The sequence below is a fragment of the Hippoglossus stenolepis genome, chromosome 14 (genome assembly GCF_022539355.2).
Source record: "Hippoglossus stenolepis isolate QCI-W04-F060 chromosome 14, HSTE1.2, whole genome shotgun sequence".
Taxonomy (NCBI): Eukaryota; Metazoa; Chordata; class Actinopteri; order Pleuronectiformes; family Pleuronectidae; genus Hippoglossus; species Hippoglossus stenolepis.
Genome location: NC_061496.1, coordinates 6,249,601 through 6,537,958, shown reverse-complemented (window position 1 = coordinate 6,537,958; position 288,358 = coordinate 6,249,601). Strand labels below are relative to the sequence as shown.

At 43.2% G+C, this 288,358-nt stretch overlaps 5 protein-coding genes across 29 annotated transcripts in view; 2 read left to right on the top strand and 3 right to left on the bottom strand.

Moving 5' to 3' along the window:
• Positions 1 to 11,162, top strand: part of dock7 (dedicator of cytokinesis 7) — a 44,684-nt gene extending 33,522 nt beyond the window's left edge. For 5 of the 19 annotated variants that reach the window (XM_047342896.1, XM_035176435.2, XM_035176449.2 and 2 more), the window contains 19 exons: positions 255 to 414; positions 528 to 624; positions 1,123 to 1,140; positions 2,345 to 2,441; positions 2,537 to 2,671; positions 2,776 to 2,928; positions 3,457 to 3,615; positions 3,727 to 3,827; positions 3,951 to 4,143; positions 4,260 to 4,403; positions 4,519 to 4,650; positions 5,257 to 5,271; positions 7,553 to 7,678; positions 7,897 to 7,986; positions 8,124 to 8,360; positions 8,510 to 8,653; positions 8,765 to 8,871; positions 9,108 to 9,275; positions 10,286 to 11,162. In XM_047342896.1, the coding sequence (XP_047198852.1) occupies positions 255 to 414; positions 528 to 624; positions 1,123 to 1,140; positions 2,345 to 2,441; positions 2,537 to 2,671; positions 2,776 to 2,928; positions 3,457 to 3,615; positions 3,727 to 3,827; positions 3,951 to 4,143; positions 4,260 to 4,403; positions 4,519 to 4,650; positions 5,257 to 5,271; positions 7,553 to 7,678; positions 7,897 to 7,986; positions 8,124 to 8,360; positions 8,510 to 8,653; positions 8,765 to 8,871; positions 9,108 to 9,275; positions 10,286 to 10,328 (2,319 nt within the window). In that variant the 3' untranslated portion in view covers positions 10,329 to 11,162. Of the gene's footprint in view, positions 1 to 254; positions 415 to 527; positions 625 to 1,122; positions 1,141 to 2,344; positions 2,442 to 2,536; positions 2,672 to 2,775; positions 2,929 to 3,456; positions 3,616 to 3,726; positions 3,828 to 3,950; positions 4,144 to 4,259; positions 4,404 to 4,518; positions 4,651 to 5,256; positions 5,272 to 7,543; positions 7,679 to 7,896; positions 7,987 to 8,123; positions 8,361 to 8,509; positions 8,654 to 8,764; positions 8,872 to 9,107; positions 9,276 to 9,404; positions 9,425 to 10,285 lie in introns of all 19 variants that reach the window. The other 14 variants (XM_035176447.2, XM_035176443.2, XM_035176450.2 and 11 more) reach the window with 7 other exon arrangements.
• A 520-nt stretch (positions 11,163 to 11,682) lies between these two features.
• On the bottom strand, positions 11,683 to 33,255 carry LOC118121253 (dynein axonemal heavy chain 12). Its single transcript, XM_035177006.2, has 74 exons — positions 33,176 to 33,255; positions 32,903 to 33,037; positions 32,630 to 32,764; positions 32,357 to 32,491; positions 31,872 to 31,974; positions 31,737 to 31,763; positions 31,385 to 31,574; positions 31,217 to 31,283; positions 30,962 to 31,120; positions 30,653 to 30,845; positions 30,127 to 30,315; positions 29,853 to 30,006; positions 29,665 to 29,756; positions 29,381 to 29,559; positions 29,146 to 29,281; positions 28,918 to 29,043; positions 28,676 to 28,810; positions 27,981 to 28,174; positions 27,662 to 27,890; positions 27,362 to 27,547; positions 27,069 to 27,269; positions 26,738 to 26,932; positions 26,517 to 26,638; positions 26,144 to 26,426; positions 25,920 to 26,033; positions 25,519 to 25,675; positions 25,241 to 25,413; positions 24,997 to 25,149; positions 24,661 to 24,900; positions 24,278 to 24,523; positions 24,039 to 24,158; positions 23,809 to 23,918; positions 23,525 to 23,705; positions 23,263 to 23,403; positions 23,063 to 23,146; positions 22,760 to 22,948; positions 22,505 to 22,624; positions 22,171 to 22,359; positions 21,888 to 22,039; positions 21,586 to 21,724; positions 21,279 to 21,445; positions 20,939 to 21,194; positions 20,364 to 20,660; positions 20,038 to 20,216; positions 19,756 to 19,948; positions 19,478 to 19,639; positions 19,191 to 19,385; positions 18,918 to 19,051; positions 18,669 to 18,831; positions 18,500 to 18,580; positions 18,220 to 18,396; positions 17,991 to 18,122; positions 17,815 to 17,904; positions 17,570 to 17,710; positions 17,219 to 17,460; positions 16,931 to 17,078; positions 16,672 to 16,817; positions 16,344 to 16,558; positions 16,040 to 16,232; positions 15,767 to 15,959; positions 15,488 to 15,660; positions 15,077 to 15,217; positions 14,806 to 14,964; positions 14,404 to 14,699; positions 14,065 to 14,318; positions 13,841 to 13,978; positions 13,601 to 13,738; positions 13,229 to 13,462; positions 12,935 to 13,123; positions 12,732 to 12,835; positions 12,297 to 12,639; positions 12,098 to 12,189; positions 11,947 to 12,014; positions 11,683 to 11,873 (listed from the first exon to the last, which is right to left on the bottom strand). The coding sequence occupies exons 1-74, from the start codon at positions 33,253 to 33,255 to the stop codon at positions 11,683 to 11,685; spliced, it is 12,177 nt and encodes a 4,058-aa protein (XP_035032897.2).
• A 1,312-nt stretch (positions 33,256 to 34,567) lies between these two features.
• Positions 34,568 to 43,197, bottom strand: usp1 (ubiquitin specific peptidase 1). Of its 2 annotated transcripts, none has more exons than XM_035176892.2 (9): positions 43,047 to 43,197; positions 40,796 to 41,025; positions 40,484 to 40,625; positions 40,122 to 40,223; positions 39,684 to 39,853; positions 38,607 to 39,367; positions 38,246 to 38,404; positions 37,698 to 37,899; positions 34,568 to 37,194 (listed from the first exon to the last, which is right to left on the bottom strand). In XM_035176892.2, exons 2-9 carry the CDS (start codon positions 40,963 to 40,965, stop codon positions 36,438 to 36,440), a joined length of 2,463 nt encoding a protein of 820 aa, XP_035032783.2. In that variant the 5' UTR covers positions 40,966 to 41,025; positions 43,047 to 43,197; the 3' UTR covers positions 34,568 to 36,437. The 2 variants fall into 2 exon arrangements, with proteins under 2 accessions (XP_035032783.2, XP_035032785.2); XM_035176894.2 differs by having other exon boundaries at positions 39,684 to 39,850.
• Positions 43,198 to 44,053: 856 nt separating this feature from the next.
• kank4 (KN motif and ankyrin repeat domains 4) lies at positions 44,054 to 117,219 on the top strand. 3 transcript variants are annotated; one of them, XM_035176305.2, is made up of 10 exons: positions 44,054 to 44,113; positions 97,588 to 97,661; positions 98,214 to 101,846; positions 104,946 to 105,039; positions 107,903 to 108,241; positions 109,860 to 109,944; positions 110,175 to 110,394; positions 110,499 to 110,641; positions 111,442 to 111,642; positions 114,103 to 117,219. In XM_035176305.2, the coding sequence occupies exons 2-10, from the start codon at positions 97,646 to 97,648 to the stop codon at positions 114,220 to 114,222; spliced, it is 4,851 nt and encodes a 1,616-aa protein (XP_035032196.2). In that variant the 5' UTR covers positions 44,054 to 44,113; positions 97,588 to 97,645; the 3' UTR covers positions 114,223 to 117,219. The 3 variants fall into 3 exon arrangements, with proteins under 3 accessions (XP_035032196.2, XP_035032194.2, XP_035032195.2); XM_035176303.2 differs by lacking the exon at positions 44,054 to 44,113 and adding an exon at positions 47,183 to 47,508; XM_035176304.2 differs by lacking the exon at positions 44,054 to 44,113 and adding an exon at positions 86,778 to 87,025.
• A 14,688-nt stretch (positions 117,220 to 131,907) lies between these two features.
• On the bottom strand, positions 131,908 to 288,111 carry lrp8 (low density lipoprotein receptor-related protein 8, apolipoprotein e receptor). Of its 4 annotated transcripts, none has more exons than XM_035177493.2 (19): positions 287,823 to 288,111; positions 286,866 to 286,991; positions 210,811 to 210,933; positions 193,016 to 193,144; positions 176,018 to 176,392; positions 172,286 to 172,408; positions 170,618 to 170,740; positions 168,312 to 168,431; positions 167,492 to 167,617; positions 158,952 to 159,123; positions 155,633 to 155,857; positions 154,679 to 154,797; positions 153,230 to 153,369; positions 146,642 to 146,783; positions 143,936 to 144,088; positions 142,415 to 142,822; positions 138,431 to 138,499; positions 135,730 to 135,920; positions 131,908 to 133,783 (listed from the first exon to the last, which is right to left on the bottom strand). In XM_035177493.2, the coding sequence occupies exons 1-19, from the start codon at positions 287,887 to 287,889 to the stop codon at positions 133,745 to 133,747; spliced, it is 2,970 nt and encodes a 989-aa protein (XP_035033384.2). In that variant the 5' UTR covers positions 287,890 to 288,111; the 3' UTR covers positions 131,908 to 133,744. The 4 variants fall into 4 exon arrangements, with proteins under 4 accessions (XP_035033384.2, XP_035033385.2, XP_035033381.2 ...); XM_035177494.2 differs by having other exon boundaries at positions 135,730 to 135,902; XM_035177490.2 differs by lacking the exon at positions 131,908 to 133,783 and having other exon boundaries at positions 134,574 to 135,920.
• Positions 288,112 to 288,358: the final 247 nt, after the last annotated feature.

Below are 288,358 nucleotides of genomic sequence, written 5' to 3'. Positions count from 1 at the left end.
ACTAGAGATGTTTAAATACCAATTCATACAAGCTCACTACTTTCTCTGCCATAATCAGTGTTAATCCTTTACTTAATTGTTATCCTTAGCTCTTTCTGCTTTGCTAGTCCTTTGGTGATTGCTTTGTAATTCTCGCACAGTTGCTCTCGTGCTTCTAACTTGCTTTGCTTGCTGAGTGCCGTGCTGCCAATAACTTCCTCGCTTTTCCCTGCATTTTCTGTCCGTTCATTCACCCTCCACCTTATGGATACAAGGCCCATGTTGTGTTCACCATGCAGGGGAAGAAGGCGTTCGAGCGAATGAACAGCCTGACCTTTAAAAAGTCCAAAGACATGAAGGCCAAGCTGGAAGAGGCCATACTGGGCAGCATCGGGGCCAGACAGGAGATGGTGCGGCGCAGCCGGGGACAGCTTGGTGAGAGGGCGCACGCCCCAGACATGCACATACAGATACAGAGTGAACCATGTATAAATAAAATTTAAATAAATAATAATAAAAAAACGAATAACCATTTCTCCATTATTTAGAGCGGAGTCCATCTGGCAGTGCGTTTGGAAGCCAGGAGAACCTTCGATGGAGGAAGGACATGACCCACTGGAGACAAAACAGCGAGAGGATGGACAAGTACGTTCTTTTTGACACTCTCCTCCCTGATTCTTATTTTATGTAACAGCTCAAGATACCACAAAGAAACCTGAGCTAAATAATTACTGAAGATGTGTTGTGTTTTTTTTTCCAATGAAAAAACACACATCCGATTTTGGGTGTGTAAACGTTTGTAAACGGCTCCACATTAATCCATTTTTAATTAATTAGAAGATGTGAAAATGATCCTTCATTAATCCTTTCAACTGAGTATCTCTGTCACATCCGTCTTGTAATATACATCATGTCATCACAGCCAATTCATTTTTATTTTCTATGTTTTGCTGGATTTACATAGGAACAGAGAATTTCCACATTTGACCATTAATTACAGATGTTTAAATCACAATTTTTAAGCTTTTTCTTTGTCAAATAATGACAAATTATTATCTTTTCTTTTCTTTTGTAAATTCAGCTCCAGCCTTTGTTTTCTGTTAATTTCCATTTGTTCTCTCGTGTCGCTGTGTGTTTATGTAGGAGTCACAGATCAGTCAGGTATTGTATGGTCCACATTTGCAGTGTGCTCCTTTTGAATCCCCCCCCCCCTGCTTAAGATCATGGTTTATAATGTATTTTCATGCATGTGGAAAGAAAGTTGAAATGGACAAAAAGTTGAAGTTTTTGAATTAGATTTCCTCCTGATGAACTTGGCTTTGAACAAGTTATAGAAACTATTTCCTTATTGTTGTTATTTTGACACTGATGCAGCCATGTTATAAATTAACTTCTTCTCCATTTTAACTCTCTTAAGTCTACACATGCATATAAATGCACCAACAGAAACCCCCCCGATCCTGGTTCTGACCCTTGAACCCCCCCCTCTCCCCTCTCGTCCCATCAGCCCCTCTGTCCTGGTAACCGTGTCTGTCTCAGGGTTGCTAGTGGTTGCAGTGGGTCTGTTTTTGCTTTTTTAACCAATGTGCTTCTTGTTTTTGGGGATTCTGACTCGTGTGTCTCTGTGGTTGCTGCTGGAGAAAAAAAACAAGACAATTCTAGCTGTAGCCATTGTTTGTCATTGATTATTTGTATAACATGAAAGGGAGATAGATTCCAACGATATCTCAAAACACAACATTTAACCCGAGTTGATGTACAATCAGCAGCTTAGCTAATCGCTGGCTTAAAATCCTAGACGGTATATAAAGATGGACGACATGACTGCTCCGCAAAAGTGAAGCCAAAGCATCTTGATCGCCACCTGGTGTCTGGCTGCAGCGTAGGTCATAAATCCTGCCTTCTCCATGTTAATGGATGGGAGACGGACCACACTAAGTACACGTCAAACAAATTTCTCTCCTGCTCCCACTCCACGATCGCTACTGTGCAGCAACACATGCACAAGATATTGGCGTTTGTATCCAGGGTATTGAGCTTCATTTCTGGACAGCAGGAGGACATGGAGAAGCATGGTTCATCTTTATATACATAATATAATACAAATAAATTATATTAATTATAAATCATCTCTGTGCTTGTGTTGTATGTAAACTGTATTAAAAAGGGGAGGACTGGCTGAGGTCCCTCTCAGCTCATATTGTTTTTCTTCTATTCAAATTCTTTTACACTGTTCATGATTATGAGCACTGGTTTGAATTTGGTGGGAGGAAACTGGTGCAACGTTCAAGGATAAATCATCAGCATCGCTACTTTGAGTTGGTAATGATTTAGTTTAACTTCGTCATCTGCTTCCTAATTGTAGGACCAGGGCAGAGTTGGAGCATGAAGCACTTATTGATGGAAACCTTGCAACAGAGGCCAACATAATTATTCTTGACACATTGGAGATCGTTGTGCAGGTATACAAAATACAAACATGCAAAAATGCTGATATCAGTGTTATAGTCTTGAGCATAAATTAACTCAGGCTGCATATGTGTCCCTCTTCCTCCAGACGGTATCAGTGACCGAGTCCAAGGAGAGCATCTTGGGTGGGGTGCTGAAGGTGCTGCTGCACAGCATGGCCTGCAACCAGAGCGCCCTCTACCTCCAGCACTGTTTTGCCACACAGAGGGCGCTGGTGTCTAAGGTCAGACCACTGGACTTTTATGTTGTGCTTTTATTTAATTTCATTGTGACAGTTTCTCACAGGACTCTTGCAAATGTGTGCATATTTCTCTCTGCTTTGCGTAGTTTCCTGAGCTGCTGTTCGAGGAGGAGACGGAGCAGTGCGCTGACCTGTGCCTGAGACTCCTGAGGAGCTGCAGCAGCAGCATCAGCACCATCAGGGCCCACGCCAGCGCCTCTCTCTACCTCCTCATGAGGCAAAACTTTGAAATAGGCAACGTGAGTACAAAAGTAAACATTTACAACCAATGTGGTTTAACTTTCATAGCACTACTAATGTGTATCTGTGGAGGTCGTCAAGCACCAGAGACTCTATGTAACATTCTTCCAGAAATAACCTCCTCTGCACAAGTACATTCAGAGGAACAGAGCGTTCAGATTGATCTGATCACTTAAAACACTGCTATTAAAATCAAATCAGCTCATATCAATAACAAACTTATTGTAAGTTGGCCACTTCTCAGCTATTGAGAAGTGTCTTGTATCAAGTTATTTCTATTTTCATTCACTTTCCATCAACAAATTTAGTACAAACCCAAAACGCTGCAATCATTCACTCAATTTAGGCCCAATTACGTGTGCATGCATCATTTCCTTTGTTCTAGTACAGCCAGACTTTACACACACACCTAAAGAAAGGAGGTTATAAGGGAGAAGGGCCGTCTGCTCTGCACAGAGCTTCGTTAGTCGGTCTTGACAAAATATCATTTGTTCAATCCTTGCTTGTCTCTCTGGTCCCTTTTTCAGAATTTTGCGAGAGTAAAGATGCAGGTGACCATGTCTCTTTCCTCGCTCGTGGGAACCTCTCAGAATTTCAATGAGGAGTTCCTGCGTCGCTCTCTAAAGACCATCCTCACATACGCAGAGGAGGACCTGGAGCTGAGGGAGACCACGTTCCCAGACCAGGTACTGCTGCTTCCCTCGAGCTGTTTGTTCAACATCTATCAGATTGTGAGATAAACTCTGGGCTGTTTCATGACTCAATGTCTCTCATTCTTATTTGTATTATTTCTTCAGGTCCAGGACCTTGTGTTTAACCTGCACATGATCCTCTCTGACACAGTGAAGATGAAGGAGCACCAGGAAGATCCTGAGATGCTGATAGATCTCATGTACAGGTACAGAATACATTTGCACTCAAACAACTGCCCTTTTTGATACTTACAACATGTGTCTGCACTATGATCATGGTTATTTTGTTATTTGTGCACCTTTAAGTCTGTCTGTGTCTTTGAATCCAGGATTGCGAAGGGTTACCAGACCTCTCCAGACTTGAGACTGACATGGCTCCAGAACATGGCTGGAAAACACTCCGAGAGGAATAACCACGCCGAGGCTGCCCAGTGTCTTGTGCACAGCGCTGCTCTGGTTGCAGAATACCTGAGCATGCTGGAGGACCGCAAGTATCTGCCTGTGGGCTGCGTCACCTTCCAGGTGAGGCCAGTTCTAGTTATAAAGTTTGTATATAAGCCTATCCCCTGAAAGAATCTACATAACTACTTGGTCCAAGAAATGTTTTGCTCAGGTGTTTGTTTGTATTGGCATCACAGAACATTTCCTCCAACGTGCTGGAGGAATCCGCAGTCTCTGATGACGTGGTGTCACCGGATGAAGAGGGCATTTGCTCAGGAAAGTACTTCACTGAGATCGGTCTGGTAGGACTCCTGGAGCAGGCAGCCGCCTCCTTCTCCATGGTAAGAAGTGGAGGTGGAGTAGAATGCTTCTTTAGACGGATGGATGCTGAGATGGAGTTTCTTCTCTTTTTTATTTTGATAAAATTACTAACATGTCTCTTGCTCTTGTTTCCAGGCTGGCATGTACGAGGCAGTAAACGAAGTATACAAGGTACTGATCCCCGTCCACGAAGCCAACAGGGATGCAAAAAAGCTGTCGACCATTCATGGTAAACTACAGGAAGCCTTTGGGAAAATAGTTCACCAGGTAAACACACACACACACAGTGTATATCTCCGCTTTCACAGTAGGTTCCCGTAGCTTTATTTGTAAAGTTGCTGCTGGATTTTTACAAGAGCCAAATGAGAAAAGTATTTTTTATGTCAGTGTGACCCAGATCTGATGCTTTATTTATTCCTATGAAAAGATCGCCCTTTCTGCATGGGCTCATTATGGTCATTTTGATTCTATTGTATTTATATATGTATTCATATACTTTGCATGCTGTATTTATAGCTGTGAAGTATGAAACTAAGGATGCATGAGGTGGGGAAGAGACTCCTGTTGGGTTCTTTTGGGCAAGTTGTGTGACTCGTATTGACAAATGTCAAGTGAGCTGGGTTACAGTCGTCTGGTGATCAGACCAACGGCTCTCAAACAACACCTGTAAAAGAAAAAAAATGTATAAAAGTACCTTTTGATATCTTGAGGTCAGTTGCTCTGTTCTCCAGCTCGACAGCCTGGATTTACCTCATTGAAGATCCCATTGTCCTTGCCGTAACATTGTGTGTCGTGCCACACGGGAAGTGTGTGTGCGAGTGGGGGTGTTTGTGTGTCTTTGTTCACATGTCCTGTATTCTCTTTGTCACACAGAGTACTGGCTGGGAGGTAGGTGGCTTATCGGTTCCTGCTTGGCCCTGCTCACGTTTTGTTTTGTTTTTGTACTTGCATTTTTTTATTCACACTCATCTTTTTATTTGCCAGCAGTGGGCATTCTGTTACTCTCTTCGCTTTGTTACATACATCCACTCCATTAACACCTGCAGACAATGTCATGTGTCTGCCCCGCCACTGGGGGCACTTGCTGTGCCAGCAGCAAGACCTGTTTTCCTCTCACCTTCCTCCTCTGAGCAAGAGGAGCTTGTTTTTTCTACGTGACAGTGTTGTCAGGCTGTGCATGGGAGCCACAGTGTGTGACACTAATGACAAAAGTCTCAGTGAATGCATCACTCGCACAATCCGCACCTTTTTCCCCATCTGCATCTCCTGTCTGTCTGTTGGTGTGTCATTGACTGGCACTGCCGACTGTCACACCTCATCTCATCTCCTCCTCAACCACAGGGCTCGATTTCAGTGCACTGTTTCTATCTGTCAGCCTCCCTGCTCCTGGCAGGGATCATTCTTTTCCACATACACAATTGAATAAGCCTTTCAAAACACAAGGTGTAAACTTGCATTGGGTCGAAGCTACAATCTAAATTCCAGAGGCAATGATATTTTTTCCCCAAGAGGGTTCATCTCAAGATTTCTTGATTTATCCCTTTTGATTTTGATTAGTTTGTATTCTTGCACCTTTCTTTTTAATAGCTCAAACTAAATCGACCCCTGGTTTATTTTTCATCCATTCTGTTCTTTTGTTAACAGTATTAACACCAGAGTTTCGTGTTTTGTTGCATGAATTGGAAAGAACGCCTCCTTGTTTCTTTTTGCGAATGCACTGCAGGTGCATGGTGTGTTTCTGACGGTTGTGGATCTTTATTGTCTCACTTGTCTTTTCTCTTGTAACTGCCTGCCTTTGCATGGTCCAGATCCCGCACAATCAGTTCATGTTCTTTTTCTAAAATCAATAGATATACATTTGCTGTTGTGTGTTAGTTTGTGTTGTTTTTTAAATTCTCCGGAGGAACCAAATCCTGATTAAAATTTGTTCTGTTTTCTCCTTTTTGATTTCCCCGGTTGCCGACCCTTCCTTCCCACTTAACTTAATTGTGTCTTGTGGTAAGTTCCTTAGTTTTCAGGGCTTCTTAAATTACTGCTTAAATTTCTTTTGAAATCAGCACGTGAGGTGGTTTTTCTTTATTTGGGAAGGTTTGCCCTAAACCTTGTCGGAGGGTTTCATTATCTTTCACAAGAAATTGTCCTCAGCTTGCCCATGTCTCCTGCTACACAGCCACACACACACACACACACACACATTTTTTACAGTTGTTAACGGCTCTGTCAGTAATTTATAAAAAAAATAAATGTATTTAATCTGTGTCGAGTGCATATGTGAATGACAAACTCTGAAGGAATTCTGAACCCAATTGTGCAGAGTTCACATCTGAGAACAGCCTATTTGACGGGTAGTTTCCCATCAGTGAATGTCAGATTTTCCTAATCACAGAGTAGTTTAGGCTTCAGCTTGGAGGTGAATTAATTTTTGTTCGGCAGAGACTCTTCTATCAAGCTGCTTTCAGACATGCACTAAACTCCAGAGATTCTCCGCACTTCTTCCGGTGTCTCCATGTGTGAAGGCCAATGTCGGAGTTAGAGCCTCCGGATTATTAAGGATTTGCCGCTGTTGTGAACGCGTCTGTGCAGAGAACCTTCCGCTACAGATTGAATAACGTGCCCATATACACGTATTTGCTTTACTTATTTGAGCCAATCAGATATTCTGCTCTCAAAGGAGTGATTTTAAATAGGCTGTTATTTCCTGTTGATCGTTGGATCTCTCTGTCGGATGTCTTGAGGTGACACACTGCACCTGTCTGTCTTTCATCTGCTCTACAGTTACAGAAGAGAAATATCAGCCTTGTAAAAAAGTGCCACTTTTGCAGTGGATGTAAATATGTGGAGTCGGTTACTTCCTGTGGGACATTGACTCGTGTGTATGGATGGAAATCTGAAGTTTGTTGAGCTCCTTGTGGCTGTTTGCAGATTACGACACTTGCTGCTGCTCCTGATATTTGTCTGAATGAACTGCAGCTGTTTCTCTCTTCCTTTACGTCTGTGTATGATACAGACGCTGAACTAAAGTTTATGGTTTTATGGTTTTTCACTGTGTCTGATTTGAACGATGACTTTTTATTTTGACTTCTTTGTCGTCTTGATTTTTAAAAAACTGATGTAATGGACATTAATTCCAGCACTAATATTAATTTCCCTCTGCTCGCAGACTGGGAAGAGGATGTTTGGTACGTACTTCAGAGTCGGAATTTACGGTTCAAAATTCGGCGACTTGGACGAGCAGGAGTTTGTGTACAAAGAGCCGGCCATCACGAAGCTGGCCGAGATCTCTCACAGGCTCGAGGTAAATACCTGGAAATGACATCATAACATCATAAATGCGGCGGTAAAAGCTGTTATTTGTAAGTTATATGATGTCCCAATAATATTTACTAAGACCCCAAATCCATGTTTTGATGCCACAATTTTAATTCAAACACTTTTCTATAATCTTTACCTGTTGGATATGTGTGTTGTTAGTCTTATATTAAAACGAGGCCCTTGTGCTTCATTTCCTCTCAGGGTTTCTATGGGGAGCGATTTGGAGAGGAGCAGGTAGAAGTCATTAAAGACTCCAACCCGGTGGACAAGTGCAAGCTGGATCCAAACAAGGTCGGTGTCGACCGGTGTGGCTGCTCATAGTGATTTCAAATGAGCACAAACGAAACAAGTTGTTAGACCTACTACAAAGAATAGAAAGTTTATTTTAAATGGACTTTTAACTTCTCAAACCATCTTTCCTCCTGCAGGCCTTTATCCAGATCACATATGTGGAGCCGTACTTCGACACGTACGAGATGAAGGACCGCATCACCTACTTTGACAAGAACTACAACCTGCGGCGTTTTGTGTACTGCACGCCTTTCACCCTGGACGGGCGGGCGCACGGCGATCTGCACGAACAGTACAAACGCAAGACCATCCTCACCACCTCCCACGCCTTCCCTTACATCAAGACACGGATCAACATCATCCACAAAGAGGAGGCAAGTGAAGGTTTATCAGCTAGATCTCAGAAACACTGTCTTTATTTTGTTTCTTTACAGTTAGCATAAAAACATGACTCATGTGAAAGTGGGGGGGTGAAGTGAGGCAGTAGCTCGTCCAAATCTTGTTGTGAACTGTCACTTTTCAGGTTATCTCCACACCCATCGAGGTGGCGATAGAGGACATGCAGAAGAAGACTCAGGAGCTGGCCTTCGCCACCCACCAGGACCCTTCTGATGCCAAGATGCTGCAGATGGTCCTGCAGGGATCCGTTGGTACAACGGTCAACCAGGTAAAGTCTCAAGATGCCAGTTTTGTCTGACAAGACAAATAGTCCTGAATTCCAAAAGTGACAAATGCTGTTCTGTAGGTGACTGATCAGATGTTTTTGTTTTAACCTCAGGGTCCTTTGGAGGTGGCTCAGGTTTTCCTGTCAGAAATCCCCAGTGACCCCAAACTGTACAGACACCACAATAAGCTTCGGCTCTGCTTCAAAGACTTCACCAAGAGGTACTGTGGATGTGTCATGATATAACTGTTCACTGCGTCTTGTAGAGAAACACAGTTTTTATCTCAACTGTTGTTTATCCTACTGTCTCGTTTGAGAAGTGATTCAACAGTTGGCTGAAAAATTAATAAATGTATTTAAACTTAACTACCTTTAGATGAAACCTTTAATGTGAGCAAACAAAGTGTACATGAGAATCTACGATGCCGAGGTATTTGATGGTTCTTCTTTTCCAAAGGTGTGAAGACGCCCTGCGTAAAAACAAGAGCCTGATTGGTCCGGACCAGAAGGAGTACCAGAGGGAGCTGGAGAGGAACTACCACCGGCTGAAGGAGGCGCTGCAGCCGCTCATCAACAGAAAGATCCCTCAGCTTTATAAACCTGTACTGCAGGTCAACTCGCACAGGTACGACTGAACGTGACCGAACTTTGTCTGTGTGTGTGTGTGTGTGTGTGTCTGTGTGAGTGTGTAGATAATATGCTTTGTATGTTGCATTAAACCCACCTTTGCTTTTGCTTTTGTAAAATCATGCAGCAAACGGACAGCTTGACCAGGTAGTTTGACACATTTCGAGATGTTAATGTTTCATTTCTATCATTCATACGCTTTTATTGTTTTTATTGAATTTCTCGGATACCAGGAAACTGTTCGAGACGCATTTAAAAAAAGAAAATTAAATCAGCGGATGTATACTTCGGTTGTCGTCTGAAGAGGAATTAGCCTCTGGGAGCAACAGCCAATATGTGGGGGGGTTCCGGTGTAGAACCCTTCACTTTATAGACGGGGCAGTGGAGATGGTCAGCAAGGAAAAGACAAGCCCACATCCTCCTGTCACTGTAGTTACCACCAACCGCCACACGGGGGCGCACATATAACACAGATGAAGGGAGCCTTGCAAAGACAAAAGAAGGATGTTGAACTCTTTCCTATAGAAATACAAAAATATATATATATACTTAGGAATCTATATTAACTCTCGTCTACAGATTCTGTATTTTCACTTGCAGAAGTTGATTATACAGATCACTGCACAACCTCTAACCTCTTATGTTACTAGATTCTAATTCACTAGATCTGGACTTTTTATTTGAATCTGCACCAAATTTCACACACTCATAGAAATCAGTTCCCAAAATATGGAAATCAAGATCCATGAGTTATTCTCTGAGAATCATAAAAATGTTTCAAAACAAAACAAAAAACACAACGATTTCTGCGTAATCCTGCTGAAAAACAAACAAACTAATTGACGGGGGGTGAAAACATAAGAATTCAGTAAAAAGTGAATTCTTCAGATGTTTTTTTGTTATTTGGTGAAAACACCAGACTTGAGACTCGAGACTTCAGAGTTGAAAATCCGATCTTTCTTGCTGTGTAACTAAAAAACCTTGTGTCTGTATTTTTTCTGTCCGCAGAGATTCCTTCAGCAGAATGAGTCTTCGTAGGCTTGACATCTGAAGATGAAGAGAACACACACAGACACACACACACTAACACACACTAACACACACACACACACACAAACAGAAATTGCAATATTAATTTATTCTCGAGTGTAAATAGGAGTGTCTCTTCAAAGTTGGTTGGTGTTTCTGAGACGGAGCTGAGCGGCTGAAGGTGCTGCAGCTCGGTACGTCATTCCAGTGTCTTAATTTGTTTACAGAGAAACTGTTACACAATCAGAGGGACGGGACGAGTGGTTCTTAACGATTAAAGGGATACCTTGGCATTTAGACTTTTCTGTGCAGACCATTTGTGACAGTGGGGAACAAACGTTTATATTTTCCCGTACGCTACCTTAAGAAAAAAGCTAATAATGTGAGCCTTCACTCTTGAAACAGAATCTGCTGACGTTAATCGAACAAAACCACAGAATAGAAAAAGAATGAGATCCCATTATTGGTCAAAGTGCCAAAAAAAACATCCTTTTATTTCCCGCCAAATTTTAACAAGTGACTGTAGATATGGTACGATTTTAAAAGTCAAGGTGTCTTTTTAATGATGTGTCAAAAAAATAATCTGTATTCAATTTCATGTGTGCACTTTTTTATTACGGTGTAGCGATGCATTTTACAACTTGAAAGTTTATGTAATTCAAAACGAGGGGGGGAGGAAAAATAAATGAAAACATGCAAAAAATTCTACTATTATTTATCATGATGCTTTATTATCATTTTTAGTTGAAAGCGACAATGTATTAAAGTTAGGTACTTTAAACATCCCTGTATAATTTGATGTAGTTTTGTTTTTGTTTATTTTAAATATTTTACTAAATAAATATTTTAATGTTCAGTTTGTCGTGCTGCGTCCTTTAATTTGTGTTCCTGTTTATGTAGGATTGAAGTTTAATGTTGGGGACAAATCAATGTCCCCAACATTTTCCCTTAACTTAAATCTGAGGATGAAGAAATTCCCTAAAGGCCGACTGGAGACGTCACGTCCAAGAGGCCACGAACACACGAACATCAGTGTTGAGGTCATTTAACTAAAATCACCAAAATCTAAATCAGTTCATCCTTGAGTCCGAGAGAAGGTTTGTACCAAAAGTTTCATACATCTGCAGTTAAAGTTTTCAATTCTTTTATTGAATTTCTTTATTGAATCACAATCACATGGGGGCGAGAGAGGGAGAGTGGCGACAGAGGTGGTGATGATGATGATGATGATGAAGATGATGGTGGTGATTACATTACATTACATTTCATTCAGCTGACTTACAATTAGTGCAGCAACCATGAGGGTTTCGAACCCAGAACAACAAGAATCAATTAAGTACAATTAGTTTTGTTATTATATTTTTGACGATGGGGGCTCAGTCGTCCAGCTGGCAGAGCATGGCCACGCCGCGCTTGATCCAGTGCTGGGGGGGTTTGCTGGTGGGCAGCGTCATGCAGATGACGAAGTTGGTGGAGTGGCCTGTGGTGGAGAGGCTGCCCCTCCTCTCACTCGTCTTGTAGATCGGGCAAATGTAGAGTTTCTCCGGGTCGTCGGTTGTCTTTTGACCTGAGAGACAAGAAAATGATGAGCAACCAATTTACAAAATGAGATTTGAAAGAAGGAACGTCTGAATACATACTGGGCTTGATCCAGATGATGGGCATCGTGTCGAACAGGACTTTGGGAAGCTGCTCATCCAGAACTCCGCTGAGGATAGAGACACACAACAGTTAAGATTTGTCTTCATACAGTAACTATTATTCTAAATATTAAAAAACGTATGTATGAACCTTTCTTTGTCCCATCGGGCTCCATCCAGAAACAACCCATTGACGTAAACGCCGTCCTCAGGGTACGTGTCGGACTCAGTGATGGGAAGAACCTGAGAGATCATGGAAACATGTCAGTGCCTTGTGAGGAATGAGATGAGATGCATGAGTGGATCTTTGAGTCGGAGAAGAAACCATCAGTAAGCGTGTGTCGTCTAACCTCAAAATCGAAAGTGAGCAGGTCGATGGGGACTTTGTATTTCCTGGCGTAGTTCTGCATAGCCCCGGTAAGGAAGGCCTGCGTGAAGAAGAACCCGGACAGCCAGAACACGTCGGGCTTGTTGCTGTCGTACCAATCCTGCAGAAACTTCAGCCTTGAGAGAAAGTCAAGGATGTAGCTGCCCAAGGGTTTGAGGCTCGGGTACGAGCGCTTGGCCCACTGCTCTGGGACCTTGCCCACAGCCAGACTGCTGGCGATGCCCTCCAGCTCCGCGTCCATCACCACCAGACCCTTGAGGGCCTTCAGCACGTTCTGTAGACTCCGGCGGATCACGACGCACAGCCTAACGGAGCGGGGGAACAAATAGCAATTAAGTCACGTTTGATAAATGTGTTGTTCTTCGCGAAGTTCCGACACGGAGCTGTTTGAACGTACGTGTTGTAGCGCTCCATCTCCTGGACGAGGACGGTGTTCATGCTCTCCTCGTAGAGCACCGGGAACTTGGCCAGAGCCTCCTCCGTGTCAAAGTTACTCGGCAGCTGTGGGGCACAAACATTAAACAGGTGTCCGTGAGCATGGCCACTAACATGGCGAACAAGGAGGACATCATCTTATTAGCTTCGTCATATCATCCAAACCTTGGTAAGGATATCATCTGCGATGTCGTAGAGTGCGTTGTCGCTCCCGGAGCTAGCTCCTCCTTTGGCGCCACCACCCTGGGCGAGCAGCAGGGAATCGAACAGCAACTTTGTCTGCTGGAGATCTTTGGAAATGTCCACGTTGTCATGCATCCCGAACACCTCTGGCTGCTGGCCGGATGGAAGGGCCTAGCACACGGGAATGTGAGGGAAGGTGTTGTTACTAAGTCGGCTGGACACTGCTGTATTTGTAGAAATTAAATAAACACGTTTAAATGAATCAAGTGGTTTTACCTGCATGAACTTGATGTAGCCATTATAGTCCGATGTTGGCGGGGCAAGGTAATGTCCACTAGGTGAGAAGGAGTAGTTAGATTTCACGATGACGTCCTTGTTGTAGAAGTCCGCCAAGATGGTCACCAGGAGGCGCCGGTCCCAGTCGTCTGTCACACGGCCGCCGTAGTTGCACTGCCCGGTCAGATACTGGATGGCCTCGAAGGGCACCTCGTCGTAATCGTTCACAAACAGCTGAAACAGAAAATCATATTTGTTGTAAAGGTAGAGACGCAGCCACTGAATCTCTAAGGGCAGAGGACGGCACATTTACAGATTGTTGAGCCCGATGAGGCAAATTTGATATGATTTGAGTTGATTTGACTTGAATACCTGAAGCTGCCTGATGCTGATGTGCAGGTCGGACTCGTTGAAGCCGTAGGGAATGTTCCAGCCCAGTGGGCCGAACTTCTTCCGCTCCTGAACAAGTGCATGGAAGAAGCACAGTCCGTACAGGAGCTTCCCCCAAGTCTGAAAGAGAAATCCAAGAGTCAGAGAACAGCCTGTTCCTGACACATTGAATGAGGAAATGCAGAAACCTGTTGTGTCTAAAAAAAATGACCCTCAGCTCACCTGGTGCTTCTCGGTATCATTGAAGAACTCGGGGTCAGAAAGAGGATCCGTCAAGTAGGACTGAAGCAGGTTGAGCTTCAGTCCTGTAGGAGGCTCGTTCGTCATCTTCACTCCATTCTGCAGGATGGTCACTGGAAACTGAAACCAGACACAAGGTATTTCTTCAGGAATCCACTCAGATGAGATCTCTGTATTGCTTCTTAATGCAATGCACAGTGCTTTACCTTGGGTGAAGGGTAGCTTGTGAGCCACAGGCGGAAGTCCGGATTGCAAGTTGACTCACAGAAGGCCTCGCAGATTTTCTCCAGGGTGGACATCCAGGAAACCGCCAGATGGCAATTCTGTAAACACACCCACGCCCCCTCCTTCATGGCTGTGGAGATCATCTTAGCCGCGATGGGGCCCTGGCCCTGACCCAGAGAGATGCACTGGAACCTGGCCCCATCCATTCCCTTCTGAGTGGCAAACTTCAGTAAGCCTGTGGAGCGATTTTCGGGTTTAGCATTAAAATGAAAGCATTCATGATATATTTATGACGTTAACTTTGGTAAAGTCCGACTTACTGGCCATGGGATCAGCTCCGGGAGACAACACAAACACCAGCGGGATGGTGGCGTTGGAGTCCAGGTAGCTCTTACTCAGGTCGAAGGGAGGCGGTTGCACGTATTTCTTCCCCAGCTCGCCGGCCACATACTTGGTCACGGTCGGCACCATCTTGTCCGGACGGAGACACCGAACAATGATCATTTTCTGCAAGCCGTTGAGTTGTTCACACCACGGTGCAGGCGGGGGAGTGTTGTGAGGCTCTTTGCTGTCGTAAATAGTCTTGAAGTCCCCTGGACTCTTGATGAAGGCCTCACTGTGGAGTAAAGAAAGCCAAGTTTAACTCCAGTGGTCAGACGTCATTCATAATAAACTAAAGGACGAAGATAACGAATGAAAAAGAAAGGCTCTGCGCTCTTTACCTTAGTCCCTGTAGTCCTGGCAGCTCACTGGCTCGAAGTAGCTCATCCCAGCTTTTGTCCTGGAGCCAGCTGGGGTCGGGGTTGGGGACGGTGGCCTGCAGCCCGACTCCTCCAGTCAGCAGGAACATGAAGTCCGAGTACTCAATGTTCTTCTTTTCCCTGAATGCAAATATCAATATGAGACGTCACGTATTTCATTTTCAATACGAGAATCTGGTTTAATTCTGAAATCAAATCTCAACCAGTGTCCCGCGGGATCGTGAACACTTACAGTTGTATGTTGGCGCAGAGGAGGAAGGAGAAGAGGAGCTTGTCCTTCTCAAACAGGGAGCGACACACGTTGCAGTACAGGTTGTAGGTGAAGTGATTGACCAGGATCTTCAGCCTCTTCGGCAGGTCGTTGGACTTTGCACTGATGGAGAAAACACACAACACAAAGAGTTGGAGAGGAGCTAATAGTTAACATTAGATTTCAGAGTTTGTTCTCTGTTGAAATTTTAAATGTAGCTTGATCTCTGGTGAATGAGGAAAGGGCTCAGTCAGATATTATTACAGTACAATAAAACATATCGTATTACTTATTACGTGTGTACATGGCACATCCGTGTGATTTTAAGCTTGTGTTTACAGTACGCACAGCAGAGTTGATCTCAATGCACGAAGCTGCACGTGAACCACCCACCTGTCTTTGATGGAGTTGCCGTAGAGGTTGACGAACCAGTTCAGCGAGTACTGGTACATGGGGTCGATGTTGGTCAGATCGGCCATGCTGAAGAACAGCACAGAGGAATGCTTGGCAATGGGTCGGTAGCCCTCCCTGGACGCTGCGATCTCTATTTCCGTCTTCTCTGCGATCTGGGTGGAAACAGTAGAATGTTAGATTACCAGATACATACATGTCATATGTACGTGAATGTAGAATAACACATTCCAGAGCTCGTGTTTTGCGTGTGGTCCGCACCTTCTGTTTATTGGAGATTTCTTCGGACATGACCTTAGCCGAGTCCAGAATCTGAATGGCACTCTCATCCTCCAGGATGTTTCCCTCAGAAGACTGCAGCGTCTCCAGGATCTGATCCTCGATCTCCTTCAGCTGCCTCTTATTGTCGGCCGACTGCAGGATCAGTGCGTTCCTCGCCTTCTCCAGCTCTGGCCTGTAGGTTCAGAAAAACAACAGTCAGGTGCAAAGCTCTGCCGATGTGACAAGTAGTGTTTCAGGCAAATAAAGCCGTACCTCTCCTTGGCCACCACGATGCCCAGCAGCTGGTCCTCCAAGCCCTCTGGGGTGATCATGAAATTCAGCAGGGAAACCTTGGTGGACAGCTCTGGTAGGTAGTGAGGGTTCCTCAGCTTCGTGGTGATGTAGAAAAAGAAGTTGGGGGAGTACTCAATCACACTGTCCCCCAGCTTGATGCAATCCACACCACCTATGAGAAAGAAAAACGATTTAATTTTCATTGACTTCAATTAAATGTGATTTCAAATAATTTCCACTTTGTCAGATGAGTCTTTGAGAAGCCATATCCCATTCCCAGCACCTTGCTTGAAGGTCTGTTTGAGCAGCAGTGGCTCCAGTGACGGGTCCAGCTCCTCTGCAACGTTTTCCAGCAGCACGGGAGTTCCAAACTGAATGCAGTTCTCCAGAGTCCTCATGTAGTCCTCATCCGTCAGCTTGATCACACTCAGGTCGTTGTCTTTCTCGGAGTTCTTCACCCACCGGTTGGCCTGGCCCTGAGGGTCAATCATCAAAGGCCTGCAATAACACATGGAAGAAAAAACACATCTTAGTTTGAACTGTTTTAACCAAAAACTGAAGATGTGACAAATATTTTTGGGGATTTAATACTTCAACAAAAACAGACTCACCATCGGCGTGAAGTACTGACGATGACACCGTTGTCGATAGAGAAGGCGTCACTGGGGAGACCCGCAATGTTCCAGGCCCTGATCTTGATGGGATCTCCCAGGGTTTTACTGAGAGAGAAGTCATCTGATGACGGAATGTTCTTGGACTAGAGAGAGGGAAATAGATTAGGAACAATTCAATGTGCAATCATCTCACTCAAATGGCGCGTTCGTTCAAATGGAGTTAAACTAAAAGAACGACATGACAAACTGCGGTTACCTGGCAGAGCTCGGTCCACGTCTTGGTGCAGTCCTGCCTGAAGCCAGCGGTAAAAGCCCCGAGGTAGGCGATGACACCAGCAGAGATGAGAACATCTCCAGTCAGGTTGTCGTACGTGTTCTGCAGGTTATCTGCTGCCTCGGACCACCTGGACAGATCAAGAGCGTCAGCACAGATTCCAGTCACTCGAATCGTATTCCAATCATATCAAACTAACTAGAATGGCCCTGCACGAGAACATAACCTGCTTGACGGAGTTAACCAAACGTATTGTCGTGCATTCCTCACCTGGTCTTCTCTCCACCCAGACCACCGATGAGTTTCTCAGCCCTCTCCAGCTTCTTGGCACACAGATCCACTTGGATCTCCAGCTGAGCCTTCTCCTCCGTTTTATCCTCAAAGGTTTTCGTGAGATCAGCCAAACGGTCCTCGACCTCCTTCAGCTGGCCTCTCTTCTCGTCCAGCAGGGCCATGGTGGCGGACAGCGACCCCTCCGCCTCTGCCAGGTTGGCCTTCTTTGGAGCCACGACCTAAATTCACAGAGAACGATTGAGGTGTTGATGCAAACATACACAACCATGCGTTTGTTATCAGGACATATTAGAGAAAAAGGTCTGTGCAAATACAGAAACACTGCACCTTCGCCACCCTGTCGTACACCTCCATTGCTTTTATCCACTTGCACAACCCTTCTGCTGCAGAAGAGGCCTTTGCCACTTTAGCTGCATCAAAGCCGGACTGAATCATGTACTCATTACGGATCTGTAGCATCACAGCGGCCTGCGATGAAGAGATAAGCGGAGTTGGTCAGAACAGAACACGAGAACATAATTACATTGATTATAGATCACATTTAACAGGGATGTAGTTTTTCTGACACTCACAGGAATGTTGTCTTTGTCATACTCCCTCAGATCTCGTAGGAAGTTCATGTCCCCCAGAAGCTTCTTGCTTGGACCCCAGTAATCAAAAATCTAGAAAACGAAACGAGACATGTTAAAATGCTTTTGTTATGAGTAGATTCGAAAAAAACAAGGGATATTTCAGACATAAATCTGACCATTTTTCCACTCCCAGATGGATCCGGTATCCTGTCCGGCTTCATTTCCATCATCACACAGACGGCTGCCATCACCAGCTTCACCCCTGGGGGGGGATTTTTCATCGACTTCACGATCGTAACATCGGAGGGCTGAAAAGAAAAGAAGCATCAACTTTAGAATAAACACTCCATGCATCAGCAGCTTTCTGAACTGCATCAGCTAAACGTGTGGTCCGAGGGTTCTTACCTTCAAAGTGTTCAGAGCCGAGACGGCAGCTTTCAGGGCGGGGATGGCCTCAGCCAAGTCGCTCTCACACTCGTCCTTCAGAGCCTGAGCTGCGTTGGCTTTTATAGTTGCCGCCTCCTCATCAACACGGACAACTTTACTTTTGGCCTCTACCTCCACAGACTCCTTCTCAATCACCTGTAAGTCGTCATATTCAGCATTATAACATGATATCATCAGATATTTACATTTCGTATATAATCTTGTGTGTTGTGGCTGAATAAAGATGCGATTTCTTCACCTTCATCATTTTGGCATTCTCTATCTTTGCCTCCTCCAGCTTCGGCTGTAGGTCCACGAGCTCCTTCTTCATCTCACCCACCTACAAGGAGACATTGTTTACATCAGTTTTGACAAAGGCGTGCGCAACATCTTGAAATGAAAATGGGTAAAAGTGGTACTGCATTTACCTGAGACTCAGCGAAGGCCAGTTTATCCAGACCGTTGATATATCTCTGTTTGGCACTCATGACAGTCTGTCGCTTCTGAGTGAGGAGCTGACGGAAAGCCGCGAGCAGCTCCAGGTAGGAAGTGGGTGTCACATAGTTATGACGGCCAAGCTCAGAGAGGAACCTGCACAGGAAACAACGGTGTGAAATTCAGTATATGTGATTTACTTTTAACTCTCATTTAAATCTACAACAAACCACACGTCATACCTGGTTGAGAGCTGTATGGCCGAGGTGTGGAATGACTTGCAGATGGGGATGACGTCCTGCCTCTCGTCCTCACTCATCCCCAGTGACTCCAGGAAGGAGTTGGCCACGCGCTCCAGAGCCTCCTCGGGCCACGGCTGTCAGGGCAGAGAGGAGAAGATTCAGAGTGGGAGCAAACACAGAAGATGCAAAGACAGACTTACGGACACTGATAGGAACAGTGTCTATGATGAACCTCCAGTCACATCTCATATTTCACTCCTGGCTATGCAGTACCTGGAACCAGTCGATGGTGCAGCAGTTGATGAGAGATGGAAACTGGCGCAGGCGAGTTCGAAAGGCGTCTCCAATGGGACTGAAGGCCACGACAATGTGCAGGTTCTCTTTGCAGCGTGACACGAAGAATGCAAATAGAGCCAGAGGGCTCAACTCCAGCTTCTTATTTCCACCCTCGGCAAGGGGACGCAGCGTCTGGAGAAGGGGAGATGAAGAACGTGAGCAAGTGAGTTCTATCAAATATAAATGGATAGGACCTCTACTCTTTAAGGGCTATTACAACCTACCTCGATAATCTCTTGCTTCTCATCCATGGCAAACAGATTGGGCACCTCTCCGGTGTTCAGGACACTGTCCAAGTCCTCCAGAAAAGCCTCTTCTTTGATCTGAGTGTCAGTTAGCAGGAACACCGTCTTCTGTCCCTTGAGCCCAGCATTTTTCAGCAGCATCTGTATTACAAGGACAGTTCGTGTTGAAACTCTTCACAGTTGTATCACACACAGGTCGGAACAGTGTGAAAACACATGAGAACAACGGGACACTTTTCAAAACAATTAACGCTCACCTTCAGATCATCCCTCCAATCCGCTATGCTGTAGTTCTTTGTGATCTCAGGCTGGAACAGGGTCATGTGGGCCATGGACCCAGCCAGGCGTGTGATGGACTGACGCCCGCTGCCTCCCACTCCCACGAGCAAGGCATTGCCTCCTGGCTGCTTCAGTACGCGGCTGATGCGGGACAGATGCTCCAGGAGGTAGCTACATGAAACAGACATTTTTTTTAAAGTTACAATTTACATGCAAAGACAGCCCAAGACCAATGTCTTATTTTCTGTGCTGCTGTTTACCGGAAGATGACGAGGTTCATGTGGTTCTTGTGCGTCTGGTTGTACTCGCTGAGACACGACTCCACCACCTGAGAGAAGTCCTCCATCGAGGGCACCTCAGAGTACATGCGCTCATCATCCTCCAGGTCAGGCTGCATGTAGTCGCCAAACATAAGGTTGCTCATGTCCTCCTCAACCAGCTGAAAACATTTGATGCCACGGATTAGAGTCAGTTTTGTATTAGTAAAACACAAATAAAGTTATAAATGTGACGGCATCCTTCATTCACAAACATGGTAAAACACAGTAACCGTAAAGCACATGACACAACACAAAGTGTAACTTACTTCACTTCCTTGCTTCAGGTTATCAAACACCTGAACAAAATTCTCGCTGAAGTGATCGTTGAGGATGTTGTTCATCAGCTGGAAGAGCCAAGCTCGATCTTTGTCGTCCACCAGACGGTCGTAGTAGACACGGAAGACCTCGTGGACAAACAAGCTTATCATGGTGTTTTTGTTCTGCAGAGACTCCTTCCTCAGCAGCAGGCAGCCCTGGATGACGCGTGAGAAGTCCCGCAGGTTGAACGTGTAGTGAGACTTGGCTGGAGTTGGAAGCAGGTTCTCCATGGCTTTCTTATACACCTTTGGGAAATTACAAGTAATGCATACGGTCAGAAAAACTAAAGATAACCCTCCCCTTCCAAACATGAAAGAGAACCTGTGGTAGCCTTCAGTTGTCATAAAAACTTAAAAGGTGTTTAGTTGTCCAGTTTGGGCTACTGTGAAAAACATGGCTGCCTCCGTATAGAGGACCCGCTCCTGATGTAAATATAAAGTATTTAAATATAAAGGACCCATTCTAAGGTAAAGAAAACATCACCCTTTCACCTAAATCTGAATGAACCTTTAAGCTCACTCACCTCCATGGTAGCCGTCACTATTTTGGTGCCAACACTGAAACAATCAGACGGGAATTCGTTGTTTTTCAGATAGAAGGACACCACATTGGAGAAGATGCGAACCATGGTGTCATCGCTGAAGGCGTTGATGCCAAAAATGTTGAAGTGTCGCAGGAAGCGAGCCGTCACCGCGTTCCTCCCGCCACCAGGGGGGCCCATAGCGCAGATGAGCTGGAGGTCGACGAGCGAGATGTTGGTGGTATCCTTCAGATCATACCTAACGGAGCATAACAGATGTAAAATGAACAATGCTCTGGAGCAACAAAACTGAAACTGGTCTCTAATGGTGGATGGTTCATACCAGTTTCTGTGATCCATGTACTGTCGAAGAAGCTCCACAGGAGGCTGCGCTCCGAACTGCTCCAGAGCAGGCATGCTCATGTCATCCACAAAGATCACACACTTCTTTCCCACCGGGGGCCCGTACACTCCCTTCTTCCTCTTGTCCAACCTGGACATGATGATATGCTGGACACACACAAACAATGAAGGTTAGAAAGTTTGAAAAAACAACCCTGTGATTAATAAAGCACCCAACCAACTTATATCATTTTCTCGTCGTCATCGAAACAATCCCTCAAGGAACCTTGTTGCATCAAAATGCTCACCTGGGTTTGGTTCGCGCTTGTACGGGCTGAAAAATTGACGAAGAAGGGCACAAAGCGATCTCTGTCCAGGTGGTTCATCAGTTTCTCCTTCACATACACTGACTTCCCGGTACCGGTAGGACCAACAAACAGGGAAGGTCTGAGCAGAGACATGTTAAAACAAATGTTAGATTAAATCAATTCAGGTTCAAATGCAAATGAGAACCAATAAAAAAAAAAGATATATATAAGAGTACATGGGGCACAGATACATTCACAATAATTAATATTAATGAAGCACCATTGATAGTGACAGTACTTACACTCCATTGGTGATGCAGTGGTCCATAAGGTAGGTGTAGCGAGCCGTGTCGATGGTGGGAACGATGATGTCTTGCACTTTGGTGCTTTTGTCCCCCAGCTCGATGTTCCTGATGGTGTCATTCCAATGAACCCAGCGGCCTTTTCTTTTGAACTGAATTAGAGATAAGTGGTTGTTATTTGTTGTGCGAGTGAACAAAGGCAACTACACTTGTACAACTCCTGTTTGAAGTGTTGTTTAAAACACTTCATCCACTGATTTGAACATAACACATCTGAAAATACCTCATAGAAGTAGTCAAAGACCATGCCCTCCGCCTCCATTGGACACTCCCATTTCCCCACAGAGTCAGGGACTGGGAATTCCTCCGATTTTCCTGAGATGATCGTCATTAAGAACTCGCTGAAAACCCCTTGGCTGTCTGAATCACAGCTGCCGCCCACTGACCACGTCATGGAGAAGGTAAAAGCAGCCTGGGATCACGAAGAATGAGAAGATAAAAATACAAATTCAACAAAAACAATAAAACCTTTGCATGGGTGTTTCCAAGGTGCAATTCCTTCCAATGCAAGGGTTATAATTATGGTTATGAGATGGTGAATGATTGAGATCTTTTACCATGATCCAGGTGCGAATGTGTTCATCCGCAGAATCACTCTCGATAGGCTCAGAGAGCAGCATCTCAAACAGTCGACACAAGGACACCACAGTGTTGCTGTCGCTGGTGGGAACAACCTCCTGGAAACATTATCAGGCATGAGAAAACGTTTCTTATACATATGTAAATAAAAGTAAATGTGTCAACTATGAGTGTGAGCTCAATTTTCTACAGATATTTGTGTCGGGATGGTTTTGGGGCCTGGGGTCACTCACCCTGCAGAGTTTGCGCAGCGTCCTGTGGGCAGGCGGCACGAGCCAATTGAAGAGCTCCATCGTCAGCGAGCGGTTGTCCTCGCTCTGCAGAATGTCGGGAAGTGTATTTATCCAGGAGATGACTAAAGGCTCCCAGCCCAACTGAGATGGCTCCATGTAGATCATACCACACCGACTGACCGTGGCAGGCTGCAGTGACACAAGAAAGATCCAATTAGATCGGATGAGAGAACAGAGCCAAACTGGGCTTCATGTTTGTGATTCTGTAGCGATGAACCAGCAGCGGTTGAGCTTCTAACTTACTGAGGCCTGTGATAGATCCATTGCCTCAAATATTAGATTCATCTGATTGGACATCTGGATGATCTCGCCACTCATCAGGCACAACTGTGGAGGAAGAGCAGAGCAGTAAAAATGTTAGTCGTAGCGTGAAAACGAATGAGAATCGCACACATCTAAGAAATGCTTAATGGTCTGAATGGTTTCACTACGTCTTTCTTTACCTTCTTGTTGTCATCCAGCACGGTGTTCATGCTCTCAATCCACAGTGTATCTATGGGACCGTCAAACACCACCCACTTGCGGTCCGGTGTCTCGGATGCTGAGAACTCACGGAACGTGTTGGCCACAATCCCGTCCGTCCACTTGAAGTGAGAGAGAAGACGAAAAGGGAAAAGGTTACGGGGAGGAAAGGGACGCCTGCAGGATCACACCAATACTGTGAAAACCCGAGATTCAAGAGGATCCAAGGCACAGGCCAAATACCTCATGGGAAACTGGGTCAAACTGTCCAAAGAGCTGCCCCATGGTGATGGCCTTTGGGTTCACTGTCCTGAAGATGACTTTCTCCTCACTGCACCCTCTCTGACTCATGAGAGTCAGAGTGTCAGCGAGCACGTGCAGCACTTTGGTCTTTCCGGCAAAGGGCTCTCCCACCAGCATGAATCTGAAATGTAAAAAAGGAACGTTTTGATGCAAAATTGTGTTTCGGAAACATGCTCGGTACAATGTCAAAATTTGGTACTGTGAGAAATTGAAATGTAACATACCCGTGCCTGACGATCATCATCTCATAGGTCTGAATCATCTTCGTTAAGAAGAAGTCTGTTTGCTGGAGGTTGTGTTTGTTACAACAATCTCCAGCAGCCTCCAGGAACAGCTGCAAAAGGTACAGAAAAACATTTTAATATACAACACAACATAAAAACACATACACACACATACAGTAAGTGTGTTTAAACTTAGTACAAAAGAATGCGTAATGACGGATGCATCTGACCTTATAGTCCGCCTCAGGGAGGGTGATGCCGGGGAACAAGTCACTGAGGATGCCGTTGAAGAGCGGAATATCGTGGGCGAGAAACTTGGGCTCATTAACATCCTTGATGGACCTGAGGAGCTGAGCGTCAAGACATGAAAGTGAAAGGGTCAGAAAAAGACAAGAAACCAACAAACCCCCCAAAAAGTGTCCAAACAGGAAACTATGTCAAATGTTGAGAAAATGCATGGATTCAATACCAGTATGTCCTCGTTCTCATCCGGGAAGTTCAGCTTGAGGTTTCCTGCAGCCACGAGTACGGCTTTGACAGCTCTCATACCATAATCATAATGGAACTGGGACGAGAGCTGCTCCGAACAGAGCCTGTAGGTCATCACTATCTTCACCGACAGTGGTTTGGCATTGAGGAAGCCATATGAGTACAGGGAGATCTCTGCAATCAGGGCGTAGTTGGGGACCATCATGGCGACCGTTCGGAACAACACCTGCACGCAGAAGAGACAGAAATGTTGGTCAGTTGCATATTTCCTGAATATAAAGTTACATTATAATGAAGATGTTCAAAAGCTTTATCATCATAATTTTATGTCTGGTAGATTATTGATTATCCGTGGTAACCGACCTTGAGATTGTCCGGGAGCTCTGAACGTCCTGCATAGCCAGGGTTCATCGTGATGGACACAAAGCAGTTGGGGTTGAGCTTGAGTATGGTACCCTCAAAGTCAAACTCCTCCAAGTTCTGCCCAACAGCCCTCTGGATGGAGAGAACCTGCTGGGCCACCACAGACAGCACCTCCAGCTCGATACGGTTGAACTCATCAAAGCAGGCCCACGCACCAGATGAAGCGAGACCCTTGAAAAACTGGGAGATATCACAGAAATGGAATCATGTTAAAAACCTTTCCCATTCGTAACAATGGCATCATGATTATGAATGTAAATATGCTGCTGATATTACTTTTCCCATAGCGATGTAATCCAGTCCGTCCGAACAGTTGAAGACCACGCACTGCACGGCGAGAGCTTTGGCGAGATCTTTGGTGGTTTCGGTCTTTCCTGTTCCTGCCGGACCCTCGGGTGCACCACCCAAATTCAGGAAGAAAGCTCCGATCTGAGACAAAGGTAAGGCATGGAATTTAACACTCAATGCTGAAAGTGGGCATGTGCTCACATACAAGGAGATTATTTGTTTGGCGCTTTACCAGCGTTCGGTAGCATCTGTCCGTCAGAGGGGTGATGACCAGACGGGGTGAGTTCCCCAAGTACTCGTAGGCATATTTCACATCACAGTTGATGATGCGAACACGAACGTTATCGTTATTCCAGTAGTAACGCAGCTGGGCGAGCCACTGGAAGTCCGTTTCATTCGATACGCCTGTTAAAAAATGGTCAATGTAAATTAATTTGTGGAACAGTTATCTGGTTGCTGAAGCAAAGCTCTGTGAAACTTATCAGCTCTGAATGTTGTGCTGTGATGTACCTTTCTCGATCAGCTCCATGACCACATCCCGGGCGTGGACATCGATCGTGACCAGTGCTCCCAACGTGGTCCTAGTTTGTTTGGGCAGTTTCCCTCGCACCAGCTGCACGACATCCGTCAGCTGCTCCTGGAGTTGCTCGTAGTACTCCTTCAAAGCCTGCATGGATCACAATCACCGTTACTGTCTCATCTCCACTGTGACACTATTAAGGTGCCACAATAATCCAGAGAACATTTCAGATCTGTGCACCAAATCCATATTACAATACAATATACCCTACTAGTCTATCAAATGCCATTGCTGTTACACTACAAAGGATTTTTCAGAAAATGAAATTTTGCTGTAATTGTTGGTATTTGAAAAACTTAACAATGTAAATTTTTCAGGTGTAAAAACTTACATTTTTGAAGATGGCCTCATGCACCTCCGAGGTCCAGAAAATCTGTGAGGTGCAGAGTACCACCTGCCCAGGCCACTCCTTCACCCACTGGCCCCGCTCAGTGTCAGCATAGGCCTGTTAATACGACCACATGTTTAGCATGTTTAGCACTCAGCTGTCGCTGACTCACCATTACAGTTGACAAATCAAGATATTGTGTAAGGTACGGAGAAGAGGGATCTCACCAGTCTGGACTGGGCCACTTGGTCCCTGACACTTTGAATCATCATATCTTCCACCTGCAACAACCACTTCTCCACAGCTCCTTTGGCATCTGACGTGGAAATATTCCGGATTAGCTGCACACGCTCCCCCTCACTGCTGTACATTGCCTGGATATCCAGATTGGGAAGGAAGTCCAGCTTGGAAATGCCCTCAAAGCACTTCTTGAGATGGGGCTGCACTCGCAGAGGGTCCTTGGTCTCAGACAGGATCTCCAGCATTTCATCGTTGGACAGAAAGAAGAACCTGGATGCGACATTGATAACAATCAAATCTAATCTGTGACATGAACAAAGATTTGGATAAGAGGAAACAATGCAGAAACATTTTGTTTACCGTGGGAAGAAGAGACGTTTCTTCTCCAGATAGGCATTCAGTCCTTTCATGATGACTTCCAGGAGGTTGTTGGACTCAATCAGTTTTTCTAACAAACCAGGCAGTGAAGTTGCTGGCACAACCTATTATTTTAGAAGTCAGAGGTTAGCTCAAGCAATGTATCTTTCAGGTTTTCTCTCTTTTTTCTTTTGGTGATCACTAACAACGGTTTTGACAAGTACCTTAGAATTCTTCACACAGTGCTTCATGATTTCTTTCCAGTTTTTGTCGACAATTTGGAAAAGTTTTCCCTCCTTTGGAATCTGCTGCATGATGTCCTGAGAGGAGAAGATGGGCTCCAGGTAAAGCCACGAGCTCTGTACCTTCAGCCACTCGTCCAGGGTCTCCTGGATGTGAAGCAGGCCCGTCTCCCATTGCTGAGGTAAAAAATCAAAGAGTTAAAGGACTGAATACACAGCAGGTGAATTCAAAATACACCCGCCAGGTAGAACCCTGATGCAAGTTGAGCCTTTGTTTAGTATCTATGTACATTCCCCAAAACGTGAAGCAAACCTTGATCTCCTCCTCAATGGGCTTGATGAAAGGCGAGCCCTTCATCGTCTGAGTCTTCACAATCTGGTCGTCTAGAGTTGTCTGAATCTCATCCCAGGCAACCAGGATAGATATTCCCGTCTCCCTGTACGGTTGGTGGTTGAAGGAAATGTCGTCCCAAACAAATGACATGGCTGACACCGCCTTCTCCAAGGAAAATTCCTGTTGAGACACAAATAGTGTGAGCACAGTCAACATGTAGATACAGTATTGAGGTTTTAACAAAATGACTGGAAAGCTTCAAGAGTCCTTACTTTGGTAGCAGCAGCACTGATAACCTCAAACTGCGCCAGGCAAGGGCCCAGGTTCTGTTTGAGGACGTTGCGTAGTTTCGTACGAGAGTCAGGGGTGAGGTCGCTCCCAAAGATTTCTGACATCTGCGTCCAGTGGCGGCCTCTGATGCCTTGATTGCACAAGATGGACACCAAGGGGATGTGCTCCTGTTGACACAAGCACAGTCCACTGATTGTTATGGCATCAGGACTTCAAGACACAAGATTCCATTCACTGCAAGACTTGATGACATCAATGAGCCGCTAAGTTTAATACAATACCTTGAACAGTTTGATCTGGTCCAATACAGTGGAGCAGAAAAGTTCCGTGGGAGACTCCTGCTGCTTCGGTTGTGGATGAACCTTTTTTTCCTTCTTCTCAGCCTCTTGCTTGAGCTCTCTCTGTTTCTTTTGGAACTTCTTCAGCATCTTGTAGATCTCCCTGTAGAACTCATCCATCTCTATCTCCATGCTCTGCCCATCGAGCTCTGTGAAGATTCCATCCATCCAGCTATACACAAAGAGGATAACAGGTTATCAGGGTATATCGTTAAATATATACATATATATATATACAACATGTATCAAACTGAAAATAAACCTTTTCTCTTTGTCCTGCCACTTCAGTGCAAGTTCAAACAGCCTGTGGTAAGTTGTAATGTTCTCTCTCATGACATCAAGCTCCGGGAAAGTTATGAGTTCCAATTCATAGACGGCCTCCTCCTTGTTGAGGGTGTCGATATTCCTCTCAGTCTCGTGGAGAAGTTCCCGAACCTTTAGCACATCGATGATATACTACCAAACAAAAAGGACAACAAAGTTAATTATTTATACAAACAAAAGAAAGAGAATACAAACTAAATTAAATAAATGAATTGATGAAAAGGTTCTGACCCCCAAAAAACTAAATAAAATAAAACAAAGTGGCAAAACGGAAAATTTCAAATTATTTCTCAAATTCCAACATTTTGTCGTAATTTTGTCACTGTCGGAATTAAATGACACAAAATGTTCCGTGATGCTTTTGGACAGTTCTGATATCTGCTTTCATTGCAAGCATTTATATACATTATTTAATTTGAGTATTCAACCCTTCCAGTAATTTCAGGCCTTGTTATTTAATTTTTAAAATGTGCTTTTTTTTTTGGATAGAGTAAGATGAGAAGATCCAGCCGCATTTTTACCGTACAGATATGAGAGTGATATATCTTCTCATCTAACGCAAGACAGCAAATACGTGTATATCCCAAAATGTTTATCTATTGAGGTGATCTGAAAGCACCAATGACACTGTACCTCATTCGTCCTTTCCAGCTCAAAGTAATATTGGATGTCGTCGACTCTGATTTCCAACTTCCGCAGCTGTGTGGATATTGCCTGTCTTTTGGCAAACATCTCTTCCACTCCTTTCTGCTTGGACGTAAAGAGGATCTGGAAAATAACAGAGATGCCCAGAATTAGGTCATCCTCAAAAGAAAGCATAAAAAAAGCAAGAGCATCGACGATATAAAGTTAAAGGCCGACACACGAGCACTTACTTCCTCATTGAGTTCTAAGACATGCTGGATTTTCTCTGGCCACTTTATGAGAATGCTATTATGGACCAGATCCTCATTCTCAAAGATGGCGTAATCAAAGAGCATCATCATATTGAAGCGGGCGTCCTGTCAAAATACAAAGTGGTAGGGATTGACTGGTGTTAGACCCAGTATACAATAACTGAAATCCATATATTAACAAGTACAACCAATCATTAGGTTACTTACCTCAACTTTTTGTTCCAGTTGTTCAACACCCTTTGTTTTAAGGAAATCGATGAACTCAACCATCTGAGCTATGTCCTCTGTCGTCTTTGGAACAATCAGAGCTTTCCCTCTGATCTTTTCAAATTCAGAACAGATCCTTCGAACGGAAACAAAAAGTATTAAATATACGTCAAAATGTCAACGTTTAAAAACACAGAGTGAGGGTTTATTGTGAAAGTTACAAGAAGTGACTCACTGTAGATTCTGCTTGCGGTAGCTGGTGAGCATTTTCTGTCGAAGTGTCTCAGCGTAGCTTTTGGCTTTGCTGGCGAGCCCGTTCCTCAGCTCTTCGCAGTTCAGATGGACCAATGAGATGCTAACTTCTTTTGGCAAGCTCAAAATCTCATACTGCAGAGCATGAAAGTCCTCTATCCGCTGTTAAAAGGCAGTGAAATCGAACATTGACAGTCATCCGGAAAACTGACAGCACGGCAGGTTTAGGTACATATGCAGCATGAATTAGACATTATTATTTGTTACCTTGTTGTACTCATCAAAAGAGTGCTCCTCCTCCATGAACTTCTCCACATCCGCCTTTGCAGTTCCATTGACAAGCCAGTCGTACTTTTCAACTGCAAAATAAAGCAGCAGTTAGCACTGAAGTGACTTAAGATCAGTGGATGACCTCAATGATGGGGAGATTACTGGGGGAGACTATGAAACATTACCATAGTTATTGAGATGTTTCTCAGGATCCTCCACATTCCTGCACACACACGCCTTTAATATATCTTGAGCCCAGGACTGGATGGGCGCAGGCACTTCAGCATCAACAAATGAAGGCCTGTCGTCTCCCAGCCATGACTGGATCGTCGGGACTCTCTGTGGATCGTTATCACACATTTCAGCATTAGCTTAGCATGCATGTATATCATTGGTAGCTCTAAACACAATAACATGACATCAAATTGTGTTTTGAGTGGCTATGACACGTGACCTCACCTGCATTGTATTTGTGATGGAATTAAGAATCCCCAAAACATATTCTTCCAGATCTTGTGAGGGGGGGTACATTTCGATCTTTTCATCATCAAAGGTCAAGGCCAGACTGAAGATGGGCAAGAGGTGTTCATTTCTCGGCTCAAACAGCTCGGCAAGCTCTTCTACGTTTCTCTGAAGCATGGCTTTCATCTAGGAATTAACATGGGAAAGATCGCCATTAAGTCCAGATGCGTGATCAAAGAAACATACATTCAAAGAGCACAGCAGTCAATCCTAATAATGGCTAGTTGGTCATCTGCAGTTTGTACAAATCTATCTCAATACAGCAGGCTATATATTTGCATAATCGACACTATGTGATGAGGTTCATTTAACATTAGGCAGCTCTAAAGAAAAAGTTTCAATTCAAGGGAGTTGGTTTACGATGTGCGTACTGTTTGTAATAATAAATGAAATAATAATCCTGCTTTAAATCCTTTAAATCGGACTCTTCTCGAATCAAAATCCAGCCTTGAATCAGCGTTACCTGGTTGGAGATGAGGGTGGAGGCACAGTTATAGAAGGATTCCAATGCATCTGTGATGCCGTTCATATATTCCTTCTTGGTAAGTAGGTGGATGACATTGTGATACCAGACTTTCATGACATGCTCCTCTGTTTTTCTACACCCCTCTGCCATTTTTTCCTGTAGCCTGCCATAGTTCACGGGTCCGGAATGCCTGAACCAGCAGAAGCCAAAATGAAATCAGAAAATGAGAAAAACTTCCCATGAAACATCCCAGTTATGTGCTTATTCTAGCAGATCCATTCTAGCATTCGTGTCGTCTTTTCTTACCGGCATCCTGGAAGATCGATCAGGACCAGCGTGAAAAATGTCATGTTCCCCAAATCCGAAATTGCCCGGAGGACCGGATGAGAAACGTGCAAATTACTTTCCATCAACTGGCAGTTTCTGATAAAGGTTTTGTGCCAATTGTGGGAGACACCAAAAACGCTGGAAAAAAATTGGAAATGTATTTTACAAAAAGGTGTGAAAATGCTACAACTACCGTGTGGTTATTCTGTTCATTTCTGGACATTAGATACTCACTTTGCGCGGGAAGCTTCCTGCTCATCTGAGCAAAGCATCTTAACTGGATTCTTTATTGTCGAGTCAACTAAAGGGAGGGAATATGGCATAATGAGACATGATTCACTTGTACCCTGCATGTACACTACACACAGGCTGCAGCCTGCATTAACAAACAACAGGAAATACCGTTGTGTGTGACCAGAGCAATGCTGAAGTTGTTGCAGAGTTCCATGTAGAGCTCCTTCAGCAGTTTCTTTGACTGAGCATTCTCTTTAAGTTGCTGCGGGATTCTGTCACCAACTGAGTCCAGCCACTCTTGTGGGATTGGAGCGACTGGGCACTTCTCCACTCGCTGCTTCAGGAGCTCATAGATCCTCTGCAAATGGGACCGAATTATAATAAGAAAGGCGGGATGTACATAAAAGTAAATAAGGACATAGATGTAAATAAATAGAGACATACATACAAATAGATTTCATTGAGATAAGAGATTATTGTCTCTTGAAAGGTCAAATTTTTAACTAAAAAGAAAACTCACCCTTTCCTTCCCCCTCTCAGTACGCCACTGTAAAGCAAGTAGAGAATAAAACATTGTTATTAACCAATATTTAACCAATATTTGTATATTAATTCATATTTGGATTATGCATATGTAGTTGGATCACTGTCATACAGGAGGTAAAAACGTTGGCTCTGATTGCGCCCTCCCTTGCTGCATGCGCACTGACGCCTTGTTCTTTCTGCTCCGTGTTTCAGCATCCATTTCTTGAGACAACCTGAAATAATTCAATCAACAAAGTGTGAACACAGTGTAAACACAGAAGCCAACACAGTTATTTAACTGTCAAGATATCAGTGGGGCACTGACAAAGAAAAAAATCATACAATGATTGCTGGTGTTCCTGTAGATCTCGCTGTTTCAGTCGATTTTTTTGAGTAAGTAACCAATTTTTTATCTCCTGCGTTGCTGCATCCATCTGCTCGAACTCACAAAGGTGAGAAATATATGGCAAAGGGATACTGAAAAAAAAAAAAAGAGGAGGAGAAAGAGTTTCAGGTTGGGTTATAGCTGTTGTACATTAAAGCTAGGTTGATTTCCACTTGGTGAGACAGCTGAACTGTCACTTTACTGTCGGGTACTGACAAAGACGAACTTACAATGGGTTGAGGGGTACCGTCTTTTTTCTGAGTGGAAAGATCTCAACCCTGGGACAGACTGGGTCCTTTGGTGTCCCCTTCGGTTTAACTGTTTTAGAATCCTCAGCAGAGATAGTCCTCTTTGGCAAAGCCTCCCTGAAAAGAACCAGAAGAGGAGGGGAAAGAGTTTTAGGTCTGGTTATGGCTGTTGTACATTAAGGCTAGGTTGATTTCCACTTGGTGAGACAATTGAACGGTCACTTTACTGTGGGGTACTGACAAAGACAAACTTACGAGGTGTCGAGGTTTTGCTTCTGTTCGCCGAGCTGCAAGACCTTAACCGGGGGCAGGACATGGTCCTTTGTCATCCCCTTCGGTTTAACTGTTTTAGTAACCTCAGCACAGATAGTCCTCTTTGGCAAAGGGACTCTGAAAGAAAACAGAAGAGGAGGGGAAAGAGTTTTATTTTGGGTTATGGCTATTGTACATTAATGATAGGTTGATTTCCACTTTGTGAGATAATTGAACTGTCACTTTACTGTGGGGCACTGACAAAGACAAACTTACGATGCGTTGAGGGGTTCCGTCTTTCTTCTGAGCTGAAAGACCTGAACCGGGGGAAGGACTGGGTCCTTTGGTGCCCCCTTCGATTTAACTGTTTTAGAAACCCCAGGAGAGATAGTCCTCTTTGACAAAGCCCCCCTGAAAAGAAGCAGAAGAGGAGGGGAAAGAGATTTAGGTCGGGTTATGGCTGTTGTACGTTAATGCTAGGTTGATTTCCACTTGGTGAGACAATTGAACTGTCACTTTACTGTGGGGCACCGACAAAGACAAACGTACGATGTGTCGAGGCTTTCCTTCAGTTCTATGAGCTGCAAGACCCCAACCGGGGGCAGGACTGGATCCTTCTGCCGTGACATCTCTTCGTCTTTGAGGCGCTAACTCTGTCAAAAAATGTACTGGAACATCTGAAATGTTTGAACTGTCGCAAATGATATGTCACTTTAATAATGAATGTGAATCAAGTAGTTTCTTCTGAATTGTAGCAGCAAGTCAAAGGTTAACTTTAAAGGTAAAGCTGTGTTGCTTAGCTTTTGGCTCTCAACAGCCTTTGATTATAAGAAGTCTCCTTTGAACTTTAATTCAAGAGGTTCTTTGATAAAGCTTATAGTTCATTCCTGAACCATCCCTTAGTTGTGCTGCTATAGGTCTAGACTGCTGGGGGAACTCCCATCATGCACTGAGCGCTTCTCTCTCTCTCTGCCCCACATTTATGTCGCTAACTTTTCACCTGGATACTCCTCTCCCCTCTTTTCCACCCGCCTTTAGTTGTTTTGCTGATATATTTCAAATATCTAGCTCCCTTTCTTCACATTTAGCTAATTTTCCTCACATTTAAGACAGAAATTCATGTCATATATAAGTTGAGTGTTGAATGTTGTATCTATATGTAAACGTTCAATGTTAAAACTAAATATTAAATATAAACGTTAAATATAAATGTAAATGAAACATCTAAAGGTAAATTAGTTTAACATTTTTGGTTCTGCTCTAAGTTTCTTCAAGTTAATGAGGGAGTTTTTTCTCTATCATTTTAAAGGTCTAAACCTTAGCATGTAAAGTGCCTTGAGATAACGTAGGGTAGGATTTTAAACTGAATTGAAATTCGATTTTAACATAGTAAATAAATTGGGTTGTTCAATTCATCGTTGCATTGTGTTTTCATCAGCAATCAACATACATGTTTTAACTGCACTGCAATGAGAATATAAAACCAAAGCTATGATTTATTTTTCCTGCTATAAATTGACAATGTTATGAGGCACGTAGTCTCGTATCCTTTGATTCCATGGCGTCATAATTCGGTTATAAGGGATACACACTGTTCGCACCTTTCCTCCATCATTACAGCCGAAGTACACACTGCTACACTGGGCTCATTTTAAATCTGAGGCAAGCTTCTTGTTCCTCTACCCGGCTTTGATCTTACAGTGCACAGATGACGGCACCATGTGCTGTAAGATTCATATGAAGCACTAAACTTTACTATTGGGCTTTCTCAACTCTCACATTTCTACTGTAATTTAGACTCACTAGATATTCAGCACTAGACATTCATCTTTAGATAGGACCCTGTTTATCTGTATTGACAACTGGGTGTTTGATTGTAAATGTGGTGTAATGTGCAATAAAGTTATCTATGAAAATCGACTCATGGTTTCATGGAGCACATTTGGTAAAGGTAAAAACTTTATTGGTCACGGTACCACACTGCCAACATGAATAGTTACATTTGGGATGAGGTACAGTTTAAAGGACAAACTTACTTTGACTGGTTTCATCTATTAAAACACGTCAACAAGCATTTTGTTGAACACAAAAACCTGCATTGGAAACTTTGCTCATGATGAATTTCTCCTGAAAAACAGCTGAATTAGAACTGAGTCAATCCTCTGGACACATTCCATAAAAGGAGACATTGTTCAGCTCAGGTTTAGCTTATGACCTGGTTCCATATTATTAAAACACAAATCAGATACTGTCAATAAACCTATGATTTAGAACAAAACAAAATATAGTTGTGATCAATTGTAATTTCAGAGACATTTCAGAGTCTGAGTGCAGAAAAACATTAATACCTTTAAACTGCTAACGGTGGAAATGAGCAGGTATGCAGATGGAAAGCAAACACAGGACTTTCAAACTTGTTTTTCTCATGAAATAATTTCTTGAACAAATGGAGTAAAATCTAAAAACAGAAAAACAACTGGAGGCAAGTTGTACGGCGCAGGAGTCAGAGTCTCACTGGGCGATGGCTCTGTACGTTTCAAAACAAGCTGCTAGGATCTTTATCCACAAAAAATTATCAGCATCTATTTTGATAATTGATTCGTTGTTTTTGAGTCATTTAAATTTTCTGGTTTCTTTAGTTCTCTGTAATAGTAGAATGAATATATTTGGGTCTGTTAGTGAAACAGATCTGCAAACGGAATTCTACACAATGTTCTGACATATGAGAAATGTGTTGTTTCTCATGTGTCAAAGAAACTACACTTAAATTCTCCAGTCTCTGACCCGTCCTTCTCCTCACAGCATAACACAGAAGTACAGCTGAAGTAATAACCTGAATATAAGTAACTAACCTGCAAAACATTTCACATCCAAATATGAGAAGTGTTAGTTACACACACTAAAGAAATGAAAGATGAACAAGGCTGTCATGACCTCACTGAACTAATCTTATAACAACATAACAGCTTACTGAAGAAATGTTATGAACATTTTACTCAAACTGAATCAGCGTCTTGAAAATGCTGAGCATGAAACTGCAGCCTCCAGAAACACAAGTTTCAGCAGCGCCAAGAAAATATGGGCAAGCTCATTGTGTATTAGATATTTTTGTGTGTTTTATGTAAATATCTGCTGCTGCTGTTGTGTAGCATGAACTCCAGGTTTCACAAGCATTGATCACATCAATATCAGGCTTCATACAAAGATGTGTCTGTGATAGGTGAATAAAGGCTTATTGCAAGGATTGCAGCATCGCTTCAGTGTGTGAATGGAGAAGATTTGTTTTATTTGTTTTTTGTGGTTGCATGATGTGTCAGAATTACACAGTTTACTCTGCATCCAATTTAATACAATATAGAGACACTTTTGGATCGGAAAAAGCATTTGAGCATTTCAGATTTTCGCTTGATGAAATTTTTGTTTAAAAGTGCTTTTCCATTTTGTAAAAGGGAACCATAGAAACTGAATGAGTGATAACATGAAAAAAAGGAGGACATGGTAAAGACAATGACCTTGTCAAAGAAACACTATGGACAGCAAAAACTTCTTGTACAAAAAAAAAAAGTCTCAAAAAGCCAGTCATCCCTGACACGTAGAAAGACAAGTCAAGTCATTTCTGAAAATATATGATTTCTAACCCAAACTAGACTCCATGAGATGGTTTCTTGCCTGAAAGGTAACTTCTGCTCAGGTTCTAAATATGGCAGCCATAGTAATTTTGGCAGAGTTTGTAGTATTGCAAAAAACTACAACTGTCTTTTCTTTCTGAGCACTCCCCCCCACCCCCCCACCTTGAGTCCTTGTGTTCATGTTAGCATCCAGGCTCAGGGATCCTTCTGTAGAAGAGCAGGTAAGGTGTCGATGAGGAGCTCGCCTCTGGAGAGCAGGCGCGCAGGAAGTCCTCCTCCTCAAACAAACGCACCTCAGAGTCATCAAACAGCATCCATTTGCCTTCGTACTCCTGGAGGGAGTTCAGCGCCCCCACCCCACCACAAGGGGGCAGCAAAGCCTCCTCTCCTTCCTCAGGCTCCTTTTTATGACCCAGACTGTTGATCGTCTTCCTGCGTTTCGATCCCTCTGTTGTTGCACTGCTGGCTGCTTTATCTGTGTGTTTGCTGCTGCTGCTCCCAAGCTCGTAACTGGTCAAACTCCTCTGGCCGCCCAACAGTCCGACCACACCCTCTGACTTTTTGCCCCCCGCCTTGCTGCTCGCCAAACTCGCAACTCTCTGTCCCCTCGTTCTCAGGCTGAAGGACACTTCACCATCATTGTAGTCCAGCGCTTCCTCCTTCACCTGCACTTCCTCTTTGCTGTCCTTTTCCTCCTCTTCCCCCTTCTCCGTTTCTTCTCTGCCCTGCGGCCAGAGCTCCACGTCTTTCAGGTCAGACATGCGGACGTAGGCGGTGTAGTGGCCACTGCTGATGGTGACACCGCTGTGCATGACAACAGCAAACAGCTGGTATTGTTGACCTTTAGTGGAGGGACGTGTGCACCACTCCTCCAGAGACAAGGTAAAAGGAGTCTGCAAGGGAGTATTCACCTTAGAGAGGCCAGCATATGGGTCCATGCTAAGAGGGAAAGAAACAAGGAGAGGAGTTACTATCATAAATACCACATATAATAATAATAAAGTATTTGGGCAATTTTGAAGACCAAATTATGAGATTTCGAGAATAAAATCATATTTTGAGAACAGAAAAGACAGTTTCTCACACAATCTTTTCAAAGTCATGATACTTAATATCAGATAATGTGAAGCTGATGAGACAAAATATTAAGTGTTTCGTTATTTGTGAAACCTATAACTAAGTATGACTTAACAAGATGCTTCACATTCCTCATTTTAACACATACTGATCTTCTGATATTTCTCTTCTGACAAGACACGTATCCTAGAATTATGACTTTATTCTCATAATATTATGACTTTACTCACAAAATCTCAATTTCATTTCTCTTCAACATAGCCCTGATAGTTTAGGGGCAAAATACTGAAAAAGAATTTATAAAAAACAGACTAAAATGAAATTTGAACAGTAAAAGCGAAAAGCTGCGTTGGCAGTTAACTCACTCTAAGCTGTTGGCAGAGAAGCGTTTCAGATGAATGGTGACGACTTCGGGAGTTTTGTCAAACAGAAGACTTCTCTCGGCCTCTGTGTAGTGAAGACAGGTCTCACAGAAGTACTTGTCCTCTCCAACGATGCGCTCCACTGAAGCAAACTGGCCAATGGCCCATTTCAGAGTCCTCAGCTCTGGTTTGGGGTCCGGAGAGACTGGAGGGAGTAAAAATCAGTTATTAGATGTATTATGGGATGGATTCTTTTTCACCTGCTTTGTGACCTAATAGAAAAGGTGTGCACATATGAATTATATGATTTAAATTGGCTGAGTTTTTCACCCACAAAAAATGTCTCTACCTGCTTCGGTGGCTGAGAAATTAAAGTTTTATAAACATTGGCAATTCTGTCAGCTCTTCAGAAACCCCTGAGGTTTGAGGTGGTTGTTTCTATTCAGCCCCTTAGGTCTTCATGGGTTAATGCTGCTCAATGAATGATGGCACCTTTTTTAAAACCCAATGCAAAGAGTTAATGTGGATACGGAAGCTGCACCAATCCTCACCCTCTGAGAGATCGTCCGGGCTGCCGGGTTGCTCATCGAGTACAGGGACACTGATGTCTTGGAAGTCCTCTCTCCTCTCCGTGAAGCTCTCACACTCCAGACAACGAGTCCTCAGAACCAGCTGACCCTGGAACAGGCGCTCCAACAGGTCCAGGCCGTCTAAATAAAACAGACACACACAAGTATTTTATGTCTGCAGTCACATAGTGATGATGTGTGTCTGACCAGACTCTATTCATTTCCTCTATTGAAGTAGCATTTATGTAATTTTTTACATACCCAATTAAGACTGAATTAACTCATACCAAGAATTTAAAGGAACAGTAAGTGTTTTGTTTTATCAGAGCTCTGTGTTTCATACCTTGATGTTTCACTGTCTCATCTTCAGCCAGGTTTTGTGGTGATTTCTCATCACAGCTCTTCTCTTTCGGACTTTGCTCGTCGCTCTGTCCGTTCTCCTGCTCCACCTTAATTTGGTTCTTCGTGTTAATGGAGCTGATCTTCCCCACGCTGAGGAATTTGGAGAAAATACTTGGCTGTTTCCCAGAAGGCCTCAACCAGCTCAGCTTAGAGCGTTTCTTCCTCTTCCCCTCTGCCTCTTTAGACGTCTTTTCACCTTTCCCCTCACCGTCGCTCCCTCCATCCTCCTTCCCATCTAGCTTTTTCACCGCCTCCTCCTCTGCCTCCTTTTCTCCGCCTTTTTCTTGGGTGCTGTCCACCACGATGTCACTGGAGGACTTCCTTTTGGAGCGGGTGAAGGGTTGATTTCTACCACTGTTGTCTTCCTCCACATCAGACTTCTTAGACTTGACAGATTTTGGCTTCTTCTTGGCATTTCCCACCTCAGTGTCACTCTTTCTCTTGCCGCTGACTTGGCCGTCCTCGTCTGCGGGAGTTTGGCCTTCTGAGGGATCCGTTACAGCAACGTCTGAGTTGCTGGAACCCAAACGAACACCATTCTCCATTTTGACTCCTGTCGCGTCGTCGTCCTCCTCCTCCTCCTTTTCCAGCGCCTGCTCCTTCCTGATGGTGTCACAGGTCTCTTGGATGTATCCCAGAATGCACTGCAGCACCTCCTGGGCATCATGCTGAAGATAGCCTTCATACATGGGGTTCAGTTGCCTGCAACGTATGTTGACAAAATAGATTATCTGTAATATGTTTTTAAAAACAATTTAATACCTTTGTTTGAAGAATCATTTTAAAATCATATAATTAATCAATCGGATGAAAACTTCTGAATATCTATTTCATAGGTTAGACTGAGAGAGCAGGCCAAATTATATCTATAAAATCTATAAAAGTAAAAAATGATTTATCAAAAGTTGAAAGTTTTAATGTAACTCAAAACTCATCAATGTAGTTAGAAACAAAGTACTTCTCTATTTCATTGCATGTGACAACTGTCACTTGTGTACGATTGATGTGATTTTCTTACCTGAGTGTGTTCAGGATTTTCCGAGGCGGTGTGGAGAGCTCTCCGTCACTGAAGCTGTCAGGGTTGAGCAGGAAGCTGGACTGCAGCTGCTCCACTGACGTGATCAGACTGTTGAAGCTTTGCAACAGCTCAACGTGAGCTGGCAAGGACTCAGCTACATCTTCTGGCTGCTGAGAACACGGAGATAAAACAGTTGAATTAAATAAAAGATCTTTGAACTATAGGATCAAATACATTATACCAGGATAGCGTGTTTTTGATTACACTTCACTATACAAAAGCCCTAAAATTACACGAGCAAAGTTAACAACTCTTAATTGATAGTGTTGATAAATTTGTGATCTATCTAGATTAAGATTAAGATTAAAGATCATCTTGGAGCGATTCCTTGCTAATGTAAATTTTGCTAAATAAAACCATCATTTGTGTTGCACCAACCTCTTCACTTGTATCTGTTTCTTCCTTTGGTTTGTCTTTTCTTTTAGACAGTTCGTACAGTTTCTTTATGCCTCCTCTGAGTCCTGGACAGTAGTACAGAACCTGCAAGTGCAACCAGACGCAAGATTAGTTATTAGTTTGTTTGCAACAAATCCATCTCTATAGATAACTCAAAAAAGCTTGATATCTTATTGATAACACAAGTGTCCGAAATGAACTTAAAGCAGGAATAATAGTCAAATACATTTTCCTTACAAAAATCATAATTCTCTAAACATAAATGTAATATATTGTAATGTGCACATGTATGTAGATTCAGCTATTAACGACAATGGTTTATTCTGTCTCTGGAAATGACCAACCTGTAAGATACTGTTCAAATAGCAGGTGTTGCCCAGGTTGTTGAAGCCCACAAATGGCACCAAGTTCTCCCTCTTTTCACATGACGGAAGGAGACAAGGTGACTCTGGACACACAGGAGGATCAGGAACCACCTGATCACCGCTGTTGAACAGTGAAGAAGAAACACAACTTGGTAAAACAGCTGCTAACTATTACCAAGTCTGAAGAGGCTCTATGATTGAAGCTGTGTTAGCATGCTCCGTAATGATGTCAGTTATCCCCACACATCATTTGTCAACAATGCAGAACTTTGTATAACCCTATGGACCCACCTGTCCTCGGGCTCCGTTGGTTCAGACGATTTGGGTTCATATGCTGGAGGCTCCGAGAAATCCAGCACCCGTTTGGCTTCCTTCTTCTGGAAGAACCTCAGAGACAGTTTGCTCTTCTTGATGGGGCTCCCGAGTGCCGCCACCACATCCTCACCCTGCAGACCTGGCATCTTTCTTTTGGGCAGCTTGGAGGGGTGATTAATTCTCTGCTGAGATAAGACAGTGCTCCTCTGTAGTGAGAAGAAGGAAACACATACAGTGGAATTTAAGAGGGAGCCATCAGAGTTGTTTTCCTGCCGGTTTGAGGCACAAAATGTGAAGCAACTGATACACACGGTGCAATAAATATTCACACAGACACTCCATACAGTTACATATGAATGTCACACTGCACCTTTGAATGTAAATAGTTTTAGTTTAGTAAAAAATGAAAAGAGCATAGATGGTTGATTATTAGAGCCTGAGCACCGACAGTGCCAAGGCCCTTTTGCTTTTTGTTTGAATATTCAGGAAAAATTTTCACATTTTTGACAGCTTGAACAAACTTTGATTAGTTTTACATTAAATTTTCACAATGTGGTCTGCAATTGATGGCCTGGACCATAATAGTTTGTGTTAGTTTGATTTGCTCTGCAGTTTATGAGACACATGTAATGTAACGTGACACAAAAAGGTCAGGACTTCAGTGTTAAAGTGAGTGGAATGATCCGGAGTCATGATCCGACATCATCAATAAATAACTAAATACATGTGATTATCGAATTATTTGAAGATCGGTTAAACCAGACTGAATTGCTGCGAAGTTTGGTAAGTTTTCGTGTATGTTTAAGCCGTCAGCTTTGCTTTGACCTCATTGTATCTCTCCTGAAGTTTTCTCCGGTCCATCTGGAAACTCTGCAGTCTTCCTTGTTTCGCAGAGCTGGATATTGAGGTCAGCACTGAAACTCTTCTCCAGTATCAGCAATTCAAAGTGCTCCAGAATTTGATTTAGCGTATTCTCTTTATCCTGTCCGAGTTCTGTTTCCACTCACATGCCTCTAGAATTATCGTGTCATCTGCCACTGATTTACTGCACAACAGTGAGTTTAGTTGTTCAGGAGATTACTCTGAAGATGTTAAGCTGAAAGAATAACACTTGTTTGTGACTTACTATTCAACTCCACCCAGGTTTTAAATAAAATAACACATCAAAGGATTCATTAAGCAAATACTTCTTTGATGTCCGTTTGCTTCAATGTCACTGGCCATAGATTCCTTTGATGTCTTTGACTGGGGCACAGATGAAAGATTTATACGATCTGAAGACAAACAAGTGTGTTTGACCTGAACAGATCTATTAGGTCTGTATGTAGTGATAGTGATAGCACCACCTACTGCCTAAACGAAGCAAGTCTTGTACAACTTTAATTCGATTTACATTAAAGTTTCACCGTGTGGTCGACACTTGAAGGCGTGGAACCGTAATGCGTGGTTAGTGGGCGTGGTCCAGCGCCTTGTACCGGACATCAGTTCCCGGGATCGCAAGTGTTGCTCGCAGCCCTAGTTTTTATATTTGTATTGATATAAAACAGCGCTCCTCTGCGGCAAGAAGAAGGAAACACAGTCATTTCTTAGGGCGCCATCAAGAGTTGTTTTCCTGCCTGTTTGTACTTTATTTTGAAAGAATGTGAAAGAACTGACACACACACGGTGCAATAACTATTCACACACACACTCCATTCAGTTCCATACGAGTGTCACACTGCACCTTTGAATGTATATAGCCTTAGTTTTGTATTTGACTTATATATAGTAAACTCTTTCTACCTTGCTTTTTATTTTAATGTAACTATTGCACTGCTGAGCTGACCTGTACCTGCCACTGTAACGTTGAGCCTGTGCGAACTTGCAAAATAAAATCGTGAAAATGAAAGTAAAATGCTTCGCAGTTGTGTTGCTACAAACCGAGCTAGCTTCGGTGTAAACACAGTGCTACACGGTTAGCCACTTAAATAACGTGATAGCTAACACTTAGCCTCTCTTAATGACCACTGTTAGCATAAACATTACAAACATCACAGTTCGCACGAGCAGCCCGTGTGCGTTTAGCGCTAAGACGCGGTTGACAATAGCGGAAGATAGCGTTGGTTTCGTTGCGCAGTTAGCAGCGGTAAAGTGGGTCAAAGCGGCGAGGAGGCGGCCAACAGTTCTCTGAAGGAAAACAACCAGGCTACAACGCAGCTGGGGGGTTCACATCTGTCTTCGGTCTTACCTGAGCGAGTCATGCCACGTTAAAGTTCAGTAAATGTCCCGGGATGAGCGGTTCAGGAGCCGTTAAACTCAGACTTCCACCATCGGGTCGCTGCTGCAGAAGTTGGCGCTTTTTCCTGCCGCAGGACCCGCTGCCCGCTCCGCCGCCGGTAAAACAGCGGCACCGCAGGAAAACACCCGGGGACCACGTCCGGTTAACGGTCACCCCCTGAGACCACCACGTGTTTCAAACCCACACGTGTAAACTGGTAAAAGTGGCCAGATGACCGAGAAATAATATATAACCAGAGATACTGGCATTCCAGATCTCAGGCTTATATTAAGACACCTATTTCATTCAGGCCCCTCTCTGCTTACTCCCGGAAGCCATTTTTGTAGTCTTATTTGTCAAGTTAGCTTTGATAGATAGATTGGTGGATTTTCAAAGTAAAAGCGGAGCTGTAGTTGGATCAGAGGGAATCCTCCACGTTGTCTATTTAAGAATAAATAATAATACATAAAACAAAAACAAAACATCAATATAAAAACCTACAACAACAATAACAATAACAATAATAATCATAAACAACCACCTGATCGTTGTGGATCCTGATAGACTATGATTACAACAAGACTGCTTGACACACAATACACCAACTCACATATTCTACAATTACTGACAATACCTCTTCAATTCATTTGTCAATGCTGCTTTGTCTTTTGTAGTGTTTAGTTTTTAAACGGAAGTATAAAACCTATATCTTTTGTAACTTGATAATCCTCCTTTTTACTGAACTGTATCTAAAAAAATCTGTACTTTAAACAAATATGTTTTAATTTGTATTCTTAATACCAATATATGCGATGCAACGCTTACATTTTGTTGTGTTTTGGGGAAAATCTGCTGACACACAAAAACACCAAAATAAAAAAATAAAAATAAAGCACCTTTAGAGGTTGTTAAGGGCAGTGCACCGCTTCCACCGACCGGGGGCGACACTGACTCGAGGAAGAGATGCTGAGGTATCCAGCATCATCTCCACTGGAGCATCTGATCACATCACTGGCGTCCCTCCCTGGACTTTAACGGTAAGATACTGTTTCCTTACCAGAGTAAACAAACCAGTATCTGTTTAACAGCGCAGTAGATCATATTTATTTTAAACCAGTTGCTCTGTGTTGGTTTTGGATGAGGCTGCAGAGTGTTGCTGCGTTTTTTATTCTTACGACACGGATTAGGATTTGCAGTCCCCTCGAACGCAGCGCGAAAAATGAGCAATGCCAGATGTGTCGTTTCCTCCCGTGCACGCAGCCAGTGGATGCATTTGTGAATACGATGGTTGAATGTGTGCAGGACGATCCACTGCTGGAGCCCTGGCTCTGTCAGCGGCAAACACGCACCAACACCCATGGGGTTTGAGGTACAGACCCTCAGCCTCCACAGTCCACTCGTGTTATCCGGCTTGATGATGCTGCAGGAAGGATGCAGCTGTGGAGGGGAGCAGCGTGGAGCTCTGGTGCCTGTAGGTGAGGATGGAGGCGCCGCATATGCCACCATCCTCAGCCTCAAGCTTCCAGCTGCTATCACCTCAATCTCCAGCTCTGTGGTGGCGTCAGCAGGGGGTTGATTCACTACAAATTAGTGCAGCAGGACGTCATAGGCCTCGCACCTCATTTAAATGTATTTTTAATGAAAATAGATGTGACAACCAGAGATTTGTCCAGAAGGTGTTATGGTTCGTCACATCCCAGCTAAAATCCAACCAGGAGGTGTGTTACAGAGGGTGATAGCATCGTTTTCTCAAGGAAAGCTAAGTGGTCTGAAGGCAGAGTGTTGAATGCATATCTGTGTTTGAGGATGTACAGTGATACACAACTGGAATCAAAACAAAGCCTTGTTTTTTGTCACCGGACTGATCTGATCTAAAGATTCAGAAATGCACTTCCCTGGAAGACGCGCAAGAGACATTTTCCATTTTTTAGGGGGTTAAGAACATTTGACAAGATGGTGAATATCCCTTATATGTTTGAAGGTCTTCCGAGCTAGTTTGACGATAAATTGCCAACCGCCAGTAGATGTTAGCGACCTCCAGTGGTCATCATCAGTTGTGTACATTAGCGTCATCGAGTGTTTCGGCCTTTTATTCACGAGACACCCTCTGCTTAGGTAGGTCCACCACAGGCTGATCAGATGTGGGTGTGTGTCCCTCACGTGTTGGGGCCCAGTTGGCATCTGTCCTGATCCAGGGTCATTGGCTGCAGCGTTCCGTGATTTTTCTTTTATGGTCGGACACAGGACTTGTGCGTGGATTCCTCGCTCTTTGAGCAAAGCCCCTGCAGCCGACCTCCAATGGGCAGACTAGTGCTGTCCAGCCTCGTTGTCATGGGGCCACAAAACCACCAATTTAATGAAAAACAAGAAGAAAAATGTCCAACTTCGTTGAGCTTGGATAAACGGCCCCCAACAGTGAATGCAAACATGTTGGACATGTTGCCACCTACTCGCAGATCCAGCAGGAATTTAACCTCTAACCTGTCGTGGTAATGAGGATCATTCTCCATGCACTGAGTAGCAGAACTTGCCTTTATCAAGGCGGGCTTTGTCCCAAGAGGCACGAAGCTCTCACGGCCACCGCAGCAGCAGAGGTGGGTGGTGTGACGGCTCAAAGCCCTGGGCCATGACATGAACCCCCCCCACACCACCACCACTCCCTGCCAGTCAGCTGGCCCCCCACCCACCTTTTTTATCAGGAGGGGAAAATGAAAGCATGTTGAGGGACAGGCTATAGTGCGCTCCAAGAATGAGAGGCATGTCCTGCAGTCGACCTCTCAACAACAAAAGCCTCTGTACACACATGTATGCACGGGGTTTTTTTGTCTGATTTTGCAGGCCTGTAACCGTTAACCATTTAATCACACTTATATGTTATTATAAGTGAGGGCAATGTGCGCGTGACCCCTGCATGAGCATATATCAGATCTTTCCCAGATTTTTACCTCCGCGAAGTGAGGTTAGGTTTTCGTCTGTTTTCTTTGCTTGTGTGTTATTTAGCAGGATTGCGCAGAAACTGCTGGACAGATTACAGTCAAACTTGGTAGAAGGATGTAATATGGGTCCGGAAAGAACTCATAACATTTTTGTGCAGATCTGTATCAGGGGGCTTTGCTTTCACTTTCTTTAACATTGCGAGATAGAGCATCTTTTGACATATTTCGTTGTTCTCGTGCAAATCTCAGAAAAGGTTGTGTAAACTCTTAAAAGAATGTGTAAAAGAATTTGTCAGTTTGTCAACTTTGCAATGTGTGTTGCAAAGTTGATTTTTTCTAACCTCATATCGTATAAGATGTTCCTGGTCCATTGTATTTGAGATGGAGGAATCATGTCTTTCCATTTCAGAGAGAAATGTTAATTTAATTTAAATAAAATCAGGCAACGTTTATGTGTTACTGTCCTCACAGGCTGTGGGCGTGTTGTTTAATATGAAGGCTTTGTAGAGGAAAATGGTCATTATTATATATTCACTTTTCCAGTCTTATTGAACACTTGACCCATTCATGCACACATTCCTACAGCACTTCTATATTCAGAACCTTTTCATTCAGCATTTTCTTGCACATAAACTGTCAGCACAGCCGTCAGGAGTAATTTAGAGAGCTCTATGGCTGAAAGAGCCGGGGATCGAACCACCGACCCTCTGGTTAGTGTATGAACCCCTCTCCCTCCTGAGCTCAGGCTAAAATGTTTCACAAAGGAAAAAGGCAACAGTGGAACAGTCAAGTCTCAATCAGTTGCAATGAGAGCTGTTTTTGCCTCACTCTTATTTATTTTCACTGGAAGTCCTTGTGTCTCACAGGAACTGCTCACTTAAGAGTAGTAGTGCGTGTGTGTGTGTGTGTGTGTGTGTGTGTGTGTGTGTGTGTGTGTGTGTGTGTGTGTGTGTGTGTGTCAGTAAAAGAGCGTTAATGAGAATCTTTATGAGTGTTTGCATGTGTGTGTATATCAGATCGGATCAGATCTTGGGCTGCACACATCTCTCTCTCTCTCTCTCTCTCTCTCTCTCTCTCTCTCTCTCTCTCTCTTTCTGCATACTTTAGAGCATCTGCGCGACTCCCATTTGATGCACGCTGAAGGAGGAGGGTGTATCCAGCCCCAGCCGCTCTGATGTTAGGCAACAGTAACTCCTCCGTCCCACTCAGTCTGCTCTCTCCGCTCTGCCTCTGCTCTCCTGTTTCAGCCAGTCTGTCCGCCCTCCAGCGTAGTACTCTCCTTTCACTCACCGCTTTTCATCACCAGCTAGGATACATTTACGCGAAACCCACGCAGGTAGACGAGAGCTCCGGCGTAGTGTGCTGAAGAGTTTCCCTCAGCTGATACACAGAGATATAAATGCACGTTACCTTGGAACGGACATAGAAAGTGTTGCTGGAGTTTCTTCCCCATACTACGTTTTTAATCCCAAAGGATACTGCACACAGCTGCACAGGTAAGGACAACACTGATTCTCCCTGCACCTTTTTCTACATCTTCCTTTTTATTCTACTCTTTCTTTCTCAGCTTTTTATTCTATCCATCTCCCCTATGCCTCCTTTGTAATCCTCTCCTCCTCTTCTGTCAGATCTCATTCATCCTGTTTGCCTTCTCCTCTCTCTTTTTTTTATCCTTTACACATCTTCCTTTGCTTCTATCTGCTGCCCCATGTGTAATTCATGTCTCTCCCATCTTGGCACACATAGTCAAGAAAAGAAGGGTTTTCGGCATTTTCACACACCGAATCTACATCTTCGAGTTGTTATACATTCCAGACACACGGAGACGAGAGATGCTGCGTTTATCATCTTCATCGCTCTGTGTGTCCATGTTTATCTGTGCTGAGCTCTGGGATCCTCAGCATCTGTGTGTTGATCAGATACTGCAAACCAGGCATGCGTGCACATATCTGTGCATGTATGTACAATCATGCTGACAGAGAAACACGCCCCCCCCTCTCCTCTCTCTCTCTGTAATGTCTCTCCATACCGGTTGATCCCTTCTCTGGAGCGGTTCATTAGCAGCGCCAGGTTTCAGTTAAATTCCCTGCCGGCCTGACTAATGTTTTTCAGCTGGAGCCTGATGTGCACATATGCACGCAGTTACGATTCACACATACTGTAGGAAGCATGCTAACCATCAGGCAGAGGAGCAGAAGCCAGGGATGTTTGTTGCTGTTTTGAGAGATTCTCTCTGCATCCATTTACTGAGCATCCCTGCTCTGCTTCTCCACCTCTCTCTCTCCCTCTCTTATGCAAAAACCTGCCTGTCTCTCTCTCTCTCTGCTCGCTCAGCGTCTGCATGTATTCTCAGTCAGTCTTGGTCACTGCTCTGCCTGCCACAGAGCATCGGCCATGGTTGGCTGGCTGACCGCAGCTACACAGCATTAACAAGGCAAAGCGTTCCTGTTACATTGGGCATGTTTACAGGGTGCCACATTGTGTGTGCGTGTGTGTGTTTGTGTGAATGTGTTTTTATTTGTGTTGCCTCTTTAGGACCTTTTCCAGCATAAACACTGAGCTTTTCAAGACCAATAGACCTCATGGGGACCAAAGCCTGGTCCTGATGAGGCTGAACTTCATTTCTGAGGTCCTTGTTAAGTTTAGGGGTGAGATGTGAATTGTGGGTAATTTAAAGGTTCAGTGTGTAAGATTTAGGTGAATTGGCAGAAATTGAATATAGATTAATCCTAGTGATGTTTTCACTAGTGTGTTTTATCTTAATTGCATGAATTGTGGTTTTTTTAACCCTAGAATGGGCCTTTATTTTTAAATACTTTATATTTACATCAGGAGCGGGTCCTTTCTACGGAGGCAGCCATGTTTATTTACAGTAGCCCAGACTGGACAAACTAAACCTTTTGAGTTTTTATGACAACTGAAGCCACGACAGTTTCTCTTTCATGTTTGGAAGGGGAGGGTGAGGTGAGGGGTTATTCAACTGCAACATGAAACTTCACCACTAGATGTCACTAAATTCTACACACTGAACCTTTAAGTTTAGGGTTAGGTGTGAATTGGTCATGGTTAATGTTACGGATAAGGCTTTGGTTAGGCTGTCCACAATGAATGGAAGTCAAAGCAATGTCTGAATAAGGATGACTGTGCAAACCTGTGAGTGTTTGTGTGTGTGTGTGTGTGCTGGATTCACTGGCATTAAGATTTATCCATCTATGCTCAGGTTAAAGGGCACACTGTTATTTAAAGCATACACACACACACACACACACACACTCACATGCACACAGTCCTCCGAGACATGGCTGAACCACATTAGAGTGTGCCGTCCCACGCTGTGTGCATATGTTGATATTTTTATGTCAGTGTGTGTCAGTGTGATTTCCTCTGAGGTGCAGAGAGGTGAGTCACACCAGCTCACGCGCTGGTGGCTGTTAGAGGCGTTCACTGTGACGATATCCGTGTAGTGTGATTTTCAAATTGACGCTGTCTGATTGAATCATGTCCCTGGGAAATGTCAACTTTTCAGGAAACAAATTAAAGCAAAACTGTTTGTTTTTTTAGCTTGATACCCATGAATTTTTAAGTTTATCTAATGCGATCTTAGAAGGTTTTGTAATCCCAAGTCTAATAGAAATTGCTGAGTACTCAGAGGAGCTCGTAATCATTTAAATCAAGTTCAAATATTCATATCAGCAAAAGCAAGAGTTGCAGGCTTTGCGATGCTTTGGCAGCTTTAAAATGATTTGTTTGGAACTGAGTCACGGATACTGGTGTGTTTCCAACAGAAGTGGTTGTTGTGTATGTGGGGTTTATGTTTCTGTGACCTGCAGCTGTGATGTTGCTGAACCAAAGCAGCAGACGTCAAGATGTATGATGCAATTGTTTTTAGCAGCACTTTTGTGATCCCCTGACGTTTTCTCCAGCGCCACCATGAGGTTAACATTTGCTATCTCAACAGCAGTTTAGTCAATTGGTACGACAATTTGTTTGTAATTATTAATTTGTCCACTTATTTGGTGCACGGCCAAATACCTGAAAATGGAGTTATATTCCCAGTGTTAAGTGTATAGTCTGTATATTAAAATTCATATGGATTCCGGGTCCAAAAAGTTAAGACGATGCATGAAACCTTTATTCTCTGAAATGACCAGCAGAGGGCTGGTTTTAAAAGAAGTCTTTGAGAAAATGATTGTATTTCTCACTTGAGGACGGTATGAGTTGGGGCGTGGATACTGTGTGATTGACAGCTAGTTCTTTCCAATGGGTGCAGGTGCAGGTGGGCGTCAGTCAGGCTGCTCCTTTAAATGGGGTTTCTTCTTGGTTTCAGTGCAATATACTGTTCACAAACAGCAGTTGGAAAACCAGTGGGTGACGTCAGGTTGTGTTGCCATTTGGTTTGCTTGGTTTAGTGGTAATCAGCAAACATGAGCGTGCTAACACGCTAACCTCAGCTCGCGAACATGCGAAACTGAATACTTTCTAAACATCAGCGTGCTCGGATCGATAGAGAGCAGCTCAAAGGAAACTGTTTAAATTACCCACAGGAGGAAAAGCAACCAGGGACCCAGCTATAGGTGGAACTGCACAGGAACAGTTTAGCTGCTTAATGTGATGGAAAAGTGTATTCAAGCACAGGAACACACACACACATTCTTGTACTTCTATCTTGGTGCGGACACTCATTGACATATAATGTGTTCCCTAGCCCTATACCCTAACCTTAACCATGAAAACTAAATGCCTAACCGTAAACCTAATTCTAACTCTAAGCCCAAAACCAAGTCTTAACCCTCAAACAGTCCATTGAAAAAGTGAGGACCGGCCAAAATGTCCTCACTCTGTAGGGTCTATGCTTAAAATGGACCTCACATAGGTATAAAGTACTTACACACACAGCTCTGGTCGTGTCGTCCGTGTGTCACATAACAATTACTCATGTTCATTATTCTAACGATGGCTGTCAGTAAAGAAATTACTCAGCACAAACCTCATGGCACATGACACAATTCCTTCGCACACTAGTAGATGCGTGTGTGAGTGTGTGTGTGGCGTGTCTAGAGCAGTGTGCTGCAGGTTGCTTTCTCACTGAGTGGGAGCTGGGTTGTAATGTGCATGGTGTGTGTGTGTGTGTGTGTGTGTGTGTGTGTGTGTGTGTGTGTGTGTGTGTGTGTGTGTGTGTGTGTGTGTGTGTGTGTGTGTGTGTGTGTGTGTGTGTGTGTGTGTGTGTGTGTGTGTGTGTGTGTTAAGTTGACCGGTGCCAGTCTGCGCTCTGTCTCGACTGGCCGAGTGCCCGGTACTCCCATGTGGTTCATATTCTCCAGACTTTGACATCCACTGACTCCTCCTGAGGCTTCACTGAACCTGCAAATGCCTTTGATTGCCCACACAGCATCTGTGTGTGTGTGTGTGTGTGTGTGTGTGTGTGTGTGTGTATGTGTGCACTCAGTTGATCACTCATACGGATAAATGTGTTAATTTTCTTACCCAAATCAACTTATCCACCATAAAGCTAAGGTGTGAGGTGTGTGTATGTGCTTTGTTTCCTTGTGCCTGAAAATGAGTGAAACAGGTTGTATTTTGTATTGCTTTAACCCCACTCATGCACATCTCTCTATTTCTAGTATAACATCAAACAAGTGTCAGAGTTAAGGTTAAGGAGCTTTCAGGCTTCTTAGTGCTGTGGGAGGGAGAGAGACTCCCCAAACTCTGTTGTCTGTGTCAGTCAAAGAAGCCAAAAACCCTCACTGAGAACACACACAGATACATGAGCGCCAACAGCCTGCACTCACACACAGTCACTCACGCAGACACACACACACCAGCTGAGCGAACGCCTAGGGATAGCACTACTAATCTCATTCTCTGTTGACACACAATTTCTCAGCTGTGCCATGCATTCGCAGCTCTCTCCCTCTCTTTCACCATGTTGGTGTATGTCTTCCTGTCAGTGTGAGCAGAAGGGTGAGTTCACACCGGGCCAGAGGTGTGTGTGCGTGTGTGTGTGCGTGTGTGTGTGTACTCTGTGCCTGTAGCACATCTGTTCTGCAAACCACAGCTTCCCACAGACGGAGCCCCTTCAAGCAAACAGCGGGACTTTGCAGAAGTTCAGGTAAAGTGGGTTTGTGGTCCTCAGAACTTTTTTTGTTGAGTTGTTGAGTCGTATCAGGGGCGTCGCAACAGGGTGGGAAACACAGGCTACTGCTTGGGGGCCCCCAAGCTGAGAGGGGGCCCCCTGAGATGAGCCTGATTATGGGGTTCTCGCAACAATTACGTTGTGAGAACCCCTTCAAATTCTGTAATCAGCTATGTACAGGACACTGCATGGTCAGAAACCTCTTAACAAGGCCGCATGCCACTTTGTGCCATCTTGTGTTAGGCTGACCTTGTATGCGTTTTCCAGGTGGTGTCCATCTTTGAAATGCAGCAGCTGTGGTCCATTCTGAGAACAGGCCCAAGCCACTGTACCCGCCAATGTCTGATCTCTTGCACCACACTGAGGCTCTTAGTCTGCTTGTAAAGTTCGTCATGAGAGATCTTTTTAGGCCAGAAGATGTGGCATATTTTTCTAAGGCATCCATTGTGCTAGGCGTCAATCTTGTTCATCTTTTACTATATGCCCTGATACAAATGCCACTTGCCTTCTGCCAAAAGCTTCACAATTTTAGAGGTTTGGTTTAGGACTAGAACATCTAAATGCGTGGTTTGAAGTGTCTATGATAGTGGTGGGGTTTTACTGCTTTACCTTTATTTATGTGTATGCATGGAATGCACTTCGGGTATAATTTTGGTAGAAAAATGTTTGTTTGAAGACTGAAATTATGTGGTTTGGTATCATGGGGGGGGGGTCCCGTTCATTTGATGTACGGCCCTCCCTTTTGCCCGAGGCCCCTTGAGTCCCATGAAACGCTCCTGGGTAGTATGTTAAGAGAAATTCTAAAAGTTGTTATTTTACTGTGGTCCTTAGAAAAAAAGAAAAAAAAATGAAAGATATAGAGACAAAGCTGTGCAGGTCCATTATAAAGTTTGAACTTTATTTGCTTTTGACGAAACAAGAATTTTACGAACACCAGTGTTCTGGCCCTGGACGATTCACAAGTTTGTAGTGGCTGACGTTGATCCAGCCCATTATTTTGGCCAATATCCAGGGCAGCATTGAAGTCACTGCCAAGGTAGGCAGATTTCTTTCTTTGCCCTGAAAGCACATTTTGTGTTTAAAGGAATGTCAGCTGGCTCAGACCTGTGCACAGCAACGTCCAACAGACTCTGAATCTGTTTGACCTTCACTTTGATTCTGTTGGCAAAACTCAATTTGAATCATTCAGTTTAGTGTCGTTCAAATGACGGGACGCACCACAAATCACAGACTCCCACCTTATCTGGTCCACTGTTATTACCTCTGTCAAGGTTAGGATGGATTTTCTTGTCATTCTAGACGGTTTAACTGGGAAACTCTGAGAAATCAAAAGAAACTGTTGAAAGTAATGGTCTATCTTGCATTGTTAAAGAGAGAAAGTCCTGTATCCGACCCCTCATCGAGATGCACACCGAAATTGTACAGGTTCTTCCTTCGGTCACGTCCACAAAGTAGTTTTTGTATAATCCTGCTGACAAACACATAAATAAAGATGTTAACATTCCCTCCTTGTCAGAGGTAACAAAGAATAAGCATTTAAAAACTATTCCTGCCTAATTTATGAAAAATATAAGGTGATCAACAAATTTGCTGTGATCATGTTACATTGCACTGAATCAAACATTTGTGACAGAAGTCCATGAGCTGAACATATAACACAGGTACGATGTCCGAGGTAGTGATGCAGCAAGCAGTCATCATTTATACAGCCAGGGTTTGTCAAGTAGAAATGTGAAGCTGCAGTTCAGCCAGGAATGAGGTAACACAACCGGACATTTCTGAAGGAGCAACACTCAGGAAGAATGGCATAGGTCCATCCTTACATTATTTCCCTGCATTGTGTCGCCACCACTGCTCCTTAATGGGTTCCTGGCATTGACAGGCAGGAAAAAACAGAGTCTGTCGTGAAAGGAGCTGAGAGTGCAGAGGGGTAACTTGGGACTTCCTTAATGGAACCTTCATCGTTAAATACTGCGTTGTAATTGGTTGGCTCCGGGAGGCAGGAACTTCCAGCTGGAGTGTTGTTGAAAGTGACCACTCCCTGCACACAGGCAAAGACCTATTGTGTGTGTGTGTGTGTGTGTGTGTGTGTGTGTGTGTGTGTGTGTGTGTGTGTGTGTAAGAATCTTCTTCGTTCTCAACTTGAATTAACGTTTAGTTTTCGGAGTTTAAGTTTGAATGTTTGAGAAAAAAGACGAGGCTTCACAACGGAGCAGTGGCAGTGAGCTAGTTCAGGTTAAATGACTCACACTGCAACACTCACGTACTTTATTCACTGAAGCATAAGCAAATGCACCTTTAGTGCATCGCACAATTTCCGATACAGCGGCCTATTAAAGCTGCGTTCTGCATATGCTGCATCAGTGCTCACTTTACGACCATTGACGCTCCGGCTTCTGCTGATGCCTCGTTTCTCAGACGTCAGTGTGTCTCGTAAAAGTGCAGGTGGGATCTACTGTAACTTCATGGATCCAACAATCCACATGTGAGGAGGGAGACAGATAATGTGTGGTATTAATCTGCATTTGAACAGTTCTTCATATCTCATTCAACTCTATGGCAGCAGCATGTTTGGCCCTGTGTTTGAATGTATTGAGTGAATTGAGTGCACAGGGAAACGAGGCCTTTACACATAGCTTATAATAATAATATAGCCTAATAATAATAAACTAATATTTCTAAAGCATTTATCTAAACAAGGGTAAAAAGTGTTTTTAAAAATAAAATACATATAACACACACAGAACCAAACCGTCTTTGATTTAGGAACTACACTACTACTACCTCCTTCCTAAGTGTTGGCTGGTAGATCTTTAGATTACGGCTCAAAGCACAGGGAGTTAGTAGCTCCATTATATAACTGGGGGCCAGACCGTGCTCAGCTTCAAAAGTTATAAAAAGAATCTTAAAATCAATTCTGAATGATCTGGCAGCCAATGAAAGGAGGCCAGAATTGGAGCGCTACGGGCCCTGTGCTTGGTGTTGGTTAAAAATACAGCATTGTGCTCCCAGCTGAGGCCGTGAGGATCGACTGGTGCGTGTGAATAGAGCTTTGGAGCTGGTGAAAGTAACAAGATTTAATAAGGCTGTCGAATCAAATGTGATACCGAGGTTTCTGGCTGTTGATTTAACATTTCTTGACAGTGGACCAGCAAACTTGACTTGACAACACTTTGTACAAAGTACTTGATTTCAAGCATTCACAGCTCGTCATCAGCTCCACTTCTATAATCAACCTGCGGCCTCTGATTATATGTTTCTCCTCATTTGGAAGTTTATGACTGTCACTTCATAGTCTGCACTGTTCTGCACTTACTTACTTACTTACTTATTTTCTGCTATTCTGAAACCAATTGGGCTGGGAATCTTTAAGTTTATTTATACAATAATTGCTGCACTAGATGATCATGAACGTAATCTTTATACATATATGTACATATATTATATAGGTATGCAATATGTATGTATATGTACATATGTATGACCTGTTTCTGTTGTATTCCGACATGTGAAAGGTCATTCAGCCCGCCTGTGAGTGTACTCGGGCAAGATACTGATCCTCAAATTGGCTTTTGTGGTAGATAAGACTAGAAAAGCGTGATATAAATACGATGGATGAGTGGAGCAGGTAACGTCCTTTCGGAGATTTATAGAGCAAATCAAAGCTGTCTAGACAAACGTCAGAGGTGTGTGACAACTAAAAAAGCAAAACAACATCTACTCACATGCACACAGACACACAATCATCTCTACAACTTCCTCAAACCATCCTATTGGCAAAAAGAAAAACTGCGGCTGTGTGGAATACCTGATGCAGACGTGACTATATATATATATGTGTGTGTGTGTGTTTTTGTTAATACCTGACGTTTTGTGTTCTATACCCTTTGAACCAAATTGCGATTGAGTCAGTTTAATAAGCCCGTTCGCTTCTAAAATTCACCGTTTATCCTCTCGTAATAAATCTAGTGTCTGATGCCGTTTATTCAAAGGTCGTGTATGATTGTGTGAGCTGCCGCCGCCGTAGCTTTTCCGTGCCTCCATTCCCCTCGTGTATGCAGGTGCGTGGGCTGTGTTTTGTTTTTGTTTTTCGCTGTTTTCTTGACTTTTCCCCCCCCCTTTGGTTTGTTGCTGAAGGCGTCAGCGATGAATTGCAGGAGTCAATATGTATTAAAAATTGTGTTTTGAGTATTGTTTTACCCTGGTGTCTGCAGCTCCGTGCACCTGTGACAACTGAGTGATGGCTTTTATCACCATCTTGTTCTCAAACCCCCCCGCCTCGTCCTGCAGGGCCTGAACACATACCTCCCCCCTGCATGTCTGATGAGTCATTTTGATCTAATAAAAGTTTTGTCTCCCATCTGCCAGTCAAAGAGAAAATTCACTCTCTATCCTCCACACACACACACACACACACACACACACACACACACACACACACACAACACACACACACACACGACACACACCTGTGTTTGTTTCTAAGGTAGTCATTGCGTTACAGCTCACACATCTGAGAGGGAAGATGTAAAATAGAGAAGAAGAAAGGCAGCGCTGAAACAAAGATGAAAAGAGAGAAAAAAGTAATGAGATGACTGAGAGCTCGAAGATGGGAGACATTTTTTCTTCAATAGAGGGCATCCGTGTGTGTGTGTGTGTGTGTGTGTGTGTGTGTGTGTGTGTGTGTGTGTGTGTGTGTTAGTGCATGTGTGTGTAAAGGTTGTTTGATGTTCCTCCCATCTTTCAAACTGACTGTGGTGAGATAGCTTGCTCTAATGGTTTGCATGAAGCACAGGAATGTAGATCAACAGATGAATGCTACGCTGCCGCATACAACTGTCTGCTTGAGACTACTCTGCACATGAATGTAGCGTCGTCTGACACACACACACACACACACACACACACACACACACACACACACACACACACACACACACACACACACACACACACACACACACACAGTTGCTCATGAGCTTCAAGTTCCGTCTCAGTCTGAATCTTTCTCGTGTTTGGCCTCAGTGGAGCTGCTGTCTCTCTGGGATTTCATGAATCTGTCTGTTCCTCCACCTGAGAGTAGTGTGTGTGTGTGTGTGTGTGTGTGTGTGTGTGTGTGTGTGTGTGTGTGTGTGTGTGTGTGTGTGCTCATCAGGTTCTCACAACTTCTCGCTAAAACACTCATTTCACACCAGAACAGCAGTTCTTTTGTCCTCGGCATGAACTTCCATTCCCTGCACTAGCTCTGTTGTGAGTTGTCGTCGCAGTCGATGTTGTCTTTGTGTGTATTGTTGGATGTGAACACTGGCTGCAACTCAATTTTCTCCAAGTTTGACAATGAAGAGAACTTTGAACCTCGTGTATTTCGCTTAGTAGTTTGTGTTCCTACGAGCAGGGATGGTGCCCCCTAGCTGAGAGGTGTGGCCCCTGAGAAAAACTGTTTACGTTAGGCCACAAAAAGTGAGAACCCACTTATATACTATGATTAGCTGCAACAACACTGTGGTTGGAAACGTCCTCACGAGGCCTCGTGCCGAAAGCTTTCTGCCAAAAGCTTAATTAGTTTTAGAGGTTTGATGGTTATGGTGATGGGGGTTTGCACTTAAACTCTTCTACTTAACTATTATCTATGTGAATGTACAGTGTGAACGTTTTGGGGTCATGTTGGTTAGATTAAGCCCCCCCTCAAGTCCCTTTCGCCTGGGGCCCCCAAAGTCCCTCAAACGCTGCTGCCCATGTGTGCATCCACAGTTGTGGTCAATACTGTTTCAATGATGTCATTAGCCTGATGAGTGAATGTGAGCTAAACCAATTTTGGATTCATTCTGCTTGACAGATAAACTCTGTAATGATAGAAATACACTAAAAACTGATAAAAATGATAAAATACAGGGCGATATTATATTTCCATATACCAGGTGCATTGATAAAAAGGTCCACTTTGCATAATTTGAAGGACAGTGACACTAACGTGGGACTAGAGGTTCCAGAAAGAGAGTGAGAGGCATGAGAGGAGGGAGGAAGAGACGGCACAGGTGTCAATGTGACACAGCCATGTTCGATTGCAGCACTTGAACCGGCGCACCCACCATGAATGGCTGCAATCAGCAGGATTGTGTCATTAGTGAGGCATCTTCTTCTGTCAATCAGGCCAAGTGTTTGAAGCATTTCCCCTTTTGAAAAGCAGCTCCTCTGTGTATCTATGTAAGAAAAGAAATCCATTAAAAATTAGTCGTTTTTATGTTCATTTATAGGGATACATTAAACTATGGGGAGAATTTGTTTTGTAGGGTTTTCTAAAATGTTAGTTTTTAATATATTGTTCAGCCACATGTGTTGCAAATGATTTTACTAAAGCATGAGAAAAAATAGTGATTTATTTCTCAGATAATTAACAATAATTCTCTCAGTTGCCATATATTCTTGAAGAGAAAATGATATGTACACTATTCATGTGCACTATTTACTTGCCATGCCTCACATTGATGTTTGCACAATGTAAATATTCTGTTCACATGATGATTATCACAATGTACTTATGAATAATATTAATAAAAAAAAAAGGTGACCAAATATTCAGAAACCATGACAAAGACTTTTTCCTACTTGCACGTGGCCGTTCTGTCTTCTCCTGTCATCTTCTGGCCCCTGCAGCTCCAGAAGTCGCTGACACGGTGCCATTATCTCGCTGTTCTCCCCGGTAACTAAAATCCACAGACAGCTCTCCATGTCAGCCAATCAGATAACAGATTTGGAGTCAGCATTGCATGCTTTTAATCCTGCTGGAAAGCATTTTGCTCGACAGATAGGATCCTGCGGAGTGTTGACTTTAGGCGGCATCTGAGGAATGGACACAATGAGGGAGAAGACACGGGTGGGGGAGATCTTGTGCTTGTTTTTTAAAGATGGAGAAATAGATGAATGAAAGGGAAGGAAAGAGCAGGGTAGGGGGGGGCGGTATATAAAAACAGGGACAAATAGAAATTAGGGAGTGAATAGGACTGAAGGAGGGAGGGATGATGGGAGGAGGGAGACAGAAACCCTCTATATACGGAGGCCTGGGAGAGAGACATTAAAGCAATGACCGAGCACGAGCAGGTACGGCATTCCAGAGGCCATGTTTTCCTCGCTATCTATCTTTCAGCCTGCACGTCTCTCAGATATTTCTATCCGTCAGCAGCAGGTCCCTGAAACAGAGAAGCATCTCTCTTTGCATCGAGCAAATCAGATGCAGAGAGATGGAGGAAGGGGGAAGAAGCGAGAGACTGAGAAGGAGAAAAAGGGTAAAGAGGGGAAAGGAGATGTGTTTAGAGGCAGCAGTGGTGGGTGAGAGGGGGGGCTAAGGAGGGCGCAGAATTCGCATCTCTTTATATCTATATTTGGCATCTGAAAATGCGGGTTGGGGTAGCAGCAGTGCACGGACCCTGTGGAATATGTTCCACTGCACCACAGCCGTATTTTCTTAACCCCATTAGAGTCTTACTGAAACTCTCATCCCAACCCAACCCTCAGAGTAAATTAGTTTAGTCTCTGCTTGTGTGCACAGAGAAGACCTTCCTGTTCTAATAAGTCTGTGTGGTCAGCTGCCACTGGGAATTATCTCAACCATCATGTGTAATGCATGTTTCAGACCCTGGCGGTAAAAAGGGTGCAGCCACACTGAACAACTTGCAGTTTCACAGTGCGTGCAGGCGCCTACAATAGAGGCACGGCGGAGAGGAGCAGTCGTACCACAGGCACTCCACAAACACAGGATCGATATCTGGCTCCGAATGCACTGTGCTGTAGCTGCAGCCTCAGAGGGGTCTGCAGTAAGTAATCAGCAACTCAGGTGGAGTGGAACATATTTACACTGGAGAAAAAAACTGCCAGCACTTGTGAGTGTATACGTTTCCTTGTTGTTGTTGTTGGCAATTAAAGAGATTGCAGAGTTGTTACTTTAAAGTTTTGTGCCTTGGCTGCGTTTACTGGTGTCAGGCACCGAGATGAGGCACTGAAAAGGTTGTGATTGGTTCTGTGAGGTAGGAACCGGTCCCTGATTGGTACTTGATTGCAGTACCCAACACTATTCATTGTGAGCATGCTAACATTAGCATGTTGATAAATTCCGGCTGTAGTTTTATTCTTTCACAGTAAAAGTACTTAAACAATGAAACATTTTTTTATTGTGTCGGCTCGGCAGCAAACTTCATCTTTCAATGGTAATTAAGTGTGTTTAGATTCATAGTTGTGTGAATGGAGGTGCACTGTCCGATAATTAGCGGACTCTGGATAAAAAAATGTCCACAAGGGGCCACTCCTGAAAACCATTCGAACTAGAAATTAGCAATTGTTCCATTTTTCAATTCAGTGACTGTGGAGCCAAAACAATACACAATGCCTCTATTCAAACTCTACGGACCGTACTGCACCGCACGTACAGTACTTGCAGGTAATTAACAGAAAACACTGAAAAGAAGAATCGTTAAGAATTTAAACACGGCGGTTTGTGCCATCAGGCCTGAATGCCTCGCAGTTTGTCTCTGCTGTGTGGTCTTGCCGTTTCCCAGTAGATAGCAAAAGCCAGCACATGCCAGCGAACACAAACCAATAGTGACGCTCTCACGCTTTGTTTTTCTGTGTCATGATGCCACTGCTGTGCATTGTCTGCAGCTGACTAAGCCGCTTCAAATCTCTCTGTGCAATGCAGCAATTTGGCCGCAACCCAGAGCCCCAGATTTGTCCTAAACCATTTCAGTTAGGAGGGTTATGCCAACTGTGGTTTGATGGCAGGCTGAGTAACAAACCCAATTTGTCACCAGGATCAAGCAGATGGGCGACGTTTAGTGCGTCTGTTCCGTCCGTTCGTGGCGTGTCTTTATCGGAGTGTCTTGCGGGCGCAGCACACTTATCTGGCGCATCACCGTGGGTGGCCATCTGTTTGCTTACTGTGAAAATACGGAGGCTAACTTGACAACCTGTACATCTCTGTCTGTCTTTAATCTCCCAGTTTATTTAGGGTTAGTTTGTGTCTGTGTAGTGTCAGTGTATGTGCGGCATGTGTGTGCATTCAAAACTCTCTCCCTCATCCTCCTGCAGAGCTTAAACATACATAAACACACACATGCACGAATGGGTGGATGGAGAGGTCGGCAAATTCCACCTCCTCCTGGCTCTTGGGTTATTTTTATCCCAAATGCTCGTATGCTATGTGTTTGTACGCACCTCTGTCCCTCAGTGGCTTCTCTCATCCTTTCACATCTCCCTCTCACCCTCCCTCCCTCTCTCCATCCATCTATTCATCACAGCTGTGTGTGTGAGTGAAGCAGGGGAAAGAAGAGATGAAAGACGGCAGAGTGGGCTTTTCATCAGGGACACACGTGTACGCACGGTTCCCCTAATGTAGTTTGTACGTTTTTGAAATGAATAGATTATTTTTTCTATTTCTAGGACTGAAGCCGTTTGTAAAGCGATTGACACGTTCCACTTCCTGATTCAGAAATTTAGGATTAATGCAGTTTGGAGATGTATAAATAGGCAGAATTTGTATAATGTAAAAGATGAGCCTGTGTCTGTGTGTCTGTCTTGAGATTTTACAAAGTGTGTGTGTGTGTGTGTGTGCATGTGTGTGCGTGTGTGTGTGGGTGTATTCGGTTGCATGCATATTACCGAATGTTTTTGTTGGCAGATGCACACACAATAATAACACACACACACACACACACACACACACACACACACACACACACACACACACACACACACACACATCCACACACACCGATTACACTCGCTAACAACTGACAGATATGTTCAGTAAGGATATGGCCAACTCTATTGTGATTGGTCAGCCACTTCCAGCGTGTGTAGGAAATTTCTGTTTCTGTTCCCCTTTGTTGGGGGGGTGTGCCAGACTAGCTGCTCAGTTTGCATTATGCACACATGGGGCATCGCAGGGATGCGGGGGGGTATCGGCCGGACGACAGACGAGGCGTTTCAGGAGCTTCAGTGTTTCCTGTCAGGGAGAGGAGCTCCCAAAGCTGTTTTGAATGCTAGAAATAGTTTTTAAACTGTAATTGTGTTAATTCGATGTATCTAAGCAGCCACCAGCAGCCTAATGGACAATAGTAAACGCCATTTTCTCCTCTTTGCACTGTTGACATTAAAATGCACAGCCACAATCAATTTGCCTCGTCAACGGGACAATCCTCTCTGCGGCATCTTGAAAATTGAATGTGCTGTTGTGGTTCGGATGCGGCGCTGCTGAGCGGAGGCCCGACGTCTCCACGCGCTGAGGGCCTGGTGGACTCTTGACATGCAGCTTTGTGAGGTGTTTAACATGGTGGTGAATGGGAAGAGGATAAGCTGACAGGCAGAAAGAGCCCTTCTTTGATGGGATTAGCACAGTGGCAGACAGGGACTAGTGCTTTAGATTGATTAAAGTGTAATCCTGGAGGATAATCATGCCTCCCGATGTGACATGTGTGGCCAGCACCCTCTCGCAGCGTCCCCCCCCTCATCACTGTCATACTCCACCAACACCAACAAACAGCATCTCCAGTCACATTCATGCTCCTCTGGCTTATTCTCTCTCTTCGTGCCATGTCTCTATTGAGTGCTGGTTCTCAGAAGAGGTCACAAGGAATGGGCAAGAGATGGCACAGATGAAAAATGAACATATCACCTGCCACTCATCAAATATGTCCTTGGAGGATTTTAAGGGACGGTGTTGATCTTGGACCTCAGGTGATGGAAAAATACAGTAGGTCTCCTTCACTCCTTCACATGTTAGTATCGAAGTTAACATTACTCCAAGTAGGAGATGAGATCTTTAAAAAAAAGCAACCTAGAGAGCTTCAAATTCTTATATCCAGAGGGGAAGCGTACAACCGGATATCGGCCTCACTGGAACACATTAGGGGGATTTCAAAAGAAAGCAGTAACTGGAACATAACTTGAAATGAAATGTCTGATGTTGGGAGAAGAAATCTGTGATTCTGAAAGACACAGGTATCGAGTGCAGCGTCTTTAGCAGCAGGTTCACAAAACAATCAATTAAGGTAAGAAGTTGGCAAATCAAGAGTTGCAGCCCCGAGATGACAGTGACCAATATATCCTGTGCCTCAGACGAGCCGTCTTATTATATTGTATTGACTGAGTCCAACATTAGCAGTACCCCAGCACAGTGGTATTTGTCAGCGTCCACAGATACTCAGAATTGTGTCCACGCAGGTCTCCCAGCCCGGTTCCCAGATGTGTGATTCATGGGAACAATGGTGCGTCGGGGGGCAGCTATCAGTGCTTACGCGAGCATTATCACGATGGGAAAGAAACGCTGCGAGCTCTGTGGAGTCTCTGTGCGATAGCCTGGAGTCTGGGAACTCGCCCGCAGCCCCGCAGAGGCGGAGGGCTATTTATTTTAAGGGTTTCTAAAACACATCCACGGCCCTGGGTGCATTCAGAATGCAGTAATGTATTTGTCATGTTCCGAGGGAGATTAAAAAGTGATTATGGTGGGTTTTTGTGGTGACCCTGTGCGTCAGCTATGGGAGGACGGCTAGCAGCTGATATAACATAGGAACTGGGTCTTTTACTCATTTATACTGTGGCTTGTATGAGAGAGAGGCAGCAGAAGTGGATAGTGAGAGAATAACACAGAACAAATACAGGCGGGCAATTAGGAGAGCAAGAAAACTACTGGCAGCAACAATGAAACCCCCAAGGCTATTCATGTCAGCATCTTACGATAATTACACAAACACACACTGTGATTATTATTTGGAGTTATTCATCAAAATATCTCCCATCGTTTACTTTGCACTTTTCTAAATCTCCTTGTGCTAAACGATTCCATGATATCGTAGCCCCTCAGGTAGCAGCATCCTCTCCTGCAGACAAAGCTGCGGACGGGAGAGGAAATCGATCTATAATAGGGAATAATAGGGAGGTGGTGTAAAAGGCAGTGAACGCTGGTATACGCGATGAGACGAGGGACGTGATTGACCTTGATTCTGATCATCAAAGAGGAAGAAACAACACTTTGAGGTTGCAGCTGTCCATTTGTCTTCTCGTTGGTTGTTTTTCCTCCTTTTTTGCACACTTTCCTTGTTTAGCTCTTTATCGACGCTTTTTTAGGTTTTTGTCTCTTTCTCATTTGCCGAATCTTTCTGTCCACACTCCGCATCTTAAGCCTTCTGCACCGCATGTCTCCGGCCATCTGCTTCCTCAACCTCTTAGCAGTGGTCTAACTGTCTCTTTAGATGGAGATTAAACTTTTGGACTTTGTTGTTTGTCGCCTCACATCACTCGCAGCGCGCTTACAGCACCGGACTCTGAAGTAACAGATGGCTTTCCCCCGTTGTGGAGAGAGAGAGAGAACGGGGACAGTTTGATGTGAAGGACATTATTTTTCCATCAAGGTGATTGTCAGATAGACGCACAGCGCAGGTTCTTTAATGGTATGCTAATCCGTTATATCCCGTGCTACATCCAGCACACTGGAAACTGCTGACTGGATTTTGATTGATTTTGGGAGAATACTGTCAGCTCGGTGATAGACTGGCGACCCGTCAATTTGGTTGAGCCCCTCGTGACCTTAAACAGCACGAGTGGTTATAAATGATGGATAGATGGCTTGATGGATGTGCCACATTTCCGTGCACTGGCGCTGTCACATGTTTTGGGGCATTGCAATGTTTCGTTATAGATCCACATTAACAGCTTCCTGTATCAATCAGACTTTCTATCCCCTTAGCGATTCTCTGTGACTTTGTTGCTGTGTTCTGCATATGTGAAATGCAAACTCCAGATAATATCCAGACCCACTTTTCAGGACATTTTAAGGAGTTCATGTCTGAAAAGAGCTTATGATAGATTGGTGACCTTTCCAGGGTGCACCCAGCCTCGCACCCAATTTCAGCCGCAGCCCCGCAAGCAAACCTCAAAGGATAAGCTGTTTAGATGGATGGATGGTCGCTTGTCATACTTGTCAACTAAGTTCAGCACTTATACACAGCCGAGCTAATTGCTGTCTGGCTCTAGTTCTGTGCTTAACACACAAAATGTGAAAGTGGCATCAATCTTCTCATAAAACACTCAGGATACTTTATCATGTCATGTAATTTTGCTGCTCTCAACAACAACACAACGCAATTGGGAACATTTGGACAGAAAGCAAATCAGCACCTTTACTCACTACTTGTTTAAATGTGTCAGTTGATCATCAATCAAGTTCTTCATTAAGTAAAAATGCTCAACACAACCTCCTAAACCTTTTAAGAGATTCTTCTTTCTCTTCATTTAATGTAAATTAAATACCTTTGGTTTTTTTTTTTTTCCTGCGTTGCACAAATGGGCTGTGGGCACTAGGCTAAATGATTTATCTGTTGATTTCTTGCTGTGCAGCTTGATTCAATTTTGGTTGATTAATTGAGCTGGTATTTTGGGATATAATCGAAAGATATTTTTCATCCTCTAATATTTGTTTAAATGTTTTTATTGGTGTCCCTCTTGATTTGACGTTCAACCTCCTTTGACCTCCCTGTACCCTTCGCTTCTTCTCTTCATCCTGATGTACGAGGGTCCAGAAAAAGCCCCCAGTGCTGTGTCCAGCCCCCCGGCAGCTGCAGGATGTGTCCTCATTTCTACTCGCATGCAAAGCTATAATTTCAAAGCGGGCCTATCCAACACTGGCAGGTTGAAAACCGACCCAATGCATTTCCCCGATAAGCAGCCCAGACCAACGGGGGGAATGAGAGAGAAGCAACACAAAGTTGTCATGGGTCTGTGTCCACAGCGGTGAGAAAGAGGATGAGCAGCAGGAGAGAAAAGAGCTCAGGCATAAAGCAGAGACAGGTTAGAGGAATCGGGGCCAAGCGTGCTCTCGGCAGGGAGGCTAAAATAAGAGAGGCAGGAAGCAAACTTGGCTTTATTCCATCTATTGAAGCGAGAGATAAAGGGAGTGTGTGTGTGTGTGTGTGTGTGTGTGTGCGCGTACATGCAGTTGTGGTGCTTTGAAGAGCAGGGAATCCCTCTGAAGTGCCCATCTCCCAGAATGCCCTGTTTTCCCTATTTCTCGTTTGTGGTTTGTCTTGCATAAACCACATTGTCATGAAATGCCAATGTGAAAGCATAATCTCCTCTTTCCCACCCTAGGCTGTTTATAAAGATGAAGAATGCGACTGCTCCCCAAACGCAAAGCCAAAGTGTCTTGATTGCGCTGCACATCATAGATCCCTCCTCCTCCATGTTAGTGGTTTGGACATGGACCAAACTAAAAAGTCAAAATACATATTAATGATGGTTTCTGTCATTGTAGGTAGTTCTTATAACACTGATGTTGTTCAAGTGTTATTTTCTCCAGTAAGTTTGGTTTTTATTACTTATTTGATGCTAGAGAAAGAGGGTGAAGCATCATGATTGACTCACGATTGGTCGAGCGCATGTATCGGTGAGTCCTTCACATACCGGCTTCATCCCTCGATCTCGACTCTCGCTACAAATGTGCAAGATGGTAGATTTGGAATCCGGGATATTTTGGCCTTATTTCTGGATAGTGAGAGGAAGTGGAGTCACGTCGTGCATCTTTATATACAGTCCACCTTCACATAGGAACTTAAATCCCAACAATACCAGAAGGGTTGTCCCTTAAATAAACAGTAAATTGCTGTAAATTGGTTGTACTGGACAGAAAGTGTGTGAATATTTCACTGTCACAATGTGGAATAAAAGCTCACGTTAAGTTACCCTCTTCACCCAGTCGCACCTTTTCTCCTGCACCCTTGGATACCTTAAAGTCAAATTAAATCCCTTTCCAGAGTGGCTGAGTCCGTTACAGAAGATTTCATTTATTTGTATTAGTACAGAATACTGCAGAGCAAATGTAATATAAATATAATCGAGAAACACATGCATGAGCAAAACTGCGCTCCGAGCCAGCACAGAGGGTTGCCTCGCCGCAGCCAAGTTTTTCCCAGACCACGGCCTATTCTTTTCCAATTCGAGTGCCTTCTGCTGCTGCCTGCCATTTTGGAAAGCAGTGCGACTTCATCACTCTTCTCCTTGGCTGCCAGGACTCTATAATTTCAAAGTGTAAAAACGTCCCTTTCCACACGTTAAAGCATGTTTCAGTTTGGGTTATCACAGCTAAGGCAGGCCACTGTCTGCTAGCCTCTCTATGTTGGCACTGCCAAGTGTATCAGGGATCAGATAAATATCTTATGCATCAAAAAACATATATTTAATATTAGCTCTCCCAGGGCATCAAAGTTTGTCTCATATCCCATTTACCTTGTCTTTCATTTACATCTTTTATAAGCATCTGAATTGCCTGAAAGCGCTTCTGCCTCGAGTCAGCCAGAGTTCACGTAATGGCCAGTAGATGCACTGGAGGCTCTGGCTGCACTGGGAACCTGGATACCCGACTCAAGCTTGGACAAAAACATTTAGTAATGATATTCTGCTTCATGTTGGGTGCGGTCACGATGGTTGGACTATCTACTTGATTTTTTCCTGGCTCCGGTCGGGTTCGGACTGGAAATTGCTGCCCGAGCCGCCCTCGAGGCTGCACTATATAAGTGAAGGATAACTTTCCATCTTCTCTCCTGAAAGATTAAATCGCTGAGTGTTTTCTCCAAGGGCTGCAGGAGACACGTTTGGTCTGTTCGGATGTCTCAGTCTATTATACCCCAGCCTGTTTGGCCAAATTAAATTGATGAGAGTCAGTGAAAAACCCAACCCCAGCCTTTAAGACATGGATTATAGACATCAATGTTACCTGATCAAATCAAGGATCTTTAGAGGAGGTGGTTCCAAACAAATTGTGGAGTGGTTAGTTTATGGTTCTACCGAGATCCCAACCTCAGTCTGACCCAACAACAACTAAAGCCAACAGTTTTAGCAGTAAGTTCTAGGTCTGACCTGGACTGGCAACAAAATCTGTTGTCTTCTTGATATTATTATTATTATTATTTAGAACCTTCTTCATTGTGCATTTTTTACTAAGTGAAAAGAAACAGAACTAAGGGGAAATCCAACAAGTTTCCCAACTCATCCATTGATTTGGACCCAGGGCTAATTAACAGAATGGAAAGTGCCCATATTCTCCACTTAAGAGTTTTATGTGGAGTCTGAAGTCGGCTCTGCTTCCTCTTTCAAAAGATTTCCTCAGCAATAAAAATTATTTCTCCAGACTTGTTTATTGTTTTATTCACAGCTATTATTTTTAGCTGCACTTAGAGCAGTAAAAGCAGTAATTTAGTTTCAGACAGTAGTTCCCAATAATCTCATAAAAGCAGCTCATAGCCCATAGCGTCTCTATGTGCGTCCATGTGCGCCTCCGTCTTGCCAAGTCAAACAATATGCGTGTGTCTGTGTCACTTGAAATTGTCACTGAATCTTCCCCGTCTCTCCAGCAGTGAACCTAAATACACCCATTCCATCTCAGCAGAGAGCAGTTCAGGCCTATTTAGAGAAGCTGGTAATTTGCGAAGGTTCGTAAACAAAAAAGAGACTTTCTCTCTGGACGCGGTCCAGACCGGCTGATATGGATATCTGTGCAGCTGGAGCGGGGGAGGAGGGACTGGAGGCTGTTGTCTCCCTCAGACGGAGACAGAATTAGGGGATGAGGAGCACTGTGAGATTTATTAAAGGCGTCGAGCTCCAACAAGTCAGCAACAACTGCACTAGGATTTTCTTGATTTATCCGTGTGGGTGAGCATGGGCCTACTCTGACAGTCTGGGTCTGTCTTTGTAATCACCGCTCCGCCCGACCTTTAACCTTTTGCCCTCGTGCTCTGTGCTTGAACTTCCTGTTGTTGTCTGCTGTGGTGTGTGTCCTCCAGGTGATTCATGTGTGTGGTGTGTGCATGTGCTTATGTTTCCAACAGTGCTAAGTTATATTCATCCTGACCAGTAAGATAGATAAAGAGATTTCAGACCTTTCTCCCTTTCAACTTTTGTTTGCTCTATCTATCCCTTTATCTTATGTCTATCTATCCATGTGTGTTTTGTGAAGTTTTGACTCATGTTATTCACGACAGTTCAACACCATATACATACTTTCAATATTGATATCAACTACAATGGCACTCAGAATTCAAACAAGCCTTACACATGATCTCAGCGACACATTGATGGTCGTTACAGGTTTCTAGTCCAATTCGTTTCAGCACAATGAAACCACATTTAAATCCGCTAGATCAGGATGTTTATTTGGATCCGCACCAGAAAGCACACGCTCATAGATGTCAGTTTCCATAATATGCCCCTTTTTGTATTGGACAGATTGATGAGTTATTCTGTTAAAAAAAACATTGCATCTCACAACGTTAAATAAAGTGATAAAAGATTCCTTGATCCTCGCACAAATGTAATGGGTTCTTTCTTGGCCCATGTCCCATCTTTCCACTGAGTTCCGTGGGAATCTGTTTGGTAGTTTTTTTGTTGTTGTTATTCTGCAGACAAACAAACAGACCATGATTTTAACCAGGTCTCCCAGAGTAAATCTTGGCAGCATTATTCTGCCTGTACTTTCTTCAACTGTGAGTTTTTCCGAGGCGTCACTTTTCATTTGACAGACATGACTGATGCTGGAAATGCTTTATGTTGCTCTGTATAAAGAACAGAGAATCCTTATGGGGATCTTAAGAGTGCTTCTGTGTGTGTGTGTGTGTGTGTGTGTGTGTGTGTGTGTGTGTGTGTGTGTGTGTGTGTGTGTGTGTGTGTGTGTGTGTGTGTGTGTGTGTGTGTGTGTGTGTGTGTGTGTGTGTGTGTGTGTGTGTGTGTGTGTGTGTGTGTGTAGCAGTCAAGTGAACTCTGCAGTGAATAATTAAGCAGGGCTTCCGTCATCAGTGCAAATTATGCATATTCTGCTTCCCCTGAGAATTTACATTTAAGTGTCTGTACTTGTTTGTGTGTGTGTGTGTGTGTGTGTGTGTGAGAGAGAATAAGAGAAGGAAGGTGACCTTGGCAACCCTTCCTTCTCCTCTGTCTTCCTTCTTCTTGAAGGAGAGAGTAGGAGGCGGTAAGGAAAGGAGTGGGAGATGGATTTCATTTGATATCTCTCCCCTGCTCAGGGAATACTCCCTCCTTCCTCCGTCCTCACTCAGTCTGGCTATCTCTCTCTCTCTCTCTCTCTCTCTCTCTCTCTCTCTCTCTCTCTCTCTCTCTCTCTTCTCTCTCTCTCTCTCTCTCTCTCTCAGTGTTTCTTTTTGGTTTACAGCAGAATAAAAGCTGCCCTTGGAATTAATGGTTTGGATCCTTGTCTCCATTTGCATGGGATTCGCACATGATCTGCTCTGGGGTCACGGATGGATTTTATAGAGCTGTCACTCGACCTTTATGAAACCTTCAATTAGAAGCTGAGATTAGTGCAGTTAATTACCTCTGCCAACAAGGAGGTTGTGTGTACCTCTGTGTTTGTTTCTTAGTGAGCAGGATTGTGCAGAAACAAGACGGATCACCACGAAACCTGGTGGAAGGATGTGATTTGTGTCAGTGAAGAAACCATTAAAGTTTGGCACAGATCAGGGGGCGGATCCACGAATTATTTCCCCCCTTTCTTAAAAATTGCAAGACTTTCAACCTTTCTCAGAGAACCATGTATGAATCTGACATATCTGGGGGTCAGTAGCAATGAGTGTGTACATTTTGTGGTTTTAAAATATTTTGATTGGGGGGGGGTAGTCGTGTTTTTTTTCCAGCTTTTGTTTACGGTAACAAATAAAACAAGAAACCTGTGACTACCACCAATGAGCAGCTGAGATACTGTCAATACAGAAAGGTATCAATCTTTTATCGTTTTAGAAGTATATCTAAATGAATATGAAGGATCCAGATCTGTCAGTTTCGTGACATGGAATAAATCAGGCCTACTCAGAGCACTGATATCTATGAGTGAGTAATTTGGTGCAGCTTGATTCAATTTAAAGGGATGTTGGGCCTTGGCGGAAGTATGCGCTCTACTGAATGCTCTTCTACTTATGATCTGTAAACTCATGTCTGTTCCGGCCTGTTGAAAACTCCTACTTGTTTTCAAGGAGATTTAACATCCTCCCAACTTCTCGATGCTGCTGCCACAGTTACTTTCGACCGACCCTCTACACCAGCTGTCTCATACACTGGTGTTAAGTGATGGCGCTGATCAATATTTTCCCTTCTGCTCTTGTTGCTGTGACCAGGAGATAAATTGGCTGGAAGCTAAAGCCAGCCCGCCACCATTAAATTGGGCCGTGGCACATCAGCACCATGTGCTTGTGATTCTGTGCGATCCAACGAGTCCGAAAAAAAAAGAAGCAAAACAATAATTAAAAGATTAAGTGAGTGGTTTGAGTGCTTTCCTGTGGAAGTGGAGGAAAGACGGCTGCTTCATGTCGGGCAGAGGACAAAGAAGATGAGTCCGTATTTTGTCCGTTGACAGAAAGGCAGAGTTAGAAAAACAGATCTGAACAAGGCGAAGGCATCTCTGTTGTTTCCCTGTCTTCACTCGAGCATTTCTTCTCCGAACCAGCTGTTACAAGTTCCACCTGTGTCACAGAGTGTGACCTATTTAAAAACCCTGCAGACCCACTCAGCTGCTTTCATTTATTCTGGATAATTACACCTCTGCTCAGGTGGAGACCGGGGGAAGAGCACGACTGACATGACAGGTCGACGAACTCAGACGCTTAATAAAACTAGAATGAGCTCCGCCAGGGCCCAGCAGCCCCTGTAAATCAATGAAGCTGCATCAAATTACACACACACACACACACACACAGATATGTCACCTAACCTGCATCCACTCCTTTGTGTGGATCCGCCTCCATATTTAATGAGTTGGCCCATGTCCCCTCCTTCCTCCAGTTTCTAGGAAATATGTTCAGTAGTTTTCGTAGTAATCCTGCTTAGAAACAAATAAACAAACTTCAGTAGAGCTGATACCTCTGACAAGGCCCAACAGTCTCCTTAGATCCAATCAAGTCTAATGTAATGGGCATCATGGGAATAAGTTTAGCTTTTGCATTGTGCTGCTGCCAAATACACAGATAAAAAAACAGGGGAAAGGATTAATTTCTTAAGTTTATTATGAAATCACAAATCTTTCTATTTTGAAAGATGTTGAACCAAAGAAAAGCTGCGAAAATGGAGGTAACCTTTGTTTTTAATCTGTATTAAATAACCACATGCAGACTTAGATAAACACACAACTTCAAGCTGGTATTAAGCCACATTGAAATATGAAAAACTAGGATGGTACTCAGTAGAGAGCAAGCCAAGGTGCAACAGTCCCCTTTGGAAAAACTCAAAGTTAAAGAAAGTGAAATAAAAATCCCTGACGGACATGGGGTGAGACCAGAACATAAATTATTGTTTTATGGTTTCAGTCTTTCCACATTTGGATAACCTCATTAATCATCCAGATTTGAGTCCTGTTCCTGTTCTTGTCATATGTAAATCTGCCCATTAATACTGGCCCAGCGTTTAATGGTTGTTTTTCCAGTCTCTCACTAACACCTGCCCCTCAGGCTGTTTTCAGAAGTTACACATCCGCTCCATCCATCATCGCCTTTTGTCTGAAAGCCATGTTTCCATATGACAGATGGTACTGCTACAACAAACGACTGAACACACTTGTGTTTTTACTATAAAGTACAATGTTTCTCGTCTCCTCAACGCCCCGAAAAACTGCTTATTAGAAAATAAACCACATCAGAAAATACCAGGTGCAGCTACAAGCCTCCGACCAACACTTTCTTCATCTCGGCTCAGATGCAGAAAGTGATGGATTGAGCCGCAGTCGCAACCGAGTGGAAAATCAATTTCCCCCCTGTGAAAATCTGTCTCTTACATACATTATCATATTTCATGCTACGTGACACAGAGTGGGATGTTTTATTTTCAGACTTTTCGATTTCGCTCATGGCGAAGCAGCAACGGACTTGTGATTAGAGAAGGTGGGAGCTCGTTAACGAGGTGAGGATAATTTAGGAGGTGGGTGGGAGAGAGTTTGGACCCGAGCAGACTTTTCAGCTCATTAGGGTGAAGAGGAGCACAACCTGGCTCTGTTTACACTGACTGCACCGGATACAGTGAGGATTTCTATCTGTTAACGAAGTCACAAAAGGAGTGCTGCTCTGAAATCCATTTTCAAAAGTGATATTCTTACAAAGAAATCTGTGGCCACACACAAGCTCCTAAATTCACTTAACTCACAAGACAATTCCCCCATTTTATCAGTTGGCCGACTGTATATGTGGGGATTTAGAAAATAAATCCCTTAGCAAAACAAAAGAGTATTAGATCAGCGCTGCTCACAAACTAAACATCACAAACAGATTTTGGTAAAAATAATCAGCAAATAAATTGGCCCAAAAAAAGAGAGATAACAAATCAGCTGAATGTTTCTGTGGAGTCAGAGTGGACACGAGCCAGAATCCACAGATAACCTTGTTTTTCTAAAGCTGCTCGGTGATGACGAACGTGAGGATAAGAATATGAGCTGCATGAAAACACCAACAATGTTTCACATTCAATGTCCACGTGTTGTTTTTGTCCTGGACAGACGTTTTCTTTTAAACGACAGCTGGTCCCAGTGAATAATGTCGGTCAGTGGGGTCAGTGTTGTTGCTGATTTTCATGTCGAACTGCAAACACACAGACACACAACTTTACACAGCCTGCTGTTTTACTGTAAAAGTTCTGTATTGACAATATCGATCACCTCTTCCATTGCTTGGAATAGGAATGAAATTGAAATCATTAGTACAACACATGAACAACTACACAAAATATCAAAATACTAAGACACATAAAAACGTCAAGGAGAGAAATCAACAGTCAGAGACAAACTACTACAAAGAATAAAGCCTCACGTGCTGCTAACATCAAGCAAACGCTTAAGAAAACTGTTTTAAAACATGTTTCATTCCCAACTGCTACAATGCCGCTTTTTGAATTGCATGTATTTAAATAAAACTAACACATGATATTATAATGATATTTTACCTCTTTAGGACCTTTCCCAGCAGTAACACTGACCTTGTCAGGACCAGTAGTCCTCATGGGGACTAAAGCCTGGTCCCATTGAGGCAAAATGTCATTTCTGAGGTCGTGGTTAAAGTTAGTGGTAAGATGGGAATTGTTGGTAGTTAAGTTCAAGGTTAGGCCTGAATTGGTCATTGGATAATGTGTGTGTGTGTGTGTAACTCAAAAGTGTACACATATATAAACATAGAGCAAACGTTCTATGACCCATGTTGTGGTCAGCGTGCATGAAGTGCACGTTTGATATCTCACCGGATATCAAACGTGCTTGGCAACGGTAACGTAGCATCTTCATGGAAATAGAAGCCATTGTCTCATGCCCTTGTCTCCTCTGAGAACTGTTTGCTTTGGCATGAGGAAGCTGGGAGTGCTGGAAGGTTTCCATATAAACATGTATTAATATCATCTCTCCCCGTCTGCTTCCTTCTCCACGTGCTTAAGGGAGAGATAAAGACTTTTTGGTCTTTTCTCTGGCAGGAATTTGGAGTTTCTTACTTTTCTCCAGCGCACAGTGGTTAGTGCAGAGATGGATGGCTCCTATTAGAGGGTGAGAGACAGAATGAGGTGAGTTGAGTTGGGGGTTTAGCTACACCGGAGCAGTTAGCCCCCTATAGGACTTATTGTTTTTGATAGATTTGTCGGTGGATGAGATTTTAGGATTCAGCCGCAGTGAGAAGTGGGGGATGGGTTGAGATGATGTCCCCATTGCACAGCTAAGCATGTCCCAGATCCTCAGCGTGTGTGTGTGTGTGCATGTGTGTGTGTATTCCTAATTTGTGAACATACTGCATGCTCTTTAAGCTGCAGTAAATGTGGGCCACATGCGCTTGTTTTCGTGTACGTTGGTGTGTATATTTTTTGAAAATCTCCAGCGACAAACAAACTACACTGCTGTCAATCGGAGAATAAAGTACAACAACATTTTGCAGCAGGGTTGAACGAGTGTTGGTCGTTAAAAAAATGCTTTCGGCGCAAGATCAAAAGCACTTTAAAAATGTTTTTAAGTGATTGCACTGACGTGATCAGAAAGATGGAAAAGCAGGGAGGCAGCACGCTACTCACAGAAATGAGTGGAAATTCAAAGGCCTCCTTCAAATCCTCGAGAAAAAATGTAAAAATACAGGCTTCCACACTGACGGCTAATGAGATCTCAGCTGGCAGCGATGACGGGAAGGAAATTAAAAGCCCTGTTGTGGAAATGAGACCAATGTGTGCACCACAGGCACGTCAAATAATCAACATCCCCTCATCGCCACTGTGCCTCACTGTCATTTCTCCTTCCTGTCCTTTAGTGTATGATTACATCTCCTCTCTTCACTTTCATCACTCTCACTTGCTTTTCTCAACCTCCGCTAATTGCTTATGTCCCATCGTGATTGATTTAAAAAAAAAAAAAAAGTCTGGATAATGTCCGAGTGAATACAGCAGATTATCCAGAGGATTCACCACAAGAGAGTGAGCTCATGGAGGAAGTTTCTAACATGTGATGGATGAAAAACTGAAAGAAAAAAAAAACGAGAGAAAGAAAATCGAAATATCTCAGGATGAAAAAGAGACGACATCGACGAAGATGTCAACTTGGAAAGACGACGAGATCTGAGAGCTTTTGGGGATTACAACCGATGCTGGTGTTGATTTGTGCCGCAAACTAAATCATGTGATTTCCACAGCGTCAATTTGTGCATTTTACTGTTGTTGTGACCGCATCTGACCCGGACCATCTCCTGCGGTGTTCTTCATATGCGAAAGGCAAACTCCAGAAAATGTCCAGCCCCAATTTTCAGGACTTTTTCTGGAGTCTAACCTTAAACCCTAACGCATCTGACTGGAGAATCTCCTGATGCACCAAAGTCTGGTCAACGTCTGGACTCCAGAGTTCATGTCTGCAAATTGCTTTACAAGCAGGAAACGCTGGTCAGTCACAGAAACTCTCCGAGCTTCTCTCTATAAATCCTCCGTCCACTGTGAGATATGAGGCCACAGTGAGTTCCCTCTATCCTTGGCATCATGTTAACCTCCCGGCCTGGTTAAGTTCTTCCTGGCCAGCTCATCCGTCACTGTTGGGCACCAGGTCATATCTGGTCTTTAGTTTTACTGCCTTCCCGACACTTGGCTCTGAAGATTTTACATCATTTCATTTAAAAAGTTAATGATGTAGACTCCTGTCTCGTATCCGTCTTAGAATAATTTCTTTTGAGGAGCAGTTGAAGGTGGATTTATCTTATTTTAATTGATTTATTTTATATTACAGTCCCACTGTGGATATCTACAGACGAGATTTGATTCATAGCTAAAGTGCAGATAGGCTATAGAGTCGGGTTTCACTCCCTGATTCCCTGCCACATTAGAGAGATGTATCATGAAGCTGGTGTGTTTATGTATTTATAGTCTGACGCCCACTCACACAGCTTCGTGAAGAACATGTCATTCACCGACTCAAGAACAATTCAACGCACTCTGGAGGAGCCGGGGATCAAACGTACATTTTAATTACTAGATCTGCCTCCTGAGCGATACTGTGTTGTACAACGTGTTTATTCATATTAAAGTAAGACCCTGATCTTTCCTAAACTTAAGGAGGATTAAATAACGGTGGTTGGTACAATACCGTTAAAAAGCATAAACAGCTTCCTCCATTTTGAAAATCTGGTTCCTCAAACATCTCATTCTCTCTCTTTACCAGTTCTTTGACTTCTTATTTCCTACAATGACTCCATCACTTTCATTATCTGTCAGTCTCCTTCTCTCAGCCTCAACCTCAACTTCGATCATTACCCCATACTTTATCGCTCAACATCTCCATGGCCCCAGCAATCTTGGTGAACCCAGCGGGCCTCATTCCTCAAGTCTTTCCTCTGTCTTGCCGTCGTGCCGTCCTCCTGCCTGCAGCGCTCGGCTGTATTTAGTGGGCCTCCTACTGTGGCAACGCAGATAATGGAAGAGGAGGAGAGAGGCGAAGAAAAGAAGTACGGGTGGCGAGACAAGGAGGTTGGAGGAATGAAAGGACGCAGCCCTGACTCGTGTCTCTGTGGCTGTAGGCAGCTGTTGCTCCACAATTCCAATAAACAAACCCCTTCCCCTTTGGTTGCACTTCATCTTCAGTTTGACGCTGGCTTTTAAAGATAAGGAGCCACGGAGAGTGTCAGGAAAGATAAGAGCGCGAGTGTGACGTGCAAAAAGGGGCTGCGAGCCAAACTTGAACCCTTGACTTCACATACATGACAGGAAGCACGGCCCGGCGGAGTCACCACCGATGCCTCCTTCTGTTTTCCCTTCTTCTCGTAGTTTCTCTCCATCTTTTATAACATATTCCTCAACTCTTCTCGCCGATCTGATAAAAAAAACATTGAGTAGGAGTAAAATTCATGAGTCTGCATTCTTTTTGTTCGCATGTTGCTGAGACCAGACCCATTCCCACAAAGGACCGGTTTATTTACCCAAAGAAATCATTGTTATCAGCAATTATGCAAATCCCCAAGAGCCATTCCCAACATGTGGCCCGAGTTTTTTAAGCGATTTCAAAGCGTTTTGTTTGAATTATAAAGATTTATGTTCATGCTATCTTGTGGTTTTCCCCTTTTAACTCATAGGAAAAACATTATAGTCGAACAAAGGACTCCCCCGGGGCAGATAAAGATGGGTCTGCTTTGTGTGTGTGGGTCTCAATGGTCCAGAGTAGGAGTATCGTGGGCTATGTGACGGGTATATGTTATAAACAGTAAGAAGACCTTTGTCTCTGTAACCTTTAAGCCTCTTTGCTGCATAATTAAGACCCACATCGAATTTCTGAGGCTTTTTCCTGGTAATCATAGCATTTTGTTGTCCTATCCGTCACCGACAGCACGTTACTCTTACAGCGTGAACACCGACAGAATCTGTTTAACCCCTTTACCATCAACACACCTCTGATCCACATCACCCCCCAACCTCACATTTTCACTTATGTAAGTAGAGATTCCTGGGAATCGCTCAGACAAGGTCGCGACCCCGTGTAGCTTCCTTTCAGACTCAACAAATTGCCTCGCTGCGAGAGCTGAGGCAGCCTCCTGGCTAACGACGCTGTTTACCACTCGTGCAGCGCGGCACACAATGTGCTCAGAGGAACCTACAAGCAGCTGAACAACTTGAGAACAGAACATCTGTTGTTCTGAATGTGAGTTCAGTTTGTGGAAATTCTTTCATCCAGCAGCTTTCTGTGTTTGTTGCCCTTTTTCATAATGAATTGATTTTGGGAATTTTCCCTTTTTAATATGAGCCATGGTAACATTTGGCCCATTATTTTCATTTAGAAGTGGGCTAAGAAAAAAGTAAATGTTGTATTACTGAACAAGTAAGTCATATTAAGTTAGTTACCCCATTTTTCCAAAGGGTTAGAATAATAGCTTAGTATTTATGTTTTCCTACAGGGAATTTTGTACGAAATAGGTTAGTAGAAAATATATCAACAGACAGAGGAAAATAGGCTGCAAAAACCAGTCATAAATACAGAATAGTCTATTTCGTGAATAAGGATACAGGCCACAATAAAAAAAAGAATATATATACTGGTATTCCAACATTTCAGCCACGGTCAGGACGGATCTCGCTGACCTGAATTTGATCAACAGGAAGAATAAAATAGAAATGAGGCAAACGGCGAAGTGTTAGCATCAAATTGTGCTTCCCACTGCTTCACTGTCAGGTGAAGGAGAGTCCAGAGTTCAGCTTCATCTCTCTAATGATCCCAGAGATCTCTGTCCGTCCGTCTGCATTTGGAATGACAAACGTTCATCTCATTGGATCACACTTGGCATGTGTCACTTCAATGTTAATAGGCTTTGGATAAACAGGCGGCCGGCGCTCTAGCAGCGGCGGCGGCTGGGACTCATCAACGTAAGTGATCTTGTCGATTGTGACAACAGCACATTACACTAACTCGAGCGTCACTGAACTCTGAATCAAACAGGTGAACGGCTCTGTGTGCAGCAGCGGTGGCTTCAGGGTTCTCCGTGGACCGAGTCCGGCAGCAGGTCTTTACTCGTTGCAGCTCAATCTCTGCAGGTCACTTTAACGGTTTCAGAAAGAAACACCACAGGCCAAGAGAACGGCCCAGTCCAAACAGGCAGGTTTAGATCGGGCACCGTTGCAGTTGAGTTGTGTGAACCCTAACCCTAACATTCAGCGGTTGAGAGTTATCCTACATTCATGTGCTTACGTATTCCACACCAGGGCTGTTTTGATCTCCAAGGCCACCACCTCCCATTGTTGCCTGTATATCATTGCAGTTGTTTACATGCACAACTCAGTCCCTATAGGCTGCAGGGGGTGAAATACCTTGGCTGTCTGCTCTGGTCATTGTTTAGGCCTCGGGGGCCTCAGGCCTGATTCATGGTCAGGAAGACACCCAGAGAAGATACGCCAACAAAGACAGAAATACAAGATGTGTTTGTATAAAGCTCATAAAACATGGATAAAATAACAGACACATAAACACTGTCTCGCTCCCTCTACTTTGTTCCATCTTCCCCCCCGGCGATTTGTAGCTGTGGTTTGTTGGCTGCTAGTGATTATAAGTGATATTAGAGCCCGGCCTGCAGTCTGTGTAGTTCTGCCCTACAGGAAGAGGCTGTCTGTGGGAGAGAGCAAACCAAAGCCACAATCAAGTTATTGCTCAGCCAAGCTTCACCCACACTTAATGATAAAACTCTCTCTCTCTCTCTCTCTCTCTTTTCCTCTATATCTCTCTTTCCTTGAATCTTTCATTCTGTGGCCTCTGTTTTTTTCTCCATTTCTTACTTCTGCCGAGGAGGATATGCTTTCATTTTGTTTTGTCTGTTAGTTAACAGGATTAAGCAAAACTCTCGGACAGATTACCATGGATCTTGATGGAAGGATGTGCTAGGTTTAGGAAAGAAACTGGATCTGAATAAATGGGTGGATCCAGAAAGTTTGTGTCACGTTTTCTGCAAGCATTTCCCAAAGAATGAATTAAATCTGTGGGGGTAGTGGGGGGTGAATGTGCATATGTCACTCTCCTGTGCAACAGATCAAGGACAAGATCTAGGACAACTGCACCTGAAACTATGAGGTCTGACCTTCTGTGTGGACGATAACAACTTAACGGATGAGAGCATACGGGTTACATTGAAACTTAGCATTTTATTGACCTTTTCACGGATTTTCATGGATCTTTATGGAGAAAATGTGTCATATCTAGAGAACTGATATCTATGACTGTTTCATTCGCTGCAGCTTGATTGAATGTAAGGGCCTTGGTGGAGGTTTGCACTCTACTAATGGCCATTCTAGTTTTAATTCTACACTTTGTCCTCGTGCATCTAAACCGTGTCACCACCATAGACAGACACAGAAAGAGAGAGAATAAAAAAAACCGGATCTCATTTAGGAGACGGACAATGAGAAACTGATGCCCCCCTTCCACTCCTGCCATCAGCCACTGGAAATCGCTTCTCCTAAAATCAATGAAAGTTGATCATATCGTGATCGAGCCTCGGATGCCTTGCTTCGCACCTGATAGAAATGCGTACGCGTGGAAATTGCCCAGATTAAATTGCTGACAGCTGATGCACATCTTCATCTCCATATAGTGCAGTGAACCAACAAGGGAGGAGATTGATTTTGTTGTTTTATGGCTTATTGACTCCAGTAAAAAAGTCGTAAAATCGATGGGAATCCACATAAGCCACCGTGCTCACTTAATGACGGCTGCCGCGCTGACAAAGTGACGTGAAACGATTGCAAAGCCCATTTAGTTTTGAGTGTTTGGCTGTGGCTTGTTACTGTATCGCAGTATTTTTCTATCTCGGCTTCTGTTTACATTTTGAAGAGTGAACATGAAAAAAACAAAAACACTGCAGCTGTTGTTGTGCACACTGTTGACTGTGGTACAGATGCTCCCCCGCTCTACTTCTCATACAAAACAAGTTTCCCTGTGGAAGCTGGAATGACACGTCGGTACATTCAGAAGTATTTTGTGGGTCATAGTGACTCTGCCGGGGCTGAAATGAAACCAGGGAAATGTGCTGTTATGAAATACAAAGGATTTCAAGCAGCTGGGAAAGTCAGAAAATGCAAGAAGAAGTGAGGGAGGCAGACAAAGGAAGATTGTGGCTGGAACTAAAGTTGTGTGTCTGTTCTCTTCTGTTTCCCTGTGTTCCGTCTGAGCTGCTTTTCCCTCACGCCGACATAGAGGCCTTCTCTCTCAGCATTTGCTTCGCCTCTTTGCCTGCCTGCGCGTTTACATAGTGATTACACCCACAGATAGAGAGGAGAAAATAATGGAGGATGGGAAATGAGTGATGCAAGGTGTGCAGTTAGATCTTCTGCATTTTCTGTGTTCAGTTGAAAGGTCTCAATATGAGAAAAAGGATGCGTTTTGGATTTCAGTCTGCAGTCCTCTTTCTTTAAGACTATTTTTGTGTTGCGTCCGCATCTCGTGCCCCATCCCGCTCTGTGTCTTCTCATGCACGCACAGCGATCAGCACAGTTCGGGTCATTTCCACTTGAGCGGTGAGGTGTGTGCTGTGGTCAGTTCAGTGGGCGTCTGTTTCAAAGGATAAACAGTCTTTTCCCTGCCTGAAGCCCTTATCAGCAACCGGCCTTCCTCAGGATGTCTGTCAGTCCTGCGACCCCCCCCCCAGCTGCGCACACACACACACACACACATACACACACACACACATGTTCACAGTGGAAAATCCTGGTCAGTGACTCTTATTTTTCCATCTTAAGATCATCTTAGCGATGTATCTCTCGTTAAATGTGAGCTGATTGCTCATAGTCAAGCTGCATTAAGTGGATTTAATCTACATATGATGATACTATAATTGTTACTGCTTCATTTGCGAGGACTCGTTGTGTATCCAAACCACAGGCTGAATATAAACATAGAGGAAACGTTGGACGAAACATTATCCACTTATATGATAAATCCAATTGACCAATCAGGAGTCAGTCTCAGCTGTCAATCATGATGTTTCACCCACCTTTTTTTATGAAATCGCATTTGAAAAAACATCAGAGATAAGAACTCCCGACGATCGTAGACATTTTATTTGATGTGTACTTTGACTTTGTAGTTTATGACCTATGCTGCAGCCAGCTACCAGGGGGCGATGACGAAATTTGGCTTCACTTTTGGGAGCTTTCATGTCGTCCATCTTTATTTATTCTTCAGTCTATGATCTCAACCTGTAAAAACAAAACAACTTTTCCAGAGGGACCCTCACACACGGCAAAATAACAAGAGCTGTATTTCAATGCTGACTGATTTTGTAATCTAGATTTCAACATTTGTTCAGCGTTAATCCCGCTGCAGGTCACTGCCTCTCTCACCTTCAGTTTGCGATATACAAAGCAGCTCTCACACAAAATATGACCTGAGAGACGAGCGAAGGCCAAAAAATGTCCCAGTATCTGCCTGCAACTCTCAGTCAGAGTGTGTATCCCCGTGTGTTATTCTTAGCTCTTTGCCTACATGTGTAAATCCTCGAAGGAATGAGAAAACAGAAGAATGAAAACAAAAGAGAAAAGAAACTTACAGGAGGCGATGGCCAATAATATCATCTGTCGGGGGTGGAAGGATATAGAACATCGTCTAGACTATATATGGTCTGGAGCTGAAATGTATCTACTCGGTGGAACAGATACTTCTGTGTATATAAGCTATGATAAAGTACATGCACACAACATATGGTGAGCACATTAAAGCAGTATAAATTATAATAAGCCTGAGAGATGTAGTGAATGTAGACATCTGGTTAAAAAAACAGTATATATATGTGTTTGTGTACATTATTTGCTGATAAATGAGGCGCACAGTAAAACCATGAAAAAATGATTACGAGTCTAAACACAGATGTTCTGCCAACAAGGATTCAACTGAGATGGTATCGCCAAACAAAACAGAGGATTATTTAAAGTTTTCTTCAGTTTTTTGAGCCTCATCGTTAATCTCTCGCGAGTTTATCTTCCATATTTTAAAAAGAAAATGTCTTGCATTTCTATAAACGACCATAATTTACTTTCAGGGCATCAAATGGAATTCTAGGTCTTACTGTAATACTGTACATAGACTGTCTGAAAAGATGGATGATGTGATAGCTCCCTGCGTGGCTCCTGTAATGGTCATAACCCCACCTACTCCATGTTAGTTGATGGGATAGATAGAAAGTGAAAGGAAGTGGATCTATTTTTATTTACAGTCCATGTCACCGACACGCAGACAAAACAAAAAGTATACACTCCAAAATTAGAAATATGTGACTTTATTACATTTTCTACAATTTTGTTCCTGTTTATTCAGCTCATTTTGAGAAGAAAACCTGAATTTCCTTGAAGGCGTCAAGCTGTGATGTCGCCTCAGAACCGTGACCTTTGCCAATAAAGACAGTTATTGGATTTTCGCACTCGCCCCCACTCAGACACATTGGACACACACACATACTGCAGACTGCGCTCTCAGAGATAATTGTGTGTTGCAAAAGTGTGCATAAATCTCAAGATGCCAGAGGTCTGGAACTTCAATGACGGCACACAGAATTATGCTGCGAGGAGACGGCAGCAGCCGGTGTAATGAAAGATTGAAATAATTGCGGTTGCCAGAACTGAGTTCACGTGAAAACTTACATGCAAAGTCAAAGTATCTGAAAATATAACCTGATTTGAGGTGAGTTGAAGAATTAGTAGGAGGGAAAACTTAGTTACAAATAAGCTCATTTGCTTAGTTTCTCTTTGTGACTCCCACAGATGTGCAAACACTGCACATGACTCCGAGCTGTTGCACTGAACTCTACGTGCATGAGCTGTGGAGAGCAGCAGTTAAAGCCATTTTAGGGTTTTTAACACTCACACACTGCCAGATACACCCAGACACACACATTTACAGATTCCCTGTGGTGCCAGACTTTGTATAATGCTGCCTGTTGTTATTTTAACATTTTAACTGTGTGTTTTTGCCCACGCTGGAGCAGGGAGACTGCTCGTTTTTACAACAATACACTTTGTGACACGTGTGCCTACGCAGGAATGTTGGACTGCTCAGTAAAAGAGAGGAAAACTTCTCAAGGCAGGTGTTGGGTCCAGCAAGAAACCAACCTCCGCCATTACACCTTGTCCTGCATGTTGAAAGCCCACGAGGTGACGGCACCATGTGGGCTTCTCAAGTGTCATATGGCTCATCAGGGCCAACACCTTTTTTCAATTTTCTGATTCCAGCAATGATGACCCACAAAACACAAAGTAGTTTGTTTTAAGCTACACCCAACTTTTATGTCCTTTGCTTTATCTTGGGATCCTGCAACCAGGGTCCTTCTAATACCACGTGTTACGCCCCTTGATGCCGCAACTTCTCAGTGCACATCATTTCGACATTGCATTTTCAAATCTATCAACATAAGGAAAAGCGAGGTGGACAGACGACGTCTAACTTCGACACGCAGGGAAATACAAGGGAGCAACGAGACTCCAGGAATCCTCGGGTTCTGAGGTCCGATCTGATCCCTCCTGACAGGAGACGGTTCATGTGATCTGCTTAACCCTCTAGGCCGCATCACACCCTCTTTCAGTCCGCTGCTTTAGATGAAAGTGTTTGAGCTGATTTCATGCAGTGTGTTAGGCATATAGGGAGAGGGGGGGGGATTTAGACGCTGAAGATTCTAACATAGTCTCAGTTTGTGTCTGACAAACGTTTCCTGTGCAAGTCAACACTCGTCAGAAAGAAATTATGTCTTCTTTTATCTCTTTTGATGGACAGAGAAAATACACGTTATACAAAGTGAAATCTGGTTCACTGAGATCTCCTTTAAAGTGCTCATCATTTAAAATACTAGTGCAGTGCTCATTGTAAACATGACTGAGGATAAAAGATACTGCCTTGTATGATAAAAGTTACCTGCAATAATTAAGATGCGGCAAAGTATCGACTCTGTAAGCAGAACCCGAACTGGAGAATCCTTTGTTGTTCCTGTTCCCTTTTTATTGAAAGTTTATTCATATTGAAAGTACAAATTCGACTCTGTACTTCCTCTGGCTCTTACCAATACACGAGCAAAGTGTGAAGCCGATATAATGAACAGTTCTCTAGATATGTGAGCCACATACAGACAGAGATTTCTGGAATTTTTAGATAATTATTTATCTTTAAGATGTAATAGAATCCATTGTGTAATGTATGCACATACAAAGCATTACTAGCGTCGTTGCAAGAGGGAAGGCAATGCAGGCAATTGCCTGGCGCTCCAAACTGAGTGGGGGGGCCCCGAGAAAGCTCCCAGGTATCCTTTGCTTGGGGCCCCCAAAGTCCATAGAAACACTCCTGAGCATGGCTACTTCCAAGGGGGCTGTGCAGAGGGGTCCAGGTGCTGTATGGTTTATGGTCTAGTCTCCAGTTGTTTGTTCTTCAGCTTCGTATCATGACTCTTCCCTTCTCATCCTCACATGTTCCGCTTCCCCTCACATTTACTTATCCATTACAAACAGCATCATCAGAGTAAACCAACTGATTCATTACACAAAGTGCAAAGTGACAGTTACCCTATCACCAGTGTCAGTGTTAAGTAATTTTTCCTGCTAAACCATCCTTCTAGTTTTTGTTCCTGTCGTGACATCCCCCCCCCAAAACATTACTTTTCTCCCTCCAGTCGTAATTAAAACGAACCCTTTGGCCTCGAAGAAAATCCACAACATGATATAAAGGCCCGACTTTGCAACAGCTATGCAGTATATCGTATGAATTTTTCATGTGCTCCATATATTTTTGCAGCCGCCTGGCACGTCAAGCCAAAGTGTTCAGGCTCTATCTTACACATGCTACGGGCTTCCCGCTGCTGGGGCTGTTTTTTGAGGTAGATGTTTGCCTTTAAAATGAACTGAGGGGAATTAGCACCGGCGGGTCTGAGGGACTGGTGCGGGAGTGAGATAAGAGATAGGACCCATTAGTGTGGGCAGTTAGCCTATTTAAAGGCAGTTAATTATTTACCTCATTTGGCCTGCAGAGCCAACTGGGCCAGCCATGGGTTTACTCATTAGACTGCTCTCTGATATCGAGCTGGACGCAGCTAACTGAGGGGTTTACTCTTTCTGGTTTCACAGAGAAGATACCTCAGCGATGGACAGTGTGATGCTTCAGAGAGACACTGTCGATCCAGTGTGGAGCCTGACCCCGGTTGAAGCAGGCCTCGTTCGGCCTGGTGGCAGCGCAGCAGGGGTTTGCTTGAGGTCCTTCAGCGATAATTAGAATGGTGCATGATGGGCGTTCATTGTAGGGCAGGCCGTTTTGCCCCGCAGCCTTAACGGACGCTAACACAACCCCAGAAACACACATGGGTGCACACAACAGGAGATGCATGAATGAACACACCCACACACACACCAAAAAGTTGGCGTGCACACAAACACACTATTTACTTCATGTCTCCCTTGTGGTCATGAGCACTTTAGGAAATCCCAAACTTTGCACACAAACACCCACACACACACACACTCACTCACAGCTACACACACTTAAAGTTGCTGCACTGTTGACGCATACAGAGGAGCAGAGGTAGTTGATTACCACGTCTGTTTGTGTGTCGTTGTTTGTTGGTGTGTGTGTGTGTGTGTGTGTGTGTGTCCTCCGTCGAGCTCATTTATCTTTTGGGTATTATTTATTTGGGTTGCAGTGGGCCGGCTGGTGAATCCATCATCCTGAGAAGAGCCAATAGTTTGACCAGCATCTTCTCTTCTCCTCCCTCCGAGGCGTCTGCCAGCACCTCCACCCCTTTCCCACCCTTCCTCCCTCCTTTTATTTCTTTTCCTCTGTGCTGAGGTTAACAGAGAGGCAGGGTCAGTCGCAGTCACAGAAACAGGAAGGACAGGAGGTGACAGGGGCTGTGTGGCAGGTGAGAGTCAAACCACCCCTTGAGGATTTACTCTTTTTTTTCTGACTCATCCTTTGCCTCTGCTCTTGTGCGTTTTTTTTTTTCTGAAACCAATTTACTCTCACAAACAATTTGCTCTCTGGATTTCCCTGTTTTCATCGGCTTTAATTCCATCTTGTTTACCTCGCACTGCTCATCTTCTCTTTGATCGTCTACCCCCCACCTCCTTCCTTTACTCACTCCCTCTCTCGTCGTTCTATTTTTGCAGCCGAGAACATAGGTCACATGTGTTTGCCTGGCATGTGTGAGAAGGAGTGTGAAAGAGTGTGTGAGTGTGTGTGTGCGTTTGCATGTATGTTCGTAGAATGTCGGCACTGCTCGTACAGCTTTGGCACAATAGGGAGGGAATAAGCGGGCAGGCCGACAATCAGGCAACATGCATCCGTTACATGCACACACACACACACACACACACACACACGCAAACACACACACACAGTACAATCAAATGAGCATTGAGCGAATCTGTGTGGCAATCAGCCAACTCCTTCTTTTTCCTATAGGCGGTATCTGAATGTGTTTTTCTGTGAAAGGGGCCGTTATCGTGCGTCATGCAGATCAATAGAGTGTGAATTTATAAGTGTTGATTTCTCCCACTGCTCTGCAGACTGTGCCGCTCCACCATCGCCTGCCCGGCTCGACGCTCTGCTGGTGTCAGGCAGGCTCTGTATCACCAGGAGGTGTGTGTGTGTGACTGTGTGTAGGAGTGTATAAATGGTGTGTTTGCATGTGTGTGTTTGTGTGTGGGTGTGTGTCGCACGCACAGCATATTATTTCATGTTCAGCCGACTGTGTTGGAATTTCCTGCTTGCCTGTGTGTGTGTGTGTGTGTACTGTTTTGGCTGTGTAAGTAGTAAGTGCTAATTAATGAGCGAGGGGACCCAGATTTATTTATAACTCATGTTTCTGTGAGAGTGTGTTAACACATGGAACTTGCTTGCACTGTACATTTGAATATTTTATACATGTTTGGTGTTTGTACGTGTGTGTGAGTGTGTGTGTGTGTGTGTGTGTGTGTGTGTGTGTGTGTGTGTGTGTGTGTGTGTCTGTGTGTGTGTGTGTTGTTTATGCCTGTCACACAGAGTGAACGTGGATGTAATGTGACTTGGCAGCACTGCAAGTGATCTAGTCTTCGATGGCAACGTAAAGCACCTTCTCCCTCCGCTGTTTGTCACATTTCTCTATTCTTCATCTTTTTACCTGCCTCCTCTTCATCTCCGACTGCTGACGCCGACACAGACAGATAGCCCACATGCTAATTAGCGGTAGCAGATACTCCACCACCCTCATTAAATTCCACGAACGGAAATAGCCAGGATGCTAACGTAGATGCAGCTAGAAGGGGTCGGCTGTGTGTTACGATGAATAATAGATGGTGTGTCACTTCCTTTATGGCTAATGAAAGCAAGCATCTGTTCCTCATGCTGAAACAACACTACAGGCCACGAGGAGAGCCATCTTAAAATAAAGGAAGATGCTTTCTTTCTCCGAATGGAGGGATGAAGAGAAGGAGCGAGCCACTGATAAAGAAACAGTTGGAGGGAGGTGCCTGGACACAGGGGTTATCTGTCCTTTGACAGATGTGGCCGAAGCGGGACAGGGGTGGTAACTCGAGGGTCATGTCCACTCAGGCAGATAAATTTGATATGGCCTCGCTTATCTTTTCTTTTTCCCTCCATCCACATTGTTTTCTACCACGCAGTTTATAATACTCCAAAAAAATACTCATTTGAAAGAGGCACAGTGATGTAAATCTGGATCAAGCAAATTGATTATCGGTGTTTCATGTAGGGCCATGTTCTGAATAAAGGGCTGGATGTTATTGATCGAAGTTAATAATGGTAGACAATGGAGGATCAATAGACTGTATATAAAAATGGACGTGCACTCCTGGTACGAAAAGTGAAGCCAGTGTAGAAGTCTATAAGAAAATGACTTTACTTCTCACTTGACTTTTTCCCAAGGAGTTTACAGTCTCAGTTACTGGTGTCAGGTCTTCTTCAACATAGCATGATGTTCATTTTGTAAGTTATGGTCCCAATTTAGAGTAAAATAGATGATAAAACATATTATGCATTGGGACATAGATACTGTGTGATCGACAGCTAGTCCCGTCCAATGGGTGCAGGTTGCAGGTCTCAGTCAGACATGGTCGTAATATGGCTACTGAAAACAAGATGGCGCTGGAAAAAATGCCAAACTCTTCATTTGGGACTATGATAATCTGTCTGTACCTTTTCATATCTGCAAAGTTTTTTATGCACACACTGTCCTCGTGTCCATGCATTTTGGGCTGTGTGGATGATTCCAGTGGACCCTGATGGACACGGGACATCACACACAATCGTCTTTTATTCGCTTCTTCATCACAACTTGCAGCTTTGCAGGTTTTCTGGGACAAAAATAAAACAACCTTCTACCGTATAATCTTCTTTCTCTTTAATCAGATTTGTTAAGAAGATGATGTCCAAGTTGTCATTTCTTCCAGCCTTCACATTACACAATAGAAACATCTAGAAGCAGCAGCATCTTCCCATTTTCCCATGTTCCTCCAAAAAAAACCCACCCTGGGGTCAACCTCCACATGCATCCTGTACTTTCTCTGTCGTCTGTGGGAATACAAGCGAAACACTCGGGTCTCTGTGTTTTTTTCAAGTTCTTATAACTAACTTCCTCACGCAGAGGCGAAGGAAACAACTGCAACTGAACAATAGAGAGACAGACTTTAAAGACATCAGTGTGTGGCTCTGGTCGCTTTGTTTTCTATTGAGTTTCTATTGTTTGCCCTGAGCTTGGAAAGAAAATCACTTCCATTCAGCGCTCAGGAAGGAGAACAGGCTCATTAAGCTTAAATAACACAGTGATAACAGATTTATTTCCCCCCCAACAATTAATTTCCCGTTTGCAAATAATACCAAGTAGCACCTCCTCAACAGCTGTCCCCATCTTTCACTATCCTAGACATAAACTCATTATAGTTACATTGAATTTCATGTTGCATTCAACGATGGGTTTTTCTTCCCAGTACAGACCCATCATTTAAATGTGAAGAAAAAAAAAAGCTGAGTTTGAGCTGACCTATAATAAACCAGCCGCCTCCTCACGACAGCCCTGCGGAATATTTGTGCCACTGTTTAATGAAGCCCATAGACAGAAGTTCCCTTATTCATTTTCTCTCAGGGGTCGGGATCCAGACGTTGTTTTGCACAAAGTGAACAGTGGACACGGCTGAATACAGAAGCACCGACACACTGAAAGAGACGTCATCATGTTGGATTATAAGGAATCTAGATGAAGAAGTATGGACACTATTAACGGGGATAAATTGGCCCAAAAGATATATTCTAGTAGAGCAATGTTGTTGTTATGTGCTAAACATAGACTGGGATAATATTAGACTGCAGGGGGATGAACTGGACTGTGCTCAAACAGCTGTTACGGAGCGAAGGGATTGATCTGTTCCTGCAAAGCAAACACAGACTAAGCTCAGATATCAGATAAACGTCTCCCTCGTTCTCCCTTCATGATCTGGATGCTAACGCCCTTCATTTGATTTGGTTCAGAAATCGGAAACTTTCCAGCTCCCAGTTGTCTTGTCAGTGCATTTTTCATTATGCTAAATTGTCCTACACATCTGCAACAACTCCCCAGATCAAGCTAATTGCACCATCCGCCGCGTCCCCCCCTCTCGCACTTGTATCACAGGGAGTGTCTCTGTAATGGGACACGGATGAGGACAAATTGGACAACAACCGATTTAATAAATTAGCCTGGAAAAAAAACGTACGTGATCTAGGACTGTTTCCATAATGTGATGTGTAAAATTCATTTAAAGGCAGATTTTTCCGAGCTGTGGCTAATATCAAACACTAAAACACTGTTTAACAATGCCTCAAATAGAAAAGAGTCATTGGACCATCTGGCTGAGCAACATCAACACATTTTCCACCCACGCAATCTTAAGCTACCAGACCCAAGTGGCAAATCCGCAGTAGAAATGTGCACGAGTGCGTTTTGTTGCTGACAAATTCAACTTTCTGTTTGTTGGAGGAAAGCTGTTTGATTTCCTCTTTCCAAAGTCATGAAATGTCTGGAAACACAAAGACATTTGCACAAGCGCAGCCCCTTTGTGATCCATGGTTGTGTCACTCACTCATTCACTCCTCCCTTCTCAGTTGCATAGAGGAATATATAGCGAGCTCATCTGCAAAAAAATAAAAAACACTTTCGGACATTTATAGGGTAATTTTCTCTCTCCGGAAATACGTCATTGTCATCACACAATTAAAATTGTTGGTATAGTTGTTGTAAAATAAGTGTTATATCAACGTTGGTTGGTTCATATTATACTGAGTGTTTTTCCAATATGAATTAATAGTAATTATATAAAGTCTGCTACAACTTTCAGTTCTCTTCAACCAAGGTTTTTCTGTTGAGTCACATCTGAGGCTTTTTCATTAATTTCTTTTCATTCAGACGTGACACAACTTGGTTTTCACATCTCTCTCCTCCGTTTTTTCCTTCATTCCACTACACACCCACCTCATTCTATAATTTCTGTAAAAGTATAAGTCACAGTTGTAGCCCTGATTGTCTAACAACAATACCTAAACCTGATAGGTGAACAGTTTTAAATCCTTCTAACCTTTTCTGCTTCGATTGATTTCTCTGCTGATGAGAGCAAAACAAGGCCAAGAGTAATGGCGGTGGTGGTGCAGGGGCTTGAAGTCGTATCAGCTGTAAAAACTGTTGGATATTTAACATCAGCAACTTTAAAGTGAAAAAGAAATGTCGTCATGTTGCTTTATTTGCTGAAAATGGGGACTTTAAAAAACCAAATTAGTTTGAAAAGCACTTTGCTGCTGTGCTGAAATTGCACTCCTAGGAGATTGTGCTTCAGTCGGCATATAACTAAAGTATTTGGTACTTTGCATATTTATCTGTATCGCTGCGTTCGTCTGCACATGTGAGTTTGTTTTTCTGGGCCTGAGAGCTGGTGTGTTGAGGTGGACGGTCGTGTTTATATTCTCAGGGCAGCGCAAGAGCAAACAGATAGCCGGTCCCATGTCAGGCCTGTGATAAGGACCCAGAACTTGCGTTATTGTTGCCGCTCCGCCTGATTCTCCCCACACTCTGCTGCTGCTCACACTTCCTCACAGCTTCTCTCAGATAGCGGATAAACACTTCAGAGCTGCAGCTGCAGCCGGTGCACAGTGCTTCACTGTGTGTGAGAGGTCACAACGCATCCACACACCTTCTTTTTTCAAACGAGACAGAGTGTGAGAAGGGAAGAGAGCGAAACATTAACAGTAGAGCCGCTCTGCATGTGGGAGATATGAGTTTGAACAGCTGCAACTCCCCGCTCTGCCTCGCTTACACTTTCTCACCCGCTGTCCCTTTCCCATCCGCCCACCTCCTCTCCCCCTGCCCGCGCTCGCCAATCTTATTTCCTGCTGGCCTGTCTTCTGTCTGAGCCTGCTCTGTTTCAGTGTATTAGACTAATTCAATCTCCAGCACACAGCCACTCCAATGTAATGACCCATGACATTCAATTAACGCTGTTCCCCCTCCGTGATAGGTTGGGTCAGCAGTAATTTTATGTGCATGTGTGCGTTTCTCTGGTGGTTATCCATGAATCCTCGAGTGGGTGCATGATCTGAAGAAGATTTCAGTCAGTGTGGCCTTCCTTGATCTAATAAGAAAACTCTGTCTGTGTATGAAGCTTCCACATCTTGATAAGCGTTGATCTTACTGGCTTCACGCTTGGCATGTGTATTGTTAAGGGGCCCAAGGAAGTGCAGAGTGGAATTTGGTGTAATTATGATGTACTTACGTTCAATATTAATAAACTTTGAGTCCAGCTGCACGTTTTTATTCGCTGCGACTCAATTACTGCAGATCACTTTTATAGTTTTTATAAGAAAACTGCAACCAGCGTCAGCACAGGCCAAGTAAACACACACACGCAGGTTTAGATCGGCTTCTGCACTAGTTTGTGACAAAGTTAATATCTTTGGTTGTAGATTTTCCCCAGAGATGTGTTTAAATGTGTTTTTCCACATTATTAAATACATTGTTAAGTGCTGAGTTGATTCCCTGGGTTCCCTAACCCCCCCTGAAGAAGACAAAAAAAACAACATTGCTGTGGTTGTGGTTTGATGACATGTGAAAACCCCCTGGCTGTCAGTAGGAGCTTATTTACCGTCCTCTCATTACTCCTGTCCTCCGGGCTTCACGTTACCTTTGTTACAGCCTCTCAGCAGCTGTCGCACTTATTGGATTGGTGGTGAGAGATTGCCGCACGCCGCACAGGCTGCACGTTGTGTGCATGTGTGTTTTCCCCGGGCCGTGTTTGCCGTTCAAACATACAAGGACTCAACCAGGCGCACATATTAAAATACATACTGTAAGCAATGCACATGCACGTAAACAAAGAGAGCGACTAAATTTGGAATTGGTCCCGACAGACACACACCTGTGGCTTCCTTTTAGCCTCGTGTAGCCCCGTAGCAAATACAACCTCTTTGGATGAACGTAGCCTTTTCAAGATTTCAGCTCATAGTCATTATTTCTGTAATCCAGCGTGGATCATGCATCATCAGTGTCACCAGGCGCTTCCAATATCCAAGCACCAACCTAATCTGGATAATCTACTAGTTGCAAACACTGTCTGCATGTATGAACTCATGCTCTCTGCTTATAGACTGATATTATGGTTAATTATTTATGCCCATCGTGCATATTTTCCTGCTGAAGCTCAACGTGATATATCTCTGTTGCTCCGAGGCCTTCATTAGCCACACAAGAATTACAAGTGACCTTAATTAAAAGAAGAAACTTTTTTTTAATTCCTCACAACTCACACTGTAGTGAAGGTCAGGTATGGACTCGCTCTCATTAATGAAACTCCTCGCTGTTCTGTCAAGTCACTGATTCTTACTGTGGCGCCTTTTTTTATTACTCCACATCATCAACCTTTCCTGCTTCTTCTGTCAGCGCTCCCCCCCCCTCATCCATCTGCCACTTTCAAGCTTTTATTCTCCATCTTTTTCCTCTTGTCTCTATTCCCTCCCCCTTTCTCTCTGTCCGCCCTCCATCCTACCTCTGTCTCCGCGTTTCGGTAATGATCTAATTAAGGAGGGTTTTGTTGCCTGCCCACTGTGTATAATTGCCAGCGGGGTCTGGCCGTACTTCACTCAGCAATTACGAGCAGCATTCCTCTGTTCCCAAATCTGCTAATTAAGCCTTAAGGACAGCGAGCCGATCGCAGGCGCGTTGAGCTTTCGGGAGGAGTCAGGAATGCCCCCGTGCTCTCTTCACTCCCGGGACGCGCACATGTAGCGGATGGAAGAGCGGTTGCCATGGTAGCAATCACACGGTGTCAGATCCTGTGCAGTGGCTGTCAGTGTGTTGATTCACGTGCCTCCCTACGTGTGTGTGTGTGTGTGTATCTGTTCATCTGGAACAACAATTCTGCTCCAGGTCGCCTCGTCTTTTCATTATTACGGCTCAATCTATGAAGACGGGACGGACACCAAATAGAGCTTGTCACCGTTCCCGTTTAGGTCCCCGAGTGGACAGGCTGTCATGTTGATTGATTACCTTGCCAGCGTGTGAAGTGCTTGCCTTGCAGTGTGTCCCTGCTCCGCTCTGCAACCCAACACACAGCCTAACACGCGGCTACTCCAAACCACTGTAAATCAGTTCTGTGTCCTCAATATAGACAACTGCAATGGATGCAACACAATGCAATTTTATGGTTAAAGGATAAATGTGATGATTTTCCGTTTCTCTTTCCTCCGGTGTCTTAAAGGTTTTTTTTTTAATCGAGGAGTTAATGTTTTCATCTGTGTTTATCTGCTAATTAGCAGCATTACACAAATGTGATTGTACATATTAGCAGGAAAATTGGTGGAAACTTTGGTTGTGAGTGTGTTTACACCAGTTTTCCATAGAATAATAGATGGATGTAGATTAAAAAAATCTGGCATATTTAGGGAACTGACATCTATGAGTTTGTACAATTTGGTCTGGCTTGATTCAATTTAAGGGAACTGTTGGGCCTTGGCGGAGGTATGTGCTCTAGTAAACATTGAAGTTTAGGCTTTTTAACTTTGCAGGACTTTTACATTTTACACAAAGTCCGTTTAAAAGGCAGCTCCTCTAACCCACAGAAACCACTGCTCCTAAAGCTCCTGAAACGCCTTGTCCACTTCGTCGTGATGCCCAAATTTGCATAATTTACATCTAGCTGTGAGTCTGGAAGCCGACATTTCCTTGATGTGCTTAAAGAGGTTGACCAATGAAAACAGAGTCGGCCAGCTGGCCAATCAGAGCAGACTGGGCTTTATCAGGACGGGGGCTTTAAAGATTCAGGAGCTAAAACCAAGTGTTTCAGACAGAGGCTGAACAGAGGAGCTGCAGCAGTGGACAGTTTGAGGAAAGTGAAGTGTTTTCTGAATATTAGAGCATGAAAACCTTTTCAAGTAAAAATAAAATGATCAACCAGAATAGGAGCTAAATATGTCCCTTTTCGAGTCAGTTGCAGCTCCGGGTCTGACATCTGTAATAAAGTGGTGAGATATCAGTTGGTACAAGGTTAGTTGAAGAACCGTCTGAGCTACTACAGAGAAAGTGCCACTTGTTTTTCTGAGCACTCGGAGTTTATGCATTTTTCAGTATCACATACTTGTTTTAGATTATTGCAACATGGAGGTGTTCACATCCTTTCTGCAGATATCAAAGCAGCCGTTTCAAAAGGGAAAAGCTGCCTCTCGGGAGACAAGTGTTTTTGTTTTCCTACAAGGCCTTCATCTTCTTTGAGTGCAAAAATAAAACTGAAGTGACATACGAGGGAACACCATTGAAGCAAAATGGCTTTTTTTACGGTTTCATTATTTCATTGCATTATGTCATCAGTTATAACATCTGCAGTAACGTGTACCCCAGGGGCATAATAAAAATACAATGCATGTACTGCACATACTCTTGTGTACCACCTACAAAACATAATGAAAATGCTAATTTAAATTGCCTGAAACCTACCTCACATGTTGAGGTTTGAACTCCACCACTTATTGAACCACCGCTGCAGGCACTTGGATGTTTTGTCCCTTATGTAGCAGATATTTTCTCCAGCGACACAAATTTCCATGGAAATTGCGTGAATAACGTGCGGCTATTTGCTAAATAGCCTTAGAGTTGATATTTGGCATTAAGAGCGTACACAGAGAGCGTTCATTTACTATGGATTTAAACTGTGCTGCTCACTCAAAGCTGGGCCAATTGCCTGGATTTTATTATTAGTATTGGATATTTTATTAGGAAGCTTTACATAAGCCCTTAAAGGTTTTGACTCCCCGTGCTGAATTGTTTTCCATCTCACTTAACTGCGCTCTGCAGTAAGCTCGTTGTGAAAAATGGACAAACAGCTCTGGTGTCTTGGCTTCTCCAACTGGAACAAATGATCCCCAAGTGCCACCAAATGGAACGTGTTCCCTTCCTGTGGGCCCGACCAGGACTGTGGGGAATTAAATGGCTTTAAAAGGTCTGACTTAGCAAAGCAAATGAAATTAAGTTAATGGATGTATTGGCATTTTCTTTTAATATTTTTTGTAACTGGAATAATTTAATCCAGCAACTTTATCTTCTGTAGAGTCACTGCGACTGCACAATAATGAACTGCATATTGACCCTTTTATTCAATTTTACGTGTAAGCTGTATATGAGCTGAATAAATAAAGCAAATACTTTTTCTCACCTCACTATTACAGCTGGAGAGTGAACACTGCTGCCATACATATACAAAAACTATATTACATATACTATATACTAAACAATTCTAATGTAATAGAAAATGAGCTGTTTTCTTGTGCCACTAACAATCACTGCACATTTGAGCTTTATCTAAAATGTTTTCCTAAAAGCCGTTGTACATGTCTTAGGTTACATTGGACATAAGTCAGTTTATTGTCCTTCCTGACATCCGAGCCAAGGATAAGTTCTTCTTGATTATCTTATCTCAGAGAGATACATGTTTGTTCTCTTGTTATATGGAGCTGTTGAGCATTTCAGTTGCTGTAATAACACAATGAAATATTTAGTAGGTTTTGGAGAACATGTATTTTCAAGGTTTCTGTCTACATTTGTGTGTTTGTTAACAGGAAGAAAAGAAAGGGTGGGAAATGACCCAAGTAAGAACCCAATACATGTTGGTGCAGATCCGCATGAGGGAGATTATTTCATGGATCTTGATGAAACAAATCTGGCATGTTTAGAGGACTGATATCTACGAGATCCAAATAACATCCAGATATAGTGAATTTAAATGTGGTCTCATTAGGGGACTGTTGGCAGAGGTATGCGCTCTAATGAGTGCCATTCTAGTTTTATATGGTTGAAGCTCCGTAATTTTCTGCAGCCTTAGGGACCACATACGTTTCATTCTCCAGTAAAAATTAGGTTCTGCTCAGATGACAATATTTCACTTTCTCACGTAGCTCTCTCATTTCTGTTTCCTCCAGGCTGCCAGCTCCAACTGTGGCAAACACAAGTCGATGACTGAGAACTCCGCCTCCCACGATGGACAAGAAAAGTGGTGCGTGTCACTGAGTCTGCATTTAAATAAACAATTATGTTTCTTCTAACTCGCTGTGTCACAAATCTGACACGTCACATGTTTCCGCAAGTGTAACAACAATTAGTTTGTCTCAATTACATTATATAACATTTGTGAGATACATATTTAACTCCCTGTTCCTGGAGCAGCACCGAGAGTTTATTTCCTTCAGGTGATAGCTCTCCCCTGTCTCATACCGTATTCATAAGTCGACACAGAGAGAGCAGCCTTTTGCATGCTGATTAGTTTGTTTTGGCGTGATCACTGCAGGATAATTACTTTCCCAGTAAGTGATATGATATGGTTTTGCATAATGAAGCACCATGTGTGCCGCACCGAACGACCTGACAGAACAAATGGATGAAAAGGAATAAAATTGTAGATGATAATGTGTAATATGGGTCGTTTGTCAAGCACATGCACACATGAATCCATTTTTGGATTTCAGTTATTAATATTATTGCTCCTGTTATTTTGCTTCGTGGGAGGAGCGTTGATTAATTGACCGATTTTCATTTTTATTTCTTTCAGCCAACGGCTTTCAGACCAAGGCTAGTGAGGGCGGTGTTCAGAGGAAGCAGTTGCCCTACTCAGTGGAGACTCCCTATGGCTTCCATCTGGACCTGGACTTCCTCAAGTATGTTGATGATATTGAAAAAGGCAACACCATCAAAAGGGTCAACATCCAGCGCAGGGTCAAGGTCCCACCCAAATTCAGCACACTACCTAGAAACTTCAGTCTCCCTGGGCATGGAGCCAGGCCTGCCTCTAAGGAAAAGGACAGCACATGGTCAGGAACATCCACCTTGGGGCCCAAGCCTAAATCACGGGTGACAGAGGTGCAACAATTCTTTGACTTCAGGGCAAATGAAGGGGGGACTTCCAGCCAGAGCAACAGGGGGACAACCAGTCAGGGGGGTGGTTATGTTGCACCTAAACCCAGAGATGAAACAGGCACTGGGGCTCGAGGTGTTGAAGAGAAAACTGGGGGGATTCAAAATCGTCCGAACCTGCTCCGAGCATCAAGCATGCCGGTCACCCTCCAGCAGCGGAAAAGCTCTGATTCAAGCAGTCCGGATCGTACTGTGGGAACACCAGACAATGGCTCAACAGAAAACATGTTCCGTGCTTCACCAGATGTAACAGAGAGACGTTGCGTACCCCAGGATCGAACAGGGCTCCACCAGCAGATCACAGTGGCACTGAAGCGAGTCAGAGAGCTGGAGGAAATGGTTAAAACCATCCCGGAGCTTAAGGCCCAGATCTGCTCACTGAGGGAGGAAAGGGAGCGGCTATTGGTAGAGCTCCAAGCCCAGACCCAAGCACAGATTTCCACATCACCCTCTACAACAGCCCCTGACGCTGGGTCACATACTCAGCCGGTAGCACACAGATCCTCAGAAGGGCTCAGTTTAGCTCCGACGATTCAACCTGCTGGAGTGACAGAGAAAAGCAGAGTTTCACAAAAAGATGAGAGTGCCTCAGCACATGGAAAAATGGGCAAGTTGTCAGCACAAGAATCTGAGAGACTATCACAGCCGTCAGAAAAATCAGACAAACCAAAAGAAGCAATAGAGAAATCACTGGAGCATGCAGCACACAAGCTATCACAGGACACAGCAGGGCAGCAATTAACATCAAGTAGAGAGGCTATTAAAGATGCAGGGACAAGCAACATTCAAGATGCGGAAAAACTGAGACAACCTGAGAAACCAGACAGTGTGCAGATGCTGCAGGAGAAGCTAATGATACTGGAGGATAAACTTACTCAGGCCAGCCAAGAGCTGGATAAAACTAATAGTCTTTTAAAGGAACAAATAGAGGACAACATGGTAAAAGAGGAGAAAATACTGCAACTGAGTGAGGGAGTGAGAGTGGAGATTTGTACTCCAGAAGTAGAGAGCAGGCCAAGAAGAGAGAGCATCGACACAGGAACAGTGACAGAGAGAGTCGATTTTGCGAACCAAGAGACGGAGACAGAGTCAGTCGATAGAGTAGATCAGGGTACAGATACAGATAAAATCTGTGTTGAAGTATGTGTACCCAGTATAAGTATTGATCAAGTAACTGATACTAAAGTGGAAACACAAGACGAGGTCACAGACATGGAGGCAGAAGTACCTGCAACGAGCCCACCAAGACCCAGAGCCGACAGCATTGAACGGGGAACAGTTACTGAGAGGATCCCCACTCAGGATCAGATGACTGAGATGCCAGTGGCTGAGAGGGTCAACCAAGTCACAGATATGGAGGCAGAAGTACCTACACTGAGTCCACCAAGACCCAGAGCCAACAGCATGGAACGGGGAATGGTCACTGAGAGGATCACCACTCAGGATCAGACGACTGAGACGCCAGTGGCTGAGAGGGTCAACCAAGTCACAGAGACAGAGGGAGAGACAGTGACAGACCATCCACGGGGACCGAGAGCCAGCAGTGCAGATCGGGGGACAGAGACAGAGAGGGTGGACACTGTAGACAGGGTGACAGAGACAGAGGTGGCACAGAGGACCGACCAGGTGACAGAGACAGAGACAGAGACAGAGAGACGACCAGGCAACAATCCAGCCAGAGGTGCAGAAGCAGAGAGTCCGGGAAGAGAAAGCACAAGCAGAGAAAGAGTAGAGGAAGTCGGCACGGTGGTCAGTGAAAGCACGGAGGACCAGGAAGAAAACGAAAGAATTCAAAGAGTTAGTGAAAGTGTGGTAATGAGAGTTATCACAGAGAGTTCAGTTGTTGTTCAAGAAAGTGCAGTTGGGCAAATTATAGCTTTGGACTTTGTGAGCCAGAAGGAAGAGCGTACCAGTCCAACTGCTTCAACAGAAGAAGATAAGGAATCTGCGATTGAAACAAGTACGACTTCACAGAAAGACTCAGAAACTAAAGAAATTACAGAGACTGAGACAGAGAGTGTCGTGACAGGAACTGATGAAATGAAGCAGATCGCCATGGAGAGTAAAGAGAAGAAAGAAACGGGAGAGGGTGAGATTGTGTGTGCGACAGTCAAAGACACTGTGGTCACTGACGTGGTTGTAACAGCAGCAGAGGACGCAGCTGTGAAGACAGTAGTTCCTGTCAGACCTCAGAGAGGCCGGAAGCTCTCAGCAGAGCCGGCACAGCCAACACCGCCTCAACCTCAGGCTGCACCTGTGCGTCCTCGCAGAGGATCCAGTGAAGGTCAGGCCAAGCAGCCCCAGACAAAGCCCCAACCCCAGGCACAAGTACAGGATGCACCTCAGCTTGAGGCTCAATCTCCAACACAGCTCTCAGAACAGCAGGTAAAACATGAAGCCCCGTCTGTGGCTAAGGTTGAGGACAAGAGCCAAGCAAAGAGGCCTTCTGAGGAGTCTGCTGAGGAAAAACCTCCATCAAAACCTCAGGCTGAGACTCGGGGTCCGTCTTCTTGCTCCAGTGGAGTCCAAACCCGTCCAAAATCAATTCAGGCCCAGTCGCACTCTCAAGCCTCTGCAGCTAGACGGGGCTCAAAAGAGCTTAAAGGAACACAGAGGGGGTCCAGTGTGTCACAGCCTCCTAGTCGTGGATCAGAAGCCCAAACCCGCCAGACTCGTCAGGGGTCAAGCGATTTGCAAAGTCAGTCTCAGGGCTCCCGTAGAAGTTCCAGTGAGACTCAGCCCCCTCACAAAGATGCCAGTGAGACACAATCCCTGCGCAGAGCCTCTAGTGAAACAGCCAAGCGACGTGGGTCAACTGAAGCCCAGGCCTCTCGTCGGGACTCCGGTGAGGCCCAAACTCCTCGCAGAGGATCCGGCGAGTCTCCGACCTCACCTGCGGCTTTGGGCCAAGTCGTAACCCGGTTAACAGGGCTTCTGGGGGAGCAGTGGGCACAGCTGGGGAGCAGCTCTGGAGCTCAACAGCCAGCCAGCCAGCAGGAGATCCCAAGCACACAGAAACAGACAGCAGGGAAAAGAGCAGAGGCAGGAAAAGGAGCAGCAGCCAAGCCTGTGGGGAAAGCAGTCCCTGCAGCAACGACGGCGAAACCAACAGGGAAACCGGCAGGGAAACCGGCAGGGAAACCAGCAGGGAAACCCGGTCCTTCCAAAATGAGCTCCATTCAGAGTCAACTGGTCAGTTCCCTCAGTGTCCTCTCTGCCTTCTACTCACCAGCTCAGAAAGCCGCTGCAGCCAAAAAACAGCAAGAACAAGGTAGGCCCCGTGGTTCAGTCCATCCCCCCATTGTTTATACCTTATACACAACTATTCATCAGTTTGTCACATACCTGCATATGTATTTGTAGTACACTGAAATACACTGAATCCTTTCCACTACAAACATGAATACACAGATCCTATTCTCTTTGCCACTCAATAACAAAGTATTGTTTCTGGCTCTTGAGTAATGTGAGCGTGTACAATGCCGGAGCCTTACATTTTAATTTCCCTACCATTAAGACGACCTACAGGCAAACATTGTCAGAACGGCTGGACAGATTTCCACGGTGTCACTTAGCTCCTGATGCATATCAGCGCTCTTTTCAACTGACGTAAGATAAACACTGTTACTATCAAACTGAAAACAAGGTGGTGTATTCAGAGTCAGTCCTGACGTCTTGGTGACTGTGGTTTTCTCTTCAGTGCAGTTTATCTGTTAAAACTTTATTATAATGGTCGTCAGTGCTGGTAGCACAGTGCATGTCTATGCAACACACGTTTGAAAGATACAGGAACGAGTGGTCATATACAAGGGTGCAAATACACAGGTTACTTAGCACTGGGGACATGAATTTATCTGATGAGCTCACATCAAGTACACATGTCTTTCTTCACACCGTACGGATGAACACAAACACACACACACAGTCTCATACAGGGAAGTGCACACACATGCGTACAAGCACTTACTTACAGAACACATTTGAATGGACACTCAAGCACAGGCCCTCTCTCTCACACACATACACACACACACATTTGTACAGCTATCTTAGTGAGGACACTCATTGGCATAATACATTCCCTAGCCCCTTACCCTAACCATCCAAACTAAATGCCTAATCCTAACCCTTAACCTAACCTGAACCTAATTCTAACCCTAACCCTAAAACCAAGTCTTAACCCCCAAGCAGTCCATTAAAGTGGGGTCACAAAATGAGGACCAACCAAAAGGTCCTCACTTTCCCAAAATGTCCTCACTCGGTTGTAGACTCAAACTGGTCCTCACAAAGATAGATGTACAAGAGCACACACACACACACACACACACACACACACACACACACACACACACACACACACACACACACACACACACACACACACACACACACACACACACTTCAAACAGGCGATGCTTTTCTTCTATCCCTTGATGTTTCACTGTTCTGTTTCTGGCCCAGGAGCTGAATCACTCACACACTATCACACACATATTTTATATTCAGAGTTCATTTTAAGTTCAGTGACGGGAGTTCGGTATACAGCGGTGCTTTTAAGTGCATTGTGTGTGTGTGTGTGTGTGTGTTGTGTTGTGTGTTGTATTGTCACTGTTTCTTTGGGGTCACTGTCTACATCTTTGACGTCTGACATTCTCAGCGTGACATTCTTTGACCTCGGATGAAACCAGTGTTCAGCTCCCACATACAAAAACCACTGCTTTCCCACTGAGAACTCTTAATTCCTCCTGGTCACCAGAGACTGGAGATGAGTGGTGTGTTATCTCCGACGAAGAGAGGGAAGGTTAAATCACAGCATTGTTTTATTTATTAGACGTTAGTAATAGATTGTATTCAAATGCCAAATATAATCATAACCTCCCCTCTCCCCCCGCTGCCTGCTGTTATCTCCTGGGAGTCACACGATCTGAAAGCATCACTCTCCTTAGATGGTGGTCTCTGGGATCTTTTCTTTTTTTTGTTGGCTGGAAGCCACACCCTTATGTCCTTGCATAAAACATAACAGAGCCTCTGCATCATGTCTGCTGTCAGGCACAGTGTAGACAGCCTTTCCGGGCTGAGAGCCAGGGGGAGTCAGCGGAGGAGCCCATGTAGAATCAATTATTGGGCAGTTACACACATAAGCAGACCTGACAATGTCAAGGTTGTGTGTTGTCAATAATCCTGACCCAGTGTTGCCCTGTGCTAAGTTCCTAGGGCTACAATTGTCTTAATTTGGTCAGTACTCATAGCAAAGTAATTGTCAACTTATTATATTTGCACATTCCTAAAATAAGGGATAAATGATATTGCTGTTTTCTTGTCAACTATCTTCTCGTAGTTTTACAGTTTTCTCTGTATGGAGTGTACAGATCTGGCCTTAATTTCCCTGTTCTCTGCCAACGCAGGGATTCCACGACATTTGAGGAGCTGTACGTGCTCGTCATTGCAGCCAGAGGTTCTTCGATATCATACAGGCTCATAGAAAAACACCAAGAAACAAGAAATACAAGCCGACATGTGCAAACTATTATTGTCTGTCTGAGCCACCAGTGCCAGCATAATGTGCTTCTTGCTCGTAAACCTATTATCTGCTCATGGTTCAGGAACATGCACCAATTCTTCATCAATGTTATGACTTAGAGAAAGAATTTGAACCAACAGGGGATTTAGAGTGGTGGCTCTGGAAAGTTACAGTATTATTTTCATTTGTAGAAGAGTTAAAGAAAATGAACCAGTGTCTTAACAAAGTGTTAATACAGTTCTGAGCCTCCAGAACAACCCCAGTGCTCCCTTGCATATGTTTCTGTAACTTTACTTGAGGGATAAACCACATTCTTCCCTTTGATGGGTCCACAAATTCAAGTTCAATTGGATTTAGCTTTCAAGGTCTTAACATATGATTCATGTAATTTTAATATTTCTAAAACCATTCAGAAACCCCTCAGGTCCTTTCTTCACTCATTTGGTCATGTTGGTTCATTTCCTTTAGCCCCTGTTGTAATGTGTACAATACACATATTATTTAAGTATTACAGTACAGTACAGTTCCAGTCTTAACGACCAATCAAAGTGGTTAATATACACATTCAACCATTCACACATATATAAGCAGCATTTTTTCTATCACATAGTGTAGTATCACTGACCTTTTTGTCAGTGGGCGACCCTCTTAACCTCCTGAGCCACAAATGCATTGCTATAGCAATGGCTTGAGGTCTCCAACATTCAATAAAATGACTTTATATATATATGCTATGCTATAATATATCATATAGGTGCAGGCAGACTTTCTCCACACAGACACAACATTAACACACAAAGTCTCTCTCCCTTCTTTCTGTCTCTTTCCATGTGTCGTCTTCTTCACCAGGTCTCAAATCCATCATGAAGAAAAACGGGGTTGCTGACAAGCAGGGCACCAAGGGAGCCAAGAAAAACCTGAAGTTTGTTGGAGTGAATGGAGGGTAAAGTATTTCCTCTTTAATCAATGTTGGCGGCTGTGTGTTTGTGTGTCTGTGCATGTTTTGTTGCTCTTTTATCAACAGGAGACTGGGAACATAATAGCACAATAATTAAAGACAATATTCCTTTTGCTTCAGATTTGATTTGCAACATTCTCCAAAAAATTGATTATTTTTCCTTTTCTGACTGAAAGTGGTTTCAGTTGGATTAGCCAGACAATAATAACCCCAGGTAATCTTGGTAAGAAGTAGATTCAGTCACATAATGAAACCTGGATTCTTGTTCCTCTGGTAGAAAGAGCAACATGTGCAGTGTTGGCTTTTCGAGCAATAAGTCACTTTGAATCCATCCAGGTAATTAAAATCGTCAGTAAAAACAACAGCACACATTTTATTTACATGGAAAACAACCTGTCAGGTCTTTTTCCTAAAAGACTTTATTTGTGTTCATTGTTGGGAATTTTAGCAAAGTAAATATTCACTGAGGCGTCTGTGGGCAGTGGTTTTGGACCATTAGATAAACTGATGGCTGTTCTCTACATTCAGGATAAAATGAACTCCATCTGTTTGGATGATGAATACGTTTCTAATAACTGTTATTTTTCAGTTAGCTCAGTGTCTTCTCATTGTTCATGTGGGTGTGACCCCACCGACTCTGAACCTCACGTCTGCTGCTGCGTGAGTGTGAGTGTGCGTATGAATGTGTGTTGTAGGTCTACGTTATGTGATGTGTGTTGATGATACCTCACTGCTTTGTCTAAGAGGGCTGCTATCTGCGTTTGCTGATGCTGGATGCAGCACATGTACGTGTGTGTGTGTGTTGTGAATTTCAACCAAGCAGATGGTAGTGGGTGAAACAACAAAATGTGTAATTAGATATTATTTTCATGTTCTATGCCTGTGAGCAGAGCCAGTGGCTGGAGGCATTATGTTTTCAGTTTGTGCGTCTGTATGTACATCTCATTATTTTTAACACAATATCTTAAGAATGCTTTGAGGGAATTTCTTCAAATTTGGTACAAATGTTCAGTTGGACTCGATGATGAACTGAATGGATTTTGGTGGTCGAGGGTAAAAGGTCAAGGTCACTGGGCCTCCTGTCCTTGACATGATATCATTTGTTATTAAGAATTACTGTGTATTTATATTTTTATCTTCAGGCACTAAAATTACTCAAATAATAGACGAGTGCAAGAGGGAACAATGAATCATAAATGGTTCATACATTAGTTTGTAATTTAAGGATCATGATCAGCTACATAAATAACAGTCACTTAAATGAACTAAAATTAATCTCTAAAGTTGTTAGATATTTATCTTGTCATCCATTAGTCTGTAAATTAATAAAATAGAAAAATTGTGTGTGTTCACTGACACACCTAATCACGTATTTATTTTTGGCAAAGGTCAAGTTCAGCACAAGTCCAGTATTCCTCATCACTGATAAGGGAAAGTTGTGACTGGGAGGTAGTTCCTCCTGTGTGTGAAGCAAACGGCTGCCATTAGAACATTTGTTTTATTCCCTCGTTCCTGCCCTTGCATTCCTGACCTCCTCAGTTTTATGACCTGCTCCCCTTCGCTTTGTTGTCACAGAGCCGTGCTGCTGTGTCTATTCCTTCCTCCCTGTCTCAGAAGCGAAACATGGCCGCTCTCCAGAGCAAACAGCAAATTATCAGAGCTATTACACAGATCTGCCGGAGGGACAGACCACACCTCATTTGTCTCCTCTTAATTCTGTTATAGGAAAATAAATACAGTTGCTGCTCGAGTCCAAAATAAATCTAACAAATGTTCATCATAATGAGGGAAACAATGTTTTCTCTGACTATGTTTAGTCTCTCGCCCACACCAGGAAGTGGGCTGCTGTTTGTGTTTCTTCTCTTTTGGATGCTCTCTAACCTATCGCTCATCTCCCTTGAGCTCCTCTGGAATCCAGGGAATGTTGTGGCCCCTGAACGCCTCTTGTGGTGTGTGTGTGTCTGTGTGTGCATCTACAAATAAGTATGAATCAGTGGCATTCAGTATAAGATGTATCTGATTGGCCTCACAGAGGAACCTTCATGATACACCCCAGTGATCACCCACCTACCCACACACACACGTACATGTTAATCTCCACATCTCTAAATATATCTCTCCAGTTGTCCCCCCTCTGAACAAGGTCGTGTTTTGTTAAAGGTTTCATATGTGCGTGTGCAAACATACCTATGGATTTTTATGTATGTTTAACTGTTTGAAGGATGTTTTGCTTATTTGGGCCAAGGCTGCATTAAACAAGCAACTCCTTCATGTAAGGCCGGAGGTCACGAGGGGAGTAACCTGTTTAGTATTCGTGTAGCCTCGGCCAAAGTTTATTTTACCTCTTTCATATTTGTTTTAGCTGGGTAGGTGTTTCATTGATGTGGCCGCTAGTATCGAAGTTGTATACACGTGTTTATTTTTAGTGAGGAAACATTGGTTGAACTTTCCAAAGGTCATCGTATATCTTTTAAAATCTAAATTTGGTTTGAGAAGGGGGTTCTCACCTTTTGAATGTCACCTTCCAAAATCAGAGCAGAGTATGAAAAAGCTGCACCACAGATGGAACTAGGATGTTACTCAGAGATTACAGACCTCCACCAAGGACCAACAGCTGCACCTGAATGCACACACTCATAGATATCAGTTCTTCATCAAGATCCATGAATTATTCTCTGAGAAATGAATGAAAGTGTTAGAGAAAGTGAAATCATGATCTGCACCAACAGGATATGAGTTCCACACATTTATATGGAAATTGTTTGAGTGATTTTTGTGAAATCCTGCGAACCATCATAAACATAACGATGATTTTGTTGTCTGTGCTTAAATTTGTGTCGTCCTCCAGCTACGAGACGACCTCCAGCGAAGAGTCCAGTGGAGACGAGAAGTCAAAGGTGGAGGTGGAGGTGGAGGAGGAAGGGGACAGCTCAGAGCCAGAGGTGGAGAAGGAGAAAGAGAAGGAGAAAGAGAAAGAGAAAGAGAAGGAGAAGGAGAAAGAGAAAGAGAAAGAGAAAGAGAAGGAGCCTGAAGCGGCAGATAAGCCTGAGGAGGCAGCAGAGACCCAGGCAAAGGATGCAGAGGTCCCTGCTGAGGGAGGAGGTGCTGTGGCCGGAGAGGAGCAGAGAGAAAGAGGCCTGATGGATCCACAGAGCAGCCAGGAGCTCCAGGAGGAGCAGGCTGAGCGGTGAGTCACAGCTTCAATTATAGTGATGCATTAGGTGGTTTCACTGTCGCCAGCAGTCGAGGCTGCGCCAGAGCTTTAAGTGCGTCTCTACAGAAACACATGAGGCCTCCGAACTGTGAATGGTCAACGTTGGCTGTTTGTTTTTTCTCCTATAAGTTTCTAATGTCAGTGTCAACTACAGAAAGTGAAGAGTGATTGAAAGCAAGTCTAGAAAAAAGGTTGAGTTATTGGGTGTGTTTTTATACCTGCACTGATTTGTAGTCAGGTTTGATGTTTCTCTGGTCACCGCTTCAGGGTCAAAGTTTCAGACTTTTACATAATAACCTCTAACTTTGTTGAATAATGTTATTAATGATGATGATATATATACTTTAGATTAACGTTGGTCCTAAGATCTCACAAAACTTCATAGCTGCACAACCACCAACAGCTGGACTGATGTGGTCAAGTGCCCTGTGGCAAACTGTGGGATACATGTGTCTTTGAATATTGCATCAGAGCGATATTAGGGAAAGTATTTAACCAGTGTAGGTTGTGTCGTTAAGTTAACGACAGAATATAAACTAATTTACTCTGAGCAATATAATTAAAACACAACAGGCTCCCTGTACATCTTTAAAGATCACAGGGATGTCGGGTAGGAACAAGCTCGTGCTTTGTTTTGTGTCCAGCTGCTGCCGAGATACTGGGACAGATGCTGATTGACGCTTTAATATACAGTGCACCACACACACACACACACACACACACACACACACACACACACACACACACACACACACACACACACACACACACACACACACACACACACAAGTTTCATACAAAACACACGGACTAGCATTCACACTTAACTCCCTTAAGTACCAGAGGTCCGGGACAATAAGCAAATAACCAGCAGTGTTGTTCTTCCTGTCACTGAATAATGACTTTTCTGCCTCAGGTACGTGGATAGAACTGAGGGCCGTGGGGGCCAGACATTAGATGGGGCCCCTGGCAGAAAGCAGGACATATATTAAGCCATCACTCATCAGCTGGATATGTGTGTGTGTGTGTTATGGATGGAGTGCACACAATGATTGTGACCTATTCAGGCTCAGTGTGCATGATGGACGAGCATTACAAGCAGTGAATCAGTGTAAACTGTTACCATAGAGGTTTGCATGTGGTATCAATGTGTCACACTGTTGACTGATGTGTCGTGTGTGCGTGTGTGTGTGTGTGTGTGTGTGTGTGTGTGTGTGTGTGTGTGTGTGTGTGTGTGTGTGTGTGTGTGTGTGTGTGTGTGTGTGTGTGTGTGTGTGTGTGTGTGTGGTTGTGTGTGTGTGGTTGTGTGTGTGTGTGTGTGTATAAGCCTGCAGGGTATCTTTTATCTTTTGTTTTCATCCCAGACAGAATTTACACAGAACCACAGTAGCCGTCTCTTGGCCACATGTTTTCCAGACTTGATGGTATTTCCACATTGAACCTGCACAAAAGAAACAATGGAAAGAACAGATGTGGAGAGTGATGGGTTAAACGTGGATTTGTTTTTTCTTTGCTTCCAGGTCGACTTTAAAGTTCTCGACAAAAGACTAAAGGCTGCTTCTTAATGTGTCGACTTGTTCTTTGTTCTCAGGGAGAAAGTTGACAAAGCGTTTATAGATGCTTGCGTCTATGTGAAGGATCGTATGGAAGAGGTTCCATCGCCTGATAAAGAAATGGTAAGGATTTACACAGAGAATAAATCCTTGTGTTTTCTTAAACGTGCAAAGTTAGTACAACCTCTTGTAACGTATGTGTCTTTTTCTGTCGCTGGAACGATAATGTCGTCTTTACTGAGCTTTCTGATGTTAATGAGTAGAGTGATGGTGGTTTACCGTGTGTTTCCTACAGTAAAAATGCAGACGTGCCTTTTTCATTCACGTCTTTCATCTCCTTCCTCTCTCCTCAGCGTCAGGTTTTAGTGGTGCTCTACCAGGAGTGGTTCAAGGTGTCCAGTCAGAAGGACTCGCAGGCCGACACCGTCAGACTGTACCTGCGACAGGTGGGCCTGACCACACCCACTCTTCTGCCGTATGTCGTCAACTTGACAGATGGCAACGGGAACATGGCGCTGCACTACAGCGTGTCACACTCCAACTTCCCTGTGGTCGAGCTGCTGCTGGACACTGGTGAGATACACACACACGGCTGAATGCAGAACAGATGAGTGCAAGATGTGGGCTCAATTAGGCAGTGAAACCCTGTGTGTGTGTGTGTGTGTGTGTGTGTACAGGTCTATGTGAAACCAATAATGTGAACAAGGCCGGCTATACTCCAGTGATGCTCGCTGCGCTGACAGCTGCTGAGAGCCCCGGTGATCTGGAGGTGGCTCAACAACTGCTGAGACTGGGGGATGTCAACGCTCGCTCCAGACAGGTAATAAACAGGATGTGCTCCCAGCTACTAACACGTTCTCTCATGTGGACATGGACGGTGCCGACTGAATTTCAGGCACAGTAGATATAGGAATTTTAAAAACTCCTCCGGGGGATGTGAGGACATTTTTACAAGTGGTTACTTTGTGGAAATACAGGTAAGATCAGCTGTTCTCAGAACATCTTCAGAGGAAATTAAAATCTATTGACAAGAAGTACATTAGTGTTTTTAGTGGAGCCCGAACAATTTATCGCTTGGCCAACAACAAGGACTGTTATGACCTTTAACAGTCGTATCGGTATCAGCCTTTTGGTTTGCTGATATTCAATGATAATATATATATATATATATATATTTTGGCCAATATATCGATATTGGAAATTGTTTCTTCCCTAATGTTGTTTTTGGCGATAGCCCCCAAAAAATCCATATCAGTTGGGCTGTGATTTATAGCCCATGTTCCGTGTAGACATTGACAGAGTGTAAGAGGTTTTGTCTAAATGTATCCATCATACAGGTCCTCACATGAATTTCTATAAGACTGTGAGTTTATTCTGATATAGTTTTAACCGGCATAAAGTTATTACCTGTCACTCACTCGTTATACGATGATTCTGATCTTCTGAGACGGTTTTGTCGAGGTCACTCACTCTTCCCGTCGCTTCTTCCTCCTCCAGCTCTTCTCCTGACCCGGCGTCTCTCTTAATCTCTTTATCCCTCATATATATTTATATAGATTATCCCCTCACACTCCCCCTCCCACTGTTTGCTTCTAATTCTGTTTCTCACTCCTTCTCCAGGCGGGCCAGACGGCACTTATGCTCGCGGTGAGCCACGGTCGCGTTGCCATGGTGAAGCTGCTCTTGAGCTCGGGCGCGGATGTCAATGGCCAGGACCGCGAGGGATCCACAGCCCTGATGTGCGCGAGCGAACACGGACACACGCACATCGCTCGTCTGCTGCTGGAGACGGGTCGCTGCGACTCCGGCCTCGTAGATAAGGTGAAGGGTTGAAATCACATCAACTGGTCTGCTGTAAAAACTGAAGATGCTTTACTTCTCATTATGGTTTAGAACGGGCACGTTCAATGAGATGACCCATGACTTATTATGACATATGGAGCCTGGTTAAGATCTTATTCAGATTATCAGACCAGATACACCCCCTGACAGACCAACGGTTATTGGCACCTGAGCGTCACATCACTCATTGGTTTCGAAACCTAGCGTTTTGTAATTTGTCCGGTGCCATCATATTGTTTTGAAACCAGAAATGACCATATTTGGAGGAGCAGGGGGTGGAGCCTGAATGCGAACTCGCCCACCAACACCTGAAACCTGCACCTATTGGATGGAACTAGCTGTCAGTCACACGGTATCCATGCCTCAATGTGTACGGTGCTTTATCGTATAAATTTACACAATGAACATCATGAAGACGCGAGATTAAAACAATAAAATCTTTGGGAAAATGTTTACTAATATCATAAAACAAGTAAGAAGTAGGACCATTTTGTCATAGTCTTCTATAGAAACTGACGCCCTCTGCTGGCCATTCAAGAAAATACAGATTTCAAGCACCTCGGCATTGGCTTCACTTTTCAGACCCGTAGTTTACATCCATATTTTTATGTACCGTCTATGATTATAACTCTACTTTTATAAAATACAGCGACAAATCAAGAGTTAATCTCTATTGGAAAAACATGGCTTCAAAATGGCTTCACCTCTGGTCCCTGTAGTGGCTAAGTTACTTTCTAATAGAGGTTAATTCTGTACAGAGGATCACTGCATCATTTCTGATACTCTGCAGCTCTCACCACATCAACGGTCACGCGGCTCCTTGCGCCCGACTCGCACACGGCGTAGGAAGTGTCACTACGTGTTAGGACATCGCTGTGTTCAGCTTAAGGTGGCCGGTGTAGCTATAGACATACAGGGGCCGGGGCCTGGCCCTCACATAGTAGATTGATTGTTCAACCAAGTGCATTATTGATTCCTCTGGATTGCTGATTCCCCTGTGCAGTCGGAGTCAGGGGACCAGTCACACCGATGCCTTGCTCAGCCACTGGACTGCTCCATCCCAAACAATACTGTGAACAATGCTGCTGCTGCTGCTCATACATCATCTCAATCATTGAAGCCGGACCTCCACTCCTGCAATCACCCCCCTGGGCTCTGATTCCATTGTCCCTACAGGATGCACAAACCCTGTGTCCGAGATGATGGAGAAAAATCTGCACACATTTCTGACAACAATCTTATAAGTACACCATATTATTTGCTGTGTGACTGAATCTTAAAACGGATGAAATGAGCAGCTCTGGAAGGTCAATGATTATTCACACTGTTTTGTGTGAGTTTGTTTCTCAAGCCTTAGCTGCCGCTTTGCAGTAATATCTAAAGACTGCATAGTATTTGCTGAATAGAAGAGATGTTGCAGTACAAGGCCAGTTTACTCAGCCGGGGAAATTTATAGCTGCTTGTCTTGAATGGTGTGTCAACATCAAGCACACAACTTAATCTACAGAGACACGGGCTTGCAAGGGAAGGCATCTTGGAGAGGTTTGTTCTTCCAGGGGAAGAAAGGGAGTTTTCTGCAAGGACACAGTTTTATCTCACGCAGTTGGATAATTGTTAAAATATTTATTTACTTATTTTGTTAATGGATTTGTATCATCTGACAAAGGGGTCACATGCTAAAGTATGTTATTATAGTTAAAGAGAGGAGTTAGAACATTTTCATATTAAACTTGAATTGCATTTAGTAGAGTGCATATCTCCAGCAAGGCCCAACTTATTGAACTACATTTAAATTCACCTGATCCAGATTTTTGTTTTGGATCTGGATAGTATGGATCAGTCCTCTGAACATGCATGAGCATTTTTCTGCAAAATGCATGAATTATTATCTGAGAAGTAAATGAAAATATTGAAAAACCCATTCCTGGATCTGTTCCCTGATGTGGATCCTCTTCTTTCTTGGCTCATGACTCACGGCGCCACAAAATGTCAGAGAAATCTGTTGTTGTTATGGAATCCTGCTAACAAACAAACAAACAACATAACCTCCTCTGAAGACGCAAACTTTTCAATTTCCTGTTCCTTTCATCCGTTTTCCTTTCATGACGTCCGACAAAACCTCCCAGATTCAACGCTACACAGGCAATTTCTGCACAGTGCAAAGAGGCTTATCTGTTTATTATTAGTTGCACTTTGTTGATCTGTTGAGATGTGTTTGCAAGAGAGGTTTTAAAATTATATTCACAGATTGGAAAGGAGGCAAAACATTCTTCCCAGAGATATTTCCAGAAGCTGAACCCAGCACAAACATAATGTATGTGCTCTAATGTCCAGCTTCTAGAGAAAGAGCAACACAACACTGCCTCCCTCAGGATGAGACCACCCACTGCATCGTCTTCCACATGAAACTGTAACCCCTTCTCTCTGTCTTTCCCTCAGAATGGTCAGACGGCTCTGTCGGTTGCAGAAGCCACCTCCCACCAAGAGATAGTTGACCTTCTGAAGGCCCAAACCGAGGGCCAAGCCTCGGAGCCCCCGGCTGCCACAGACCTCCTCTGAGCCAGGCAGACCCCGGTTACTCTTCCAACACCGCACCACACTTCAGAAATCCAGAGACCCTCTGCAGCACCAACGTAGAGGGAAACAACCGAGACACACAGGACACACTCTGCTACGTTTACTGTGGAATCATGGGAGCTCACGTGTAAACCTCTGCGACCGGAGCGTCCTGCAAACGTACGGCCACACATTTCTTCCACATCTCTGCCGACACGGTGTCATATGCTGCATCAACCACTCAGTGGACAGACAACAAAGGGGGCAGGTGGTCAGACATATATATATATATATATTATATTTATATTCTCACCCCACTGTATATGGACTGGCAAGTGGACGCTGCTTCCTCTCATAAAACTAGCTTGTCCGGCAAGATACTAAGCACATGATCTACCTTTCAAATATATGATATGAAATGATTTCTATTTTTTCCTTTGACGTCATTGACTTGATCCATATTTGGACATAAGCCATTATTAAGAACATAGTATATGTAGAGTGTTATTCTAACAGATAATAATCGTATACAAACACAGAAAGTGTATTTTCTACAGTTTTTTAAAAAAAAGTTGTGTTTATGTACAGTGAAAAGTCCTCTATAATATCGGTGTCCAGAAGAAACTATATCTCCAAAAGTGTAGAGTGCAAAGTAGAACTTGTGGTGAAATTTCCCATCATTCAGTGGGGTTTGGCATCATTTAGTGTGTTGTTATATTATGTTTTTCACGTCTGACATCGTCTGTGAAATATTGAAAAATAAATGGATTAGTTGGAGATAAAAATCTGTTGGAAACAGAAGAAATGATTATTTTTAAATAACCTGATAAAAGACAGATAAGTCTACAAATATAAGAGGATTGTATTCAGAAGGCGCTGCATGCAGATACTCAGTCACGCCCCCTGCTGGTCGCCCTGTAGTAAACCAACAACAGTATGTTGTAATACTGTCTGTTCTCATGATTATAATCTCTCTCTCTCTCTGTGTCTCGGCCTCCATCCCCCAGTTCAACTATAATGTACGTCTTGTTTGCCTGCTTGCGTCCAATCGAATCGTGTATGCAACTGCTTCAAAATGCACAATGAATGTCAGGCTGGCTGCGACACATCCCAATAGAACACTGTAGCTGGCACGGATCATGGGACTAACAGAGAGTTAGGCTGTCGGTGACAAAAAGACATTAATCTTGAAGAAAAATCCTCAACACGAAGATCTGATTTGCCTGTTTTCAAATAATCACTAACACCAGAACTGTGTTTTTTTGTTTGTTTTCTGTCTAAAGCAATATAAATGGCTGAGTGGCTTTGATCTCGCCTTAATCAGATGACATGTGGAGGAGACGTGTTCCAGGGAGCGTGGCCTTTTAGCATCTGTTTACCACAAAACTTCACCCATATTCTTAAAGTATCTTCCAGCAAGAGTACTGGTCTGATGAAGGTTTTACGACTCAGCGTTTCTCCCACTGCAGATGTCAAACAGGTCAGCAAGTTTACAAAGAACAAAAGGGATCAATGGTTCCACCTGGGAACAGGAAACTGATTCTCTGGAGGTTTAATTACAGACAGACACGTAACTGCACAAGTGTCATTTTTTAAATCCATGTTTCCATGTTAAAATCCTGTTTACATGTGATCTTTAAATGGAGATTTAAAAAGGGGGAAACAACACATCATTTAACAACTGTCATGTTTGTGGTCGAGTGAACTTCTGCAGAAACAAGGAGAACGATTCCTCCGATCTTAGATGAACTTTTTCATTTGTTTCTAACTGAAGAACCTGAATTAGATTTCAAATGTCTTAGTCTTCTCTAATCATAAGTATGGTGCTGTCTCGTAAGCTACTTCAGGCGGATTCTGCCTCCACCAGTCCGCTGGCTTTCGCTATGGTTCTCGTCATCATCCAAACACACACGTGCACAAGGGTACACACAGACACACACATGGACGTCTGCACGCAGCCCAGAACAACAACTTTTCTTTTTCCTGAGACGCAGTGTGGTCTGACCTCTGATCCTGCACCAGTACTCTCATATCTGGACACTTTATAATTATGGGTGTTGGCATGAAACTATGTAGAAAGACAAGAAGATAGATGGATGACGTAAAAGTATCTTAATTATGTAGTAAAAGCTGCATTTACTCTAAAACAATGAGACTTTTTTCCAGCAGTGGTTTAGCGATCACATCATTTGTTGAGTCACAGGCTACAAACATGTGCGTCTGCGCCCGAACGTCGATCTGACCTGTGCTGCTGTGAAGCGTCTGGTGTTTCTGGTGTTTCTGGTGTTTCTGGTCTTCCGTGCCTGTGTCTTCAAGTCTTAAATCTCATCCATATGTTTAATCCAGTGTGACCCAGATGTAATAAAGGTTTGCGTAAGTGGCTGAACACCAAAGACCTGAAATCGAGTCTGTTTCACATGGGGTTAAATATATATCTATTTTACCTGTTCCTGTAAAATCCAGCCAAATACATGTATATACAGTATTGTGAAGAGTATATACCGAGTATTGTCTGACAAGTTTGCTCTATAAAGGATATTGAGTATTTATTCCAAAAGCTATATTTTTACCATATATATACATATATATATATATATAGTATACGTACGTATGCATGGACAAATACTCCAGTGAATCTGTCGCGAGGGGAATATGGATGATTAGAAAATATGCTACGTGTTCCCTGAGTATGTGATTATTTGACTTGACGTTGACTGGTCAGGTGGTTTCGTCATGTGTGAGGTTGTGGACTGTGTCACGTGTCGTTTTAACGCAAACATTGATGTTTGTGTCGGGGGATACGAAGCAGATCTGACACTGGTTTAAGCTGCAAAAGGGCAAAGTGCTCTCGTTGGAAAAACCCCATCTGAAAATCCGAGTCTGTGTATATGACAGAGTCAAATGTAAAAACCTGTACCTCTCTGTAGTATTCCTTGTACAACAAGCTTGTATGTTACAAACCAGAGAACTAATTCTAAATAAATGAATATTTAAAACTTATCCGATGCCTATTTCCTCTTGTCCTGTTATTACTGACGGGGAAACAGCAGCTACTGCAAAGTAAAGACGACGCAAAGTGAATCTAGTTTCAGCTTTGCTCTTTGTGAAAGACACAATTAATAAAACATCGGTGTAAAAGCTTCATTTAAGAGAGCGTTTGATCCGATGTTGTGCATCTTACATATTCATGTTGCCACTCTTACAGAAATGCAATTCAGCAGAGTGGATTTACATGAGTTTTGATACTGAAATTGACAATAGACAAGTACTTAATTCAGATTTAGTTGTTAACATTTACTGCCATTAAACGTTTATATTAATGATTGATTTTGAATTATTTCATACTCATTTGTTAATAGAATGATACAACTAACAAACAAAGATTGGTGAGTACACCATTGTATGTTGTTTACATGTTGTTTACATGTGTCGGCCTCAGCTCTTCTGCTGTAATATGCTGTAATGGAGCACAATGACCAGCAGGTGGTAGTATCACAATGCAGTGTAAGAGGACAGCAGCTCTTCTTCACTGTTGAGCTGCTTCTTTCCTAAATATGGAGAAATATTTAGAAATCTGCTGTAGATTTTCTTCAAGTTGTTTCATTCACGTCTTCTTCCGTCCCGGTTAGTGTTCACACACTGAGAATCCACAGATCACATGTGGGTGATAGGTCCTGATAGGAGTCAGGTTGAAGTGGTAGAAGTGAAGATGGGAACGGGCTGGAAGGCTTTTCACTCAATAAACCACAACTCTGATCATTGAGATTTTTCTCCAAGGAATGTGTGGTCGAGAAATCCCTTCATCAGCGACGAAAGAAGTAACGTGTACTTAAGTGTCAAAGCCACACTATAAAAACTTTACAAGCAGGGGTGCTGCAATAGGGGATGTGGAGCGAGGAATTGCCTGGGGCCCTGAGCTGAGAGGGGGGCCCCCCCAAGAATACACAGCAGTAGTGATGGATGGATGGATGGATGGATGGATGGATGGGATGGATGGATGGATGGATGGATGGATGGATGGATGGATAGGTAGGTATGTAGGTACTTTAATGATCCTGAGGGAAATTTGCAATGCATCACACCTTACAAGATGCTGGTATGTTTTTTGATCTGTCATGTGACTTTCATCTCTAAGTGATACATGTAGTTGAGTAAATGTACTTAGTTACATTCCACTCCTGGCCTATTAAAATGTATTTATCTATCAGACACACCAGTTGCAGCAAGTTCCTGCAAAACCAGAACAACAGTTGCAACAGTAGACTTACTGAACAGGTTTCTCTTACTTAAAGCTGAAAATCTTTATGGCTGAAATTATGAATTTTTCCACCTGATTGTGGCCGGAACTATGAGAACGGACCCCCCCTCAGTCTCTATTTTAAGCCTCGGCAGGCGGCATAACGGACAATTAGCTGCGTGCCAATCATTAGACCATCACCTTGATCATTACGCCACATTAGCTGCCTGATTTCCTCAGGGACCAGGAAACCACCTGCCATCAATAGACTTAGTGTCCTTCGTGTTTCCTTTGTTCAGACGGTTGAGCTCACTGACGACTCTATCTATTACAGTCTTACTCAGATTTGTCAGATTTTAAAGTCACACAAAGACTAAATATTCATGTAGTAGTAAAGCTACAGTATCACTCAACGTTAGCAGCGGGGCTCCGATGCAGAAGAGCATCTTGTCTCTGCTAATGAAGACACTGGTTTGTGCTCTTTTAAGTGTCGAGATGTGAAAAGAAAGTGAAGTTCAGATCTTCAAAGAAAAACAGAAGAGAAATGGGTCAAGGGAAACTCACTGACGCGACTTAAACTGGCACACGGAGGATTTAAAGAATGAATGAAGGTCTACAGATGTGTATGAAATATCTGTAGAAATATGTCTTTTAAAGTATGATTTCTAGTACTTTTATCTACATTCTAATGTTACTTGGGTATAATTTACTTGTGAATATAAAGTAGAGCTGCATGATGATTGGTTTCAAGGACCAAATATTTCTACAGCAAGCTCACATTCAGATAACAGATCACTTTGATTGCCCCCTGGTGGCTGGCTGCTGTAAAGGTCATAAACCCTGCCTCCTCATATGGTCAAACTAAAAAGTCAAAGAGATGTTTCTGGTAAGTTTGGTTTTAATCAGATATTAGACGCTATGAAAACGTTGTGAAAAGTCTCGACTGACAGCTGAGCGTGTATCGGGGGATCTCCACACCTCGACTGCTGCTGCACAGACTCTGGCTTCACATGACGTCAGAGGAGGAAGTGGAGACGTCCATCTTTACAGTCTACGGACTAACTAACTACCCTGTGATAACTCCAACATAAAACACGTCTATGTATTTTTTTTTTACGAGGTGTTAAATCGAGTTTATTGCCAGTACCGTGCTTTACTTCATGGGAATGATGGGAGTGATGATGGCAGACTGCACTGTCACTTTTACAGAAAACAGATGGCTGTGAATCACGAAGTGAGAGGAGGAGAGTGATTGGCTCTTAGCTGAAGTGGAGGATGTGGAGCTGCCTGTTTCTGAGTCGTTTCCAGATGTGGTGATAATACGCACAACACACTGCACATAGAGCTTTATGTGGAGGCATAAAACACACATGCATCCCTGATCACATGCACTACGACAGCACGAGAGAGGATAATGAGTGAAAATGATGTTGTTCTCCACCTCAGCTCCTCTTTGGAGAGCAGGAGATTCCACAGAGGAGAACGCAGCCGACTGGTTGTGATTCATCAGCGTCTAAACAGCCTCACCTGTCCCAGCAGGAAGAACTTTTTAATGATATTCACTTCTCACAAATAATGCAAAGATAACATCTGCAGGACATGAGGGGGCAATAGGAGTTTTGATGTTTTGGTGTAATTACATGATGCACGTTTATGTTCCTGTTGGTGACTCTGTGTGTGTGTGTGTGTGTGTGTGTGTGTGTGTGTGTGTGTGTGTGTGTGTGTGTGTGTGTACAGACACAACTTAGGAGGGGAATAAGCCCATCACAGGGAGTGAAGAATGAGCCCATTACAGACGGTGTATGAATGCCCTGAAACTCAACTCACACTGGGCTCCGGTGCCAATTACACTGATATACAGTGTTCCTAGTTAGTGTGTGTGTGTGTGTGTGTGTAACCTCACATGCAAACACACTATGAGGGTGGTTTCTTATTGAAAATATGAATCTCACTGCTTACACACACACACACACACACACACACACACACACACACACACACACACACACACACACACACAGTGTTCCTAATCTGAATTGCAGATGTTTTTTGTGGCCTCTGCCAGCGCCGTGATGATGAGCTGTCCTCGTTAGCATGGAGACTTTTAGCTGTAATTATCTGGTAATGGCACTTAGCCCATCAACTCCTCCTCTAGTGTGTTCGACTGCAGACACAATCCCTCACACACACACACACGTGCATGCCCATGCATCGAGGCAGACGAACACAAACACAGACAGACAGATAAACAGACACACACACACAAATGCAAACAGGGAAACATTAATAGCTGCACACACACCCCTAAATAGTCTGTGAATACAAAACACACACACACACACACACACAAAGATACACAAACTGTTCCATATCCCCCTACTTTGCCCTCATGGCTAATCTGTGCAACTTATTATCCAGGAGATAATAGGAATTGTCATCCGCACGAAGAAGAGGGAGGAAGAGGGAGGAAGAGGGGGAGGCAGAGGGAGGCAGAGGGGTGAGTGTGTGTGTTCGATGCATTTTTAAACAGAAAGACTTTATTGCAGTAACTTTACGAGGCCAGATGTGGCATATTACAGTAACCGCTCCTCTTTCAAACTCCTTATCACTGCAACAGAATGGAGCCGCGGTGGGATTTTCATTTTACAGAAAGGAAAAAGCCCAAACTGCTGATGGAGTAAAAAAAATTAAATGGACCAAGAGAGACGGGGGTGAGTGAAAGACAGAAAGAGAGAGAGAGAGAGAGAGAGGGGGAGAAAATGCAAGGAGGGATGAAATGAAGGGAAAGAGCTGATGCAAATGGAACCAACTGAAAGGGGGGGGTTGTTAATTTGCTTTTCACTGGCAAGTTTTATTGCAACGCTTGTGAGACACTTTGTTTGTTAATTTTGTGAGAGAGGAGAGTCATAAACCTGCATCACCTCTGCAGGGAATGCAAACACAGGTAAGAGAGGAAGAGGTGGTGGAAAGAAAGAGAGAACGGAGAGAATAACGAGCCCTGGAAATCAAATCTGAAAAGAGTTGAGAAGATTAGCAGCTGGTTTGAGTGTCAGCGTGTTTGTGCAATCCCAGTTCTGATGGTTCGATGCATAGTTTTCTTGCAGCAGAGCATGAGATCAGTGTTTTCTTATTAACAGTAGCCTACATGTGAATTCAGGTGTCAGTTTGTTCACAGGGGGCAGTGCAGCAAGCTGTACCATGTGAAGTCGATGTGTTTGCAGACAGTGGCTTATTTACATACCCAGCAGACTCGGAGCCACATTATCATTCATTTGGAGTGAGGTTCCCAGACACCTGATGAATCTGAGCCCAACGTTCACTCTCCTCTCCCCCTCCACCTCCTGAGGGAAATATCCGGCTCTTCAGCTCTCGCTCGCTGCCGACTCTGTTTGTTTCACAGTGTGCGGTGTGCAGGTGTTGTCACTGAAAGCAGCTGATGAGAGCAGCGAGTGTGACCTGAGACAGTTAAAGGCTGCGTTCATTTCATCCGTGTTTGTGCACGTCTTCTGAAAGATGACGGATCCGGATGAAGCTACTTTATCATAGGACGTGAATATCAACAATGCCGGAACCTTTTGAGGACAGACTTTTCTAGTTGGTAAGAAACTCTAGACATCTGTATGAAGTTAGTTTCTATCAGGCGACAGGATCCCAAGCTCCACCACCGTCTATATGTCTGTTGCCAACGTAAACGGACGAATGGCAGAATGTGGGTAGTGCGGCTTTGACATTGTTTGAAACTGACCTTTGTGTTGCAGGAGAAAAGAGCCACTAAGAACATCTCTGAGGCTGCAGAAAAAAGCATCAAGGCGGCTGTGGATCAACACGGGTGATCCATGGTGTATCCCCCAACTCGGACACAAGCCGGGGAGTGATCGACCCTGACTGGGTCAAAACACAAAACACCCCAACGACCTTGGGTGCGTCACTGATGGGACGTCAAAGTCGTTTTTGACAACAAACTGAGAGTCAGGGAAAAAGGCTTTGTAAAGCAGAGGGGAGCAGCAGAGTTCAGGGTAGTACTCAGGTTCATATATCATCATAATAACAATTAACCTGGTCCTGATTGGTTGCATTTTGAGAAACATCCTGCAGCACAAATTCATTTTATTACTAACTGGAAAAAATACTCTCGTCTTTTTAAATTCAAATTTGTGCTCAACTTTAATTTGAAGTTTTCTCTGGAGGAGGAGGTGAGAACACTGAGTTCAGCTCTGTTGTTCCCAAACAATCTTCCTAAGTAGAGTTGTAATTCAAGGCTCGCCAAATCTTTGATGAATCTTTAAGTGGCAGGTGGAGAGGGGAGGCTTTTCTGCACTCAACCACCTGGATGCTCCACTAACTCAAAGCGTTAACTAATAGAGTGCGACATGGCCTCCATTTAGCAGACGAGAGGGAAACGTGTGGTGCGAGAGGAGGAGAAGAGGTGGAGTGTTGTGGTGGTGGTGGGAGGCTGCAGTCACCAGGGGGCCTGTGAGAGTGGACTGTTACTGGGACTTAAACAGAAAATAGAAGAGAGTTGGAGAACAGGGACGTGGACGGAGTGAAGACTGAATGTTTTCTCTGCATTGAGGCTCCTCACAGCTTTTTAAAGACACGTCTGTGGTCGGGTGGACAGACATAAAAACCAGGTTTCCCAGAGGTCAAATGTGTCTGTGTCTGTTTGGACTTGTTGTTGGTTTGTTGTCAAACCTCTTCAGATTATTGGAATTGGCATTAACACCATGAACTGTTTTTAACAATTATATCACTAGATCACAGACCTCCACCAAGGCCCAACTTTCCCCTTAAATCCCATCAGGCTGCTCACACTCATCGATATCAGTTCCATAAATGTGCCTGATTTTTTTCATCAAGATCTATTAATCAGACGTGTGATGCAACCTCTGCAACTTCAAACGCAGCAGCTTAAAAAATAGCGAGAGATAATCTGTTTAATGTCGAGACAGCTTCTTCCCTGTAACCAGACAAAATCAATTCATGTTGTTATTTAGGAGCGGCACCGAGAGGAAGCTGGAAACGTTTTACTCAGAACTTAACATCGGTGCTCGCTGACGTCCTGAGGAAACGGCTGAAGTCGTCTGACTGACATCGTGTCAAGGACGACGACGTTTCAAATCAGACCTCAATCAACCTCAACTTAGAAACAGAATCTATAGAAGAGCTATCAACAGCAGGTCTTACTGAGGATTATGGTTCTATGTTTAAGTTGCTCTCCTCGTGAACTCTGATTAGAAAAAACCTTTTCTTCACTCTGCATGACGAATCAAGTTTTATCCTGCAGGAGAAATACCAATCTGTACAGCTTAAACTAAAAAGGACTGTGTCAGAGTAATGACTGAGCAGTTTTCATTTCTAAAGGTGTCCTGTCATTGAAGGAAATAAAAACTGCTCTTGAATAATTGTGCAGATGGTTTGTTTCCCTTTTCGAACATAAAATCTGAGAAATTACCACGAAACACAAAAACATCACAGATTGAAAAACGAGACAAATTCATAAATTCAGGATTAGTATAAATGCATTTGAATTTTAAGTAGTTTAAATCTCTTTAAGGTCGTCTGTTTGTATTATTCATTCCTTAACAGAGAAACAACCCTCGGCTCTGTGAAACAACTTCAGCAAAACATATTAACATCAAGGTGAAGGAGGCAGATTCATGGTCGTGCGTCGTAGCTACGGCGTAGGGACGCATGGGGCCTACGCCATTGTGAGCATTCACAGTTGTGCGTAGGTGTGTGTGTGTGTGTCGCTATGCAATTACACTACTGAAACGCGAGTGGCCATAGAGCTTCTATTCTACTGTGTTGAATTTCTTTTGTTTTCCGGTGCGCTTATTTACAAATTCTCTGGCGTCTCTGTTTACTTCATTGTTATCATGGTGGAGCTGAACGATGTTTAAGAGCAATTACCTTTTTCTGAAAGAACTGCAACGAAGAAAAGAAAGAGATCGGAGGAGACGCTCTGTACGACCGTTAGACCGAGTGAGACGAAGCAGGAGATTCTGGAAATAGTGTCAGTGTGAAATGCGATGCTACCAAGCGGACCAATCACAGCTCCTGCAGTCTGCGTCACCTCGATGCGTAGTTACATTTTTGGGGATGTGCATGTCAGGGTTCGGCGTAGGCTTCTGCGTCACTGTTCAATTCTATTCAACGTAGAAGCATTAATTTGGCTTTAGCCTTTATCCCACAGCCTCCTCTCCCTCCACCTAAACATCGGCTTTTCCAGCCTGACTGTCGTAAATCTTTGACATTGAGAATAGTTTATAGAAAAAGCAAATTTTCTCCCTGATTGTTTAATTTGCTGTTGTAGGTCATGAAGAGGCAGCAATAATAAAATAAGACCATTTTATAACCTGTTAAAAACTCCTTGTAGGGACTTTAATTCAAGGTGTAAAGTGTAAAGCAGATAGAGCTTTAGGATTTCTACAAACTTTACCTTGAAGAGTTTGGATCCAGGTCAAAGAGACATTTTCAAAGGAGTCAGAGGCATCTTCCACTAAGCACAGAGATCTCAAACCCTCACACATGGATTATTAAGAAGAGCATTTAGAGCAAAACTATCGAAATTCCTTCTCTGACAGTGGCTCCGAGAACACAGAGCTATGCACCTTTTACTGCAAAGTACAGAGCGTAACCAGTAAGACCAAAAAACCCCCTGATCTGAGATGACTTCTCCAGTTATCGTGAAACTTCAATGGAAGCGGTTGAGCCTCCTTGACTCCTGCGCCGCTCGGGGAGATGCCGGGCGCAGGGCACAGGCGGCGCTGAATCTTCAATGAGGAGCAGCAGCAACCCGGGAACAGTGGGAAGGCCAAAGAGCGGCCACATCCAGAGCCAGCTCTCCCCGCCGGCTCATCCATCAACTCCCCGATGAACTGTCACACTTCACAACTCTCCGGGGTCCACACAGGCTCGACCCCCCCACCCCACCCCCCACCGACTCCCGTTGAGTCTATTGAGTTCCTCCCTGCTCCGTCAGTTCATTTTACCCCACTCACTTGAGTTGTGTTTCTCTCCCTGACTTTAACTGTAACACGTCTCGCCCTGTTCCCTGGAGAGCGGAGCGTTGTAGAAAGAGGAAACAAACAGGGCCAGTGTCGACGTCAAGGGAAAACAACAAGATGGGTTTGGGACACAGAGACATAAAAGGGGCCACTGGGAAAATAAGGGACCAAACGAGGACCCCCCCCTCCTACGAGGTAGAAACCCTCTTATATTTGACACAGCCTATTTTCTTTATAGTTTATAGTTTTGTGAAAGAACAACACAAGAGAAATGTCTTGGAAAGATATCGGACATGCATTCAAAACACTTTAAACACGTCAACACTGAACTCCCTGATATACTGATCATTTGAATGGATGAATCTGGGACCCTTTTCAAAAAACCCCTGGTAGTGTTCAGTCGATATCAAATTTCAAATTACAGCATTTTGAGCTTCAAAATTCAAGCTGCGAGAGAAGCAATCATTGGTTCCTGAGTGGCACATCAACCCACAGCCACTGGGAACCACGTCTGTTTTCTTATGTCGACACATTTCAGCAAATAGGTATTTTTCTGTGGTCGTTAATCAGAGTCTGGTATTTTCTGTGTGGGAGAATTAAATCAATAAAAGCTATAAATTGAAAAGTGCATTTAGTCGGTTGCTCACCTGCAATAGTTCAGAAACGTCAGTAAATTAAATTGTGTTTCAGTATTTGGTAGATTATTTTCACTACTTCATGCGACACATCAGCGCAGCATGTTGTTGATTTGTGGCGTTTTCACGTGTCACTGATCTCGGAGCAGGTTGTGTTGTTTGCTCTCATGTTTAAAATTCTACAACTTGACTTGATGTGACTGAACATTGAATGAAGGCGACACAGACACATCCTGTTTACTGAGGATTTACATGTCAACACAGTCAGCAGATTCAAGATAATCTAAAATCCACAGCAGAAAGATTGTTGTGTTTCTTCGTCTTGTTTTTTTTTCTGCACAACAAAGTGAATCCAGATCTCTGGGAGGCATCACGATGTTTACTCAGCAACACACATACGTCTTGTCTTGTTTTCACCCCTGTCTGTTTTTTTAAATTACATAAAAACTACGAAGCAGATTTCCACGAAAAACTGGTGGAAGGACGGGGACGTGGTCCGAGAGAGAATCCTTTACATGTTGGCAGGGATCTGGACAAAGGGGCAGATTCAGGAACTAGTTTCATCACTTTCTTTAACATGGCAAGATAAAGTGTGTTTGTATTTCACAGATTTCTCAGAATAATTCATGGATCTTGATGAGAAAATCAAGCGTATTTAGGGGATTGATATTTACGTGTGTGTGTTTGCAATCCATATCCCAAAAATCATGATGAAATGTGGGTTCCTGAGTGGAAGAGTCTGTCGGCTTTTCAGATGAGTATTTTCTATGTGGACGCTGAACTTCTTCAAAGTCGATGTTTCCTTGGTTACACAAGAATAAAAGTACAACACTGAAGGTGGGACAGTTTTTATAAATTTAATATATCAATATATAGAGATATTTATCAACAGCTTGATTTCATAGAAACGTGAGTGAGACCATTTTGGCATACAGTACACATATTCCATGTAAGTACAGAAGTTGCTAAGTTTTAAACTCCCCCCAGCCGCCCCATCCCTAACCAATCCGCCTGTTAACCCCCTCCCAGACACGTAACACAGAAGAACAGAAAGAGTAAAAGTTTACAGGAGCACAAAACAAGGCACCAATAAATTAAAATGATAAACCCCCCCCCCCTCTTAAAAAAAAAAAAACGCACAACAACAAAATCTATTTAACGGAATTAAATACAGTATGAACACTAAAAATCTGCAATGCTGTTAAAAAGCAAACGAACGGAACAGACGGGAGAGAGAAAAAGAACAAAAGTCAAATAAAAACACTTTGGCAGATTATTAATTTTTAGTTACAATCAAGTAGTAAAGAAATCCAGTGCTCGTGTGTACAAATAAATTCATATATAGTCTACACTCCTTTTTACCCCAGAGGTTGTATGTACATCTTTTTTTTTTTTCTTTTTTACAGGTACATTTAAAACATTATCAAAAGGTTTTTTTGCTGTATGAAAACGTATTTACAAGTCAATGATTCAAAACCACGCGACTGGACCATTGGACTGCCCCCCCCACCACCCACACCCCCACCCCCTCCTAAGAACGTTATCTCTTTACACAGTGCAGAAGGCTTCTTGAAAAGGTTTGTGCAACAAACAGCGTAAAAAAATGCCTGTCGTATGGCTGTGGAATGGACAGAGCCCCGGATGGTTTTTTTTGTTTTTTGTAGATTTCCTTGCAGGCGATGACTCGTGGGTAACATTTCAATGGAACGCAGGTCGACATGGAAACAGAAAGTTTCTTCTATTTGAAGTTTTCCCAATGCGATGGAGTTTCAAAGCCACTTCAAAGGGAAAAGAACTTCGGAGATTTTGAGAATAAAGTTGACATTTGTGAGAAAAAGTCCTAATTTTACAAGAATAAAGCCGTAAAATCAGAGGAATAAAGTTGTAGTTTTAAGAGAAAAGGTGATAATTTTACAACAATAAAGTTGTAATTTTATGATGAGAATTAAGTATAAATTCACAAAATAAAGTCATAATTTTATGAGAATAAAGTCATAACATTACATTTTTTATGTTACGTGTCATTTTAGAAGGTGAACATCAGAAGATCAGCCCTTCGTCTGTGTTAAAATAAGGAATGTGGAGCATCTTGTTGAGTTATACTTAGAAATAACGTAATCTAGCACCATTTCTCACAAGTATCAGGACTTTGAAAAGGTTGTGCTTAGAAGAAAATGTTTGGTAGTTGTTGCCCACAGGGTTATTGCTGGTTTCTCAAAAAACTGTGAGATTGGTTACATTTTTGGGGTCCAGAATCTATCTTTATCGTTATTCTTGTTTTTTTTCTCATTAACGTCTAACATCGTTCTCGAATCTCAAGACTTTTTCTTCTTCAATAAAGCCTCAATATTCAGTCAACAAACCGTTAAAGTAAAATGTTCAGATCCGTGACAACACCGTCATTCATCAAAATGTTACCTCTGCACATCATCGTCCTATCACATGAAAAGATTCACACAAACAAGATTTTCACAAACTTCCCCATCATCGTCTTCTCCCCCCCACACCCCCCACCCCCAGAACTTCCATTTTAGACTGACAGGTAGAAAAATGTAGGCGACTGAACACGGCCCTTCAAGTAATCAAACATCAAGTAGATCAAATATATGAAACTGGGAATGGTCTGGTGAGGAGAAAGAGAGAGAGCATCAACTACAAATCACTTACAGACTTACCAAAAAATTCACATGATAATACGAGGAGCCAGTCGGTGAAGGAGAGTCACTGGGTCAACGAGAGCTCAATGCCAGCGGAGTCGAGTCAATGAGGGTCCAGAGTGGAGCCGGAGGAAGGCGGGCGGCTCCTCCTGGCTCAGCGTCGCTCTTTTGTCTGTTCGCTGGTTCACAATTGGGAGGTTTCTCAGCTCTGGGGCTTTCCTTGATATTTTTGTGTTCCAGGTTATTTCCTACAGTGTCCCCCAATTCTTCCAGTATGTGTGTCTGTCCAACCAAAAAAAAACCAAAAAAAAACACAATAGCCCTTGCCAAAGGAAAGATGGTGGATGGCTAAAGATGGAGATGGGAGGGGGCGAGAGAACGAGGGTCCACAGAGGAAGCAAAGCTAAACTTCAGTAGTAAAACAAGCACAGACGGAGGTGAAGCTTGGCAGCTGGTGTTAGGTTTTTTTTAACAGCGCATGAGGAGGTGAAGTGATGGAGAAACGTGGAGGATGTTCACTGCATCCCTGTAAAAGCAGCGCGAGCGAGACGCTGCTCGGTAAAGATTAGACGAGAGCACAGGGAGAAGAAAGGACGAGCAGCAGGACGGTTAAAAACATGGAACACTATAATTACAGCGTGTAATTACTTTAGATAACGGGTTATTAGGACTGTTAGTATTTGATTTGATCGGCTAATAACATGTAGCATCTTTCTCCATAAAATAAAACCGTGTCAGGGATGACATGACTTAGTTTGACCTGTTGTTAAAGCAAGCAGCCTATCAAGCAGTGGGATGTGTCAGGAACACCCCACTGCTGTGGTCATGCATTAGTTTCAATAATCAGATAATCAGGTCTCACTAGCTACTGAATTTTGCTGAATATGTGTATTTCATGCATCCTAGTCCATCCATAGCTAAACGTTAGGGGTTAGGGGTTAATGTTATCATGATAATCTTTGAACTTGAGAACTGCTGGTGCAACTGGCTCGAAATACAGATAGACAAAGTGTTTAAAGACCTTAAATCTATCATAGATGCACTTCCTACGAGTCAAATTCCATTCCTGGTTCAGTGTTGAGTAGCTTTGTGCACGATATCGTGTTTCAGGTTGCACACGGGTAGAACTGACTGAAAATAGCAAATAATTAATGAAAAAAATCGACCTAGTGACAAACATATACAACAAAGTACCTGTAGCACGAGTGAATAAATCAACACAAGTAGATAAAATCACCTCTTTATTACTCGAGTGCTGAAACTGCTCCGTACAGCTGTTGTTTATGGGGTTGACCCTCAGTCAAACAATGATGCTGATGACATTAGAGCACTGATTAGTGCCTGAACGCTCCATGTAAACACAAACCAGAGAGGGAACGTTCACAGCCCGTCCTCCACCACCACTACAATTACCAGCGTCTGTATAATGACTGACGACAAAAAACAACCTCTCTTGACTTTTTCAGCGTCCTCCAGAGCTCTCAAGGTGGCCGCAAAAATGAATCAGCCAATCTGTCTTCACACTGTAGCAATAATAACTTCTCCACAACGCCACGCTCACCCACCTCAATAAATAAAGCAATTTATTCCCCCGACTCCAAACCATTCAGTGTGGAACTCCATTAGACCTGAAGCAGACATGGTCACAGGTGGGGGGGGGGAGAGAGAGACTCAGCCCAGGGTTTGTAATTTATTTAATTTCAAATTCACAAATATATCGTTTTTTCTGGACAGAAATATCTTCATCTCTCCTTCCAGATGAGGTTTATATGAAGAGACATGAAATTGTGAGCGTGCAGAGTTTGCACCGGAATGGAGCCGTGTCCCTTTAAACTGTTTTCAGGCTCGTCAATCCTAAATCCTGCCTGCAAACAAAACACTGCAGGAGCCCATGACTCGGGTCCAGGATCCTGCTGAGCTGAGTCACAGTCTCCTCCACCATGTAATGCCTTTCACTTGGCCTCATCTGCACAGGGTGAAGACGAAGGGAGATGGCCTTCCCCTGGCGCTCAATCCTCCTTCGTTAGACAGATGGGGGGGGAAACGCAGCGCCGAAGAGGACGACCGTTTGCCCGACGTTCACCTGACAAGTACAGGACATACAAATCGTCTACTGTGTCATAAAGTGAGAGAAGAGAGGAGAGGGCCGTCCTTCTGAGGGGTGTGGCACAACATCAGCAGAAATCCGACAAAGTAAATGACCCACAACTCGTCTTTCGAGCTCAAACCTGTTTGCATATGGTACAGTCTAAATCCTGGCACCTATTTCCTGTCCAACTTGGTCTCTTCCTCCGTGGTGGCTACACGAGAATCTACGCTATGAAACGTTCTCTTGTCTGCGTGCACACTATTACCTCCGTAGGACAAAGGTGAACCTGGTGCTACCACTGGTTCAGAACCTTTCAGGAACCAGTTTGCTTTTAGCAACGTAACATAAGCGGTTCTTTAACTGATTCTAGATCAGGAACTGGCTCCGTACCGGCCCTTTAACTGCCTTGGTGGAAAAGGGGTTAAATGTGTCTACTCCGATGAATGTATGCGTCTATACTGAGATGTTAAAAGACGGGAATGTTTGCACTACATTGCTTCTGTCTTTTTCTTTTCATTCAGTCATACATCAGGTCGATCATAAGATAAACGATGAGTCAAACAGAAGCGCTCCTTAGCCCCGCTCAGCCGAAATGCACCACTGTTCAGATTGGTTACTCTCAGAATGGAAGACGAGTCTATGGTTAGAACAAGGAGAAACAGCCCTGTATCATATTTAATGCATTAAACCTGTGCTTGACATAGTGAGAATGTCCGTCATGGAGACTAAGTGACACCCAGAATGGGAAGATGGTCAATTCTCCATGACAACGTGTAACAGCGACCGTGTTATTCCGTCCTAACGGCTTCTGGTAATTCACTTTTACAACACATTATGAGCAATTATTGCCATATTCAATGGGCATGAGTTCCATCTGGCTCAATGGGCTGGAAGCGCGTCTGTGGCGAGCCAGAGGAAGATCAGCTCTTTATGCTGGTTTACACATTTTCCTCTCCTATCCAGCTCTCACATCAAATCAGCGCTGGGCTCAGTCAGCCTCGGAGAATTAGTCATCTGTTCGTATGAAACAGGAAGGCCCACGACCACGATGAACACTACCCCCTCTCCCACAAAACAAACGTTGTTAAAAAGGGGGACGAGAGATGAGGCAGATATCAGGCTCTGAATCGTCGAAGCCAGCGGTGTGCAGCCACTGAAACACCGGATGATATTTAGAGTGCGCTCAGATTCAAACTGACTGTGGTTGAAAAAAAAAAAGTAGTCGTATTAGAGGCTTAAATACAGCAAGAAAAGATACAGACTCACTTAGCAGATATCTATTGCTAATAATATTCATATCAGTAGTTTAACAGAATATACACACGTTCACTTTGTCTCCATTACTTCTGCTTTTTCCTGCTCTGTGTCAGAATTAGAGATTTCATGTCCAAACCCAAACAAGCCAGAGAGATAATTAACCAAATCCAACCTGAACCCGCCAGGCATTCTGTGTTTTGGGGTCTGAACCCGACCCAATGACTGAAAACCCCCATTACCGGCATGTGCAGCTTAAAACTAAATCAGAGAGTCCAAACAAGGTGACCTAACCCGACCTGAACCTGAATGTCGGGGGTCGTCGGGTATTCACCCTCTAGTCGGGTATTCACCCTCTAGTCGGGATATGTAATGAATTGATTCTTCATTTCAAACAGTAAAAATAAAACCTGATGCAGTAGAAACCTCTGATTCCCTGACCTCGCCGTCTCAAACTTCATGTCCGATACTTCATTTCCTGTACTTCATTTCCTGTACTTCATTTCCTACATGATTCCAATACAGTGTGTGCAACTACGCGTTTAAATGTACACAGATTCAACCGTTAAACAACAGAAAACATCAGAAAATCACGGACAGGCCTCAGCAGAATATTTAAAACAATGTGTATTCATGATGGAGAGTTCAGCACATATCTGAAAAACAGTCCCATAAAGGTCTCTTGTCTGAAAATGAAACTTTACCTCCACGAGGTCGACGGTAGCAGATTCAAACACGAGCAAAACTTCAGGAACAAAGTCGTGAATCCTGACACGCTTCGCAAAACGAGTAAACAATCTCAAGTTCTTCATAAACTGTACGCATAGCACTCATATCAGGGGAGAGGATTACCCATAATCCTTTGCCGTTTCTGCCCTGCTGCCTTTTTTGCCTTGAGGCACGACCCTCTGGTGGCACAAATCCACAAAAGAAGAAACATCCTCCTTTACTCTTTCACCCCAAAACACCCCCATCTGTCTTATGTCTCCTTTCCCCTTGGCTATATTTATATTTCACATACAGTACGTTAAGGGGCGAATCTGAGGGGATGATATTCGCTCTTCTGTCAACTCGCGATGTAAAAGAAAAATAACGTCCTTGCCTTCGAACTGCGTCTCCTTGGAACAAATCTGTTTTCTCTGTTGCACCGAGAGAGATGCTCAGAAACATATTTACAACAGCAAACGCATACAAATAAATAATCTGAGGAATTAAAAATATCCAGTGCTGGCTTCTTTCCCCTTGTACAGTGGCCAGCAGCCTTCTTATTTACAATGTGCACTGAGACTGCCGAATGAGGTTAGTCTGAAGGAAATCATCAAGCAGCATTTTTAGACACCGCTACTGCTAACGAGAGGCCGAGAGGAGAGGAGAGGAGCGGAAGCTACTAATAACTAGCACTAGAGGAAAAGTTTAGTGGCTAGTAGTGGTAGTAATGTTACCCCCAGCGGGAAGAGGGGGAGGGGGGGCGTTTCTGAAGTGTACGAGTCATCCCTGCTCCTTAAAGGCAAAGTGAGGACTCCTTCTCTTTCTCCTCTGCGGTGGACTGGCCTCATTGCAGTGGTGTGGAGGCTGTGGTGAGAGGAGGGGGCCGTGGATGGGGCCAGGACGGGGACCGGGAGGGAGGGCGGGCTGCGTCCCACCCCTCAGGGATAGCCGTCATCCTCCAGACTCAGAGCCACGCGCTGCAAACAGCAGATAAAAAGACGGTTACCTCAGAAGGCTGGTGATGGAGAGAAAGAGAGAGAGAGAGAGAGAGAGAGGGGGGGAAGCGAGATAGAAAACAGAGGAAGCAAACAGACGCAGATTCGAGTTTAGGTGGAAGCCAGGAATTTAGTTTCTCTCCTCCGACGGCCCTCGCTTTCCCTGACCTTCCTCTTCACCCTCTTTCCCACCGGCCTCGTCTTGCTCTTTCCCTCCTTCTCTGGCTGTTTCTATGCGTCGAACGCAGGACGCATGCCTACGGCTGCAAAGGTCTGGCCCACGTAATGCCAACCTGATTCCTCTGGCGCTCTGAGTCGCCACATTGCCACGGGAAGAAGAAAGAAAAAGGAAAAAGAGGAGGAAGCAAACAAGTACAAAAGATTAAATGACAATATCAGAGAGATTTGTAGAGGAGGTGGAGACAAGAGAGAGAGAGAGAGTAGAGTTCTCTCTCTTCAGTCTTTCACTCAGGCCGGTTGTTACTTCGACCTTGAATCTTAATACGACTCAGACGAGCACCTGTTTTGTGTGTGTGTGTGTGTGTGTGTGTGTGTGTGTGTGTGTGTGTGTGTGTGTGTGTGTGTGTGTGTGTGTGTGTGTGTGTGTGTGTGTGTCGGAGTCTGTCATCATGCCAGTGATACCCAGAATTCTTTGCCTCCTTCCTCTACGGAGCAACACAAAGAAATCTGTGTTACCATGCCAACCCATCAAAGCGCTACTCTCCCATCCCCCCCCCGTAATCCCTTTTAGCTGCCCCCGCCCGCTCGCTCGCTCGCCGATACTTAAAACCAACAAATATATTCAATAAACGTGTGGAGTGTCCTGATGACGAGTGCACTCTGCATCTAAGTGCATGCGAGAGCAAACCGCAGCTGGCATTGTCTCCAGAGTTCGTATGAAAACGCAGCTTTGTGCCTTAAAAAGATGAATATCTGCATCGATGGGAAATCAGGGTGGTCTGCAACTCTGCAACTGTCCTCGATTCGGATTCGTGTTCCCCACTTTCTTTTCTTTTACGCTGAGATGAAATATAAAAGCTAAAATTCACATAAGGGACGGGCAATGTCATGGTGTTACTGTGCAAAAAAAAGTGTTATTATTCGCAGTGTGGTTTAATCCTGTGCTCTACTTGTCCTTCCTCCTCTGCGATGACTTTAGAGTCAGTCCTCTTCCTCCTCAAAGGCATCTCAACACTGAAATAACTCTGGCTCCTCTAATAAACAGATGCCACCGCGGCGCACACACCTCGGTTTCACTGCTCGGAGACAGACAGTCATTATCTAAGGCTCAGTGGCCCTTTAATGTATGGATGGCCCTCTGTTATTATTCTAGCAGCGAAAAACAGCACAGACTTTCCTCTTTGACGAGCGCGCTGCCTCGTGGCGCATATTTTCTGTCGTCTAGCGAGCGTGCCGGAAAAAAAATGTGATTCTTTCGCAGCTGCTTTTTGTAAACAAAGGATGAGATGTGCCTATTTGGTGAGTTTGGTCAGGAAACAGAGGGCCGACTACAAAAACATGTCTTCCAGGAACAGGACAAATAGATGTAGAAATAAATGGGACACCAGGTTTGGGGATGAGGCTTTGATAAACATATGTACTGTATGATTATGGTCTATGAAGGTGAATGATCATGGTGAGCTGGTGAAGGGCTTGTGTGTGTGTGTGTGTATGATTACGGCATGTGGACGTGTGCGTGTGCAAGCCTGGTCCTTCTTTCCACCAGGCCTACGTGTAACAACAAACAGGTTTCTCCAAACCCCAGCGCATCCTCCCATATCTCAAAAAATACTCCTTCACTTCCTCCGCAGATCCTCTCATTTGCCGCTGGAGAGCATCGGCGCCCCTGAGTACCAGTGAGAGTTGCTGTCTGTGACGCCGCCCCCTAGCGGCAGCGCTATGAACGGCTGACTGTGGCTGCCACTCACTGCTGGGTAGACGTGGCCGATGGACTCGCTGTGTCGTCCGATGTGGATCTCGTCGTCGTCGTCCTCCGTGGTTTTGCGGTACACCGGGTTGTCGAAATTCATGCTTTTGGTGTTCTTGCGCCGCCAGTTGCGCCAGACCAGGTAGCCGCCGGTGCAGAGCAATCCGATGACCACTGTGGCAAGGATAGGGACTGCATGTGTTTAACACACACAACAACAACAACACACGGCGGGAGCGTTAACACAGCCCAGGGGACACAGAGCGGCGCTTTAAGCACTGTTTCACACACACAAACACACGTCGCACACGTTCCTCCAAGTTCTGAGGGCTCATTATTTTCTGACTTTGATTTTCAAGTAAAATGAAATGTAACCCGTATTTGGAAGGGGAACGAAATCAAGGAAAAAGGTGGGCGACTATCACTCCCTCTTGTGTTTGAAGTGAAGAAGCAGGTTCTGGTGCAACAAACCTTTGCTCTAGTCCATATAGGGCGTTAATATAGTATTATATAATATGTAATATAGTATAAAGCACCCTATATTTAGTTTTTAATTACTTTCTACATGAAGAATTCAGTTTCCATCAATTATCTAAAGAATAAAATCTGGGTTTGTTTGAATATTTCGTTACAAACTGGAAAGATGGCTAAAACAATGAGCCTTCATTTTGCAGTCATACATTATATTACATTCCATCAATTATACAGAATGATCAAAAACAAACAAATACATGCACAACTAGCAAACGATAAATGCCTGCATGCACTGACACACTTACACACACACACGCACGCACACGCACGCACGCACACACACACACACTGATTAGACCTTTTAGGCTTTTTGAATAAAACCCCAGCAGCTGTTATTAGCATATTAAACCAGTGCTGCTACACTGAGGCAATGATTTATAATTTTGCACTCACCTGACTAAATAAAAATTAAACACTAACTGCAGACGGTCGGACCGAGGTTATGGGAGGAGAATGGACAAGGGGGGGGGGGACTATGAAAGGATGGAGAGGAGAGAGAGAGAGAGGAGAGAGAGAGGGTTGTGGGGTGGAGGTGCGTGGGGGTTGGAGGATTTGAGATAAGCTCTGTCTCTCTCCTCTCATTACCATATCAGCATGACTGCCAAGCTGCCCTGTAGGACCCTTGTGCATGTGTACGTATGAGTGGATGTGTGTGTGTAGACGGAGAGAGAGAGAGAGAGAGAGAGAGAGAGAGAGAGAGAAGAGCAGCAGCCAAACCAGATGTGTGTCAATGAGGAGAGATAAAACAACTGTGTGTGTGTGTGTGTGTGTGTGTGTGTGTGTGTGTGTGTGTGTGTGTGTGTGTGCGCTCACATCCATACATGTGTCTGCATCAGCAACATAAGCCCCATCTAATTGCTCTTTTGTTGGATAGGCACTTGAGATCCCTGTAAGCACGGGCTGGAAACCCCAGATCTGCCTTTGTTCTTCTCTAACACACACACACACACACACACAATAAGAATTCTCCCTGGTTTAAATAAAAAAAAAATCAGCTTTTGTATCGTTTAAAACATTTTCACTCCAATTACAGAGTGGTACAACAGCCCTGCTTCAGCTAATAAGCATTGTCGGGGCTGTTGTTCCCTGGCGGAGGAGCTGTGGGTGGGCACGCTGCGTACGAAGGGAACGGAGGTGCAGAAATCCGGGCCCTGGCGGAACCTCCACCATAATTAATGTTTCCAAGCTGCCAAAAAAATGCAGAATGGGGGGATTTATGTGCCGCGATGGGGGACGGGTTGGGGGAATGGATTGGACGGGGTTAACAGTCTCTGCGGTGGTTTTAATGAGCTGGTATCTCAATCGTTGAGAATGAAAAGAGGGGAAATAACAGCGTCGCCATTCGTCGGAGTTCCCATAACTAATCAAAGTGTTCATATTAAGGATGAAAGAGATCTCAATTAATGCCATATTGCCACATACCGCTGCTATAAGGTCATTTGCACATTTAAATGATTTCTCGGTTAAGTTAGGCATGAATGTTTTACTTATTTCCATAAATTTAGATTTTAATCAAGAGCTAATAGAAAAGATTAACTTTGCCAAGCTGGTAACAAGCATTTCCCGTTGTTACGTCTCACCTTCATTAACATGGTGCAGTGATGAAACGATAATGTATATCCTGTTATTTCCTCGGTCGTAAATTTCCACTGCTCCAGGGCCAAAAATCACTATTTTATCTCATTAATCCCCCGTTCAGCCCTTTTGATATTTCCTCCTTTTCCGACACTGATGTATTCTCAGTCCGCTGGGTCACAGAAATAGGTCAGAGCACTGGATTGATAGAAGCGTGAGTGTAACGTACGATCACAACGGAAGCATGAGCTTAATGCCACAACAGCTGGTCGTGAGTTGAATTTTTCATTTGCTGAAATATCTCTAATAATGACAACACACGCACGCACAAACATCACCAACACGTTCATAAGACACTTCTTTTTGTTATAAAATCAAACAATAAACTCATTTTAAAATCAGTGAAGTGGGGGTAGAAACACACGGTGGCACACATGCAGGTACGGAAACACACACACACACACACAGTCAAACACACATCTGCAAACACAAACGTACGGGACTGGAGCGACAAGCATGAGACGGAGCAGCGAGGAGGGAGAAGCAGGCAGGCAGAGAGCGGAGACAACAACCACACGGAGTCGGGTACTCACCGATCGGAATGACTATCCCCAGAACGGCGACTGTGATGTTGTTACCTATGAGGTAGTGATCACTCGCAGCTGAAGATGAAGAGAAGAAGAAAGAAAAACATAAAAACTCAGCAAAAAGTTCTGCTCCGGAGCATCGTCCCCGAAAGGCCTCGGCAGAGAGAAGAAATAACTTTGCTGCGTAGAGCATAAAAAACACACATGTATTTACATAATGTACGTGCAGAGAATGCATTGGATTTCACTTTCAAATGCTGATGAATCACATCGTGGCGTCTATGTAAATGCAAGGAGATGCTTTTTAATGTAAGAGGAGACAAATGCAATTTCAGCAAGCAGTGAATCATGTTCTGCTCAAAAGTAAATGTGGATTTTAGGAGGCGATACATTATAGAGGCGAGGTTTAAAACAAGCTGTAGGACTAAGGACCTAGAGACAAAGGGGACGTGGACAGAACTTGACCTGATGTGGGGACATTCGTTTTCTATGTCTTCATATTGGGAATGAAGACGATGCAACACAGTGAGGATTTATTCTCCGCTTGCTCTGTGTCCTCAGTCCCCTTCAACTCTCACCCTTCAACAGGTCAGTGACATTAATCCTGCACCTCCTGTTAGCAGCAGGCTAGTCATTAGCCAGAGTGTGATCAGATGGTGATAATAAGTCCAGGGAGGCAGATTAACAGAGATCACAGCTCCGACCCTGCACAGTAACTGACTCAGTGACTGAGTGAGTGAGGAAATGGAAAATACAATTAAGACACATTTTATAGCTCAATAAGGCAGAAATATAGAGAATAAACTGCCGTCTGATAAACCCACATTCACACACGTCCGACATCTACCTTAGTGAGGACACTTGGCATAATTAATCCCGAGCCCCTTATCCTAACCTTAACCATCAGAACTAAATTCCTAATTCTAACCCTTAAACCAAAATCTTCACCTCAAACATCCCATTAAAAGTGGGTCAGACAGTGAGGACCAACTTTCCCAAAATGTCCTCAATCTGAACTAAGATTTTCTCGAGTGACATCCAAAGGGTCCAAAGACTCAGGCAGAATAAAAGAGAATAGAATCTTAAAAGGAGACATATTTCTATTTTGTGAGTTTACTCACTAGCTTAAAGTTACTGTGCAGCACGGAAACATATGTCTGTTATTCATTATGTGTAGGGGCTCAACTTATGTGCACAATTGCCCCGAAGATTTTGTCATCTAGTTCTCTAAGTCAAACATACCTGCTGCAAACTTTAATTAACAGGCATCAAAAATCCTCAAATCATCAGACCTCAGACTGTGTTTCTGTGCTTTGGTGCTAAAAAGAGAAACTGTTCACTTCATTAATCAAACCAAGGAGCCTCATTAACTTGAGATAAACTCTGGAATTGATTCCTGCACATTGGACTTGGAGAAATCTCCCCAATCCTTTGACAGCGCGACAGCATTTTGTTTAATGCTGCTTAAAGATTGATGAATATTACAGCCATGCGCACCGGCTGTTTTTTTGTTTTTTTTATCATCCATCCTGGTTCTACACGACAGCAGCCGCAGCACCGCACGTGTGTAGCAGCTGATGCCGGGCAAACTCGACAGTGTGCGCCGAGTTAGAAATGATAACACATGGCCCGTGGGTTTGGAAACACGCCTCGTTCATGCCCCATTTTCTCCTCCGTGTCTCCTCCACCTCTCATCTGAAGAGCGCTTGTGGTGGGACGAGGAGCCTGACAACTTCAGAGGAAACATGTTCCTGCCTCTTAGAAATTCTTTTAAAAAAACCAGTTTCACCAGAGCGATGAGACCAGCTGCAGCAGCCATTCTCTTTAATTCCCAAGAAATCACTTTCTCTCCTTCCTCTTTTTTTCCGTCCTGTCGCTTCTTATCCTTATAAACGTGTTCCCCCCCCACAACAGTGTCATTTTCTTCCTCACTCCCGTCCTCCCTGCTCGAAGGCTGCACTGTCACGTTCCTTCCCGCTCCCTGTTTGTGCTTGTTCCTCTACGGCGTCTTTATTGTTTAACACTGTACCCTTTTTATTTAACAGTCCTTAGATTTACTTTCCCCGGCTCATTTTCTCATTTCCCCGTCCTCCTCTTGTCTCTTCCCTTTTCCTCCGACTCTCACACCCATTTAAAACTTCCATTATCCGTCCCCCGCTCCTCTCCCTCTACCTTTGTCATCCCCAAGCCGCTCGCTCTCCTGATTTCTCACTATAATGAGAAATGTCTCTGATGTAAATGCAGTATTGTAAAATCTGAGTTCAAACACAGTACAGCCGCTGACACTCTTTCTCACCAACACAACCACTGCTATCTTCTCCTCCATCTCTTATTCTCTCTCCAGCAATAGGGTGCGACATTCTAATAAAATACTTCTGTATTGACGACATGAAGAAGTTGGTTTTATTGCTCTGGCTTTAAAAAGGGCTGTGGGGCTGTTGACAAACAAATGATCGGATCCACATTTCCAGAGTTCTCTCTCTGAAAGAACCTTAAATAATAGAGTGCAGACAATTTATTGGTTTGTTTACGGCCGATATCGTTATCAGCGTTGACGAATGCCGAAATGAAAACTTTTATTTCACAGACGAAACACAGCAGGAAAGATTGTTCTATTTATTTGGTCGCCTGTTTTATTTAAAGTTATTAAAAGTTTATGGTAAAACTGTTAGACATTTCTTTGTAATGCGAGTTTGATTATATCTTCGGAATTAATTTCTTTATTTAATTAAATTTCATTAGTATAGCAAATTATGCACATTATCTCAAGGCACTTTACATCGTAAGGTCGAGATCTAACAATTTTTTATGGAGAAACCCAACAGTTCCCAAAACACTTATACAACCGTGGAGAGAAAAATATCATTGCCAATTATTTTTTTAATATATACCAGGCAAAATATAAGCTTCAGCTTTTTTTATTACCTATTATCGGTATCAGCATTAGCCCGAAAAAGCCTGTATCCATCGGGCTCTACTAATCCTTATGAGCCAAGTGGTGAAAAAAAGCAACTAATTTAGATGATAATGATTATTTTTACTGTTGTGAGGAGCAGTTTGGCTCCTTGCGTCTATGTTGATGTCTGCATGCAGAAAAACCTGAAAATACTGATTTCAATATAATTATCCCAGTGTGGTGTGCAGCCCAGCGGTTTATCATTTTTTGTTTTGCTGCGCTATCGAGGATTCCTTTCTGCTTCCAAATGCAATTTAAGTCTTAGCGAGGCTTTGTGAGCCATCGTTACTGCCGCTACACTCTGCTGTCATTGTTTGTCTGGGCAACAAACTGTAAAACAGCATTTTTCTGGCGCGCAACGAAAACTCGGTTTGTGTGAGAACAAAAAAAAAAGAAAGAAGAATCCTGCCACAGAGGGAGAGTGAAAGAGAGGGAGAGAGATGGAGAGAGAAAGAGGGAGAGAGAGAGGGAGAGAGAGAGGTAGAGCGGCTGTCAGAAAGTGAGGATGAGTGATGAGAGGTGCAAGACGAGAATGGAGGGGACTGTCGTTTGTTAGCTCTGACAGCTCTGTTACACGCTGCTCATGAGGGACCAACAGGGAACAGACTGAGAGATACATGAGTGGGTGTGTGTGTGTGTGTGTGTGTGTGTGTGTGTGTGTGTGGAAAAACAAAGAAAGAAAGATGACATACAGTAGAAAGACAGACGGTGAGAGAGAGAGAGAGAGAGAGAGAGAGAGAGAGATGGAAAGATGGAGGGGAAGCCAGAGAAACGAGGGAAACTGATGTAAGCGGTAGTTTTCAGCTCCACGCTGCTTTAGTGGCAGGTGGTAGCTGTAGCGACGGCAGATGGACGAACACGAACACACACACACACACACACACACACACACACACACACACACACACACACACACACACACACACACACACACACACACACACACACACACACACACACACACACACACACACACACACACACACACACACAAAACCGCACATTCCCATGCACAGACTCACCACGATCCTTACCTCTGTGGGAGAGGTTGCCGTTGCTCTCTCTCTGGATGCTGTTGGGGGCCACGGGGCCTAACAGAGGCGTGCGTGTGGACGTTGACGTCTGACTGGTGCTGCGGAAGCTGGTCGTCTCCGTGCTCGTGGCGGCGGGGGTCCGAGCCTGCGCCGTCGACGTGGCTCTGGGTCTCTGAGGAGAGGCTGTTGTCGCCGGGCGTCTGGTCGAGGGCCTGTGCGTGGTGGCGGCCGCGGAGGTGCCGGCGGTACTTGTTGTGGTGGGGGGAGTTGTGGAGGGTGTTGTCGTGGGGGTGGTGGTGGTGGTGGTGACAGTTGTGCTGGTTGTTGTGGCGCCCGTTGTCGTGGTCGTGGCGGGAGCTGTTGTCGGGGTTGTGGTTGGAACAGCTGTCGTGGTTGTTCTGGGTCGAACTGAGGAACAGGACAAAAAGATTTGACTCACAGCCGACGAGCACATCATATATGTGATGGCGTCTCACTGCCGGGCCGTGACGCAGTGCCCAGGTTCAAACACCTCAAGGCCGGAAACTATCCATAATAATCCGATATTCACTGGGATGACAAAGTGCAAGGTGCAGTAGTGTTGCCCACAACCAACCAATGGAACTGCTCAGAATAAACGGTCAAACTAGCCAAGATTTGGACAAAACACACAACAGTAAGTAAGTAACTCATTGGATGTCACCTCATTTTGCCTGATCTGCAGATCCACTGAGTGGATAGTGGCCTAAATACATCATCTACCTTTACCTCACCTGTCCAATCACAAGGAACAACACATTGAGCATTAAGGCTGTGTTGGGAGAACATGGGGACAGGCTGAGTGGTGAAATAAGGTCAGAGGAATGACGACGGTGGACTGGAAACACGGGTAAGCTCAGGGAATCCCTGACCCACTTCACATGACAGTGACACTTTTAAACACAGGTATCAAATCCACTGAAGGAATCGGCTTTTCAATCCATTATAATCTATTTAAATAGATTAAGGGGCAATGTTCAGGGCCGATACCGGGAAATACTGGATTCAGATAAAAGCGTCAATCGTGAAAATGCTTTTTTATTAAGATGTGGGTTTTAATAGTCAAACTGGATTTTGTATTATATAAATACATGGTTTATTCTACATATTTGACTGACAGGTTATTACCTTATCTTAAATGTTAAACTTCAGGGCTTGAGTTTGAGCTCATGTCTGAATATGGGAGGCAACAACTCTATTGCTGAACCAACAAAGAAATGAACTCAAACAGAACCTGTCAGCACTTGTGCAATGTTCCCAGACCTTCACCCACATATAAGAAACCCTCTGATATACTGAATAGTTTAAAGCAGAACATTTATTTATAGATTTCTATTAATACTTAATACTTGAGGTGGAGCGATTTTAGCAGAGTTGAGGGTGAAGCTCCACTTTAAAAATCCTTATGGTCCGACACTCTGAGACAGACTTCATGCCTCGTCAGGTTCCTTCAATCAGCTCCCTGTTAGTGGGATTGACTGGTTCCCAGTGTGATCCACTCACCTACAGCACAGCGCCTCATGTCCGGCCCCAGCTCCATTCCTTCAGGACAGGCACAGGTGTACTTGGGGGAGTGGTCCGTGATCTGAGGGGCCTTCAGGCAGAGGTACTCACAGCCACCGTTGGGTAGACTGCCCATGTTACAGGTGTCGGGAGCTGGAGGGACGAGAGCAGGAGAAGAGCAGAGGAAGAGGAGTGAAGGGAAAACGTGAGCACAGAGGTTTAGTTGTACTGTAGATGGAATAGTTTGGAAGAACTGAAGACAGAGCAGCAGTTTTGGTTACGGTAATAATCAAAGGCGTCAATGCAATAGTGAACTTTGTCTAACAAACGGCAAAACTGGCACCGATGTGAAAAAAGGTTGATGGGGAAACCACAAAGAAAACTGGAAGCTCCTGTACAAAAGAACCCAAACTGTATTCAGACATGACAAATCGCTCTGGACCTTCTCCAGACTGTGGATTCCACATATGAAGAATGCAGTAGAGTAGATTTTCCAGATTAGAAAGCGTCCACAACATTCAGGTGAGCGGTGGCACCCGGGTGGAGCTTGCAAGAGGAAGTTCAAAATGTAAATGCAGCGTTTTTTTGTTTACAGCACATTGACACCTCGGTCGGACCCAAAGCTCTCAAATCTTGTTTTCTTTCCATGTCGACATCTTCGTGTAAGAGCACAGGGTCTAGAACCTCTTAAGCCCAGGAGCAAACACTTGTACACTACTTCCTACCTAATAACCGTTTTGTGCAACATGCAGCAAAGCAACATAAAATCGAAACTTAAACTTTCACAGTGTTTTATTTAGGGAGCTGTATTCGTTCCAGAGGCTATTTTCTGGTCCAATGAAGAGCTGCTCGGGTTAAGACAAGGGTCTCTAAACTTTTCTCCTCTAATCTCTCCACTCAAATGAAAAATTTACATGTTTTTTTCCCAGCTGCAGACTCTTGAGTGGTGCAAAAACATTGCTCCTCTTTGCCATGTGCGGAATGCACCAGAATTAGGTCAGGTCGCGGTCGATTCTGCCTCTTGATTCGGGGCGAAGCGACACATCAGAGGAACCAGCAGCCATCAGGGGAGGAAGCTGCATAGCTCACGATGCACAGAGAGTTTTGAATAATCTGGGAATACACGCATGCTCCAGTACAGTATCTCTGCGTAATGAGCACGGTACAGTAATATGAACGGTCTGAATGAAATTCTTAGACGCTGCACATATACCTGCTTTCCATATTAATGAGGAATGAGGCTCTTTGGGAATGTCATGACCCAATCTGACGAAACATTTAAATTCCACAGTGGTGGAAGAAAAAGTGGGAACAGGAAAGTGAAGAGAAAGAGAAAAGGAGGCAACAGGGAAAAGGACAGAGGAAAAAAATGATTGTTCTTAAGTTGCAACAGCTGCAGCGTCCCGTCCTCTCATTCTGCTCCGCACCGCCTCCCGTAGGTGCAGAGAAAGAACAAAAGCAGGGAACGTCGGCTTCAAAGAACAACTGCGCACGGATAAAAAAAAAAACAGAGATAAATAATAAAAGAGGCACAACAAAGAGAGTCAGGAGGAGCGGGTCTTTTTATGACGTGTGTCAAAAAAAATTAACACATGTTGATCGGGGTTAACGGAAGATACACAAGCCGTCACCTTCTGCTGTGCGGTTCCAGATTTTCTTGGATTAATATACAGTACATAATAAACATATATGAAAAGTGAGAGAGAAGAATATAAAGATTTGTAAATGAAATGGAAGAGAGGAGGCTCATCTTGTAAACTGCCTCAGTCAAGGTCACGTTTGATCAAATCTTCATTTAGCCGACTTAGGCCCGGTTGTTTCATAACTCGCTCTCACTGGCATTTTGGAGAAAACGTGCTGAATTCTGTGATATTTCTCTCTGAGCAGAAGTCTTGATTTATTGATGAGGGAACGCAATTAGCTCCCCACTGGCACTCAGACAAGACTGCTCTGAGCGAGGGGAGAAAACAAAGCATGAAAACATACTCACGGAAACAAATTGCTAGAACACACTGCCAAACACACAGAAGTGCACACGCACACACACACACACACACACACACACACACACACACACACACACACACACACACACACACACACACACACACACACACACACACATGGAGAGATGCACACACCTAGGCATGCAACCATCACTATAACAAATAATAAACACATCAGTTGACAGGCCAGCCACATATCAGTTTGAACACACAGTTCATTGTGTATGAAGGCTTTGAAAATTGTTTTTTCTGAACATAAAATATTCAGGGTTTTGTTAGGAGGGAGTGAAACATAGAGGAATCACATGTTGTACTTCCCAGGATGTTTGGGTCTGTACGAACTATTGACATTATACTCGGACGGGCAACACTGGGCAAATATTTACTATAAAACTATTTTCAGTAATGCCGTGGTTGCTTCATCTCTTTCTACACGGCCCTAGAACTGAAATGTTTATGTCATATCTTACGAATCACTTTTATTTGATGTTTATTCAGTGGGAGACGTACAGCGACTCCAACAGAGTTAACTCAATCTATGGTGATAACGTGGGTGCACACGTTTCTCTCTCACGTGCGAGAGACACTATTGATATGGCTGAAACTATTTGTAGTATTTTTATTGTATTACCTGCATCATTTGTTTAATCGTAAAGCGAACAATTTAAATGAAGTTGTTGTTATTGGTTCCTTGTCTTACCTTTTGGCTGCCTCTGTTCATGAAACACCACGAGGTCCAGGGGGTTGTTGAGGTGCTCCGCCACCTTGGCGACATCATGTCCCGTCAGTCGGTTGGCGCTGTAAATCGCCTCATCCTCCAAGTCTGTCCAGTAAATACGATCCTGCATAGAAAGAGAACAAAGAAAAAGTACATGTCACTGAGTGTTGAACCCTAAAGGCTTTGACACACCAGGCGGGTGACGAATAAACAAATGAAAATGAATTTGCAGCGGCTCATTCTTCAGTATAATCCAGAGATGATGAGCTTGTTCTAGTGAAACTACTTTAGTCTACAGAGATTCCTTACTTCCTTTATTCACTGTGCAAACGCTCCTTCTGAAAAAAGTGTAATATTCATCTTCTGTGTGAAAGAACCCGTGACAAAAAAAGAGGAAAAATAAAGCATCATCTCATCGTTCCACAAAGATTCACATCTGTCAGGCTCAGTAAAAAGACTTCAGACACAATAAAATAAAATAAAAAGACTTAATGTGACTTGTGCCATCGCAAGAACTTAAGCTGTTTCATTTATCTTCTTTATTTATTAATAATTTCTGTCGATAAAACAAAACCCCAAAATATTCAGTTCATCAGCACATGAGGAAGAAGAAAAGGATCAAATGATTCACTGGAGAAGCTGGAAACACACAATGTTTGGTAGTTTCCCTGATTTCTTCTCAGTCATGACTAAAAAGAGGAAGAGCAGAGCATCGTCTGAAACAAGTTGGCTCCAGAAGATTGAAGATTGTTGCAGAAATAGCTTATAAATAAATTTGTGGTTAAACGCAAAATATTTAGTTCTTGTTATAGTGAGAAAAACTTTGTTTCCTCATGTCCGATCATGAATTTATTGTAATTCAGACTCATGTCTTTTACCTCTGTCATGTAACCATATCCCAAGTGAACATTTAGCATCATCTGCATAGAGCTGCAATGCATTTAAATAGAATAAATTACATTTAGTCTGTAAATATGTTAAACAGCAATTGTCCAAGGAAACTGTTCTGGGGAATTCTGCATAAAGATTTTTTTTTAGAGATGAAAGGATTCCAGTAAAAATATTCTGCAGTGTGTTGCAGAGATATATGCACATCCTAACAATGAATGTTTAATTAAATTAACATGCACTTAAATGCACCAGCTTTGTTTTTAATGCAGGGTCCTGTTACTGGAAAAACACTGCCTCCGCGTGTTTAGTCACATTTAGATTTAAGTCATCGCTGCTTAAAATCAACCACAGATATTGTTATTGAGATATTGCTCTGACTATCAATGCACTTTCTTTTCCTTGGTCATGTCCATATGTTGGATGTACATCACTCTCTGAGTTTATCTATCATTTATCATGATTCATATGTTATGGCCAGTGGAGGCTGATTTACTGGTTCATGTCAAGAAAGGTCAAGGTCAAGACAAATGCATACTCTACTTCTGCAGAAGCTGAATACTGTTTGTATGTCCTTTGTACATGTAAGGAAAGAAAGTATCTCTCACGTGTGATTGATATTTCCCCAGAGAGCTACATGAACTCTGCACATTTCACTGTCTCGTAAAATTTCTTGTTGAATGAATACTGAGAGTAAACCTTGACCCAGCGCTGCAGTGAAGTGTCTAAACTGAGAATTATCATCTCTGATGTCTGACTAGTGTTCTCCTGAAAGTCTGAAATAAGGGGAGAACCAAGATTGTTGTTTTACATTGTTTATATTTGATCAGGTTAGTTCACACTGTCATTTAGGGAGCGGACATCAACCTCACTTCCATTTTAGCACCAACAAAATGAACGTCCTCGTCGTTCAAACACGTCATCGGAGGTGAAGACTACAGGCAGTCCTGTCGTTTTCCTCTTCTAATATTAAATGCCTTCCCAACGTCCTGCGATTGGTCAGAAAGTCAGAACTATTAACGAGCAGAGCCATGGGTCGGTTTGATTCAGACCTCACCTCAGACTAAATATGGCTCCGGTGGTCACAGGCTTGTTATTTCAGGTTGGACTGAAAGGTCTGAAGGTCTGAACCAAACAAGGTGGATGTGAAAGCTCCCTCAGAAAATATGTCTTCAACGTTTCATTACAGAACTCTGACCATCAGGTGATATCATAGTGATGCCAAACACTACCGATGGAAGACACTGGTATCATGTGGTATATATATATTAGGACTTTGAGCTGCTGGTGTATGATTATAAATACCTGGTAGATATTAAAAAGCCTTTTTTTGTACAGTAAATAAAATAATTTGAAGGACTTGTTCTTCCATTAGCTGCTTTTCTTTCACCTGGAAATAAATGGATAAGCTCTGCAGGCTCAAACCTGTGAGGTTTCTCTCTCGTCTTTCACCTCTGACTCTTTGTCCATTCATTTTCCTCCCTCTCACACCTCTTCACATCCTCTTTGGTGATACTACAGGACGACAGGATACAAGCGCAGGGTTTCCAAGGCAACTGCAGACTGCTCCTCTTACACAGACACACTTCAATTAAGAAAATCACAGAAAATTATAGCGAAAAAAGAAAACGCAGAGACGATGAGCTCACAGGCGCGTTACAGACAAATGATGAACAGAGAGTGGGACTGCCGAAAGGCTTCAGCAGGTTATGGTGGCTCCTGTTTGTATTTTTATCATTCAGCTGTGACTGTGTTTACAGTTTCATCCTCTCCATAAAAGGTCGAGGACCTGCAGGGGTCCGACCACAGATTTGTCTTGTGTGTGCGCGTGTCTCAGTCATAGCTATAATCCCTGTTCTCCGTTTATGCTGAGTTATCTGCGGATTTAACCTTTCTCTCACCTTCTCCTTTTCCATCTTTCTCTGAGCTCCCTATCGCTCCGTCCCCCCCCGCATCTCAGATTCAGATAACCTTTACTCATCTGACAGCAGCGCTGAAACAATGAAAGACAAATATCATCCACGGCGATAAACCAATACTGAAATCTATCATTCCATCTCCGCCTTTGCCTTCTTTCTCTCCGCAGATGTCTCTCTCCGTCAGCCTCCACCTCTGTTTTTCCTCTTTTGACTTCTCCTGTCAGTCGCTGCATCTGTCGCTTCTCCGTCACCTTGAAAGCTTCAAAAGGCGACGAAGACCCGAGCAGGTCGACGCTCTTCATCGCTGGATCAAGGTGAATCCTTCAGGTGTCGGAGCACGGACAAAAGAACAATCTCCCCTGAACACATCACTTCGGTCGGAGCTGTCCGACTCTGGTTGTCATGGGGATGAGAGTAAATGGATGCTGGGGTGTTTTTAATGTCGTGGGGAGATCAGCCCTTGATGATTTTTGTCATGATTCCGTCCCAGAACAACAAATGCTCGTCAGCCTGATGAGCTTTCGGTGCCTGATGCCTTCTTGAGAGGAACAAATGAAAAGCTCAGACAAAGCCGACCCTCTCAACTTCTGAAGCCTTTGATTCTGTTTTCGGTTTGATATGTGTTCTTTTGTTGCATCAACCCAAGTTGTGAAATATTAACGTGGGCTTGGTGTTAAATCTGTGGCTTTAGGAGATGTTTTCTGTTAATCTCTGCTAAGCTTCAACAGAGTATTAAAGTCTTTTCCACATGCATGGTTCACCCACACAGGTATTTCCACCCGATTAGACCTCTGCCCTGGACCGTGGGTGTGGGTGGTCACACAAGCGCAAGTCAATCGAAATTGATTGAACTCGAGAGCCGTTTTCAGACATGAAAACTTCCAGAAAATTGGATCCAGACATTTTCCGGAGGTTTTCCTTTTACATATGAAGAACGCAACAGGAGATTATTCAAGTGAGACGCGATCAAAGCAACAGGAAAAGGTTTGAACCATTCAGGCAGGACATGACGTTTAAATTCTCCCGCCGTTGAGATCAGGTGTTTTTCCTTTAAAGCACATCGACACCGGCATCAGTCTTCATCGCCAAAAGCTCTCGAATCTTGTTGCCTTTCCAAGTTGACATCTTCATCAGTGTCTTCTATGAGTATGGCCGCTCTTCTTCATCAAGAGAAATTTGTATTCGTATTGTTTCCCAGCAACGTCATCATTTCAGGACGTTTTCTGCTGTTTTCTCACATGGAAAATGACTGAAAGCAGCTAATGTGACATTTGAGCTTGAGAATGTGTTTTATTCTGTGAGCACCAGGAACCTTTTTAGGAGAGAATATTTCTTTATAACATCAATATGACCTGTTAACATCAAATCCATTCAGACAATTTTGCTTGACTGAAGGCAAATCTGACCATACGTAGTTGGAGCTGTGTGGATGCAGAGACTTTAAAGCCTAAGTCCTCCTACAGCTCAGCAGCTCATGGCAAGAGGACAAACATCCTTTTTATATTTTTTCTTCCTGATCGTATTTTATGTCTTTCAATCACCATCCTCCTCTTGGCTTCTTCCTCCCAAACACATCTCATCTCTTCTTCTATCCCCTCGGGTCAAACAAAGAGGGGATAAAAACAATGCAGTGATACTGAAGCTGAAGAAAGAGAAAACATTACTCTCTGGATGTCTGTGCGATCTACATTTCCTCAGGGCTTGAATTACTTGGCAGGGGGTGAGGACACCGACTGGAAGGGTTTGCATGTGTGTGTTTGATGGTGGCGTGTTCAGACTTTGATGTACAATAGAAACCCTGGGTTGAGTAATACTCTGTGAGATGAAGAGTACATGTTGAAGACGTGTAAAACACATTAAAAAAACATACAAATACCTGTTTCATGCTCATAGGAGCTGGTAAATTAGGATTTTTTTAAATTATGAATGTTTCTTAATACACACAGTTGGTCCACATTTTGATCAAATACTCAAATTTCAGAAAAAGAAATTGCTTTTTACATTTTTGACGAAAAAACCCCATCAATTACCAAAATAGTTTTATGATTATTCATTTGTTTATCAACTTATCAACCAATCGAACGCTCAAATTAGATTTGCTCCATGAAGCAGGGCAATATGAAAACCTTTCTTTTACAGAATGGACATCGCAGAGATGAACGTTAAAGAAAATTACGTTTAGTCAAATTCTACATATTCGGTTGTATTTGCGGTTTGTTTTTATTCATAGATATTTATAATAAAGTTTATGGTTGAACTGTCAAATATCAATTACATTTCTTTGTCCTAAGGTTTTGATAACGACATCTTAGGATTCAGTGCCATTTTTGAAAATATATAACGGACGATATTTTGTTATCAAAAAGGTTTTACTCCCTAATATCAGTCGGCATTGGCCCCCAGAAATAAATAATCCAAACCTCCTCAAAGATAAATTCAAACATGAATTTGTTACATATGAACTGCTGAGAAGGATCAACTGGAAATCTGTACAGCCATCCATAGCATGCTTTTGTTCTTTTGTTGCAAATCTAATAAATAAATAAATAAAATGATCTTTTCAACATCTTCAGTTCAATAACTGCTGATCTGATGTAAAGTATGATGTAGAGTCATCCACAACACAAGCTAACTGAGCCTTGTAACCAGCTCTACTGAGGCCAAAGAGGCCAAAACGCTCCCTTGAAGCTAATTTCCCAGATATGACACAAACAAAATGAAAGGAACAAGAAAAGGCTTCAGTTCACATCTCAGAAGAAAGAAACTTGATCAGTGTGGTGGGAGCAGGACTAACCGCTGAGCTGGTAAAGGCTTTTTAATTTGTTCTGTATCATAACCAGAGGAACAAAGACCAGAGGAGCCATTAATCTCCAGGGATGAACTTTCACTGCTGCCCCGAAACACTGGTTTTATTCATCTGTTTTCACACACACGCACACGCACACACACACACACACACACACACACACACAGCTGGACATGATGGATGTCCCCTCTTCCCTTTGCTCCTCATCATCACAGTGTGTGTGTGGAGCTGATCACACTTCACCTCCCTCTCCCCTGCCTCTCTTTTCCACACCATCTGCACTTGATGGGCTCTAACAGACTGACTCACTCATGCCTCAATAAATACACCCAAATTAGTTTCATTGATTGCGGTGCTCTACTGTGACTCTTTGAGAAGATCATTCTCTGGGTTCTTCCTGCTGCTGCGCTTTAAAAAAAAACCTCCACGTCTCGGTCAATGTTCCTGCGCGGACTTATCTCTGTTACTCAATGTTTTAATCTTCCACCCTTAAGGACACTCTGTCAAGACCAGTATGTGCTTCAAACAGAAACAAGCGACAGTACAAGTGACTCTTACACTTGCTTTTCATTTAGGCGTCCATCATATCAGGTCAGAGCCGCGCTGCTCTTCTACAGAGTCAAGGTCTATTTTCTCTGTGTACGATTTACAACAAAATAGACAGTGAAAATGATCTTTCTCCACAGTTTCTATCCGCCTGTCGAATATGTCACGAACAAAATATTTGCAACCCGTATAAAAGTAAAAGCACTCGTGCGTTTTGTTGACTGAACCCATTCTTTTTTCTAGATTTGGGTTGTTTGATTGTTACTGACGTGAAACTGGAAAAAGACAAATATCTTTGTGCCGCTCTAGAACACGCTGACAAAGTCATTGTGCCTCGTCTCACACTTGTGTCTGCAGGGGGCGCTGTTGCTCAGTGAAAGTTACACATAGTGTTGCTTTAATCTCCCCTACCTCAAAGACAGTGAGGGCGAACGGGTGTCCCAGGTGCTGAAGGGAGGACAGCAGGACCTTGCGGTTGTCTCCGTTCAGGTCCACACTGGACAGCAGGTGCAGCTTGGAGTCCACCCAGTACAGACGCCTGTTGGACAAGTCTGCGAAGGGGGGGAGGAGGGGAGGACCGAAACCAAGGAGGAGAACAAAATGAAAGAAAGAAAGAAAGAAAGGGAGACGAATAGAGAGAGAGAGGTCATTCCAAGAGAAAAGGCCTCGGGTGAGAAGTGTATGAATGTAATGGCCCAGCAGCTACACCATCAATCTTCTTTGACATGACAGCTCAGACCCTGCGCTGAGAAAACACAGATGTGATTGTGATATTGCCGGTTGACTTCTTTGCTGGGGGAAAAAAAAAAAAAATATATATGTGCCCTTGAGCAAATTGATTAGTCTTGCTGGACTTTATTCTAAAGGGTAAAGTCTCCGATGCTGTTTACATCTCGGACAACTGCGCCGTTGCTATGGGCCACAGAGGAGTGTGGTGCTGGGATTAGCTTGAAAATGCAGATTCCATTGTATTTGACAGAAAAGGACACAATCCCAGTATGACTTTGCTTTTTTGAAGTTCTAAGGATCATTGGTGTCGATGTTTATTTGATCTCAAAATCAATAAAAATGTGGATTTTAGACTCGTTACAACTTCCACTTCAGGCACTTTAACTTAGAAATCGTCAACAGTGTCTCAAATAGAATAAAGATCCTGACTTTCCTTTATAAAGCTTGGATTTGACCACATGCTACGGGCCAGTCAGCTGAGCCCACTGACAAGGTGCTGATCTAAAACAAGGCCGAGGAGAAACCAAGAAACCACCGAGCACTTTTTCATTCAGAACTTTCCCTCCGGCCTCAGACAATCATCCGCTCTGTTCAAAATCAATGTGTAAGGGAAAAATAATTCACCCCCTTTCTCCCGCAGCATTATAGTGCAACTCTTTGCCAAGTCTCTCGTTTCGCCTTACTCAAAAAATAATTTGTTTTCATACAGATGCAGCGACACCTCAATTCCACAGAGTGTGGCGACCGCGTGCGTCTCCTTCTCCCGCAGGCGAAGGGCCGCTGAGAGAAATTGGCCGGGGCCGCGGAGGGAGTTGAATGGGATGATGGGAGGTATCGATGGCACACGGCGTCTGGCTTATTAATTCGGCGGCCCGTGTTCGCTGGCTTGATTGATGAGAGCCAGACACAAACTGAGCTATAACAATAAGAACTACTCAGAGGTTGCAGCAACCCTCGACTGTTTTCTACTCTCCACTCTCGCTGTTTGTCTCTTTCTGCCTCTCTCCGTCTCTCCATCTCTTTTTTCCTTGTGCTGAATTTCTCTCTCCCTTCAAAAGCACTGTAACCTGGATTTTTTTAATATTGTAGATTTGTATCTGCCATATTCCAAGAGATTTTTATTTTCCTTACCCAGGGTGATTCCGTTGGGCCACTCGATGTGTTCAGACACCAAAACCTGTCGGTCCACTCCATTCATCCCGGCCTTCTCAATTTTGGCCTGACCTCCCCAGTCTGACCAGTACATAAACCTGTGAGGAGATATGCCGACAAGTTAGTGATTGACAGGATGAATTCACACAACGTCCCCGTTTGTCTTTATCCTATTTTCTCTCAACAAATTCAACAATTTAACTTCTGAAGACTTCACGTTAAAAGCCAAACAGCATGCACTGTGAACTTGGACCCTTTCAAATGTGTGTGTATGTGTGACAAAGAGAAACCAATGAAAACCTGGGTTCATCGGTGTGTCCTTCATGCTCGTCTAGGTTTATAGCGTTAATGAGCCGAGACAAAGCTTGAATCCGCAAATAATTGTTAAACTGCTTAATCAAACTGATCGCTGCAGTACAAGGAATAGTTTTGTGATGGTGTAGTCAAAATGCTGGAGGGCAAAGTTTGTTCCTACGTAATAATGTGCTTTTAGCCTATTTGGAGACAATAGACGTGTTAATATGGACAAAAAGATTCTGATATTAACCTGATAAAACCAATAGTCTGAATACGACTTCATGTAAACAGCATTTTCTAAATAACATATCCTGAATAAGATCATACTCCAAATAAGCAACAATACACATTATATAGACAATATATATGTTTTAATGTAATAACGTCCTATTGGAGTTTTCACAGCATTTTGCCGAATTTACCAACTGCTTGATGACACATGCCCTTGGTTCCAGTGTAAAGAAGTATATAAAGACAATCAAAAAGAATGTGGTAATCAGAATAAGGTCAGGTGTCTGAATATTGCTCTCAATGTAAATGTAGTCACTGACAGCCACACGCTTGTTCCACTTGCATCATATCGCTCAGCCTCTTCCTCATCTTTAATCCCTCCACCCTCAAACTGTCCCCACTCACCCTTGGTGCGGATCCACCGCTATGGCCCGCGGCTCGCTCAGCTCGGTGGCTATCAGCACTTTCCTCTTCCTGCCGTCTCCCGTGGCAACGGAGATGCTCTTGTTGCCCGAGTCCGTCCAGTAGATGTTCTTGTGGACCCAGTCGACTGCGAGGCCCTCGGGGGACTGGAGCGAGTCGATGAGCGTCACCTGCTGCGACGAGTCACTGGCCTTGTTGATGTAAGCACTGGTGGACGGCAGAGGAGAGGTGTGTGAGTCAGTGTTATGGAAACGATGGAAAATCCAATAATTCGCAGAGCAGGCAGAAAAAGAAACCGGCAACAAATCCACAACAACAAAAAGTTGTACTTAGAAGAATCGCTGCTGTCTACTCTGGTTGTGTACTACATGGCTTTAATACCAAGTCGGACATGTTGGGTAATCTTTACTCAGGATGATGCTGTGTCAGGGGCAGCCAGACCTGACACCTCTATAACAACCTCAGCCCTCCCACCAGACAGCACCTCTCAGGGAGAATGAGTCTGTCTTCATCTATCAGCAGCTTACAAAACAACCTGCCTCTCTTTTTCCTTTTTGTCACTCTTCCAATCTGTGTGTGTCCGTCTTTTGGGTTTTTCAATTTCCTACATTTTCCTCACGCCTCTCACCGACTCTCTGTCCATTGATTCCTCTGTCCCTGTATTTTCTTTTCATTTTCCTCTGCTCCTTCAAGGCCTTCACTCGTCGCACATTTTCTGACATAGAACATTATAGTCTTGTTAGAAGGTTGGAAAACACGTCACAATTAACACTCCCGTCATGATGTGTTTGCAAAGAGCACACGGACGATGGAGAGAAGTGTGGATGGGAGGAGCAGCCTAACGGAGGAGGAGGCAGGTGGGATAGATGGAGCGAGGGATGAGGTGGAGATGGATGAGCTGGAGACTTGGAAGCAGAATGTGTTGTTAATTAGTGTTTGACTCTCCTGATGTCTTCATGGGGTAAAAGTTAACCTGCTGCTGCTGCTGCTTTGTGATGGATAATGCGAGGTTTCTCTTTCGTGTCTCAGGGTTTAAAACATGGATCCAACACCTGTCTCTCAGTCCGGGGGCAAATTAAAACGAGGGAGGCCAAGTGGACTTGGATGAAATCCCTCATGTTCCTCATGCAGCAGCGCTCCATGTAAGCCGGGATAAAAAGTTATGTTTCTGTTAGAATTGGGGAAACCTTTTGGGATCCTTTGAGTTCATGCTTGCTTGTGTGTGTTATGCTTTGCCCACACTTTGTACTCTTTTAGTATGTGGTGTTGGTCGGGTGTGACCTCCACCTCATTGTCGTCCTCCGAGTATTTAAAGGGGAATTACGGTATTTTTCCAGCAAAAACATTTGGAACTGGTTAAGTTGATCGTGTTTGCCGGCAGCCGCGACACGGCAGCAGTGGCTATGATGCTATCTTATTAGGGTCCAGGTTGTAAAATACCAGAACTGGCCTGAAAACCACTACAGTGCCAGAACATGGTTTTGACTCGTGGTGCTCAAGCTTTGGACAAACCTTGTCTGATCCCAGCTTGTATTGTGGAAGACTTGTTTTTGTGCCTCGCTGTCTGTATCCTGATCATTGTTTTGTTTTTTTACATCTGCTCTTTCCAGTTACCTGTCACGCTCTGACAGCTCGTCACCCACACTCACTCTGATCTGAACCCCAGACTCCCCCTTTCCCCCCCTTCACCTCGGCGTGATGGCTTCCCTTGTTACTGGTCAGCCTCCCCTCCCACAGAACATTTATTCCCTGTGTTTAAATACTTAAATCCATCCTGTTTCAGTGGTTGTGTTCAGCACTTTGAGTCCAGCTGATTGGCCAATCCTAGAAATTCCCCAAAAAAATCAGCCAACAGCATGAAAACAAATATTTTAACAAACTTTTACAAAGCCTGGAGAACATATTCTAGCTGATATATCATGCATAGGTAATTGACTTCCAATATTTGACTGTACTGCCACATTTTTTCACAGACTTTTTACTCACTACAGTTAAAATGTGTACACAGACGGGGATGAACAGGTTGGAGGATGAACGGAGGGGTAGGACTGCAATGAGGAATAGGACAGAGAGAGATGAGTCCAATACCAGCGAGCAGATTGCATCTTTAATTGGCTGTATTAATGTTTGCAACAGACATCTCCATCATGGGGGGGAAGATAACAAGTCATCGACCCGTAGCATGCTAATCACTCTGAATTAGCCCGAAAAAAGAAAACGTCACGGTCGGGGGCCAATGAGGAGAGATCGCCATTAAGTAAACAGCTAATTCCATGTGATAAAACGTATTTGTACCACAGGGATAACTACCTCTGTGGAGAGTAAGACGTCTGAGCAGGAGGTGGGATCGATCATTTAGATAAAACTAAAACAACTGCAATCAAAGAATTCCGGAAATGAAGAAACAAAGTGTTTGGACTTTCTCTCTAATTGGGGTAAAGCAACTTTGAACCGTACCCCAACACGAAAAACATGCTACAAAAAACACTTGGTCCACTTTTATACTTAAATAAAAGAAAGTTTGTTTTTAAAGGATGAAATGAATAAAATAAAATAAGGCAAAAACAACCAAAGTAGATTAAACTGGACAATTTGAGCCACAAGTGTTTGTGTGTTTATTTGCTGTTTTCAAAGTAGACTTTATCGTGACGTATTAGACCATCTGTCCTCGCTCTGTCACGAGAACCTTGAATGTGTGTTGGAGTATGTGCATGTGTGTGTTAATGTGTGTGTACATGTAGATGAGTAATGGTGGTGATTATTGAAGCAGTGAAATTAAAGGGAGCATATGGCTCAGCTGAGATGATAGAGGACCCCTCCCACTACCTGCCAGCCGCCAGGGTGACACACGCACACACATACACACTGTGAATGAACTTGCATGTGTGCACACGTGTTTGCGAAGGACGTACAGCTCCACCTTTACTGTCAGACGGGTGACAGAGCCCTGCAGGTGTGATTGACACACTCTCTCTCTCTCTCTCTCTCTCTCTTTCTCCCTCACACGCACACCCACAGACACACACACACACACCATGTGGGACTGACACGCCACCAGAAGGTGTGCCAAGTTGCAGCAGACAAGATGGATGGATGCAGGAGAAAGAGAATGACAGAAGGACGAGGAAAGAGTGTTATCTAAACTCCTGAAGTCCCGACTCTGTGCTCCACCATTCATGCTTTTTATGGGCAGCACAAATCATACGTACTGTACTCCCAGTGTGTGTGTGTGTGTGTGTGTGTGTGTGTGTGTGTGTGTGTGTGTGTGTGTGTGTGTGTGTGTGTGTGTGTGTGTGTGTACCTGTATATTTTACGATGATATAAATCACACCAGAACATCTTGTTGGTGGAAACGTCTACATCCAGGGCCACGGCGTTTTTCAGCGTGGGAACCACTTGTGTGTATTCGCTCTTCAGCAGGTCGATGCGGCGGATCTCGTGGCGGTTGGTGAACATGAGGTACGGACTCTTCCCTGATGGAGAAGGAAAAGACATTAATGTCACAATAATGTATAAGGACTTCTCCTGAAGAACATTCTCCGCCATTTATTTATGACTTGACATTGGCGAGATTGGACAGGGAGGCTGCGGAGCTCAGGGGGAAGGTGGAGACCCTTCATGACCATTATTGTGACACCAATCGAGGACATTAATCATTCTCAGCCCACTTCCTACTAGACATGGGTCATTACACTGTCAATCATAAATATAACAGTGGACATGTGACAAGGAAACAACAGCTGATCTTGACAATGACCCACAAATTGTGCCACACATCTAAAGACCTGTGTCATGTCTGTTAGTGTCGACAGACGTCCTGACATCTTCACGCTGCTGCTCACCGTCAGTACAATTTGATGCCATCATCTTCTCGTGTGTTACAAGCTTGACAAGAGGGGAAAAATTGCCAACATTGCAGATTTGATATAAATGTTTTTAAGTTGGTCCTGAACTTCTTTGAATCATTTCTCATCCCTACTGTTAAACAGTAAAATGATAAAAAAGACTTAAGCGCTTTCTTTTTCTTTTGGAATACTCAAAGTGCTTTAGAGTCCAAGTCCCACTCACATTCATGCAGAGCTTCTATACGCACACATATGATTCAGTGTCTTTCCCAGGGACAGATCGGCAGGGACTGAGATGGGATTCGAACCACTGACCTTCCACTCTAACTCTTGAGCCACAGCCACTGATATTTGCTGAGATCCACTATCCAACAAATATGAAATCCTGTTTAAGTGACTTTAGAATTAATCACCCATTTTAGTTTGTCTGTTTACAGACTTACTGCTTTTCCAATTTCAGTAGCACTGTTAACCACCTACACTCTTTTCTATTAAAATACTTAGGCTACTGGTGAGTGCAGAATCATGACAGTTACATAATGACGCAGACGCACACGCACAGACACACACAATAATGTTATGTACGGTATTCATAGTGGAAGGCAAAGAAAGAGTTTCATTGTACAGGACTGTATATATGACAATGAACGCTTTGACCTTGATGTGTGAGAGTGTCCTGCTGTAACAAAGCACACACACACACACACACACACACACACACACACACACACACACACACACACACACACACACACACACACACACACACACACACACACACACACACACACACACACACACACACACACACACACACACACACACACACACAATGCATGTGAATAAAGTATCCCAACAGCGAGAGATGACACACTACCATTCTATTTCCAGCCAACCCGTGTGTCAAAAGTGTATTTTTGTTCTCTGGTCCTCAGGTGCACACGGTGCGTGATGTTCGCTGGCACATCGGTTCACCTGCGGCACCATTTTTCAGCACGCTGAAGGTGAGCATGACTCCAGCGTTTGAATAATTCTCATGCAGCCGACAAGGTCAACTCCGTCTTTAGCGCTGTCATGATCTGCCCCTCAGTTCACCTCGGCCCCTGTCCCACTGCTCCGTGTTACACAGACACACACGATTCTGATATACACTATTAGTCAGGCTCTTTCTACCTACTGTCTATCAAACTGTACGTTCATGATTTATCTTTGAATTTGTTTTGTGCTGAATTTCTACCTGTTTCTTTCTTCATCTTTTTTGCTCTTTTTCTCAGCGATTCCCAACCAATCTCATTTTCCATCTCCTTTCCTTCATTTTCTGTCTCCTTCTTATCTGTCATGACACTCCTCACTCCCCACTGTCCAGTAAACCATGGCTTGTAAAACACACACACACACACACACACACACACACACACACACACACACACACACACACACACACACACACAAACGCGCACAAACAGAACCACCAACCATGCCTCAATAGGTTTCCTCAGCCCAGGTTTACTATGGTCTACTGCACAGGGAGAAAATATTACATTTCTACTGCTGTTGGATTCAATCATTTTCCTCTGACTACTGGGTTTGTAACCATCATTTTCACCTGCTGAGAGAGAGAGAGAGAGAGAGAGAGAGAGAGAGAGAGAGAGAGAGAGAGAGAGAGAGAGAGAGAGAGATGCAGGATGCAGGTAGAGTCATAGAAATATGAAGAGTAAGAAGATGTAATTAAGAGCGAGGGAAGGAAGAAAAATACAGATGAAGTGACAGCGGCGGAAAGCAGGTCAGGTGGGCGGAGGAGGAGAGCGAGAGCGACAGGAAGAAAATAAGAAAAGTAAGTATAATAAGGACAGAGATGGATCCGGCTCCTTTTTCATCAATCCCCTGACTCCGCTTTTCAAGACATCTCTTATCCTTCATCACTGTTGTCACCGCAATATGTCCTCCTCAAGGTGGAAAAAAATAAATAAAGCTTTTTTTCTCCAGGCCCCGGCATTAGAGATGTCATCAAAAAGTGCAATATTTTCTCCCCTCGATAGATCCCGGCAGAGCAACAGTCAGCCTTCTTAACAAAAACACGGCACCCTAGATATTTCTTAATACGCCGCTGCCAGTTTAGGGCCCGGCCCCGTTGGCTAATTAAGATAATGTGGTGAAAAGATAAATACGGGCTGGGGAGTTGCCGTCAGCCACTGCAGCGGCATTGATTTGATTTGCACAAAAGCAGCTGTTTATGTTGAGGAGATATGCAAAGTAAGAGGAGAAATCCACATAAAGAGGCAGAAAGGTCAGAAAATGAAGTGTGAAATTGTGCAGGCTGATGGGGAAGTTTAGCTGCAGCCGGTGTGAAGGTGCCCACACTGGAGCAGGTTGTTATAGGGGTGTTGTTCATGTCTGGAAGTCGACACACACGTCAGCTGTGCTTGTTACAGACCAGGCTATAGGATAATGAGTAGATGCTGCAGCGGGGAACAGCTTGTGTCCAAAAAGTCATCCCACTCACTGGCATTCCTCGTGACAAAGGACGTTATATAACACTTCATTATTTCTGTGGTGGAACGGCAGAGTCTGCAGCAGAAACCGCTGCCTTTTCTTCTTCTAATAAAGATTGTGCAACTTTTTGTGCATCTGCATTTTGAAGGATTTGACAAGGAAAAGGTTGATAAGTCATTGACAGAACAGAAGGCAGATTGCAATTAGTATTTGTGTTCAGGATTTCTATTGGCAAAATTCCTACTGGTAGAGAGAATTAAACTTTATAAGCAGGTTCATTAACCTTCCTGTTGTCCTTGGGTTCAATTTGACCTGTTTTCAAATGCTTTTTGACAGCCTGAAAATAACATGGATGTTTTCTTACAAAGTTCTTCAGAAATAAAATTACTGATTATTTATTTCACACAATTTTAGGATTTCAAAAATTGACAGCAAGTGTCATTATTCGCTTCCATTAACAAAATCGAAATGGTTTCAAAACAGAATCTTGTATTAGCTTTGACATATGTTCCATCTGCTCATAGTCAAAATAATTATGAATGTCTGCTTTTCTTAGCTAAAAGAAATGAGGTAATTCCATGTAAATTCCAAAAAGAAGGGTACAATTTGCGGTAAGGACTTTGTTGACTGGGCTTCGTCGACAGGAAGAGAAATACTCAGGTTAAAAGACTCAAACTGCAGGAAACAACTTCTGAGATGAGGCTACACAGTGTTCAACCACATCTTAGGCCCCATGGCAAAATCTTGTGACTATGGGGGAAAACGTGACCACTGCTTTTAACCCGCTTTGAAAAGCGTGTGCTCAAACTGTCAAGTGTGGCACAAACTGCTCTTGGCACCGTGGTTAAGTCTGCAGGACACTGTCGACGAGACAAGACAGAGAACAAGAAAAAGGTAAGAAGAACAGAAACAGGAAAGCAGGACTTTGGACCGGAGGCGGTTTGGAAACTTTCTCTGCATCGTTGTGACAGTTGAGCTGCTTTTATCAACCGGTTCTGTATGAGCTGACCTGTGGTCTGTTCCCACTGATCCTTCATGACTCAACTGTCTGGAAATTTAATTTGAAGGCCTCGTCGTTCATTTGACGACGAGCCCTTCATTAAAGGCCTCATTTGTCTACTGTTGTGAAAGAGCAATTTACATGTATTCAAAATGTTTCCGCCGAACATCCAAAGTTGTCCTTGGTGCCAGGTAATAACACAGATCCCTCTTTGTGTCTGTGTACAAAATAACTAAAGCACAGTTTCACCAAACTTAGTAGGAACATTACTGAAGAGGATATCTCCAGATGATTATGATTATTATTATATATTAGTATTATGATTATGTTTAGGCTGAATTGTGGCTGTCTGCAGCGGATGGCAAATTTGTAATGGATGTTTTTATGGGCCACTAACATGGGCAGCTTTTCTCCTGGTGCTACTGATACTCTGAGAAATTGGGGATAGGTGATACTGTCCTTTGTTCATTTAGTCTCTTGCTCTTTACCCTTTTAAATCCCTTCAAGTCTGGTTCCCTGTATTTATGGAAGATTACGACCTGTTGAAGAAAATACTTGTGTGGATCAGCTGTTATTCCTTCCCTTCTTCTATCCACTTCAAACACACAGCTTTTATCTCTTATAAATAAACAATAATATCTAAAAGTTTATGACTCAGTGAGTGGTATCACACCCTAAAGGTGTAAACATAAAAAAACAATGAATGCAATTAGTGTAGAGTAAGGGTTTTTCCAGGGGACCTAATGGTTGCTGCAGTGTGGGAACACAAAAAGCACCAGTTTGGAAGAGAGAACATATTTTAAGTCCAACCTGGGAGTTAACTTTTAAGTAGAAACGCAGTGTAAGAGTTTCATGTTATTTTGTGATAAAAATCTAAAGCGTCTAATCTAAAGTTTTAGGATAATGATGCAATGCTCACGCTACACAGCAGACTTTCCCGCTTAAGGTTTAGAGTAAAGTCTTATTTAGGCTCCACGTTAGATAATGAAAAGGATGGATCCTTCCCTCAGGGACAGTTTGAAGAACTCTGTGTTCATTTCGTCAGAATTTGTACAAGTATTCTGAAAACTTACCGATATGGACGTAACTGACGAAAATGAGCAGTACCACCAGAAATCGCGTGTAGCCAATAGTTCAAGTGAGACGACCACTGAACACGAAGAGGAAATTTCGGACGGAGGTGGAACTTGAAAGGAGACTTTGTGAGTCGTTAAGAAACTACAGACGTTACCTCACCCTGCTGTCAGAGAGTCAACAGGGTGCCCTCTAGTGGATGCATTGCTTAACAACAATGCTAACCTAAAAAACACGAACAAGTGGCGGTTACATGGTTTGAAATGTACGTGTCTGTTTTTGTAAGTAAAATCAGCACAAAGGAGCCTTAACTTTGCTCACAGGCATCTTGCACTATTAGGGAAATGCATGAATATGCTAACTTCATGTTGACGCTGTAATGCCTCCGAGATAGAGGCAGCACAAATAAGGAGCCTTGTTTCCATTTCACTTGTTTGTTAGTTTAGTTGATGTGACACTTGACACGTGTCGGATCTCATCACACAATGCAACTTTGCATTTTGTGTGACCAGAAATTTGCTGATGTCTTTGTGTGTGTGTGTGTCTTAGAAGGAGTTCACTGTGGCTTCATTAAGTCCACATTACCTCAGCTTCACCAAGCAGCCATCTCTATATTTACAGTCCCATCTCTATTTATGCCTCTGAATAAATAAACCTCAACGTAAACAACGGCCCCGGCACACTTTCTGTCCATTCTGCACAAATAACGTGTGCAGCAATCAACAGCGCGGACGCATCTCTGCATTACTTCAATGAGCAGAGAGATATTCACGCAACGCATCCATCTATCTGTCTCTTCCCCTCCTCTGTTTGCCCGTCCTACCCTCTAATAAACGCCTCGGCCTCTGACAGGGACTGTTTGCTCGGCCTAACAGTAATAAAGATTCACACAGACACACATGAAGCAATCAATGGGGGTTTTTATGCCACTTAGCACAAGAGTGAGGGCCTGTTTTCTGCTCTAAGCTCTCTCATTACCAGACCAGTTCAGCCTATAATGACTCAACCGAAGACCGATGCCGGGGATCACTAATAACACTCTTCTCCTCTCTCTCTCTATTCCTGCAGAAAAGTTAATTTGCAGAGTAAATCAATCAGTTGACGGTTCCATTCTCAGTGTAGGAGAGGGTGTAGTTGCAAGGCATTAATGCTGCTATAGCAAAGGGTTATGTCTCCGATAGAATTTTATAAAGTAGATCAGGGTTCTCGCATCTTCAGAAACATCAGAGATAACGACTTTTAATGGACTTCACACCCCAATTCGCTCAAATTCAAGGACCCAACACAGAAAAGCTTGTGTCACGGTTCATTATTCTTACCACAAGAGTATTATTGGTTGGTTGGTTTGTCAGTAGGGTTCAAACAATGAAGGGATTTCCACGAAACTCGATGGAAGGATGGCACATGGGCCAAGTAATCCAGATCCGGACTAAAGGGTGGATCAAGCAATTTAAAGTCACTTTCTTAAACATTGCGAGGGATTAATTCATGGATCTAGATGAAAATCAGACAGGTTTAAGGGACTGATTTCTATGAGTGTGAGCCATTCTTGTTATAATTAGAACAAGCAAGCTTCCTGCAATCTCACACACAGAAAGTGTGAACGTCTTGCAGCGATGTCAGCCTGTGTGGTTCCCCCCCGCTTTCCTGACACAGTGCTCGATGATATATTGTGCGACAGAGATTTATTTACAAGATGAACAGCTGAGAGGCATGTGGGGAAACACACAGGAGACAGTGGCATGAAAAGAAAAACGATCAAAAGAGCCTCAATTTCTATTTTTGCATGGAGGATATATATCCGAGCACTTTTAATGAACCATGCATATTTATGTCCATTCTCAAAAACTTTCAAAGCCTTGTTTTTATTCTTAAATTCCCAAAGTTTCAACAATTTCAAGGACCTGTGGGAAACCTAAAACACTGATAATGCACCGATTATACTTTCTAATCCTCTTTAATCGCTGCACTTACAGCTATTACTATTATTTTAACCATTAAGAATAAATTGTTGTGCGTTTCATACAGCGTTAAGCGCCCAGCATTCATCCAGCACTTTCTTGGTGATTTCTATTTTACCAAGTGGACGTCTGAGGTGACAGTGATTGCCACGACGCAGGATTCTTTGTTTTCCTTTTGGCACAGTTTGACGTGAAGCACGCGGAATATCCTCTTTAATCAGAACATCACTGCACAGCCGAAGCTTTTATTTGTCGGGAAACGTTATCCGCAGGTGTTTGAGTGGTTGTTGACAGGCGGCGTCGTTATCGCTAAAGCCAGCTGTAACAGACGGAGTGTGGAGGAGGCTGATTAAAAACACACGGACCTCGCGCTGAACCTTTCAAAAAGGCAGTTTAACGTACAGCTACTTTTACTTTTTAAACCTAGATTTGACCTCTTTGGCAAAAGCTGACCTGACCTACAACTGAAGGACGAACACTAAAGCTTTGAGTGGAGACAAGTTGAGACTGTAGACTGTAAATAGAGTTGGACGACATGACGGCTCCTTCAGGTCATAAACCCCACTCCCTCCATGTTAGTGGATGGGACCTGGGCCAAAATGAAATATCCAAACACACGTCAAATCATTTTTTTCCTAATTATTTTAGGTATTTCTTATCACACTGATCTGCAAGTTTGGTTTTAATAAAGAATTTGGTCCGGTGCATGTATCAGCTCCATCGCTCGGTCACTACTGCACAGCCTCCAAATGGCGTCATTGGTGCAAGACGGCAGCGTCTGCCTCTGTGATATTATGGCTTCGTTTCTCGCTTGTGGGAGGAAGTGCAGATGCATCGTCCATCTTTATTCACAGGCTTTGGTTGAGATGCGAGGACGCGGGTTCCCAGGCTTCTCTGTGGATGTGACCGATGACTGTGTATCCCGGGCACCATCAGTGCAGCTAAGAAACGACAGTGCATTTCCACCTCAGGACATGAGCCGCTCATCGTTTAGCAGCATTTGAACCAAGTGCAGCTTTGAGAATTGAATGATTTCATTCTCATTCATAGCACCGTCCCAGAGTATTTACCCAGTCCAACGAGAGGCAAAGACCCTGCTCGTGTCCTTTACCGAGCGGGCAGCACGCTTCCCACACAACGGCCTTCCCTCGACACTCCAAGGAGAGCCGAGGCAGCTGGCTGCAAACTTTTCATTAGTGGGGACTGCAGAGAAAGATGGCAAATATTTATCTTTGCACAGATTGCTGAGCAGGGTCTGCATACAGAGCGAGACCCTCCTTCCACACAGTCCCACAGTGTGAGAATAGTGTGGGATGTGACTCTGTAGTTAGGGCTGCTGGACTGGGAAAGCAAGCAAAGTGTGTATAAGAGAGGGTTTCTGTGAATCTGGTGAGATCATCCATCAATGATAGTGTGTGTGTCTTTACCTCTATACTGTGTGTGTGTGTGTGTGTGATATATGGCTCACCCACGGCCTTGCAGGTCTTGGAGGCAGGGTCCATCTCGTAGCCTTCGTAGCACTCACACTTATAATCTCCTTTGTAGTTGATGCAGATCTGACTGCAGGCGTCTGGATTCTCACATTCATCTATGTCTGTGGACAGAAATATGGCTCATAAATAAAGATGAAAGAAGCTATAGACAAAACACACACACACACACACACACACACACACACACACACACACACACACACACACACACACACACACACACACACACACACACACACACACACACACACACACACACACACACACAAAGGCATCAATGTCTTAAGAATGAGGGATAAGAGAAGCGTTGGTTTATGTTCTGAAGGAAATCGTCACTTCACATGAGTTTCTGGGATTGACATATTGTTAATATTATTATTATTATTACTGTTGTACCACTCTTGATTTTATTTCTTCTTCTAAGGGTTTTATTTCTTCTTTCTTTCCAATTAATTATAGAACTTTTCAGATGTTGTATTCGGACTCTACAGTCAGTTGTCGTTGCTCAAGTAACAGCTCCAATTTAAAACTTCTCCTGAATCCAGAATGTCTCACTGTAAATTTTTATTAAAGAGTGAAATAATATTTATTACCTGCAATAAACAAGTATTTTTACAGCAGCAGTTTACCTCTGCTACCACGCAGCCCAGCTCCATGTCTCTACTGAACGCAGGAACCACCAATCAGCTTCAATCTAAAGTCCTAAACAAGTTATGTAACGCTTCTTCAAACCAATCACAGGGTTCTTCAAAGCAAAAGCAAAAAAAAGGTTCGGTAGTAGTTTTTTTAATTTACCTCCACAAGTCTTTTTGTCCAGGAGTTTGTAGCCGGAGGGACAGTCACACTCGTGACCGATTCTGCGGTCCCTGCATACATGGGAGCAGCCGCCATTGTTGTCTGCACACTCGTCCAAGCCTGCAGAGAGAGAAGAGGAGGAAGGGCGGAGGAAGAGTGAGGCATGGAGGCAAGAGGAGTGTCTAAATTCAGAGGCTGCATTTGAAGTTCGATTGCATCACAGCGGTGCTACTATGTTTTCCCATATTGCTGCAGTCCGATGGGTGGACGCTCTTCCGGCCAACCAATCCCAAGATTCATTGCGCTTTGATAAGGCTTCAACTCAAGCGAACGGCTGGTGCTACACATGTTAAAAAACCAAGGGGCATTAAAACTTTCTCGTTGTGTCCAACTGCAGCTCTGTTGCTAGGAGACAGCGGTAAGAGCGGGACAAGCTTGTGACGCAAATCACGGAAATCCTGCTAAGAGCAGACCATTGTGGTTTGGTTCGGACTCTGCGATATAGTCGGCCAGACGTCGGGAAACAAACTTGGGACACTGAAGCTGAAGAAACAGTTGGTGACTTGAAAAAGAAAAGATGGGCTTAGAAAAAGAGACACAGAGGTGTGTGTGTGTGTGTGTGTGTGTGTGTGTGTGTGTGCGCGTGTAGCGTTGTTATGTGGGTCTGCTTGCGTGCCGGCTCATGGCCCACAGGAGCAGTCTGAGCCAAACGCACCTGGAACCAATCCATCCTCCAACAGGGAACTTGGCTTCATGTACCAGGTGCCACTCGGCTATGAAGCCTATTGTTGCACGAGCACATGCTCTCCTTCACCCTCTCATCTCATTTCCTCCTGGTTTTGTTTTTTAGCAGAACAGATTGGACCGTCTCTCAGTCGTCCTTTCCTCCGTGTCCCCTTCTATTTGTATCCGTTTCCCTGCCTCCATTTATCCTTTTAGCTTTCAGCAGCACTCCGGGGAGGAGAGAGGGATCGCTGCCTGAGAACTAAAGCTGGTACTTCATTACCGGTTTACATTAAAGATTTAAGCTTCAAGGCTACAGGTAGAGAGAGTGGAAGAACAGAGACTGAGAGACTGACGGAGAGAAATATGGAAGTAAAGACTCAGAAAATTAGCTTTAACAGGAAAAAAAATTGCTTATAAGGCTGAAATCTATATAGAAAGCCTAATAAATTCTATATATCAGTGTAACAGCTTTGCATCAACATAATATTAAAGTCTATTGGCCAAAAAACAAGGGGACACTCAAGTCTCTGTTAGATGTGGCTTCTGTATTCTCGCTCTTTACATCTGAAGGACAAAAAAATGGTTTAAAGAACCTTACAGCATCACTGGTTACTACGGTAACCAAGCTAACTAGTACTCCCATGACTACTTTACAAATTGTTATGTGCAATCTGTGGAGTTCCCCTTCAATAGTAATCTTCTAATTTTTAATGCTATTCCAAATTTGTGTACACAGTTTACACCTCAACAAAACCAACCGAGTAAAGAAAGAAAGATATTTTATTCAGTATGAAGAACTTGGCAGCGCTGCACCACTCGACTTCGAGCCGGGAAGACGTGCAGCAAACGTCGGGTCGGAACATGTGGCTGCTGCAGAGGACTCAAGTACACTGGGCTCCTGATCAACTAGGTTTGATATCCATATAGAAAATCCTGTCACGTTAATGATGTGGTTACAGGGCGATGCTGTGGTAGCATATACCCATGTGCCACAGTCTCTTCAGAACAAGACGCAGATGCAGCGTTTCCTCCAGTAATCTCACAGAAATCTGCTTGTACATGCACTCGCGTGAAATTCCACTGATGCATCTCAACTTACTTCAACTGCAATTACACGAGCTACATTCACTTGATGGATTTTATTAACTGGTATGTTTCTCTCAGCTGCCTCACTATGTTTACAGCCTGATTGCATTGCCTGTGATGTAAAACCCGTGACTGAACATCGCTGAGTGGTAATTATTTATGGTGTGTGCATAATCCGTGCGGCTGCTTGTGGGTAACGTAGTCCGGTCACGTCTTCCCGGCTCAGATCGCCCTACTGGGGAAGACGCGCTCGGCTCTTTGATCACAACAAGGCCGCTCAGAAAACGTCCCGATTCCCGCTGCCTTGATCAAATGAAAAATCCTTTTACTAAGAAAAGTGACCACCCACATTAGAAGGAGTAATAAGTGTGTGCACCGGTGCTAATGCATTAACATGTATGTACATCCATGTACGCCTGGGGGGGGGTGATGGAGCTAATGAGTGTCTGTGTGTGTGAAGAGTGTGAAGAGGGAGCGGAGGGGAATCATCTCACCACACTCCTTCACGGGCTCGTCGGACCAGTCCTTGCAGTCCTTCACGTTATCGCACACCTTGCCGCTGTCGATGCACTCGCCGTTCTTGCAGCGGAACTTTTTGGGCCCGTCACACTTGGTAACTGTGGCGAAAAAAACACAACGTGAAATCAGAGTTAAAGATTATAGGCTTTCACTCACTGAACTGCATCCCTCTACAGCGACAAGTACACAGCGTCCAGGGGCTTTAGTTTGTGTCTTTAGTTTGTGTCTTTAAAGACAAATTAGTTTTCTGCAGCAGGAACTTCAATCCCACCAGGAAGTAAATAGATTAAAGTAAGTTGTTTTGATCTGCATACAAACTGTTGTTTTCAATGTGACTGAAACACACACAAACAGCCTCTTCCTGTTTGTCCTTGTTTCTTTTTTCTGTATTTCTCTATCAAATGTACAGGTGCAGGAACACGCACGGCACCGTGTCCTTTTGGAAACTGTGAGGAGTAAGAAAGAAAAAAAAAATCAATTTCACTTTCCCAGCTGCACTTCAGAACACTGGGTTCAAGATAAAGTTCACTGCCTCGACACGTAGCGCCGGGGCGAGAGGTGATGTTTGGCGAGACGAGATTCCTTGAATATCATGTGAATGTAACTGTGCACGATGTCGCCGAGCACAAAATGATGCAGTGAAAAGAAAGTAAAAGGTCCAGACTCCATATTCACTTTAAATAGCTTCATATTTAAGATAAATACATTTTATTGCATGTAAATGGATATATTCTATCAATTTGGATGAATGATGAATAAACTTATGTTGATGCCTTTATCTCAGTAAAACATAAAGACAACAAGTGACACCTTGACATATATTTATTTTTACTGGTTTCATTTAAGTTGGAAATCCAACTTAAATAAATAAATCAATCTTAAAATACCAGGCTCTAAATAATTATTACCTGGTGACAGTGAGGTGAAATTCCTTGTCTAATATTGCAAACAGGCTTGTTTATGCCATATGCAGTGTGTTGTTAATCAAAAACAAACCTGTGAAGCCGTATTGGATGTATTAGAGGGGATTTAAAATCTTAACATACTGAGACTCTTCAAACACTTTGATTCTCGCTCCTCTGTCGTTCGTACTTAGCAGTTTCACAATTTACGTCTTTATTCATGAGGCAGAATCAACAAGTGGAGCCAAACGTAACCATCTGTGATACCGTGATACTCTGTGATCCCTCGGGTAAATCCGGAAAATGTAGAAATGGGACTTTTTTTTGGTGCTAAATCAAGTATTGCAAAGAAAAGAAGAGTAAAGCATGAGGGGATAACATTTTTAGGAGCTGCAACACCAATTTTCTCAGCAACAGAATGGGAGATTTACAACGATATTAACCAAAAAGCCAACATTTTCAAATTTAGGGCCTACTAGCACTATTAGATGGGCTTAGTAAAAATTGGTTGCCACGTGTTTGAAGCCTCCCAACTCCTTTTTTTGTCCTTGGGTTCTGACGACTTTAGAGTTGTCGACTTCTCGAATTCATGGAGCAAATGAATCACCTGTAGAGGGTTAGTTTTCTCGTGACATTTTGTACTTTTGTTTCTCCAAATACTAAAACAAATAAAGATTTGGGGTAAATGTAATGTGCAGCTGGTGATCAGGGAGTTGTGTGTATGTTGCACGGCTTTCTTACCGTTAACACAACCAGCTTCATCGCTGTAGTCCGGACAGTCGTGAACTTTGTTGCACTGCTTGGTGCCGTGGATACAGGAGCCGTCGCCACACTGGAACTCATCAGGCCGACACGTGAGCAGCGCTGAGAGAAACAAACATACACACACGTTAGATTTAAGTGACGTGTTACATTTTCATCACAGTCAAAATAGAATCTATGAGAAGATATAAATCAAAAGGATCGTAACACAAGGATTTTCAAACGAACACACAAGTGAGTAGGGTTTGCAAATCCAACAGTAAGACTCCTTCGTGCAGAATAAAAGCCCCAATGGAAAAGAAAACCAGGCAGGTATTCATTCACTGTGTGAGGAGAGTCTTCATCCAGTGACCTATTGAGTGTGTGTGTGTGTGTGTGTGTGTGTGTGTGTGTGTGTGTGTGTGTGTGTGTGTGTGTGTGTGTGTGTGTGTGTGTGTGTGTGTGTGTTGTAGACTGAAGGCATTTGTGTTTGCTTCCTCTAATGTCGGAGGGCAGGTTTATTTAACTCATTCGTCTTTTTAACCGACTGTTTCATTATTCATGCGTTGTGTTTTGGAGCAGCTCTGCCGGGGGAGCGAAGGCAGACGTGATCAATTGCTGCAGAGGCCGCAAAAATACACGGCGCACAATCACTGTATCAGAACGCAGTCACACGCACGGCTTCAGCGTGCACGTCCACGAATTCACACATGCGCAGTAGATGAGCAGACACGTTAAATGATGAAAAGTTAAGTTTACATGAGCTGCAGGAGGCTGACTCAGACTTCTGGTGCTCGAATACATAAATAGATGGATGAAGACAAACATATGTTAATGCTAAACTCAGCAAAGTGTGAAAGACATAATCCTGCGCCATCAGAAAAATGTGCTGATTCTTTCAGCCACATGATTGGGATCTGAGCTCAGCTAATTATGATTAATCCCCGAGATGAATAGTAATAATACCGGATTGCCGTCTGCGGAGAGATGGTGGCAGGAGGGAAAAGGGGAGAAGTAACCGAGAGATGCGATTCAACCGTTCCTCAAATGCATTGACCTCCTGCCACCGTGCTCGCGCTCGCTTGTCTCAGCGTGTCTGTAATAACACAGGATTATTGAGACAGATGTTTTGAAATAAGACGGTGGATGCAACCAGGGGACGAGGTCGGTGGGAAGGAGCCGAGCTTGATGGAATAGAGGAGGAGGAGGAGGAGGAGAGAACAAACTGGAGGTATGAAGTGATTGTCACATTTCTGATTCACCTCCCTGCGCTGGGCCCATGTTCTCATTTACATTACACAGACATCTGAGAGTATTACACCTCATCTGACACAAACCAACACCCACCCACGTTCATCCGCACTTTGATGAGCATCCAATCAAATACATATCAAATACATGCAGCTCTAAACTATGTTATTGAGACAGATGGTGCCACAGACACATGTAGAGCAGGAAACACCACTTGAATTGATGTCTCTCTCTGTCAGAAATGTTACCGGGTTTGTTCTTGTTCATGAAGGCCTACTGCGCATTAATAAAACATAAAACATTTGATCATACATCCTAGAAAACAGAATCTTTAAATATATCTTATTTAGAAAGCTAACTTTCAAACTGTAGGTGCAGGTTTTCAGAGTGGATATAATCTGGTAGTGAGGCTACTAGTGAAGCTTAATATAGCTAAAAATACTGGAATTTAAAAAAAAACTTTTATATGATCTTTACTGCGTTGTTTATTCTGTAATATAACTTTTCATATCAGCAAACGTTAATGCAGATATCAACATGTCTGTGAAAGGCTCATATCGGCTGATCGATCAACCAATACGTTCGTCAAGCTCTAAAAAACACAGGGTCTATTTTCTTAAAGGTCACCTACAACCTCATGTAATGAATATAACAATAAGTGCATCTAAAACAAGGACAGCCTGTGAAGCATGTGTTGTATAGATCTGGAAAACGTGACTTATTTATCTTGTATTGTTCCAGATGAGATGAATTAAAGACCAGGAACATTCGAGTGTTCGTGCATCTATGTGGCCGTGATGCTCATTTGCATATCTATTTTTAAACCTTGTTGTCAAATTATATTCAAATAAAAGTCTGTCCCATCCCAAACCTGCGTCCTTATATGGATCTAAAAGAAAATAGAAAGTTATGTCCTATTATTTACACAGAATCATGATCAATACGCTGAAAAGGCTGATTGAACTTTGGCTTTTTTAGTGATTACACTGACTGTGTGTTTTTACAGATTTTATAAAACCTCCATGACTGTGGGATTATTCCAGCTTCAGTATTTGTAACCAAATGAAAATGTGCAAATCAATGACGATACACACGAACACAGGTATTTTCTCTGTGAAAGCATTAGTGTGTGTGTGTGTGTGTGTGTGTGTGTGTGTGTGTGTGTGGCAGCAAAGTGTGTGTATCATGTCATATGTGTGAAGCTGCTTTCATCTCGCTGAGCGGTGTTTGTGAGTGTGTGCGTGTGTGTGCGAGAAAGTGTGTGAAATTGTGTGAAGAGGAGACCAGATGGGAGTCTTGCTTGATGAAGGACCTCCCACACACACACACACACACACACACACACACACACACACACACACACACACACACACACACACACACACACACACACACACACACACACACGGTCACTTGCACACTCAGCGATGTCTCCCTGCCTCGGCAGATCACATGGTTGCGCGGCAACACACTCTATGGATCATCGTGATAAAGTTTGCATTGATCTTCAGTCGTTTGGTGGCTCAACGAGATTTGTCAGATAATCTTTGCCGACGATGTGAAGTCTTTTAGTTCCGTTGTTCCACAACAAAACATTATTGTACGATTCGTCTCCATTAATCACTTTCACTAAAAGCTGCTTTTAACTTTTTAATACTTCAACACCAACCGAGAATGAACTTACCCTCCTTATACTGTTAGTACTAAACATGGCCTTTGTAGTATTGGACATAATTTACATAAAATAATGATAAAATAGTAATTGGATGAGAAATTCCATAAGTAATATTAAATAAATAATAGTAATTGTAAAAAGTAAATTATAGATGTCATTTATAATGGAGACATTGCCTCTGTAATGCAGAAAATGCCGGATCAGGCATCAGCAAGTACGTAAATCTATGTACCAATCAGATTCCACATCTTTAAAGGACATTAGTTTCACCCAGATAAAACAAGTACTGTTTTTTGATGTAGTAAATTCTGGTCGAGCAGAGCTATCGTCAGCATTGGGCAACATTACACACTGGAAAGTCCCACATAAAGTAAATAGTAGCTTAGTACTATACAGTTAGTAGCTTACAGCTGTTAAAATACTACGTACAAGTTGTTGTTTTTATGAATTCAGAAAGTCCAGGGATCAGAATCGGGATCAGAAAGGGAAAAATGTTTTTGGACATCCCGGTATGTAGAGATGTAAGGTCCATTGTCCGGAGGCTGGAAATCATTAAGTTCCTTCATAACACTGGCTGTGTTCATTTTAATTAAGAAATATGTCGACATTATGACTCTTTCTTGGGTTTCGTAGCTCTGGGGAAATGTTACTTCATGCTGTGCGAAACAGGAAATTCTAGTAAGTCTGATAAATTTGGGATCTTGGGGCTGTTTTAATAATCATTAAAAAGACGTCAGCTTCATCTGTTGGTTGCCTTTCACTCGCACGTTCATTCACACACTTATTATTCACCCACTATGACTTACGACAGTTTGCTTCATCTGATTTGTCCTTGCAGTCGGCATCCCCATCGCACTTCCAGTTCATGTGGACACACTCTCCGCTCCCGCACTGGAACTCGCCCACCGGGCAGCGAGGCTTCTGGGGCTCCGTCCGCCGGCTGCAGCGCTCCATGGACTCGTCCGACTTGTCCTTGCAGTCCGGGTCGCCGTCGCAGCTCCACAGGGCGGGGATGCACTCCGAGTCGTTGCAACGGAACTCGTGCTGACCGCAGGAGGGCGACGAGCACTTCTCCTCGTCGCTGGCGTCCCCACAGTCATCGTCGCCGTCGCACACGAAGATCGGCGCCAGACACTTTCCGTTACGGCACTGGAAATCTTTGGAGGGGCAGGCCTTGGCATCTGCAGGAGTATGAAAATACTAGAGGTCAACATTTGGAGCAATTCTTTCAATTTATCATCATTTAGATAAACTATTGTATTTGTTCGATATACACAATGTTTAATCTTCTACATCAATCATTGTACTTTTCGTTAATAGAGTAAATTTTAAAAGCTTAAAAATAAAGCATACGAGCGTTATAAGGCCTTCTGGATGCAGAGATTAGCGCATGTGGGAGTAGAAGAGAGAGAATGAGAGTTAGAGGACAGATGTAGTGAACTTATCGCTGCATATATTCAAACTCCTCGGGGGAGTGGGAATATATGAAGCGATATGTCTCCCTCTCGTCCTCTGGAGATGGAATGAAAGACAAGTGTTGGTGTTCGAATGAACTCAGAGCAACTCCACATCTTCTGTCTTTGCTCCTGGGCTTTAGTGTCTGTTGAGAGTTCAAAAAAGAGGAAAACTTTGATCTGAAGTCAAACTGGTCGCTGTGCACGGAGCTGAGGAGCTTTCAGTTAAAGGGACACTAGCATGCAAATTCCACTTTGTTAGTGCTTCTGAGTTAATCTGATTATCTGGCATGTCTACCAACCCAAAAACTCTGGGAAAAAACACTCGCGCGTTTTCAATATGATTCCTCACAGTCAGAAGCGTCATGCTTGGCTGACTTCGATTGCGCTTCCTGGGTATTGTGTGGTAACAAGGAACTGGAAGTCTCCTACATGGTCTTGGCCCACCGTCCCCCCATCGTTACTTCCGTGTTTACACCGGAGGCAGCGCAGCGCCCGTTCCCAAGCACGCAACCCGGGGCTGTTCCTGCGGGGCAGGCATTTCTCCAGCTGGTCAGCTCGCGATTCACTCACATGTGGCATTTGTCTGGATCGTTGGGACTGGGAGGCTGCAGCAGCTGCTCGGGAGGCGACCGCTCATCTCCCGTGCGTGAGCTGGAATTTGTGTCAGCGCCACGCACAGCAGTGTGGAAGACTTCCACCCAGTGTTCAGCGCCTGTAACCCCGAACCCCACGACATTCAGCGGGTACAACAACAAGCGGACAAAGCAGAATGGCGGGCTGACCTTATATATACAGTCTATGGGGCTGACCAGCGAATGCTGCGTCCGTGGTAACCAAGCAGCTGCGTGCTGGAGCAGCTGCGCTACCTCTGTGATCTTCCACACTGCCAGCTGTGAAGACTTCGCAGTGTTCAGCTCTACTGTATGCGGGTTACAGTAGTTCCGCGGGTTACAGTAGTTCCGCCGGGTTACAGTAGTTCCGCGGGTTACAGTAGTTACGCGCAAGGTACACCGGACGGAAGTGCATGCGAGGCAGCGCAGCATGGATTCTCCAGCTGCGCAGCCGCCTGGCTGTTCACAGGACAGAGCATTTCTCCGCTGGTCAGCCCATAGACTGTACATATAAGGTCAGCCGCGATTCTGCTTTCTCCGCTTGTTGTTGTACCCGTTGAATGTCGGGGTTCGAGGGTAAATGATGGTCTTCATAGCCCCCACCTCTCTTTCTCTCTCTGTCTGTCTGCTTATTGTGCTTGTAGTGGATGAGGCAGAGGGACATTAATTATGTGATTAGGAAAATTAAAACTCCAGGACAACAAGGGAATACAAAGTATGGGATGCATATTTGATAATTTATATCATATAAAATATGTAATTTATATCGTTTAAAATCATGGGGGAGAGAGGGGAGGGGGAGCTGGCTCATTAGCATTTAAAAAAGGAACAGGCAGTCAAAACAGGTCACTCGGTGGAGGGCTGTTTTATACAGGGTAAAAGGGTGCTGTTTTTATATGATCCTTGTGGTAATTTTGACAAAAGTATGTTACAGACATTTTCATTAAGACCCCAAGGAACCATATCAACTTGTGGTAAAATGGGCATGCTATGTCCCTTCCCAAAGTGCTTGTTCCTGGGAAGTCAGGCGGAGGGACGTGTCGCAGGTGGAGGATCAAAGGAGGACAATATGCACCAGGTGGTAAAGTAACAAGGGACAAATAACAGGTGAACTTCAGTGCATTATTAATTACTTAAGAAAAATAAACACCGTCGCAACCACAGACTGAACATAAAGATGGACGACATGACTGCTCCCAAAAAGTGAAGCCTAAGCATCTTGTTTACCCCCCTGGTGGTTGGCTGTGGTATAGGTCATTAACCATAACTCATCCATGTTAGTGGATGGGACATGGACCAAACCAGAAAGTGAAATAAATGTTCTTAAAGATGGTTTCTGTTATTTTGTGAAGTTCTGATGTTTGATCAAGCGTTCATGGGCGAGACTGTGTCACGATTGGTTGAGTGTGTGTATTGGTGGGACCTCGATGCCGTGGCTGACTCTGGCTGGTTCGTACCCAGGATATGTTGGCTTGATTTTTGGGTAGCGGGAGGAAGCGGATACGTGTCGTCCATCTTTACATACAGTGAATGATCTCAACTGCAACTGCAAAACCTCAGCACGTTAAACAACGGCTGCAACTGTTAATAAAGATAAACATGAGGCTGACCATAGGAAGCACGAGGTCGAAAAAACATGTGCAACATTAGTATAAACAGGTGGGTAATGAGAAGAATGCGTGCAGAGCTGCAGTGGAGAACTCCCTCCTCCAAGAGTGTTTGTGTATTTGTGCATATTTGTACAGGAGCACCTGCAGAGACTGAGTATATTCATGTGACTGCTTGTCTGTGCATGTGTTGATTTCATCTTCCACAGCAGCTCAGGGCTTCAGACAGCAGGGAAATTATTCGCAAAAACTGTGACAAATTTTATATCAGCATTGCAAGTAGAGAATTTATGAGTGTGTCGTAGTGTGTTTGAGTGTGTGTGTGTGTGTGTGTGTGTGTGTGTGTGTGTGTGTGTGTGTGTGTGTGTGTTTCACTGGTAAACAACATGTTTTTTCCTCTTTGCCACATCCCAGCAGTGACATTATCTAATTCTATCCAGGTTGGACGAATCAATTTGAATCATGTATCGTGCAACAAAAAACAAAACACAACACTTTGAAGTAAGTCTCCTCTCCGGGGCGACCGACATAAACGCTTCCCCCTCTCTCTCCCAAACACGGAGCGCCAAGGGGACTCATTATGATAATAGGCTATCGGATTCCCTGCTAACTATTACTGCTAGCATGCTAATCATCCCCCCACTCAGATCTTAGTAATTTAATTAACATGAGCATGTAAACAACATCAGCAGCATCCCTGCAGAAGCTGCGGCGGTTCAGGGGTCACAGAAGGTGTTTGTGCAAACAAACTCTCGGGCAAACAAAGGGATTTTTTATTTTTTTACTTTCTGTGCAAAACAGCTTTTTGCTCATGAGAATAATAAACATATTTTGCATGATCCCAGAGGATGAAGATGTGTCAGACTAAACACTTTTGTTTTTATGTTGTTGTTGTATTTTGTTTAAACTTTAAAGTTAGTTTTCATTTAGGCAGAGAGGTTGGTCAGTCAGTGTGTTCCAGGCTGTAAACAGTGAGGCTGGGATAGGCAGCTTGTTAGTATGGCTCCCATTGGGATGAGAGCAGCTTGCTCTCAATTTCCACAAAAGAAACAGACAGGTGGTTCGTTCATTCATTGAAATTGTGTCTTATGGATAAAAACAACCTTGGTTTGGGTTCGAGACTCAGAGGGACTCGGGCTTTATTAAACTCATCCTTCCAGAAACGTCCTCGTAGGGAAATCATTATTTCGCTTTTTCACCTTCGTTCAGCTACTTCCTTTGTGACCGATACCTGGATAATAAAACCTTTTTTTTAAACGGAGTTAGTAGAGAAGCGATAAATACATCTATTTTACAAATAGGAAAAAACAGAGATTCTAAAGTGATTAAAATGTTTTGGCTTATTAAAGGTGCCAATCGATCATTGGAATTATTCCGTTATAACTGTGATGTTTTCAATGAGTTTTACCAAATCAGGATCAGGGTCATTCATAACTTTAAATTGGAACCAGACCTCCATCTATCCACACATTTATTGTCTTCTGCTTATCAGATATTGGGTTGCAGGGGTGGTAGCCAGTTAAGTGGGACACTCCAGACGTCCCTCTACCAAGCCACGCTTCCCCCTGGAATCCGGAGATGTTCCCAAGCCAGATGGGATATGAAGTCCCTCAAAAGGATTTGGGGTCTTCCCCTGAGTGTCCTCCCAGTAGCCCGTTCCAATGGAAAGCGCCAAAGTGGCATTCTGATTAAATGACCGAACCACTTCAGTTACCCATTTTGAAGTGAAGGAGCAGGAGTTCTACTCCCCCTGGATGTCCGAACTCCTCACCCTATCTCTAAGGCTGAGCCCAGTCTTCAATTATTGATAGAAAAGTTTTAAAGTCACTATCAGTATCTACACATCAGTGGTAAGAGACATTAGGGCAAATGTCTCCCACTATTATGTGCATATTTCCCATAAACTCTGCAACTCTCTGTTCCAAAGAAACCAGCTGTCCGTTCCCCTGAGGCCTCAGGAAGCACAGTCCACCTGATTTTGCCATTAAAAACACATTTTTCAAATGGTCGTTAAACCAGAAGATTTCCAATGCTCCAATCTCCCATCGCTGAAAAATCCCAACATAAAGTGCCTCCTCAAATCCACACAGAGCACAGGGGCATGTCATCCTCGTGTTACTTCAACCCCTTCGTCCTGTCACCTGGCTACATCAGCGCTGACACATGTCAAGAGGACCCGGGTCGATGAGTCACTCAAGACGGCCTCTCGCTTAACGGACCAAAACCAATTCGGGGAAGGAGAGGAGGAGATTAGGGAGGAGAGAGGCGCTCGGGGGAACACATGGGTTGGTAGATTCCATTGATAAGTGTGTGAGCAGCAGTGTCCTTTCCCACCTGGAGGGATCCATCACTGGGAACAACAGACAAGCTAATGTTAGAGCAGATACAGACAGAGAGGGGAGATGGTCAGATGTGAGTGGAGACAGTTTGGATATGATGGCGTCACAGACAACAGACGTGGTCACCGTGAGCGAGGCGTCATTTACTGATATTTCTTGATTTTTCAGAAATCCTGTGATCCAGAGTCACACCCTCAGTAGTATTTAGAGGAAGAACTATCTAATAAATAAGACTCGAAAGGAATCCGATAGTGTTTTGGTAGATTCTTGACAGTTATAGTAATTAAACATCCATCCAGTAGATTATTCTACCAATTACAGTTTTAAATAGGCAATCAGTAATCTGGACATTAACCTTCTCCGCCGCTGGGTGACTGTGTTTAACTTCAGCTTTCTACCCATCCATCCACCAGGACCTCAACTGGACAGCTAATAGATGGAGCAGGAAGATAGGGTGCACCTCTCTGACCTTGATCTGAAGGACAATTGAACTCTCCTGCAGCATGCACGAGTCTATCACAAGCAGGTTTGCATGTGCACACACACACACACACACACACACAGAGGAGAATAAATGTAATCTCCAAGAAAGCACATTTAAACCAGCGCACTCCTGGTGGTACGCTGAGAAAGGCTCCCTAACACATAATGTAAAAAAATATACACACACGCACACACCTCACTTCAACCTTTGTCTATGAGTCACTGGGTTTAATGTTTCTGGAGCGTGGAATCCAATCAGACTCTGGTCTAACATGTCGGCCACTGAGCCATGATGCGGTAGCGTGTACGGCCGTGCACAGGCACACACACATTTCCACCCCCACAAACACGCTTGTCTACAAACCTTACTTCACCAGGTGCTCCGGTGGAAAAGCAAGCTGAAGTTCACAGATTAACTCCAACAACCAGAAATGGAAATAATACATTAACATCACAGCAGCGTGCAAAGTGCTGCACTGAGACCAGGAGCACAGCACGCTAACTCCACAATCAGCTGAGAGCAGGCAGCGGCACCTGCAGGCGTCTTTAGAGGAGACTGGGCCTAATGGGCCGCAGAGCAGACAAGAAACATGTTCATCTACTCTATGGAATATCAATATGGACGCCTTATTTTTCATATAAGATCATCAATAAAACAAATCTGTGTTGAGTCAAGCATGAACTGTCACAGACACGAAACTTAATTGCAAACAAATCACAATCTGCTATAAATTAATGAGGATAAATGGAGGAACATTTAAATTCCATGTCCTCCACCTCAGTACACGTCTTCATCAGGACTGGAGTCAAATAAATATCTTCACATGAAGCTGGACTCTGAAGTTTCCAATAGTTCTTCTAGTTCAAATATAAGTTGGGTCTCTGTTGTTGCATGACCCGTCACTTCACCCACTGCTTTCTCCACTGAAGAGCTAACCTTATCCAGCAGGATCCCCAACACCAAAACAAAGGCAAAATGTCACCAACATTGGAGTCGTAACACTGAGGAGTTGTGGGAGGAAATGGGGGGAAGGAAGTTTTGGATTCCGCTTTTGATGCAACACATGCTGAGGAGGGGGTTGTGCACAACAGAGCTCCTAGTGTGTGTGTGTGTGTGTGTGTGTGTGTGTGTGTGTGTGTGTGTGTGTGTGTGTGTGTGTGTGTGTGTGTGTTTGTGAAGTCAGACATAGACAAGTTGACACGCAGTCCCTCTCCTGGGCTCACAAAGTGTTTATCAGTGGTTTGGCTACATTAGACCTTTGAAGCATTGATGCGAGAGGCTGGAAGCATGAGCACGTACGTGCACGCACACACACAAGTGTATACACTTGTGACCACCAGACAGACGGGCCCTGAACACTCAGGTCTTTGAGTTGCTGTAACATAAAAGTGATCCTCTTTTCCTAATGGAATAGACAGAGAGACAGTGAGGAGAGACTGAATTCAAAATAGATTCATCACCGACTGACAAACAGAAGGCAGCTCCACTTTCCAACAGCCTGTCCGGAGGGGGCTTTACAAGGCGCAGAGCTGACGCTACACGTTCGGAGTACTGGCGGGAATCTGACATGTCACTCATCTCTTCAAGTTGAAAGAAAAAAGAGAGAAAGACAGTGAAGACGGAGTCACTGCACATTCATTAGAAGCTCAAATGTGTAACACTAGCACAGTGTTTTCCATTTAAATCACATTACGCAGGATTTAACTCGTCTCAATGGACCAAAGCCACGTCCTCGGGGACTCAAACCGATGTTGCAGCTAACGACTCATCTTCTCTGTTTGTCTCTCAAACGTTCACATTAGTTTGAACTTGGGTTTGAAGAAGTTGCTCTTACGCCAACTAGGCTCTAGATGTTTTGCACCATATTTTAAATCTCATTAGAGCCTGAACGATGTGGATTTTTCTGGGGATGTTGCTGATACTAATATTTACTAAGTATCAGCCTATGTATGATTAATTCATTATATCAAAAATGTATTAAGGATTCTAAAGATGTTGTTATCAAACCTTATCGAGATAGAAATGTAACTGAGGCTTGATATTTTACAGTTTTACCATAAACTTAATTATACATAAGTATATAAAACCAAATATAAAGACCTTGAATTAATCTAAACATATTTTTCAAGTAAAATATACATTTTGTGCATAGTTTATTCTGTCAAATTAAACTTTTCATATCGGCAAACATAAACCGCTGATGTGTCTGTGAAAGGCTCATATTGGCCGATATTATTGGCTAATCCATACATCGGTCGGACCAACCTCTAGCACATCTCTATCCAATAACTACAGTGCAGTACATTTATTATAATCAATAAACAATCACAGCCAATACTGGCTTTAACCCCATCACTCCTCCTCCACACAGAGACTGTGTAGTCATCCATGCTGGTTCGAGTCTTAAGTGTAACAACATGTCAAACTAAGAAAATAAGACCCGAGTGTAGAGTGGCAGTCGAACCCAGAGGGATCCGAGCAACATGGCAGCTTAGAGGACGGAACAAATGACACAAAATTCACAGAGAGACTCAAACTCGATGTTACCTGATTGGTGAACACCAGGGACAGACTTTCTCTCCATGATGAGACTGGGCCGTGGGGAACTTCACACACTGACACACACTGTACACACACTGTACACACACACACACACTAACAAGGCAGGGCGCTGAATATACCCAGGATATTTCAATAGCTCAATCAATGTGCCATCTGACAGCAGTTAAGGGTTGAATATGAACTGCAATCACAGTGGATAGGATGTCTGTATGTGTGTGTGTGTGTGTGTGTGTGTGTGTGTGTGTGTGTGTGTGTGTGTGTGTGTGTGTGTGTGTGTGTGTGTGTGTGTGTGTGTGCAGGTGGAGCGTGATGGATGTCCTTGTGTGCCTCCACATGCATGTGGGCGTGTGCGTTGACATAACGTGTGGATGCCGTTAGTCACATTTCATCAATCCATATTTCACAGGGTTTTAGCCATTAAATGTAAAATGTGACACGGCCATCGCTCTGCACACGACTCCACACAGTCCTAAATCTTATCAGTGCCCCCCCCCCCCACACACACACACACAGAGAGACACAGACAAACATAGTGTACGCCTGTCCACAGCATATAATAATAATTGCATCCACTCACATAATTGTCCACTGGTAAATCTATGAATACGTGCTAACAATAGGTCATTGTGATCAAGTGTGATGATAATATCTCCACAATAAACATACAATCTCCAGTTGTACCATGGCTGCAGCATGATAATGATATAATAGTCATCTTAGATTGACTCATCATGACAGACCCACTGTGTGTAAAAGGCAAAGTCAGCTCAATTTTCATTTTAGCACTTGCTCCAATAAAATATTATTATTATTCAAAAGAAATCCTGCAGAATTTTCACCTCACACTTGTTCATAGTGACCCCCACTTGCGGACGAAAAGTATTTTTTCACCTCTAAAGTATTTTTAAAAATGTGTCATAATGAAAATTGAGCTGATTTTACCTTAAATCTTCTTTAAAAACATACATATGCTATTCTGTATCTGTATATTTGTTAATTTCTAGTGTGTAAAGCTAAATTTGATTAGTATTAGTATTAAATAGTTTTTAATTATTTCATCAATCGTCCATAATCAGTGACATTAAACTTTCAACGTTGGTTTTCGCCCCTTTTTTTCTGCTCCAAGTATTTGTACCGCAACACCACGAACAGCCCACATGACCAGGCTGAAGTATGGTGGGTCTCTGGTCGGCTATAACTTACTGGGCATGAAAGCAGCTTCAGATCCTTTCCCTCCCCGTCGTCTCCATGTGATACTGAATGTACAGAAGTGTGTGTAGTGTAGCGCGGAGAGGACGAGGTTGGGGGTGAAAGAGGAATGAGCAATGTTCTCAGAGCTCTCCAAGAAAGCGGCCCGGTGCTCGAGTGTGAAGTCGGTCCACTCGCCTCCGGCTGCACAGCGAGCCTGTTTGTGTGCTGGCGCTCCATCGCATTACACCTACGCACGCAACGCGAGAGCAGTCAAAGGATTATAAATGAAGGGGGAAGTAATGGGAAGAAACTCTGAGACAAGAGGCTCCCGATCTCTGTCTGTGTAGTCACCTTCTTCTAGTGGAAGCGTGGGCGAAGCCAGATAAAAGAGGAAGAGCGCAACACTACAACCACACGCTCTGCAGTTTTCTCGTATACACACAAATATCCACTCACGTACTACTGTATTTGTTATGTGGGTGGACATTTGCTCATCCTATTTGATCTGTTATCAAATAATGGAATGTAGGTTATATTTACTATAGCCCACAGCGAGCTGGACTTCAGGAAGTTATGTATTGTGGCATTTGGAAACTGTGCAGTAGTGATGGCGGCGTGGAGACGCAGTATCGAGGTCCCACTGAAACTCGACCAATCGAGAGTCAGTCTCAGCTGGTAATCGTGACGTTTCTCTCGTTTTTCAGAGCATCACTAAAACCGAACTTGCTGGAAACATGACGTTTGCTTGACATGTCGACTAGTTTTGTTGCTCCATGTCCCACTCCCTAACAAGGAGGAGACAGGGTTAATAATCAACACTGCAGCCAGCAACCAGGGGGGAATGAAGTTTTGTTGTCCTTATGTCGTGTATCTTTATATATGAACTATGGTGTGCGTGCAAAAAATGCAATTGAATTTACTGACAAACTTCATGTACGAACACTGTAGACTTGTCATTTTGTTCTCTACCGTCAGTCTGATTCCACACAAACACACACAAACACACACACAGTTTACCCCCCTCTGCCCCCCTGTCATCAAACACCAGCGAACATGGGCATCAATCTCGCAGCAGCTTGTTGTCATGTAACACAGCAGCTGAAGTGAAAAGAGCAACAGGTCCCGAGGGCTCGCAGGAGCCTCTCTGACTACTGTCCGTCTGTCTGTTTGTGCCCCCCCTCACACACACTTTCTGTCCTCACCCACTGTGGAGCAAGTGCTGACATTGCAAAGAGAGAAGAAACAAAACTGACCACATACAAGTAAAACAAAGAGATGATATGTAAAGATGCTGAAAGAATATTTAACCAATGCAGACATACATCAGGAAGAATACGTTTTTGAGAAATGAATTCCCTCGCATCCAGACGATTTTATTTACTCGATCTTAATTCCAACCCTGACAAACATATTTGTGTTTCTATAAACAGGAACGAGGCTGAGGGGGGGTGGAAGGGGAACTCACCTAATCCTGTGAGCGTCTGCTGTTAATTTACATGCAGCGTATTAATCTACACAGTCCAATTTGTTCTGATTAAAAGTTGATTGGTGAGCAGGTAAAATATAAACGGTAATTGTTTGGTTTTAAAGCTTCACACATGGGGGGGAAAAAAAACAGCAAAATTAGTATTCAACAAAAGAAAAAAGGGAGGCCATCCTTCATGAGGACACCTCCTTTACATAAATATGACAAATGATCTTTTATACACACACACACACACACACACACACACACACACACACACCCTGGCGCATGCGTACACACAGCTAGCTTTGGATGTTTGCCTGAATAAACACGATTTCATATTAACATAAATTAAAGGCTCGTAAACTTTCTTCCTCCTCTAAATGTAATAAAGAAGCCCTCTTCCTGGATGCATGTTTTATTCAACATTTGGATATGCTCAATTAGCATCTCTAATTAACGCAAGCTGTACTCCAATTGTAGCTGCACCGGGAGAGATACAGGAGAGGGAGGCGAGGAGAGGGCATCAGGAGGTGGAGGAGGAGGAGGAGTTTGAGGAGAAGGTGAAAACAGCATGTTTCAAAAAGTTGTTTCTCTCTGGGGTTGGCTGAGAGAATTAATGTGTTCGAGGGTGGTGCATCATTAAACATGCAAACCTTCTACGCTGCAGAGTGAACGTTAGAGTCGGGACGTTCATTATGAAAACGTTCATCAACACGCCAGCGTTAATCCGATGTAACTTCGGCCTCTCGGGGTCTTTCAATCAAAACAACGACAGTGGTTCTGTGACGTCGTGAAGCAGCGTGGGATCATGGGAGTTGTTGTCTACCTGACACGACTCAGGGTTCACAGATGAGGAAATGTATTTCAGTTTTATTCATGTTAGATGAGAAACTTTAAACTTTACTGATCCCGTGTCTTTATAGCAGAGACAAAGCCACAGGAAAAGCTGATATGATGCAATTAAGAAACGACCAAAATGAAATGTGAGAACACAAATAAAAAGTATATATAATATAGATTTTTTAATCTTTAGACATTTTAATGAAGAATATATTTTTTAACTAATAGCGTAAAATCTGCAGATCTGTTTATTTCAGGGACTATTTCTGTTGTTTTACTGGAGCACTGATGTGTCTGTGTCTTTCCATTACTGATAATCTTGTACGCTGCTGTGCGGTGGAAATGTTGTAAAGCATTTCAGTTGTTCATTACCAGACTGCTCTGTTACAAAGCTGTGCCTGGTGATCTGCGAGCACGACGCTCATTTGTTTTTTACATCTCTCTCTCTGTAACGTCGAGAATCAATTTTACAACAATAATAAATGTAAGTGCAGCAGCATGATTAGGTTTTTACACTGCACAGACTGAGCGTCGGCCTGATTTATCTTTATACCTCCTCTGTTTTAATAAATAACACGGAGCGGAGGAGAGGAGGAATTAGATGAATGAGCCTGATTTATCATCTTTCTTACCCACGTGCTGATGAAAGTGTTTATTTCCTCAGCTTTGTGCTTTATCTTGTGCTAAATGTGATTTTTTTAGAATGATTCCTGCCATTCTTTGCTATTAAGGCAAATCAGATTCATTTGGTTCAATTGTTATATTCAAGAAAGAAAACCATTTCAATTTGGACGATGGAAGAAAGCTGAAAAATGAGAAGTTTGAGACGTTTTTCCAGATAATTTGATGCGGTTTTGCTTTTCTCTTTTCAATTTTGTAATAGTTCCACAATTGGAACACTTTTAAAACAACAATCATCTCCATAGAAACCCTAAAAGCAAACGCTGTATTATCTGGTGTTACACACTGCAGGGGGTCCATCGCCCCATCGCTCAATGAACTATATTCATGACAACTGGACCATAAATATATATTATTTATCATTATGATTAATATTTCATTATGTTTTTCATTGAGGTTTTCTTTGAAGTTGTCCACTGTGCAGGTTGCACGGCTACTTGTTGTCTTGCACAGCCGGGATATTGTCAACATCATCTACTAACCTACTTTGTGAGGCAGTAACAAGTGTTGTTGCACATCCGAGTCCTGCCACAGCTTCTCCTGGATTACCAACCCCAGCTTTAAGCTTTGATATAAAAGGGAGTGGATCCAGTGTGTGTCTGTTGAAGTGGACTTTCACGTGTGACCTCAGATAACACAGGAATTCAACCACGCACCTAAAGAACATCTTAATATTCATCAAGACCACCATCAGATTTAAATGATAGATCAAAAGCAGCTCACTACAGGTTATCACACACAGACACGCAAACACACATATATATATATATCCACTCATCCTCAAAGCCTCAGGCAGAAAATCAATGATCATCAACACCCCATGTGAAATATGTCAGAACTGTATTTACCACTTTATTTCTGCTTAATTAAGAAGCAGATGCTCACACAGGTCAGACACATGAAAGGGAATGGACTGAGCACATGGTCTCTGATCGTCCTGTGGGTCAATACACAGGAGTTTAAAGAGAATATGAAAGTACAGGTGCCTGTGATGTGAAATCACTGTTGATTTTCATCCAGTTTCTATTTATCATTAAGAAAGACACAGAGATCAGAGAGACAGTATGGGAGCAGTGCATCAGCAGCGCAGGTTAAGGCATCACACTGGTATGTGAAGTTTTAAATAAGCTGGATGAATAAAACAAGTAAATAAATAAATATTTCTTAAAGCAAAAAGTGTGATCCATCAAGAGATATTTAGTGTTGCGCAGGATGTTGGTTTCCTGCAGTTGTCTTGTTGATCTGATTCTGAGAAACAACTTTGACTCTTTTCTGTTATCTTTTGATATTTTGACAGTTTGAAAGCAAAACATTAAAAATAAATTGAACCATTAATGTGGCTGTTCTGGTCCTTGTTTCTGTGATGTTATGTACATTTTCTGACGCGTGTGGGTTTTATGTTTGTGTGTCCTGGATAGTTTTAAGTTGAGATTGTGTTGTAAATGTAAATGTGGCCACCACGACTGCTGGGTGTTGTCGACAGGGTCCCGTCACTGTTTCTGTAAACAGGCTGTAATAGATGTTAAATAAATCATCGCTCCTGCTGTCATGCAGTTACATAGTGGAGGAGTCTCAAGTCGCTTATTTGCATGGGAGCTTGCCACAATAATATGTTATTTACAATATATTCAATATCTGTATGATTTTGTGTTGCTTCTTGTATAATATTGAATGGAGTAAAAGTGCAAACACTTCTTTGTTAATTAAAAAGAGTAATTATCCTATTTGAGAGAATGTATTAATATCCAGTAGCAATCTAACAGTGTGTGTGTCCAGTTTGTGCATCACTTTCAGTGTGAGAATACACTGATGTCACAGGGCCTGACGGATCATGGGAACATTATGGAAACAGATGCATCTCTAACACACGTTCACAAACAGCCGTGTAGTTCTATCCTTGTGAAGACCGCAGCCTGCTCCTGCAGCAGAGTAAAGCTGCTTGTGTGTGATGTGGTCGGAGTGACGTCACAGACAGAAATGTAATCCAGTGAAAGGGCTGAAACTTTTAATGTCACCCACGTATATGTCCAGAAACTCCCTGTATATATACATTTTAAGTGTTTTTTCCTAACAGAGCAAAGGGCATATATGACGTGCAATCTATAAACGCCAAAAAGCTGCTGTGTTTGCATGTGTGTATTTGTGCGTGCATGTCTGTCACAGGTTGAAAATCAATAAACGCTGTGGGCCTGATGTTTACGCAGATGGAAATCAATGCCATTTTTACAGCTTGGATACCTGCTGCGGGGAAACGTGACAAAAGTGTGTACTGTACGTAATTATACAAACATGTGTGTGTGTGTGTGGATGTTAGTGTGTTTGAGCTTTTCTATAAAGCCTTGTCAATGTGCGGTTAATGATTTCTGCTCAGCCAAACACTGAAATCTGACATCTAATCTTTCTAACCAAGATGGAAACACGTTGTGTGCTTCCTTTTTGAAATAGATTAATGAAAAGTAACTATACAGCATTCGACATCTGACTGAACTTTATTCTGCTTTTCCTTTATACTGCCATGTTTTATTCTGACAGTAGAACAGAGATAGAATCATCATGCACGTGTGGGAGAAGAGACTGAGACCCTGAGCTCCAGCTCTGTGTTGGGGAATGACAGGAGCAATACGATTGGCTGAGACGAGGACTGAGGACTCTAACCTCTTACACACTCATTTATATATTTATATTATTACTAATTTCAACCTGTTTGAACTCTGAGGATGAAAGTGTGCTGCTGCACCCTGCACTTGACAAAACACTGTATTCTGTGACTTCATTCACAAAAACAAAGCCCCACTGTTTGTAAAATGCCTAAAAATCTTGGGACACCACAGCCATTACCTAACTTATTAATATTTGAATTACATAATAGACATATTAGACAATCAGGGCGAGACGCAGCACCACACACACTTTAAACAAACAATTTCTGAGTTGCGAGACTTAAGAACCTACAGAAACTTGATAACTTCAAACCTGAAAAGTGACATCAGAATAAAAAACAAACATGGAGCCAACTGTCGGTGTCGTCAGCTGATTGCGCTCATAAATAAGATAAATAACTGGTTTCTCTTCTGTAAAATACTACTGGTCCGACTCTCCCAGTCTGCAGAGTGAGTTACCTGCTTACACTTATTCCCTCTTTAAGAAACAGCCAAGAAACACGGACGAGATAACCAAATCATGTTTTACATCTCCAGACGCATAACACAGCAAATATATATAAATAAATGAAGAGATGAAACATCTCAGCTTTTCAGCAGGTGTGACGGTGAGTTTAAAATACTCCCGATTGCGCAACAGTAAAGGTGACACACTAGAAAGTACACGGGAAAAAAAACCTCCTACGCCTGATTTGCATTTATGATATCGGGGGAAAATCTGCAGCTCCCAAATTTTGGTATTTTTAACGTATTATTTTACATCTAAACTTAGACTTCATCATCACCCCGGGGTATAAAAAAATCTGTCAAAACACATCCAGCAACACAGAGGTGCCTTAATCCTACATTTCTAGAAATGTTGTCACATGGAAGTTTTAGTTTCTCAAGTTACTTCCCTCGTCTCCCTGCTTCTCACCTCTGACATCACAACTTTAGTTTTTCTTTGCGGTTCTCGTCTTCTTTCACACTTTTTAATGGTAGAAGAGTTTGCACCGACTTCAATTTGCACAAACTACTTTACTACAACTCTATAAACTCTAATATTGAATTTACATCAGTTTAATAACTGCAAAACAAATAGCTATTGAAATCTATAAGACAAATGACAAGTCCAGTCATCTTTAGTTGAGTAAAAGTTCTGATGATCATATAATTTGTATTGTGAATTAATCAAAGAGACAACATGCAGTAAACAAACAGCCGCCTGCTCTGAGAACTCTGGATTAACTAATGATTGTTTAACTTAATGCAAAATCATTTCTTCTTCCTCTGCAGCCGACACCCAGTGAGGAGTTTTAAAAGAAAACTCTCTGTGAAGATTCTCAGTCAAATACAGGACATTGAAATTTAATGTCCTTCATTAAAAACAAAAGAAAGACGAACTTCTGAACTTGAGTCGACTTGTTTGAAAACTTTCCAGACTGTTGCCCTCAGTGAGAGACATGAAAGCAAAGGTGAGCTCAAAGCATTGACTGAATATAAAGATGGACGACAAGTCAGCCATGTGAAGCCAAATCCTCTGGATCGCCCCCTAGTGGCTGGCTGCAGTAAAGGTCATAAACCCTGCATCCTCCATGTGGGTGGACGGGACATGGACCAAAACAAAAAGGTCAGTCAATACGTGTTAAATACATTTGTCTGTAAGTTTGGTTATAATTAGATATTTCATGCTCTGAAAATGGGGCGAAACATCACGATTAACAGCTGAGACTGACTCCTGATTGGTCGACAGTGACATCGCTAGAACAAGATGGCGGCACCTGTGTTTGGAATATTTTGGCGTAATGTCTGCACAGTGGGAGGAAGTGGAGACGCATCGTCCATCTTTATCTACAGTCGACTGTTCCAATGAAACAGTTCCATTGCATTTTCTATTCACACCCCCCCCGCCACCACACACTCACCTGCGGCGCACTGCTCCTCGTCTGCACCGTTCTCACAGTCCCTCTCTCCATCGCATCGCCATGACAACGAAACACATTTGCTGGCAGCCCCTCCGCAATCAAACTTCTCCGGCGGACAGGTCTGTCGGCCTGTTGTGAGGGGGGGCGGGGGTGAAAGGAGTCGAGGGAGAAAGGGACAGCGATGGGGGGGGGAAGGGAAAGAAAAATGGACAGAGAATGAGAGAAGTTGGGGAAACAGAGGAGCAGAGAGGGATATAAAGCGGCAGGGGGAGGAAAATGAGAAAAGAAGCAGGGAGGAGGCAGAAGATGGAGAGAGAAGGGACAGCCAGTCAATGAAACAGTTTGATAACTTAGTTATCTTGTTGCTTGAATCGATTCCCCCTCAAAGGCCTGCAATTAAAGTGGACACAGAGCGACAGGGGAACAAAGAAGCAGGAACACTGTAAAGCAGACACACCAGCCAGGAATAAAAAACACAAAGTGAAAGAAAGACGAGTATTATTTGGTGTGTGTGTGTGTGTGTATCCATGTACATGTTAGATGTGCTTATTTTTATATTCTCTTTATTAACCGACTCAACACTAAGCATGCAAAAGCTCAGAATAGTTTTTAAAAATGGTCTAAGACATCATCTTTGAGTTACTTGGATGACTTGTTTTTCACATACTGCTTAATATAACGTTTTCTAGTCTAGATGATCCATCAGGGCTTCACAGTATAGTTTTGCCACCCACCCACCCACACCCACCCACACCCACCCACACACACACACACACACACACACACCACACACAGTGCATGTGCAGCACTTTCGCCATTATACATCACTCACACACTGCCGGCACAGCGAGGGGCGTCAGGGGCAATTTGGGGTTCAGGATCTTGCCCAAGGACACTTCCACAAACAGAATGGGGGAGACTTGGGGAGAATGTTGAGACCAGCGACCCTCTGGTTAGTGGACGACCCGCTCGACCTCCTCAGCCACAGCCACCCTCGAAAATGTTCTATTAACACATCAATAGCAGGGAGCTACCATGCAAGGAACTGGCCCGACCATCTGAGGCAACGTTGGGTTCTCTGTCGCTCCCAGGGACCTTATAGGTGGACATGTGGAGAGGAAGGATTGAGGAAACCCTGTGGTTCATGGACAACTCGCTTTACCTCCTGAGCCGTAGCCAAAACAAAGATGAGATTGGCCAACAGTCCAAATCTCAAAAGTGTTCAGATTAAAACGGTATAAATGGAGAAAAACGGCAAAATCCTTACATTTGTTTGAGGACAAGCAAACAAAAGAGAAACGACAAAAGCAAAACTGAAATACATTAGAGCAGAGAGATAAAGGGATTGGTTAATCAGCAGGAAATTAATCAGCAACTATTTTGATTATTAATCGTTTAAGTGATCTGGTTCAGCTTCTTAAATATGTTTCTTTTTTTTATTATGAATTGATGAATCTTGGGGTTGTCAATGTAGTAAAAGTGTCTTTGTCTTGTGATGTTTTACAGACTTAATTGATCTATTAATCAATAATTTTTACTGCATGTGAAAACACATTTGATAAAGAAATCTTTTTTGAGTGGAAATCACTTTCTCACACATCGAGTGTGTGTGTGTGTGTGTGTGTGTGTGTGTGTGTGTGTGTGTGTGTGTGTGTGTGAGAGAGAGAGAGAGAAAGTGGTCCCTCTAGGTAAAAGCCCATTACAGTAAAAAAAAATGCCATTGTTCCAACATGTGTAGCCCAGGGGGTTCGCAGAGGGAGGAAAAATACAACTGTTCAATCAATCAACTTTAAACATTACCCACAACAAATACACACACATACACACACACACACACTGGGAATCTTACCCAAGATCACATTGTAGAGCTGTGTCAAACTCAACTCCATCAATTATACATCTTTGACCACAAACGTTCTTCTCGGCAAACAATTGTGTGTGTGTGTCAGGCAGCCACAGATCAATAGTACATCTGGGATTTGCCCATTTCGTTCTCATTCACTATTTTTTATTTTTATTCAGCTCATATTAAACAGTACTAAATATGAGTTCCTGCCATTTTACATTGTAGATTTTACGATGCCCCTTGTGGAGAGCTTCAGCTTTGCCTGGATTTCCTCCAACTGTGCACATAACGTTTCCAGGTACTAAAAAAGCGTCTTCTTGCCTTTTATTTTCCTAATTGTCTCTTCTCTCTCCGTCTTCTTCTCTTTTACTGGCGTCGATCTTTTTGCATGAGCACTTCCCTGTCATTTCCTCCCTCCCTCTTAACTTCTGACCACTCTTCCTCCTCCTGCTGCTGAATATCAGGCTCTTGTGAAAGCATCTTTTCAATGTGTCTCCTCTAAATGAGGTTTCCCTTGACCTTTAAAGAATAAAAGCCTCCTGCAAATCCCCTCTAAGAGAGTGAATAAGCAAGCCCCATATCAGCAGAGTGTGGATATTACTTCCAGGGGAGCTGAATGGACTGTGTGTGTGTGTGTGTGTGTGTGTGTGTGTGTGTGTGTGTGTGTGTGTGTGTGTGTGTGTGTGCACTTGTGTCTTTGATTCTCTTTTTGTCTACGTGATGATTATTATGAATACCAATGGGAGGTCTCACATACACTGTAGGTGTGCGTTCACATGAGGACATCTACATTACTATTCAATCAATTTAAATGTGCACCCCGCAGATTCTGCGATATCACACTGGTCTCACGTTTCACATTATCTAGCTTTTATAAGAGTGAGCATGTTTTCGTGCGGGTCAGCACATCCAGGGGTAACCACCGAGAGTCTCTCAGTCTAATAAAAACCTGCACACAGAAACCCCCTCCAGTCCGCTAAGTGTCTGATTGACAGCTGGGTTAAAGGGATGTAATTTGTCTGACTGACCATTTGAGGCCTGCGAGTCGGGGAGGCGGAGTCACGGATCAGCTGCCAATCACGGAATTGAATTCAGATGAGTGAGAAGAAAAAAAGATGGCTGCACTGACGTTGATTATGCCAAAATAAACTAGATGCTTTTCACCCCAGGGGAAATACTCACTATATGAAAAAGCTATTTCCAACTTCCTATTGCTAAAGTAATCATGTGTGATGATTAAAATCTGTGTTCAGCAGCTGCCTATTGACTTTAAAGTGAAACGCATACATTCATATGGTGTAAGACAAGGCCCCATGTCTGCACAGTCAAAAACAAAGTATAAACTAATAAGTCAATAGGATAGAACAAAATCCCAAGTTTGTAATTTGACTTTGCCAGTCCAGATGGTGATGGTATTGATACTGAAGCTGCAGTCAAAGTTTTGTTGGTCACCTTCAGTGAGCACTGATGAGTATTAATGGACTTTTTAAAAGTAAACTGCAGAGGTTAGGACAACTTTTAACATATTTGGGGTCAAGTGCTTTATCTGACCCCTCTCCTACCACAGAGAAGTATGTAAAGGTTGCATCTTTTCACAAAGTATTCCGATGTAACAAGTTATGATCCTATTACAGCTTTTACTTGTGTGCATAAATGTTGTTGTGTTTACATTAAAAGGCATAACTCAATTATTATAAATACCATAAATCCCTCTCTGAGCTGCCAGGGCATTTAACTACATTCATGGTTGTCCAGACTTTGCACTGAATGAATGTTTCATGGGCTATAAAACTCCTGGGGCACAGAGACAAACACAGGGCTGTTAGCAGCCAGCTAGCCTGTCCACTGCCAAGGCCGACAGCGACTAACAGCCGAGGACCTGATGCTAGCCGGTGGAGCTGCTGGGTGGCGAGCAGTAAAAGAAAGTGATTGGTGGACACGGCGGCTTCGGTGCGTTTGTGGACTATTCAATAAGTTTGCAGTAATTTGCCTTAGAAAGAGGCAGAGGATAAAATGTGTTACATAAATAGTTAAATATTCTTATAACATGGATGCTGTTTACTGGCGCTGTGAGTGCAGAAAATGCGTCAAATGCATGTTTCCCCCTGAATTAGAAGAATCTGTGGCAGTAGCTGCGCTGGGGGTGCGTACATGGCCGCATGGAGTTCGCTCTCAAGAGCAACGGGAAAGACTGACCACTCCCTGTCTGCTGAGAACTGCATGACCCTTGTGGGAACATGTACACCTACAGCCCAGGCCATGATGAGGGCTGCCAGCGAGGATGGTAAAACTTTATGGATGTTTTGACAGCTCACTGATGTAGGATTACTCCTGGTTCTGCTGATGGAGAGAAATAGAGATAAAGCCGGAGAGAGCGAGGCAGAGAGCATCGCACACAGCTCTACAATGAAGGAACAGCGCACGACACAAAGTTAGACACCTCATGTTATTGTGAGACGTGAGAAAAAAAGGGGAAGCGCTGACTCATCATTATACTGTAACGTGAAAAACATTTAGTTTGCCAATGCAATACTTAATCACCTCACTTATATCTTCATGTTTTGCACTTGAGTAAGTTGTTCTCACAAACCACTGAAATTATTTTTCTTTTAAGCATCTGACCCTCAAATGTTTATGCACACTGCCTTAATGAAAGTTTGTGCTGCCATGTGAAAGTTGACACAAGATGAATTTCCATTGGCTACAGGGAATATATGGCATTCATGTCCTGTTTGTTGATATTTATGCAGTTACTAAGGGAGTGTTTACTGAAAAGTCAATACAGTCGATTTTCCTGCTTTTTTAAAAATAAATAAACGTGTTTGTGTTAGTCAGCATTAAACTCTGCTTCAAGACAAGTCTTCTTTCTATCATTCTTCTTCTTAGTATTTTGGAAATTGTGCAGTGGATGTTAAATAGGTTCTTCTGGTCCTGGGGTGAGAAAACTCATTTGGCACATAAGGGACGATGCAGTCTTGTAATTCAAAGGCCGCGTCCAGAAGTGGTACAGACTTGTTATGCGCCTCACGTGTCCTGCTTAAGTGTCTATTATGAGCAGGGTATAGAGGTGGACTGAGCGAGGCCTTGTATGCTAATGAACTTTTGATTAACTACCTTCTTAATTTCCCTTCACAAGGAGGGAGTGGATTGGAGGATTGAAGCGCGACACCACGTCCACTGCTCAGCCGCCTGCCTGGCTTGGAAGCCAGCCCCCAGGTGATTGATTCAGAAGGCTCGTAGCCACACAGGCTAATGTTAAGATAATTTTTTTTATTATGAGGTGTGTGTATGAGGCCTGGGAGGTAATATATGTCATCCTGGGGTCGCTGTCTATCACAGTGAGACACAATGTCTCAACAAAGGCACGTGGGAGGAGTGTATGTGATAATGTGGCACATGATAAATGGGGGGGAATGGAGGCGTACAGATGATTTAGCCTGTACCACCGCTAAGGATTATAGTGAATGAATTTAAAACGCTTAAAGGTACACTGAATCCCCCTGCACTGCAGACAGCACATCACTGATTGATGAAGTACTAAGCTTTTTATGCAAACACCTGAGAAACATGCCTCACATCAGATCAGCGGAATAATACTGTGCTGCTGTGAATATCAATTGGCTCCACGTGCACGGCAAAGCAGAGCAAAACGTATGCCAAATTGAAAACATTTATATTTCCATAAAACCAGTTTCTATTTTGTGTCAAATATCCTAGTCCTCCCTTTTATTAACTCTGCAAATTTCCGACGTGACTACAAATAGAGGTTATTGAAGGTATTTCTTGCGTGTGTTGCCGACCATGAGTAAAATCCAAACTAACCGGGGGTCCATAACAGCTGATCGTCTGTGAAATAGGATAATTAAACTCAAGTTTCAGCCATGAGGTTGCACCATAAATTGGTGAGTGCCTGCTCGAGAACAGTAAACTTTTATCGCTTGGCTACTCTGTGTAGTAAAAGCAGGGCTGGGTCGTCCATGGAATCAATACACAACTATACCACATCATTCCAGTGTGGCTCAGACTGCTTGAATAAAAACTACTTCCAATTATTGGCCATATAATTTCTGACAGTTTAATATACACCAGGCAGGTGCCATTAACATGTTTCAAACTCATGCATTTAATTTGTGCTACATTAGGATTAACCTGGTTTCATGGACGTTCAATAAAATGTGGGTAAAGAAGTCGAGGATGCAGACGGAAGGGTAAGAAGGGAGGGGAGTGCATAAAAGGGAAAATGCAGGGAGATGTGAGTGGGGTCAGATATTGGTCAGAGGAGGGAGAATATCAATGCGAGGACAAACTGGGACTAAGGAAATTAGAGGATGAAACTAGGAGACACACTCAAAGACGGAGGCAGGAGCACTGGGTCGGAATTTGATCAAAACTGGGGCTTCTTGTGACCCGAGGGCCAACAAATGCACACACACACTCCACAGGAAATTCTCATCTGGTCACTTGCTCATTCAGATCTGGAACATTTCAACAAACTCAACACCCATGAACACTAACGCTAACAAGAATATCTCCCCAGGTTACGCTGTGATCCATTCAGAGATGTGTGTTGGATTATATCTTAACACAGCCTGTAGAGATGTGGAGAGGTAGTTTTGATTAGAGAAACTGAGATTTCAATTCAAATAAGTGGAGGGCTTGTAGCGGGTGCACAGTCAATCTCTTTCGGGGATTGAGGTGCATTCCGTACAATTGTAACCTTTATAAAGGAGAATACACAAAGGACATTGGGCAAAGGGAGCCTCGAGCTCGCCAGGAGCTCATATGCATCAATGATTCATGCAAGAGCAGAGATGTATGGATCGGCCAATTATTCTGCTTGTAAGGACTTTGCAATTCTAATGGTTTGATCAGTCGTAGTGGGTCATATTGTCATGGCTACGCTAATTAACCTTGTTCCAGCCAGTGGTCGTGTGTGTTGAGGTAGGTGTGGGGTCACGCTGTCTTTGTATCTGTGTATGTGCCCAGTAGGATGGTTTTTTGAGTGGTGGCTCCACGGGGACATTTTGAAATGCAAAAAAAAACTCTGTTTATTTCCCTTTACCTGATTATTAAATGTATATTATGTAAGTTCAGCCACTAGGGGTCTCTCAATCAATGGCAAAAAATCTAGTTTGATGACGTCGTAAAGCAGCGTGGGATCATGGGAGTTGTTGTCTTCACTGTTGCAGATGAAAATCTTCCTGACGCAACTCAGGCGTAAATCGTGTACACGGGTTAAGTAATGTATTAACGGGACCAGTACCAGAGAAAACCAGCGAACTGGCTAGCGGTTTTTCATCTATATATAATATATATAAATTGGGTATTCCCTGGATTTTAGATAATGTGAGAATATAAGTGAAGAAAACATAGTATTGGGACTTTTGAAGACGTCATCTAAAGCTCTGAAAAGTTGCAATGGGCTAAATAGAAAATCAAAAAGACAAAAAAGATCTAAGGAGAACTATAATGAATACAATCCTCATTTGCAGCTTTAATGCAGATTGTATAATGCATTAGATTTTTCTATTTTCGACCTAAAGCACAATCTACCACAAGGTTTAGAGAGTGACCAGAGGGATAGGATGCGTTGTAAAGTTAAATAAGTCAAAGGACTCACACGACCCACATGACATGTAAATCTAACTTCACAGGTCAATGACAATTCTTTTCATCTGTGGTGTTCAATCACAGTAATGCAGACTCGCAGTGTGCAGGAGTCGAACGCTTCATCCAGCGAACACTCACTACAAGTGCACAATAAATTCACGTGAGTAGTTTTGGAGATGGATTGTGTGTGTACGCATGCATGAATTCAAGTGTTTGCATGTGCATGTGCTATAACTGTAAAGATTGCTGTGCATGCATGACTGAGTGTGTGTTTGTTTGAATGTAAGCAGGGGTTAATAATATATATATGAGAATACACGAGTGTGTGTGTGTACTTTGCTTAACCTCACAGTGCACACAGAGAACTGGAGCATGATTTTACATGATCAAGGAAAATGAGGTAAACCAATGGGATGAAAGAGGAGTTTAACAGAGAGATGTGAAAACGTGTCACTGGTTTAATACTTGCAGTATTTTTCAATTATGATAAATCCATCCACATTAACCCCCATCAAAAGATGTATTGCTTTAACGAGCCCAGTGTGGACATCTGCCAATTTACCACAGCGACTTTTTAAATATTTGTCGGACTATCCAGAGGAAAGAGATGTTATATCAACGCTGTGACTCTTGAGTTTTGCTCTGCTACATCAATGTTGCAGAATAACCAACTCCATCCCCCTTGTCCTTCAGATGGAAAATCCAATTTAGGGAAAGGGCGCATGTGGTTAATATCAGATTACATTTTAAATGAAGGTTAGTGTTGATTAGTGGTTTTCACTGGAACGCTGATCTTCAATTATTGTGGAGAGAGAGAGATCAAAGCCAAGAGACAGGAGACAAAAAAAATGATCAGAGAGAGCATTGCATTTTGTTACGTCGTAGGCTTAATAATAATATATACATCCATTCATCCACCCATCCATTCTTTGGATCCTTCAGCCAAGGAGGTCATGTTTTCATTAGCGTGTGTTTATCTGTCTGTTAGTTAGCAGCATTACACAACATCTACTGGATTACCATTAAACCTGGAGAACGAATGCAGTATCAGCTCAGGGAACAACCCACACATTTTGGTTTGAATCCGGATGAAGCGGTGGATCAGGATCTATTTCTTCAACTCTCGTTAACGTTCAAATATTCAAATGTTTTGTGTCTTCGAAAAAGGAATAATACAGAGATCTTGTTGTTGCACAGATCTGGGGAAGGCTACAAAAAAAGCAACTGCTGCATTAAAGTCCCCATCCCCACTTTCGCTTTATGTGTCTCCACAACTCTCTCTAGCTCTAGGCTGTGAGAGGGAGAGAGAAGGGGCTTGTTAAATGCGGAACCATTAGCACGGTCTAGACTCTGGGTCTGTCAGCGCCGTAGGGGGAAGAAATACAGCGCGACACCAGCGCTCTAATAGGAAATTGCCACTTTCTCCCAACAGGTCCCTCTTAATAGTTGTTTAGAAGACGACATTGGGCATCGAAAATACCAAGTGCCACATCTTAAATCATGAGGGACAGCAGGAGAAGGGAGTCAGACATTGAAGGAGATGGAGGAGGGTGCACAGCAGGGGGCCGAACTCTGAGCTTACTGTGACCTCATGACGAGAGCATGGCTCACCTCTAAATGCTTATGAATGCTCTGATAGTATATAAATGTATTATATCATAAGAGATACTGGCGGTGTGATTTGTCTTCCAAAAATTATTGTCATGTAACTCACTTTAATTCAATAGTTTAACTTGAGTAGCCTCTAAAAACAAATGTGGTTCAGTTTAGCAAAAGCAATTCCCTCCCAAATTAATTTGGTCACAGAAAAAATATTTGATAACACAAACTCTCTGCATGAATCAATGGTTTGATACTATTTAGACCAATTGCAAGAGAGGCTCTGATGCCTGCTGCCTCCATTTTGTTCAGTTATTGCACTTTACGGTTAATTGGTACATTAAGTCGTGTTAAAATTCACCATGCAGTTACAACATCTGTTGGACCAGCATTAGAATAACTGCTATTGGCAGAGAGATGACTGCTGCATATTTGTCTCATTGCTTTTTCTGCTTCATATAATTTATCTCTGCATTGTGAATATTGACTCATACCGTACTTAAAGTCCAGCTACAAGCCTCATGGGGAACATTTTGATGTGTTTTTATGACATTGTGCACTTAAAAAATAATACAATGTTAAAATAAAACCTGTTCTATCGTCTAAGTTTGCCTTTAGATGCCACGACTGTTATCCAGTGTTACAGTTAGAGTTTATATTAGAAGAGAGAGAATGTGAAGAGAAACTAAAACTGAAAAAGAAAAATGTATTTTTAGCTCATACAAACTGCGAAATAATGGAAAAAAACGAAAAACTAAATGGAAACGTGATAATTTTTATACTTGTGTGTTTACCAACATGGGGAAACCACTACAGCAAAAGCAATCCCATCAGGCAGGTCCAGCACCGTGAGACGTCCTCTGAGAGCAACAACATATTGACCCACAATCAATCGTAGCCGTCTGAAAGCTCAGGTCACTAATTGAACAGAAGAATGGAATTGACCCCAAGAAAAATCACAAGGTGGCTGTTGCTGCGTCGGTGGTTTCCTCTGTTTGATCACCACGTGCTGCACAGTGTAAACAAGGAAGCGTGTTCGCTGTAAACAGACGTTTGTTTCTCAATGGAAGAGTCCCAATGTTGTCTGGTATCAGAAAAGTCAGGGTCAATAAATAAATAAAACATCTAAAAACATGAGGCGTTCTTATTTATAATTAATTGAATTCAATGTTCAATAAAACCAAACTTAGTAAAATTTAACTTGATAAATAAAAGAAGCAAACGGATGATGTTATAAAAGTATCATCAACTCTAAATCCAACGTTTATTTTCAAGGAATCAGGCTTTTATTCAATCATAAATCTTATATTGTATAAAAAGCTCTGCCTAAAGCACCTGGAACTGGATAATTTAACGCACTGTACCATTAAAACTATGAGATTCTCTCAAATGGGAGTTTGTTTTCTCTGATGACCACTTTAAGGCTCTGATAAATAATTGTTTTTTAAAGTTTCTCCATGAATTGGGTATTTCTCAAAGGGCTTCTTCGGTTTAGCTTTGTGAATGTCATTAATGCAGAACGACGACGACGACCATATGGCAGCTAAAACGCCGTGAATTTCACCGTCTGGGGTATTTCCATCCCGTCTTTGTTGTGGTTATGTTATTCTGTATCCTCCTTAAGGGATCAATACACTTTAACTTATTGCTGATATAAATCAAGGTAAAGACATTTGTGGTTAATGAGATGCCGTGAGATACAGCAAGCTAAGCAGAAGAATGCACATGAAGGCCCGAGATGATGATGGGCTTACAATGGAAGAGGAGGGCGAGCGAGGGAGGGAGGACACCAAGGGAAATTTGAAAGATAAAGAGTGAGAGCGAGTGAGAGAGAGAGAGAGAGAAAGATGACCTTTTAGTATTGTTTTTTTTCCTCAGCAACTTTTAAGATGACATTAAACTAACTGTCAGTATTGTACAGCAATTATTCATGAGGAAGATTTCACACACACACGCACACGCACACACAGTATCTGGAGACGACTAAGAACCGTGGTGATGATGGACGACATCATCATCAGCGGACAAACAACAGCCATGTTTGTTCAAACGCTTCAATCTAACTGTGTTTACATTTTCCGCAGCAGCAGCAGCGCGTTGTGTTAGTTTTCAAAACGACCGTCCACTCTCATGTGTCCTCTGCTGGTGACACAGGCCGGAGCTGTATGATGTCGGGACATTGTTGTAATGCTGCAGAAAAAAAGCCGGGTTGGATGTTTAAAATGTAATTATATAGTCGTTAATGGTTTCCTTTGATTCTGATCATAGGCTGTGTGTAAAGATGGACGACAGGATGTCAAAGACGGTTTAAGACAGTTTACATCGTTCTTATCGCACCGATGTCTGTTGATTTTTCTGCTAAGTTTGGTTTTGATTTGCTATTTGATGCAATAAGAACAGGGTGAAACGTCATGATTGACAGCTGAGACTGACTTGCTATTGCTTTTCAGTGCAAAATAGTAAAATTTACATAGTTTACCACACAACAGGAGATACAACGGACCACAAACACTCAATGATTGAAACTTAGAAAGCTTTGCATATGCGTAGGTTATAGTGCATTTTTACTTCTGTGTGTGTGTGTGTTGTGCATAGTGAGTGAAATTCACCTCAGAGCAGCAAAGTCTTTCCATTCAAAGAACATGTAGCTGGAGAGTAAAGACAAATTGGAGTACTCGCACTCTGAAGTAGAAGATCAAAGTGACCTCAGAGTGCTCAGACACGATATGAGTGCATCTCTCTGTTACCAAGTCTTTGTGAACATCTGTGTGAATGTGTGTGTGTTGATGATGGAGGGTCACTGGACTTCTACGAGACTAAAAGAGCACAGGAGACAGAGGGAGGTGTGGGGAGGGAGAGAGAGAGACGCCACCTGGGAAATTACGCCCGGCTCTGCCGCTGCCTCAAGCATGAAATTGAAGCCGTCTGACAACAGACCTGACTGGATCTTTTCCGTTCATATTCCACAGTAATGAACTAACACAACCTACTGCCTCTGTGCTACAATACGACGACCTGACTATTGTCTCCCCACACAGACGAGTAACCCCCGTCAGTACACAGGAGCAGGTGGAGGAGATGACAGCAGGGACTACGAGACGCAGGAGACGGGACGGACAAAGGTCAAGTTTCAGCTGTATTTCTCACCGAAGGGCAGTTTGCATCACAGCGGTTTTGGACAAAACTGACCATATTGCGCTTGTGACATCATTCCTGTCATAGACATCCTGCTTCAAAACACCATAGAATTCAATCCTCCCTGTAGTAAAGTGTGCAAATAAGAAGGAGGCTTCAATAATTAAGAAGTTTTAATACCTGTTTGACTCGGCGGCAGCAGCAAGGCAATTAGCAGCCACCCTGCAGCTCTTTCACTCTCCTCGCATTTGCTAAAGTTTCGGTGGTGGTTTAATTACCACATGAAAAAGAAAGTAAAAAAGTCAATAGTGGTTTGATATGAGCCCCGAGAATCACAGCTCCTAAAAAAGTGGGATAGAAGTCCTGCTGTGATGATTGGCTCCGCTTTGACAGTTTGTGTCTTTAGATGAATGAGTTTCATCGGCTGGAATGAAATGAGTTTGAAATCAGGGCAGTTGTAATACTGTACTTAGTTTGGTATAAGCTGATGAGGGAAAAAGATCTAATTAGAGGATCAGAAGAAAGTATTAAACACATCAGTACTTATTGAGGTGTAACTGGGCCCGACCGATGTTATTTTTAAAGGATGATACAATAAAACATTTTAACTGTAAAAGAAAATGTCTTTAAATGCCTTTTTGTTTGTGACTGCTTATAAGAAATTTGAACATGTTTGACAAAGTCCTGCTATTTTAATGCAGCTGTAAATATTAACTTAAATACTTGAACTACAACTGCTGCCATCTTAAACTGCTATTTACTAAATACTGTGGATGTACATTAGCCATGTAGTATTTCTCAATCCATTTTTGCACTACTTTCATCTTGTCCATCGTGTTCCTTACGACTGCATGCTATATTGTACTGTGTACTATGTTTTGAGGACTTAATATGTTGCATACTTGTTGCATATATGTTCTGTCTACTTATATGTTTACACCGGGGATCAGAGAGAAAACAAGATTCCCGTCTATGTCCTTTAAATAGCAGAATTGACAATAAAGTTGAATTTAACTTGAACTAGGGGACAAAATGATGGACAGTAATTGTGCTTTCATGTGAGTGAAAAGTTCACTGAGCTTTTAGATGTGTATGGTGACAAATTAAAGTAAAACAAACCGCAACCACTTCAAAATAAGGGCAGGAGTTTGTTGTTGTTTATATCAGAAATAGTGACTTTCTGGAACTTCCCATCTGACTCATTTCTCCTGCAACGTCCACTGAGGGACGAGGTCTGCACTTCAGATTGGTGCAGAATGTAGTGTGCAGACATGCGTGCTCTCTCATGCATCAACGACCACTCGTCTGATGGAGCATTTTCTTCACAATTCCCTCAAGGCCCCGATTCATTTTCAGACATTTAATTACAGACAGTGCCCGAGGAGCCAGAGAGTGTGTGTGTGTGTGTGTGTGTGTGTGTGTGTGTGTGTGTGTGTGTGTGTGTGTGTGTGTGTGTGTATGGTTTCAGAGGCGTCATCGGGGGTCCACAGTTAATCAGCAGCCGACCAGAGGTTTCAGGGATCAGCCCATCGATTCCCTCGCAGCAAAATCAATGCAATCAAAGGCGTTACTTTAACTGAACTCAGATCAGAGCGAGGAGGCCGTGCAGCAGGGAGGAGAGCAGGAGGACACAGAGGAGGATGTGATACACCATCGTATATGCTGGTGGAGAGCGGCTGTAACTAGGGACAGATGCGGTAAATAGGATAAAGTCCAGTGTGATAACTGGAAGTAAATTAGAAGTAGAGGTCAGATCCTGTAAATGAGGAGTGATAAGGTGGAAGCAGCAAAACAAAAGCAAAAGGAGGGAGACAAACCTAAATAAAAGACGTAGACGCTTCCACACATGGATATTTTAAAAAGAGTCACTGACTGGTTGTGTATGTGGGAGATTATGAGCTGAGAGGTTATAGTGTTCTTCATTTTCATCATCAACAAAACACCAAATGAAGGAATATCTATGCTGTTCCAGAGACGTGCAGCAGATTTATCAAAGCCCACTCACCATGTTCAGTGTTTCCCTCAGGCTGAGGATTCACTTGTGATGGTGGGTGGTGCAGTGTGTGACTGACGCACAGAGTCATGCAGTTCACAGGAAGAGAAGCGATACCTGGTTATTTTCCTCCAAGTTACAGATGTTGACTAAACACCACACACGCAGGCCATGTGTAGATAAGTAGCTAGTGTGCACACATAGCCTGATATATTCACCCCCTTGGACTTTTCATTAGTCTGTTACTAACTGAATTCAAATAGACTTAAATAAACTTCCCGTTTGATCAACAAACATGCATAGTACTTGGAGGTGCAAATAATTTATTGTGACACAAACAATAATGAGAACAAAAGTTGACATCTGTTGGATATATTCACCCCCTGTGTCAATATGGACCCGCTGCAATTACAGCTGCAAGTCTTTTATGTCTACAGCTTTACATCTAGAGATGAAAGGTTTGTCCATTCTTGGCAAAAGATGAAGCTCAGTCAGATTGATGGAGACCGCTGAACCAATCTTCAAGTCTTGCATGATTCTCTATTGATTGAGGTCTGGCTTGACTGGGCCATTTAAGACATTAACATTCTTAATCCAAACCATTCTTTGTAGCTCTGGCTGTATGTTTAGGGTCATTGTCCTGCTGGAAGATGAACCTCGCCCAGTCTCAAGTCTTTGCAGACTGCATCAGATTTCAGTTTCCCTGTATTTGGCTCCTCCATCTTTCCTCTATTCTGACCAGTTTCTGCTGCTGAAGGCATCCCACAGCATGATACCACCACCATATTTCACCGTTGGGATGGTGTGCTCAGGTGATGGGCAGTGTTGTTCACCACATAGCTTTGCATTGAGGCCAAAGTTCAATTTGGTCTCATCTACGACACCTTCTTCATGTTTGCTGTGTCTCCCGCTTGAAACTCCAACGGGATTTTATGATCCTTTCAACAATGCTTCTTCTGCCACTTTCCATAAGGCAGATTTGTGGTAGACGACTAAAGTTGTCCTGACATTCTCCCACCTCAGCTGTGGATCTCGCAACTCCTCCAGAGTAACCATGGCCTCTGGTTGCTTCTCTGATTAATTTCCCTGTCCGACTTCAGTTTGGGTGGGCCTCCTCTTGTAGGTTTGGGTTGTGCATATTCTTTCCATTTCTATGATGGATTTATGGTGCTCAGAGATGTTCAAAGCTCTGGATATTTTTATAACTAACCCTGCTTCATATTTCTCACAACTTTATCCTGACCTGTTTGGTGAGCTCCTTGGTCTTCATGATGCTGTTTGTTCAGTAATGATCTCAACAAACTCTGAGTCCGTCAAGAACAGGTGTATTATACTGAGATTAAATTGCAGACAGGTGGACCTATTTACTTATTATGTGACTTGCAAGTGACTTGAATGCAATGGTCGCCCAGATCTTGTTAGGTTTCACAGTAAGGGTGAATCATATCTAACACTTTCAGATTTTTGTAAAATTGGAAATCCATGTAATTTTCCCACTCAAATGATGCACTATTTGTGTTGTCCATCATAAACTCATGAAATAAATTTAATCTGTGTTATACCATGACAAATGTGAAAGTCCAAAGGGGGTGAATATATGCAAGGCATAGAAGCTTCTAGGCCCCATTGAGTTACTACAGTAAACACAACTGGTGTGCGACCACAAAAGAGGTAGTTTGAAAAGAGTGAAAGCAGCAAATCTCCTTAAATCTCATTATGTATGGTATTTAAAAGACACACACACACACACACACACACACACACACACACACACACACACACACACACACACACACACACACACACACACACACACACACACACACACACACACACACACACACACACACACACAGAGCTCTGAGGATCAATGTGGCTGAGAAAGTTAGCGGAGCTCTCACAGCATCTGACCTTGATTAAACATAATTAGACTTAACCAAGTCCACTAATCTGATGAAATGACTAACAGATTCACCTTGTGATGAATATTAAACACGAGCATCGACTCTGAGCTTTATACGAACACACTAATGCTGCTGAACACACACACGCAGATCACTTACAGGCACGAACACACACATGCACATCCATACACACGACCTTAGCTTCTCCCAATCAGACGTATTACCATGAGAAACTTCAAAGGGCCTTTTGATCACATCTTTGAAAATCAAACACAAATTAAACGTAGGAGCTGGTCAGTGCTCACGGCCGTTCTTGGAAAGTTTTGTGTTGTGCGGCTGATCTGATCTCCGGAGGTAAAAACTGGTTATACGAGAGATTTAAAATGTGAATCCATGTGGAATCATAGCGAATGTGTGTATGGTCCTAGTTCAGACCTGGTTCTAACATCTGTCCTGAGATCTGATCACAAGTGGTCAGCGCTACGTTCGTCTGAAGGAACGTTTCCTGTGACAACTTGTAATCGGACATCACTTCCCCCTCTCAAATAAACATGTACGTCATGTATGATCTTGATAATTATCGATTTGAACGAGTTTCAGCCATTGTGCCAAACCCCAAGTGAAGCTGCAGATTCCATTTAGTGGAAAACCTTCGCCCTTGTCTCACCCTCATTTCTGTCTGAGCCTTTAAAAGTGTCCACCTTTAGACATCACTTACACTCACACAAACTTTCCCCACCCCCCACCCCCCCACCATACAAACACAGACATGCTGTGTAAACCTCCCGGCCTCACCTCACTGGCACTGCATCTCTTTGCAGACCAGCAAAGAGATGACCTGTTCCATTTTTTTAATATATGGAAATATACAAATCTCATGAGATTTGTATATTTCCGTGATGCAAAGAAGTCATCATGTAAATGAAGTATGTCGTTTTCTACACTGTGTGCATTGTCCTTCACTCACAACATGCAGCAGACACTTCCCAGTTCTGCAGAATGGGCGACAGCAAAGCTCCAAATAGGTATCTGTGTTTAAAAAGTAATACGTGACCCTATACACAACACATACACACTTTTTAAATACCCACTGCATAATACTGATGAATGGTAAATCTACTGCTGTGTCCTAATTTCCTTAGATTTAGGGTTGAGTCATTATTTCTAACTATCAGCGTGTTCTATGGATACGATGTGAACGAGGCAGCCATCTTGTCCACTCCCACATCCTCTCTGGCCTTGATCAGTGTTATTAGTTTGAAAAGCCATTTTCTGGAGAAAAGTGCGACAGTGGAAGTTGGCGATAGCAGCTGGAATGCAGCGGAATGTGAAGCACTGAGACCGAGCAACCTTGGGACTGCTTTATAAGAACATGGTGTGTGTGTGTGTGTGTGTGTGTGTGTGTGTGTGTGTGTGTGTGTGTGTGTAGAAACACAAACACAACACAAATTACTGTACATACGTCAAAAACTGTTTTCGTCATGCAGGTGTGTGTAAATGTTATAGAAAAATACTGTATTTTGATTCAAATAAACACACTCACAATGTGTATGTACGTGTTATATGAGTGTGTTGTTGTTGACCTACCTGACTGTGTACATGCCCCCCCCCCCCTCTGTCCCTGTCTGTGTGTTTTCGACCTTTGTGCCATAGTTTGTCTACATGTGGTTGTGTTTTCTCCCGTCTGTGTGTCCGGGCTGCTACTTACTGCAGATTGCATCAGCCTCATCCGACCCGTCTGCACACTCCGGCTCTCCGTCACAGCGCCACCTAGCAGGAACGCACTGGCCGTTCTTGCAGGCGAAGTCCGTGGTTGCACACGTCTTCTTCGCTGTGGAGACGAAGAAAAAGGTCCGACATTAAATCTCTTGACATCAATTTTGATTGGTGAAAACATAACGTCTTAAGCAGAGGTTAAAAAAAAAAAAAATTCCATCTAACAACTGATCTCTTTGGGATACGGAGTGTAAAAAAAAAACATCACAGCAGTAAGTACAGTGGAGACATGTCAAACAATAACAAGACCAGGTAATTAAAATTGCACTTAAGTCAAGAGCAATTCCCAAGCACCAACTTCAAACCAATTTCCCTCTCCTTATTTAATTGAACCTTCGGCGGGGAATGTTTGGGATGCAGCTGGAGTCTTGGTGATGTGTTTAAGTGCAACTCGTGACAGGAGACACGAGACTGGAGAAAGTCTTTGTCAACGCCCGTTCTTACAAGTTGACTAATGGACCAGTGCTGTAAGATCGGAGAATAGAGATTTGTGCGTTTCCTAGCATCGCTGAGTTTTTGACTCGACAAAGACGCAGCGAGGACGACAAAGTTTCCTAGTTTAGGTTTTTATGAAGATAATGAAAATGATATTGTAGGTTGGCAACTATACTAAAGAAAAATGAATTATTTAACTGTGCAATGATTATTATGATTTGTGCTAGAATGAGTTCAAATGGCTTTTACATTTATTTGTTTTTAATCTACATCAGGTTGTTTTGGTATCATGCACCAACCAGGAGCAGCACTCTTCTGTTGCATTTGGAACAATGACAATATAGGTTTTCTATTCTATTCAAACGGTGTTTTTACACAGAGTGACTGACCAGTGCAGTGGCAGCTTGAGTAGAGCCTGGTTTTGGTGCGCGTGTGTTGGATATGTGATGCAGTGAACGGTGCAGCAGTCTTAAACCTCCTCCCTGAAGTGGCTCAGAGACTTTGCTCTGCTTTACCGAACCCGTGATCAAACTTTGAGTCCGGCTAAGTCTTCTCAGAGCTGACTCTGGCGCTGCGTAACCGTTTTCTGATACCTTACAGACCCAGAAGGTTTTGCGCGGTCACTTTCTCTGAGGGGGGAAGATTGAATCACTTGAGTCTGTCATGGAGGGAGGGCAACTAAAAAAAAAAAAAAAATCCCTCTCGTTGACAGTGAGAGCCACGGAACAAGAGAAAGCACTCGCTCGGTGTGTTAGCTATACCCTGCCTCGCCATGATGAAATATACAGTGAGGGAGGTGTGTGTGTGTGTGTGTGTGTGTGTGTGTGTTGTGTTATTGTTGGGGGTTTCTTCTGACCAGCGATGAGAGTAACTGTGACGGCTGCTGTTCCACTTCCTTCATGTGAGACTGGTTTCACCGACCCTTAGTTCAGCTGAATATGTAGGTTAGCAGAGCGCTGGGGGAAATCACTGCACAATGATACAGAGTGGACGTGCAGCAAATCAATCAAATGTGACATTTGTGATGTTTTGACGATAAAATATTGCATCACATGCCATTTACTTCATTTCGTGAGGTTTCGCTCTTCTGAGCCTCATGGCTGCTGTGTGGGCTTATTGTTATTAATCAAACAATCAAGCAATTAACAGCTGAAGAAACTACTTGATGTTTTGGGAAATATGCTCAATTGCTTCCTGTCTGCGTGAGAGAGAAGTTTGCCACTTCTCAGACTGGAAATATGGGTAAACAACTGTGTTTCTCTATCAAGGAACAAATCCACCAAGCAACACATCAAAAATGGATTATCTTTTATACCAGTTTAGAAAACAGGTTACTTGATCATCTCATCAAAGTGTGAGCAAGTGAGCAAATAGGCGTTTTCCCCACAATGTCAAACTATTCTTTTAACTTACAAATGCAACTACTTTTGTGCAGGGCCCAAGCTGAAAGGAGGCCGCCTGAGAACAGCTGACAGGTCGGAGCAGTTTGTGAGAATCCTCTTTAATTCTATGATCACCTACGTACAAAAGACTGCAACAACACTATCGTTCAAGAAACCAAAACGAAACCATGCCACTAACTTTCTGGTGGTTTGCACTTAAAATGTACTGCTTCACTGTTATTTCTGTCTATGAACAGTTTGCACTTTGTTTATAATTTTGAAACTAAAAGAATCAAACAGTGGATGATGTTTTGATGAAGCCCCCCTCTTGCCTGGGGGGGAACCAAACTCCCTTGAAACCCTTTTGCTTCTAACAAGAACGATATCACCCCATTGATTAAAAGTGCTGAAAAACACAAGGAACTGGTCCAACCCTGGAATGAGTCTGTTTTCTTCACAGTCATATTCTGCTTAGCGAAGGGAAAGCTAGCCTTCTTATTAGCTTGGTGTTTATGTGTGTAGCCTCGGATGTCCCGTGGTGTGTGGTACACGAGACAGTGTAATGACTTATGGCACGAGAGGGAGCCATAATAATGAAGGACATGATAGGAGAACTGACAGCATCTCAGCTGCGGGGAGCGGCGCTCTCGTCATGTTTATCTAAATTTATTGCACGGATGATAATGTACGGCAGGTCGAGGAACAGATAGACACCAGCTCACGTTCCAACACTCACCAGTGCAGAGAGTTTATTCCGAGAGGAGAGACAAAAGAAAAAATGGAGACCGGTGGTATTGAAGAAGGTGTAGGTGTGGGATAAATGAGAAGGCCGTCCCGAGGGATTACAGAGTAGACAGGGCCGGAGACAAAGGTAAATAGAAAGAGGGAAGAGAACAGGGAACAGGGCTCGGAGACGAGAGCGAAGCAGGAAAGAGGCTGTCGAGGTGGAGTCTAGTGCAATGACATCAGTCTTCACAAAGAGCCCGATAAATCCTCTTCCTTCCTCCCAGCATGTTAACATAAATCCCATCTCTCCCTGTCCAGCCTCCCCGTTTCTCATCTTTCCCTCCACCTCCATCTCCAACCTGATAACACAGCCGACTGCAGCCACACACAGAGAAATGTAGAATTCACTGAAGAGCACAATATCAAACAGACGAATCAAATCTATAATCATAGGATTTCATTCTATTCAAATAAAATGTAAGTGCATTACAAACATAAAAGCACGTTATTTCTGCATAGTTTACTCTATAGAATATATATATTTTCATATCAGTGCATATCGGCAAACACGAACGCAACAAGATAACTCTGTTAAAGGCGAACAACAGCCGTGAGAACTGAGAACCACATTTTATGAGTGACTTTATTTGAAAAAGTCATTTTGAGTAATGAATGAACAGTAAGTGGTGATTTTAAGCAATAAACTTCCCCCTCACATGGACATAGAGCCCGAGATATTAGTGAGAAAACGCCCCTGTAATGAAATCAGTGTTCATATAGAAACTTATTCCTCTGCTGCAACAGGAACAATAACTGACACCAGGAATAAAAACTGATTAATATCCAGAAAACCGTTACAGAAATGAAAGAGAAGATAAATACAGGTTATAAAATACAGATTAAATCAAAAATATTCCACAGCACGGATCCACAAAGGGAGGACAAATATATATAGAGGCCATACATTTAAAGGGTATGTGGACAATCACAGGCTTATGTTAAAATAAATGCATAAAGAATTTGCAAACAAACACACACACACACACAAACATTTTCCCATGGCTCTCAAGAACTGCTGATGCACAAACAAACGGCTGCTTACATTTACATTCTGATGCACAAAGACGTGTCATATATGAGTGTCATCCATATGGAACAGCCCGGACCCGCCTTATGAGGGGGTGAGAGTGATTGTAGAGGAGACAAACAATAAGCAACACACACACACACACACACACACACACACACACACACACACACACACACACACACACACACACACACACACACACACACACACACACACACACACACACACACACACACACACACACACACACACACACAACTTTCCTCACAACGTCACTTTATTCCAGTCCTCTATCCCCTGATAGAAAAAGTGATTAATATTCATGTGGAACAGCAGAACGAGCAGCAGAGCTCTCTCTTCCTCACAAGCAGGTTTTAGCCATATTCTCGACTCATCACTAACTTTGAACACAAAGTAAACTCTCATGAATCAGCATCAGCTTCACCGTACACAGGGATTTCATAGGTTAATTTCTCACAGAATGAATTACAGCTCCTACAGCAACATACTTGTATTTCCAGATGTAACTTGTGAATGTAAATTAACTTAATTATTATATTTATCATGAAAAATATACATGTAAATGATTCACTAGGCACTGAATTAATGTACACAATATTGTTCTCTGCATGAAATTAACACAATATCGATATTTAAATAGGACAATTAATACGTGTATATGGGGATTCTGCAAAAGCCCTACTTTAGATTATCTCTTTGATCTCCACAGGAATATCATATTTGATAGGGTCATGCTGGGCCAAACCATTAAATCCATTTAATCATATTACTGCATATTAGTGTAGTCGTATTACAGCATTGTGACCACGTGGGCGGAGCCACGAGACACGTTCAGGATTAAACGTGCTGCTGCTTGTCCACGTCTTCTATAGACGTACTGTGTTAATCTTCCACTGACATTCAACTGTGTGTCACGCTCTGGGTACCACCTTGATCAATAAGATGACCTACTGATGTTCATATGGCGTCCGACCCGCCCACACAAACACACAAACAAACAAACACACAAACAAACACACACACACACACACCTCTTAGGATTCTTTCCCACATTCTCCTGATAACATGATTTCAGATGCTGTTGTTTGACCTGGGAACCGATGAAGGTCAATGCCTTCTTCCAATTCATTCAATTTACACACTGCATTACACACACACACACACCTACACACACACACACCTACACACAAACACAGAATAAAGGGGGAAAGGAAATCAAACATCCAGCAGCACAATAATCACTAAAAGAACAGTGTCACCTTTAATTAGGATCTGTTTACTGCAGCGCCTGAGAGGCTGATTTGAGAATAAAAACTGCTTTAAACAGACAACTGGTGGCGCAAATAAATTATTTACCACTCAACATAGACAGAAGAGAACAAAACTTGTATCCACAGATCACTAGATCCTGACCCTGAACAATCAGTTTGCATTTAAATTCAATTTTTCTTCTTGCCGTATTATTTATTTCTGGAGTGTTTATTGGCTCCAGAAAGCAAGTGGACGTGTGCACTGATTGACGGTGTATAAGTTTATGCCTTCAACTTTTTTTGACAGCCAATATGGTCGTTAATACGGATGCAAATTCAAGGTGGCGCTGTTGCAGTTGTCCATCTCCTTCCTCCTGTTGCACAATGACCTTTCTGCTGAAGTTGTGTGGGAAACTGTTTTCTAAGCCACAACTAACCACACAGCAGGACTCATGAAGCACGGAAATAATGGGAATAATAATAATAATAATAATAATAACAATGATCGTAATAGAATACTTACACTGCTTAATCTGTGTATTAGCAGAGCCATAGCAGTCACATTGTTGAGACTCACGGTGAGTTCCAGGGTATGAAAAGAAAAATATATGTATAAACTGATTATTATAATAAAACTGAATAAAAGCCTGTGCAGATGGAGTTGCCAAATTATTGGAAGACTTTTATTTGAAGTACTTCTCATATCATTGGGAAAATGACATGAAAGGAAAGTCTAAATTTCACTGTAGAGCAGGATTTGTGCTTTCTTGTTTTAATCTTTTTCAAAACAGCGCAAATAGGAGAAGAATATCGCACATTGGATCTAAACTGTGAAATCCAAGAATAAAGAGCACTAAGGACAGAGCAAGCAATGGAAGAAAAATGAGAGAGGGAATGGAGAGAGTGAGAGTACGGGAGAAAGAGGAGTGGAAATAGATGGTCTTCCACATTGTTGTGTTCGGCCTAAGAGCTGAAGAACGAAGCGTGTCAGTGGCGGGAGCGAGGCCGTTAATCAGCGAGCGGAGGTTGAACCACAGCTACGAGGAAGCCGAGGAACCAAAGACGACCTGTACAGTGAGCAAGAACCCGGGAGAGAGTGATGGAGTCAAGTGGACCAGTATAATACTGGTCCTCTGAGGAGATTAAAAGCCTGTCCAGTCAGAGGCAGAGCGATACTTTGAAGAAAGGTCCAGAATACAACACGAGCAATAGTAGTAGTAGTATTATTTCCATTGCTATGCTATCTCTGCACATTATTAGTAGGCAGCATGTACACTATTTATTATTGGTATTATTATGAACATTATTATTATTATGAACATTATCATCAGTTTGCTATCACCAATATTCTTTGCACACCAGCATCACGACTTCCTCTAGAGCTGATTTCTCTGATACTTTATCCTCTATTTGACCTGAATATACAAAGTGACCATGATGCTGTATTGACGAAGACTTTAAACCAGAAATCGAGACCACAAACTCCATATGAAAATCTTTACAGATGCTATTTTCAGGTTTTTCCATATTGGCTTCACTTTTTGGACCTAGAGTGTACGTCCATTTTTACAAGGTCTATAATATGAATGCATGCTTACAGGTATTGTGTGCAAGTGTGTGTGTGTCTGTTGTGAGAGTCGGATGTACACAGGACTACAAAGGCAGGAGATGTGAAGGGGAACTCGCAGTCTTGCCATCCAGACAGCTGCCCAGATCAAATACACGTACGTTATGCTCCTCACGGCAAATCAAACACCACCTACCAGTTCAAAGCAGCTTGTTAGCATTTAATGACCCCCCTCTCTCTGGACACAGGGGTGTCTGGCCTACGAGGAAAGATGGAGACTCCAGATATTTTTTTTCAGACAACAACACGAGTGAATCATTAAAGGGGTGAGATCTGGTTGACAGTTGCATCGTGTGGATTCACCCGAGGCTCAACGCCTCGAAGATGAAAGGCAAACTTTATGAAAACCTCGATCCTGAAAACTTCCAACAACAGTAAATTGATCCAGAAAACTGCTTCGTCCATAATCAAAATGAAAAGCTTCAACATGGTCATTTGTACTTTAAGTGGTCTGTATTTATATAGCTCTCATTATATTCACACGCACATTCAAACAGTGAATCTATGGGTAGCACTTTGTCCGTCATACATCACTTAGACAGCTGTGGGGGTAATCTGGGTTCAGTATCTTACCCAACGACACATAGAGCTGGGGATCGAACTACCAACCAGTGTACAATGGGTATTTTTGTCTATATTCTTCATTTTTATGGCACATTCTCAACTGCTGTAACAACACAATTTCTCTCTTCGACCAATAAAATGATTCCTTCACTTTCCAACCACTTGACGTGAGGCGCGAGCAGGTGCAGCCATGTTTAGAGAAATAAATACTGTTATTTGACTAATGGAAAACTGTACAAAATAAAAGAAAGGTGTGACAGCAAATAAAGCAGCAGTCATATACAGATGTTTTTTTTCAAAAGGCCCAAATCCAACTTTGACATCTGGAGTTAACAGTTGTCAGTTCGTGCTCATGTTATTCAAGTTATTCTTTCTTTGTTTGTGTTTGTGTGTTTGTTTGTGTGTGTGTTTTGGTCGACATCTGTTCACTCATTTTAAGCAGACATCACTTTCTCTTTCTTCTAAACGCTGTTATAGAAAAGTGAGGAGCATCTGTATGATTCACTTCGCTGTGATGGGTATACAGAGAGAAGAACAGCTGTGGTGCAGAATAATAAGAAGTGTTTTCAATTATTTCACTATTAACATTCAAGTCACTGTTAAAACAGCCTAAACACAAATACACTCACCTAAAGAATCAGCACAATGAAACACACATTTTAAACACGCTGTTCATCCTGCAGCCTGCTCTCTCTCTCTTTGCTGCCACACTGGCAACATTAATTAATGTCACGCCCATAAAGTCAACAATGTTCTGCTGAGTCCCTGTTCAAATATTAGTAAAACCATCACTTAATTCATGTTTGTCCAAGTACAGGTTTCCTGTTTGACATATGAGGAGAATCTAAGGTAGGGATGTCAAGGGAAATCTAAAAATGTCTCTAAAAACATCACTTTTCCAGAACCTTAGGTACAAAACAATTCTGACGCCGCTGCCGAGGTGAAGTCAGAGACGTCACTGCTGCAAATGTCATGATTCAAAGACACAGACTTTCAGAGCAAATCAAGGCTACAGCCGCTGGTAAGTGCTGTATGTCTGTGGAGCTACATCAGCCCTGTTGTTTTGGTAATTACCAGTCATCTGGTTAGCTTTTGTTCTCCCCACATTCATTGGGATGGTTGAGCCATTGTCCTGTTTGGCTCTGTCTTGCTGTCAGATCCCTGGATTTTAACCCCCAGACCGACACTGTCTGCAGCAGGCACGAGCCAAAAGCCCTAAAACCTCCTAAATCCTGTCACAGCCTGGGTCACATCTTCAACCCCCCCCTCACATGAGCCGAGCAGAGCAGCGCCACAGAGCAGCTTAGAGGAGGAGGAGAAAAGAGCATGGCAAGAGAAAGTGAAAAAGAGAAGAGGAGGAAGAAGAATGAGAAGAGCAGGAAAGAGAAGAAGAGTAGAAAGAAGAAGAAAAGCAAAAAGAAGAAGATGGGCAAAAAGAGGAAGCAGAGAGAAGAGGAAGAAGAAGAAGAAAAGCAAAAAGAAGAAGATGGGCCAAAAGAGGAAGCAGAGAGAAGAAGAAGAAGAAGAAGATGATGAAAAAGAAGAAGATGATGTTGATGATAATGAAAAAGAAGAAGATGATAAGCTAGAGGAAGAACAGGACGTCAAAGAAGAAGAGCAAGATGAAGAAGAAGAAGCAGCAACAGAAGAAGAACGAGCAGGTAGAGGATGATGAAGAAGAAGACGAGCAGATGAAGAAGACGAAGAAGAAAGATATGATAAAGGAAGTTCCTAGTCAGTAAATAAAAAGTGTCTCCTGTTTTATTCTCCATCCATGTTAAAGGTCACTCTCTTTATCACTCCTCTTTCTTCTGAAACTCACAAATCTGATATTATCAGTGTGAACTGCACCGTCATCACACACTTCAAAACTTCCCTTTAAAATTAAATAAATACAAATCGCTTATCCTCTTTCAACACAATCATTCTTTGCCGCCTCATAATCTTTCAACCCAATACTTCCTTCCTTTCTTTTCTCTCTTCTCTTTTCTCCGGACGTCGTGTGCCTGACGGCTTTCAGCGAACTCTCAAGACAAATGAACCTGAGTGTGCTTGTTGTGGTGAGGCTGAGTGGGGATCTCATCAGAGAGCGGTCGCTTTGCACGCCGCGCCGCGTTAGCTTCAGAGACTGCTAATTAAGCTGCAGCACAAAAGGGGGGCCGCCGTGAGCGCACACGGACGCAGGGCCAGTTTTTGTTTTGACAACATGAAGCCGATCAGTCCTTCAAATGATGGAGTCACACGCAGAAATGATCCGAGCAGCATTTCAGTGCAGGTCGCCACATTAGAGTTTGGAAATCAGTCTATATCGATAATTATCACAGAAAAAGTCAAATCTATGGTTAAAGGCAGATTTTTGCTGCTGGGTGAAGGTTATGGTTTTAAACTCTTCTTTATGAGGAAGGAAATCTTTACTTACACAGACCTAAACCTGATAAGAAACAGTTCTATATAAATACTTGTCACTCAAGCTCATATCAGCTTATAGCTTTACAAAATCTCTCGTCTAGAAATGTCTTTAACCCTCAGGAGTCCTGGGCTGTTTGTGCTGTTTTTAAATGATTTTTACACTTTCAAAATGTAACCATGTCATCGTTTGATGTCTTCTTCTTCAACACTACAGTGCCGATAGGATCAGACAAGTCATGTTTCACCATTTCTCTTTAATGCTGTGACGTCTTGGATGATTCACATGATTTGATCACGTCCGTGTGATCTGAGAACTACTGGTTCCTCAGCAGTGAGTAGGACTGTAGCGATTACAGATGTGGACCTAAGACCTATTTGTTAGAACCAGTGTAGACAAAAGAGGAGGCAACACAAAGGAACGCAAAGTGTGTTATACAAGGTGTGCACTGTATTTGAGTGTGTGTGTGTGTGTGTGTGTGTGTGATGGCATTTTTTCAAGATGTCAGGAGACTATGAGGTCATATCATTTTGCTTCAGTACCTCTCATTAGAAATGACATATGCACAGAGAAATCTCTCTGTTCCGACACTACCTACTGCAAACACACACACACACACCCGCGCAATAAGAGCCCATCTGGGTGACATCCGGCTCTCAGATTTGCATTGATTTATTAAACACTGACAGTAATATAACATACGCTCACACACACACACACACTTCATCCCCTCCCCCATGTCCCACTCCGACGCTCCAGTCTCATCACACTATCAGACGCTCACTTTCCTAGACAGGGTCATCGTTTTAATGATATCAGCTATCAATCCTTTAGCCCCCCCCCCCCCCAACACACACGAGTATATGACTCTCCGTTCACCAGGATGCTGTTTGACTGATGTCATCTTAAGAGAATCAGAAAGAGTTTAGGTGGTGAGTCTTTCCACTGCATAATTATTAATATATCTTTATTGATTTTATTGAACTCAGTAGCACAAGTTCTGTTGTGTAATATAAATGATTCAGTGGCTCCAGGAAACAGTAAAAAAAAATATATATTAACAGATCATCTTTCTTTTCACTGCTTCATTTCATTTTTATCCTCTATTTTAAGAGTTCTGCCTTCAGACGTTAGGAGACTCTCTCTCACACACATTCAGACACACACACGCACGCACGCACACGCACACACACAAGTGGACATCTCACTTACTCACACTCGCGCACATATTGTGGCATAAGTGTCCCAGCGGGGTCATAAAGCCAGTGTTATGTGCAGGGGGAGGGGATGTACAGTAGTATATGAAACCTTGGTTAGACCAACCTCTTTGTTTCTGGCAGACACACACACACACACGAACACACACAATCCCACATTGTGCACAATTGCACGTGCTGTGTGTATAGAGAAATGTCTTCATGAAACAAAGCAGGATGAGAGAGTGATACTAAACCTAGCTTCCTAAACCATTCATCATAATCCATTTATTCTTTAATTTATCATCTTTAATAAAATCTAACTCCCAATAACCTTGATGATCATATTTAATATTCAATTGAAAAGAGAAAGAAAAAATAAGCGGTAATATACGTTCTTCTATACCGCCTCCACTCAAAAGGGAAAAACTCAAACTCCGTCCTGTAATTACTTTTCTCGCGACTGACTGATTAACAAGTGGAAGCTGCGAGGTTTCGGCGCCCCCCCCCCCGCCCTTTTTTTTACTAGCAAAACAACGTTCCCGCTGGCTGTATGAATCGATGCTCGCTGTGAGCCTCGTAATTCCCCCTCTCTCGCCGTCCTGCGCTTCCACCATCGCCATTCATGTCCCCAAACCACACACATGCCGTGCACTGCTGGCCGGGGCCCACATGACAAATTACTTCTGGGCTTATTATCAAGAAAATAAAAAAATCAACACCCGCTGGAGGGAGTGGCAGCGGGTTGGGGGGGGGGGCGTTCCAACAAAGCCTGCCGAGCATCCGCGGACAAAAGAGAGGGACAAATTTCTCCCGCTGCTGACAAGCTAAAAGAACTCATTTCAATCACAAATTGCCGCCGCCTGGAAGCAACAAAGAGCCGCGGAGAGGTCACCTGGAGTTAGAGCAGGCGTGTGTTTACTTGTGAAGTTTGTGCATACTTAATTGTTTTTGGTTTTAAAGGAAACAGAGGAGAGGGGAGCTAATATTTACCAAGGTGACAAAGACAGGAATAAATATCCCAACCTGCTTGATTAACGTTGCTCAGAGCTTCCAGCAGCAAACGGTGGAATGCGATTATTTTTTGGGTGACACGCTGACCCCGCCTCTCTCTGTGTTCTGCTACGCTCCCAGCAAAAACAAAACACTGTACACAGCCTCCCGTCTTTTGTCTTTGCTGCCACGCTCATTCGTTCTACGCTCCTTATCCACTCCTCGTCGCCACCCTTCCCCTCCTGCCACTGTCGCACGCTCACCACTCCGGCGCTCCCTCGCTCGCTCTCTTCCTCCCGCCCCCTTTTTTCCCCTTTGGCAAAGAGCCAGTTTGTACCTTCCTTTGTCTGCTTTGTTTGTGATCGCTGATTAGAAAAATAAATAATAATAAAAACACCTACTGGCGTGAGGTCGTAATGAATCCCGAACCCCACTGGGGGGGAAGCCTCAATGTGACAACAACATCTGAATTTGAAGCTGCAAAAGGGTAGATAATTATTTTGTGTGTGCAAGCGAGTGTGAGTGTTGAAAATAATAATAAAGATGGCAAGTTTAAGGAAAAGAGAAGCATCCCCTTAAGAATATTTTCATTTACAAATGTTGCTAACTGCAATTCTTGGCTGTTTTGTACAGTTTCATCTTTTGACCAATAATCATCCATCCATCATCTCTACTGTTTGTCCTTGGAGCGTTATATGGGGGCTGGATCAAATCGCAGCTGACATCGGGTGGAGACACTGACAGGTCATCAGCATATCTCAGGGCTGACATACAGAGGAAAAACAACCACGGAGACACACTTCCAGTCGCACCTACAGGCAAATAACAGTCTCCAATTGACCTGAGCTGCATGTCTTTGGACTGCGGGAGGAAGTCGACGCCCACGCAGACGCGAAGAGAAAAGTGCAAATCCCATCCCAGACACTTCCCAGACAGAGCTAACCACAGCAACAACGTGCCGCCAATAATCGAGACGTTGAAATAACAGAATGCGGTTTAAAATTATTTTACAGATGCTTACTTCTTTGTCTTGACTAAAAAAAGTCTTATTTATCCCTTTGCAGCCCTTTGTAAATGGAGGTATTAAGTCGAGACGTCTTTTTCATATTCGATTTTGTACGATGTATATTACAAACTACAACAGAGCGAGATTAAATGTCAAACTAAACACGAACACTTCCCGTTTCATTAAGACTGCTTTATTTCAGTATTAGCCTCATGTTCTAATCATCTCTGCTGCTTTTTCAATCCCCAGGAATCAGCTTTAGGAAACGGACAAGTCCACTATCGGAAATAATCGTTGCAAAACAAAAATATAAAGTGCCAACCATGACTTTTTGTTTCAGGAAACACATTAATATTTTAACAATAATTTTCAAAGAGGTCTGAGAACATAAAGTTTAAACTAAAACGATAAAAAATAGGCATATATTGCAAAATGATCCCAGCAGACACACAGACGTTAAGTAGTTATACATACATGGGGGCAAATTGTTAATTGGCATCACTCAAGGGTTAGAAAAGTCCACGTCTCCTCCACGACACGGTCAAAGGTGCTTCGGTCAGTTCTGTGACTCACGGCTTCTTCCTCAGGGCGCCGCCCCTGACGTCTAAAGCAGGTTTACACTGTCAAAGTAATGATGTGTTCCCACAGCTAATCCCTTTAAGTCCTATATGTCCCATCATCTTCAGCTTCATGAATGAAATTACACAATGACTAAGCTCTTTTCATTGGCCCACAAAGCTGCTTGATTTGGGAACATTAGGAGGGAAGAAAGAAGGGAATGTGAAGGGAATCAGTTGACACAGCCTTTGTTGCGGCTTATGAATCATCATACTGTGTAAGCTGGCCAAATGAGCTCGTCTGCTCGCTGTAATCTCATGATGTCTCAACTTTGATTAGAGCGGCTGCTGGGAGGGGTCGGACATATTAGGATTTTACCTTTCAGATGATGCATTACTGTGGCAGCATGTTGTTAAAATGCTAATTATTCAATGTCACAAACTTTTAATTTGGAAAGTTTAAGTCCAGAGAGCAGAGCAGGGATGGGACGCTCAGTACTGACGTTTTCGAAGCTGTGTCGGGATTCTGAAACACAGTGGTTTTGAAGTACTGCTCAGCGGTTCAAAACGGTCATGTCACGTGACCACGGCATCACAGCGTACTAACAGGCATGATTTGCTGGAAAGACGTCACGTCAGAAAAATGCGTAAACACAGACGTGAGGGTCCATATTCACGTTAATCATCACAAGGGTGTTTCCTGTACATACAGCCACACCCCATCAAGAGGGGTCTTGGTGCCAGTTACACTAATTTAAGTCAATACATTTTGTTCATGTTTCAACTGAAGTCTTTACTGATTGAAACTATGATTCAATCAGTTTTAATAGCATCAAATAACTAAGTGACTGATAAGAAGAGAAACACAGAGGTTTTGAACATGCACCACGTTAACATGGAGGAGGGGGGGTTTAATCCATGAAAGTAATACCATTATAAAGTGACAAATAACTAGATAAGTAAACGTTTGTAGGTCCCACCAAATGTGAAGTGGTGTCAAGGTGATATGATCAACAAAAATAAACTGTACACTAGCTACAACAGCTCCTTTTTATTGTAGTCAACTGTTTTCTCTACCTTTCAAATAAGAAAGCAAACTGTGAAGTTCAGATTCTGGACAAATACATGTGCACATGGCAGGTTGCTTATTTGGTCCTGTGTGTATCTGCAGATGCAACATTACAGAGACCTTTGTTTTTCCCAACTTCCTGTCATGTAGATAATCGATTTAAATGAACTGTTTTCCTGTATGTTTACAAGATTTTTAATGAATTCACAAGGCATTTAGAATTAAACACCCCTCTGCTGTGTCCGCCATTTCTTCTAAACCACAAAACCAAAAACAATTTGGGCAAAACAAACCAAAGAGGATGGAGCCTCAGACGAGCATGTCCTGGTCAGAAGTGACCTCGAGTTACCTCTCACTTTGTGGTTCTTTTTAATCATCGTGGGTATCAGGGGCACGTCTGTGGAATAACAGCTCTCCCACTTCCTCCTTCTGCATGCTTCCCAGTCACCTAGGTGTATCCACGGATACCCCGGGCCGCCGGAATACAAATACAACCAAGACACTTGCCTCTCAGTGCTGCGACCACACACACACACACACACACACACACACACACACACACACACACACACACACACACACACACACACACACACACACACACACACACACACACACACACACACACACACACACACACACACACACACACTGTCCTCTCTCCTGCTCCACTGTCTCCCCACAACATCCCCCTTCATTAACCGTTTTCCTGTTTCAACAGACGGTCACAAGGGACCTTTGGTTCTGTTTGATAAAAGAAGAAAAAAAAACAGGACAGTGAAGATTTTTTTTTCTTTCGTTTGCTTTTCAAAATGTAATAATTAAATGTGGTAATCATGTTGAATCATCATTTCAGATTGTTGCCATCAACTTGTTCCCCTCGTCTTGAATATATTGACACTGAGGGTTGATGTTTTGACATATTTCTACAAGCTGCTTTGATGTAGACATCAGCATTTATATCTCCACTAAGGATTATTATGTTTTCTGTAAATTAATATCTGTCCTGCAGAAGCCTTCTAAATCCAGGAATCACAGGAAACTAACATTTAACTTTACCTACTATCAAGACACATTGGTCACATTTCGACAAAATAAATACAACATAGATTAAAATATGCATTTACCTATGGGTTCCAATCATAACCGCTTTATATATGTATTTGGTGGTGGTAATAGTTATCAAGGCAAAATAACACCATTTATGTTAACCAAGATTAAAATGGATGTAACACAAACGTCCCATGCAGGTTGACCTTGGATATAGTGCTGAGACAAGTGGTTATGACCATCTTTCTTTAGTGTTGCTCTGAGAAAAAGCACATTTCACAAAACTGCTGAATGTAAAATCCATCATACGCTGACATCTCTGCCAGTATTTCACACAATGAAGCAATTTGCATAAAGTATGAATCCAGTGTTCTTTCACGCTTTGGTGGGCTTTCACTTTCAATTTGGTCACATTTAGATCCTAGAAGTCGCTGTAAACCGCTTGTTGAACCTCCAGCACATTTTATCTCTCGTTCTGAGGAGAAACACTTTGCACCTTCATTGTTAAGTACTGCCACTCAAAACAGACATTCTGTAACCAGACTAAGTTGACTGAACTCTCACATGGAGGCTCTGACCCTGACAGGAGCATCAACCTGCAGATGAGATGTGACTGAACCATTTTAACCAGTCTGCTTGATGGCTAGGAGGTCAATGTCAGTCCCACTGTTTGGGGATGACCATCGCTGTTGTGGTCCTTTTCTAATGCTTACCAGAAGCTGTGGTGCACTATGGCCTGTAGGACGTTTGAATGTCATCGCCTGTGGTGTCTGCATGGTTGTCCCTGCAATAACTGGAATGTGGCCAGTCCATGGCAAACCAATGAATGCATCAGCTTACTTGGTTTACGTTTAAACTTGTTTTCTCAGTTTCTCATTGTGTATTTCTCAAAAAAAGGGAAGAGGGCTAGAAGTGAATTTCCAGGAATCCGATTTTTTGAAAAACTAATCCCCATTTATCTGTCTGATTTTAGGTATGCATGTGTTTCCCTTAAGGTTGGAGTGGGCGTTGGGGGGGCTACCCTTTGATTGCTTTGAAAAACTCCAGGGAGGCCTGATGAAAGGACCCCAGCAGCTGCTCCTGGCCACACACCACAATGGCGGAATAGTCGCTGGCCGAAGCAGCGAAAAAGTGATGCCAGCAGGGCGGAGGGTGAAGGGCAGAGGGTGGGCGCTGGTTGGTGGTCAGCGATTTGGAGACGGCAGTGTGCGGGCACGGCTTTTAGGTTGCACAGAACAAAGCCAACCTCTTCATAGCCATCCAGAGATGCAAATTACCTCAAAGTTTCACACTTGGCTTCCAGCGAAACAAAATGGAAATGCTGGCTCCTTGGCTGGAACTGTCGGGAACGCCCCCGTCCTCCGTCCTCTTTCACTGTTTGCAACTGGCAGTACTTAGTTGAACAGCAAGGTGAGCACACATTTGAAACACACACTGGGCATGTGCGTCCACAGCAACACTCTCACAAATCCCTCCAGGCCCAGCTTTCATTCCACTGACTGTTTTTTGATCCAATGTCCCACAGGGAATATTGCAATGGGCCCATTTTTTAAATTAGGCTGGGCAACAGCCATCAAAGTCAACTCAGCCCGAGGGGCATCAAGACCTGATCAGCCTCATCCCAGACGCCCGACAGGTAAGGCAGGAGGGTGTGTCTGTCTATTTGTGGGAAAGAGAGACAAAGAAAGCCTAGGTGTGTGTGAGTGCCCCTGTTTTGGCCATTTAAGGGTTCAAAGGGAGGCTATGATGTTCAAAATATACATTATTTGTCTCATACTGTAACAAGGCGTTGGTTCTGCCGTAGCATTTTAAGTCCGACTCCTCCGCCTTTGCAAACAAGACTGGAACAGGAAGCTGCCAAATGCTAAGTTTTATTTTGACTTTTATACCTCATATACTATTTGAACTGTGTAATCTCTTTACATCACTGGAAAACAACAGTAGGCAGGTGACTCCCCCTTTTGGCGTCCGTTCAAGTCGTCCATGTAACAGTTACATAAAAGTCAGTAATATTACAGGAAATTCTAATTCCTAATCTTGATGCTAAAAACCAGATCTCAATTGCAGAGACCTCATACTTCGAGATAAGAATTCATTTATCTGCCACATCACTTGTGGTTCCACTAAACGTTTCTCATCAGTTTTCTGTGTCAGGTAAATACAACTGTTCTGAAAACAGTGTAGAACCAAAGTGAGGAAAAGGCAACAGTGGGACTCAGGTGTGAAATTAGAAAATAATTGTACAGAATTCATTTTGATTTAGGTTTTCTGAGTCAACAGAAAACAATCTGCTAAGCTTGTCTGCTAAATGTTATTGTTACATGACATGTATCTATTATTTATAGACACAGATGTTCTACTGGTTGATGCTGTAATGTACAATTGTTCCTTAAACCCCTCACAAGTTTTTACTAAGTTGGAACTGAGTGATTTTATCTACCTGGGTACGTGTCTTAAAACGGGCGCACGTCTGTACACAATGTATGTGAACAGCTGTAATGCATAGACAGATGTTTTAGGATCTTGCTGTTGTTTCCACTGTGACTTGAAATTACCATAATAAAGACATTACAGCTTGCACTCATATTTCCTTGTGAAAGGGAGCTCAGCTTTCTTCCTCCCCGACATGACTTCTCCTTGTGGCAGGTTTCCAGCAGCGTTAATGCACGAGTTTGCCATCATTGTCAGAAAAACATGCCAGTGTCGATAAAAGGAATTTATAAGCTCTGGGGTATATGACTCCAGTGGCTCACACAGTCTAACACCAGATCTCTACATGACAGGGTATTGAACCACATCCCGACAATAGTCACATACCTGAACCTCAGGGAAAGAATTTTTTGAATTTGAGGAATATGGGACCACTGGTTTATCATATGCCTCCTGTTATTTCCAACCAGCCTTGACTGGAAGGATTCTGCATGTGGAGGCAGCCTCGCTGATTAGTATTCTTTGGAGTGCGTATAAACAGACAGGCCCATGATCAGAATGCAAGGAAGTCCTCTTTCAGACGATTAAAGAGTGAGGGTGGGGGGGACGAGGCAGCGGAGGCCTGTCTACCATGTAAACAAAGCTTAAAAGATCACATTTACAACGCTGTACAGTCTCACACCAAAGAGAAAGTCTCCTTTTTCATTTACTTGAAAGTGCAGCTGAGAAGCTTTTGTGGAGTAAAAATTGTGTTTATGGACTTCTCTCTTGTATGGAGTCAATATGTGCCTCAAACTGAATAGCAGGTTGTTCACAGCGAGGATACAGCTGTGAAACGTTGCATCGGAACACGTCGGACGCAACAAAACAGACGAGGGGAAACTGTTGTGACAGAGAGAACAAAGCACGTGAAGGAGTGCGAAGACAAGCAGACACTAGAGTCTTTGTGCGCAGGAGTGTGAGGATCGGTGAAGACGCGTCTGAAAGCTGATGGCAACGAGGTGCAGAAAAACAGTCATATTTCTAACTGGCTAACTAGCTAGCAGTGAGTTTCTCTTTCGTCATATTGACCCAGAAGTTACAGCAGAGACGGGACAAGCCACAAGTGAAGAGGATATGATGCAATTTAAATGCAAAATGAAACCTCCTGCTACCTTGAATAACACTTGAGTATTTCTGGGTTTGAAAATTGTTGGAAACCTTCTGGATAATGAAGGTACACAAGTCAACTAAATAAACAACATAGATCTATCAAATCCAGAAGTCATGAAATAAAATCAAACAGGCCTAATGACATCTTGAATTAAGGCTCAAATCTCAATCAACAATATGGAAAAATACAAACTTGATTCAGGTTGGATTGAAAATATACAACTGGCAAGCTGACGACTTCCACTCATCACTCACGTTGCCTCTCCTCCATCTTTAATTTCATTTAACACACAATAGCTCTGTGTAATATTCCCACCAGGGTCGCCACAGCCCCACCTCCTCTCCCCCTCCCCTCTCTCTTTGTCTCTCTCTCTCCTCCTGTCCATCTTCCCTCCAAACTAAATGCCCTCTTTCTGTGGTCCACGTCATTGATATCGCTCGGCTGGGCCCTTTCAGACCTGACAGATAAGGGGCCCACAGGAACCTAGTGGGTCCTGATAAAGGTATGGCGGATTGGGAGCGAGTGTGGCCTCCGGCCCCCTTTAGCCCTCCAGAGGAATAATTTACAGCTCTGCCACAGTTGATTTCCTTCACTGCGACCAAAGGCCAAAGCCAGAGCACAGCAATATACAATCACATATAATGGAGCTGAGGGGGTGGGCAGTGGTTTGAATTACCCAGCATATATATCATAAAGAGGTGGAAAACAATCTATTAATGGCAGCGGTGGGGGTTGTGGTCGTCTGTGAGGCGGTGAAGCAAATGGTTGGTGTTTGTTTCTAAACATCGCTCGCCCCGTTGATTCAAGAGAAACTAAAATGTCTACAAGTCTAACCGTGAAGAAACAAAGCTCAGTTTAAAAGGTACGTGAGGAACTGAGATGTTACATCACAACTTAACGTCCATATGCTCGCAACAAACGTGCACACGCCAGTTGTATGCCAGTGATTACGTTTGTAAAACCAGAGGACATTTACGACACATCATCTGGTTTACAACGTCTGAGCAGGGAGAGGTGGGCTGCTGTCTGTCGGAGCTGCAGCCACAGCTAGTGACGCACATCTTGTCTGGAACTGTTAACTAGCATTATGCATTATTACAGTATTAATAATTCATTTAACCAACCAGTTTCAGACTAGCTAGGAAAGCAGCATGATAAATAAATCGTCCCTTGTGTGTACGTATGTATGCACGATTATTTTCGATTACCTGTTTCTTGTCTAATAAATAATTTCACTTAAAACGTCTTACTAAGTGTTCTACTTTCAACAATATCTTTAATGTCAGATACATTTAGAATTACAGTCATGTCTGTGTATGTTCCTACAAAAACATAAAATTCCATATGTATCATATTATCCAGCTGAAATTTCATGGAAGTGCAAATTGAGCATTTTTATCTCCAATATCAAATCTTTACATCTAATTGCTTGTTTTGTTTTGACCAGAAGTGCGAAAATCAGTTGTATTAAATTCACTATAAAAATAATATTAGCTTCTTCAATCACTTCAAATAATAACAAATTATCCAAATCGCTGTTAGATTGATTGTATGTGGCTTCAGTATTAATGTGCACATGTACAGTACATGGATATGTGTGTGTCTGTGCTTGGTCATGTGCATTCAAGTTCCTTATTTGTGTTTCTACTTATAATAAACAATTGACTTTTCTCAGAAGAACACACACACACACAGACACAGGTTCCCTCCAGTTAGACTATAAGAAGCGATTGGCTCTGACATCTGCCTCGGTGTGTATCCTCCTCTCCTCATCTGTATGGGGCCTAATATCACCCTAACCTTTACGCAGCGCTCTCTGCTTCAATTGCATCAGCATAAAGCTTCTGTGGTGAAAAGCCAATTATCTCCTCAAGTCGCACCACAACACTGCTTCAGCCCTGCCCACACCATCGCTGAATGACAAAACAACCAGTAATACCGGCGGTTGAAGTGACAAATCCGGCGCCGAGCATGTATCAACATATAGGAGGAAAATCCAGTTGTACCCCGACACATATTTACCGAGCACTAAACTGAAATGAAGCTGATTTTATTCTCTTCTGTCATTGGTCCAGTGGTAGAAGATACGAGCTAAACGGAGTGGAGTCTCGTTTGCAGTGGACGTGATGGAGAGGATGCTGCCTGTTAGGAAACATAAACACGTTTATCTGCTGCCACTTCGTCTCAAGCACCTTCGTCGTATAAAAAAATTTACGATTATGACCTGGAATACTCGCATCAACTGAATTACTTCAATCCACATGAAGAATCCACTGTGCAAAGAGGATTTTCTTTTATTTAGCCAAAAGGTAAAAACTGCACTTCGCCTCCGTCTCTCTGTTTGTATGAACTCTCACAGACGAGGTGTGAGCGACCTTAAAACAAGCTTGGGTGTGCGCCGTCATTTCTCGGCTTTCTTCTTGACCTGAGGGAATGCGGCTCATTAGACCCCATTTCCTCCTCGTTCAGTTTCAATTACCAAAGCATCACTCATCTAAAAAGCTGCAGTGGAACGCTCGGCTCAGCTTCAAACAGGCAAACAGCTTGCAAGTGTTCTGCAACAAACACGATAACAGGTAGAAAATACTCAAATTGTTTAATGCGGTTTTCGATTTTAGAGGAGTAACAAGTTATCTGATGCAGCGGCGGCCATGACGGTTCTGAATTGGCTTAGAGGGGGGAAGCTTGAATAGTTATAGTTTTGTTCAAAAAGTCATGACAACACAATAACTTCATGATGAGATTGTGTGTGTGTGTGTGTGTCTTTTGTGTGTGTGAGTGTGTGTGTGGTCGAATTCAACTCAAACTCTTTCTTTATGTCTGTTTACATGCAAAGGATGAGGAGGGGAGCTTTCCTTTGCTCCTCCCCCCATCAATCCATCTATACACACACACACACACACACACACACACACACACACACACACACACACACACACACACACACACACACACACACACACACACACACACACACACACACACATATAAATAATTATATATGAGAACACACACACAGATTTCCCCAACTCCACCGAAGCATGGAGCAATCCCTCTTTCAGCTCCTTTATTCCCAGGAAAAGCTTATGGATCCTAATTGCATTACTGGGAGGCGTTGAGCGTCCAAACCTGGAGGAAGCTGAACAGAAATGGAATTTAGATTTTTACAGGGTGGGAGAATAATCCCTTACTGACAGTCTGGAGGTTATCTCTCCCTCTACTCCCTCCCTTAATATGACTCTACACTTATTCGGTGAAGCCGTCTCTTTTATCTCTCACAAGCTGCACTTCCATCACAGTACTAACCGTGTTAATGATACCAAATTAGAATAGTAGGATGTACACAGGAGAGTGGAAAATGTGTCAGTCGACGGAGGAATAATGCCATGAATGAAAGTGGAAATGCACTTGTAGGATTAATAGTGAGTGGTTTGGCATCACCAGTCGAACGAACGCTGTAATTTCATTACTAGTAACAAATGAAAAGTATTTTTTCTCCTAAACCTTATTTGCATCTGTCCGTCCCGACCTTCCAGAAACGTCAACCCTGTGCTGGGTCCTATACACATATCCAGCGTGTGTTCATTATGACTCACAGCATAATCCTACATTTTATAAATATGTTCTTGTATTATATAGACGGATATGAGCTACGTTTCATACAAATGCTAATTGAAAACAAAAATAGAAAAACTAACTAATCATCTTACAAAAATCATTTTCTTGTAAGTGAAGCTCATTAACTTTAACTTTGCTTTTTAAAACCCAACAGACAAACTGATTGAAGTTACATATATTCTGATGATATAATAATTTTTGCGTAACCGAGGTATGTAATATTGAAATACTCATTATGTACATCTGTTAATAGCCTTTTAAATAGGAGGTCTGTGCTGTGCTGGCATTTCTTTGCGCTAAAGAAAGGTCACTTTAATGTTTTATTTTGCATAGATGCCAACAAACAGTTGATTATTTCACTTGACGTAATTAGTTCGCCTGTGTTTTAAATATAAATACTTGTGCCAATCGAACAAATAAAAACACATCTCTACATCCGTTTTTTGTCACATTAAACTTATTACATTCAGATATATTTGTTGTTTTTCTACCTGTAATATCCTCTTAATTTATACATTGACGCCTGATGTGTTTAGTCACGTTGTCGTGTATCTCTGCTTTTTATAGCATAGAGTCTACGCCTGTCATACGAAATGTGCTATAAAAAACAAACTCTACTTGGCTTTCGGTTAAGGTTGTCAGGCGGCTCTAAAATTGATCCTGTTCCTGTCACATTAAGGTCTGACATGTAATTTCTTCATTGATGTTACATTCTTGAGCTGTCAAATTGCCAGTGTTGATTCATCCTGCAGAGCCGGGACGTCTTATTCAGACACCAAATCTAAACATCTGCGAACACAGGAAAAGCAGCACGTGGATAGAAGAGGATTTTGTTCCTCTTTGCCTTTGACGCCTCTTCACAGCCTGTCAGAGGGACGGCTCCTATTACAAGCAGCCGTATGAGACCTTGTGCTCGTGATAATATGTGAGGCAAGAGGGTGAACGAGGAGAACAGACAAGGGAGTGGAGGTAAGGAGTCAGAGGTGGACACTTGGTGAGAAAAAGATTCGTGCAGCGAGAGAGGAGGGAAAGAAAAGGATGAGGAGGATTGAACTGTGAACTCTCTGCTCTTTCCTCCAAAACACAGCGCGGCCATTGTTCAGAGCCTTTAAGTCAGTGTCTCAGAACCGCCTCACCCTCCCACTCCGCTCAGCCTGACAACTATAGGCTTGAACTCTGAGATTAATGTTGTGCCCCTCTCTTTCCCTAACAGGGGGCGTACACTCTGTAAAGGCCTCCTCCCTATCATTTAGACTGGACACACACACACACACACACTCACAAAGACACACAACCCCCAACAACTATTTGGCAGGCGAGCACAAACAAGGTGTATGGGATGTAGCTTTGAATGCTGGACAAGGCACGACTGGGCAGTAACGGCCGACGCTGGACAAAAGCAGGCGGCAGAAGTTACGAGTGCAAAACCCCCTGATGGCGCCTCCGGAGGGAATCTGCACTCTTCGGTTTTCTGTTGAAATCACTCGCTCTCAAACTCTGGGCTTGAATTTTAAAAAGGGAAAATATGAGCTGTGTGTATATGTGACATGCAGAATTTCAAATTTTCTTGATTTCAGCAGCAGGGAAGCTTAGGGCCCGATGTTCTGTGGGGTCTTAAATCCCCGCACAGGGGACGGATTAGCCGAGAGCGCGAGGTGGGACTTCACCGTAGTGATGAGGACAGCAACAAATCAAAAGTTCTTTGGGAAGAGGTGAGGAGGTCCGGGAGATAAGGAACTGTCCAATTATCAGATGTGAGCAGTGACGGGGGCAATTTGCACGGCACGAGGAGGAGATAATGAATCTCTCCATCCGCGCGGGGGCTTTTCTCCTCTTCCTCCGGATCTCGAGCACCAGAACAGAGGAGGGACGATAAGGAAAGACACAGGAAGAGAGGACGAGAGGAGAAAAGAGTTGAACGGGAGCGAGAGGGAGTTAATGAAGTGGATCAGACGCGAACATCAATTCCGGACACCGCTGGGACTGCCAATATATTCTTCTGAAGTCCAGAGAGATATCAAATATTGAAAGCCTTCTCGTATTGAATTAAAAGAATTTAAAAAATGAACACGGAGGAAGCGCGGGGCGGAGGGGTGGGGTGCAAACCTGTCTATCAATTTACTCTGAGCCACAAAATAAAGAAAAGAGTTCAAAGAGAGTGAAGAGGCAGTTGGTGAAACTTTGTAATAATGTGCGACAGGTATTAATGACACTGGGCTGTTCTCTGTGCAATAAGCGGCTCTAATGGCAGACAGAGATAAGCTGTGTTCTTATGCAGCGCTGGGAGACAAATGGTCTCATTACACCTGATTGAAACTACAGAGCGAGGAGCTTCTCCAGAGGAGCCGGCAGGAACCGCCCTGTTGGGCACTGTAAAACAAAACAATTCACCAATAAAAGAGGAGAGAATGAACAGAGTCAGTAGAAGTGATGAAGCAGGGGAGACAAAGATGCGACTGAAAGCAACATCTTTATAAATAGAAGGACTTTGTTAAATAGCAATTTATTATTGATCCAAACCATAGACTGTGTATATATACATGGATGTTCACCATCTGGTGGCTGGCTGCAGTATAGCTCACAAATCCTGCCTCCTCCATGTTAGCAGATGGGACATGGATCAAGCTAAAAGTCAAAGTACACATCAAATTCACTGACTCGTGGATCCAAATGCGCAAGATGGCAGCTTTCGTATTTGGAATATTTTGGCTTCTTCTCTGAATTGGAGACACATTGCCCATGTTTATATACACTGCTTCTACACAGCACTTTCTCAATCACACACCATTCACACACTGCTGTCAGTGGCAATTTGGGCTTCAGTGTCTTGCCCGAGAACACGTCAGCATGCGGATCGGATGAACTGGGGATCGAACCACCGACCCTCTGGTAGGTGCACAACCCACGTGTCCATACATACATTTCTATTTCACTGCAGGGTTGCTGTTAATCCTTCTTGGATTACAATAACTCAAAGACGTCTTGTTTCTAGTGCCTCCCTACGCTGCTCCCTAGATAAACTCAGCCATGTGTACGTTACCACGAGAGCTCTTCTGGTCGGAATACTGGCTCATCACTAATTTGCTTTAGATGTTTGCGTATAGCTGCCTGAATTGTTGTTCTGCTTTTGTAAATAAGTATACATCTGCAATTAATTTGATCCAGGAGCACACGGAGAGGAGGAAAACGTCTGCTGAGTGTCGTGTGTATTCAGGGTGGCAAAGCAGAAACATGTGCACATATAGTAGAGCACAGACTGAACACACAGTGCAAAGAAACTGAGCAGGAAAACAAACATGCAAACACTCAGGAGATAAACACACACTTTGCGGCAAGGATGTACAGACATTCATGGAAAATTAGTTTTTTAAAGGAGGTATTATGAGATCTCTCAATACATGATTGTATTTATTTAGTTAATTCAGAGCAAAATGATGTCAACTGAAAATAGGAGCATCAACATATCCTGTTTCTAGTTTATGCTGCCGTGCTGTCAGCAATATTTCGAGAGGCAGACACATTGTGCGACATTCTAACACATCGCAACAAAGACGGAAAAAAAATACATCCCGCTGGTTCCATTGCTGAGCAAAGAGGATTGTTTGAAGTCGTGTCAAACTTCTATCAACGAGGCCACCGACTCCCTCAGAGAGTGACGAGGAAGGTTGGTGACACTGACACAGTTTTATCAGTTTCAGAGTTTGGCAGTTTGAGAAAAAAGGAGGCAGGAGAGTAGACAGAGGCAGACAGACTGCTGCCACAAAGGCCCTGCCATCAAATGAGTCTATTTTTAACTTTTTTTAGTTTGTATTAACTTCCTGGTTAAAGGGTGAACTTTCAACACAGGGTTCAAAACGTAACTGAAAGCAATGCAATGTAATATTTGAAGTTGAACATGTTGCAACACCCGCATCCAGCCTCTGCCGAACTACGTGAACATATGCACCAATCTAACGCCACGTCTTTAAATATAGTTATATTAGTTTCAGCCCTAAAACTCCTTTCCCACAAATCACTTCTTCTTTGCTGCTCAAAAATAGCAGTTGTGTTGTACTAGTCTGTGTGCCAATTACAACACTAGCAGTAGGCCGTACAACAATGACAGCAACCATCAGAGTTGGGAACATGCAGCTGTTTGTCGTATTGGCCGTTACGCAAAGTCCAGGTATTGAATTAAATTAGTGATGAAAAATGGTAGCAGAAAATCTCTTGTTTGAGGGAAGAAGCAACACGAGCATTGTCTTAGAAATTGTTAATTAATGAGCAAATAAAAAAAAACATCTCTGCTCCGTGGAGTGAAGCGAATTCGCTCCACCAGCACACACCTTATTTATCAGCCTTTGTTCGGTCGGAGAGATGTTTTTGATGTCCTCCATTAATCTTTGATTTGGTACCTGGTGTGCAAACCACAGGTCCACGTCTGCAGCCGAACAACAAAGAGATGAAAGCACCGTTTCTACCGGAGTCTGAGCCGTTTGAGCAAAGAAGTATCAAAGCCTCACAACAAAAGGAACTCGGGTTAATTGTGCAGAGTAATGCAACGACAGTTTCCTGCTTTGCTCCGTGAATATATACGTTCATCTCTTGAGTTTTACCTCAATAGGAGCTTAACACGGGTGTGTGAAGTGATTTCAGACCAATCATGTGAATATAAACGTACGTGACAAAGCATATATAACAACACAGGCAGGATTTGTTTAGCCACTAAAGAGCTACTTTGCTTCCAATAAAGATCATATTCATACATAAACAGCTTTATATTAACTCCAAGCACTTGTACTGTGGCACTGAACACAATTTAGGCTGTTTATTTTGGAATGCACATTTTCATTATTCCTGAGTTTAAATGCATTTATTGTAAATTGCTTTGGTCAAAGGAGTCTTTCAAATGAATGTGAAGTAATGTCAGACATATATCATCGTCCCACTGATATATTGGTTGGCTTGTAATGTTGATATATTGACCATTGATCAGTGTTTATGTTTGTCTTTATTTTGCAGAATAAAGGATGCACAAAAGATGCACATGTATGCTTGTGTTATGTTTATTTATTTATTCTATATATTTGGTTGTATTTGTGTTTTCTTCTTATTTATAGTTATTTATAATAAAGTTTAAGGTTAAACTATAAAATATCAAGGTTTTACTAACGACAACTTAGGGATCACTGCCAATTTTCTTATTTGTATATCAGTAGATATTTCGATGGATGAATTTTGTAACTCTGTTTTATTGTTCAAGATAAAACAAGTTAAAATAGATTTTCACTTACATGAACTTCCAGCTATGTTCTGCATCAAACCTCTGTGAAACCTAACTGGATCAGCTTCTCCAAACAGGCTCCAAAGCTGCTGTTAATTACACAAAGACTGATCCACCGTGGATGATGATCCTCAGGCAACGGGACCAGGAACCCTGGGGAGTTTACCAGGTCAGAGGCAGCAGCATGGCGTGGCTTGGCATGGCTTGGCATAGCACCACAGCCTGTTACTCTGCAAGAGCAACGGGAAGCATCTGGCACCACATGGACAACGGCTCCACTGTCAACACCTTCAGGGCTTGGAAGGGTTTGAACCACAATTTTCCTTTTTTTTCCTCCTCTTTTGATCTACGATTCAAATGGAGCAAATAATATGAGAATAATAAAATTGACAAGGACTGTTTGGAGGAGCTGTGCGCTCTACTGTGTGATATTCCGGTTTTATAAAACTGGAGATTTGCACATTTTACTCCACAGGTTTAATTGGGTTTTATTCCTGAAAAACAATACCACTCTCTAACATGAAGATCGCTTCGTAGCCTGTGGATAGACAGAAAAATGCCAAACGAATGTTAGAGTCAATCTTTGATCAGGTCTTGGATGTCATTCAATTCACAGTCATCTGCCACCACTATGAACCTTTCAAGGCTGACAGCCGGCCTTTGATGTTAAAACATGCCCTTTGGCGAATATATACGGCTGCATGAGGAACACTGCTAAATTATCAAAAATTCATCTTTCTCATGCGCTTTCATCCTCCTGAGAAAGAGACAAGCAAGGTGAGAACGATACGTTCAAAGATCTTGATGTGATGTTCAATTGATTGAGATTTGGCTTCAAAAGATTTTTTATCTTTTTTCCCTTTGTGAAAACAGTGGATTTAAAGGTTTTCTTATGAGGATCCAACAGTTCGATACAGAATGTCAAGCAACCACTCCCAGTAAAGCTTCTCCCCTTAATGAGGAAAAAGAAACAAGGGCTGAAATCACTGAAAGGTTAAACAACAAGTGAGAAACACTGAGAAAACAATGCAAACAACGCGATGAGGTGGTTTCTTTGTGCGATTTTATTAAAGTTACGTTAGAGGAGAATCAATCAAACGCAGTGTGAAAACAGTGGAGCTCGATAGCTTTCTGGCTGCAGTGTCAGATCAGCAGAAATCTCCTGAACCCCCCCCCCCCGGCTCCCAGGGAACATGTACGCAGGGGGGAGGGAGACGTTTGTTCTGCCTCGCCGCCCCTCGAGGAGATCAAGCGCTCTCCTGTGGTAAAACTTATGCAAACAAAGCTTCTTTCTTTTTTAAATCACCTACTACGACTGCTTAGTTAAAACCACCCTCTTTAACCGCTTAATATCCCAATCTCATTACAGAATACAGTACTTCCCGTATTGGCGGCGGGCGGCTTACGGGGCTCAGCTCTATCGATCCGTCTTAGCGATGGTTAGACATGCCCGTGCTGAGAGGAAGGGCAGCGAGGCGTTCACTCAAGAGTGAGATGTGGCTCCCCTCCCCTCAGCACCAGTAATGATAGCAGAGAAATCTCATTTCACGAGTCACTGCCATGTTTTCAAAACCCCATTGGTGAAGGCACATCCCGAACAAAGCTCTGTGGACGGACACCGGTGCTGAGTTCAACCTGTCTGGGTCCGGGACACATCGACGCGAGAGGGGAGAGGGTTTAAAGAAGAAGTGAAAACATGAAGGGCGGGGGTGGAGTGCATGAGGGCACCTGGACAAACGATCACAGCGTCCGCTCCTTTGGCTGCTAATGGTTTATTGATTGAAGCGGTGATGCAACCGCCTCGTCCTCGACAGAATCGTCCTGGTTCCTCGTTGGTGGAGCGAAGTGAGATCAGATCAGTCAACCACAGAAGCAGCTGTTCTTTCCAGACAAGGACTAGAAAACAGACCCGTCAACCACTTTTTCTACATCACAACCAACAAAACAACACCAAACCCAAAGAAAAGCTGATATCTATGAGTGTATACAACTTGGTGCAGCTTAATTACATGTAAGGAGACTGTTGGGCCCTGGTGGAGGTTTGTGCTCTTCTGTGCAATGTTGTACTTTTTATTCAAATGTTTTTTTACAAAAAGGGAGATTTATATATTTACTCTACAGGTTTAATGAATTTTAATCTTAAAACACGGTTCTACCCTCTAACAAGAAGGTTTCAGACCCTTTACAGCCTCTGGATAATCTTTGATCATGTCTTGGAGACGAAGTCAAAGTTGTTCCATCAACAGCGGCGTTAACAACTTTTTCTATTTCACAACCAAGAAATCTACAAAGTTCTTCTCCTTTGACATAGTTTTTGGAGCAGGGCACGGCTGAAGATGTTTCTGCTGCTCACAAGCTCCAGCGAGTGTCTGTAATAATTCCCCTCAAGCCAATTAAAAAAAAATTATGGGAACCATTATCGCCACAAAAACCTGGATTTATTCCTCTTTTGTCGACACAGCAACGTCACAGTGAAGCTCCTCAGCAGTGTCGTCATCATCCGGCTGCTTCACCACTGGACACATAAATAGTGCAGGAACCAGACTGAACATTTATAAAGACAGTTTATTAGCTGACTCCACTGGCGCTCCAGCTTTTACTGTACTATTTAGTTTCATATTAAATCTCAGAGAAAATATTGCTGGTAACGGCGACATAAAAGGTCAAACTGTAAAATATTGAGCCTTGATTGCATTTCTAAAGGGTTAAAAGGGTTTGGTAACAACTTCTTAAGAATCATTTCAGTGTTCAACATATCTATTGGCCTATATATTTATATTGAAGCTTTTTTCTCCCTAATATCTGTATCAAGCCCAAAAAATCCAATATCATTCAGGCTCTGGTTTGATGCAGTTTTATTTTCAAATGATGGACAGATTATTGTTGCTGTACAATCTAAATTCTCCTGGAAATAAAAATGTGGTGTGTCTGCACATGTAGGATGGGGATTTAAAACTGTAGCGTCACGTCCTGTTTAATTTTCAAATTAAAAGACACTTGAGCAGTTTGCAGACAATTTCCTTTGAAAAAGCTCTGCTGGTTTTTATGGGCCGCAGCCTTGAGTTAAATCTCATTATCATTTAAATCCATGTGGTAATGAGCACACAGTATGTGCCTTAACCTGCTCGCATACCATGACACTCCAGCAGCCGTTGTACTGCGCAGTAATACCCGTCCTCTGAGGTGATTTAATAGCTACTGTTAAGTGTCCGTCCTCGGTCGGTCTGTGTGCTTTGTTCTCCCGAGCAGTGAGATTAGTGTGAGCTCACCGGCGGAGATTCATCCCCGAGAAGTGCCACCGTGGCGGTGGACTAAACTGTGATGTCCACGATTGAGCGAGTCCTGAATCCTGCCTCACGCTCTGCCCTCACGTCTGCGTCACACATCTGTGCAGCGTTGGGCAGGATTAATGTTCCGGCTGCTGTAGATCAAACTGATTCATAATGAAACACTGAGTTTTCCACCTAATCCTGAACAATGGAACAGGTTCCCCCTCAATCAGCAAACAGTATTTGCTTTCGCAGCAGCTCAGACTCACAGGTCTGTATAATATGCACACACAGTCGGAATGGAAATGAAGCACATGGTGCAAAACCCTCCATATGCTGAGAGTATAGGAACATCTACTGGAGCAGCAGAAAGGTACCATCACATGCCTTCAACATGAGCCACATACATGAAGTAGCATCTCACACACACACACACACACGCACACACGCACACGCACACACACACACACTTTGTGTCTAAGTCAGTTTGGCCTGTTACAATGGGATTCCTGAAGGCTTCAATTTGCACAGTGACTGAAGCCAGGAACCAGAATCTGTGTGTGAGCAGATTTACAGAGCAGAGAGGTTATTAGAGGGCATGACTGTGTGTGTGTGTGTGGGCCTTCTGTTCTTACCAGTACCGGGGAGGGGATGGATTGAAGCCCACCATGGCCTCTCCTCCCTCTCCACTATATACATGTGTGTGTGTGTGTGTGTGTGTGTGTGTGTGTGTGTGTGTGTGTGTGTGTGTGTATTAGCCCTCTCCTCCCCCTCCCCTGCACCAACGCTGTGTTCCTCCCCATCGTTCATCCTTTAATATGCTACGTTCTGCTGTCTGATGATTATCTCCACCTCGGCCGGAGAGATCGCCGCTGATCTGAGAGGCAATTTCAGCCCCATTTACAGCTGGCACTACAATCCAAGTGCACATCAAAGACATGTGATCTCCACTTTGGGCAGCGATGCAAAGACACTCAACAGTATGTGCCAATGTAGCAGCCTCACCCAGGTATATGATTCTTCAGTCGCCCAAACGAAAATCTAATATCTCGTTAATGAAAGGATGAGACTTGCGCTGGTAATTGGCAGACGCGGTGAAAGAGAAGGAACTGTGCCCACCGAGGGGGAGGGATGGTGACATGTGCTCAAATTACACAGGACTCATTGTAACCTGAATCAAACATAACGGACAGAACATACATTTCATCTATATCGCACCTCGCCCGGGTTAAATACACCAAAGAGACTTTCCCAAAGAGCCTGAACCACATTGCAATGACATTTTTAAAAACTTGTCCATAGGCTCCTGCAGCAGGGAATCAAGAGGGAATTCAAGATCAGTCAAAAGTGAGACACATCGCTCCTTTATACCCGAGCACAATCCAACTTCATCAAAGTCGAGGGCACTCGAGAAACTCTCTGCAACATAAAGGTGGTCTGTCTCTGAAAAGCAACTTCTGTACATGATGAAAGTTCAGGAAGAAACTGAAAGTTTTAAACAATCTTCTGACTTTGTCGACTATTTTTACATAAAAGTCCTTCATCAGAAAAAATTGCAATCTTATTTTGCAACTATAATGTACATTTAAGTAACTGTGAAATATTAAAAAAAACATTCATTATTATATTTATCTGTTCTTAGTCTTATTCTACTGATGTTATTTCTATATTACTGTATATTTATCTTTATTACTCTTATTGACTGTCTTTCATTACTTACTCAACTACTTTAAATTAGCTATTTAAATGTGTCTTTTTAATGGAGGGACAATAAACATTTTCAATCTTAAATCTTGAATAAAGGAAATAATCACATTGTGTTATCAAATGCACTGAAATCTCCATTTCATTGTCTTGCTGATGTAATTGAAGTACTCCCATTGTCCTGCAGCCTCCCATTTAAACGTGGGTTATACTAAAGAGTTCATGCGGTCAAACGATCTCAGTGACTGAAGAATAATCTCTCCGTCCATCTGTTTGCCTCGTTAGAAGATTCTCAGTGTTCGTTCCGATCCCTCATTCACTTCCCATCCATGTCTGCAGTGGACGTTGTAATCTGCCTGCATCTCTGATGGGATGATCCGAAGGTGGAATTCCAATTATATCGGCGCAGGGGAAGAGATTAGATGTGAATTACAAATCCCCTTTCAGTTCCTGTGACAAGGTACATTATGGGATAATTCCTCTATTATTTCCTTTAATACGATATTCAGACGGTTCTCCAGACTGACGGTTCTCTGGATGTGGCTGGAGGTGTTGGATCGAGGGGGGCGGAGAGGAATGATTGCCAAGGTGCATGTCATACTGTGCCAAAATCACACATGCATACACACTCAGGGAAACGTGTACTTATTCATGTGCGTATACAAAAAGAGATGATGCAGAAGAGGGTTGACATAACTTCATCAACATGGACAAAGTAATAAAAGGTGTTTTCATACTCTGCAGCAAGCAGCAACCCAGATTAAGGTCGAACGAACTCATGTGATATATTAGTTCTTTTAAGCTCGAGTGTGTTTGGATTCATAAGCGTCTAAATGTGTGTGTGCGTAGGCAGTCGTTAGTAGGACACCAGGTCCCTCGGGACGAGTTGGAGTCATGGTTATCATCCTCCCTCTTTTAATAAAAACACAACCTGGAATAGATTTGGAGAGAGGAACTTACATTGGCCTGATTTGACTGCATGGCTAAATCCAGCCGTTGAGAGCTTAGTCATTAGCCTGGTTTCTGCTGCAGGTCTTGACGGAGCTAGTCAGCATTTAATCATCGGCTACATCGCTAGTGCTACAGTGAAATTATCATAACAATGTTCCTGATGTAATATCAAGGGTTTTGTTGAATCAGGGATGGAAAAGAGATAAAGGGGGGGTGCAGTGGAAAGAGAGAGAGGCAGCAAAAGAGACAGACAGGCGCTCGAGCCTTTGAACTGTGCATGTCCAGGAGGCTGATGGCAGGAGAGAGAACCACCGTGACCTTGCCTTGGCATTGTGGTGCCCGTCAGCAGAGATCAGTGTCAGTGTCAGGTGTGTGTGTGTGTGTGTGTGTGTGTGTGTGTGTGTGTGTGTGTGTGTGTGTGTGTGTGTGTGTGTGTGTGTGTGTGTGTGTGTGTGTGTGTGTGTGTCCTGCTCACTTACGTTCCATGCAGAGACAGACCCAGGGGCAAACACACTATTGACAACTTATGGTAACAAACACCACCATCTGTATTCGTGAAAAACATCATGAACATGTCTGTAACAAGACTAAATGCCACATTACACCACCAACATTTTTATATAAACAATGAGTAAAAGCTCTACACATAATGTGAAAGGGGTTTCACATTGGATGTCAAACCCACAAAGAACTAGTAGAGACCCAATCTCACCATGCTCAAGAAACTGAACATTTTGGCGTCAGCTCTTTGTTTTGGCTCCCTAGGCCGTAACTTTACTGCTGTGATTCACCCTCACCACTTGCATGAGTGTCCAGCACAATTTTGATATATTCTAAAAACAAGACACAATATCTACTGTGGACATTAATGTTCTGTTAACTGGACCTGAAGCGAAGAGTTTTACTTTCACCAACTGCAATTGATCTGCTGCGTGTTGCGCCCGTCTGTTGATATACCACAGGAAGTGTGTCTGCAAAATACAACATGAATGACTGAAGTTTCTCCATTGGTTGTTGGCCTTTCGAATTATTTGGCACAAACAGTTTCTACTGCATCATCAGTGCGTTTACAGGCAGTGTTGCCAACTTAGCACATATTTAAAACAGTTTTGCCCCACGACCTCCGAGCTGCCACTCACTGAACTCCATATCCCTCGAATTGCAGCACAGCCGTTCTCTCTCCAGTTTATGTGTGTGTAGTGATTTTGTCAGAGGATGTTGTGGTTGTAAAATCAGCTTCACAACAGTTTGGAAGCGTTAAGTGTTCTTGATGGGCCTCGGTGCAGTCACATCTACAGTAAACATACAAATCATTCTTCTTTCTACGCCCTTCCTTTGCTTAGGCTCTGGCTGTTCATCCATCTTAATTCCTGCCCTACCTGTCTGCCTCGTCTCATTTATAATGCTAATGTGGCATCGTTCCAACAATCAAGTGTGCAGAGAGAAAAGACAGCCGCTAATATACACATCTCACTCGGAGGTAGAAATGAACAAAGACAACATTATCTGGCAGGGAAATGGATGAGCCATCAGCGGGCTTTATGGGTGAGTGAAGAAATGAGCAGTGACAGCGATATAAGCTCTCTGTTTATGATTGTCTCAGAGGAGAGGAGAGGGGAGGAAAAGGGGGGAGAGAGAGGAAAAGAGATGAGGTGGGGGAAGAGAGACGATTAGAGATACAGTACAAAAGGGAGGACGGGAAGGCGGTGTATTGCAGGTATCCGAGAAAAACCTATTTGTATTGTATCGAGATCAGTAGGTGATAACGTCCCCTCATTTCCCTCCTGCCAGATTTTTACTGTACGACTCAATGTCTCCCTTCAAAGCCCCGAACAGAGAACAAAGGACGAGCGGCGAGGCAAACAAGGAGGCGGCTCTGATCTCCCATCCTCTTGATTCCTCTGCCGAGATTACAGCTAATAACGAGGAAACGTGCCAGACTGGGGGAGGCGAGCATAGCTTCTCCAAGCGTCTGAAATAGAAAATAGCTGGACCAGAAATAAATGACGGGAACTGCAAATGTACCAGGAGCCGCCAAGAACAGAGTCAGGTGGGGAAATGCAAGCTTGCATGCACGCACACATGAAAAAAAACTTAAAAGTAGGTTGACTCACACACGTAGAAGGAGATCATTATTTAAACAAGATAGGTAAGACATCAAAGTTTAATGGCCACTCTTTGGAATTTGGGTCACTAGTGTAGCAGGAGATAAAGAGGAAAAATCAAAATAAAGACGTGGAAATAATGTTGGTAAATAAAGTTGGTGGCGGGCACAGTAATAACGCACAAACACAACGTAAACTCTGCAACATGTTACTAGTAGAGCCCAAGTGATATGGATTAGTCAAAGGCAACATTTCAATCTATAAGTGTGTTGACACATTCTTTAAAAAACCGACGTGGGCTTCCCTGAACATTCACAGACTAAATTCAAACAATCCACACATGTGCACTCACACAATCACAGTCCCTGTGTATTCGAGTGAACCTTCTCTCCGTGCCTCCCCCTCCGCCTGAGGGGATCGAGCTTTACTCCAGTGGAAATAAAAGTGCATTAAAAACATTCCTCATTACAACGTGGGGGGTGTCTGGCGAAGAAAGATTCCAATGTTATGCAAGTGAGAGTGCTCCCCATCTACGGCACAGGGTCTTTCCCATATGCTAATTCAACATCATTAAATATAATCAATAATGCATTTACCTGGAGTTGGTATTACAATGAGTTTCATAACTGCTGTGTATAGTAGAGATGAATAATGCATATGCATGAAGGGCTGCCGGCATCTTTTCGTTTGCAGGGACACAAAATGCCACAGATCTTAAGGTTATTATTTTTAAATGTCTTGAAACAAAGCAAATCTTTCACTGGTTGGTTGTTTCCTGTCTGGTGATGTTTTCACAGCATGATGCTCGGGAATGTATCATGAAACAAATCTCATGTGGAACAATGCTAATTCACCATGGTAATGACATGAAGTGATGGAAAAGTCTTTACATTAACTTTCATGTAGTTGTACTCAGGATCTATAGCTTAGAATTGAATGCACTTTATTGTATCATGAAGGTGACCGTTCTTTATTTGGTTTATCTAAACTCTAAACCCTCTTTCACTTTCAGATAATAAGAATGAAAGGTAGCACGCTTGCTTCCAACTTGACAAATCAATACTGGGGAGTTTTTCCACTTGTTCTGGAAGATGGTCCCACAGAGGGAAGAAGTTGCAGAGATCAGCCCCACATGTAACTGTCTGTCAGCGGGGACACAGTAATCCTGTTTTTATTAAAAGGGAATATAAACTTAAACCATCTGAAACAGGTCTAAGCCTTTCTGACAGCGAAGGATTTCATTAGTGCACCTCACTGTGTGTGTGTGTGTACGAGAGAGAGCAATCACACACACACACTTTAAGTTGCTTTTAATGAGCAAAAGCCACTTTTTAAATCCAAATTCTGAATATTTTATTTCATCCAATGTCTTCCCTCCAGATCTACCAGCTATTCTTTTAACCATTTCATTTTTCTCCTCATCACTAAAAATAAGAAAGTGTTTCTAATAACTCTGCCAAGTAAAAGAAGTCAAAGATCACAACAAGCTCTGTGCAGCGATTCCCTGGCCTTTGGTAGCTAATTTGAGAATTACACATGTTCCCGTATCTCTCTCACGACTCGCGTTGCCCACTTTGATCTTTCCAGCGATCACACAAACCACCCACACTCATTCTCCGAGTGTGCGAGTGGGATTAAAGCCAGTGTGGAATTGAGGGTTTCTGGGTGACTGTTCATGTGCGAGTTAGTGCATGAAACCGTTTCCTCTAATCAGTGTGATTAACATTGTTCAGCACAGCGTTGATGACCACAGACACATTCTCACTTAAGGAGGAAGGTATTAGAGGCTGGAGTGAACACGACAGAGAACTACACTCAATGTTTTATTTGCTCTAAATACTGAAGAACAAACACCATCTTGTCGTCTTATCTGCATCTATTTAGAATGGCAATCAGTAGAGAGTTTACCTCCGCCAAGGCCTGACAGTCCCCTAATGAGACAATATTTTAATCCGGGAGATCCAGATATTTGTTTGAATCAGCCTCTAATTATACGGTCACAGATATCAGCCCCCCTAATTATTCCTGATGGTTCATTAAATATCAATTCATTATTACAGAGTGAAACCCACATCAGCGGCTGCAGGTATTTTTCCGACCCAGGCCTTGATGACCGAGATGGGTGAAAACACAATTTCTTTGGCGTAGGTAATGAGCAAAGTTGTGTTTGCAGTAATGGTCATCCTTTGATCTGGGCTTTGAAGGCACAAAACACTGTTTATGCAGTGGCTGTATGTGAAAGACAGTGAGTGACGCACAAACTCAAAAGGTGTAAGCAAAAGCACACAAATAATCGTGTCTTTCTAAAGAGAACCACAGGTGTGCTGGGAGATGTGGGCACATATTGTCTGGACGTTCATCCTCTGTGCTGCAGTGTGTGGTTTCAGCAGGGCAGGGAGGTCTTTGTGTTGCATTCATCTCCTCTTCCCTGGCAAACTCGTATTGGGGTCATTGGCTTCATAAGCCCTCATTCCCAGTTAAAAAGGAGGGAGGAGGAGGAGGAGGAGGAGGAGGAGAGAGGGGTGAAAAGTAGAGGGAGAGAGAGAGTCAGAATATAATGAGAAAGCAAGAAAGACATTCAGGGAAGAGTTGAAAGAAAGAAACCCTCCACCGTCCTGTGTGCCAGAGTCATTGTGGGTCTGCCCATAGACCGGCAGGACTGCCCACCACTTCAGCTGCTCGTACGCTGTTTACAGATCCTCGTCCTGTAAAGCCTGGGAAAAGCCACCAGCTACAGGAAGAAAAATTCTACAAGAGACAAAAGTGTATTCCTCAAAAAGTTGACTTCAGGGGGAACACAGGTTGACGTGGTTATGTACCGAACTTATCAAGATTCAAAATTCAGCTTCAAAGAGTGCACCCAAAAAAGCTGCAGACACAGAGAACAATGAAGGAAGAAAAGCCCACGAGTCAACGCTGTCAACACCGAATGTGATGTGGTCATTACTTAAGGTTGAGGTGTGTGTGGACGAGAGAAGGAGTAATTATTTCATCAACTCCCACTCGAGCAGAAAAGACCCCGACAATCAGAACTCTGCCAGGTTGAGATGTCAGGGGTAAATCATGGGAGCAACGATAGCTGCTTAGCACAGCTAGTTTTCAATCACTGCTCCAGTTTGACCCCTGATGAGATCAGAAGACGTAGAGGTTCAGATGTTAAGAGGTAATTTATCCTACAATGGGCCCTTTATATTTACATACTTTATATTTACATCGGGAGTGGGTCCTCTCTACAGAGGCCGCCATGTTTTTTACAGTAGCCCAAACTGGACAAACTAAACACTTTTTGAGTTTTTATGACAACTGAAGGTTTTCTGTCATGTTGGTAAGGGGAGGGGTATTCAGCTGCAACATAAAACTTCACCACTAGGTGTCACTAAATTCTACACACTGAACCTTTAACATCATGGACAATTGACACTTAGATGGTAGAACAATATTTTACATGGGCCGTAGAAATGGTAACAGACAGGTGGTACCTTCAGGAAAGGAAGCTGCTTAACCACAGCACTAACACAAGTTATCTTTTAAAAAAAATTATTGGTCACGAAAAGAAAACCGAGCGCGTGGGAGAACAGGCCAACATCCCTGAAAGAGAAATGCTCCAGCAAGCAGGGTCAGGTTTGAGCCCAGACTGAGAGGCGGCACTGAGCTACTGTGCCACCTGTGATAATAACAGTTATGGTAATCAGGGGCAGGATTAGAGACGGGATGTTAGGGGATGTAAAACCTGTGAATCAGCACTTAGTAAGTGATTCATCCACTCTTATTAATTGGATCTTGAAATAAGATGGGGGGGGGATCTATCCATGATTACCTACCTACTGCTTATAGGGTGATTGCATAAAAGAGTATAAAACTATGTAGGGTTCCTGCAAGACATTGTATTATTGAAAAAAATACAGAAAACCGCAGTCTGACTAGTGTAAAACACAATTGTTGCTTTGGTTTTCAGTGGGAAGGAGCGAAAAAACTTCAATGCATCCACAGAAGGAGGAGAAACAGTCTCAAGGGTTTTCTGCATCAGAAGCAGAACCCGAGGAAAAGGATTTGTGGCTCAGTCCTTCCCCCCCAACAAACACTTTAAAGCATCGACCATCACTGTGTCCGCTCTATGACTAAAGCCTCTTCTTCACGGCCACACAGCGGGGCGAAGAATATGCTAATATTTTTACCACAGCCACTCGGTGAATAAATGAATCCACGCCTGGATGAGTGCAGACTGACACCCTGAATATCATCGCATCAGATGGCGAGGAACTAAGTGACGTTCCTCGTGTTGAAATATCCCGACGTCGTTGGGAGTGCGTGGTAATAGAGACTGAAACGCCGGTTTGGGTGCATCCAGCCCCATCTCGGAGTGACAGCTCTCTTTAACACATTTCTAAAGGGCCATTTCTTGCAAGGTGCTAATGTGCCGACACCACAGAGGAGCCGCTGTTAAGCGACCAGGAGCACCACTCTTGTCACATCCATAAACACTGACTGAAAGCTCCGTGCCGCCATGTCGAGTGATGCCACTTTACCGCTGCTGAAATTATGAATCGCTCATATAAGTGTGTACGACCCTTAAATTTACCTCCATTACTGAAACCATTATGTATGTCAGGTCATTAAAAATACATAGGACCTATAAATAAAGTGCATCTTTAATTGAAAAGCTTGCACGGCCCTTTAACTAAAATACCGCCATTCTTCTTATGTGTGATTCTGACGAGTGATGCTATTATGTTTCATATATTTTTGAGTCATGTTTAATGGAGCCAAGGATCTGGAATAAAACCCAAAAGTGCCATAAATTACTCCTCAATGGTTAGAACATCAGAGTCATGTCTTCGGCGGTTTTACAGCTGGAAAACGAAGGTATAAACGCCTATGAAAGCTCTACCTCATGATGCAGAGAGGTGTGGGTACGTCTTCCTATAAGGACAGTGCAATCTGAAGTTCACCTACGTCGTAAAGGGACACTCCTTAAATTTTGCAAGGAGAGTATGGGAAATTTGTTGTATGAAAGTAATGCAACGTCTGCAGGGAGCTTGAGAAGGCATAAATAAAAAAACCTGCTGATGTCACGAGCGGGATCTTGGCTTGGAGACTACACACTAACCTTTAAAAGAGGCAGGCAATGGAGTTTTAGAAGGTATGTAGAGTCAGAGGAGGAGATGCTGTCAAGTACCAGGGTTGGAAGTGTAAGAACCAGACTAGTATAAAGCTTAACCAGCAGAGCAGGCTGAATATCAAGATTTCTGTCTCCTGTGAATCACTCTTTATCAGGATACCACAAAATACACATGAAAACAATGCTAGCTCACCATGGTGAAGAAAGTGGAATAAAAAATCCTGTTTATCTGGATCCACTCCAAAATTCATAATTTCATGGTTTCTTCCTCGGGTCACATCCCACGTCTAGAAATCAGTTCAGTAGTTCATGAGCAATCACGCTGAGAGACAAACAGCAATGAAAACAATAACCTCACTGATGGAAAAAACTTTTTCTCCTACTACTACTACTACAATATTTGAATACACACAACAAATAAACTGCAATACTTCTGTTCTCTACAACAAAAGAGGTTGAATTTCCCCTGCAGAGCTTTTATGCAGTCATGACAATTATAGGTTTGCCTTAACTTTGCCTGCGGTGGGGAGCCGAACAATTCAATTGATCCCTTTTCATAATTAATTTATGCTGAACAAAAGAGCACTTAGCCAACAAATGGGAGAAATCTACAGGAGACAAGGAGTTAAATGGGCCCTAAAGATATGTGTGTGCGGTTGGAATGGCGTGCGCTTAAAGCATACGTCCTTAACGTAGTAGTGAGATGTTATTTACACTCTGTTGACTTTATTCAAAAGACTGATGGCCTGCTTCTGCAATTCAATTAAACACCAAAGGAAAAGAAATAAAATCACATGTGTATCATCTATTAGAGAGAAATGCTGGTGGAGAATACTGTCACTGATACTGTTAAAAAAAAAAAAAAGAAGTGGAATACTCCTGTGGTTTTCAAATTACCTGCTTGTCAGATGAATACAGAGTAGGTGGAATAGGTGGAGAGGAATATATTGTGAAGGAAGGATAATAAAGCCTAATTTATGCTCAACGTTAGATATGGAAACAGCCCTGTCTGTACTTTGCATTTTTATCTGTGCACAGATTCTGAAAACTTACGGACAAAACACAGCAGTACCACCACAAAGAGTAGGTGGCAGTGTGGCCAATAGTTCAAGCGAGACGATCGTTCAATGCGAAGAAGTAACTTTAACAATGGGAGGAAGGGGCAAATCGGGGGATCGGGCCGATTGTCCTCTAGTGTGCAGCAGCCTTAAAGCCTGGAGGACAGAAGGGGAAGATGGGATCAAGTTGGAGCTGTGGAAGCTCCAAGGCAAGCTCCAGCAATTCAACTAATACCGAGACTACGGATGTGTTAAATCTCGGGGAGCAAACACAGGCCCCGAGCAGCGAAAGCAAACCCCCCCGCTGACTCTACAGGCATGAAGGATGAGCGAAGTGGGTGATGGGTAGGATCGGGAACAAGCAGCATGGCAGAGAGAAAGATCATTTACACCTCATCACCCTCTCTCCCCCTGTCACTCCCCCTCTTCTCCACACACCCTCCCTCGCTGCAGACTTGGTGATAAGTTATTACAGCAGGCCACACTTGGGGTAATTGGGGCAAGGAGAGGCGATGGAAGCAGCGAGTGACACCGTGACCTGCGTTTCTTCTTCATCTCTCGCAACAACAACCCATTAGCCACAGAATGCTTTTAGCTGCCTGCCCTTTATTTGCCGCATCCGTGTTTAGATTTCATGTATGCAGATATTTCATGACATAATCACTGTAATCCTGCACAGCGAGGTCTCCTCAGGGGACCTGGATTCTCATTTGTACACTATGAGAACAGACAGCATACAAACGTGAGCCATTTCAGTTTAAGAAGACTTCTGTGTTTTGGAGGTCAAACCCAAATGTGATTAAAGGATTGCACAACGAGCGCAGGTCATATTTGAACTAAGTCAGTCACAGTTTACAACCGACAGAGCAACAGCATTGGATCAATATGAGGTGTTATTGAGTTGAGGTATTGGTATTTGTGATTTACAACAAACAAGTCTGAATAACTTGAATGATTAATTATCATCTGAATTCTCAGGTTTCTTTATTCTGTTATTATACAGCACTGAACCTTAAATTGCATCTGTTTTTTTACCAGATCAATTAATCAGTTAAAAACGTATCAGAGGCGTCGGATACATCATATTTTTTAAATGGGGGGTAAGAGGAGACGTTTCCACACAACCTCTCCTGGAAGAATCTCTTCCGCAAGACACTCACTGCGGTGCACTCAATTATTCACACGAAAAATGAAAGAATAAAAATAGAAAGTCCAAACCCTGACTCCTTCCTCACCTCCGCTTTTCTTAATTCAACATCAGGAGGGTGTGTGGAGGAGGGAGTTTCTCTGAACCTTTTTAAAACCATCCATCTTCTGCCTTTTACATTAAAACAACGGCGAAAACAACAAATAAAAGATGCGCGCTGTGAAAAATCAGAACCATCCTTAAAATGTAGCTTTGTGATATCTGTCAGATCACACGATTTCCATCAAACGAGCGAAAGTGACAGTGGAAAACACAATCCATGCAATGATAAGGGGAAGCAGGATGAAAGAGAAAGGAGCTGAGAGCAGATAAGCCCACATCATGCGACAGCTCCAGGGCACCCCCTTTACACACACACACACACACACACACACACACACACACACACACACACACACACACACACACACACACACACACACACACACACACACACACACACACACACACACACACACACACACACACACACACACACTGTAACGGTGGCTAACAAAGGATATCAAGCATAAAGCCTCGCTCGCCGCTCTGGCCTCCAGCTCCTGAGGATTGTAGATGCTGTCATTTCTCTAAATCGCCTGAGGAATCTTTGCCTCCAGAAGAGAAAAGACATAAAGGGAATCCTGAGGTTCAGCAGTGCAGATGTGCACTACACTACATCCACTATCTCATGATGTCCTGAGTTTAAGTCTGGTTCACGCTCCATTACGCTCTCATCTAATACACGTCGCTGTGTGTTTTCTGTTTTACTCCACTGTACAGCCGCTCCACGATACGACTGGAGCTGAGGGGGAAATGCCGATTTAAAATCTCGACTGCTCTCTGAACATCAGACATCATCGGATCAGAGCGGCCCTGAGGGGCAGCGAATGAAAACTGTGCAAGTCTGATTCGCTTTTGTATTGAACAACAACAATTCAACCGGAAGACGAGGATTTGGATGAGATGAGCTTGTTCACCGTCTAAAAACATAGTAACTCTTTATATTGTCTTATATCCATGAGGCTTAATATGTCTAAGTGTAGAGATCTAGTTGATGATGATCATCTCTGATATCAATCCATAGACTTTATATAAAGAACTCTTAAAGTGAAGCCAGAGCATCTCATTAGCCCTCTGGTGTTTTATGGTCATAAATCCCCCCTCCATCCTCCATGTTAGTGTATGGGACAAATTGAACATTCAAAACCCAGGTCAAATAAATCATTCTCAAAGATGATTTCTGTTATTTTAGGTGGGTCTTATCACTTATTAAGTTTGGTTTTAATTAGTTATTTGATGCTTTAAAAACATGGTGAATAGTCACGATCGACGGCTGAGACTGACTCTCAGTTGGTCGAGAACATGTATCGGTGGGACCTCCATGGCGCTGCTCCGTCCCCCGATCGCTACTATGGCCCAAGATGGCCGCGTTCATATCCGTTTGGCTTTCTAGTGCGAGGAAGGTGAGACACGATGTCCATCTGTGGGTAAATCCAGTGTTTTCTACGAGAAGGTATTTTGTTATGTGCTGGGTTGAACTGCAATTTACCTCACCTGTATTTTCATCACGCCCTAACAACCAGAATACAGTCGCATACTTTATTTTAAACACAGCATAACATCCTCCCTAAATCCGGCCCATTTTCAAATTTTTGTCAAGCAAAAATATGTTATGCTTTTTTACGCTTTGTAATAAAAGAATGAAATGTGCCATAGATTCACTAGTGCAGTGGTTGGAAGTATAACAGCCTTGCATTTCCTGAGCCATTTTCCCAGTTTGTGATGCATGCATCATATTTTCTCTGCCAAAATTGGGGCTGCAGGATTTTTTTTTCTCACGTCTAATTAATGCAGATTTATTGCGAGCAGGCGCTCTCTCACTCTCTCTCTCTTGGGGGAATAAAATAGCTTATAAAACACAATCTCTCACTCGGCTCCGCCCCATCCCATCCCCAACAAACACACACGTGCATACAGTACATGCATATCATCACGGCTTAATCTAATCCATTAGTCATATTAAGCAGATGTGGTGGTTAATATGGATCAGACATCTCTATCTAGCAGCAGCAGATGCCGAGTTCACCCCCAAAAAAATGCAATCCAACTACATATAATTGCATTATGACATATTATTTATCATGATGACACCCCTCGCTTTGGATGGTGGAGATAGGAGCAAAACATCTTAATAGAAATGCTCCCAGGATGCAGTTCTGTGTCTGTTCTGAGAGTGTTGGAGTGTGTTCCTGCAAGTTTCAGCCGCCAGCTGAGTGGCTGCGGTTGGCATCGGGCTCCAGACAGCTGGTGTAATGACATTTTCACAGCGAGCGACAGAACAGCGCGTTATATTCTTACACGGACGGTGAGCCCACAGATTTAGAGGAGGCTCGAGCGAGTGTTCGCCAGTCCAATCGATACTCTCCACGGAGGATATTTGGCGGTGGCAATCAAAACGATGATGGAGGTAAAGAGGGGGATTATCAATGTGTTATAAAGCTGAAAACTTTCAGCTGCTTGAAAGAAAAGTTTTAAGTCACCCGGCGAAAAAAAAAAACATCCCAGCTTTACCTTTCATTTAAACTTGCCTGAATATAAACAAAATCAATTTCTTGCGACATTTTCCACAGTTAATACTTTAACACCTCGCGAGCTCGCGTTCTACAACACAGCCTTCCATGAAGCGGAGTTAAACCCCAGCTGGGTGAGCCGCTTCCACTGATTCCAGCTGCATAGCAGTGGCACACTCATCTCCCGTGGTCTTGTTTCCATGGATGAGAGCCCTGAGATTTTAGCCTCCCACTGTCCTCACTGCAGCAGCGTCACATGAGTGTTCGGGCTGCACCTGGGCCACAGACTCACAAATCCACTTAACTCAGCCCAGTCTGACGCAAGCACAGGAAACATCTTCATACATATATATTCATATTTAATATAATGTACAACTACTGCCAGAGAGGATGAGGGGCCATGAACAAATGGGTAATAAATAACGATAAGGAGGCTTCTTCACGTATACATAGATTGTTGTAGACAAGTGGAGTCAATAAAATACTAACTCAATGGATCAGTGAGCTGGACACATATGGATAGAAAGGACAACATTATAGTGTTGAATCCTGCTCGTGACCTTCTGGTGATCATCTGGATACATGGGCAGGAGGGACCTCTTTCCAAATTATATCAATTTCTATGATGATCAATCAGAACTCACTGTAGCAGCCCCGTGATGAACATATCTGCTGCCACTGGACGCAGATCAGCAGCCCACAGCCCTGCAGCAGTTACAGTGAATCCATTACTGATTAATCTGGCAATTAAAAAATAAAAGAAAATCGGCCTGGAGTGATTGAATCAGCTTATAATGACTGACAAGCAATGAAAATCTGAAGCGGAACACGTAACGAAACCGAATAAATGAGGGAGAAGCGACTTAATTGTCGAATTAGAAAAGCTCTTATCGGAAAAGCAACATTATGCTGTCGTCAAAACAAGCATTGATTAATTTTGCCTATTCATAAAAGAATCAATTTACCCATTAAGACTGGATGCAATAAATTCTACATATGCAACGTGTGCTTCAACGGGCTTAGGGGGGGGTAGAGCGGTCGTCCTCCAACCAGAAGGTTGGCGGTTTGATCCCAGTCTTCCCCATCTGTATGGCGAAGCTTGGGCAAGATACTGAGCAAGATACTGAGCCCCGAATTGCTCTTAATAGTAAAAAATTGATTATAATTTCCGCCGAACTCTGTCGGGAAAGCAGAACTCATTATGAGGAATATATTTTGTTTAATTCTCTGGTTTCTGAAGATGCTGTTAAAGGGTCAGAAAAAAACATTTGAGAACTTACACCTTTTTATTTTTCATGACTGCGTATTTTCTAATGTTCATCAATATTCTTTTAAAAAACTCGATAATTTGAACTGAAAACATTGTCAAATGTTCATTTATATCCAGCTTGCACAGAAATGTCAATGATTTACAATAAAACCCAAAAGGTTAAAGCCCTCAGATGATTTAATTTCATCATTTAATGGCTGACAAATATAGGATTTAATGAATGTCAAGTTTATTTCAGAAAATACTTGGGTTTTAGGAAGTTGTTTTCAAACTTTTCTAAGGTTTTATCTTGGGTTAATCTACAGATAATTTCAGCTCAGTCCACAGAAGTAGCTTCAGCATTGGCAGGTGTTTAGTTTGTTGTTTGTAGGGTTAGGAAATCTATTTGGATAATTATTGTATTTAACACAGTAAAACATTATGACTCCATTGAAACTAAAAGTGAGTTTTACTGCCACCTATCTGTGCTGCTTAAAACCAACAATTCGCTCTCTTTAGGGAAATGCAGTTTGTGTTAAAGACCTTAAGGGGACATTTCATTGTCCCTCTGTTATCATACCTCTTCTAATGTGTTAGAAAAGTTATACCTCACATTGAATAAGGCTCAGTAGACATAACAGCAGGTAACATATTGTATTCATCATGATGCACAAACTCAACAGCCAAGTGATCATCGCCTTGCAGGACAGAGGACCTGAAGGTGTCCTTGAGGATGAAAACGTGGCAACACATATCAAATTATCCTTAATTCAGTTGTCCTGCCTCCTCATCAGTAACTACGTTAAAGAGGCTTCCTCTTCTGGCATCTTTCTTAGAAGCTGAAAAACATTCTTGGAGTCTTCGGTTTTGAATTGCATTAGTATCTCCAACAATATTCAAATTTGATACAGGATAAAGCTTAATTTTGTCGATATAAATAATTGGCAATGATGTTACAGAAATGTAGTTGAGGTTCCATAGCTTAGAGTTTGACCATAAACAGTATGATAAATAACTTAAATTAAAAAGAAAACATGAATTCACTCAAATATATAGAACTTGACAATAATATAGAAAATTTTAAAAAAAAATTTACGTAAAATGTAATGTATACTTTTTTTTCTCCATCTTTCCTCATGGCTCTTTTTGTCAAACATAAGTTTCTATATGGATGCACATCAGGAAACAAACGCAGATAGCGATGTATGTGAAAGGCTCATATCAGCTGATTTCTTATTGGCCAACCGATAACCAGTCTAACTTTAACTAAGACTCTGAAATTCAACTTCATATTTTTCCATGACGCTGCTTTCTAGGACAAAAACTATTTAAAAAAAAACATCTCAACAAACTTTTTGGAGGAAAAAACCTACTTCATGTCAGCATCCGCCAACTTTATACAGAGAATTTTCCACTTTACATTTTGCTTTTTCCTCCCTTCCCTGTAGATGTCTGAATTACCGAGTCATAACAGCCTTGACCCTGGAACGATCAGAGCTTAAGAATGAGACACACACTCGCACTATATTTCTCTCCGAGTTGTACAACAGAGGGCTACAAGCATGCTGACATTTTCACTTGACATACAAAGACAGCATCTCTGTCACTTCCTCCTCGGGGGGAGCTCCATCAGCATGTTCCCGTGGCATCATTAGCAGCCTCTGAGGATGCACAAAAGCCTGGCTCGCGTACGAGTGCCTCCGCGTACGTATCGCCACCACCTGTGTCTAATGGCGCGTGTCTGTCAGCGTTCTTTCTCCCAGTTTCTCAAGCTGACATTTCCGCAGCTGCCGTCTGTTCCCCCCAAATCGTAAAGGATAAATCCTCACTTAATCACAGTTCACATTTTTCTAAAAGGAACCTCTCAGTGGGAGCAGCTGAGCAGAAACAAAAAACGGGGGAAGTTTATAGAAAGTCAATTGGCCTCTTGGTGTTAGTGAGGATGTAATCGCTGCTTTTGTTTTCTTCACATCAAAGTCAAACTCAAAGGCAAATCCCCTGCATCTATAGAGAGGAATTTGACAGCTTGTTTTATAAATAACACATTTAGCTGTTTCAGGATAAGAGTGTAGATCCGTATCTGGGGGCGCGGCCTGGCTGCTGAAGCCGTTCCCACCGGCGTTGTTGTAGTCATTCATTCATACCTGACCCGAACCCGTCAGGACCCAACACGTCAGGCCGGCTTCAGGTTTGGGTCATGTGGTTGGCAGGCGCCTGTAATTGGGGAAAAATTGGGCTTGTGCTGGATTCGGCTAATTGTCTCTGCTGCACTTTATTCAATATGACTGTTCTTTAATGCAATTTTCCATTACTGTGATGACTGATTAGTAATAACACCTATTTGTGAGATGTTGTGATATGCATTACACAAAAAATGACACTACATGTGTAACAGCAGTTTCCCTTCAAATGAGATTACAATAATCATGATTTAAATTCATTAAATCACCAAATATGAATGTTGGGGAGGATCCCCCACGCCCAGAGTCTTCCTGCTATTCATCAAGGACAAGAGTAATTGGATTTTGGTGAGACCGAGCCAACCAGAGGAGGGCCTGGCTGTTTATCCATGCATGAGCGGTAGAGGAGTGCTCACTCTGACCTTGACTGATCACCTCCTCGCAGGAGCAGAGGAGGAAGCCGGGCTGGTTCTGCAGGAGTCAGCACTGCACACCACGCAGGTGCAACACTTTAAAGAACATTCGTATGAATACAATTTTGTACAAGTTGCTTATTCATGAAACTTGTTTTAACATTTGAAAACTTTTCTTTATTGTGTTTTATTTTAGCAATGCTCAGCACCTTCTGTTCATGACGGATCACATCCTCCAGAGGCCTGATTCACAAGAGTCAGCAAACAACAAACCAGTGGCAAGTAAATAACAAGGAGGAAGAAACAAGTCAGTTTCATCCAGGGTGAAATGTGACTGGATCGAGAGGTCGAACCAAAACATAGGAGTCACCAGTATCTCATCAATATTCTCATAGCAATTATACATCGCATGAAAATATAATTCTAAATCCATTTAAAAACAGAAATGGACTCAAAATGCAAGAACATCAGGAGAATCTCCCTGATGTTGAGTCGTAGCCTCTGTTTGCCCTGCTCACATCTTAACTGTCTAATAACATGGAACAGATTTAATAAGGGGAACCAATGAGAGGTAATCGCTTTCAACTATTCAACTCATCAGTCTGTGTCGAGTTAAATGTCATATTTTTACCCCATTCGCATGAGTTTTCTCTCTTTCTCCATTACCATACACACACACAGCCACCATACATGCTCATTTCAGCCTTAAGATCCATCATCATTACACCACGGCGTCCTGGGATTGCAGATAGAAACGGCCGAGCGTGCACGCGTAACCTTTCCACTCAGCCCTGAAGGGGTATCTATAATAAGAAGCATCATAAATCCACAACAATTGGACTACAATTGAGCGAGTAGAACGAAGGGTGAGGAGCGGTGAAAGCACAGAGGACGAGAAACAAGAGATGAAGACGGCCTCCACCCCGAGGTGAAAGGATAAAAAAAAAAGTTGCAGAGCGTTATAATAGAGGTCAGAATGTATTAACTGGATGAGCGGATCATCAGAAAGGTACGGAGGAGACGTGGTGCCATGTGCACTGGAGGTGCAAAGAGCAATGAACCCTTTGGAACAATATCATTTCGAACAATCACACTGGAGTCCGACAGTGGATCGCTCAGGAACGAGGAAAAACAAATCTTGAGAGATTTGCCAGAAATGGGCCAATCCTCTATCAAGGACGGCTCTCATCACTGTGATGATTATCACCCGCTCGCTGTTTTTGTCCTCGTCATTAGCAGCAAGATCAACATCTTTTTACGGATCATCCCTGTGTCTTTAATCAACAGTTGCCTGGATGTTTGAATATTACCGAGCGCAAAAAACGACCCCAACTCGCTCCCTGACTGACACCCCAGGATTAATGAGCAAGAGACGTGGAGAGAAAGAGAGGGAGAGAGAGAGAGAGACCCAACATAGACCATCTGACACCCCCATGATTAGTGTGTGTGCGCGTCCTAATCTCTACACACTGATACCCCGTGATTAGACATGGGGGGGACGGGTGTATGTGTGTGTATATGTGTGTGTTTGTGTGTGTGTGTACGAGCCAGGGACGGGGCAGCGGGGTGAAGATTAACAATCATCATTAACACAACACATGTCCATTAATCCTCATCACAAAGCCTGCTATTATTGCGGTTTGTGGCCGAGCTGCAGAGTCGCCGCACACTGCAGGAGATACGCTTTATGTCGTGCATATAAATCCTAATGGACAAAAACGATGCACACTTGATACGAGTGGAAAGTAAAAAATGAGTCACGCAGTCTTCAGAGTCTCATAGACATTGAAGTGGCTCCATACGGTGTGAGCTGAGACCTTGTTGAGTCATTCAGTAGCTGGGGAGAAATTGCTGGTTTCGGGAAACTAAACCACGTATAATGTTATATTATTACGTGATTTTCTCGTTACACATGATCAGAGACCAGTAAGAGTTATGAGGTTTGTTTTCCTTATTGGGTTGAACAATAAACAGTATGTGCATGTGCATTATAGAAATAGAAATATGACTATCCTTTTTTCTAAGCCACTTATGAAGGAATTACAGTTTTTATCATTCTGAGCTGATTACCTTTGGGTTTTAGATTCTTTCTTGGAAAAGTAAAGAAGTTTGAAAATGTCACCTTGCGCTCTGGGAACTCGTGACAGCCGTTTTCACATACTTGTGTTGTCGAAATATGTCAGATTTAATCACATCGTTTCCCAGAACCGTTTCCTTATCCTTTGGCAAAGAAGTATTTTTTTTTAGATTAATCAAACTTTCTGCAAAACAAACCTTCCGCTCGGCTCGAACGAGTAAGAATAGAACTAATCCTTGAAACTCACTCGCTTTACAAATTAGAGCAAAAACTGAATGTGAATAAGTGGGCCAAATGTTTGATCTAAAGCACAGTCCTCCAACGTTAATGGATTCATTATATAATTCTACAAAAGATCCAAAGATTCAACTCCATAAAACACAATGAGAAACTACTGGCATACGTGGATATATCCAGACTGTGGATTTTTATAATAACTCATGTTCACAAACAGTTCAGTGGAGTTTAATAAGAATTACAAAAGGTCTGTAATGTAGTTGGAGCCGTTTTCTCTGCCACAGATTTTGTATTTAACACTTTTAATGTTACTACGACTCTTTGTCATCCTGACACTGGCTTCACATCTAATTCAAATTCAGGACTTACTGGTCGTCGCATGAACCCGATTGAAAACTCAAGGTCTGCAGAATCTATTGAGGCCTTTAAAGACAACTGAAGAGCCATTTACTCACTCTGCCTTCCTTCATCACTTGCTTCCTTATTTCCTTACTGTCTTTCTTACTGCCTGCCTGCCTGCCTTCCTTCCTTTCTTTTCTTTTCTTCCTTCCTTCCTTCCTTCCTTCCTTCCTTCCTACCAACCTTCTTTCCTTACTGCCTGCCTTTCTTCATTACTTACGTACTGCGTTCTTTCCTGCCCTACTTCCTTATTTCCTTCCTTAATTATTATACAATTCATCTTATACTGATCTTATTATACAACTTTTATATGCAGCTCTACCACTTTGTCTTATTGATTACAGATTTGTAACCTTTCCATCCTCACATCCATCATCTCTTTCATTCATCTTAACACGACTCCAGAAACGATTCAAAGCATTGATGTGACCTCTGTAGTTACACATGTTAAGAACTGTAAATACCCATATCTGAGACCTGAATGCTGCTTTCAGGTACTGTTCATTAGCTCCAACTTTTGAGTTTTCGAAACCAGCTGAAAACAGGACGATGCCTTTAGGGTACACCTTGCCATTTAAGGTTTTATTGAATTCGTGGCAGCTGGGTTTTACCCCATTTGGAGAAAATTGCTTTTTCCTGAGTTACCTGAAGTAATGTCCTGAGTGAAGCCATGACACAACACTTACACACTTATTCCTCTCTAGGTGTGGGTGGAAGACAATGAGGCGAATTCCAATATGCTGGTGCTGGTGTTGAATTAACAAGGAAAGAAGTGCGGGCTTCATTAGGGGCCCGGTGGTTTGTCTGGGCTGATAAGGGCTCGGCCGGGGAGAAGACAAGCGACACATCAATCCTACACAACGAGCGCTGTGTGACACGCTGGAGCCCCGACGTAGATTAAGACTTAATGAAAACCAAATCAGACAAGTAAGAGGGAGAGAGGAAGAGGGACGAGACAGACAGAGCAACAGAGATAAGAAGGGAAGGATGGGAAGGGCACTCATAGAAGGAGTCCAGCAAAGTTGGACGGGAAAAGCAGAACGAAATCATTGTTTGGAGTTTTCAGACTGGTGTTCCCGATGAAGAGTGGTGAGCTTTAAATGAGCACTTTTAGGAATCCAATTGGGTTTCAACAAAGTAAACATTCATCAATATCACCTATCCCCAGTATCCAGAACAAGAATAAGTCTTCATCTGTATCCTCTTCCTCAGTCTCCCGACGTCTTACTTTGCAATATTCAACGAGCGAAGGTGCATGAGGCTTCAGAGACGATGGGAGGAGCCGACTGGGATCTCATCTTGTTTAATGAGGTGACAAACGCACAGTGAAGGATGAGTGTTTTCTCATCAGCAGTATAATTCAGGTTTGGACCTGTTTAGATGGAGGTCGGTGGACTTTTAATAATGGCCTACATGGTCTGCTGGCTTCAGTGTGAGCGAGTGTACGTGCGTTGACACGTGTGTAACACAGACGCTAAGAGGATGCTGAGTTCATCTTGATATCTTACCCGATTAATATATTACACATGTGAAGGAGATGGGGGGCGGGGGATAGAACAAATGTCAAATTTGATTGAACTTAAGATTTCAACAGGTCTACTCCAGGTCCCCATTCACACACCTTTGTACTATACTTGTGAGGACTGTAGCTGGTCATCACACTGAGGTAGAGTAAGTACACATACACACATAAAGATGAAAATCCCAGAAGGCTCAGTGAAATCCTGTCCAATCGGGAATAAGAGACCACAAGTACAAACCAACAACAAGACCGCAAGCAGCAGCAAACCCCTCAGATTTACACAAACAAAGAAAGGCCGTGTGTGTGTGTGTGTGTGTGGATAAAATGTGCTTGTGTGTTTACGTTTACTCTCCTTTTTCCACAAGAAAAACCTAATAGTGCAAATTGGTGTATATACTGTACTACAGTATCTGTGTGTATCTGGCGACAGTTGCTATTCTAGTTCAGACAAAGCGAGGGACTCAGCTGCACGCTCTGCCCTTGCATTGCTTCACTGCATACACACCCACACTCACACAGGGGATAATCAGCCATTTCCCCTACCTCAGCACGACACTGTGTGTGTGTGTGTGTGTGTGTGTGTGTGTGTGTGTGTGTGTGTGTGTGTGTGTGCCGGGGTATCTGTGTGTGAATGCCGCTCCGTCTCCATGTGACAGATGGGCTCCTGTAGTAGCAGCTCACATGGGGGGGGGTGGCAGAAAGTCCCTTTGGATGCGATAACCTTCACACCTCCCAAGAAATGTTTGTGATGGAGGAGAAAGGGGAGGGGGGGAGGGCGGGTTGCTTATGAACTGGACAGACTCAAGATCTGTGCAAGTACATTGGCAGGACGTGCCCGGGTGTTAGGACACTAAACCAGAGCCAAGCCAGGCCACTGTGGGCCAAAGCAAACCAAGAAGCCTGTGCAAAGAATTGTTTTTTAATATTATGTAAATTGCTTTGGTAAATAAGGGTTCAAACACAACTGCCAGAATTAACAATGAGTGTAAATTAGAAATTGGATTAGAAATTGCAGGAGTGAGGGAGGGGAAGCAGATGGCGGCCACAGAAGGTGAGGACCAGGCGAATGGACACCCTCGTCTGTGCTGCTTCTGCAACACAGGCAGTCGTCCTCTGTGAGATTTTGTGAAAGTCAGTCAATATGTGATGTTGTGCCGCCCCCTCGAACCCGGTCTGATTTACAATACAGCACAACGACGGCTGCAACTGTGAGCCACACTGCTTTTATTACAACGTCCTGCTCATCAATATCTCCCACAAGCACATAGGCTACGATTAGCAGAATTTATTAGCATTATAATATTTAAAATGACTCGACCGTCTATGTAAAGTGCCTTGAGATACTGTATAAAATGATTTAAATTGAATTGACTAGACTAACTGAGTGTAGGAAAACTACTGAACGACTGTGATGTCTGAAATCAGTGTTTTTAAGATGTAGTTCAATTTAATCAAAGATACAACTCGTGACATTTTGCATGTTCAAACGATGGAAATGATCAGATTTACTTGAGTGTTGCATTCATGAAGTTGTTTCAACACATTATAGCTGTTTTGCAGTGACCAGGCAATGTGAACATGCATATATTTATTGAAGTGATGGAATAGGGAGCAACAACACTGACAGTTTCCAAATAACACTTCTTAAAAGCTGAGTCACTCCAACCAGTGCTGCTGCACTCTGCTTTTACAGATGGATACAATTACATAATATATAATTAACAACTATTATAGCTCTCAGCTTCGAATTTGCTTTTTACTGCCCCTTAAAATAATAATAATTTTCCTCGATGGAGAACAGAACAAATCAGTGTGGCATATATTTCTTTCTTTTATTCTTTATCACTCCAGTTAGCCGTCGTCTGGGCTTTACTGTCAAAATCATTTTGAATTTCTCTTCCTGGCACTGTAAGCTCCCTCATAAGCAAAGAAAAACTGTAGATGTAAGTTGTTATTCATTTTGTATAGTTATAGTGTCTTTGCTTAAAAAATAGATCAATAAGACTTAATGAGGACATGACTCATAGTCAGTAAATAATAACTATGAAATAGATTTGTCCATGTTCAAGTAGAGACCCTGAAATTATAGCGTGTAAGGACGAGGGGTGGTTCACGATGCCTCAATCGCCCCCTGGTGTCTGGCTGCAGTATAGGTCATAACCCTCCTCCATGTTAGTAGATGGGACATGGGCAGAACTTTTATTTTAGGGTCGTTCTTAACACACTTTCTGATAAGTTTGTTCTTAATTTGATGCTTTAAAAACATCAGGATTGACAGCAGACACTTCTAAGGGATATCTTCATCACTTCTCTCTTAACCTGAATTCTCCTTCTCCTCCACCCATTTCTCCGTCGCTCACTTTGGAGTTTTTATTTCTTTCTCTCCTCGTAAATGAACCTGCATTTGTTCACTGGATTCCTCAGTCGCTTTACAGATACATTCTTCATATACAGAGGATGTTTTCCTGTGCATCAGGTGAAATACAATGTCCTCTCAACAATGCATGAAGTCCCACTCTTCCTTTCTTTTTCATTATCGGCTTTGAGTCAAGGCGCCGTCCCTCGCCTTCCTCCCTCGCCCGTTCTCTTTCAGCGTCTCCCTCTCTTACTTTCATCTCTTCCTCTCTCTCCCCTTCTGATCTTGTGCCACTGTGCCAACGAGAAGCAGCAGAAGGAGAAAGGAGGAACGGATCTGGGTCACAGGAGGCCATGCATCTCAAGTCTCCACTAGTTCCAATACAGTAAAAATTATAAGTTGGCTCTCCCAGTCCCTTTAGCCTCAAGCATGGACAGACAGAGCGACGCACACACACACACATCTGATCCGCCTCTTGGATCCATCGTCCTTTTTCCAAAGCAGCAGGTGCACGGAGACCGAGGACACACAAATGCAGCATCACACAGACACACTGAAACTGTTCCCTCCACATCATCATCACCCCGTGTGCACAGGTTTATGTGTGACTGTGTAAGTCTGTTTCTCAAAAAACAGCAGTGGAATGAGAGCACTGGAAAGAGACATCAAATCTGAAATTGAAATTTAAAAATTCTGTTTGCCTCTCCGTTGTTCATTCTGATTCATCCCTCTCTGCTTCTGTGATCTAAAACCCAGTGATACACAGCAAAGTAGATAGATAAGTTACTGTGTTTGAGCTCAACTGATACAGAAGTTAGGGAGTGAAATAAATTCCAATTTGGCAATAATTCCTTCATTATCAAACCCTAATGACAAATTCATGTATTTCGAGTCTGATTTTCTGTCAAATAAAGGTTTTTATGTTGGCGCATATTTGCCATTAACCCCAATATCAATACCAATACTGATACAGATACCAATATGTTCCAATAAGGATCATATCAGCCAACCGAGAAAATTGCTAAAATTCTAATATCTATTAACTGAAACCATTATCATCAGTGGTCAAAATCCATGCGAAAAACAAAACTATGGCTACAGCTGATTTTCATATTTCTTATAGTTAATAACTTCATCTTTAGACTGATTAACAGTTGATTGCCCAAAAGTTTAAAATTGACAACTAGGAAAATAGCAGAAAAGCTGGAACCGGGAGTAAAAGAAGAGAAGCTGAAGAAATGTCTGAGAAAACACCCGACAAAGTGATATGGGCAGAATGGAGGGATAAAAAGAATTAGAATCCAAGACACCAGAGCGAGAAGTAAACAAACTGTTGCCACAGTGGCCATGGCAATAAGAGTGGGGGGGGGACGGAGGGGTCTTCAGCGGCCGTGCAGCAGAAAAAGAAAATATAATCAACCTCTCATTACCATGCTTCTTCGGTTAGTTGGGCTGATTTGGAGAAAACAGATTATGTTCTTCGATTACACCCCCGCCACCACCGCCACCAGTCATGGTCAACTTTCAGCGAAGCGTCAAAAACATTCTGCGCCGGTGTTTCAGATTTACCCTCGGTGCTCCCCCGCACCTGTATGGTCTGTTTGTTACAAGCTACGGGACTTCAGTTAATTCAGCTGTCAAAAAAAAAAAAGGCTGTGCTGTCAAAAATCACACAAAACAATAAAACCTTTGCTCAGAGAGGAAGTTGATTACCGACCGCTCCGCACAGTCTGGGAGGAAATGGAGACAGTTTGTCAATATAAATATTTCAGCGTAGATTCAGCTGTTTGTTGGCATGTTGTGAATGTGTATGTGTGTAACTGTGAACACAAGGATATTTGTATTATTGTCCAAAGCCAAGGAGAACTCCCTGTGTGTGTGTATTTCCCCCCATTTCTTGCCCTGTGTGTCTCTCTCGCCTCATCAATGGCTGCTATAGTCCATTAGTGCAGAAGGCTGGGGTCTGCGGGGTGAACAGGAATTGGTCAGGCTCTTCCATTTCAGACTGTGGGGTCAGTGGCTCTACAGTCCCTCACAGCTAATGACCATCTCTGGGAACACACGCCATTATGTGCGCACACACACACACACACACACACACACACACACACACACACACACACACACACACACACACACACACACACACACACACACACACACACACACACACACACACACACACACACACCTCTTCATCATTGGGACACCTCACAAGCATATGTAGCACACACACACATTAACCGACACACATATTTATAGTCTCTCCATCATGGTGACACTAACAGTAGGCAGCAGTCACAAGCACATGCATACACACACACTGATATAAAGGATGCAGGACTCGCAGAATTAAAATGCTCACAAGAAATGCAACCACACACGGAGGCCTCGGCTTTATGCACATACCTTTACAGCGTACAACATACCTGCCGCATTCTGCTGTGCAGTATTAGATAACAAGAGCTGACATCACATGTATTAATGGGATTTTAAAACCCACACGCATTGCTCTTTACCTAGTCACTGCTTTCCTTTGACTCCTGTGATAAAAGAACTTAGTCGGACAGTAAACAGAAGACAGTCTTGGCCCAGATATTCACCGTCTACACCGGAGGCCCCAAAATATCAACCGTAGAGTGTCACAGAGCAGTAACGGTATATTGTGGTGAAAGTGTTGCATCCACTCTTAGCTGTTGGATCTCCATTACTTAGCTGGTTGAGGACATCCAACCCCAGGAAATGAAGCTGACAGACCCACAGTTTATTACTGAGAGCAGCAAACAGCCCCATTAATCCCTTCCATCAATCAATGGATCTATTTCTATCTCCGTAGGAGCGTTACATTGATTTTTTTAGGAACGAGAGAAGCAGCACTCACAGCACACACTCACAGGTACACATCTCCAACCTCTACAAACAAACTTAAACATCTGTGTCTCCAGCTCTATCTCTCTCTACCCCAAAAGAAACAGCGCAATCATGACGCTTCCACACATGAACAACTTTGCCTCCTATGCAGTTCTTGCCGTTGATTAAAAAGCACGCACCAGGGGGAAAAGACAGGGAAGGATTTTCAATGAAGGGGAAAGGAAAGAGACAGAGGGAGAGAGAACAAATTTATGATGAAGGAAAAACCAACACATCAGCGAGCTGCAGCCTCCCTCCCACTTCTGTACGTCCAAACACTAAGGATTATTTTATGCTTCTATTGTAGAAGATTAAAAACGATGCATTAAATATAATGTATGTACGGGTATGTATATGTGAAAATGATTTGAAACATACTACACACTCACATATAAGGACAAACAAAGGGATAGATAATAAAAAGGTCATGAAAACAGAAATACAGTACAGGAATAAACATTAAAATGCAAAACACACATGCAAACAACAGAAGGAAAGTATAGATCATCTTGTGTGTGACAGCAAAAGAAAAGGTCCCTGGCATATACAGCACATGTATAATAAATATATGATTCAAACGTACATCACAAAAGAAAGATGAACCATAAGACAGCCAGGCGTAGAAATATATAGAGCATGGAAAAAAGATGTGATGCTTCCCACCAAGACAGTAGGTACGAGAACACATGTGACCTACATGTACTGTAAAACAAATGTAATCACATCGCTACTGTAAGGAGAAACACACACATGCATAAACACACACTTGACGCACACCTACACACAATACAATGTTTCTAAGCCACATTGCCATCATACTTTTATGGATTTAGGGGGCAATTAAATGAAACATGAGAGCATGCACATGATTAAAGATTTATCAGACCAAGGTCCCTGCTTCACACACACACACACACACACACACACACACACACACACACACACACACACACACACACACACACACACACACACACACACACACACACACACACACACACACACACACACACACACACACACACACACACACACACCCTACTGCATGTTCGTGTAATTTAATAAGTGAAGTATAAATGTGCTTTTCATTGGAATCAATTAGCCAGTGGCGGCTAACTTTGAACACACATCTCCATGGAACCTCTGGAGACTCTGTGCTAATGTGATGAATTAAGGTCAACAGCACAGACTTGCACACGTAAACACACACACGCACACACACACATACACACATACACGCGTAAACCATGGGATCTATCATTATATAGCTTTCTGCAGGAGCAACCCATAGAGCTCGTCGAGTTCTGCTACGTCTCGCAGACACAGCGACACACAGGGTCTGCAGCAGAAACAATCTGGAAACAGACGACTAACAGAAGTGGCTGTTAGTTTAGCAGCATGTCGAGATTTTGCCAAGTGACCCGACATCGGCTTTTTGTACGACTGCCAATGGTCAACAACAGCCTCGTCCAATTAGCATTATAGAATACTGCCAATCGCAAGTTATAGCTCTGCCAAGTGATGAAAGAGCCTCCGATGTTTAACATGTCAAACTATAGAGATGAGAAAATGGTTTGACACCTAATTATGATGATTACGCTAAACTGACACATTAAATAAGTCAAAGCTACAGTATGGGTCTTAAACGCGGTCTTCTCCATGTTAGCAGATGGGACATGGAGCAAGTGTGTGTACTGATCACTACTTTTCAGACTCTGGCCCCAAGTGATCAACGCGAAGTGTAGACGCGTCGTCCATCTGGACATTCAGTCTATGGTACTGAAGATGCATTTGTATTGATGGCCATAGTTTGAGGGTAAACAAAGCTTTCAAAATGCAAATCCATCATTAAACTTTATAGTCTCCTCTTTCCGTACACTTTCTCAATCCTTCCATCAATCCCCTCAGCACGTATTCAAGGAGGTAGACCTTGTTTCACCCACCCGCTTGTTTTCCCTTCGTGTCCTCTGTTTCAGCCTCGGTTAAATCGACTTCATGCAACTTTGTTTTTGACTCAAACCCACCTTTCAAGTTTGGAACATGGAGAAAAAAAAACCTGTGTCTGGATTTTCTAGCAAGTGCCTCTTGATTAGAAATGGATCAATGTGTCTCAAGTACAAGTACAAAAAACATTTTGAGGCTCTTTGAAGGCTTGGGAAAGTATACGTGCTTGCAGGCGCGCACACACACACACACATAGAAAATCGGCCTCTCAGCACGTCTTAACAATCCTGCAGAGTTAAAGTCTCATTTGCTGGCTTCTTATACATTTGATTATAGGTAAATGAGGCCTGGGCCCTTTTAACAGGACGAGGTTTCATGACTTTCAGAGGACGTAAGAAGTGTTAATTAGGGAAACTAGAAGGGCTCTTAATTACAGAAGGAAACCTGAGACGGCCTCCACCTCCCTCGGCCCAGCGCAGGTGGAGCCATAAGGCAAACGGCAATGAAATGACAATTATTCAGCAGCTACATTGAGATTTAAACTCCTGCAGAGTTATGTCAAAGGACAGAGAAGACACTTGATAGAGGGGAATGAAGGAGGATTTTAAATAGAGATTAATTTTGCAGGACTGTGGCAGAAAACGTAGGCTCATGCTATTAGTGATACTAATTTTCACCATTATCCTCCAAATGAAAGAAGAGGTTTTGTCTGAACTGGTCACAAAAGTCACCCCTCACTTCAAAAAGCATGTGGATGTGGGAAAAACATGACTTGAGGGGAAACACTGCTCGGCTGCTCTGATTGCGATTCACCTTCGCACACTTCTTTCTTTCAGAGTCGAGGGGAATCAATATCTTTACCCAAAGAAAAAGGATATTGTTTTTTGCCCTACATATAGCTTTTCACTTCTGCTGTTTGGGGAGCAGAGGGAGGTCCACGCTGGCGAAAAACATTAGTTGAGTTAAGAGTCCAGTCCTTTAAAATCATGAACCGAAGCGTAGATACAGAGTGAGGGATTAACTCACATCACTCCAGTTCTCAGACGTTTACATCGACTCTGAAAACTTTCCTGATCTCCACGGCCTTTTATTAAATCAAAGAATTACTAATTTCTTTATCTGCACTGTTATTTCCACTATTTTATTTATTGTTTTATTCTGTATTTAGGTACTATTTAACTTATGTTGCTTCTACAATTTGTTATGATGCCTTTTATATATTATGTAAAGCACTTTTAATAGCTTAACAAATAAAATCTGACTGATTGAAAGTGTATAATTAACAGGTAAAAATCTAAACTAGTGATGAGGTTTAATTATCCTTTATGGAAGCATCATCACACAGAAGATTGGACCAGAGCAGCCGAGTCGGAGCCATTAAAGGTGGAATAAAGCCAATGGAGACGTGAACATCACAGTGAAAACACCATGGGCCAGTTAACTTTACTGCTGCTGCTTTCTGCCACAACTGGGTCACTGGGCCTCCTCCATGACTCACGTGAATGCTTGTGGGTGGGTGGCAGATGTGTCATGATTTAATAAACATAATATAAGGAGCCAGTTTGGGCATTTATACATTTTGTGAGCTTGAGGTACGAGAACAAGATGTTTTCCTTTTTAAGATTGCAAATGTAATGTTGTTTGTTTACTATACTGAGCTTTATATGTATATGAATTTGATAGAAACATTGGATGGGATAGGAAATACTTGTTGTTAATTGCAACAGAAATAAAAACCAACACTTAGAATTTTCAACCTTAAAATCTCCGTTATCTGCTTTAATATATGTGAATCTGTTTTATTTTATCCGAACGAAGGTCTCAGATCTGCAAGGTCACCTCTGAGGACATATCAACACTCATCAGACTCTTGTCTCCCTGGTTTGTAACTTTGAAAAGGTACTTGGATATTAGCTTCTTTTAAATGTCTACTCGTGGGAGGTTAAATGTTGTCTTTTTAAATATCGCTGAGGGATTTAGTGTTGGTTGCACCTGAGCGCAGCAGGCACTGCAAATTGGAAATTCATGAGCAACAAGGCATAAACATTTGCAGATGGGCCACAGCAGCCAGGGATTCGCCCCCTTCACTATACCATCGACTCTGGCTAAACAGAGTCATCTTACTATTCTAGTTGTCTTGATTAATTAAAAAGCTTTCCTGGCACGTGATGAATACAACAGGGTTTCAGACAAAATAAAGATAAATTCATGGTTCTAACTCAGCCTCAAAACACCTGGTTACTTGAAGAATAAAAGAAAATATCCCTTCTTCAGCTCAGAGAGTCTATAAAGCTGCTGTATGGGAGAAACCGAGGTGAATACAGACCACAAAGTGACAGAATGAGGCAGAACACAAAAGGTAAAATGGAGAAAATGGGGCACAATCAGTCATCAGCGCTGAACCTTTGAAAACCCTCTTAAATGTGATCCACGCACATAAAAAGAAAGTTCATACATCAAAAAGAGGAGAGAAGCGCACTTCAAGGTATGAATCAATATTTCGAGCAGGAGCTCTGCATCAGCGAGCCGGGGCCGCGCAGCCGACATCAAACAACATCAAGAAACAAAAGGTAAATCACTTCAGTACAAAGCAGGTTATTCTGTTATGAAGACGTCAAAGAAAAGGTCACAGAATTCATTCTTCAGCCTAAAAAGCCGAGGTGCATATATACATGCGTGTGTAAACCGAGAAAGAGAGGAGGGGGTATGTGCACAAACAATAGAGATGTTTGGATTTCTTCTCTCCCTGTTACTGACTCTGATACAGATCCAATATCATTTACAAATTAAATAACAAATTTATACTAACACTTTGTGGAAGTGATGATTGCTGTCAATGTTGTATTAAACGTCTTTAAAAAGCAAATACCCACAGAGAATGAATAACATAGAACTTCTTTTATCATCAAATTTCACAGTAATAACTGAAAAAGAATTACTAGCTTCAAATAGTAATAACCTTAAATAGCTTTAAACTGAAGTCTTGCTTATGTTACATGTGGTTGTGGGACTTTCATGACATTTCTGTTTGGCCCTGGCTAATGTTACACTACTGGAAATCGTTGCCGCTCTAAAAACAGTACTTGCCAGTGGCAGTTCAGTGCACCTGCTGTTTTGGAGTGGAAAATAAGTGATATATAAATTCCAGTTTTATCCGTGTATATATATACTTCAAAGATAGGGTATTAGATCAGTACATAGATTAACGTACTCGCAGATGCCTGACCTGGTATTTTCTGCAATACAGGCACAATTATCTAAGCTTGTGTCAGAATTAACAATTAAATTAAATAACAATCATCGTCAACAACTGGATCAGGCAAAGATGGAAACCGTGCGTAAAGACTTGTTTACACAGTGAAAGAAGGGTATATGAAATTTCTTGCAGAGATCAATGACCCCAACATGATAATGCAGATGTTTAATGCAAGGTCACAACCCTATTCATTATGCTCACACACACAAAACCAAATGTCAATGCCCCCTTTTTTAGAGTGATGTGTGTGTGCGCGCGCGCGCCTCTGAGGCACCATTGAGAAGGTGTCACCCTGCTTCCAAAACATTCAAGCGCAGCCTCCAATGATGCACAATAGGGTGAGGGGGTGGAGAGCGAAGGGCACCGGGGGACGGAGTCGTCATTGGTTAAAAACAGACTGAGACAACATGCCAGGAAAGAAGAAAGACAGAAGGGGCCGAGAAATAAGGCGACGGTGGAGCGAGAGGATGAGGAGATATGGTTAAAAAAAGAATCTCACTTGGATGTAAAAATCATAGAATCTCCTTTTTCTTTCCACATTTGGTTTCTCCTCTCAACGTAGCATCTTCAGAGTTGAAAGCAAATCGCAAATCCCCGATACCTGAAGTGCAGTTTGCACATCAATGCATCCTCGTAGACTCATCATGGTGCACAAGCAACCACAGCACGCACCACACATCAACACTGCAGGACGAGAGTCTTTTTATCAGGACTTTTCAGAGACATAATCCGAACAAGAGATGTTTTATTTTGTCTCAATCAGCAGTGGAAAGTGTGGCTCACCAGTAAAACCTGGTGAGTGTCAGGGTGCTGTGATAATAAAAAAAGCAAGCTGCAGGGGAAGTGTTACATTAGCATTGTGTCACACCACTTTTTTTTTGATAGCTGGTATTACCGAGCACGAGCTGTATCATCAAATAATACCCCCCCGCCCGCCCCTCCTCCCCCCCCCCGGCCACCACAACATCCCTGCAACGATTGACAAGCACAATCCCCTAGCTAAAAAGACTCGGTCCCAGACTTAGGAGCCGTCGAGGCGAGTGCGTGAAGAGAGATAGTCGCGTGTGTGTAATCTACGTAAACAGCTTCATTCAAAAGCCAGATGGAAGGAAAAGGACAAAGAGAGAGAGAGAGAGAGAGAGAGAGAGAGAGAGAGAGAGAGAGAGAGAGAGAGAGAGAGAGAGAGAAGAGAGAAAAGGTGTAGGATGAAACCAGTCGTCATTTAAAGTTGTCGGTCCTCAACTTGTTCTGGATGTTTGTTTCATTATCTTCTCAGGGAACTCTAATCCTTGGCTATAGCGTAATGATCCGTCACTCCAAGCCTGTCAATAAGTGATTTAAAAAAATCTATATAACTCTTTCTGTTTCTCTTTTGCTTTGACCAGGTGTGATTTCAAAATAAAAGCCCTCCGCAGAGTCCCGTAATTGTTGCAATTACGGGACTTCAAGTAATTGTGGCAGCTGCAATAATATAAAATGTATATAAAGATGAAACTGTCCTACCAAGCCATTAAAAAGAAAAGATTTTACCTGTAGCAAACATATATGGCCACATAAACAATAGAACAAGAGGATTCACTCATCACACACCTGCAGCGCTGCTATGCTCACATATACACACAAACAATGGGCAATCCCAATAATCAACCCTCACTATCAGGCCACACCTACTCAGTCCTCAGCAGACAGGTTCTCTACTGGTTTTTGTTTTGAGGAATAGCAACATGTCCGCTCCCTGGTGCACAGTGTGTGAGATGTGAACCCACAGTGGAGAATACCTGCTAAGATTAACCAATCAGTCAAAACTCTTATTGTCAGTTAGCGGGTAAACGGTTCATGATGAACATCCTTAGTTGCAAACTTATATACTTAAGTTAAAAAAAAATTTACTTGATGATGAGGGAAATTACTTACTTGTCTTTTAAAAAACAAATACTCCAAACCCTGACTGGATATAATCGTCATGATATAATAATTTGAATGATTTCACTTCAGCCTCAGAACATTAGATTTATGTAACCTCCAACAGCTCAGTCTTTATTGTTAGGTTGTATTTTTAGCATCTGAAGCGGTGACTGTTCTCTGCTGGCTTACGATACAGAGATATCATGGTACGCTCCGAGTCTACACATATTACCCTGAGAGCGCTTTTGTTTTTTTGACGCCTTCAAAAGACTCTTTCCATCTGCTTCCTCTCAGCAGGTCAAAATATCTACCTTCAACCCATCTGAGAACAAACACACAAAAAGACACAAACTCTCTGCAACGCGCACAAATTCACACCAAATTGAATTCCTGCCTCACCACCACAGAATGTGGAAAATGTCCTATTTTATTTGACAAGAAACACTGAGACGTAATGAATCAAACTGAACAATCCAACAGTTCAGTCACAGACGGAGAAGAAAAACGATAGACAACGTAAAAAGAGGAGAGGAGAGGACTGCTCAGAGTCAACAGCCTTTCATTCGTCTTCGCTCTTCGGTGAAAGAAAGGAAATAGTTTAAAGAAATGACACAAATCAGAGAAAGACTGAGAGACAGTAAGTAGAGTAAAGGAATTTGAGGTGATATCATCAGACCAAAGCCTCTCTCCTCCACTTTGTAACTTTCATGTAGAACTTCTCATGAAAACTTTTGACACGCAGCACTCCAGGGCCCCATCTCAGCGTTAGCACAGCACACTGGTATTAGCAGCCATGTTTTATTCATCAGCATCCTTCGTTGTCATTTCATACGCCGCTCCCCGGCTGCATATACCAGGCGACGGAGCGCAAGGTGAAAAACAGGATTACAGCGAATGTAAATAATAAAAAACGGAGGCACATGAAGACGTTCGGTTAATCTGAGCCGGGGATTAATGCCATGATACCCTGTCAGACACAGCCGGGTCGGGGAGGGTGGGGGTGGATAACAACAACAGCACAAAGGGACACACAAGAGTGAGACATACCTGAACACACACACACACACACACACACACACACACACACACACACACACACACACACACACACACACACACACACACACACACACACACACACACACACACACACACACACACACACACACACACACACACACACACAGGAAATAGGATTGTGGTATTATCAGGTTTTGACTTTGAACAATGAGTGACTTTACGCCAGAGCAGAAGACGACACCTGAAAACGCTAATTCAGACAGACGTGGGGGGGGGAGGCTGTGCACAGGAAGGAAGAGAGATAATGAAAACAGGGAAGAAGGAAAAGAGGAATTAACAAACTACAGAAACAAAGATGATTTAAAGAAGTTGTTTTTCTGTTTTTTTAATAGCACTCACACGTGCACTTTGCTTTAAACGCTTGACGGTGGCACGATCATCATAAAACATGACCTTTATTAAAAGGGGGGGCACTCATAACTCAGAGATGGATACAAAAGGATCACTTTCACACACTTCCTGCGTTTCTACCCCTTTAGTTCACATGTTTCAGGGTCTTTAATTGTGCCATTTTCTTTTCTGCAGCATTCATGCAGTTAGAGGCAGTTAGGTCATGTTCACGGTCAACTACACATCCCCACAGGTGAACAGAAAAAACGCCTCGACTGTCTGTGGCACCAGGACGGAGCTGCAGGCCGTGGCCATCTGTCAGCTGCGCTCCTGCTGCGGTGAGGAAGAGCTTCTTCACTAGTTTCAATGTTGTTCTCAGACACAGAATAACACAGGTTTCACTGCAACCGCTTCATGAAAGTGTTTGTGTTTGCTTTTACAGTTATTATCTAGGGGCAGTTGAAAGCAGTTAATCAGGCTTTATGACTGTTAAGAACTATCGTAGACTTCATGACAAGAAATATTACAGACAACAAATTCTGTGGTCAGGCGGCACAGCGAGTTGTAAACATAACAGTGGTGTTATATGACCATATCAAATTGATATGCAACCATGCTGGAAAACAGTAGCTTTTACGTGTTGTGAACATCCACCAGACACAGGGAAGCATTCGTTATGTTTCTATCAACTTGGTGAATGTAAACTCTCCTTTATCAGTTTTTGGTCTTTACCGACTCTTGAGGTAAATATTTGTCTTTTCCTGCTGTGTTTGCCATGCTAGTCGCTAAGTTGGTCTGGGAGGTAACATCCCGTGGTTTTATCTGAACTTTTTCTGTCTGGAAATGACGCTGATCAGAGCAGTGACCCAAAACAGCAACACTGTGAACCCTAGACAATGAGTTAACAAAATAATGAAGCCCCATAGACGTGAGGGGAAGTGCACAGTCTGGTGATTCATTCTCCGTGGGTCTGTTACTATGACCGAGTCATCTCACATTCTATCCCTGCATGCACCTGCACTCTCATCAGTTGAATCAGTTGTCTCCATCTCATCCACCCTCCTCTTCTCTATCCTCACTTTTATATCCAGTTAGTGATGCATGCCTAAACCCATAGCACATGGGTTAGGGAGGCTGCGGGTCAGAAAGTGAAAAGGAGCATTCCTCCAACTATTATAAATAACTTTGAGAAACATTACATGAATGCAACAGGCTACACTCATCACTGGTCATGATCTTTCATCATTCTTTCTCCTTTTATCTCAAACACACACCGGAGGGGGCAGGTCCTCAGAAATCTGTATCTGGACTCCTCCATGAAACAAACATCTCTCTGTACCCAGACTATAATTTATATTCACCTATTTGTTTGTGAGTTGGGGCGGTTTAGATTGGCTCTCCAAACAGGTTGGGGTGGATGCGGGTAACCTGCACAGACCTCTTTAGTTTTGGATGATTAAAGTGCAGGTGAGGGAGGCCGACTGAGCCAGTAAAGAAATAAATGGCACTTCTATTCAACCACAATGGCGAATGCAGTACCTGTGCTGGAGTGGGACCGAAACAGCCTCCTGATCATCATGCGTTTGCTCAAATGCGACCACACAAACCCGCACAAACAAAAAAAACGGGTCAGATACAAACATTTTGGTTACATTGTGAAGCCCTGAAGTTCGGTGACTGGCAGTGATCACGTTCATGAATATGCCCTTATTTTAAATACACAATAGGAGGAGATGGACATTAACAGAAAGAGTAATTCGTCCTCAGACTGAAAGAAACTCACTAGTTCTTCCTCTCTTTGCTTTCACTGGCCACACATTTCTCATAGTGTGGTCTCACCCTCTGAGACGCTCACTAATTGGATTATAAGTGTGTAGATGGACAGCACACACTGTCTCTTTCTCTCTCTCTCTCTCTCTCTCACACACACACACTAAATCCTTCATTTCATTTGAAACTAAAACAATCTCTGTCCGTATGTGTACACAGGGCGTGTGTGTGTGTGTGTGTGTGTGTGTGTGTGTGTGTGTGTGTGTGTGTGTAGGAAGCAGATCGTCTACTCTGTAGTTGGTTGAAAGACGACGGGTTTTAACAACGCTTTGCATTCACCGCTAGCTGTCCAGGACCCAAACAGGGAAGCGAATGAGAGCCACTGTGTCATCATTTCCAAACATTTCATTTACTTCCTGCACATTCAGACGACAACGCGTTCCTGGAGATTCTGCCCTATGTACAGGACATAGACGGGATTAAAATGCCATTTCTCCCTAATCCCTGGTGTTAACATATAAGTAGACAGAACATGACGGAGTACACAACATATTAAGTACTCAAAAGAGAAAGAACACAACCATAGTACACAGTCAAAGGGCACAGGGTGGATGTGACATTGGATGTGAGTAGTGCAAACCGAAATGGTGCAAAATCGATTTAAAAGTGCAAAATACTTCATGATAATTAATGTACATCCACAGGATGAGTAAAATAGCAGTTAAAACCAGTGTAATATTCAAAGTCCAGAGTATTTGGACATCTGTCGTAAACAGTGATGCCTTTTAAAACTGAACCGTGGTGCTGTGGATGTAGCCAAACTGCCCTCCTCCTTGGAGGTTTCGCTGCATTTCATCCCGCTGCCCTTCATTTCAGCTCAAAGACATTATTTCACAGCAACCCTGAGTGACGGGTGTAGGACGCAGAAGTAGTGCTGCTCAAAAATGAGCAAGTCAGACCGCTAAATTTCCACCAGAGGGAAGAGGTGGAAAAGAGAGAGGGAGCGAGCGAGAGCAAAAGCCTCAGGACAGCACTGACCTCGGCTAAAATTACCCTCCTGCTGTTTTGCACCGCTGCACTCAAACACCTATTCAGCACCAGCAGGTATTGTTAGCTTGTAGAGCATGATACAGTGGCTGCCAAGGGTGGAGCCCTGGTACATTTTGGGCTTGTCAGCTGTCAGGATAGCAATGCTGTGTGTGACAGCTTGTCTACTTGATTATGTTTAATATTCAATCTTCAAGGAGTGGATCGTATTTGAGGGAGATGTGGCCAGCTGGCAGTCTCACCCCTTAATCTACTAGGAGGCCAACACAGGGCCAGAGAGGAGTCATTTGTTTGTTTTCATTCATTGGCCTGTATTAAGACTTAAAAACTCATTATCTACTCACATACGCTGTTTACCCCTGAAACTCCAAAAGTGTTTTCTGGACTCAAACCCTTCACCCACCCCTCCATCGGCATAGTGGTGAGGAGATGAGTGAATTTTCATTTTAGGGTGAACTATCCCTTTAAGCGTTAGCATTGGCCACTCAATAATATGATCTATTGGGGAAACAGATATGGTGTTTTTAAGGGTTCTTTATGGCCCCATTAGAGACTGGAAATTACAACTTCACACACAGAAAGCCAACCAGACAAAGCATATGCACATACAAATAGGAACCCATGGTGCTTAAATAGCCACAGAGCACAGCGGTGGTTCTCTTTCTCTGAACCGAGCACTAATATGATGAATGCAACGTTGACCCTCGCTTCAGATCTTTGCATGTGTGTATGTTGCCCTTTCAGAAGCATTGCATCTGTTTTATGTTAATATATGCGAGCGGTGCCACAGAGTCCTGCTCCTGCATCCTCATTTGTGTGCGTTGGTGTGTAATTGAGAAAGCTGGTGGTCCCCTTGACCTCATACTCCCATTAAATGTGTGACCTCAACTGTGCGTGTGCGTGTGTGTGTGTGTGTGTGTGTGCGCGTGTGGAGGGGAGGGGGTGTCAGCAGGTGACCAGACTGTGTTTCTGAGCCTATCAGTACAATGCCTTTTATGCCTGAAGCGCTTCTCTGCAGTCTCTTATTACAGTGTCATGTGTGAGTGTGTTGTGCGCACACACACAATCACACACACCCACACACACACAGCAGTGGCGTGAAATGTGTTGTGATGTCTCCCCTATGGGAAGCCGGTCTCAGACTGCAGAGGAGACGCTCTCCTTCTCAGACCTGCTCAGACTCATTGTCCTGCTGTGACACACACACACACACACAACTCTCTTCCCACCCCTATATATTCCCTTTCTATCCCCTGGTCTGTAACTGTTGTGAAACACTTGGTTTTCTCGGTTCATAAAGGGTTAAGGATTTATTTCCAATCCTTTGACTAAACATGTTTTAGCCAATCCCAGCCGACACTGGGCGAGACACAGCGTACAAGATATGGTCATAGTTTCACAGTCCATCCAAGATGACATCTTTATATCACTTGTTTTATCCAATCGATGATGAAAAGATCTAAAGATAATCAATAAATATTTACACCAAAGAAATGAATGCAGGAAATGTTAGATAAATGACTTTACTTTAAAAACTAATGGCAGTTCCATTGATCAACTCGTTAAGTGATTAGTTTGTGCTCCACTAATCAACTGACTTCACAATAACGTGTTTGCTACTCAATTCTCGGGGTGACTGACATCGTACATATTGTTCAACCAACCGATTGGTCAGGGGAGATAAAATCTGCACATTATTTCTAGATTTACTAAATTGGCCAGTAACTGATAAAACAGACAATTTAGGCAAAGGCTGGACGTTGAGCCGTGATATGAAAACGTTTCTATCAGGTAGTTTCAAATAGATTACATAAGTTAGAGCCAGCAGTCTCCATTAGGCCGGGCGAGGTCAAAGTCGCGTTTCAAAATCAACCACCACCCCTTGTTTTCACTGGCAGTCTGCCCCCCCCTCTGCCGATAATGGATTAATCCTGGAAGGCTATTGATGTAGAGCTGTTTTCTTAATGGCAGTAGCACCAGCGATTGACGGGCCAAGGAGAATTTGGTCGGATGAGGACATATCGACCCAAAAAATCGATTAAAGCCCGAAGAAATTCTGACAGAGTGTTTTTATGCTGCAGTTTGACCAAGGCCATTCGGAGGGGACCATTGTAGAGGGATGTGAGAGAGGGAGAACCGCTGAGAGCCAACACGAGATCCAGATATGAGATGATTTTACAGTGGCACTTTGGATTAGGCATGTTTAAATCCACTTAAATCCGCTGTAAAAATGATAAGGCCTTTTTCTGTATATTCCACAACTGGAATATAGGTCATACAGAGCTGTGCAGAGGTGGAGAGTTTCCATGTGTTCACATACACATGTGCTTTAACGTTGTGTTCGCTACAAAGACGGAGCACACACACAAGCACAAAAGCCCCACCACCACCACCACCACTTTACCGTCTCCCAGGGCAACAAGACCGGAATCTACCAAGAGGCGCGATGAAAATGAAGAAGAGGAGAGGGGCGGAGAGGAGCAGGAGGAGGAAGACGAGAGGATGAAAAAAAAGAAACGAGAGACAAGGCACAAAAGACAACCCAATCTAGCAAGACTTATTCTAATACAGCTGCTACAGGGAGAATGCTATAGAGGTAATCTCTGCTGTGAGACACCTGCATGTGTAAGAGGTGGGTGAGGGGACCGCTGACTGATGGCACAGATACCGTAGCTCATACTCACACACAAACAGTTATACTTGCCCAGGATGCGTATCGTATAATCAAATCATTCCAGATGTATAATCGTGCACATCGTTCACACACACACACACACACACACACACACACACACACACACACACACACACACACACACACACACACACACACACACACACACACACACACACACACACACACACACACCTTGGGTCAAAGTACCAACATGACTCGATGATGCAGTTTTTTAGCTCTACTTTTCAGGCGCATACTTGAAATCCCCCCCAAACTGCTCAAGAATTTAAGGTTAGTGTTGAGGATATTAAGTTGAGCACAACAGCACAATTCTAAAGGAGTTGAATTGGACAATAACAGCAAATTAAACCTTTGAACGAGCTCAATAAACCAACCTACTTGAACTAAGAAAAGTTAAAACAAACAGCATTAATTAGAAGTTCCACCACAGAGAAGTCCTCAGTTTTTAAACCGGTCACATTTTGCAATTACTTAGTACAAACATCACAAGTGATCTGACACAAAAAATGATATATTAGCAGCTATATGCTTATTGCACTGTGTTAGTATCATTGTCAAGGTAAATAACCCTAATTCAAGTACATGATTTGACAGTTGTTTTTCCATTTTTTTGTTTTTCGTAATTGCAGTTTTCTTTTGAAGGTCAGAAATGAAGCCCAAGAGAAGGTTAGAAAATCCTAACCTCACCATTTACCCTCATAATTAGGCGAGAGCTCTTCTCCCCGCTCCCTTTGCCCCCCTGCTGTTCCAATTCTTCCAAATTATTTTGCTCCTATTTTAATGATCTCTGCTCTCCGCTCCCCTGTTGCCCTCAGTCAAATCTGTCCATTCTTCTCTCCTCTTCCTTCTCCTCCTCCTCAGCTCCCTCCCTCTCTCCTCTGAGCTTTGCTGATGATATTGGGTTTTTGGGGCAGGGGCACAGAGGTAGTGCTGGCATCTGCTGGAAGGGCTGGCATGCTGCCCGTCACCGAGCATCGCTCCGGCAACCAGAGTCACGCTGTTGGATTTATCTCCAACCAACCTGTCAGCTGATGCTCTTTGTGGGCGTAAGACGAGTGGGCATTGCCTCTTTGGCATTCGCACTGCCAAGCTACCCACGGGGAGATTTAAAAATGAGGGGAGGAAAGACCCTTAGTGGCTGCGACAATGCTGAGGAAGTGAGACAGCTTTAGAGAAGGAAGCACCCGACGTCCAACACAGGCTGAGAACTGAAGCTGTAACAGAAAAGAGTGTGCAGAGTGGGAAAGGGCTACGTCCACACTGAGAAGTTTTTCCTGTAAAGGGTCAAGTGATAGGAGCATGATGGATCGTTGTAACTGATAAGACCGAATCAGGAAAAGTCTCAAATTCGGCACATCCAGGCAGGAGTTCTAAAACTTTAAAATTTCTCCTTTTTGGTTTTCCGGGGCGTAAAAAGTGCTTTTTACAACATAACATATGAGTTTGAACGTAGCCTAAGGCACATCAAGAAGGAGAAAGTACATAAAGGTAGAGAGTGGGAAGGGAAGAGATTGGGAGAGTCACAGAGGAGCCCAAGAGGAAAGCAAAAGCACATCTGAAGCTTACAGGATGTGCAGCTAAAAGAGTGGAGAGCGTGCAGGAAGAGAGTCTATCACCTTGTTGCTCAAGTACCATTTTCCTATCCTTTACCAAACAACAAAGTAAACCATACCGGCGACGGTGAAGGGCAGCTCATTAAAATCTCTTTCCACTTCCATGAAGCACCGGCCACTAAACGTTCAATAACACCAATCAGGCTCCTCCGGTCAATGAGACGCGCTCGTAAATGTCACGACATTCGTGCAGGGAACTCCCGAGATATCAGCGGCCACCGCGGCGGCGAGCATGTGAGATGAGAGAATCATGGGTTTCAGTGATGAGGAGCGATGAATCAATTGGCCACTAATGTCTCCATTCAAGCAATTAGTACCATGACAAATTTATAAGCGACAATTACTCGGCTGGGTGCAGCTTCCTGAATGGATCGGAGTCGGGGGGGCAGTTCAACCAGAAACGCACATGACTGGTTTTTTGTCACTCATTCTTGAAGGGGGCATAATACAATAATGATTTGCCTGTTATTGTGGAATGTCATTCTGCGTTTTAAACTCCAGGTGCCCCCTGAAGCGGAGGCGCCCTCGACAGCAAGAAAAAGCACACAACTTGCAAACAGCCATATCGAAGAGCAACAACATTTGCATTAGCGCACGCTGCATTTAACAGCAGTGAGCTGTCATGACACACAACACTGCAATTTGATCATCCTATTGCAGATATGACATAATTCATAAATGCCGTCGTATAGCCAGAGCATTTCAAGACAGTATATAGCAAAACAGAGCTGTCTCACTGCAACATATAAGTGACATATTAGTAATAGTAACAATGATAATAATAATATTGCTAGGGCAGCAGCTCCTCTTGCGTCAGAGGTTTGCTGCTGAAGTGAAATTAGTGAGAAATGAGTAAAATTCCTGATGCCATGTGACCTGACCAGTGGTCCAGGATCAGCAGTTCACTGCACTGACATCTGCAGACTAACAACTGAGAGTGAGATATTTCCAGGGGCCCCAAAGCAAAAGGATAAGGAGCTTATCCTCAGTCTAACATAACTCTTTCAAAAGTTACAACACAGGATATATCCAGTTATGTACCAGCTCCTATCCAACAGCACAACGCCAAACCTCTGGCCACAAATTAGTATTTGGGATTCCTTGTCCTCGTCAGACACTCCTGTTTGTAACGTGCATGATGGGAGTTCCAGCACGCCAAAGGTCCACGGGGAAGCAAGCAGCGAGTAGAGGTCACTTACGACAGTTCTCCTCGTCGCTGTTGTCCGAGCAGTCGTCGTCATCGTCACATCTCCACAGGGTTGGGATGCAGCGGCCGTTCTTGCACTGAAACTGTCCGGTTTCACACTCCGACTCCGTATGAGTTCCTGCGTTGCCAGAGCAGAACAAATAATCAGTATGGGTGGATTTTTTAATTTTTTAAAAGGAATATAAATATCAGAAGAAGAGGATGTGAGAGTTAAGAGGTGCTATAAAAACTATTAAGCAAAAACAGGACCTGACCACAAACTGCTCACACTGGAGGGTTCTTCCATTGTGCAGGTTTGGAGGTTATATGTTGCATCAATCTCCAGATTTCCATACAACATAGACAAAGATCACAATCTGACCAGGACACTGATGTTTGCAATCATTTCCTCTCAGATGTGGGTGTTTGAATTGATGCAAAACACTCCTGCTGCACTAACAATGGTCCCTGCAGGTGTTTTCTCAAATCCAAATGACTTCAGCTCTTGTGTTTTATCCTTTTGATTACGCTCAGTGGATGTGTGGTGGCTTTGAGCATGGCTGCCTGTGTCCTGTTGGCACATGCCGATCAGTTTAATGCTTGTTAAACTGCAGCTGATGATGATGATGATGATGATGACCGGAGCAGCCTCCACTCCGCGTCCACATCCCCACACACGAGCCCTTTTTACGCGTCAGCCTACTGGCATCAGACACGTGTTGGTGCGCGACCGTTTCTTCCGCATGTTGTCACCTTGTGTCCGCGGTGACATCCTCCACGACCCGGACTGGAAGCGGCTCCCCCGTGGTGCGCGCAGGGCACCGACACGAGTCGTCGGACCACACCGGGGAGACGCGTCCCTCAGCCGGGTACGATCCCTCCTCCCTCCACCTCCACCCCCCCCTCCCAGAAGCGTCGCCGTGTCCGCGGCAAACACAAACAAACCCCCCCCGCCGCTCCGGTGTCTTACCTTTAGCGCAGTGGAGCTCCGTGAGCAGCAAATGGAAAAGCACAAGCTTCCCGACTTCGGTCCACATCTTTAGATCCTCGGGACGTTCATGCAAAAGTGGATAAAAAAGCCCCAGTGACGGATCCAGCAGCTTCTCTCTCTCTCTCTCTGTGTGTGAGTGTGTGTCCTCCGCCGTGTGCTCCTGTCTGTGCCTCAGCTCCGACTGAGCAGCACCGACTCTCCTCCTTCTCGCCTCCGTTTGAATCCGTGACGCTGGAGGGCGGGAGGAGCCTGCGGTTCGCGTAGTAGGTTAGAAACAACTACATCCGAGCGGGGCTGTTCCAGTGAAGTCATGGGGCTGTTCCGGTGAAGTCATGCTGAAACAGCTGAGTCACGTCGAGCCGGCGGCCACACCTCCGGACATTATTTGTTTTACATATTAAAACTGTCACATCATCGTGAAGAGCAGTGAAAGGTTTCAGTGTGTGAGAACTTAGTCACATCTGAAGAGGAAGTTGCAGTTGAACCCCCCCCCCTTCAAACATGACAGAGAACCT

Excerpts from the sequence above, each read along its gene's own strand:
- LOC118121253 (XM_035177006.2), bottom strand. The coding sequence starts at position 33,255 with ATGTCACGGCAGAAGGATCCAGTCCTGCCCCCGGTTGGGGTCTTGCAG. Across the intron at positions 27,548-27,661 it reads ACCAGATCAAACTGTTCAAG|GAGCACATCCCCTTGGTGTC; the intron begins GTATTGTATTAA and ends TTGTGTCAACAG. Across the intron at positions 19,386-19,477 it reads AGAAGCAAGAGATTATCGAG|ACGCTGCGTCCCCTTGCCGA; the intron begins GTAGGTTGTAAT and ends CCCCTTCTCCAG.
- usp1 (XM_035176892.2), bottom strand. The coding sequence starts at position 40,965 with ATGCCAGGTCTGCAGGGTGAGGATGTGGTGGCGGCACTCGGGAGCCCC. Across the intron at positions 40,626-40,795 it reads CCAACGGAGCCCGAGGACAG|CGGTGATCAGGTGGTTCCTG; the intron begins GTGGGTCCATAG and ends ACTGTTCAACAG. Across the intron at positions 37,195-37,697 it reads TTCTCTGCCAACAGCTTAGA|CATGGACCCATATGCTGGCC; the intron begins GTGAGTTAACTG and ends TTTCCCTCTTAG.
- kank4 (XM_035176305.2), top strand. Across the intron at positions 101,847-104,945 it reads CAAAAAACAGCAAGAACAAG|GTCTCAAATCCATCATGAAG; the intron begins GTAGGCCCCGTG and ends CTTCTTCACCAG. Across the intron at positions 111,643-114,102 it reads ACTCCGGCCTCGTAGATAAG|AATGGTCAGACGGCTCTGTC; the intron begins GTGAAGGGTTGA and ends TCTTTCCCTCAG.
- lrp8 (XM_035177490.2), bottom strand. The coding sequence starts at position 287,889 with ATGTGGACCGAAGTCGGGAAGCTTGTGCTTTTCCATTTGCTGCTCACG. Across the intron at positions 193,145-210,810 it reads TGAGGCTGATGCAATCTGCA|GCCGACAGACCTGTCCGCCG; the intron begins GTAAGTAGCAGC and ends CCCTCACAACAG. Across the intron at positions 142,823-143,935 it reads CATGAGGCGCTGTGCTGTAG|TTCGACCCAGAACAACCACG; the intron begins GTGAGTGGATCA and ends CCTGTTCCTCAG.